The sequence below is a fragment of the Chlorocebus sabaeus genome, chromosome 18 (assembly GCF_047675955.1).
Source record: "Chlorocebus sabaeus isolate Y175 chromosome 18, mChlSab1.0.hap1, whole genome shotgun sequence".
NCBI classification, from domain to species: Eukaryota; Metazoa; Chordata; class Mammalia; order Primates; family Cercopithecidae; genus Chlorocebus; species Chlorocebus sabaeus.
In genome coordinates, this window is record NC_132921.1 from 40,852,657 (window position 1) to 41,141,014 (window position 288,358).

Consider the following 288,358-nt stretch of genomic DNA (forward strand, 5'->3'; position numbering starts at 1 on the left):
CCCCAACTGACTGACATTTAATAGCAGAAACAATAGCCAACACCATAGACTCCTCAATTGATGCTGCTTATACCATTGTAATTGAAAAATTAAAGGTGAGAAATCTTCCAGTCAATGAGTGCCAAAATCATTGCACCCAGATCAGCTGCAGACAACAGCAGAACTTTCTACGGAAATTTTAAATAATTGGGATCAAGATCTTAAAGCATTTCTTTGAAGAGTTATAACAGAAGATGAAACATGTCATTACCAATACAATCCTGAAGACAAAGGACAATCAAAGCAATGGCTGCTAAAAGATAGAAGAGGTCTAGTCAAAATAAAAGTGGATTGATCAAGGGCAAAGATCATAGCAACAATTTTTTTTTTTTGAATATTCAAGGCATTTTGCTTGTTGACTTTCTGGAGAGCCAAACAATAACATCCACTTATTATGAGAGTGTTTTGAAAAAGTTAGCCACAACTTTAATAGAAAAAAACCCAGGAAAGATTTCCCAGAGAGTCCTTCTCCACCAGGACAATGCTCCTGCTCATTCTTCTCATCAAACAAGGGCAATTTGAGGAGAGTTTTGATGGGAAATTGTTAGGTATCCACCTTACTGTCCTGATTTGGCTCCTTCTGACTTCTGTTTGTTTCCTAACTTAAAAAAATCTATAGTAGGCACCCATTTATCTTCAGTTAATAATGTGAAAAAGACTGCATTGGCCTGGTTAAATTCCTAGGACTCTCAGTTCTTTAGGGATGAACTAAATGACTAGTATTATTGCTTACAAACGCATCTTGACCTTGATGGAACTTATTTTGAGAAATAAAGTTTATCTTTTAATTTCATTTTTCCACAAACTATTTCAAGTTCCCACATGTTTATTTTTATTTTTCTGAGATCTAGCAGAACACACATAGGTTTATTACATGTAGTAGAGAACATTTCTGATAGGAAGATTCACCAGTTCTCTTTTGAATACCTTAGAGTAGAAAACTTACTTCTATTTGTGACAATCTTGTAGTAATTCATTCTATGGTTATCAGTTCTAGTTTCAGAAAGTTCTTTCTTAAATTAATACTACACAAAAGGTATTGCATCATCTCTCCATGTAACTGAATCTCCTCATTTCTGTGCAGTTTCATAAAACTTATATTCTGTATTTTTCCTTTAAAATCTATGTACTTCCCGGTTTTATCACTTAACTAAATTTTGAAAAAATTTCATGTGTCAGATCCTGTTCAAGAGGCCAAGAATACAGCAATGAATAACACCCAGTTCCTGCACAACAGAAGCTTAGAGATCAGTGTGCATGTATTATAGGATGCTACATGCACTGTCTTTTATATTATCCTGTAATATACCCATAATTACCCATAATACTGCCTTTTATTTCTCTTGTGTTAACATTTATTAGGTGCATCTGCTAGCCTTATATTGATTGATCCACAGAAGAACTCTGTGAAATAAACTTTATTATTTAGAAATGAGATTTTAGAGTTTTAGAGATAAGAAAACTGAGGTTTGTGCACTGCTTTCTCACACCAGCCCTCTGACCCATCTCCAGAGCCTAGCATTGGACTGGGTACACTCAAATAAAGGAGTCAATCAATAAACTACATCTGAGCTAAGGAGGGTCTGGAATAGCTCTGGTCAACACTTTCGCAATGCTGAGCCGCCAGTTCAGGAAAAAGACAAAGTAGCCTGAAATATGATTTTACAATACTTAGCATGGACACAAGTGCTTAAAAAGTGAAGAAATCAGCAATTATCCACATGCTTACTCCAAAATATTCAAACCCAAGTTGGTCCTTTTGCATCTATTTGACTGTTTTATGCTATGAGTAGTATAACTCTGGATGAACAAAGCCTATAGCAGAAGTTAGAAGACCTGGCACATGATTGATCAGAAAGATCATTGAATCTATGAGTTCAAGCTTTTGTACCTCCCTATTTAGCTAAGTAGCCCTCATTGGATCTATAAAATCCTTATCAACAATGTCAGGGACATAATGGGAACTCAAGAATAGCTTTCATATAAATTAATAAAACAGGATGCTTAAGAGAGAGTACAAATATAAAATCATATTGTCATTTATATTATACTCCATCAACATGGAATTACAGTAAAATTACACTTTTCCATGACTAAGGCAAAGTATTTGATTATGACTTGGAATCTCCTTTTGAAGCCTAAATTTACCCCATTTCCAAAGCAACCACTTATTCTGTCTGAAGATTCTTCTTGGTGCAATTTATGTACTGCCATGAGCTAGGAATTATGTTGCAAAAAAAGAAATCAAAGTTACCTAATAAGTAATAGAAAACCTTGACTAAGTCACCCTGAAAATGAGAAAAGGACTGCCCTTGACCCCTTAACAATACCTGGCCACTTCTGAATGAATGAATGTTTGGCACCTGTACTTTTAGAAACATTTTGCAAGTGCAATTGATATTAGAGGTCCAAGCTCCCCAAAAAACAATTTAGGATGTTCCCTGGGCTAACGTGCACACTCAAAAACTCAAATTCTTGGAAACTAGAAATATGACCACTGAGCTTTCTTCCAGCCTGTCCCATGTTGATCAAACCTAAGAAACCCTCATTGTTTCCACATGACTCGACATAGTCGGGATCAACAGTCTAGGATTTTCCTCAATAAGCTTGCTAGGTAAGTCATCAACTGAATTCACCTTTTAATGAAACTGCACATAAAAAGTGTGCAAACAACAAAAAAGGTGAGCACTAAATCCTGAATCCCTAAAGTTTAAATCAGAAAAATAATAAGACCTGGAATAGTTAGCTTCGATGGGATATAGCACTAGAGGGCACTGCTAAGATGAGGAAGTTTTCAAAGACATATCTTCATAACTGGGAAGGCAGGACACCAGAGACAGACCTTTTGAAATTCACTCTTCCATCTATGGAAAGCCACAAGTACAGACAATCCTGGGGACTCTTCAGTGTTCTTTCTCCACAGCCTTCTTTCAGAAATATCAACTGGAAAGACACTGCACTGATAAATCCAGCACCTTAGATTTCAGCGATTCTTTTACTTACTAGCTGTGTGAGCCCGATTCACGCTTTTCATCCCCGTGATCCTCAGCAGCTGTATCTGTAAAATAAAGAGGGTGGTTCTGATGGTCTCTCAGGACCTTTTGAGCTCTAAGGTCCTTTGAATCAATAATTCTCCTCCCCCGGGATGTCCAAGAGTTTAATGATTCACCAAACTTGGTGACAACTTCTTAGAAACTGCTAGGTGGAGGGAAGAATGAAGGCAGCAGGGGACTTGGTTCAGAAATACTCTCTCAATGTTTTAGAGCTTGGTAGGGGGCTGTGATTGTTAATATTAGAGTGTATGAATAGGGTTTGGTGACATACACATACCTCTAGGGTGAAGATTGTGCCTGTCCATCTGGCACTCAGTTAAAGGTAAAGAAGACAATCTACCATCAATCAGTGAGAAACTGGAAAGAAGAAAGGATTGGAGGGGGTAAAAGATTGAAAGAAGTCATGAAGATGTAGAGTATTCAAAAAAACAAATAATTCATCTTTTATTATATATTTATTTAGCCCCTTTATGTACAAATAATTAAAAGTGCTGAAAAAATCTTTCTATTAGAATTGTGCTTTATCATTTTAAAGGCAGTTTTATTTTATAGTTTCAGTTAATTGTTTTAACAATTGTTTTAACAATTGTTAAATTGTTTTTAATTTAACAATTAAATTTTTTCATTTAATTGTTTTGATGGGGCACACATGGCACAGTAGCATTTTTCCTGCTTAAAGGAAGAGGAGAGCAAAGCTCAGAGAGGTTAAGTGAGGTTAATAAATATTGAAGAACTAATTAACAAGTCAGGATTAACCTTCAGGTTTTCTTATTCCTATTTCTTGTGTTCCTCCTATTAAATCACAAATATGACCATCTGCTCCCACTACAAGTTCCTGTATTTGTCCTAACAAGCTGGGGGTCTTGGGCCCCACCTTATTGAGGCACCCTTTCCTTCATTTGGCTACTTGAGAATGAAGACTGAAGATAAAAGTCATACAGGAGTTTAGGCTTTGCCCAATAGGAGATGGAAACGTGCACTTTTCTCCCCAAGCGTTAATGCACCTTTGAATTCATCACAGAAGGACCATAGATGAAGAGGCTGAAGCTGGGCTCCTGGATTTGACACTAGCTTTATATCAGTTTCTTCAGGCCTAATACCTGTCAAATACGTGATGACACTTGCCCAATCCAATGTAGAGCTTTTTTTCTAGTATCAAATCAGGGGGAGTATGTAGAAGCCCCTTGAAAACAAGGTGTGAACCCATAAATGTGTGGTGTGTTTATTATGGTTGTTCAATGTGTGGCTGAAAGAATAGATGGTAGCCAGTACTGGCTTGACTTCAGGCTCGGGGATCAAGCAAGTCCAGAGGAGAGGGATTTGGATCCATTTCCTAAACAAAGAAGCAAAGTCCAGAAGCAGCTCAATGCTTAGAAAATAAGGAACAGTTGGTCTCACAGCTTGGCCAGGCAGGAGGGTTGGCACGGATCCTCAGATCATCGTGCTCTGCCTAGTGAATTGAGTGGGCCTCACCAGGGGCTGGATGTTAGCCTCCTTCTGGCTCGAGAGAAGCAGTGGGGGGTTGTGACCACCTGTTCTCTCAGAATGTCATTGTACCTCTTGCACATTTTCCTACACAGGCAGACAAAGTCCAAGCCAGGCCCTTGGAAAAATCACAAAATAAAAAAACTTCTGCCTTCATTCTTCCTCATTTTTTCTTCAATATTCCCATTTCCTCAACTCATAGTGACTTTCCAGAGATGCCCAGTGGCCCCGATGGGCCACAAGCCTGACTCTAGTGACCTCCCAGACTAGCCTGTGGAGCTATCACCATGTGCCGCAGGCATCTCTGTTCCTCACCCACAAATTCACTGACTTGGTACTACCCCCTTTTCATCCTCCTCTCAGCAAGTTGCCAGCTGGAAGTCTGAGCTGATAAGTAGCTTGCACTGAAGAGTTTATAAAAGACAATCAAACTGAAAAGTAACTCCTCTCACGAATTCTAGTACATTAACAATAGGCTTTTAAATAACTTTACCAAAAGAAAAAAAAGAATGAATGAATGCCAAATGGATCACCTCCAAAACAATCAATAGGATCATAGGGTTGCTATTTTGAGGTTAAGTCTTAAGTAGAATTAAGAAGAATTCTCCACTAAAAGCCTCTCATTTCTTGATCCTGATAGTTTCCTTTAAAAATTAGAATCTTTAAACAGCAATCAAAAAATACAACTTATGTATGTATATACATATATATTATATATATTTCTTTATCATATAATATATATTTATTTTTAAGATTATATACAGTAGCTTTTATCAATTCCAAATAGTGAGAAGGCTATATTTTTTAATTAAAACATAAGTAAAATGTCCTGTGAAAACATCAAAAGGACAGCACAATATTAATAAAACAAGTGGCTCTATGGCTGATAGGCTGTAGAGAGCTCAGAGTGACACAGGTAGTAACTCTGGCCGTGAAACTAGATTAATTCTGCTTCATAAACTCTTCAACAAACCAAGACCTGATGTCTTGTCTTGACCCTTAGTGGCCTCACAGACTCTTCAGTGTGTCAGTCATCTCCAAGAAATCATCTGAAGGCTTGAAACCTGACTAGTTGCTCGATACCTTGGTACTTGCTCTGTATCCTCTCTACAGAATGATCCATACTGGACAGAGACTCAAAGATGCAGCCTATAGTGAACACGTATTTTCTTTTAAACACCTAACATCCCTTCCTTAGATAAACTGTCTCATCCCCATGCCATATGGTTTTAGTCAGCATCAGCTCAGGTCCCCTATGAAGCAAACATCAAGCCAACAATGGAAAACAAAGTATTTATTGGAGAAAATACCTCTGAAGGTTAAGAGAGAGAGCAGGAATAAGGTAGGGAGAACCTTCATTCAGACTACAACATGAGTTTGACATCTATAAAAGCAGAAAGGGGAGGAGGGATTGGATAGGAAGGACCTTAGACTACAGTGAAGTTATGAGAGTGTCTCAGCTAGGCCAGTGGGAAAGTCCTTGGACTTATGAGAATTTGCTAAGGAATCCCACATCGGGCTGGAATGACTGGGTTTGAGTATCCCCACCGTGCTTAGTCATTGGCTGGGAGCAGCCCAATGAAAACATGGCCTGGTGTGAAAGACACAGTGGGTCCCTAGTGTGGCAGCTAAAGGCTGTCAATCAGCTATGCTTCCTGCAGCAGGTTCTCTGAAAGAGAGATCTGAATGGTACACTTCCACCACTGCTGTATAATGGGACTGTCAATCATACAACCCAATTCACAAACAGAGGGAACTATCCAAGCAAGGCCAATCAAAGCATTTCTCTAGAGTTGATATGCAGACATTAGCAGGAACCAGCTCCTTTTTCCACTGGGGAATCTGAAGGAGGTGAATCCAGGGCTGCCAACTTTCCTTAGCACATGCAGAATCCAAACTTCATCAAGGAGAAAATATGATCAAACCACAGAAGAAAACAAAGTTCAAACCGGGGAGAAAAGGGAGTCCTGAAGTTAGAAGCTGCTAAATATCATTTTTTCCCCCTTATACTAGTTTGCATTGTATTTCTGCCACAACTAAAAAGTTCTCTGCCTAATACCTAATAGTGCTTTCACTGTAATTATCGTCGTATATTAGAGCTTGAAAGGCCTTTAGAAGTCATCTAGCCCTTACTGCACATTGCAATAACTTGAGCAACTTGGTTTTGATACCAAATGCTGGACCCCATTCTAATCTAATTAAATCAGAATATCTCTAAGTGGAACACATGAATCAGTTTATTCCTTTAAATTACATAGGTGATTCTGATGTTTATTCAGGGTTCAGAACCAATGGTCTTGTCAATCGTTCATTTTGCAGATATGAAAGCTGAGGTTTAAACATAGAAAGTGATGGGTCCCAAATCCACAGGAGATAGAGCCAGGAGTTAAACTCAAATCCCCTTACTTCTAATCTGATGCCCTTTATTAAAATTACCATGTGACATTTCAGTTGAGAAATAAACATTTCTTTCATCTCTGAGTAAAAATCCTTTGTTCTTTTTTAAAAAAATGTTTAATTCTTGTGAAAAACTCTCTGTTCTTTAAGAAGCCTAAGTTACTGTCTCTCCTGATACTTAGAGTTATTTATATATTTATCAAAACAGGAAGAAGTTACCAGTCCCAGAAACAAGAACCAAATACAAAGCAGAGATTGCATTCCCCCACCAGCACAAGTAACTATAGCACCTTGCTATCTGATGGGAATCCATTCTGCCCCCTTACAGCTGTCAGCTGCTTATCCCTGAGAGGAAGTGGAGAGGGATTCCAGACTGAACCAAGCCATCATGTTGAGCAGCAACAATTAGGAAAAGACGACTGTTGGCTTTCTCTGTAAGTTACTCTGACATATAACAGCCATTGGTTCTCAACACTGATATGAACAACCATCTCCTTTGCTCTTGCGCAAAAAAAAAAAAAAAAATAGTGATTCCTACAACTCAATTTCTTTTATCAAATTGGTGTTCTGAAAAGCCACGCTATTTTTGAGTCTTCTTTCCACAGGCATTTCATTGTCATTAAACACACCATCATTCAAAATACTCGTAGAAAAAAGCGGAATGCAAAATGATCAGTGTGGTACAATCATAACTGAGTAAAATGAATAGAAAAAATGATGAGTTAACGATGAGCATGTCTAGGTTGTGGAGTTAGAAGTTTAGGACTACATGACGGGGGCAAGATGAAGGATACTATGAACAGAATGATGACAAATGGTCTGAGGACAGATACCAAGTTCTGAGCCAGTTATTCCAAGGTAAAGGAGAACAGCAATGGTGAGTAGACCCAGGGGGATCTGGAAATGATCAAATCAAGGAAAAATTGTTTAAGTCAATAATGCAATGACAGTTATACCAGTAATTTTTTGAAGGGTGGAGAAGATAGCATTTTAAAATGACCCAGGACCAAGAATCCCTGATTCGATTATTAACCCAAATTATAACTTTAGAAAAGACATTTTACCTGGCTCTGTTCTATGTTTTAATGCTGTTGTTGAATGGATTTCATGAGTAACTAAAGGCTTATGATGATTATTGGTTTGAAGAGAAAAATTCTAGGGGATACTCTCTAGGGCTTTTTGCAGTCTTTTAATTCAATGATTCCATCACTCTAAAATTCCTCTCATCTCTCAAGATTTTCCAAGCAAGTGGTCCTCTACTTAATCTTTGTTTGAAGTTGGGCCTTTTGTCATCATGTGGATGGTGAAAGTGACCTTCCAGATCCAGAAAATATTCACGTATAGGGTAATTTTGATCACAGCACACATTACTTCTATTGCATCCTGTCTACTGACTTCCATTAGTTACCACATGTTGAATAGCTTTGAAATGCTCTTGCTTTTTTATTTCAAATTTTCTGCCTTTTTCCTTGTTGTTAGTGAAAGTCTACTTTTCCCTAATAATTCAACTTCCCAAAACAAACTACTGCCCGTGACAGAAGGTACACTCAAGCACAATGTATTGATTATGTATTTCCAGGAGAATGCTTCTCACCCCTTACCATTTTGCCCCTGGTAGAGCTTGGTTTTTACCTGAGAATACAGTGTTTGTACCAAAAGTACTCTTCCTGCAAAGAAAAGTAACTTTTGACATAGCAGTGTGCACAGGAATAAAAAATAATTGCACTTTGTGATAGAGAAGTAATGCTTTTCTGCTTTTATGGAGAACAAATTGGGCCAGATGTTCTTTCATTTCTGTATTTGGTTGGTTACTTATTAGTTCCCTAGGAGAAGAATGGAATTTCTAAAAGGTGAAGAGAATAAAAGAAATTTTTCCAATGTGTATTATCAAGAATGTGATAACTCACGTCCAAGAGGCCATAAAACTCTCCTATATTAGATAGTGTGGTTGATAAAAATACCAATTATGAAACCAGAGTCGGAAATAAAAATTTGAGTCCAGTTTTTCTCTTATTTACAGTTCAATGCAAATAATGACTGAAGACGTGCACTCTCTATTGAAGAACTTACAAAACATGCAACATGAATTAATGAAAGGTGATAAGTAGAGCAAGGTGTTTTGTAGGAATTACATGACAAGCATAAAATCTCTAGTACCCAGGAACTTAACAAATGCCAGCTCTTTCTTTTCATACACATCAAACACCTGTCCCTGCCAACTGACAGAGAAGCTGCAGATCAGCATAGGCTTGGGGAGGTAGGAAACACAATACTGAAGGCTTGAGGTGATCTCACACAGGTAGGTAGGATTTCTAAAGTCCATTACCAGGGAACTCTGGCAATTGTCTCACTACGTAAACAGTAAAAAAGTAGTAATAATAATATTGTTTAAGTCAAAAATAATGGTTTGAATCTCACTTTCCCTTTCCCTTCTTTTAAACTTTGATTGTGACTAGCTCTATTTTTTATAAATCTCAATCCCTGTATGCATTGAAAAAAGGTTAATATTACCTGCCCAATTTTTTTTTTTTTTTTTTTTTTTTTTTGAGACAGAATCTTGCTCTGTCACCCAGGCTGGAGTGCAGTGGCGCAATCTCAGCTCATTGTAACCTTCGCCTCCCAGGTTCAAGCAATTCTCCTGCCTCAGCTTCCCAAGTAGCTGGGATTACAGGCACTCGCCACAACACCCGGCTAATTTTTTTTTCCTAGATGGAGTCTTGCTCTGTCGCCTAGGCTGGAGTGCGGTGGCAGGATCTCCATTTACTGCAACCTCCACCTCCGAGGTTCAAGCAATTCTCCTGCCTCAGTCTCCCGAGTAGCTGGGATTACAGGCGCCTGCCACCATACTCGGTTAATTTTTGTATTTTTAGCAGAGATGAGGTTTCACCATGTTGGCCAGGCTGCTCTCAAACTCCTGACCTCAGGTGATCTACCCTCCTTGGCCTCTCAAAGTGCTAGGATTATAGGTGTGAGTCACCGCGCCCGGCCTACCTGCCATACTTTTATAATGGTCTTGTTTTATCAAAAGGGATACTTGACATAAATGAATTTTATAAAATTTAGAGGGCCCTAGAAATAAAAATTAATAACATTTATCACACAAGCATACATTGAGAGACTGGGCTTGGATCGTGGGGCACAATTTTGAATAGCCTGGCCGTTTCCCTCCAACTGCTTGCAATGAAGCAAAATGGGAGAAGAGAGGTAAGTGAGGTTTCACAAAAGAGGTGTCGTAAAAGCAGGTTCTTGAAAGATAAAAAGTAGCTCACCAGTCACAGAATACAGCAGGACTGGGAGAGGAATGGCTGGAAGAGAGACTTAAGAAGATTCCAAAGGGAGAAATAGCATGAACTATAATAAGTTCAGTTCAATCAAATATATATGCCCAGAACTGAGTAACCAAGATGAATATGATACAGGTTCTGTCCCTGTAGGTAAACAAGGTCAATGTAATGTGGTATATCCCATGAGAGAAGTGTGCCCAGGGTGTTGCTGGTGAGTCAGTCAATATGCAAAATGTTAGTCAGGTGACATGAAGATGTAGATCACATCTCAGACCAAAGCACCAGCTTGTATGAGGACACGTAATCTGCAGGGAGGAAAAGTGGCCAGTTTAGGGGAGTGCAAAGAGCCAGTCAATATGTTTTATTGGTGGTAGTGAAAAATACAGATGACTTGTGCATTGCTTTCAACAGAAACTAACGAGTTTATTCTTTATCCTGTGGGTGATAGGATATAGAATGAAATACTCTAAGCAGATAAATGGTAGTGTTCAGAAGAATACTTTCAGAAGCAGTAAGTTGGCTGTACCAAGATAGAGAAGACTTCAGCTGTGAAAATAAACCAGGATGAAAATGATGACGACCCAGACTAAAATAGGCAGGAGAAATGGGGTGAACAGACATGTTTTTCTCATCTGTCAGATGGAGGTGAAGTTCTTTCATAGTATCAATTGAATGTATTAACTAATATAAACATTTCATCTTTTATGTTGAAACTCCCTTGTCTTTTAATAATATAAAATCAAAATAGTAAAAATATGGATTAAAAGGATGGATATATATTAATTATGAGAGCACCAACTGTTGAAACATCTGTTGACATATCAGTGGTTGAACCCAATAAAAGCTTGTTTCTTGTTTTTGTGAAGCCCCATGATGGTGGTGGTAGGGCAGATGATGAGATCCTTGGCTACAGGCAGTTACTCACAAACAAGGGTCCACAGAGGCTTTGACATCTTGAATACATGCTATTTCCAAGACTGCCTTGGGTGTTGAAGTCCAGATCACGAAGGAAGAAAAGAGCTTGCATCTGCATCACTGCTCACATTATAGCCATTGACAAGAACCAGCCACGTGGTCACACTTAGATACAAGGGAGTCTGGGAAAAGAATATGGTACAATGTGTGGGGGACACCAGCCATCTCTGCAACAGCAGGCATTATTACCTAGGGTGGCCACAATCTCAGTGTGCCCAGAATTTTCTAGTTTGGGCACTGAAAGTCCCTTGTCTTGGGAAATCCCCTCACTCCCAGGCAAACTGGAACAGTTGTTATACTGTTAGTTGAAAATAAATTAAAATTTAAAATAATCATTTAGAAAGTAGGCAAAATTGCCTTTACGTGCATCCAAGAGTTTTATAGATGGTACAAAAACCTGAGTAGGTGATTGGAAACATTCATTTTGTTTTTATAACTTCAACTTTTAGATACAGGGGGTACATGTGCAGGTTTGTTACCTTGGTATATTGCATGTAACTGAGGTCTGGGGTATGAAGGATCCCATTACTCAGGTACCAAGCATCATTTTTCAACCCTTACCATTCTTCCTTCCTGATCTAATGGTCCTCAGTGTCTATTGTTATCATCTTTACATAGAAGAGTACACAATGTTTAGCTCCCATTTATAAACGAGACCATGAAGTAATTGGTTTTCTGTTCCTGCATTAATTTGCTTAGGATAATGGTCTCCAGCTGCATCCATGCTGTTGTAAAGGAAATGACTTTGTTCTTTTTATAAAAGCATAGTATTTCATGTTGTATATGTACCACATTTTCTTTATCCAATCTACTGTTGATGAGCACATAGGTTGATTCCATGTCTTTGCTACTATGAAGAGTCCTGTGACAAACATATGAGTGCATGTGTCTTTTTGGTATAACAATGTACTTTCTTTTGGATGTATTCCCAGTAATGGGATTGTTGGGTTGAATGGTAGTTCTTTTAAGTTCCTTGAGAAATCTCCAAACTGCTTTCCACAGTAACAGAAATAATTTACATTCCCACCAACAGTGTATAAGCATTCCGTTTTCTCCACAGCCTCTCCAGCATCTGTTGTGTGTAGCCATTCTAATTTGTATGAGGTGATATTTCGTTTTAATTTCGATTTGCATTAATTCAATGATTAGTGATGTTGGAAATTTTTTCATATGTTTGTTAGACATTTGTATGGCTTCTTTTGAGAAGTATCTGTTCATATCTTTGCCCATTTTTAATGCTTTTGCTTGCTTGATGGTTTAAGTGACTCATAGATCTGGAAATTAAATATTTGTTGGACGCATAGTTTGTGAATATTTTCTCCCATTCTGTAGGTGGTCTGTTTACTCTACTGATAGTTTCTTTTGAGGTGCAGAAGTTCTTTAGTTTAATTATGTCGTACTTATCAATGTTTGTTTTTGTTGTAACTGCCTCTGGGGATGTAGTCATAAATTCTTTCCCTAGGCTGATGTCCAGAATGTTTTTTTTCCTAGTGTTTTTTCAAGGATTCTTATAGTTCTAGGCATTAAATTTAAATCTTTAATCCACCTTGAGTTAATTTTTGTATATGGCGAAATGCAGGGGTTCAGTTTCATTCTACTGCATAGAGCCAACTAATTATCCAATCACCATTCGTCGAATAGGGAGTCCTTTTGCTTATTTTTGTTGACTTTGTCAAAGATCAGATGGCTGTAGGTGTGCAGCTTTATTTCTGTGTTCTCTATCTGTTCCTTTGGTCTATGTGTCTGTTTCGTACCAGTACTGTGCTATTTTAGTTACTCTAGTTTTATGCTATAGCTTGAAGGCAGTGGTTTTGTTCTTTTTGCTTAGAATTGCTATGACCATTCAGACTCTTTTTGGTTCCATATGAATTTTAGTTTTTTCTAATTCTATGAAAAATGACACTGGTAGTTTAATAGGAATAGTGTTGAATGTGTTGACTGTTTTGGGCAGATGGTAATTTTAACAATACTGATTCTTCTGATCCATGATCATGGAATATTTTTCCATTTGTCTGTGTCATCTATGATTTCTTCCAGCAGGGTTTTGTAGTTCTCCTTGTGGAGATCTTTCACTTCCTTAGACGTATTCCTAGATATTTTATATTTTGTGGGTATTGGAAATAAAATTGCAGTCTTGATTTGGCTCTCAGCTTGAGCATTATTGCTGTATAGAAATGTTACTGATTTTTGTACATTGATTTTGCATTTTGAAACTTCACTGAAGGCATATATCATTTCCAGGAGGCTTTTGCAGGAGTCTTTAGGGTTTTCTAGATATAGAAACATATCATCAGTGAAGAGAGATTGTTTGACTTCTTTTTTTATTTGGATCCTTTCATTTCTTTCTCTAGTCTGCCTCCTTCTGGTCAGTCATAGTACTTCCTGTAGTATGTTGAGTAAGAGTGGTGAGAATGGGCATCCCTGTGTTGTTCCAGTTCTCAAAGAGAATGCTTTCAGTTTTTGCCCATTCAGTATGATATTGGCTGTGGGTTTGTCATAAATGGCTCTTATCATTTTAAGGGATGTTCCTCCAATGCCTAGTTTCTTGAGGTTTTTATCATGAAGGGATGTTGGATTTAATCAAAAGCTTTTTCTGTGTTAATTGAGATGATCATAGGATGATATAATTTGAATTTTTGTTCCTGCCCAAATCTCACGTTGAATTGTAATCCTCAATGTTGAAGGTGGGGTCTGGTGGGAGGTGATTAGATCATGAGGGCAGATTTCTTATTTAGTGCTGTTCTCATGATAGAGTTCTCATGAGATCTGGTTGTTTAAGTGTACAGCACTTCCCCCCACCCCCTCCGTCTCTCTTTCTCCTCTTCCAGTCATGTAATATGTGGCTACTTCCCCTTCACCTTCCACCATAATTGAAAGTTTCCTGAGGCCTTGCCAGCCATGCTTGCTGTACACCCTATGAAACCATAAAACCATGAACAAATTAAACCTCTTTTCCTCATAAACTACCCAGTCTCAACTAGTTCTTTTTTTTTTTTTTTTTTTTTTTTTTTGACAGATTACCCTGGCTGGGGTACAGTGGTGCAATCTTGACTCACTTCAACCTCTGCCTCCCGAGTTGCAGCGATTCTCCTGCCTCAGCCTCTTGAGTAGCTGGGATTACAGGCATGCACCACCACTCCTGGCTAATTTTTGCATTTTTAGTAAACACGGGGTTTCACCATGTTGGCCAGGCTGGTCTCTAACTCCTAACCTCAGGTGATTCACCCACGTCAGCCTCCCAGAGTGTTAGGATTACAGGCATGAGAGAGTGCACCTGGCCTCAGGTAGCTCTTTACAGCAGTGCAAGAACAAACTAATACATATTGTTTATGTTTTTAATTTAGTTTATGTGATGAATCACATTTGTTGATTTGCATATGTTGAACCAATCTTACATCTCAATAATTAAGCCTACTTAATCATGGTGAATCAACTTTTTGATGTGCTGCTGGATTCACTTTGCTAGTATTTTGTTGAGGATTTTTGCATTTATGTTTATCAAGTCTGTTGACCTGTAGGTTTCTTTTCTGTTTTCATGTGTCTTTGCCAGATTTTGGTATCAGGGTGATGCTGACTTCATAGAATGAAGTAGAGTAGAGTCTTTTGTCCTCAATTTTTTGGAATAGTTTCATTAGAATCGGTACCAGCTCTTCTTTGTATGTCTGGCAGAATTCAGCTGTGAATTCATCTGGTTCAGGGCTTTTGTTTGTTTGTTTGTTTATTTTGGTAGGTTTCTTATTACAGATTCAATTTTGCAACTCAATATTGGTCCATTCAGGGTTTCAATTTCTTCCTGATTTAATCTTCAGAGATTATTTATGTATTTCCAGGAATTTATTCATTTCCTATAGATTTTCTAGTTTGTGTGCACAAAAGTGTTCATCGTAGTCTCTGGAGAATTATTTGCACTTTTGTGGGATTGGTTGTAATGTCATCTTTGTCATTTCTGACTGTGCTTATTTAGATCTTCTCTCTCTCTGTCTTTTTTTTTTTTTTCCTGTTAATCTAGTTGGTGGTCTACTGATCTTGTTTATCCTTTCAACAAACCAACTTTTGGTTTTGTTGATTATTTGTATGGATTTTGGGTTCTCAGTTTCATTCAGTTTTGCTCTAATTTATTTATTTATTTTCTTCTGTGTGTTTTGGGGTTAGTTTGGTCTTGTTTTTTCTAGTTCCTCTAGGTGTTAAGTTAGATTGCTAATTTGAGATCTTTCTAACTATTTGAGGTAGGCATTTATTGCTATAAACTTTCCTTTTAAGACTGTTTTTTGCTGCATCCCAGAGGTTTTGGTATGTTGTGTCTCTGTTTTTATTTATTTCAAATAATTTTTTGTTTTCTTTCTTAATTTCATTGTTTATCCAAAAGTCATTCAAGAGCAAGTACTTTAATTTTTACGTAATTCTGTTGTTTTGAGAGATCTTCTTGGTTTTGATTTCTGTAAGTCTAGAATTTGTAAGTTTTCTGCTTCAATGATCTGTCTAATGCTACCAGTGGGGTATAGAAGTCCCTCACAATTATTAATAATATACACGTCTAAGTCTTTTCACAAGTTTAGAAGTACTTGTTTTATGAATCTGGATGCTCCAGTGTTGGGTGTATATATATTCAGGATAGTTTAGTCTTCTTGTCTAATTGAAACCTTTATCATTATGTAACACCCTTCTTTGTCTTTCTTCACTATTACAGGTTTAATGTCTGTTTTATCTAATGTAAGTATAGTGACCTCTGTTCTTTTCTATTTTCCATTTGTGTGACAGATTTTTCTCCAACCATTTACTTTGAGCCTATGGTTGTTACGTGTAGATGGATCTCTTGGAAATAGTAGATGGATGGGTTTTGTTTTTAATCTAACTTGCCACTCTGTTCCTTTTAAGTGGGGCATTTAGACCATTTACATTCATGGTTAATATTGATATATTAGGTTTTGATCCTATTGTGAAGTTGTTAGCTGGTTGCTTTTTATTTTCTATAGTGTGGTTGCTTTATAAGGTCTGTGGGCTATGCATTTAAGGGTGTTTTTGTGGTAGCAGGTATCATTCTTTCATTTCTATTTTTAGAACTCCCTAAAGAATCTCATGTAAGGTTGTTCTAGTGGTAATTAATTCCATTAGCACTTGCTTGTCTGTATGAACTTTTATTTCTCCTTTGCTTATGAATCCTAGTTTGGCAGGCTATGAAATTCTTATTTGGAGTTCAAGAATTCTGAAAATGGGCCCCAATCTCTCCTGCCTTCTAAGGTTTCTTTTGAGAAATCCACTGTTAGCCTGATGAGGTTCCCTTTGTATGTGGTCTGACCTTTTTCTCTAGCTGTCTTTAAGATTTTTTTCTTTAATGTTAGCCTTGGACAGTCTGACAACTATATGCCTCAACAATGTTCATTTTGTATGCTATTTCACATATTTACTCTGGATTTCTCATATCTGGATATCTACCTCTGAATTATTCCTTCAAATATGTTCTTCAGGTTGTTTCCCTTTTCTCCATTTCTCTCAGGAATGTCAATAATTTGTAGGTTTGGTCACTTTACATGATCCTATATTTCTCAAAGACTTTATTTTTTTAAATTATTTTTCCTTTATTTTTGTCTGTCTGGGTTAGTGCAAAAGACTGGTCTTCAAGTTCTCAAATTCTTTCTTCTTCTTTGTCCAGTCTATTAATAAAGCTTTCAATTCTATTTTAAAATTCCTTGAGTTTTTCAGTTCCAGAAGCTCTGATTAAGTTTTTTGAAGATATTTATCTCTTCATTTCCTGGATTGCTTTAGAAGTTTCTTTGTGCTGATTTTCAACCTTGTTGTTGATCTCATTAAGCTTCCTTGCAACCCATGCTTTGCATTCTTTATCTGTTATGTCCGAGTTTCTGCTTTGGTTATGGATTATTGCTAGAGAACTAGTGTGATCCTTCGGTGATGTCACTACATTAAAATTTTTCATAGTTCCAGAATTTTTGTGCTAGTTCCTTCTCATCTGGGGATGCTGGTATTTCTAATTTTTGCAATTATTTTTGTGCAGGTAGGATTTTTTTCTTTTTCTTTCTTTCCCTATAATATTATTTTTTTTCTTATTTCCTTTTCCCATTCCCCCCTCCCTACAGAGGATATGACTTTAGAGCAAGGATCCCCAACCCCTGTCCCAAATACTGGTCCCGGCCCATGATCTGTTAGGAACCAGGCGGAAGAGTAGGAAGTGAGCTGCTAGGGCGCAGGCATTACTGCCTGAGCTCCACCACCTGCAGATCAGCAGTGTCATTAGATTCTCATAGGAGCACAAACCCTATTGTGAACTGTGCATGCGAGGGGTTTAGGTTGTGCTCTCCTCATGAGAATCTAACTAATGCCAGATGATCTGAGGTAGAGCAGTTTCACCCCAAAACCATCTCCCCTCCCTTGCCACCATCCTTGGAAAAATTTTCTTCCACCAGTCCCTGGTGCCAAAAAGGTTGGGGACTGCTGCATTAGAGAATGCTGGGTGGGTCTTTTGGCTTTGCTTCCATAGCCCTATCAATGTCTTTCAGCAGTTTTATATTGGGCTGTGCAGTTGGACCTACAAGCCAGAAGATAGAGCTTGTGGGTAAGAGTCAAATGTTGCCATAGCAGCTGGGTATCTACTTAATCCTTGTTTACTGGCAGAAGCTCTCTGTTATCTCAGGGAATGGGCTGATTCATGAGATGCACTGTGGTCAGAGCTCCCTCTTCAGCCCTAGTAGGGCACAAGATGGTCAGGGCTGGACCAGACAGGTCTGTCTTCCAGTCCACCAATGGCAGGCACAAGCACCAGCACCAAGGGAGAGTCCAGCAGGTAGCCGCCAAGTGCCCAGAGGTGTGCTTAGATGTGAAGCTGGGAGGCCTCCTTTGCCCCAAGTTCTCTGCACAGGAACGGGGGTCAGCCTAAACCCCTGATCTAGGAATCTGCTGTGCATGGAGTGTAGAGGGCTCCCTCCCCCAACCCTGTACCAGCATCACTGCAAAGAAAATGTGGGGCTGCTCAGGCTGCTGTTTCAGGCGACCAGTGCTCCAAATGCCTGGAGATCTGCCTGGGCATGGAGTGGAAAGGGCCCCCCTGCTGCAAGATCTCTGAACAGTATGGGTGGGGTGATTTAGGCTGCTGAACCAGGCAAGCAGATGGTCTGAATGCCTGGGGATCTCCCTGGGTATAAAGCAGAGAGGGTCCTCTTGCACCAGAATCTCTGCAAAGGAAGGGTGGGGCAGTTTAGGCTATTGATCCAGGTGAGTGCGTGCTCCAAATGCCTAGATATCTGCCACAGCATGAAGTGGAGACAGACTCACTGTACCATGATCTATGCACAGGACGAGTGGGGAAGCACATGCTGCTGATCTGGGTGAGGGGGTAACCCGGATACCTGGAGATATGCCTAGTTGTGGAGCAGAGAGGAGACCACTGCACCACGTTAGGGTAGCAGGCTGGGGCACCCAGCAATGGCACACACAGACCAGTTCCATGATGCTAAGCTGGTCCTGGCTGCAAGTCCCATCATCCAGGAGAAAATGCAGCTGTAGCAGCTCTCCTCCCACCCCAGGCCTGCAACAGGGGAGGGCACAATTCCACTGCCTACTGTGAGATACTTTCCACAGTTCTGACTGTGGAGGTGCCTAACCAGCTACAGAGAAGGTGCCCCAATCTCTGACCTAAGTCTAAAATTCATGCAATGACCATGCTGCCAGGTCACCAAAGAATGGCTGACTTTGTATGTGCCCAGATTTAAAACATTGTCCTGCTCTTGTTTCCAGACCTGGGAACATGCCTGCAATTTTTCCCAGTGTCTTTCTCCTACAAATTTTCCAAGGCTGTTTCCAAGTTAGTTTCAGGGCTTGGCAGAAACATAATGGTATCCCTTGACCTAAGTTGCTTAGATCCCCAGTGGAAAGCTGAATCATAAAAGAGGCTCTCTAACTCTCACATACTGAGATTTTGCTCACTTTTCTCAGCCAGATAGTATCAATGGGGCTGTTTGCCTGCATTCTCCTCCCCAGGATCTGGGGTGTCCTTCAGAATTCCAGTGGATTCCCATTTTCCTTCTTTAATCAAATCTCGCAAAGTTTATCTTTGCACACTGTCTTGCTATTTCCAAGTGGCTGGGGCATATTAAAAGTCTCTAATTCATCATTTTTGGAGAAAAACTTATTTCATATAGAAATTCTGTTATTAAGCAATTTTCTACTGTTTATGCTTCAGCATACATGGAAAAGATAATCATTACAGTGATTAAGCGTGGAAGGTTGACCATTAAGCCTAGCCCTGAATTGTACCAATGAGAAGACTGAAGCCCAGAGAAGACAGACACCTATCCTACATCATGCAGTATTAGCTGTTCTTATGGTTTGAAATGGACGTGTCCTTCCAAAGACTCATATGATAGAAACTTAATCTCCAAGTCAATAATATTAAGAGGTAGGGCCTTTAGAAGGTGATTAAGTCATGAGGCCTCTATCGTTATGAATGGATTAGTGCCTTTATAAAATGGTTCAAGGGAACTAGCTAGCTCCTTTTAGCCTTTTGCCTTTCTGCCTTCTGCCATGTGAGGATACAACAACAAGGCGCCATATTGGAAGCAAAGAGCAGCCCTCACCGTATACTGAATCCACTGGCAACATGATCTTTGACTTTTTAGTCTCCATAACTGCGAGGAATACATTTCTGTTATTTATAAATTTCCCAGTCTCAGATATTTTGTTACAGCAACACAAAGTGGGGAGGACAGTGGTAGATAAAGGAAAATAGCCCCATTCTTGTGACTCTAATACTCCTCTTGTGACTCCAGAATTATACTCTAGAAACTATCAGTAATCCTCAAAAGAGACCAGGATACACAGCAAGGATCTGCACCTGACAGAAGTGACAGAAGCTCTCAGTTTACGGCTCTTCTACTCTCTCATAGGGAGAAGTACAAATCCTTCATCCATCAGGCACACATTCCGTGACAAATTTTCACTGAACCCTGCTCAGATCAAACATTCACTGACAAATTTTCACTGAACCCTGCCATAAAAGAGCCCCAGTGCTAGATGCTGGGAATACAGAACAAATAAATCCCAGGGCTGTGATAGGTCTACAATGAGTCCTTGTCAAGGTAAGCAACACTTTGCTAAAGTGAACAGCAAATCCGCAAGCATGGACCCACTGGCTAGAGGAATCTGGAATTCCCCTTGCTGTTAAGTCTGAAATGCTATCCATGGCATTGTCCCATCTCATGTGCTTCTTGGGGTCAAAACATTGATTTGAAATTCAGTCTCCCTTGGAGAAGGTCTTTTAAACCCCACCTTGTAAGTTGTCTCTAGGAATTTGACCTTTCCCACAAATCTATAGCTACTGACTAGGGCCCTGCTCAAAACCAGACCGACAACCTGACATGGGGTTGACTTCCAGCATCCCTACTGGTCAAAGACACTCACTGCTATATTTTACCCCATCAGAATATCTTGGATTCTGCTCGAATTAAATCTCAATTTGCCACATATTTGTATCCAAGCATTTGCGCTATAGGCCACGTATTTAGGGACTAACTTGGTCAATTCTCCCAGTCCTAATACTGCCTGATCCAAAGCATTCTCTTTCACATGCTCTACGCTGCAGTCTCAGAAATGCCTTAGAGCAAGATCACCTCAGACAGAACAAAAACAACAGGTAAAATGAGATAAGGATTCCCTGGATACTGGTTGCAAAGTACAAGGAAGTAGAACAGGATGGGCAGATACTACACAAAGTGGAGCCCCTGAGAAAAGCAGAACCCAGATATATGGTTGTTTAGATACTGCTTCATTTTATTCAAAGCTTATTCAATCTGGATTCTGCTGTTCCAATTAAATTGTTTGGGTCATTTATATGCAAGTGTGGACCTGTTGTGAGTATTCTCCACCTACAGCCACCAGGTTTATTTGTGTTCCAACCTATCACTATGGTTTTCATAACAGGAAGAAAAGTAAAACAGAAATAAACTACCCAGAACCATCAAGGTGGAGCTCCTCCTTCCTCTAATGAGCCACTGGCAGCCAAACAAATGATGCTTTGTGATAATGCACACATATTGCTGTAGCCATGGAAACACACTTAGCAACAAAGAAACCTTGACCTTTCCCCATCTGTTCAGAATCTTCACAATGACACATTAATTTCAGCATATGAAAACAAAAAAGAAGGGCATAAATGTTATATTTTATAGATATAATTCTCAAGCAGCACCAAGCTCAGTGTGGATAAAACTCATAGATGAGGATGGAATGATGCAGTAAGCTTTAGTTCAATACTGCAGCATGGAACCTGGATGCTATTTTACTAGCATGAGCTATCTGATTCAGATATGTTCTTCTGCTTACCAAGAGATTCCTGGGAAGTCTCCAAAACTGGGCAGAGATGGACTGTGATAAGAACAAACACTAGCCTGTATAAATACTCCCAAGAGATGATAAGAAAGATCTAGAATAACTAAAATTCTGTGAGAACAAAAGCTTTCTTTCCATGCAGTTATTGTTAGCAGCCTAAGGCTGAAGACACTGGAGACAGATTCAGTACAATTCTATTCAATCCAATACACTTTTAAGGAGCCTGTCCCTGTTTCCATGGATAGCTAAGAATGAAGTATAGAGGAAATACACAACATAGGTTCTGTCTCTAAAATAGTACACTGTTTGTAAATATAGAGATAGTAACTCACTTAAATCAACTGCACAAACCTCATGAAAAGCGAGATAAACGTTGCAGAAGTAATACGTGAAGCCCCCTGAATGAGGTGTCACTTGAGCTAAACTTGAATATATCAGGACTTAAAAAAAATTAACTGTCATGTAAGTAGACAGATGAGTCAAAGATGTACTTAGTCCTTTAATGAAGGAATCAGCATTATGACAAAGCTGATGTGATGAAGGATGTGAGAAAATGATATATGTTAGTGGGGAAAAAATAAGATTGCAAACATAGATTGAAAACTGGCAATGTCTTCTCAGGCAATAAAACCACAGTATTTGGAGGTATCTTTTTTACCCAATAAAAATTATTTGCAACATATCAATCTTCTATAATCCAGCATCAAACTTTGCAGAACGTGAGCCCTAATCAAATAAATAATAAGCCAAACAAAGTTACCTTCCTCAAGAGATTTGTTGGGTGGATTTGTTGTAAAACCCTCTAGGATGACATTGAAAGGGCATACAGAATGATTCTCCCTTTTTTTAAACTTTGGATAATTTTCCTGGACAATGGTAGAACATAGGCAGAGAACAAACATGAAAACAAAAATCAATAAAACAAAAGAAAGAGTTAGAATGGAAAGGTCATTATTCAGTCCTTCACTTAGGTACGTTATTAGGAGAAAAACAACACTCTCAGCTGTAGACTGAATGGAGAAAATAGGATTCAGTTTCAATCTGAGAAATACAGTATTGGGTATATAATCTTTTACACAATCAGAAATATGTTGAGAATCATTTATTTTCATTACTAAAAATTATTGTGGGTATGTACTAGCAGACTAACAATGTGGTAGAAAATCACTTTTGAGATTTACTGAACCCATTGAAAAAAATTAAGTAAGAGCTACATATGAAAAGAAATTTGATTTATTTGGTGCTATTTACCTGAGAAAAATCTAAAATGGACAGCACTTGCTATTTTTAATTAAGAACTAATGTATTCAATACAACCAATATATACTGAAAATATATATTACTCTTATATTCATGCTTATGCCAACTGGAATGAAAGAAGGAGGAAATGTCGGAAAAGGCAAAGAAATGAAAGACAGGAAAGAAAACTATGAGTAGATTATCAGACAGGAATCAAAGGAACAAAAATGAAGAGTAGGAGAAACCAGGAAAAGGAGCAGCTGAGACAGGAGGAAGCGAATGAGACAGAAAACATCACAAACTATCAAGAAAGAGGGACAAGGAAGAAACAACATATAGAGATTTTAAAAGAGATGAGCCAACAATGAGATACCACTACAGAGCTGTTAGAATAGCCAAAATCCAGAATACTGACACCACCAAATGCTGGGGAGAATGTGGGGCAACAGGAACTCTTACTCACTGTTGGTAGAAATGCAAAATGGTACAGTCACTTTGGAGGACACTTTGTGGCAGTTTCTTATGAAATGAACCTTACCATACGTTTTAAGCAGTTTTGGGCTGCTGTAACAGAATACCACAGACTGGTGGCTTGGACAACAAACATTCGTTTCTCAAAGTTCTGGAGGCTGGAATTACATGATCAGGGTGCCTGCACAGTGAGGTTCCTGGTGGGAGCCCTCCTCCTCATTCGTAGACCTTTACTTTTTTAAAGTATTCTCACATGGCAGAGAGAGAGAGAGAGAGATCATTTCTGATGTATGTCATCTGCATGAGGATGCTCCCTCATGATCTAATTACCTCCTCAAAACCCCACCTTCAAAAACCATCACACAAATTAGTGCTTCAACGCATGAATTGAATTTTTTGTTCTGTGGACAAACTTTCCGTCTATAGTACCATATGATCCTGCAATTGTGCTCCTTCATATTTACCCAAAGGAGTTGAAAACATATGTCTACCAAAAAAACCTGCACAGGAATATTTATAGCAGCCTTATTCAAAACTGCCAAAACTTGGAAGTGACAAAGACGTCCTTTCTGTAGGGGACTGAATAAACTGTGGTACATCCAGACAGTAGAATATTATTTAGCACTAAAAAGAAATGAGCTAACTTCATACTTAATAGGCAAAAGCTGGAAGCATTCCCTTTGAAAACTGGCACAACACAAGTCTGCCCTTTCTCACCACTCTTATTCTACATAGTATTGGAAGTCCTGAACAGAAAGAAATAAAGTGCATCCAAATAGGAAGAGAGAAAGTCAAACTGTCCCTGTTTGCTGATGACATGATTATTTATCTAAAAAACCCCACAGTCTCAGCCCAAAGCTCCTTCAGCTGATAAACAACTTTAGCGAAGTTCTCACTTTTAAGTAGCTACTAAATGATGAGAACACACGGACACAAAGAAGGAACAACACACACTGGTGCCTACTTGAAGGTAGAGGATGGGAAGAGGAAGAGAATCACAAAAAAAGTAACTAGTACCTGGGTGAGAAAAATAATTTTACAACAAACTTCCATAACACAAGTTTACCTATATAACAAACCTGCACATGTACCCTTGAAACTAAAGTACAAGTTAAATAAAATAAAAAGAAATGGGCTATCAAGCTGTGGAAAGACATGGAAGAAAGTTAAATGCATATTACTAAGTAAAAGAAGCAATCTAAAAAGGCTACTTACCATATGATTCCAACTATATGACATTCTGGAAAAAAAAAAATGAAACTATAGAGAGAATAAAAAGATCAGTGATTGCCAGAGTTTGGGGGTAGCAGAGATGAACAGGTGGACCACAGAGGATTTTCAGAGTATTGAAACTATTTTGTGTAATACTATAGTGGTGGATATGGAGTCATCATGTATTTGTCTTGAACGGTGGCAGAATATATCGTCTTAAAATATGCCACTTTGGCATAAGAGTTATTTTAAACTAAAGACACCTGAATAACAGTAGACACAGAAAGTTCACTCTGCCCTCCCTGTATCAAGAGGAAAAAACATACTTATCACTAGAGATAGGAGCAAATTCTTATGTGAAGGATGCCCTTCTTGTAGCAAAAAAATAATAATAATAATAAAAAGAAGCAGCAGCATGCTTGTCTCCAGAGACGGGAAGTCAAGACTGAAAGAAATAATCTGTACAAATAGACTTTGTTAAAATAACTCTTTTCTTCCTTTGGCCTCCCCATATATTTCAGTCACTGTTCCACAGTCGCCACCGTGTCCAAACTACTATGTAAGCATTGCAGTTTTGCCACGTCTTTAGGGCTTCATTTTTCTTTGGGGGTTCCCATGTATGTGTACACATTTGTATGGTTTTCTCCTATTAATATATCATGTCTATTTCATTTTCATACCCAGCCAGAGACCGTAAGAAGGTGGAGGTAAACTATTGCCTCTCTACACTTCAGAGCGATAGAATGTACTACACCAGGAGTGAACCCTCATGTAAACAATGGACTTTAGAGATAATGATATGTCAGCGTAGGTTCGTCAACCGTAACAAACGTACCACTCTGGTGAAGGATGTTGATGTGCAGTTGTGGGAGTAAGGGCAGATAGAAAGTCTGCATACCTGCCGCTCAATTTTGTTGTGAACCTGAAACTTCTCTAAAAGTTAAAGTTTATTGAGTGGAGGGGAGAGAGAGAGTGAAGGAGAGAAAGATGAGGTTAAAAGAGTGGGTACTAGGAAGGATTAGGCAAAGATAGAATAATTGGGTAGAACTGAAAGTTAAGGCAAGTTGAAATTTCCATTCCTTTATTGTTCACTTGTTCTGGATTTCTTTGTCACAGTTAGAAGTAATGATCAGGTGACTGGCCTGTATTCAAAGTTGTTCGATTACTTTATTCCTTCAACCTGGAGGGGAGAAACAGTAATCTGGTCCAGCAGAGAATATCACACTGCCTGAACAAACTCAAGCTCAAGTTTGAGACCGATTCCCTGAGGTCACAGTTTTCTGCTCCCCGTGAAACACAGCAGCTGGGATCAGCGTGGCCCATATTTCAGGCTAGCCCAGCTTTCACCTGACGGGAACCTAAGGAAGTGTCATGGCTCCAGCTGCCTTCTCATGTGGTGGTTAGTAATGTGCCTCATAAATCTCAAGGATGTAATAAAGCATATGTTTACCTGTGTAACAAACCTGCACATCCAGCACATGTACTTCAGAACTTAAAAAATAATACTAATAATGAAAAAATAATAAAGTTCAAGTAAGATAACAGATGAAAACCTGTTGCCAGGAGTTTGGCAACCTCCCATTCTCAGGCATAGCAGCTGTTGTCAGATTGAACTGGTTAGGGGTGCGCCCTTGTGAATGCAGGACACAGGATGATTCCAAAACCAGTCAGCCTCTTCTACTCTTCTTCTTCACTGATAGAACCTTCTCCCTGGGCCTACCTTTTATCCTCAGCTCCAAACACAATTGACTCTGCCTTTAATACAAGTGACAGAGAAGGTACTGGGAAGTTTTCTGCTTTTAATTTCTGCTTAATGACTTATTGGCCAGGGCACTATCACATCGTCTTACTTAACAGTTTTTCCTGCACAATAAACCGTGCTTGGAGCCCATCTCGGCCCACAGACCCTACGATTAAGCGATCGTTTGTCCTCAGGAGCTTGACAGAAACAGGAATCTGAGGCGGGCTGGGAGGAGCCCAGATTTATTAAAGTAATAAATAACCTGAAAGCCCCCACCAAGCTGCCTCCTCCCCCTTCTTGTTTACTTCCTTTCTGTGGCTTCTGAGATGGGGGACTTAATTGCTTGGAAAGAGAGTTGCCTAAGAACTCCACAGCACTTGCATCCCAGAAACAATAAAATAAAACTGGGAGGCTCCAGGGCTACAGCTTAATAACAGCTCTGCTGCTCGCTGGGCTGGGTTTCTCCGCAAGCGCTTACTCAGACCATGTTTCTAGAAGAGCAGCACTCACTCTTGTGCACATAAATGCACTCCGTGAGGTGGAGACGCATCAGGCTGGCCAAAGGGAGGCCCTCTAAGATGAGGTTCTTACTCCCTTTGTCATTTGTTTATCTCTTTTTAATTTTTCTAATTATAGTTTTTTTAAGGAAATTATTTGGCAAACATAACTTTAGAGGTAGAAATTCTTGAACATTGCCTTGTACTTCCTATTTTTAAATATCTGTCTTCTCTGTATTCTCATTTGATCACAAATGTTTAGATTATTATCACAAAACATATGTGTGTGGCTCAGGAACAATTTATCTAGCCAGAACTCATCTCTCTAGAATGTTCTCATATCCAAAACATTATATTATCTAAAAAGCATTACATAAGAAAGGCAATTTTCTAGAAAGTCAAAATAGACATTTCATTTATATACATGCCATTGCTCACTTTTTCTCTTTCACACACAATTCTTACAAATGTATTTTTTTTTGTTTTCCCAGCCAGCCTAGAAAGTAGTAATACTTCTTGGCCCGGCACAGCAGCTCACGCCTGTAATCCCAGCACTTTGGGAGGCCGAGGCAGGCAGATCACGAGGTCAAGAGATCAAGACCATTTGGCCAACATGGTGAAACCCTGTCTCTACTAAAAAATACAAAAAATGGCTGGGCACAGTGGCTCACGCCTGTAATCCCAGCACTTTGGGAGGCCCAGGCGGGCAGATCATGAGGTCAGGAGATCGAGACCATCCTGGCTAACACGGTGAAACCCGGTCTCTACTAAAAAATACAAATAATTAGCCAGGCGCGGTGGCAGGCTCCTGTAATCAATCCCAGCTACTCGGGAGGCTGAGGCAGGAGAATCGCTTGAACCCGGGAGGCGGAGCTTGCACTGAGCTCAGATCGAGCCACTGTACTCCAGCCTGGGCGACAGAGCGAGACTCCGTCTCAAAAAAAAAAAATAAAAGTACAAAAATTAGCTGGGCATGGAGGGACGCGCCTGTAGTCCCAGCTACTCGGGAGGCTGAGGCAGGAGAATCGCTTGAACCTGGGAGGCGGAGGTTGCAGTGAGCCGAGATCACGCCACTGTGCTCCAGCCTGGCTACCGAGCGAGACTCCGTCTCACACACACAAAAAAGAAAGTAGTGATACTTCTTATAGGCTCATTATTACAGCCAGTCCAGTAACTCCTCTTTCTACTTCATTTGTTTGAGTTAAGCTTGTGAATTTATATAGTATAAACCATTTTAAAGTGAATAATTCAGTAGAACTTAGTACATTCACAATGTTCTGTAACCACCACTATCTAGTTCCAGGACGTTTTCATCACCCTAAAACTCCATAGGCATTAAGTAGTCATACCCCATTCCCCCCTTTCCCCATCTCTGGCAGCCACCCAATTTGCTTTCTGCTCCTATCAATTTATGTAGTCTGTATATTTCACATAAATAGAATCATACCACATGTAACCTTTTGTGTCTGGTTTCTTTTACTTAACCGTTTTCAAGGTTCATTCACTTTGTAGCAGGTCAGTGTTTCATTCTCTTTTATAGTTAAATAATATTCCATTATATGGATATACCACATGTTATTTATCTGTTTGTTTATTGATGAACATGGGTTGTATTGTGAGTAGTGCAGACATAAATATTTCTGTATAATATTTATTAGAATATCTGCTTGCAATTCTTTTCAATATACCCATGGGTGAAATTCCTGAATCACCTGGTGTTTTTATGCTTTACTTTTTCAGAAACTGCCAAACTGTTTTTCACAGTGGCTGAACCATTTTGCTTTCCCACCAGTAATGTACAAGGGTTTGAATTTCTTCAATTTCTGCAATTTTATTTCACTTACAATTCCTACAAATATACTTATCTACTTTCCCTGTCCCTAGTCTAGAAAGTAGTTGTACTTTTTGCAGGCTCCGTATTAGGTGCCTGTCACTTTTTTTTTTTAACTTCCCTTATACAAGTCAAGCTTGTTCCCAGAAATGCATGTGCCTACTTACAGCAGTTCACAGAATTGCCCAAAAGCTGAAAATTACCATTCAAACTTAGGCAAAGTTGTTGTGAAGAAACCTTAATTTTTCAAGTGCCAAGTTCTAAAAAGGTATTTTCAGGTATGAAAGCTCCCCCCAATTTTTGTTTTGTTTTGTTTTTTGTTTTTGTTTGAGATGGAGTCTTGCTACGTTGCGCAGGCTGGAGTGCAGTGGCACGATCTTGGCTCACTGCAAGCTCAGCTTCCCAGATTCACGCCATTCTCCTGCCTCAGCCTCCTGAGTAACTGGGACTACAGGCGCCTGCCACCTCGCCTGGCTAATTTTTTGTATTTTTAGCACAGTCGGTTTTTCACCATGTTAGCCAGGATGGTCTCGATCTCCTGACCTCGTGATCCACCCGCCTCAGCCTCCCAAAGTGCTGGGATTACAGGCATGAGCCACTGCACTCGGCCCCAAAATTTTTATATACCTATTCCAACCTGGACTGCAGAGACAGGCTTATTGAGGGCTATTATTGTCAGGTCTTCTGCTGTGGTGTGTGTGTGTGTGTGTGTGTGTGTGTGTGTGTGTGTATATATATATATTTTTTTTTTTTAACAAGAAAGATGTGTTCCACCAAAATAAAAAATTAAACCAAGTAAGAAGAAAGCATGAAATGTGAGAAATAGGGAATCCAAACTTGCTAAACATCAAAGAAGTTTCCAAAATGATAGCAGAAAGTCTCAGGATGACGGCTGGAAATAATTTCCTAGAAAACAACAGGCCAAAATAAAAGGAAAATGGAAGTTTCCAGGTGGGATGACTGCAGAAAAAAAAAATTGTTAGATTACCTTCTATAGTTAACTTAATGAAAAGTTGTACTGAAGACTATTGAAATGAGAGAGAAAAAAAAAATTAATACAAAGAAAACTAACCAGATTAAAAATCAAGGAAGTTACTAATTAATCACTTAAGGTATACAAGAATATGAAAAGGAACAACCAAAGTGCACTATAGACATAAGGATGCAAATGCAATGATTAACAAAAATGTATAATATAATACTATATCAGAAGTATAGGGAGAGGAAGCAAAAGTTCCTCTCCCTATAAAAGTATAAGAGAGTTTTATGATCAAGTACTATTAAAAAATACATAATAGAGTACATCTAAAATTAATGAAATAGAAGATTGCCATGTACATGAATGTATTCAGTTATTTATTAATATAAAAATTACTCCAAAATTCAGCAGTTTAGTACAATAGTCATCATTTTATTATTATCTCACCTGTATGGAAGTGGTTCTGCCAATTGGCCAGGACCTCAACTGGGATGGTTGGCTGAAGCACCTACAAGTGACTTCTCTACACTGCATGAATTACTGTATAGCATAGCAGCTTCAGACCTCTTACATGGTAGCTCAGGACTCTGAAGGCAATTGCCCCAGGAGGCTCATGTGGAAGCTGAACCATTTTTTATGGTTCCTAGTTACTGAAGTCACCAAGTGTCACTTCACCATAATCACAGGCCCACCTTGATTCAGGGAGAAAAAACACAGACACTACACCTCAGTGGGAGGAGCATCAATGTTACATTGCAAAAGAGCACAGGAAATGGAGATCTTATTGAAAAAATATAGTTTTCCACACTTATTATTTGGAAAGAAAATATTAAAGCACGAAAAGAGAGTCTAAGAGTCATGTTTGCTTCTGGTGAGAGAAATTGGGGGCAGATTTTGAAACTATTTTACTTCTTAAAATAGTTGCATATATTACTATGGTGAAATAAATAAATATATTTTTTAAAAAAGAAATAAGCTAGTATTCCTCTCTTAACGGGTACATAAACCTCAGGCACTCCAAGGACGTATTGCTGGTTTATGTCAGAGTTGTCAGAGCAAACATATGTCAGACTGGTGAAAGCTCTGCGTCTCACTTTGCACTCTGCATAGGCATCACAGCTCAAATACCACCAACCTAAAAAGATGACATCAGTTGTTTGGAACAGTCTTCTTACGTGACAGTAAGAACCCTTTATCGCATGACATTTGTATCAACCACAAAATGGCCCAAACTCCTAGTATGTGAATAACACGGAATCAGGCGTACAGGGAGTCAATGATTAAATCTCCTGGCCAATATAAGTCTAGTCGTAAGAACTCTAAGAAGCTATCTCAACAATTTAGTTTTTTGATAATATCTCAAATAACTTAATTAATTAATTAATTAATATTGAACCTATGAATCCATGAACCAATGGAATTGACACTTAGAGATCGTTTCATTATTCAAAAATTATCTTTGCTGTTTTCTGGGTTTCTTGTTGTTGTTGTTTTTGTTTTTTTCCAAACCATTTGCTCTAATGGGATTACCTGAACAGTGTAAAATGTTAAATGAAGTGGCTGCAGTGGGATTTAGGAGAGTTCTGAGGTCCCTGCTCAAACATCAGGGATCTGGAATCAAAGTCAGTTTAATTAGTAGTTTCTATCACATTCTGCTAGTGTTTTTTTTTTTTTTAAATCTATTAAACAGAGACACCTACTTATAAACTGCAATTTTCCCTTCTTTTGGAATGTTTTGCTTTCATTTATGCCCCCCTCCAACACAGTTGATATAAATCTGTAATGCATTTTGATATCTGCCAAGACTATAGATATTGGACATGAGAGTGAAGCCTTAAGTGCCTATAATTGTGCCAAAAAGTCTAGAAAAGCCCCACTCTCCCACTGTTTATGAAGAACTCCCCAGTGCAACTACCCCGAGTTAAGTTCACATAATATAGCACACTGAGTGGCTGAAACTGGAAGGGAATTTTGAAACGTTGCACTGGGAGAAGGGGTTTTCCTCTTTCTTATATTAACCTTGTTCATAATTTCTGTTTCAGAGCTAGGATGGAGATGCCCACACTCTGGCTTCTATATCATAATATTATGACATTAACTTTTCTCAGAATCCTCTGAATCAGAGAGTTTTTTGACTTTCTATAAATTTTTCCAGGGCTACTGCAAAGGCAGTTCTAGCTCTAGGACCAGAAAATAGGAGCTCGTTTTTTGAGAAAGGACTAGATGTATGCAAATCCACAGGCACACATTTTACAACCAAATGACCCCAGCTCTATTTCTTCATGTAAAATAGAGTAAATTATTTGATGTCTGCAAGTCTGATGTCTACAGCCTGTATCCAGATCTACGACACATGAAAAACAGTATCTTCTCTGGTGATTTCATTGTATTGTATCTAACACGAAGGCCTACATGGATCAATTCTCTCCACGCCTCAGTTTCCTGTTTCCATATGTAAAATGAGAGATTTCTGATCTTTAAAAATCCTTTCAATTATAACATTGTCTAGGTCTGTGAAAGTAAAATTAATCATTCTGAGATTTGGCTGAATGGAACTTTGTATGAAGGTGGAAGGAAGTTTAGCTTCAGAAAGAATCCAGAAGGAATTGACTTTGTCCTCGAACAAAGGTAAGATATGGTGGAAATTAGTGAAAAGAGTTAGTTTCTTTCCATTGTCCCATGAAGAAAGCTAAAAACAGACCTTGTACAGTTGTCTTAGCTGCATATTTTAGGGCCCTCTCACTATTGGCATTAAATAATAATTTTGGGGTGAAGCCAAGTATGGAAGAAAAATACAGTGTGGTTGTTTTGTGGTATTTTGTAGATTATCATGAACTTCTCCAACTTCACCTGAACATAGGCTTTTCTCATTTCCTCACACCTCTACCCAAAGTTGAATTTTCTTATTCTTTTTTTCCCCCTTTTAAGAATATCCATGGGATTTCTGCTCTGGCCAAGATGGAGTAACAGGAACCAGATTTATTCTCCCCATGGAACAATTTTTAGAAGGGCAATAAATATGAAATATATAAAATAGCAGTTTTCAAGAGTTTGGGCATCCAACACCAAAGGAGAGTGGTATCTGACAGTTTAAAAACGGGACTGTCTCAGCTTGCTACATGAGACTGTTCAGGTAGCAGCACAGGGAAGTGGAGCCTGGGTGGAACCCGGTGGACTCCTTGCATTGAAGAGATGAAGCTGAGGATCTGGGAAAAACCAAGGCAGCTAGAGTCCACAAGACAGAGTAACAAAGAAGACAGAGCTGCACAGAAAGAAAATTATGAATACCTGTAGAGAGATTCCTTTGAGTATTCATCATGTGAGAATGAATGTGAGGAAATTAGCTGAGGCTAGAGAAAGAGCAATCTGAGATTAGAGGAAACAATGCCCAGGAGTCTTATGGGGCTGGGAATAGTACCTGTTCTCATCTGCCAGACTGGAAAACCTTATAATTCATAAGATGATGTGGAGACTACTCATAAGAGTCTTCTCCATTCATGGGGAATAGTTAGCTCTGTACAAGAAGCAGTTCTGACCCTATCTAACAAATCTTAAAAACTTTTATCAAAGGGATCAGTTTCCAGGTAACTTCTAACTAAAACAGAGTTCAAAAATAGGTATAAGGATACAAAAATCCTGATTCTAGATCTTTCAGTCAAATGGCATTTCTGGTTCTAGATCTTTGAGGAATTGCCACACCATCTTCCACAGTGGTTGCCCTAATGTACATTCCCACCAACAGTGTAAAAGCATTCCTATTTCTCTGCAACTTTGCCAGCATTTGTTGTTTCTTGAGTTTTTAATAATGGTCATTCTGACTGGCGTAAGATGGTATCTCATTGTGGTTTTGATTTGCATTTCTCTAATGATCAGTGATGCTGAGATTTTTCTCATATGTTTGTTGGCTGCATGAATGTCTTCTTTTGAGAAGTGTTTGTTAATGTCCTTTGCCCACTTTTTAATGGGTTTGTTTGCTTTTTTCTTGTAAATTTGAGTTCCTTGTAGATTCTGGATATTAGACCTTTGTCGGATGGATAAATTGCAAAATTTTTCTCCCACTCTGTAGGTTGCCTGTTCACTCTGATAATAGTTTCTTTTGCTGTGCAGAAGCTCTTTAGTTCAATTAAGTCTTATTTGTTAATTTTTGCTTTTGTTGCAATTGATTTTGGCAATTTCATCATGAAAATTTGCCTGTGCCTGTGTCCTGAATGGTATTGCCTAGATTTTCTTCTTTTTTATAGTTTGGGATTTTACATTTAAGTGTTATCCATCTTGAGTTAATTTTTGTATAAGGCGTGAGGAAAGGGTCCAGTTTCAATTTTCTGCAAATGGATAGCCAGTTATCCCAGCACCATTTATTAAATAGGGAATCTTTCTCCGTTGCTTGTTTTGTCAGGTTCATCAATGATCAGATGGTTGTAGATGTGTCATCTTATTTTTGAGTTCTCTATTCTGTTCCATTGGTCTATGTGTTTTTGTACCAGTGCCATGCTGTTTGGGTTACTGTTGCCTTATAGTATAGTTTGAAGTTGAGTAGTGTGATGCCACCAGCTTTGTTCTTTTTGCTTAGGATTGTCTTGGCTATATGGGCTCTTTTTTGGTTCCATATGAATTTTAAAATAGTTTTTTCTAATTCTGTGAAGAATGTAAATGGTAGTTTAATGGGAAAAGCATTGAATCTATAAATTGCTTTGTGCAGTATGGCCATTTTCATGATAATTAATTCTTCCCATCCATGAGCATGGAATATTTTTCCATTTGTTTGTGTCCCCTCTGGTTTCCTCGAGCAGTCGTTTGTAGTACTCCTTGAAGAGGTCGTTCACTTCCCTTGTTAGCTGTATTCCTAGGTAATTTATTCTCGTAGTAGTAGTTATGAGTGGGAGTTCATTCATGATTTGGCTCTCTCCTTGTCTGTTGTTGGTGTATAGGAATGCTTGTGACTTCTGCACATTGATTTTGTATCCCAAAACTTTTTCAAAGTTGCTTATCAGTTTAAGAAGCTTTTGGTCTGAGATGATGGGGTTTTATAGATATAGGATCATGTCGTCTGCAAACAAAGACCATTTTACTTTTCCCCTTCCTATTTGGAGACCCTTTATTTCTTTCTCTTACCTGATTTCCCTGGCCAGAACTTCCAATACTATGTTGAATAGGAGTGGTGAGAGAGGGCATCCTTGTCTTGTTACAGTTTTCAAAGGGAATGCTTCCAGCTTTTGCCCATTCAGTATGATATCAGCTGTGGGTGTGATCTGTCAGAAATATCTTTTATTATTTTGAAGTATGTTCCTTCAACACCTAGTTTATTGAGAGTTTTAACATAAAAAGATGTTGAATTTTATCAAAGGCCTTTTCTGCATCTATTGAGATAATCATGTGGTTTTATCTTTAGATCTTTTTATGTGATGAATTACTAGAATGAAGAAAACGATTCGACCCAGCAATCCCATTACTGGGTATATACCCAAAAGAATAAAATTCATTCTATTGCAAAATACATGCACACATATGTTTATTGCAGCACTATTCACAACAGCAGAGACATGGCGTCAACCCAAATGCCCATCAATGTTAGACTGGATAAAGAAAATGTGGTACATATACACCAGGGAATATTATGCAGCCATTAAAGGAATGATATCAAGTCCTTTGCAGGGACAGGGATGAAGCTGGAAGACATTATCCTCAGCAAACTAATACAGGAATAGAAAACCAAACACCATGTAGGAGCTGAACAATGAGAACACATGGACACAGGGAGGGGAAGAACACACACTGGGGCCTGTTGGGGGGTGGAGTAGGGGGAGGGAGAGCATTAGGAAAAATAGCTAATGCATGCTGGGCTTAATACTTAGGTGATGGGATGATCTGTGCAGCAAACTACCATGGCACACATTTATCTACATAACAAACCTAAACATCCTGCACACGTACCCAAGAAGTAAAAATAATAACTTTTTAAAAGGTAGTTATTGTCTTTCTAAAAAGAAAAAAAAGAATACAAAAATCCTCAGCACTCAAAAAATAAAATCCACAATGTCTGGCATCCAATCATAGAATCCAGAAAATACAACCCCTAATGAGGAGGAAAAAAAACAATTGAAAATAACTCATCAACACAGTTAATACACTTAGTAAACAAAAACATTAGTATAGTCATTACAGCAAATAGAAAACCCTGACACGGTACAAAAAGCAATGATATGAAGATTCTGAAAGGTGGAAAGGATATAGGAAATTGAGAAAGAACATGGTAGTGAGTTCCCTGGATTTTCTTTTTTGTCATCCATACAGTTCAGAGAGGGTGCTAGAGAAGCCTAGAAAAAAGTTAGCCTAAGAAAACAGAAAAAACGTTTTTATAATACTCACCCTACTTCAGTCAAACACCAGTGGAAAAAACACTCTGATTTCCTCCCCACTGTGGCTTCAGTAGGGTCTACCTAGCAGGTAGTTGATCATCCAACTCCTACCCAGTAGAACAATGTGGTGCCACTGCAGTTCTCCCACCAGGGTAGTGTTGGCATGGTTGAGTAGGGAACTGGGCTTATATTTTCATGAAGCAGTAACAAGGAGGTACAAGTTGTTAATTTGCCTTCTCTAGGGAGTTATCAGTAGGGCCTAACGAGAAACTTAACTTACTTTCAATGAGGCAAGCGAGTAAGCATTTCCCTTTTGCTAGAGTAATGTCAGCATGGCCTAGGAAGGAACTAAACATTCTCTTCCCAACCGAACCTATGTACTATATCTAAATAGGGAGACTTCCTGACAAAAAAGAAAAAAAAAAGGGTAAAGAAATCCAGAGTCTCATAACAATATACTAAAAATACCCAGGACAGAATTGAAAGTCATTCATGCCAAGAACTAGGACTATCAAATTTCTATAGAAAAGACAGTCAATATATGCCAATACTGAGATGACTCAGATATTGGAATTATCTGACAAGGGTTTAAAGCATCCATCACAAAAATTCTTCAATTATTAAAAGCAATTATGAACACTCTTGATACAAATGGAAAGTAAAATTCTTAACAAAGAAAGAGCAGATATTTTAAGAACCAAATAAAAAATATAGAAATGAAAAACATAATAACCAAAATTTAAAACTCACTGGACAGGCTAAAAAGTAGATTGGAGGCAATAAAGGAAAAAATCAGTGAACTCAAAGGCAGAATCAATAAAAATTATCCAACATAAACAACAGAGAGAAAAGAGACTGAAAAACAAAACAAAACAGAAAATGAAGGCAGCCTGAGAGGCCAGTAGGAAAATAACAAAAGATCTAACATAACATTTGAGTTACAAAAGAAGAGGAAACATATAGAGCTGAAAAAATATTCAAAGAAATAATGGCTGAAAAACTCCCCAAATATGGTGAAAGGATAAACCTCATTTCAGAAGATGAGAGAACCCCAACCAGAATAATGCTAAAGAAATATACAACAAGACATTCTTCCGAAAACTAAAGACTTTTTTTTTTTTTTTAAAGAAGTTAGTCTAACCTACAGAGGACAGAAAACTATTTGAATGACAGCAGATTTCTCATCTTGAAACCATGGAATCCAGAAGGAAGTGGCACAAAAAAGTGCCACAACATTTTTTAAGTGCTGAAAGAAAAGAACTGTGAACACTGAGCTATAGTTACTGAAAATAGCCCTCAGCAATGAAGGAGGAAATAAAGTCATATCCAGAAGAGAAAAAAAAAAAAAAACTAACAGAATTTTTTGCATACAAACTACCTATAAATGGTTATTAAAGAATGGTCTTTAGACAGATAGAAAATCGTAATAGAGTCTCAAACTTAAGGATAAAAGAACAATGGAATGGTAAAAATATGGGTAAAGAGACTATCCTTTTCCTACTGAGGTTTTTTAGATTACATTTGATGAATGAAGCAAAAATTATAACATCATCTAATGTTGCGCTCAATGTGCATACAAAAGATAATAAAAACATTTATGTTTTAAAATAAAGGTTTTTACATATAACTCAACGTAGTAAAATGCACACAGGATACAGGTAGACTGAAATATGTTTCATATGTATATTTTAATACCTAGAGCAACCACTAAAAAAAAATCCTACAAATAATATATTTAAAAAAACAGTGTGGGCACAGTGGCTCATGCCTATAATCCCAGCAGTTTGAGAAGCCAAGGCAGGAGGATCGCTTGAGACCAAGAGTTAGAGACCACCAGCCTGGGCAACATAATGAGGCCCTGTCTCTACAAAAAAAAAAAAAAAAAAAAGAGTTAAAAGACTAGCCAGGCATGGTGATGTGTGCCTGTACTCCCACCTACTCAGGAGACTGAGGCAGGAGGATTGCTTGAGCCCAAGAGTTCTAGGTTGCAGTGAGCTATGATCATGCAACTGTACTCTGGTCTGGTTAACAGAGCAAGAACTTGTCTCTAAAAAAATTAATAAATATAATAATATATGTAAAATATTAGATATAAATGAAAATAGAATTCTAAAATGAAGTTCAAGTAACTCAAAGGAAATCATGAAAAAGATACTGTGAGGAACAAAAAACAGAATGAACAAATAGAAAACAAGTAATAAAATAGAAGACTTAAGCACTAACATTAAATAGAAACCCATATTCCAGATATCCATGAAAACTTAGTTACACATAGGGATGATATGAATAAAAGACCCCCAAAACTTCTAAAGTTGAAAATTACAATGTCTGAGAAGAAAAAATACATAGAATGTATCTAGTGGCAGAATAGACAGAGCAGTTGAAAAGATTAGTGAACTTGAAGACATACAGATAGAAACTATCCGAAAGGAAAAACAGATTTAAAAAATGTTTAAATGATAATAAGAGCATCAGTAACCTCTAGAACAATTCCAAGGGACCTAATGCATCTATTACTGGAGCCTTTGGGGAGAGGGGCACAAAAAGAGTTGAAGGAATAACGACTGCAACTTTTCCAAACTTGATGAAAAACTATACACTCACAGATCCAAGAAGCTCAACAAATCCAAAGCACAAGAACATGAGGCAAATTAACCCAAGGCACATAACAATCACATTTCTCAAAAACCAGTAACAAAAATAAAAATATTTGCCCTAACTGTAATGGAAATAAATTAGAAACGAATAAGAGAAAGATGTCCAGAACCCTCCCCGCAAATATTTTCAAACTAAGTAAAACACTTCTTAATAACCCATGGATTAAAGGAGAAGTCAAGGGAAATTAGAAAGTATTTTGAATTAAATAAAAATGAGAAAGCAATATATCAAATGCTGTGGGATGTAACTAGAATAGTACTTAGAAAAAAATTTATAGCACCAAAAAGCTCTCAAATTAATGATTATAACTTCCATTTTAAGACACTAGAATAAGAACATAAAGGAACCACAATGTAAGCAGAAGAAGAGAAATAATAAAGATTGATGCCAAAATCAGTAAAAAACATAAATTCTGATATTTAAGCACAATGAATCTGAAGACAGACAAATAAAAATGAATCCATCATAGCTATTTCCCAGTGAAGCTTCAGAATGTAATAGAAAAGGGAGAAATTCCAACTGCTACCAGAAAGAAATTTCCTAAAGAAATGATAATTAGATCAACGATATATATTTTTACAAGCAATAATATATGTCAGAAGACAAAGGACTAACACATTCAAAGTAGCATGGAAATAACTATTGGAAGAGATTTCAACAGGCAACTAATTTCAAACCGAATTCAAAACCAAAGTGCAAAATAAAAACGTTTTTAGAAATATAAAAACTGGAAATGTTAACAACTTACAAATCCTTAATGAAATAACTGTATAAGAGATATGCTTCCACAAGAAGGAAATTAAGCCCAAGAGGAAGATTGCAGGAAGCAATAAGCAAAGATAGTAAATACATTGAGAAGTGTAAATATGTACTGAGGATTTAGAATAAAAAGATGATGATAAATAAATTTCGGAGGGTGTTTCAGAGGAGAAAGACATTAATAAATTTTAACCTTTCTTAGACTAAGTATACATATTTAAAATGTAACAGCAACCACCAGAAGAATGAAAATCATGTGGATCACTTTCAAACCAGTAGAAGTAAAAAGGGAATTGTAGAGTCTCAGTCACTCTAACAGAAGTCGGAAAAGGAGACGGGGTGGGATGGTGGGAGCAAAAATGGGTAACAGAGTCTACATTAGTTTTCAGAGTCAGAGAAAGCTTCATTGAAGGAACAGATTTTGGTTGAGGAGTTTTGTTTTTTGTTTTTTTCAGACATAGTTTTGCTCTTGTCACCCAGGCTGGAATGCAATGGTGTGATTTTGGCTCACTGCAACCTCTGCCTCCTGGGTTCAAGTGATTCTCCTGCCTCAGCCTCCTGAGTAGCTGGGATTACAACAACGTGCTCCCACACCCAGTTTTTTGTATTTTTAGTAGAGACAGGGTTTCACCTTGTTAGCCAGGCTGGTTTCAAACCCCTGACTTCAGGTGATTCACCCATCTCAGCCTCCCAAAGTGCTGGGATTACAGGCATGGGACACCATGCCCAGTCGGTTGAGATTTTAATGACAAAAAATTGCCAGGCCTGAGGAACTTTGTAGGCAGAGTTCTATAAGTCTGTAAGAGCTACTGAAAAAGCCCTAAGAAAAGGGTAAGCTTGATTGTGGACAAGAGCCTCGTACAGGGAGGAATGCATGGGAAAAGATTTCAAAGAAACAGGCAAGGACAGACAAAATAGATTAGGATCTCAGGGAAATAATAACTATTTTTACAGAGATGGTATTAGGAAGGTTTGGTGGAGGAGATGGCACTGGGATCAGGTGATGATACAGGATTGGGGATGGGATACTTTCAGGCAAAGGGAAAAATGGGAAGTAAACTCCAAAGTCAAGCTAACTCTAAACCCTAGAGGATACACAAAGCCAACTAAAATTAAGAAAGAGCACTTTGAGGCTGGGCATGGTGGCTCATGCCTGTAATCCCAGCACTTTGGGAGGCCGAGGTGGGCGAATCACGAGGTCAGGAGTTTGAGATCAGCCTGGCCAATATGGTGAAACCCCGTCTCTACTAAAAATACAAAAAACTAGCTGGGTGTGGTGGCAGGCACCTGTAATCCCAGCTCCTCGGGAGGCTGGGACAGGAGAATCTCTTGAAGTTCTCAATCGCAGGAGGCAGAGGTTGCAGTGAGCCAAGATCATGCACTCCAGCCCAGATGACAGTGCGAGACGTCTCAAAAATAATAATAATAATAATAATAATAATAATAATACTCTGAATACACTGATGGATCGTTCTTCTCTCCATGACTTAGTCTCTCATTTTCAGATTTCCAAGTGCGAAGTCTCTGTTTATTCCATGTGTACTTGTGTTAGCCTAACCCCAAATATCTTGATGTGAAGGGCAGAAAAAATGCCTCATTTTTTTTCCTTCCAAAACTAAATGTTAAGTATCATCTTCAAGGCTGACTTCCACCACACTTCCTAGAACAGACTTCTTGAATACTCCAGAGTTTCTAATTGCCCTTAACTCTGCTTTCTCCAGCCTTACCAAGTCAGGTTCTATTTCATTGTTGGTGTGTCTGTAAATTTTGCTTTGTAGGACAGCAATAAGTCCTTTACACAAAATTATAAACATTTTAACATAGGATTAAATAGCATCCAGTCCAAGGAAGAATGAAATCTCCATTTCTGACATCAATATATGTGGAGAATTAGAAAGATCCCCAATAATAACGTTCTTGTAGAGAATATCAGCTGTAAAAAAATCCTTGTCTGCTCATAATCTGTAGTCATCAAATAGAATCATACAATATTCAAGCTACAGGCAATCTTAGAAATAACCCAACTCAAGTTATTTTATTTATATATAAGAAAATTGATGCTGAGAAAGGAAACTGTCTTCCTTTATCTTGAAGCAGAGCCTGACTTGAAATCCAGAGGTTTCTTACAAATGAAGAGGTCATAGGAAAAGCTAAATGTTCCTATTAGCTTTAAAATAGGTCTTAAGAAACAAGTCCTTTAAAGATAATTATAACACAAGACATAGAGTGGGAGAAAATATTTGCAAAGATGTGTCTATTAAAAGACATGTACCCCAAATATACAAAGAACTCTTAAAACTCAACAATAAGAAAACAAATAAGTTTAAAAATGGGCAGGGCCAGGTGCAGTGGCTCAAACCTGTAATCCCAGCGCTTTGGGAGGCCAAGGTGGGTAGATCACGAGGTCAGGATATCGAGATCATCCTGGCTAACAGGGTGAAACCCCGTCTCTACTAAAAATACAAAAAAATGAGCCGGGCATGGTGGCAGGTGCCTGTAGTCCCAGCTACTTAGGAGGCTGACGCAGGAGAATGGTATGAACCTGGGAGGCGGAGCTTGCAGTGAGCCGAGATCAGGCCACTGCACTCCAACCTGGGATACAGAGCTAGACTCCGTTTCAGAAAAAAAACGCAGAAGATCTGTACAGACACCTCACCAAAGAAGACATGCAGATAGCAAATGAACATTTGCAAAGATAGTCAACATCTTATGTCATTAGGGAATTACAAATTAAAACTATGAGATACCTCTACGTACCTATTAGAATGACTAAAATCCAGAACACTCTCAATACCAAATGCTAGTAAGGATATGGAACAACAGGAACTCTCATTCATTGCTGTTAGGAATGCAAAAATCGTAGTCACTTTGACAGTTTGGCAGTTTCTTATAAAACTAAACATTCTCTTACCATACTATCCAGCAATCATGCTCCTAAATATTTATCAAAGTGAGTTGAAAACTTATGTCCATATAATTGTTATAGCAGCTTTCTTCATAGGTGCCAAAAATTAGAAGCAACCTTTATAGCAATTCACTAAATGAATTGATAAACTATGGTACATTCATGCAATGGAGTATTTTTCAGCAATTTTTAAATAAGAGCTAGCCGACACGAAAAGACATGAAAGAATCTTACACATATTCTGAATGAAAGAAACCAGTCTGACACATGCACACGTATGTTTATTGCGGCACTATTCACAATAGCAAAGACTTGGAATCAACCTAAATATCCATCAGTGACACATTGGATTAAGAAAATGTGGCACACATACACCATGGAATACATGAGTTCATGTCCTTTGTAGGGACATGGATGCAGCTGGAAACCATCATTCTCAGCAAACTATCGCAAGAACAGAAAACCAAATACCGCATGTTCTCACTCATAGGTGGGAATTGAACAATGAGATCACTTGGACACAGGAAGGGGAGCATCACACACTGGGTCCTATTGTGGGGAGGGGGGAGGGGGGAGGGATAGCATTAGGAGATATACCTAATGTAAATGACGAGTTAATGGGTGCAGCACACCAACATGGCACATGTATACATATGTAACAAACCTGCACGTTGTGCACATGTACCCTGGAACTTAAAGTATAATTTAAAAAAAAAAAGAAAAAAGAAAGAAACCAGTCTGAAAAGGATAACTACTCTGTGATCACAATTATACAACATTCAGGAAAAGGTAAAACTATAGCACGAGTGAAAAGGTCAGTGATTTCCAAGGGCTGGGGGCTGTGAGAAAGTGGAATGTGTTCTATTGATAGAGCACCGGGAACCTCTAGGACAGTGAAACTATTCTGTATGATGCTATAATGGTGGATATATGACACTATACATTTTCAAAAATATAGAACTGTATAACACAAAGAGTAAACCCTAATTAAACTAAACTTTAGCTAACAACAATGTGCATCAATATGGCTTCATCAGTTTTAACAAATATTGATATGGTTTGGCTGTGTCCCCACCCAAATCTCATCTTGAATTGTAGCTCCCATAATCCCCACATGTTGTGGGAGGGAACCAGTGGGATGTAACTGAATCCTGGGGGCAGTTTTTTCTGTGCTGTTCTTGTGATAGTGAGTAAGTCTCACAAGACCTGATGGTTTTATAAAGGCCAGTTCCCCCACACACATTCTCTTGCTGCCGCCATGTAAGATGTGTCTTTGCTTCTCTTTTGCCTTCTGCGATGATTATGAGGTCTCCCCAGTCATGTGGAACTGTGAGTCCATTAAACCCCTTTTTCTTTATAAATTACCCAGTCTAGGGTATGTCTTTATTAGCAACATGAGAACTGACTAATAAAAATATACAACACAGATGTGAGATGGTAACAATGAAGAAACTTGGGGGAAAAGGATAAAAAGCTCTCTGTGTAATTTTTTTTTTTTTGTAAACCTAAAGCTACTCTAAAAAATAAGTCTATTAAATAGAAAACACAAGGTTATTTTGAAAAGCAAGTCTCAACAGTACCAGGACAGAAATACTTATTATGTATACTGTCAACAAAGAGGTAGCAGGAAAGTAACACATATGAAACCCAGCACATGGCTGATATTTTTTATATGATGAACTTAACAGGGTTGCTGTTAAAGAATATTTAGAATAGAATAAGCATATTAACTGAACACAGAGAAACTAGAATTTTACATATTATTACATTGTTCCTTGTACAACTGCAAATCAGGGGAATGAAGTTTCAAGACAATATTTTTCCTTGGAATTTATTCTGAGTGATTCTTGTTATCTAGACTGTATCCAAATGGTATGATTTTCTTTCAACAGTATTATTTTAAGTTCTTATCTTTGTTTCTGTAAGTCCGTATTTTGTATGAGACGTAGGATTTCTTTTCTTGATGCCCATATCCATTTTAATCATGTAAATTAAAGTATAAAATACAATCCAATCTTCAGAAATTTACTTTATAAATACTGACTCCAAAACACCATCGTCTATAAAAAGAGCAGCTTATTCCAGAAACACCCTGTTCAGATATGCACTATGATACTAACCACATTAAATTATAGCGGAATGGAGGGAAGTTATGGAAAATCTTAGAACATATAATGTAGCTTTCTTCTTTTAGTTATTTAAGGGGGGAAAAAAAATAAAAAACGTTTCAGGCTTCTGTGCTGAGAATCAAGCCCTAGATAGTTGGCCGGACCACTCAAGCCTCTAGCTTAGTGAGCACCGCCATCTAGTGGAAGGACTTTGTTCCTAGTTTCAGTTTTACCGACAATTAGCTGAATGGCTTCTGGGAAGTCACTTAAACTGCCATCAGCGGCCTTGTGCATAAAATTGGAGGTAATAGTGCCTATTCTGTCTACTTTATTAGCTACAGGGGTGAAAAATATGAAGTACTGAAAACCCTCAGGGTCTTTATTATTAGTTCATAGCTGCACTTGAAAGATGAAAGCTAATTTTTACTCTAACAAAGCAGAATTCTCTAGGCCCTGAGAATTTAGATAAGTTTGGCTGAAAGTTATTGGTTTTCTCTCCTTCTAGGATTGTGGCACATATAAACCTAATTAGTACATCTGAAAGTTTATGAAGTGACTGGGTAGAGTCCAATAACCGTTATTGCACGTGGCCCACACAAGCCAATTATAAAGGAAAATTACGGGCCCCGTTCTGTGCAATCATGGGTAAATCACACAAGAGGCCACAAACAGAACTTCATTTCTCAGTGAGAAAACACAGATAACCAGACTTGGACTTCTAGGCTTGGCAGCAAGGTCAGGTCTGGGATTCTATGGCTATTGATGTGCCCTGTCTGCGGCTTTCTTTAGCCTCTGGGGCTCCTTTGTCTCCTCCTCCTTCATTCATATTCAAGGCCACGATTGGAAGCCTTGAACAGATATGCAAAGTGTTTCTTAAATGTAGACAATTGAAATACCAATGTTCCTCCTATGCACTATTAATTATTTTACAGCTTTCCCCAAGCACACTCTGTATGTACAGCAGCTTAAATGGTGACTGTAAAAACGTAAAGAGAATTTTTTTTCTCAGTTTTTCTGTTCCTGCTTCTCACTTCCCCATTCCACTTGTACTCATTCCTTCCCTCTCCAAGTATTTCAAGAAGGCAAATATATTTCAAGAAGGCAAAATTGCTCAAAGAAACACTTTGTTTTTTTGTTTTGTTTTTTTTTTGGAGTTGAGACTGAAAACAGTCTACACCCAGGTAACCCTGGTTAAGCTGCCTTAACACTTGAGCAGAATTTTCTTTATCTGTAAAACAGAGATAGGCAGGCACTAAGTCATGAAAAGCTTCAACTGTGCCTAGCACATAGTAAGTGCTCAATGGCAAATATTTTTAAAAGTTGGGGAGGGAGAAACTTTAAAAACATTAAGTCTGGCAAGTTTCCCAGGAAAAGAAAGTGAGCTCAATCTAGAAAAGTTAATCGGTATTCTCAAAGGAGAGAAATTCTGGAGGATATTACCAAATAACTTTTGATTCTAGGCAATTGATGTGGTTTGGCTGTGCCTCCACCTAAATCTCATCTTGAACTGTAGCTCCCATAACCCCACATGTCGTCGGAGGAAGCTGGTGGGAGGTAACTGAATCATGGGGGTGGGTTGCTCCCATGCTGTTCTCGTGATAGTGAATAAGTCTCCTGAAACCCGATGGTTTTATAAAGGGCAGCTCCCCTGCACACGTGCTCTTGCCTGCCACTATATAAGACATGCCTTTGCTTCTCCTTGGTCTTCTGCCATGATTGTGAGGCCTCCCCAGCCATGTGGAACTGTGAGCCCATTAAATACCTTTTTCTTTATAAATTGCCCAGTCTCGGGTATTTCTTCATGGCAATACGACAATGGACTAATACAGCAATGTATTGACTTTTGTCACTGAGCCGTTGTAAAACGAACAGCGCTTAATATACAGTAGGCTTTTAGTGGATATTATTTCATCAGCAAAGAATGTGTATGACATTTGCAGTGAGACAATTCTCTATGGGTTTTTCTTGCTTCTGCATATCTTAGAAATAGAGGCCCAGCTCCCTTTGTTCTTGACTATCTTCCTAAATATGTTTGTATAGTCAACAGCATTAGAAGATCACTCCCTCCAGAGCCAAAGGCAGGTTTGTTTGTAGTTTGGTAAAATAAAGATAATGATTCTCCCTGCAAAAAGGAAGAGCAAGTTTGCTTGCAGTCTATTAATAAACGATTGGGGTTTCCTAAATTCAAGGTTTCTCATCTGTGACACTCACTATGTGTGCAGAATCTACCTAGGCTATTCCATGTTACCTCTGAACTTGAGGGCCAAAAGAAACTGACATGACATGAAGCTCATGCTGCTAGCTTTGCTGTGAGCAATAAAATCCTTTGTCTCTGACTCAGGAGACTCATGTGTTCTGCCAGTGCCCATGAAACTGTGGTAGAACAATTTGCCACCTTGCAATTAGGGTAAAACTCTGATGAGACCTTTCACACTTCTTGACATCACACTTCTTGCTTCGTTTGTTTTCTAGTCCCTCGGATGAACCTTCCAGATGAGTGTATTAAACACTTAGGTGTGAGAACTCAATGAAATGAGACTTTATCTTCATATAAACCCCTGTTTGAAAAACCCAAATTTGACTGAATCAATAAGCTGCCAACAGAAAAATTATTGCTTATCAGAATTATACCAGTTTTGTTTTTTTAACCCCAAGCCAAACTGTGTGTAAACACTTGTATGTATAGCCTGAATTATCTTCTTATTTGAGCTTCCCTTGTCCCCAAAATGGAGAGCGCAAGTGTGAGGTGTTAATAATCAGAATTACCATGTCTTGGTTATCCACCATAAACCAAGAAAATTATATGCACATCTCAATTTGTCACAATTCTTCAAAATTTTTCCATTTTATAGAAGGTGAAACTAGGAATCAGAGGCATTAAGTAACTTGCAAAGATCACACAACTAGTAAGTTGCAGAGCTGGATTAAGAACCAAATTCTGTCTGACTCCAAGTAGGGTCTAGTCTACCATGTTCATCTTTAAGACAGGTAGCGCAAAAGCCCATTCTCAAGACTATGGCTAAACTTTTCTAGCCAAAAGTCTCACTTCCTTTTCCATTGTATTGCCTGACACTCCATCATAGTAGAAGATAGACACTGCAATATCACAGGGGGAGAAAGCACTTCGAGGGAGTTAAAATAAACCTTCATATGTTAGAACTGGAGCTCACGGTGGCTTTAAATAATTTCTCTGAATATCAGTTTTATGATCTTTAAAATATGCACAATAAAATCTACCCTTCCTGTTGAATGGGACTTCTGTAATTTAGAAAGAAAAATCAGAATGAGATAATTTATGCAAAAGCACTTTGTTAGGGTACTGAGAAGGGGGAACAGAACACTCATACACTGTTGGAAGAAGTGTAAATTAGTACAGCCACCGTAAAACAGTATGGAGTTTCCTCAAAAAACTAAACATAGAACTACCATATGATCCAGAAATTCCGGTGCCGGGTATATATTCAAAAGAAAGAAAATCCACATATCAAAGAAATATCTGCACGCCCATGTTTATTGCAGCACTATTCATGATAGCGAAGATATGGAGTCAACCTAAGTTTTCATACACTTAAGTATATAGAAAATGTGGAATATATGCACAATGGAATACTATTCAGCCATAAAAAGAATGAAATTCTGTCATTTACAGCAACATAGATGAAACTAGAGGTCACTATGTTAAGTGAAGTAAGTGAAGCACAAAAAGACCAAAACTGCATGGTTTCACTCATATGTGGGAGCTAAGAAAGTGGAACTCCTGGAAGTAGAGAGCTGATTCATGGTTACCAATGGCTAGGAAGGATGAGGGGGATAAAGAGAGGTTGGTTAATCTGCACAAAATGACAGTCAGGGCTGAGCACGGTGGCTCATGCCTGTAATCCCAGCACTTTGGGAGGCCGAGGCAGGAGGATCACAAGATCAGGAGTTTGAGACAAACGAGACCAACATAGTGAAACCTCATCTCTACTGAAAATACAAAAAATTATCTGGGCATGGTGGGAGGTGCCTGTAATTCCAGCTACTCAGGAGGCTGAGGGAGGAGAATGACTTGAACCCAGGAGGTGGAGGTTGTAGTGAGCCAAGATCATGCCACTGCAATCCAGCCTGGGTGACAGAGTGAGACTCTGTTTCAAAAAAAAAAAAAAAAAAGTAAATTCAGATAGTTTTCAATAGTATAGTAGAGTGACTATAATGAATAATAATGCAAAGTACAGCTCAAAAGACCTAGAAGAGAAAAAATGGAATGTTCTCAACATAAAAAAAAGATATGTGTTTGAAATGATAGCCATCCCAATTACCCTGATCTGATCATTAAGCATGGTGTGCATGTATCAAAATATCACATATATCCCCAAAATATGTAGAATTAATATGTATCAATTTTTGAAAAGCACTTTGTCAACCAGTTTTGCTTTTTTTTGTGGAAATTCTTAAAGACACTACTCTTCTTAATTTTGTATACTTTAGGTCTTCAGGAATGTCTGTTTAAAACACAAGAGAAGGAAGGTTTCATCTTAAATGATGATTGGCAGCCAGTAGAGACCAGAACAAACCTTTGAGGATTTGGATACAGGATAAGCCTGAAGGTGGGTGGTACAAAAGAGAAAAAGAATGGAGAAGGCCCCTATTTCACTAATTTGACTATATCCAGCATTAACCCCACAAGGTCACATATGCCAGTGCAAGAGGACCCCTGGCACTGGCAGTGAGTCAAATTCCCTGAGCTTTTCATGTTCATTTTCCATATTAATTTATCTTCCAAATAGAAGCTGGAATACTAAATCAACTAAGAGCATCCATCTGATAAAAGATATGCAAATATCTTTATAAATACACAGCATCATCTATAATGTTGACAGGTTAGATAAAGGGACCAACTTTCCCTTAAAACTCTAAATTCCAAATAGAGGATGTAAACACAGAGTCTCTCTTTCTCCCCGACATACTCACTCTCTCTCTCTCTCTCTCTCTCACACACACACACACACAGAGAGAGACATGCACATACAATCTATTTTATTTTCAGTTTCACAGATAGTTATAAATTGCATATATTATTCACAGACTCCCCAACCCCAACCCACCTTCGCATACAAACCAGACTCAAATATTGTAGGAACCTCTAATGCCAAGGCTTGAATGTAAAAAACTAATAGATTCTCAGAATTGTCAAAGGTGCTAGGAAATGCAATTAGGAAACATATCATCTTTGGATGTGTGAAATAACAACAGTCAAAAGCATCCAAACAAAATAAAAACAGCAGCAAGACAAACCTGGTCTAACATTTGCTAAGCAGGGGCCCACCCCTGCAGCAGCCCATGGTTACTTCCTGCTGTCCAGCCACGGCCTTTATCAACAATTCTTTTCTGTCTCCTTAATAAATAATTGGGGAGTGAAGGCCCCAAAGGCAGTGGAATGTCCCACCTGGGGAAGGCAGGATGAATGCACAGAGGCAGCCCTAGGAGGGACTGATGAGTGACTGGCTAGGCAGCTCTCACTTGGTACAAGCCAGCCTAGAGCTGGAGTCCCTGAGAGATGACAGATGGTTCAGCATCGACTTTTCAAAGGGAAGAAGGGAAGGTGGCTGTGGAGAGAGATCCCAATTTGCAGTCCTTTTGTTCTTGTGTATGTGTGAGCTCTGACCTCCTACTCCCTCCTTCTTGTTCCCTTCCTTTCCCCTTCCCCAGATCTCCTTTTCCACATCATTCTGTAACGCCAAGAGAAAACCAGAATAAAAAGAAAGAATAATCAGGGTCAAAAAGTCAAAGGGCCCATCTCTGATCTGTCCTGTGTGGCTGATGAGGCCTCAGGCTTCAGGGTATCTGACAAGACATCAATGGAATCAATGTGGCTAAATTAAAGCGTGCAGAACATACCATGTTTTACACGTAGCTCTTGGGAGAGAGGAGACACGGCCAGCAGGATCTGAGAGAGCATGACAGGCTAAGCTGGTGAGCAGGCCTCCTGGAGCTGGCAGACAGGGAGGCCAGCAGGAGCGCATAAGAACCCAGGCACACAAACATGTAGAAGGAAAAACCAACGCAGGTGAACGCTGATTACAGTGCTCACTCGTCCAAGTTCCAGGGGACTTATTTTCTGATTGTAAACAATGTACTAATTTTATAAAATTTGGAGAACAAAGGACTCCTAAAACACGGTGGGACTTTTGTGGAATGGGCGAATGCAGTCAGGGAGGTGAATGTTCTATATCCAATGCATGCTTACTGAGCACTCACTACCAGGCACTACCTGTGTTGGGTATGCATACTCTGCGCCTTTTGTTAGCCTAAGAACACAGAACACAATAGCAACTCAATGCCTAAAATGAACAAGAACCCAATTGCCGACAGAGGTATCGACTGCTCCTGCGCTAATGATTTGGTATCTTACTTCCTATTGAGCTTCAGTGTCCCTTTGAAATATCAGCTAAATCATTTAGACACTGTCTGAAATATAAATAGGGATTTTTAAAGTTTATCTAGTTTACTGAGTAAAGAATTAATTGCTGCATTTACTTAATGAGGTAGTATGTCCCACCAATTGTTTTTTTTTCCTTTCAGCCAAATGCATAATTTTAATATTTCACTGTCAGTCTGCTCAACATTTCTTTTTCATGAAGCATAGCTCAAAGAAATTTCAATAATACTGTTTTAAATTAGCTACTTCCTGTCCAGTTAATAAACCTCAAATACTTAAGTTCCCCACTTACAGTCCCAAGTCACCTGTTCAAGGCTAATTCTCTTTGCTTCTCCCATCTCCACGGCCACCTCTCTGCCTAAAGTCCATACAACTATAAGGATGAACTAGAGGGTTCATCTGCATGGCACTGCAATTATGATAATAGCTGATACTTACATGACAGTTACTGTGTGCCAAGATCTGTTGTAAGTGCTTTACTCACATTAACTCATTTAACCTTCACACAACCTTATAAGGTAGGAACTATTATTATCCTCTTTTTACATGTCTAGAAGGTCTCCAGAGTGGCCTCCTTAGGGAACTATATAAGGAAAAGAGGAAGAGAAGAGACAGTTAGTTCAAAGATATTTTCTCAAGAGTGAAAGGAAGAAGAGATTCTGACCCCAGCTTCTGCTTCTCATTTAGCTTCTCTTATGGTCCAGCTTCTTCTAGGTCCAACCCTGTAACCAAGTGTTAAAAAGAAGCTTTATCGTCTTGCATACTTTAAGTACACACAGTAAAATTTATTTTTTTTAAAAGAGAAGAGCCCACAAGTAAAAAACTCTATGCATTAAGGAGAGTGCTTGAGGAGAGACTCAAATCCAGGAAACCCAGAGAACAAAAGAGAATGCTGGTGTGTGGCTTTGGAGAGACAGTGAAGAAGAATCACTGCTCTGTTAGAGCAGAGAATACATACAAGTTTCTAATGTAGGGCCAGATGCAGGCCACATGGGAGAGAGCTGTCCTGGGGCCATGTTAAATCCCATGCAAGAAAACTGCCAGAAAGAGAGGGCCTGTGAAGTAAATTGCCAAGAAGCAGGCCTAAGGGCAAGGCAGCAAATTAGAGGAGGTCATTGATAGGGCAGTCCCTCATGGAAGCCTCTGAAAGACCACTGAGGCATGGACAAGAGAAAGAGACCATCTTAAATGCCTACTGGACCCCCAAATCGCAAAGTGATCTCAGAACAGTACCATTTAGGTAATGAATTTCCAGATCCCATTTCTCTCCTCTACCTTCTTACCTTTGAAGGGTCAAAAACCTACCTTAGCAAGATGGGATAGGAGAGGTGGGGAGAGAAGATGGATAATGACCTCTCCTCCCATCCCCTTCCCTGGCTATAAGGTTGTTGCCTGCATGAGACCCCACCGAAGGAAGGGAAACAGCTGTAACTCTGAGTAAAGTTGGAAGCTTTGGCTGTTACCTGGGACTAAGTATTAAACTGCAATCATGTTCTGTGATTTAAAGGGATTGTAGGAAATTTTATTACCTAAACATGAAAGCCCAAAGGATCTGTTAAATTTTCATCAAGGACAGCAGAGGAGTTTCCCAACAGAGCAAGTGTAAAGGGATTGAGGGAGGAAAATAAAGTTGCTTTTACGATTTCACCCCATGCGTACAGCTTGTTCAATGCCTGTCACTTAGACAATGAGCTGACAGGCTCCTAATTACACAGCAAAGAAGCAGAATTAAGACTAAAACTCTTCTCTAGTTCCATGTTTTTCATTTTTGTGGTTTAGAGCAAGCAAAGCAGGGGACCAGACAGCTAACCACCTGGAGGTGCCTATGAAATATTCAGACCAACTTCATGCACTGAACTAAAGAAAGCACGAGAAATGGATTCCATTTTTCTGCAAAAAACTAGATGAAGAGAAGTTTATAGAATATAATCATCGCTTAGAGAAGGAATTAAATCAACTCAGCATTTACTGAAAGCTGTAATTCCTAGAATTCATGCTAATACTATTTCATATGTATATCTTAACTGGTAATATGTGTTTATCCTCTATTTTTAGAGTTGAATTTCTAATTTTCTGCAGTAGCACGGCAAGGTAATTGAATGCAAGAGAAGGCACAACAATACAGACAAACAAGCAAAACTGACGGACACACATGTATGTACCGAACTGACAAGTGCTGTGAGACAAGACAAAGGAGAGCTGAGGTCTAGGATAATAAAGAAGACCTATTATTACAGGTTTGCCAGAAGAGGTGTCTCTGAGGGGGTGACATTGAACCAGATACATGAAAGATGAGAATACAGCTATGCAAAAAGCCAGGGAAGGGCATTCCAGAAGGGCATTCTGGAAGGGCATTCCAGAAGATACAGTATGTAGAAATGACACTGAGGCCAGGTGTGCGGCTCTTGCCTGTATTCCAGCTACTTAGGAGTCTGAGGTGGGCGGATTGCTTCAGCCCAGAGTTTGAGCCCAGCCTGGGCAACAGAGTGAGACCCTGTCTCTAAAGAAAGACAAGAAAAGAAACAGCACTGAGACGGATCAAGACCCATAGAACAAACGGCCTGACAAGAAGCACTGTGCTGTGTGTGTGTGTGTGAGAGCAGGAAGTGCTTCCAAGCACAGTGATCGATCTGATGTACATCTTTTAAAACCACTAAAAGTGTTCTCTGGAGAATGAACTGGAGGAAGACAAGAAGTAAAGAAGGCAGATGAGTTAGAAGGCAACTGTAATTGTTCTGACAAGAAGGGAGAAAGTTTTGCTAGAGTGGCAGGAACAATTGTGTGGAGAGAGCAGGCGGATGTGAAAAATGGGACTGTGGCTTGGTTTAGATGTAACGAGTGAAGGAAAAGGAGAAATCAAGTCTAGAATGATGATTTCTGACACGAAAAATGGTGGGTGGTGGTGCCATTGGCCATGATGGGAAAGACAATGCAGGAGTAGGTTTGGTGGTGGGAGACAGACAGTGTGTTATACTTGGAAGGTTTTAACTCTGAGATTCCTGGGAGTGGTGATAAGGAACATAAGCAGTTGGTTATGCATTTGAAGTTCAAAGGGAAGTTCTGAGCTGGAGATGCAATTGGGAAAGTCACCAGCAAAGAATGGTATTCAACAGCAGCAGAAGAGATGAAGTTATGCAAAGATGGAATGTACAGAAGGAAGTAAAGGCTAAGTGGAGGAGGAGGATCTGAGAAGCTGTTAGAGATGTAAGAGGAAAATTAGGCAGGAGCAACGCCAAGGAAATCAAAATAGGAGACTGGGTGGGAAAAAAAGACATCAGCCAACAGTCTTGAATGCTGCTGTGAAGCTCACTAAGGTGAGGACAAAAGAAGCCACACTCCATACCAGGGAAATTCTGCCCTCAGAAATAAATGTCCCATGGGGGCTGTTAGTGCGATGCATACTGTGAGGTCAACCTTATGTGAGCCTGTCTAGGCTCTAGTCCCCAGTTATTCCATCAAATACTCTCTAGGCATTGCCAAGAAGGCATTTTGTAGGTGTGATTAATGTTCATAATAAGTTTACTTTAAGTAAAGGAGTTTATCCTAGATAATCAGACAGTCCAAATTCATCTAGTTGAAAAGATTTAAGAGCAGAACTGAGATTTCCAGAAGAAATTCTGCCTATAAACTACAGAATCAACCCATGTCCAAGAGTTCCAGTCCGCCTTTCTTTTTTTATTTTCTTTCTTTTTTTTTTTTTTTTGAGATGGAGTCTTGCTCTGTTGCCCAGGCTGGAGTCCAATGGCATGATCTTGGCTCAGTGCAACCTCTGCTTCCCGGGTACAAGTGATTCTCCTGCCTCAGCCTCCTGAGTAACTGGGATTATAGGCACCCACCACCATGCCCAGATAATTTTTTGTATTTTTAGTAGAGACAGGGTTTCACTATGTTGATCTGGCTGGTCTCGAATTCCTGACCTTGTGATCCTCCCACCTCGGCCTCCCAAAGTGCTGGGATTACAGGTGTAAACCACTGTGCCTGGCTTCCAGTCTGCCCTTCTTGATGGCCTCTCTTACAGATTTTGTTCTTGCCTCGCCAGATTCCACAATGGTATAAGCCAACTTCCTGCAATAAATTGAATATATTTCCTACCTGTTCTGTTTTTCTGGTTATATCTTTTTTACTAACACAAGAACAACTTCACTTTTTCTGGTATTAAAACAAGTGCTGAACCTTTATTCATTTAAGAAAATGAAAAGTTGGGAGAGTCTGTTTTTGTTGATTCAATGACGTTTAGAACAAGACGGACAACTGTACACCATTCATACTACTCCCTCATTTCAAAGATGAAGAAACTTAAGCCCCAAAAAGAAGGGCCCTTAGGTAAATACAATGAGGTGGCAGAGTCACTCCAGAGGCCACTCGTGGTGGTCTTCTAGGCTGATTCTGAGTCACCTTCCTTTCCCTAGCAGGATGATGTCCAACTGTGCTTAGGAAACTGGAAACATGTCACCAACCATGGATTACTCAGAAAACTCTCACAGGATCTTATTTACTGCATGTGATGTGAATGCCATCCACCTTTTTAAGCACCGTGACAATGCACACTTGAGCAAGAGCTTTCTTGCCAGAAACATGGAGGTCTTTGGCATACGATGGAATAAAATTCAAAAGCCAGAGTCCCTGGGAAGACAATCGAGAGTTTTACCTCCTGGACTGTTTCGAATGGGGCTGGACTACAGGCATTTTTTGATGAAAACAACTGAAGAGGGCACATGAATTGGGTGTACACTGGCTCCCAACCATGTACACAAGTGCAAGGGCCTGAACTTATTACTACGTCACAGAAAATGAGGGGCTGGAGCAGCAGCTGAAGGAAGGGAGGTCTGGGGTCTGTCCCATCAGAGTTATGTAGACCCCAGCTCTATTCATTCACTAACTTATCAAGGCTTCATCCTGACTATATTGTACTGCTAACAAACATTACAATATTTTTCCAACTAGTATTATGATATCATAGACTCTTACCTTAAACATTTTTTTTGAGACAGAGTCTTGCTCTGTTGCCTAGGCTGGAGTGCAGTGGCACGATCTCAGCTCACTGCAACCTCTTCCTCCTGGGTTCAAGTGATTCACCTGCCTCAGCCTCCCAAATAGCTGGGATTACAGGTGCCCGCCACCATGCCCAGCTAACTTCTGTATTTTTAGTAGAGAGGGGGTTTCACCATGTTGGCCAGGCAGGTCTCGAATTCCTGACCTTGTGATCTGCCTGCCTCAGCCTCCCAAAGTGCTGGGATAACAGGTATCTGCCACTGCACCCGGCCTTCACATTCTGTTTTCCCTACAACTAAGCTCTCCTTGGTCTTCCTAACACATGATCAGCAACCCAAAAGTAAACTTTTTATGAGACTTTGCCATGGATTGATAATTATGGATTTTTACAAGGTTTACATACTTACCAGTTCCAAAAGACATTAATTGAAAGGCAGATCCAACATATTTAAGCTTTTAGTTTGCATTTTTAAAAAATGTTTCATAGAAAACTTTATTGCTAGGACTTCAATTTTTCTGATGAGTTGCCTTGTTTGGATTCAGTCCACAGAAAGTTGTCACTACTCATTTGTCTTTTTTCTGTATTTGAACCTTCTAAGAAGCAAGCTTAAAACATTTATCTAGATTTTTTTTCTATTCAGCAACATTAAGCAGCTTATTTAGATTCACAAACCTCTGCTAACTCTTGCTTTTTGATCCTTTTCATCAGTCATATTCAAAAAGAAACGCTCCCTCACCAGCAGTTCAACTAATTTTTCAAGTACCTGGAGACGTGGCAATTGGTATCTGTTGTCCTAATGAGTCCTTGGCAATTCCTCCTCCCCTTTCAATGTTGCTTCTGTTTTTCACACTCTCTCATTCTAGATGATTTGTTTCAGACTGTCAGTGTGTTTTGTATTTTTCTCAAAGTCAAGAACAAGATGACAAAGTCAGTGGTCTCCACCCAAGAGATAACATCCATCTCAGCTTATGACCTTTTCCTGTGGACTAGACAGAGTCATTCTATCTTTCCCCACCACAGCATGCTAACCCCTCATCAACATATTCAAAGTCCAAGTCCAAGGAGTCTACGTGAGCAAGTGAAGACATAGTGAATGACACTATCTATGAGCTGGAGAATGCGCCCTCACCAGACACTGAATCTGCTAGTGCCTTCATCTTGGATTCCCAGTCACCAGAAGTGCTAGAAATAAATTTCTGTTGTTTATAAGTCACTCCAGTCTATATGGTATTTTGCTGTAGAAGCCAGAATGGATTAAGATAGGGTACATTGCACATGTAAAGTGCTCAGTAAATGAATGAATAAATGAAAATAACTCAGGATCATGTCTAATAATTGGGGGAATATTACCTACTATCCTTGGGATTGATTTTGAGGCCTTTTATTTTGAAAACTGCTTTCAATTTCCCTGTTGAGTAAAAGGTAATTGCGTTAGTCAAGAGTCTTGCAGTTAAAGGTGATAGAAAACCAATTCAAATTAGCTTAAGCAGAAAAGGAGTAATTTATTGCCTCACATAATTGGAAGTCCAGGAAGACACTTCAGACATAGATAAATCAAGAATCTGGTGATTCTCTGTCTTTCTCTTTCTCATTTTCCTGTCTTCTCAGCCCCACACCACCCACCCACTGTACCTCCTCCTCTGCTCATTTTCCTCCTTGTTGAGGAGGTTAGAGGCTGCAGTGCAGGCATGGAGGGATGAGACTACAGATAGTTCCAGGCTTATGTCATCCCAGCTAGTAACCTCAAAGAAAAGAATTTTTAAGTTTCTCTCCCAGTAGTCACTGTCAGATGGGAATTTTGCACACAAAATTCCATATGTATATAACGTGCCTGGGTACCATGATTAGGGCAAGTGTGAGTTATATAGTTGCTGTATATATACATATACTGTTGCTGAGGATGCTATGGACCAGAACTGCAAGGACCCCTAGAACTGTACGGAATGATACAAAAGTGCAGGGAATTTTTGTATTGTTATTTTGAAGAAAAGAAAGATGACTACAATTTGAGATCCTGATGAGTATCTGCATTTAGCACATTCTTTTCCAGCAACGTGCATTTCTTTTTGTCCAAATTCAGAGACTACAATGATTTTGTTTTCTAGCCAGGCAGAACCTTAGACTTATAATTCAATCATTTTATTTGATAGATGAGAAAGTGGAATCACAACCAACTTCAGTGAACCAACTAGCATAATAAGGAAGGTCTTGTTGTTTCCTCGTCACGAGGAGGCATTGTAGGAGCTGAGAAGTCAGCAAACGGTCTCAGCCCCACAAAAATCCCGTGACACAGAGCATTCATGCGACCTTTCTGGGTTTCAGTTTCTTCCATAAAATAAAGCGTTTAGAGTCCATAATTTCTAATCATTTCATGATTTCAAGTATTGCAATTATGGATCATAAAGATTTGTTTGTTCAAACCACTGTCCTTTTATAAAATCTTATGAAAAGAAAATAGCATCTTTAAAATATTTTCCCTAACAACAGACATGCCACCTGCATTCCATGGAAAATGATAGGAACTTCATTTTGAAACATTATTTTCAAGATCCCAGCTGTTCGTGATTTTAAAAATATTTTAAATCCTACTGATGAAGTGAAAATAAGTTATATGTAATTTGTAAAAAACACTTTAGTAACATGATACATTTCAATGGCAACACTCATTTTTAATCATGAGTATTTTCAACTAAGCAGAAATATGTAGTAGTGTGAAATCAGTGATGTTAACTTTAGGAAAATAATAAGAGAAAGAGGAGGGTGTAGACGGTTGTCCTTTCCATCATAAAAGCTCTCATAAAGCATAATATGAACATATCTTTTCGAAGTACAAAGGAAAATAGATATATAGGAACAAGAATAAAGTGTGTGTGAACCCATTTACAACTTCTTTCCTCCTTACCAGAATGGGCACGAGTAGGGTTGCAAAATGAGGTCATTAGAGAAGTGGAATGAAGAACATGTCATTTCATTGCTGAGCTCAATTACATATGGGCCAAGAAACTGGATTGGCTGGGACCTTGAGCAGAGCTGCTATCTGATTGGCTGAAATACTAAAGAGGGCCAGCCGCTCTGGTTGAACATTTGAACCTGGGAGGTCTGAAGTAAGATTTAAAACTGTTGCCAAAAAAAAGGAAAGAAAATTCTTTTTATCATTAAAGGGAGCTATCAGACGGTCCTGCATACTAAGCTGAAAAAACCTGTATCTCCTTTTTCTAAGCCACTTGTACATCCCAGGAGGAGAGTTTGGAATCTTGTTCCATGCCCCTCCTATTACAATGGAAGATACACTCTCTTCCTATCTAAAGTACATTTCTCCACTAGTCTCTGGGATGACATGCCTTTTCACTTTCTTGGGGATTTCACTTCTTTACGTACAGCCCCCTTTGCATTTATTGAATCATCATCATCATCTATGGTTCTAGTATCTTCTATGTTTAAAAAAGCTGCTCCCTTTATCCAGTGTCCTCTAGTAGCTATCCCATCACTTAACTGCTTCTTCAACAGGCAGAAAACTGTGGTCCACAATTATTATTGTCTCCAGTTCTTCAGGATGATTGATGAGTGCCCCCCACCCACTCTGCTCTGTCTCTGCTCTATTCCACATAAATTAATGCTCTTATCAACCTGCCTTCAAGGAACTTACAGTTTAATATATTGGAGATAAAGATAATGCTACATCACCAAATCTAATGGTTTGTCTGTTACCTTTTTAAACTTTCTCTCTAGAGGACCTTACAAATTTTTATAACAATTTTATTGAAATATTATTTACATATAATACAAAGTTGTGAAACCATTACTACTACTTACACTACTACTTAATTCTAAAATATTTTCATCACCCTCCCCCAAAAATCTCATACACATTAGCACCCATTCCCCATTCCCTATTGCCCCATCCCTTATCTATTCTCTTTATCTATAGATTTGGTTATCTCGGACATCTCATATAAATGGTATCATAGAACATATGGCCTTTTGTGGGTAGCTTCTTTCACTTAGCATGTTTTCAAGGTTCCCATTTCTAGCATGTATTAAAACTTCATTCCCTTTTATTAACAAATAATTTTCATTGTATTATATATGACAATTCTTTACCCATTCATCAGCTGGTAAACATTTGGGTTGTTTCTACTTTTTGGTTATCATGAATAATGCTGCTACAAATATTTGGGTTCACATGTTTGTGTGGACATGTTTTCATTTCTCTTGGATATATCTAAGAGTGGAATTGCTAGACCATATGATAACTCTAGGTTTAACATTTTGAGAAACTGTTAACCCATCTTCCAAAGAAGCAGAACCATTTTTCAACCCCAGAAGCAGTGTATAAGTCCAAAGCGTTCTTATTTTTCTACATCCTCACCAACATGCTGTTTTTTTGATGGCCGCTATCCTAATGTGTATGAAGTGGTATCACATAGTAGCCTTAATTTGCATCTTTTTAATGATTAATGACGTTGAGCAACCTTTTATGTGCTTATTGGGTATTTGTATATCCTCTTAGATAAATGTCTATTTAGATTTTCTACCCATTTTTTCAATTGGATTTTTTAAATCGTTGAGTGGTAAGTTTTGTATTATGTATTCTAGGAACAAGTCCATCACCAACATCAAATGTATTACTTGCAAATATTTTCTCCTATTCTGTGGGTTGTATGTCACCTCCTTGATGGTGTCTTTTCAAGCATAAATGTTTTTAACTTTGACAGAGTTGAACTTGTGTATTTTTGTTGTTGCTGCTGCTGCTTGCACATTTGTTGTTATATATAAAAAACGTACCTAAAAATCCAAGGTCACAAAGATTTTGCCTATATTTTTCTCCAAATGTTTTAAGTAGGTTTACACCTCACAATAATTTCTATGATGCATTTTGCATCAATTTTTAAACCCATTTTAATTTTTTCTTGAAGTACAATTCCAACTTCATTGGTTTACATGTGACTATCCAGTTGTTCCAGTACCATTTGTTGAAAAGACTATTGTTTCCTTCCTTGAATTGTTTTAGTACCCTTGTCAAAAGTGTCAAAAGTCAATTGACCATAAGCTAATGGTTTATTTGTAGATTCTCAAATTTATTCTATTAATCTGTGTGTCTATCCTTAAGCCAGTGCCACACTGTCTTGTATACTGTAGCTTTGTAGGAAGTTTATCAGGGAGTTTGAATTCTCTAATTTTTTCTTTCAATATTCTTTTGGGTATTCTTCATCACTTGCATCTGTCAATTTTTGTGTTCTGAATACCACCTACTAACAGATAACTCTCAAAATTATACCTCTCAAATTTCTTTTCTGAAGTTGTGACTCTTATTGAAGCTATGTTTTTAATTGGAAGCCCAGGCTAAATATCTCAGAGCTATCTCAAATTGTATAAGCTAACTGAAAATTTATCTCTCTATCTCCCCCTATAATATTCCATCTTTCCTCTATCTTCTTAATCACTGCAAGTGCCCCCACAATTCACTCTATTGCTCACGCCGGGACCCTGGGAGTCAATCTTCATTCCTCCCTTTTCTTCACTCCCACAGTCAATCCATCAGTAAGTCTTATCCATTTTTTCTCCAAATCATGCTTCAAATTCATTTTCTTTCTCCCTATATCTACTTTTACCACCCTAATCCAAACCACCAGAATTTTCTCCTAGACTACTAATTAGTCTTCCTGATATTTCCCTAAAGGTCCATTTTCTATAAAATAAACAAAGTGATAATTTAATAAGTTAAAGCTAATCATTTGGTTCACTGATTTCCTTTGCACTTAAAATAAAATGCCAACTTTTCCCATGGTTTATAAGCCCATGCACGATTTGATTCCACCTACTTCTTGACACTCCTTTTCTAATCTTTCACCTTGATTACCAGGTTCCAGACATATTAGCTTTCTTTCAGGTTGTTGCACAAAGCAAGCTTTTTCATGGCTTAAGGCCTTTGTACATGCTGCTCCCTCTAATTAAAATGCCCCTCCTGCTGCCTTTACCCCTCAGCCTTTCATGCATGGTTCCTCTCATCATCTGTTCTTGGCTTTAAGTATTATCCCTCAGATTACTTTTTTTGGTGATTATATCTAAGCTAGATTTTCCTCTTGTAACTTCTTTAACCACACAGTTTTGCTTCTTCCAAAGCACCTACTACATTTTATAACTGTTACTTAAATTGCTTGTATGATCGCTTCCTGTCTGTCTCTCCAACTGTTGCCATACTAGGTTGTAAAATCCATGCAGGTGGGAACCATGTCTGTTCCTTTCACTACCGTACCCCCAACACTAAGCATACAATGAAGATTCAATGAATTATTACTTGAATAAATAACTCTTTTTTACCCATCTTCAAAAAATTAATAATGCCGGGGGGCGCACCCAAGATGGCCGAATAGGAACAGCTTCAGCCTCCAGATCCCAGCGTGAGCAACACAGAAGACTGGTGACTTCTGCATTTTCAACTGAGGTACTGGGTTCATCTCACTGGTGCATGTCGGACAGTTGGCGCTGGTCCATGGGTGCAGCCTGACCAGCGAGAGCTGAAGCAGGGCGAGGCATCGCCTCAGCTGGGAAGCGCAAACGGGAAGGAAATTCCTTTTCCTAGCCAAAGGAAATTGAGACACACAACACCTGGAAAATTGGGTCACTCCCACCCTAATACTGCGCTTTATCATGGCCCTAGCAAACGGCACACCAGGAGATTATATCCCACACTTGGCCCAGAGGGTCCCATGCCCATGGAGCCTCCCTCATTGCTAGCACAGCAGTCTGAGATCTAACTGTAAGGTGGCAGCGAGGCTGGGGGAGGGGCGCCTGCCATTGCTGAGGCTTAAGTAGGTAAACAAAGCCGCCAGGAAGCTCGAATTGGGTGGAGCCCACCACAGCTCAAGGAGGCCAGCCTGCCTCTGTAGACTCCTCCTCTGGGGACAGGGCATAGCTAAACAAAAAGCAGCAGAAACCTCAGCAGAGGTAAATGACCCTGTCTGACAGCTTTGAAGAGAGCACTGGATCTCCCAGCACGGAGGCTGAGATCTGAGAACGGACAGACTGCCTGCTCAAGTGGGTCCCTAATCCCTAAGTAGCCTAACTGGGAGACATCCCCTACTAGGGGCAGACTGACACCTCACACCTCACATGGCAGGGTACACCCCTGAGACGAAGCTTCCAGAGCAAGAATAAGCAACACTTGCTGTGCAGCAATAGTCTATCTTCTGCAGCCTCCACTGCTGATACCCAGGCAAACAGGGTCTGGAGTGGACCTCAAGCAAACTCCAACAGACTTACAACTGAGGGTCCTTACTGTTAGAAGGAAAACTAACAAACAGAAAGGACACCTACATCAAAACCCCATCAGTACGTCACCATCATCAAAGACCAGGGGCAGATAAAACCACAAAGATGGGGAAAAAGCAGGGCAGAAAAGCTGGAAATTCGAAAAATCAGAGTGCATCTCCCCCTCCAAAGGAATGCAGCTCATCGCCAGCAATGCAACAAAGCTGGACGGAGAAAGACTTTGACGAGTCGAGAGAAGAAGGCTTCAGTCAATCAAACTTCTCACAGCTAAAGGAGGAACTACATAACCAGCACAAAGAAACTAAAAACCCTGAAAAAAGATTTGATGAATGGCTAACTAGAATAACCAATGTAGAGAAGTCCTTAAAAGAACTGATAGAGATGAAAACCATAACACGAGAACTACGTGACAAATGCACAAGCTTCAGCAACCGACTTGATCAACTGGAAGAAAGAGTATCAGTGATTGAAGATCAAATGAACGAAATGAAGCGAGAAGAGAAGTCTAGAGAAAAAAGAGGAAAAAGAAATGAACAAAGCTTCCAAGAAATATGGGATTATGTGAAAAGACCAAATCTACATCTGATTGGTGTGCCTGAAAGTGATGGGGAAAATGGAACTGAGCTGGAAAACACTCTGCAGGATATCATCCAGGAGAACTTCCCCAACCTAGTAAGGCAGGCCAACATTCAAATCCAGGAAATACAGAGAACGCCACAAAGATACTCCTCGAGAAGAGCAACTCCAAGACACATAATTGTCAGATTCACCAAAGTTGAAATGAAGGAAAAAATGTTAAGGGCAGCCAGAGAGAAAGGTGGGTTACACACAAAGGGAAGCCCATCAGACTAACAGCAGATCTCTTGGCAGAAACTCTCCAAGCCAGAAGAGAGTGGGGGCCAATATTCAACATTCTTAAAGAAAAGAATTTTCAACCCAGAATTTCATATCCAGCCAAACTAAGTTTCATTAGTGAAGGATAAATAAAATCCTTTACAGACAAGCAAATGCAGAGAGATTCTGTCACCACCAGGCCTGCCCTACAAGAGATCCTGAAGGAAGCACTAAACATGGAAAGGAACAACCGGTACCAGCCATTGCAAAAACATGCCAAAATGTAAAGTTCATCGATGCCAAGAAGAAACTGCATCAACTAGCAAGCAAAATTACCAGCTAATGTCATAATATCATAATGGCAATGATGAAGTTCACGCATAACAATATTAACTTTAAATGCAAATGGACTAAATGGTCCAATTAAAACACACAGATGGTTAAATTGGATTAAGAGTTAAGACCCATCAGTTTGCTGTATTCAGGAGACCCAGCTCACATGCAGAGACACACATAGGCTCAAAATAAAGGGATGGAGGAAGATCTACCAAGCAAATGGATAACAAAAAAAAAGCAGGGGTTGCAATCCTAGTCTCTGATAAAACAGACTTTAAACCATCAAAGATCAAAAGAGGCCATTACATAATGGTAAAGGGATCAATTCATCAAGAAGAGCTAACTATACTAAATATATATGCACCCAATACAGGAGCACCCAGATTCATAAAGCAAGTCCTTAGAGACTTACAAAGAGACTTAGACTCCCATACAATAATAACAGGAGACTTTAACACCCCACTGTCAACATTAGACAGATCAACGAGACAGAAAGTTAACAAGGATATCCAGGAATTGAACTCAACTCTGCACTAAGTGGACCTAATAGACATCTACAGAACTCTCCACCCCAAATCAACAGAATATACATTCTTCTCAGCACCACATCACACTTATTCCAAAACTGACCACATAGTTGGAAGTAAAGCACTCCTCAGCAAATGTAAAAGAACAGAAATTATAACAAACTGTCTCTCAGACCTCAGTGCAATCAAACTAGAACTCAGGATTAAGAAACTCAATCAAAACCGCTCAACTACATGGAAACTGAACAACCTGCTCCTGAATGACTACTGGGTACATAACGAAATGAAGGCAGAAATAAAGATGTTCTTTGAAACCAATGAGAACAAAGATACAACATACTAGAATCTCTGGGACACATTTAAAGCAGTGTGTAAAAGGAAATTTATAGCACGAAATGCCCACAAGATAAAGCAGGAAAGATCTAAAATTGACACTCTAACATCACAATTAAAAGAACTAGAGAAGCAAGAGCAAACACATTCAAAAGCTAGCAGAAGGCAAGAAATAACTAAGATCAGAGCAGAACTGAAGGAGATAGAGACACAAAAAATCCTCCAAAAAATCAATGAATCCAGGAGTTGGTTTTTTGAAAAGAATAACAAAATTGATAGAACACTAGCAAGACTAATGAAGAAGAAAAGAGAGAAGAATCAAATAGACGCAATAAAAAATGATAAAGGGGATATCACCACCAACCCCTCAGAAATACAAACTACCATCAGAGAATACTATAAACACCTCTACGCAAATAAACTAGAAAACCTAGAAGAAATGGATAATTTCCTGGACACTTACACTCTCCCAAGACTAAACCAAGAAGTTGAATCCCTGAATAGACCAATAGCAGGCTCTGAAATTGAGGTAATAATTAATAGCAATAATTAATAATCAAAAAAAAGTCCAGGACCAGACGGATTCACAGACGAATGCTATCAGAGATACAAGGAGGATATTCCTTCTGAAACTATTCCAATCAATAGAAAAAGAGGGAATCCTCCCTAACTCATTTTATGATGCCAACATCATCCTGATACCAAAGCCTGGCAGAGATACAACAAAAAAAGAGAATTTTAGACCAATATCCCTGATGAACATCGATGCAAAAATCCTGAACAAAATACTGGCAAACCGAAATCAGCAGCACATCAAAAAGCTTATCCACCATGATCAAGTGGGCTTCATGCCTGGGATGCAAGGCTGGTTCAACATACGCAAATCAATAAACATAATCCAGCATATAAACAGAACCAAAGACAAAAATCACGTGATTATCTCAATAGATGCAGAAAAGGCCTTTGACAAAATTCAACAGCCCTTCATGCTAAAAACTCAATAAATTTGGTGTTGATGGAACGTATCTCAAAATAATAAGAGCTATTTATGACAAACCCACAGCCAAAATCGTACTGAATGGGCAAAAACTGGAAGCATTCCCTTTGAAAACTGGCACAAGACAGGGATGCGCTCTCTCACCACTCCTATTCAACATAGTGTTGGAAGTTCTGCCTAGGGCAATCAGGCAAGAAAAAGAAATCAAGGGTATTCAGTTAGGAAAAGAAGAAGTCAAATTGTCCCTGTTTGCAGATGACATGATTGTATATTTAGAAAACCCCATCGTCTCAGCCCAAAATCTCCTTAAGTTGATAAGCAACTTCAACGAAGTCTCAGGATACAAAATCAACATGCAAAAATCACAAGCATTCTTATACACCAGTAACAGACAAACAGAGAGCCAAATCATGAATGAACTCCCATTCACAATAGCTTCAAAGAGAATAAAATACCTAGGAACCCAACTTGCAAGGGATGTAAAGGACCTCTTCAAGGAGAACTACAAACCACTGCTCAGTGAAATAAAAGAGGACATAAAAAAATGGAAGAACATACCATGCTCATGGATAGGAAGAATCAATATTGTGAAAATGGCCATACTGCCCAAGGTAATTTACAGATTCAATGCCATCCCCATTAAGCTACCAATGACTTTCTTCACAGAATTGGAAAAAACTGCTTTAAAGTTTATATGGAACCAAAAAAGAGCCCGCATTGCCAAGACAATTCTAAGCCAAAAGAACAAAACTGGAGGCATCACGCTACCTGACTTCAAACTATACTACAAGGCTACAGTAACCAAAACAGCATGGTACTGGTACCAAAACAGAGATATAGACCAATGGAACAGAACAGAGCCCTCAGAAATAATGCCACACATCTACAGTCATCTGATCTTTGACAAACCTGACAAAAATGAGAAATGGGGAAAGGATTCCCTATTTAATAAATGGTTCTCGGAAAATTGGCTAGCCATAAGTAGAAAGCTGAAACTGGATCCTTTCCTTACTCTTTATACAAAAATTAATTCAAGATGGATTAGAGACTTAAATGTTAGACCTAAAACCATAAAAACCCTTGAAGAAAACCTAGGTAATACCATTCAGGACATAGACATGGTCAAGGACTTCATGTCTAAAACACCAAAAGCAACAGCAACAAAAGCCAAAATTGACAAATGGGATCTAATTAAACTAAAAAGCTTCTGCACAGCAAAAGAAACTACCATCAGAGTGAACAGGCAACCTACAGAATAGGAGAAAATTTTTGCAATCTACTCATCTGACAAAGGGCTAATATCCAGAACCTATAAAGAACTCAATCAAATTTACAAGAAAAAAAACAAACAACCCCATCAAAAAGTGGGCAAAGGGTATGAACAGACACTTCTCAAAAGAAGACATTCATACAGCCAACAGATACATGAAAAAATGCTCATCATCACTTGCCATCAGAGAAATGCAAATCAAAACCACAATGAGATACCATCTCACACCAGTCAGAATGGCAGTCATTAAAACATCAGGAAACAACAGGTGCTGGAGAGGATGTGGAGAAATAGGAACACTTTTACACTGTTGGTGGGACTGTAAACTAGTTCAACCATTGCAGAAAACAGTGTGGTGATTCCTCAAGGATCTAGAACTAGAAGTACCATTTGACCCAGCCATCCCATTACTGGGGATATACCCAAAGGAGTATAAGTCATGCTGCTATAAAGACACAGGAACATGTATGTTTATTGCAGCACTATTCACAATAGCAAAGACTTGGAATCAACCTAAATATCCATCAGTGACAGACTGGATTGTGGCACATATACACCATGGAATACTATGCAGCCACAAAAAGGATGAGTTTGTGTCCTTTGTAGGGACATGGATGCAGCTGGAAACCATCATTCTCAGCAAACTATCGCAAGAACAGAAAACCAAATACTGCATGTTCTCACTCATAGGTGGGAATTGAACAATGAGATCACTTGGACACAGGAAGGGGAACATCACACACCAGGTCCTATGGTACGGAGGGAGTAAGGGGGAGGGATAACATTAGGTGATATACCTAATGCAAATGACGAGTTAATGGGTGCAGCACACCAACATGGCACATGTATACATATGTAACAAACCTGCATGTTGTGCACATGTACCCTAGAACTTAAAAGTATTAAAAAAATTAAAAATGCAGAACAATTACATAATACTGTGTAGGCCAGACACTGTTACAGGCCCTGTAAACTGAGTTATTTATTTAAAAGATACAACAACTTCATAAGGTCAATTCTATTATTATATGCTTTTTTGTGTATGAAGAAATTGAGGTACGGGGAAGATAAGCAACTTCCTCAGTGTTACCCAGGTAAGATATGAGAAAACATAGGTTTAGAACTGAGGTGCTCTGGGTTTGATGCCTATGTGCATGACCACTAGGCTACACTGATATATACCAGAAAGTCATGATTCCCACAGAAAAGGAGGGTGGGGACTTCTGATCTGACTTAGGGAAGCTGGTATTGTCTTCTAGGCCCTGTCTCTGCTTGCAGATCTTGGGAGGGAGGATGGAGCAAGCTGCATGAGGATACCAGAGAACTGTTTGTTTTTTTATAAAGCCATTTATTGCAACTCTTTCTAAGATTCAGAGATAAAGGAGTCTTATGGTATAGCAGTAGGTGCCTCTCTCAAAAGCCCAGTGATGTGGAAGACATCAAGGATCCCCAAATAAAATATTGTTGAGTGAATCAGAAGTCTAGGCTGGTAATCTAGGGTCAATATCAGGTAGGTAGTTGAAGTTGTCACCTCTTTCAGGTGTAGGTGCTGGTCTTAGGAGAAAATGACTAAGCCCAGGGGTATGTGAAATTAAAAGTGTGGCCAGATGGTAGCCTCATCGTGGCCACTGCTATGCACTGGATGGACCTTAACCTTCATACTATTACCTCTGCCCCCACAGCTCACACATAAGCACACTGAGCTCAGGGTGTGGGTAGGATTTCTTGGCTTTTTGTGTTCTATGTCCAAACAAGTTCTTGTTCAAATGGAAAATGTGGCCTCTTGAGAACATCAGCATCCCCACTTATTCCACTGTAGATGTAAATGGTACCTTTTTCTCTCTTTGAGTCTCACTGAACCACATGTATTGTAGGCCCACCAGAATTCTGTGTTCATGAGGCAAATGGATTGTCAAAGAGTGGTGGTAGACACATACATGGCGGCATATCCTCTGCTGGGCACGTGCTCCATTTCCCATCAGTCTTCACTTACACAATATAGATTCAAAGATCAAATGAATTATTAAAACTTTTAAGATAGCAATATCATTGCATTAAACTAAACACAGGGTCCTTCAGAATGTGAGGTCTTGTGCAACTTCACAGGTAGCATGCCCATGAAGCTACTCCTGGTCATTAATGTGTGAATGGCATCTAATGCCACAGGATTGGATGAGATCACTGTGAGAGTACAGATAGAGAAAACAAAGAGTCCCAGCAACAAGAACTCTGGTGGTCTAAAACTTAGAGGCTGAACAGTAGAAAGAGTTCAAAAAGGAGACTGAGAAAGAGCAGCCATGGAGGTAAGAAGGCATGAAGAAATTCAAGTTGAATATCCCTTATCTGAAATGGTTGGGACCAGAAATGTTTTAGAGTTCTGATTTTTTCTTTTCTTCTTTGGATTTTGAAATATTTGCATTATAATTACTGGTTGAAAATCCCAAATCCCAAAATCCGAAGTGCAAAATACTCCAGTAAGTTTTTCCTGTGAACATCATGTCGGCACTCAAAACATTTCAAATTCTGAGCATTTCAGATTTTGGATTTTCAGATTTAGGATGTTCAATGGGCATCTGGCCATGATGTTATTAACTGCATTTTCTGGGGCTCTCATTTTGTGGCAGACTACGTAGGATGGCACTGGTTCGTCGAAGAGGCTCACTATTGAAATAGATTCTGGGATAACTGCCAGGACTATGGGTAGGTATGATAGAGGTAGGTCATTTAGTTGTAGTGGAATAGAATATTCATGCTCTCATAGGAAAGCATGACAACAGTTAAAAACAAGTTCTGGGCTGATTTTCGATTCAGAGGGATGTTCATGGGAGCTGAGATTTGAGTTGTATATCTGTACACATGCCAACCAGATGTTTGAGAGCTGGGAAATGATGCTGGTTCTGTGGTAGCACACGTATGTGATTTTTTTCCTAAGGAAAGATAAGCAAAAACCTCCACCTGCCTGCTGATGGTAGCTGCTACAACAGTTCTATGAAATGGACTAGAACCCCTGCACATTCCTAGAGTATATTTTAAGATAATAGACTGATTCCTCATATAGAACCAAGAAATAGAGTTACAGTATCTCAGAATACCAATTTGGATTTTTCCCCTCATAATTTAAGAAGCAAAAAGTTATCAGAACTGGCACGATTACTACCCGCACCTAGCGTATGAAAGCACTGAAAGAGAGAGGGTCACCTTTTTGAGGAGAGTGCAAGGTTCACAGAGAGGACCTTCTTTCCCTCCTCATGGTGAACAAGGTGGAACTTTCTCAAGCCAAGAGAGAAAGGCCCCAGGAGAACTACTTAAAACTTTGGAGGTGTCTGCTTATATATTCAGTATGATGACAGGAAAATAAAAGAGCATTTGGGAATGATGACCTGGAAGGATGAGCAGAGGAAAAAGGAATCATCTACTGGAGGTATCTTACACATACATCCTTTGCTTCAAGATGAGGTTGCATTTAGGGTTGAGAAAAGACTTTAAGTTAAACAGGAGATCAATAAAACAAACAAACAGACAAAAAAGCTAGTTTTGGTCTTTAAAGCCAAAATCAGACTAGAAAGTTCCAAAAAGTTAGGAAATGAAACTGTCTGCTACCCAGTGAGAATGGAATATTTCCACACAGTTGAAGCACCTATTTGGAAAACAGACATGTTACATTTTAATGATGGCGGCTCTCACCTAATACATTTGGCTTTCTATTATGTTGTCATGTGCTTATTGCACAGTTCTCAGGATTTTTTTCTGGATAAGGTACTTGGAGTATTGATAAATGAAAAATACGAGGGGCATGAATATGTGGGCTAACATATTGTATCCTTGAAGTTTATTTTAAAGTATACTATTTAGGCCCTTTTCAGAGTCCATGGGTTAAAATAGAGAACATAAATAAGTATTTAAGGGCAAACACATTTCTGTTCTCTTCCATTGCCAGAAAGCTGGTACCTCTTTCCATGGCCTTCCTAGTTTCCAACCCTAGGTAGAAGTTGCAACTCTGTTCAGTCAGTTTATTTGGTAGAATCACTTGCATTAAAGAGTCCTACACTGTATGAAGGGAGAATGGCGCTCCCCGCCCACACTAACCAACAATATGTCCACATCCTTGTCCCCTGAACTTGCTAGGTTACAGGCCAAGAGGGAGTTAAGGTTGCTAATCAGCTAATCTTAAATAGATTACCTGTATTATCCAGGTAGTCACAATGTAAACACAAGGGTCCTTCAAGGGGAAAGAGAGAGGCAGAAGAATCAGGACATGACTAGCCATTGCTGGCTTTGAAGATGGAAGTAGTATCTGCAGCCTCTAAAAGCTGAAAAAAAAAGCAAAAAAACCAGATTTTTCCCTACAGCCTCAAATCTTATACTTCACCACTATACAATTTATCCACGTAACGAAAAAACACTTGTGCCCCAAGAGCTATTGGAAAAAAAAAAGAAAAAGAAGCTTGGTCTCCACAAACACTTAACTGAGACACTCCTTTCTATCGATTCCAGGTCTTAAGATAATAACTCTTTCAACTGATTTCCAATCAGAAACTCTTTGAGTCCACCTATGGTCTGGAAGCATCTCGCCTTCGAGTTGTCCCACCTTTCTGGACTAAACCAATACATACCTAACATTTTTGATTAATGTCTGCCTGTAACTTCTGTCCCCCTAAAATGTATATCAAACTGTAACCTAACCACTTTGAGAACATGTTCTCAGGGCCTCTTGTGACTGTACCTCAGGCCTTGATCACTCATAGTTGGCTCCGAATAAACCTCTTTAAATATTTTACAAAAAAAGAAAAGAAAGGAAAGGAATGCAGCCTTGTTGACCTCTTGATTTTAGTCTAGTGAGATCCATTTTGCACTTCTGACCTCCAAACTGTAAGATAAGTTGGTGGTAAATTTACCACTAAATTGGGGGTAAATTTTTACAGCAGTCATTGGAACCTAATGTACAGACAACACTCTTTCCCACTCCATCATCTCCAAGGATGAAATGGGTGGACAAACTAATCAAGGGCTGATACAGATTCTACCTTTGTGTTTCTTTCCCCACCCACTCCAAGCAAACTCCCTTCCGGTTCTTTCCTCCATATATCTAGCAAGAGGGGCAAGATACAGTAGTTTACAACTAAGAGGAACATGCTTTTAGTCCTCAAACCAGTGTTTTCAATTTAGCTTTTTCACCCTTTTTAAAACAGAGCTAAACATTGGCATATAGGGCACTATTGATATTTTCATTTCCATTATGCTAATGTTCCCTTCGTATATTGTTCCTGAAAACAATGTAGGATTCAAATATTATTGGATCTCAGGCCTTTATGCAAACTTCTCTATCCATTCTGAATTCAATCATATAGTTTTCTGGCTTTAATATAATAGTTCCCCACCCTCATTCATAACAAAATTGGTTACTAATAAATTACTCATTTATTATTGACACATTACTAATTCATCTTTGAATTGTCTCTTTATGAAAACAATAATCATCTCTAATATTGTCCTAGCAGCAACTTCCTGTCAGAAAGTATAGTCTCTAAATGATGATAAAGAGACAGACTATGTTAACTTTCTCTTATTTCATATTAATTCCTTTCTGAAGTCAACAAACACATTTTCTCTTATTAGTATGTTCAGCTGTTTATTCACTTTGTGTGTTCTTACCACTTTATTTTTTGATCATATCCCTCTTATTTGGGTTTCCAAAAGAAAGCAAAATGTTATATTTACTCAAGCAAAATGTTTGTGGAACAGCAGTGTAAAAAAAAAAAAACTCTCAAATTTTAATTATACATGCTATTAAAAAATCCCTAGTTTGCCAAGCTAAAAGTTCTCTATTTAACTACTATAATGTATCTTCTCTCACAGAAATATTTCTTCTGTTCCTTTTTTATTTTTGATACTTCCAAGTAACAAAAGAACGTGAACAAAGCTTGCTGAATAGTACTTCTGAACATTTCAATGAAATATAACATGGGCTCTGCCCCAAAGAAAATGTGCTTATTCATCTTAAATACCATTATGCAAACATTTAAGAACATTATATTAATACTATAATGGTAAATACCTCACTATGACAGTTTAATTATAGATTACTGTCATTAAGAAAACCATAATAAAGCAGTAATTAACATTGTCACTATAATAGAAATTCTTAAATGTGGACTAGTAATTGATTTAAAACATTTAAAAAGCAAACTACCTTATAGTTTAATAAGTCACTGCATTGCTTCAGCAGAATAAAGAAAATACCTCTAGCTCTAGCAGAATAAACTTTCAACTGAGCCAAAACAAAATATATATGTAAATATATATCTGCTAATAGTTCAAATAATGTTTGGAGTTGCAGTTCGAGAAGTACTTGTCAAAAGGAGTTCACACAAAGTAAATATGTCAGAACAAATTAATCTGCTTTATGGAATTTACTTCATTCTCCACATCTTGCAGAAACTGATACTAATACAAGCTAAGGATAATTAATTAATACTTCAAAACTTCCTTGGCATATTCTCTAAAACTGTCTCCACCAAGAAAATTATGTACAGTAAGACTATAAATGCTGTTGGCCTTAAGTTGTTATAATAACCAAGGTTACACATTATAGCTTACAGTTCACACAATTCTAGTCAGATATTCTTCATATTTTTAGTAATTTTTGCAAATGTATCCTCCTCATCCTCATCAAGCGTCCTGTCATATTTATTATCAGGATCCTCTTCAGAAACATGAGAAACACTTCCTGTAAGGTAAGATACTGATTTGGCGATTTCATCATCATGTATAATCTGATTTATTTTAAAGTCCTAAGCAAGCATAACTGCTTCTTTTTCATCCAGGTATTCTTGTTCAGGAACTATAGGAAGACTAAAAAAGAATGAATCACTGAAACTACTTAAGTAACTTTGTTTTTTCCCATTCACACTGCTTTTCTTCTTCTAAATGGTTTTATTTATTTATTTTTTATTTTTTTGAGATGGAGTCTTGTTCTGTCACCCAGGCTGGAGTGCAGTGGCGCGATCTCTGCTCACTGCAAGCTCCGCCTCCCAGGTTCACGTCATTCTCCTGCCTCAGCCTCCTGAGCTGGGACTAAAGAAACCTGCCACCATGTCCGGCTAACTTTTTTGTATTTTTAGTAGAGATGCGGTTTCACAGTATTAGTCAGGATGGTCTTGATCTCCTGACCTCATGATCTGCCCGCCTCAGCCACCCCAAGTGCTGGGATTACAGGTGTCAGCCACCACGCCCAGCCATCTGAATGGTTTTCATGGTGATAGATTTTTTCTTCCAATCTACTTGACATCTTATGCAGCTTTGAATTTCAACTCCCTCACAAAGGTAAGGATTTGATATAAATTCTGGTCAAGACTTTGTATGTCTTTGTTAGCGCTTTGTTTTTAAAATACTCACCAGGCTCAAAGTGAAAATCAAATGTGTAACTTTTAGGGGCTTGCCAGGAACTGAGTTTTAGTTCAACATCTTTCAAATTTTTTACAACAAATTCATTAATGCTTCTTAATCACAGAATCAAAACAATATTCTTTAAAACAGTGAACTAAAATCCAGAAATTTTCTTTAGCCTCATCAGAAATTCCTTTAAACTCTTTTTCTTCAGCTTTGCCCCAGTTATTTCTTTGGAATCTTCCTTTACTCCAGCCTTTTTCTTCTTTAAGCTTTGCTTGTTTGATGTTTGCCTCATGCTTTATTTGAAAATTGAAACAATACCACAAAGAGTTAAAGAGACCAATGACTAACAGAAATTTTCGAGTTTGTAGAATGCCAGATAGAAAGAGAAACCACTTGCTGAAACACAGACACCTCCTTGCTTAGGTGATGAAAAAACTGGTTGCAATCAGCTGGAACCAGGATGGCCAACTAAAGTTTGTACAGAACAAGCATGCTAATGTCACAGCCTAAATTTCCACTACACGGTTTATACTAACTCTTCCCAAATTTGCACATGGGACCCATGAGGAGACATGAAGACATAACTGCATATGCCCCGGAACTTTGCAGGCCTCCTCTTTCCTACCACCAATCACCTGCTAATGCCAGTATTCATCTTCTAAACCTTTTGTAATACAATTACTACCTTAAAGCCAGCACAGGGAGACAGATTTGAGCTTGATTCCTGTCTCCTTGGGTGCTGACTTTCAAATAAAGCTTTCCTTTTCACAAAAACCTGATGTCACAGTATAGGCTTTTAATGCATCAGGCAGCAAGTCCCCTTTGCTCGATAAGACTATCACAACAGTTTCCTGAATTGGTCATTTTCATCTCAAATCATTGCAGAGGCTTAAATAAGGCACCCTAGTTTCTTTCAAGATCACGAGTCTTTTTAGCAAACTTGATTTGTTCTGGTGCAGTCAGGCCAACTGTTGATGAACTCAGTGTCTATGGGTGTCTGTAGCCCAGCAAGCACTCGGGGCCTCAGGCTAGTCCACAGCTTCTTGGGCTACTTGTGTTCCCAGGCAGCAGCCTGGGCTCTACTGCTCCTTATGGTCATCATGGGCCACGCCTTAAAGCCTGGAGGTATGCATGGTGTCAGTGCAGAGATGTGAGGAAAACTGACTCTGGTAAGCAGTGCCAAAGGGGAAAGCGAATGTCCAGGCTTGGAGGTTGCCACAGGGCTGGTGACCGCAGCATGGGTGAGGGTGGACGAGGGGGATCTGAGGTGAAGACCAAGAGGAGGTGAGGAGGAAGCTGCAGCCAGGTGGAAGCCACCACAGAACCAGCTGTTCCAGTTGCAGTGGGAGGAGGGAGGAGGTAGAGTTCCCTTTTTATGCTGTACAGTATCCCATTGTGTGACTATATCACATCATTTTTAGCCATTCACCAATTGATGGACACATGAGTTTTTTGGGTTTTTTTTGGCTATTATGAATCACGCTTAGAACATTTGTGTGCAAGTCTTCATGTGGACATATTTTCATTTCTCTTGGCAGATAACCTGGAGTGAAATTGCAGTATTGTATGCTACGTTTATATTAACCTTTTTAAAAAATATCAAACTCAGATTTTTAAAATTAGATTTAAAAGGGAACGTTTGATCAAGAATCGAGCTTATTGAAATTAAACCATTCATTTACTCATCTAAGAAACATTTATTGAATTAGACATTCTACCAACCATTTACTATTACAAACAGTTAACTAAACATCACTGGTTTTGTTTGATAAATGGTAATCTTGCAAAGGCTCATTTATGGACACATCATTATTCTGTGCTGTGTAAAAGTGATACAGGAGTTAAGAAGAAATCACTTAAGCAGATAGTAAGGGTATGGGAGTCCTCGGTAAGGCTTTTCTTTAACGAAAACGCAGCTCCAAATCATTTTCTAACAAAGAGCAGTCTGTAAAGCTGAGATGCAGACATAGACAAATAAGCTGGGAGCTTGCATGGGTGAATGCCAGCAGAAACTAAGGACTAGACATTTTCAAGATGGTGGCTTCATCTTCCCTTCTCTGCCAGCCACGTGTTAGACAAGATGGGCCCAATCAACTGGAAAGCCTATTTGCACAAGATCAGAGAGGGGCGACCAGCCTTCCACATGCACTATCCAAATGTCATACCTGATTGAACCAATCAGAAACCGCCTTCTCAAACCGGACTAGAAAATTTGGCGCATTCACCACCAACCGGTCTTTTCCACTTGGAGACCATCGGTTTTTTCCACTCGGAGACACATTATGGGCCATGCCTTAAAGCCTGGAGGTATGCACGGTGTGAGTGCAGACATCTATAGAGGAAGCTGTTTCTTTTTCCCTTCTCTTCTACCTATTAAACCTCCACTTCCTAAACTCCTCGTGTGTCTGTCCTAAATTCTCCTGTGACAATGAACTCCAGGGTATGTACCCCAGACAATGTAGCCACTTCAAAAGGGCAGAAAGTTCTCTTAAAAATAGAGAAGGCGGGGGGGAGTGTACTTAGCACTTAGTTTTGCCCCACAGAAGGAAACTGGCACTCACAGATCCTGCTTAAGTTACTGGAAAGGGGTCCCAATTAAGACTCCAAGAGAGGGTTCTTGGATCCCCTGCAGAAGAATCCGGGGGAGTCCATAAAGTGAAAGAAGGTTTATGAAGAAAGAATGGCTACTCCATAGGCAGAGCAGCAGCATGAGCTGCTGGTTGGCTATTTTTATAGTTAATTCTTGATCATACACTAACCAAGGGGTGGATTATTCATGAGTTTTCGAGGAAAAGGGTGGTTCTCAGAACTGAGGGTTCCTCCCCTTTTCAGACCATATAGGATAACTTCCTGATGTTGCCATGGCATTTGTAAACTGTCATGGTGCTGGTGGGAGTGTCTGTTAGCATGCCAATGCATTATAACTAGCGTATAATGAGCAGTGAGGACGACCAGAGGTACTTTCATTCCCAGCTTGGTTTTGGTGGGTTTTGGTTGGCTTCTTTACCACATGCTGTTTTACCAGCAAGGTCTTTGTGACCTTACCTTGAGCCAATCTCCTATCTCATCCTGTGACTAAGAATGCCTAACTTCCTGGGAACGCAGCCCAGTGGCTCTCAGCTTCATTATACCCAGCCCCTATTCAAGATGGAGTTGTTCTGGTTCAAATGTCTCTGACAATGATGGCCCAAGGAGTTCTGAGGTTTGGGGAGATGCAGTTTTACTGAGCCATATGTGGGTAAGACCAGGGCATAAGGTATGATTAGGGAGGTCTGGGATTCTTGTGGTGATGGACATAAATTGAGGTAAAGGACATAAGATAAACAATGTAAAGATTAGTCCTGACAGTCACAAGGCAGATAGTGCTGGTGACGATCTAATGCAAACATTGAAGATATAAATTCTAGTGAAATTCTTTTTTTTTGAGATACAGTTGTCTCGCTCTATTACCCAGGCTGGGGTGCAATGGTGCGATCTCAGCTCACTGCAACCTCTGCCTCCCAGGTAGCTGTGATTACAGGTGTGCACCACCACGCTTAGGTAATTTTTGTGCACACACACACATACACACACACACAAATATATGTATTTTTGAAGAGATGGGGTTTCACCATGTTGTCCAGGCTGGTCTTGAACTCCCGGGCTCAAGTGATTTGGCTGCCTTGGCCTCCCAAAATGCTGGGATTACAGGCATGAGCTGGCCAAATTCTAGTTAAATGCTATGGTTCATGAAGAAACGGGTTACTCTACCGAGTTTGAGCTTATTTCTATTTCTCCCATTTACATGCCAGAGTTTTAGAATGGCAATACTGGGACGCTACGTTAACTTCTATTTTAGATAAATCAGACTCCTTATTTAGGGGGTTATTTGGTAAAATCAGACCAACAGAAAATTGACTGTGACTTAAATATTCTTTTAAATTCATCCCAAAGTTACACTATGCAGTGGGTCCACTAGATTCATTTTCTTATGTTCTATTTTGACATTCTTAGTGTTTTATACGCAATTAGCATGTGATATCAGTATTAGCTTTTTCTGTATGAAATACTAGTCTCAAAATTAAGTGGCTTAAAATAACCATTGACTTAGCTCATGATTTCGTGGCAATTTTTCCTAAAAAAAAAAACAGTTTTTTTCTAGACTATTCATATTAAAGTTGTTCATATTCCATATAAAGTATATGAAGTTTTAGAAACTACATATTTCTTAAAATGTTACTAACAGTAAATGAAAATGATACTGCATTTTGGAATATGGGTTATCTACCCTCAGGGTAGATAAAAGTAAAAAGCTAGTGTTGAAATGCAACGCACCAGCCCATAGCACTGAACAAAATGAACTTTCACTTGCCAGTATTTACGTAGTACCCATTCTTAAAATAAACTACTCATTATACAGAAAAGTGCTTTTTGTTAGGGTTTTTGGCTACATAAAATTTATTTTTTGCCACTATAGACAATAAAGAGAAAATGAGGTTAGCATATAACAAGAGATATCTGGTTGGGTTGGATGACCAGCGTAACAGAGCCTCAAATGCGTCTTCTGTTCTAATGCCTTCCCAGCCCTGACTCCTGTTCCCTGACACTGGCCTATGGAATCTCTGGACTACAGGAAAACTTAACATCTAGCAGGCATCGGAATCCCCTGGGAAAACTCACAAGGCCCACCTGCAGATTGATTTAGCTGCTCAGGAGTGGGGATTGGGAATGTGCACATTTAATAGAGGTCCCAGGAGGTTCTGACATGTCCAGTCCCACCCTAGTTCTTATAGTGGAATGTGGTTCCTGTGGTCTAGTGCAACCTCTTATCAGATGCAGGGGTCCCACCTCAGCTTCTGTAAGTGGTCACCCAAGTGGGATGCTCACTATCTTCTAAGGCTTATTCTGCTTTTCCTTTTTTTGGGGTTTGTTTTTAGCTACTCTATACTATATTCAGATTTCTTTCATTTTTACCTAATGTTCTTTTTCTGTTCCTTGCTCCCATGCTGGATCAGGTGGTATGCATCCTTATAAGTGAAATATTAATATATCAAAATTATTCATTTGGTAAATCAGTATATTTTCTGTATATAATTAAAGAAAGTCCACACTGTTCTTCAAATTTACTTGTAAAAAATTATTTTCCATTTGGCACTAAGGTTTATTCTCAATCGGTTCAATCTCTATCAGTTTTTATTTGAAGTTGTGTGATCTATCTAAAATAAAGCAAACATTAGTAATTACTTACAACATGCTCCTAAGAATCTCAATTTGGTTTATCGTTTTAAATGGCAATGTTATATTTATGTGCAAGGATATACTTAAGGTATATTAGGATTGTAGGTTAACAATTGCATTGGCAAGATTTATTTTACCTGTATGTTTTTACTGAATGATATACTTTCCAACCCAAGGCAGGTATGAATATGTGGCATGATGACACAACACCTTTCTTAGAAATGTGTTTACTGACTACTGAGTGTGCCTTTGGTAATCCTGTTAAAAGCAATGGAAAAATAAAACATGACCAAAACTAAGAAAAGGAATAAGTCTTGTCTTCTGGGGATTAAAGCTGAACGGACCACACACCCACAAATGCACACCTTAGAGGTCAGTACTATCATTACTATTATCTCAGTGAAAAATGAAGGCTGGAAGAATTTAACAGTCAAGACTGTGATCACTGGGGCCTAACTCGACTTAAATCCCAACTGTGCTCTCACCAGCAGCTTATTCTTGGGCAGATGATTCAATTGCTTTAAACTTCAGTTACTTCAACTGAAAAATAAGGAGACAATTCTATCTCATAGAATAATGAGATAAGGCATATGAAGCAATTAATATAGTCCTGACATGTAATACCGAGCCCCTACATCATGTTGACTGCTATTATAACAATACATACCCAGCTGAAAACTCAATAATACAAATGAACTGGGGAACATCTAAAACTAGCATATGGAGAATGATTTTTGCTAACCCCAGCAAAAAGCAAGGCTGTATCACCCTTTATTTGGGAATGTTAACCATACTTTTCTTCTTTTTTTCCTATAGCCCCACTCTCAATAACTGCCATCTACATTCTCTCTCCCCCACTCAGAAATCTCACTCGGAATAACTTATGACCATAGTATTCACACTTTTTAATTAAAGTGATGTGTCCTCACAAACACATTTCTCAAACTCAAAACAAACATCATGCTTGAAATATTACTGAACTTGTCACCAAAGAAGTCACATGGCAATGACAATAAAGAAACATGCAGACTACACTCAGGATAGAGCTCTAAAGAGTAAAAACAATGGAATTTGGAAAAATTAGGAGTGAAGAATTGCTTTGAGCAATAAAAACTGAGATTGATAAGTCACTTTTCTTTTTGATATAGGCTTGTCACTCACAGCCAAAATTTCTCAGCAAATCCACAGCTACTGTTCACCCTCCTGAGCGATGCTCCTTCCTCACCCAGCACGCGTCACCCTTCCTAGAAAGGTTTATCCTCTTTACAATTTTTGATAAGGTGGCACTGAATACAAAGTTACTCATGATCAACCTTCCTGACTAGTTGTCAGTGTCTGTCCTTAGAGAATTTCATGTCTGTGTCAGAATTATTTATTGAGTTCCTTATAAACATCCTCCTATCTATGCAGAGTGCTGTGGAGTTTATGGATGAGTAAGATGATACACTTTTGCCTTCCAGTTAGCAGAGTTAAGTTGATGCTATTGAGACCATATGCCCCACAAAGCTGAAGATACTTACTTTTTTAGCCCATTAAAGAAAAAGTATGCCAAACCCTGAAACAGGAGATGCCAGTGTAGGAGTTCACAAGGAAGAAAGGTCATTTTCAACATAGGTAATTCAGAGAAAAATTTTGGAGGAAGTGCCAATAGAAACAGAACTACAAGAATGAGCATGCAGAGGGCTAAAAATATCTGAACAACAGCAAAAAAGACATAAACATGCAAAGAAAAGAAAAAGAAAGGTAGAGGATGAAGCCTGCCCATTTAGTTTAGATATACGCTCTCTTAAGATGATGTATAAAGGTATTTTCATTCTTACCATTTTTCTAATCAGCAGGTATGTTTTATACAAATCACATTCCATATGCCTCTAGAGTGTCAATTACATGCTTCCCCTCTCGCTGGTAACACCACTCTAAAGAGGCAAGCTCAGGGCTAAGAATTTGAGATAAATACACATTATCATTAATGGCATTCTCTGAAACTGTGCCACAATTTTACCTTCATTTTCTCTGTCTCTTGATTTTTAATATTTATTCAGCACCAAAACAATTCTTTGTCTTCCAAGACCAAGTCATATGACTATGTAACATATTAAGTTGCAAAAGATTAGTACTATATTGTTCATATCATTTGTATATTTGTATTTGTTCTTTTTCCCCAAAGTTCCAGCAAAAAAGCTAGAGGGATTAGATCTACTCTTAAAAAACAAAAACTTATTTTGCTTAACTCAGAAAGAATATATTACATTAACAGGTCTAGGTGAGCTATTTCAAAAAGCCTTTTGTTCCTCAATTCCTTTATACCATCAAAAAGTTTCTGAAATCTAAATTTGCATCAAAAAATTTTATTGTAGAAAGACAATTTACATTGCCTTACATGAATCTATAAAAATATCTTATGCTCAATACTAAAATTGGTGGTCAGACGACCTTTTGGCTAGTTATCTAAATAGCCACATTTTCATATTCTACTATACATACTTAAAAGCTAAAAGAACTATGAACGGTAGTTTACAAAAAATCAATTATGTATAAGAGAAAATGAATATCTTTTAAAAATATAAGCAATTCTTGAACTGCAAAAGAATGAGCCATAACATGTAAAACTTGAAGAAAACGTTTAAGTAGAACTTTAAACATGTAAATTAGGAAAAAACAACAAACAAAAGTGAGTGGGAGAAGAGAGGAAGGAAGGAACAAACAAAAAACTTAAACTGTGACAATCTAAATTCAGGTTACTGCTGCCCTGATATGAATATATAAGAGGAAAACATAATATTTAAACTCAAAAACTAAACTGTTTTGCTATTTCAACATATTACTTCCTCCAGAACTCTCATAACATGTAAATAAATAAGAATATTTCTCATTTCTTAATTTATTAACAATGTATACATTTGAAAAAATATATACAATATTTCACAACAAACCCTTCAGGACTATCTAAGCAATGACATCCAAGGAAGTAGAATTCAGGTACCATGTAATATCTGGAAAATATGATAACTTGACGATTAAGTTTTCTCTTCCTTGCTGGTTACTCTGAAGTCTCCAATATACATAGATTGCTCCTAACGTGGTTTTCTTATTGAGCCAAGCATCTTGATGCGTCAATCCCAGTTTCATTTTCTCCAGTACTACAAAAATTAAAAAGAAATAAACAGAAAATAATTTACTTAAATATTCACAAAGGTAAACAATAGTCTAGTTTTAAAAAAGACTACTAATAAAATAAAAAGTGTGTAAATTAGTCTGTTAAATGCTACCAAGAGGACTGCAATTTACTATACCGTATAGGACCTGAGGCTTCACTTAAAAATCAGTTTATATGAGAAAATAATTCAGGTAGAGGGTGTTTGCTGACTGTAAGCTCAAGATGAATGCAATTAACATGAGACAAGCAAAAGTCATCTCACCCAGCACTAGGAAGGCAAAAATTCCACTGAATTCTAAAGTGATTTAGATGAGTAATATTGTGAATGGTGTGCTTGGTTCTTGGTGCCACATTTTGAGAGAGGCTGTGAAAACCTGTAGCTTATTCCACAGAGTGCAACTACTTCATTCCAGAAATGGTCTGGAAATCAAATCAAAGGAAGTAGTCCTGAAAGAAGAAGAGAGGCCTAGTGAAGAGCTGTTTTGAGGCCAACACTATTAATGGTGTTCAATACTGAGATATGTCCAGTAGGAATAAAATCAATGACGATTTCTTTGTTTGGCTGAATATACACTGAGTCATCCATAACTCTTGCCCTTTTTGTTTGACACAAATATACTGGCATTCTCTTGGAGGAATTATGAATGCTGTTTACATGTAATAAAATTCTGTTTCTAAGACCTTCACTTCATTATTACTCAGAGAAAAAGTGAAGGCAAACAACCTTGCTGATAAGTGTGTCTGTGTGTGTCTGCACATGCATGTATACATGTACAAATGTGAAAAATGCTGAGATGCTGATGGTTTTTAATCTGATACATTTTAAAGTGGCACTCTAGAAAAAATACGGTAAGATTTATTTTCGTGTGAATAAAAACAATGTAATTTAGAATTTAAGAAGCAATTTAAATATTTTTACTAAAGGCAATTATCAGAGAAAATCAACTTCCTAAAGAAATGGTACTTGGCACTCATATAAAACCACGTTTATTTGGTGCCTACTATGTGCCAGGAAGTGTCTCAGATACTGTGGGAGATCTCAAATTAAGACAAAACGCCCGAGGACCAAATTAATATAGACAGAATCATACATACACACACACACACACACACACACACACACACACACTTACACACACTCAAAAGTTGGGCAAATAGGAGGGAACTCATTCCAAGCAAAGAGAAGAGGTGTATTGCCTGGAGGTAGCGGGGGTGAATCATCAGAGCTACAAAGAAGGTTATTTTCGAAGGTTTTTGAAGAAGAAAAGGTTTGAAAGTGCAGGTAAAAGCCAAACTGCAAAGGGTCTACACTGACATACGAGGGAGTCTAAATAACTTGGAAGTAATTTGGAAGCAATGAAAAACCGCATATGTACACATGCATGCGTCTATGTATGACAAAAACGTTGCTATAGAACCAAAGGTTTCTAATATACCAGCATACTTTGTTTTATTGTGCTTAGCTTTACCGCACTTCACAGATCCTTTTTTTTAAACAAATTGAAAGCCTGTGGCAACTCTGCTTGGACAAGTCTATCACAGCCATTTTTTTCCAACAGCTTGTGTTCACTTTGTGTCTCTATGTCATAGTTTGGTAATTCTCATAATATTTCAAAATTTTTTGTTCCTATTCCACCTGCTATGGTGCTCTGTGATCAGCAATCTTCATTATCACTCTTGTAAATGTTTTGGAGCACCACGAACAGTGTCTGCATAAGACGGCGAACTTCATTGATAAATATTACATGTGTTCTGACTACTCCACCAACTGGCCATTCCCCCATCTCTCTTCTTCTCTTTAACCTCCCTAATCCCTAAGACACAACAGTATGGAAATTATACCAGTTAAGAACCCTATCATGGCCTCTAGGTGATCAAGTGAAAGGGAAGAGTTGCATATCTCTGGCTTTATATTAAAAGCTAGAAATGAGTAAGCCTAGTGAAAAATGATTATCAAAAGCTCGGATAGGCCAAAAGTTAAGACTCTTGCATCAAAAAGCCAAGTTTTAAATGCAAAGTAATGTTCTTAAAGGAAATTAAAATGCTACTCCAGTGAATATACGAATAAGAGAGCAAAACAGCTTTATTACTGATATAGAGAAAGATTTTGTGGTCTAGATAGAAGCCCAGACCAGCTACAACATCCCCATAAGCCAAAGTCTAATGCAGAGCAAGGCCTTAACTGTCTTCAATTCTATAAAGGCTGAGAAAGATGAGGAGCCTGCAGAAGAGAAGTCTGAAGCTAGCAGAGGTTGGTTGATGAGGTTTAAAGAAAGAAGCTATCTCCGTAACATAGAAGTGCAAGGTAAAGCAGCCAGTGCTGATAAAGAAACTGCACACAAGTTATCTACCATTTAGCTAAGATCACTGATGAAGGTGACTAACAGGCTTTCAATGCAGATGAAACAGCCTTCTAATGAATAAGATGCCACATAGGACTTTCACGCTAAAGGAAGTCAGTGTCTGGCTTCAAAGCTTCAAAGGACAGGTTGACTTTCTTGGTATGGGCTAATGCAGCTGGTGACTTAGTTGATGTCAATGTTCATTTACCACTCTGAAAATCCTAGGGCCCCTAAGAATTATGCTAAATCTACTCTGCCTGTGATCTACAAATAAAACAGAAGCTTGGATGACATCATATTTGTTCATAATACGGTTTGCTGAAAATTTTAAGCCCACTGTTGAAGCCTACTGCTCAGAAAAAAAAGATTCCTTTCAAAATATTGTTCATTGACAATGTACCCAGTCATCCAAGAGCTCTGATGGAATATATAAAAAGATTAATGTTGCTTTAATGCCTGCTAATTCAACATCCATTCTACAGTCCATGGATCACGGAGTCACTCTACTTGCAAGTCCTATTATTTAAGAAATACGTTTTGTAAGGCTATAGTTGCCAGAGATAGTAATTCCTCTGGTAGATCTCAGCAAAACAAATTGAAAACCTACTGGAAAGGATTCACCATTCTAGATGCCATTGACAACATTTGAGATTCATAGGAGCAGGTGAAAATATCAACATCAATAGGAGTTTGAAACAAGTTGATTCCAGTCTTCATGGATGACTTTGAAGGGTTCAAGAGTTCAGTACAGGAAGTAATTGCAGATGTGGTGGAAACTACAAGATAACAAGAATTAGAAGTGGAGCCTGAATATGTGACTGAATTGCTGCAGTCTCATGATAAAACTTGAGCAGATGAGGAGTTGCTCCTTCTGGATAAGCAAAGTAGTTTCTTGAGATGGAAACAGTTCGTGGTGACGAGGCTTTGAACATTGTTGAAATGACAGCAAAGGATTTAGAATATTCCATAAATTAGTTGATAAAGCAACAGCAAGTTTTAAAAGGGTTGACTCCAATTCCGAAAAAAGTTCTACTCCGGGCAAAATGCTTTCAAACAGCATCACATGCTACAGAGAGATCTTTTGTGAAAGGAAGAATCAACTGATGTGGCAAACTTCACCGATTTACAACTACTCAACCTTTAGCAACCACCACCCTGATCAGTCAACAGCTAGCAACATCAAGGCAAGATCCTCCACCAGCAAAAAGATTACAACTCACTGAAAGCTCAGATGACTGTTAATCATTTTTTAGCAATATTTTTAAGATAGGCACATAGTTTTTACAGACATAATGCTACTGCATAGTATCATGTAAATATAACTTTTATATGCACTGGGAAAACAAAGAAGTCATTCATTGCAGTGGTCTGGACTTGAGCTCAAAAAATCTTTAAGGTATGCCTTTTTTCCCAAATACTTTGAAATGTTTGTGTCTTTAGGGAAAAATAAAAAATAAAAAACATAGAGCAGAGACAGTCCCAAAATATTCAACTACTGTACATTTGAAGAATTTTTATAAAAGGGTTTGACAGAACACAGAGGGAAAGAAAACAACAGTATAAAACTAACCTTACTAAAAGCAGTTAATGAAGCAAACATCAAGGTGAATCAAGGATTCACCCTATCAAGGATGACATTCAAGTGTTTAAAAATCTTCTTTGGAGAAGATAAGAAAATTAAATTTGTATGAACGAGAAATAAACTGAAGGCATTTGGGCTGAAAATTTATGGGGCATTCTGCTGACTCCGGCTATTACAATAATTAATCTTACAACTTGCAAACGTTTGTCATATAGCAAGTGCCTGTATTCTTTGTTTTTTAAATATCATCGGTTTTAATGGGTAGTTATGCAGCAATGCTGACTGCAGTGGAACAAGAGAGCACAGGTGGGTCAATGAAATTCAAGACTAGTTTTGGCCAATGTGCAAAATAAATGTTATCCCACAGTTATCCTATTTATCTTGGATTAACAGCTCCTGGCGACTCCTTTATATACCACACTTACTTGTCTGTTTGCACAGCTGACTTTTTCTTTCTTTGACGGGTAGGTGAAAGATTAAGAAAAGTTAAAAGATTAAAAATTTAAAAACTCACTACTCATAACAAAGGCTATTCATGTCTATAAATTAAGGCTTTGAGATATGTGTGTGTGTGTGTGTGTGTGTGTGTATGCAAGATAAAGCAGCCAGTGCTGATGGAGAAACTGCACATAGGTTATCTACAATCTAGCTAAGATCACTGATGAAGGTGACTACACTAGAGAACAGATTTTCAATGCAGATGAAACAGACTTCTGATGGAATAAGATGCCACAGAGGACAGAGAAGTCAAAGTCTGGCTTCAAAGGACAGGCTGACTTTCTTGGTAAGGGCTAATGCAGCTGGTGACTGGAAATAGACACTAGTTACTAAATATTTTATATATAAACATTTATATGAAAATACATATATATACAAATGCATGTTATGTATTTATATATAATTACTTATAAATATAGGACTAGATCTGGGACTCAAAATATTTTATTTTGAGTTTGAATCTGGGTTTTGTCATCTATTAACCTTAGTTTTCTCATCTGTAAAACACACCTTGTGGTGCACTTACTTCACAAGTGTGAGAATTAAGAGTTGATGCAGAGAAAGAACTTTACATAATTCCTGGCACATTTAAATGTTCTATACTTTGCTATTAATGATTTTTTTTCCTGTTGTTATTTCTGCCAAGAAAAATTCAAATAAATTAGATCCGGGACACAAAATAAAAAGAAACTGTGTGTGATATATTGGTGTTACATTATTTATTTAAGCCACTGGTAAGGGAATCATCTCATTCTGTAGAAAATTAATTACTAAATTAAAAATAATCTGTTTTAGATTAAAGCAATTTCTATTTGAGGCCAAAATCAATACTTTTTGTTTTGTTCACTGAAATATATAACACTGCTATTCTTCATTCCTAATTATAAAATGAGGTCCCTATAAATGGAAACTCAGAAATGATGATTTTTCTTTTCTTTTTAGGTCATAATTTTGCATCTATAAACTAGGATAAAACCTGGTGTTTCAAACAAATTTTAGTTATTATAAAATGAGTCACACTTGTTTAAAGCGGTAAAAGAAGAACTAAATATAAAGGGAGACTATATGAATAACATATACTGCGTGACATGAACTTTTTACCTTTGCACATGGTTATTTGAGTACTCAAGGCTACATGGCTTTCGCCCTCATGGGAAGTATGGGTAGGTACTTAAGTAAAACACAGTTTAAAACTAGAGAGCATTCATGTTCTCTAATCTGGCACGTAAGAGGGAACATGAAAGGGGAAAGAGCTTCAATTTGCAAAAAGGAATTCAGTGTTAGTGGCCAATTTGCATAAAAAGGGAAGTTCAAAAAGTACAAAGAGAGAATATGAGGCAAAAGTGAGTCACCAAAAGAAAAAAAAATGGAAAGTTAGTATGAATAAAGTAATGCTATAAAAACAAAACACACATATAAAAAGATCTGTACTTATATTTATAACATACGAGTGCTAGTAATGCTTTAAATCTGCAATAGTTTAGTCCTATTTTGTATCTACATACTTATGTATCGATGTCACAGCTAAATATTAAATGCCACTTAACATTTACAGCCGGAATAAATTCATGAATTAGGGTTTTATCAATATTTTTATTATTAAAGGCAACTATGTGTTTGTTAAAGGGCACTATATTCTCATTAAAGAATTAAGGTATAGTTTATTTTCTACTTATCTGTTCACCTGAAATCAAGACCCAAAATTATACTACAAGTCTGGGAGTCAGGACTTTAAATAAATTAAAGAAAAAAACATAAACAAAAATTCCTGTGTGTGATAGTTCTCCTTTTCCAAAAAGAGTATTAGCTATGTATGGTCCTAAAACAGAACTAGCTTTGCTAATGTATCATGTAAGATCAAATTTCAAACAAAGTTCATCAAATGAAAATACATTATGGTATATTTAAGACTAACAGGCTAGGGTTGTAAGTATATCTAAACATTTACTATTGTTCCATTTACTATTCAAAGGCTTAAAAATGAAAACAAAAACAAAATTCCACTGACCTACGAAACAGCGACCTTCAAGTACCTAAAAAATGGAAGTGTTAACACCAGTTTCTTAACTGTCACAGGTGCTGTGATTATACACATAAACCTAAGGTAAATGTTTTTATACATACTCTGAACACAGAAAATGCCTGTACTTTACCTAGAGAAATAAAAGGAGAAATGATCTTGAATGGTCTTAGTTCCCAATTCTGAAAACCAAGAGAGTCACTCACTGACCTAGAAAGTTGCTTTATTAAAGATGAAAGAGGACAGCAGATAAAGTGAAATCACTCTACACTGAGTTTAGGTGCTAAAGTCAACACAGAAAGGAAAAATAGGAATACAAATTAAAAAAAAAAAAAATTACTCAAGAAAAGCCCTCCAGGAGGCAGCATATTAGAGACCTGTATCTCTTAAAAGTCCAAAATCGGAAGCTTTTCCCTCATCAATGACACAAGAAAACCCTATTTCGTTGGTTAAGCAAATGGTTTGCACTTAGAAACTATGATACAGATACCAAGCACTCAGAATTGTCAATTTTGGGATCACATTCATCATAGTAAGATGCCATGTTACGCATGAGAGGCACTTGATATCTGAAACACTTTTGAGAGAGCCACTGTCACATTCCTTAGAGGACATGTATTCTTCAGGGGAAATTCAAGCAGAATAACCAAACCATATTCCTCCTTCCATTTTCTGTTTTGTTTTGTTTTGTTTTGAAATAGCCCCTAATATATATAGTTGAATTCCCTTGAACTAAAGGCAACTGGTGTCTAACTTAAGAATAAGTGACTATAGAATCAGGTGTCTCTCTGCCTAGATCTGTGCTTTTCCTTCTTGAACATCACAGGTGCTAAGTAAGGATTCCCTTTAAATGGACAGCAGTGCTATGTTCCTAGTATCTTGAGCAGGAACTTTTGAACCTTCTGAACCCAATCTATTCGTTATTATTATTATTTTTTTCCATCATCATGAAAAACAAAAACAAAAACCTCTGTCTCTAGTTAATCTGCCAAGATCTAATTAATTAGATATAGTATGCATTAACATTACTGGAAACCACACCCCTTCCTCAAGATTTTTACTATCAATAAATGAAAAGGAAGGATGACAGGGAAAAGCAGAAATAGGAAATGGACTGCAGTGTGAGAGATAACCATTGAAAGGCCTACTTGTGCAACTGTACATGACCCAAACTATATGACCTCTGTCTTTCCCATGTTTAACAAGACTCGAAAGCACAGTAAAGATCAAGGCCAGACATGGTGGCTCGCATGTGTAATCCCAGCACTCAAAAGGCCAAGACAGGAGGATTGGATTGCTTGAGGCCAGGAGTTTGAGACCAGCTTGGGCAACATAGTGGAACCTCATCTCCACAAAAAATACATTAAAAATTAGCTGGGTATGGTGAAGCATGCCTGTACTCCTACCTACTGGGGAGGCCGACGCAGGAGCATCACTCAAGTCCAGGAGGTCAAGGCTGCAGTGAACCATGACTGCACCACAGCACTCCAACGGGGGGGAGGGCAACAGAGCAAGATGCCAAAAAAGATCATTTTGGCATAAAGATGGGTTACAATGACGCAATTTCAAAGACAATGACCAAAATAAAAGTGATTTCCGGTGGAAAAATTTTATCACTAATGTGTGGGTGTTGCTAGGCAACAAATATTGCAGTGTTTAATCTCCACCCTTCCTAAGGAATTGCATGATGAAAGAAAACAAGCTTTTGTAGCGTTTAGATATAACAGTTGTGTCTAGTAATTCTTAGTCTTCTTTTTGAATGCTGTTTCTTTTATGTTGAAATACCTGCAATTCTTGTAAGCACGTATCAATCTACCCCCATTTTTTAAAAAGTTGGTTCTACTACCCATAATGATTAATGGGAATGTACTAAAATTACCATAAATCGATTAACAATATTGCATCACTATAATAGATGGCTACAAGTGACAAAAAAATAGATGCTAGTCATCTGAATTTGAATGCCTATATGATTTATTAGTATCAATACTTAGACAATATATGTAGACATGTGTTTCAAAGAGAAAATAAACTCCAGAGATTAAGAAACAACTATGCTTTTATAATTGTTATTTGAAAAGATTTGTATGAAGCTAAGACCTTATTTAGTATCCCATGTATGCTTCAGTGCCTAAATAAGTTCCAGTAAAATTAAACATCCATAGGTAACTCTTATTTTGGAGCACACATTATATATTTAAGGAAATCTAAGAAATATCACGAACATTTTCAAGTTCTGGTAAAAAAGAACTGAATCTGATAAGTTAGAACAACTAACAACTTTTTTTAAAAATTTTATTTATTTATGTATTTATTTTTTTGAGACAGAATCTCACTCTGTTGCCCAGGCTGGAGGGCAGTGGAGTGATCTTGGCTCACTGTAACCTCTGCCTCCCGGGTTCAAGTGATTCTCCTGCCTCAGCCTTCTGAGTAGCTGGGATTACAGGTGCCCACCACCACGTCTGGCTAATTTTTGTATTTTTAGTAGATACAGGGTTTCACCATGTTGGTCAGGCTGCTGCCAAACTCCTGATCTCATGTGATTCGCCTGCCTCGGCCTTGCAAAGTGCTGGGATTACAGGCATGAGCCACTGAGCCCGGCTGAAAACAACTTTTTATGTGGTTCAGTTTTCTCATCTATAAAATAGGGATAACACTAAAACATACTTGTATTATCACAGTAATGGTTATTTAATTAAAAATGGGGAAGCATTGGATGAAATACATTCCAATAAACGGTGAAGCTGTTATTGTCCCAAACACTATGTCAATTATTATGAAGTGGAGAGCTAAGAAATGATCTTTAAAAAGTTCATCTACATAGATATTCATGCTGCAATAAACCTCCACTTTTACAAATCTAAGAAGATGGTAATCCTTAGACTGTTAGAATAATTCGAATATTTGTTCTTAACTCTTATTTTCATGTGGTAATAACCTTGATTAACAAGGTTATCGACAATCTATCCTAGTCCAAAAGAGCCTGTAACAACCAAGGCTAAAGTAACGTTAATTACAGGATTTCTATATCGTATCTATTATTTCAATGAAGAACTAGAAAACAGGAACCTAGGAAACAGACTTAATATTTCTTCTCAAGAATTATAATAATCTGTTAAAGTGTATAAAATGATCCCTCCAATGTCTAATTTAAGAGCATGCCCAGTGCAATTTTACCAATTCGTTTTGCCATTCATATTATATTTTCTCTACAAATAGAAGAATAGGTACATACCAATAACTCAGAGTTCTCAGCAACTTTCACAATGTAACCATCCTTAAGATGGGGAGAGGGGAGAGGCAGATTTCATCTACTAAACCTTGCAGTAGTCAACATTAGCTTTGTAAAGCAATTAACCTTTGACATTACATTAAATTTATATCAAAAATGGATGTTTTAACCTCAATGTCAATCATTTTATAGGTGTGAAAACTGAGGCCCAGAGCCTTTGGTAAACCAAAGTCCTTCTATTAGCAGCTCCCCTAAATAATACCATGGTCCCCTAAAAACTACTACTTTATTATCAACCTCTTTTTCTCCTCCATCTTTCATAAAGATAATTAAGAAAAATAGTCCTTCTATTTTTGGATCCAGCTAGCAAAATGGGCATCTTATGCAAATTAACATTAGAATTTCAAAACTAGACCACTAAAATAAAGCATGCCACTAATTCATTTTACAGAACTTGAAGGCTCAACTTTAAGCTGGAGCACATTAGCAGAGTGGCAGTTAAATCTTCAAAGATGCTACACTTAATTCCTCTCTTTTCTGCATATGCAACCCTTTGTTCCCGTTAAGAGGCAGACTGTATCTTTTCTCTGTGTGAATCTGGGCTGCCCTTGGGACTTATTTTAAGAGGCCTGCCACTTCTGCCTTCATATCCTCTTGGGGAAATCAGTCACGCTGTAGAGCAGCAGTTTGGGCTGGAGTCTGAAATGATGAGAGAGGAAGTGGAGACAGATAGTCCATGTAGAGAACACCTAATGGCCAGACTTGTTGAGTGAAGCGAGTGGACCTCCAAGACAAACCCAACTACCAGTCGAATACAACTGAAGGAGTGAAGCCAGTTAACGTTACAGGAAGCAAAAAAACCTCATAGCTGGGCTCTAGCTAAGTTCCCGACTGAAGCATCCTAAGTAAGAAATAACAAACCATTATTGCTTTTTCAGCTGCTAAGTCTGGAGTTGCTTGTGTAGCTATAGATTGCTGAAATGAGTGTTAGCCAGCAGCACTAATTTAAAGTTTGGAGTTTTAGCTCCATTATATATTTTCCCAGGAAAATAAAGGAGAAAAACCAGAATCTGTAAGTATGGAATAAGGAAAACCCATGAAGGAGAGATATTTCTACACTTGTAGATAGAGACAGAGTTAAGATAAAATATAAATGACCAACTATGATGGGTAAATCCCCTGCTATAGAAATGCAAAGACACAGAAGTTAAGAGTTTCTGCAAGCATGTTGTAACCAGTTGAGCTTAAAAAAAGAAAAAAAATAAGGTGTACACACAGAGAGATGGGCCGTGGCCAGGAAAAGTTGCATTGACACTAACGTAGTATAGTGATGAGCAAGACATTGAAAAGATCTGGTTTAAAAAATACTAAACATGGGAGTCAAAAGATTTAGGTTTAAGTCTTGGTTTTCTCCCTTGTCAAGTAGTCATGATATCTCTCTGGCATTTTTTTCCCCTATAGCTCTAAAATATTCTGCTCTGCTATATGTAGAGTAAGATCCACCGTTAGCTAAGCTGGTTGACTTTGACAAGTCACATACTATTTGAATCACAATTTATCATCAACAAATGATTGGTTACAATTAATGACCCATGAAGCAGACCCTGAGGTGGCCCTTGTAATAAAAATATGATCAAGACTGGTATTCAGAGAAAAACACCTTTTTATTGAGCCAGAAAAAGAGTACAAGCTAACATCTAGAGGCAAGAATTCCTTTATGATCATTAAATATTTTTTAAGTATATAAGGCATTGTACTACAAGGTGAGTGACAGACAAAGCCCAGCCTTTAGGAAGTCTGTATCTGAGGAGTTATAAGGGAATCTAAATATCTATTTCCTTTTTTTTTTTTTTGAGACGAAGTCTCGTTCTGTTGCCCAGGCTGGAGTGCAGTGGCACAATCTCGGCTCACTGCAACCTCCGCCTCCTGGGTTCACGCCATTCTCCTGCCTCAGCCTCCCAGGCAGCTTGGACTACAGGCGCCCGCCACCACACCTGGCTAATTTTTTGTTTTTAGTAGAGACGGGGTTTCACCGTGTTAGCCAGGATGGTCTCGATCTCCTGATCTCATGAACCGCCCTCCTCAGCCTCCCAAAGTGCTGGGATTACAGGCGTGAGCCACCGTGCCCAGCCCTAGGAATCTAAATATCTATAATAACAAGCAAAACATCAGCCAACTTGGGAAAAGCGAGGGGTGGCAGGAAGGAAAAAAAGAAAGCAAAACATAAGTGCAAGTCATAATAAAGGTAGAAAATATATGGAAATTTAGAGAGAGATGAATCAAACAGCATTAAGAGCTCTTGGAGGACAGATTGGATTTTGGCATGTAGAAGTTTACAGAAGATACATTATTAAGAAGGGTGATTTCTGGGCTGAAGAAATGACAGCAGCAAAGTTGTCACTATGATGAAACAGAAAAAAATATTTAGAGAAAAAGAGTATTAGACAACAGCTTGGAAAGCAGAACAGAACACAATATTCTGGAAAGCCTCAAGTTGCCAGATATTGGACTTTGTTGTTAGACAGTGAGGAAACTGCAAATACCTAGGTATGACAAAGTTTTAAAAAAAATGGGTTAAAAAGGTTAAAGAAACAAACACGGCTTGGTGAGATACTGGTCAATGGCTGAGGAAAACTTCAAAGCAGATAAGCTCTGAGCTTGGAAGATTAGGCAAATCATTAAGTGAATGTGTAACACCAGGAAGGAGTTCACAGGAGAGAAGGTGAGGGCACAGAAGAAAAAAGCAGCCTCATTTTTCCATTTGCTAACCATTTTCATAGTCATTCTTATTATGTAATTCATAATTAAAATGAGTTTTAAATCTGAAGTTTACCATGAAGGGGTAATCCCTCATTTATCTGTGGATACTGCTAATAGTAAGTCTATGGATACACCTTTCTGGTGTGTGATGTGGATTGCTTTTCTTAGCTTCTAAACTTTCCCAGCACTTCATCATTCACCAAAACCCAACAAGTGTCCAAGTTTCAATTGCCAAGGCCTCTGCTGGATCCAAAATCATTCTCAAGAGGACGTATAATCACCACTGACTACAAAGAAAAAAATACCTAAGCTGGTGCTCCAAAAGTTAGTCATTACTAAGAAAAGCAGACGTTTTAGAATTAGTAACATGTGAAACACGATTCACTTCAGCTGGCTGGTGAAATGTCAAAAAGGCTTGACAGAAAAACAGAAAAGATGTCAACTGGCAGGAGAAATGTATGGCTCTCCAAGGACTCTGGGGCAGTACACAGAAGGCGAGAAAAATGCACTGCACTCAGAGAACTTACCTGGGCAAACTTGTGAATCTGTTCCACCACTGCAGCAAAAAGAGCATGGACACTCTCATCGATCAGACTCTGCATGTAATGCACAGCCTCTTCATCCGACAGGTCTAAACGGAATTTATCCTGAACCTATAAGATAACACTCTTAGTCTTTACAATGAAGAAAAATAGGGCACATTTTGAACAGACAGAATCAAACTGATACAGACATTATAAAGTAACATGAGCTATTCCTATGGCAAATAAATGACCTATAACTTATCAGAATGCTGAATGCAATTCTCTGGAGTGTACAAGTTTGCTGTTTTTGTTATATGCTCTGCATATCACCTCGTTCTTGTTGGCTATAAACAGTTTTTAAGAAAAGAAAAAAGAAAAGAAGAAATTTTTCTTAGGGTCCTACATTTTAAAAACAGATAAACTGCTCTTATAATTAAAGGTGTGCCTTATTTTTTTTTTTTAATCTAAAATCTAGAGTGACTATATATGATTTAACATGTGGCATATTTATTAATAATCCACTTTATCCCTGTTATTCCTTGTGAAATGGATGAAGCAAGGTGAGATTATATTAATATTCTCCCATACCTTCAGTGGCTACATAAGAACAGGAACAATGTCAATCACTGACAAAATAAACTAAATGTGATTTTCTAAGGTTTCCTTTCCTTTTGAATGTCCCTATATCCCAGCACAAAACTGTGTCAATAGGTCTATAATTTCCAAAGATAAAAGAAATTTTTTACTCCTATTTAAAGCTACAGTTGATTTTCAGTAGCATTAAGTATTAGAAAAATTAGTATCTATATTTACGTGTGTATATTTTATATATACATAAAAGTCAATGTTACTGAAGAACTACTTTGTGCAAAACGCCATGCCAAGTATCATACATGCAACATTTTATCTGACTGATGACAAACATACAGTAGATAGTATCTCATCAATAAGATGCAGAAATTGAGGCACAGAGAATTCATGAAGCCAGCTCAGGGACCCTTAACTGGTACATGCTTCCAGACAATCCCACGCCACCACACAACCATTACACACTACTCCTTTCTCTTGTAAATAACCCACATATACTTCTCAAAGACAGGCTAGGATAAAGTGGGGTTTCCAAGTGGACAAAGTGTGGCCCACAATTTAGGGTTTCAAGTATAAGGTTTCACTACTAGAAAGCTACAAAGAAGAAAGGACAGTGTAACAACCCATAGCCCCAGCTCAGTGCCCTTGTCTCTTCATGGTACTGGAGGTATACCAGGTGATCTGAGAGTGCTTGAGCCTCAAGACAGGGGGAGGTAAAAGAGAGGTAAATGTAAAAAGTGAAGACAAGAACAATTTGGTAGAGGAACATCTAAGGCTGTATCTTCAATGAACTAGCTCTCTCATTTCCTGGATCCCAGATAATAACAAACATAGTCCTTGAGTTTGATCTTTTGATTTCCTTCACTTCTACTTACAGAGAGAATATCTGACAATTTTGGAACTATTTTTAAGGACATAAAAAATCTACAGAGTAGGAGAATCAAAATAAATTTTAGCCAAATTTATCAAAGCTTACATACTTACCTAAGTGCCTGCATTACAAAGAGAAGGTATGCACTTGGCATAAAAATATAATGTTATTTACCAAATATGAAAATATTCGCTTTTATACCAAAAGGTTAACTGTATATAAATAGTTATTTGGTATCAGATTTACTGACTTATGTTAAGCTGTCCTCTAGGTTCTTAAGATTCTTAACACATACACTAATTAATTGTAATACTTAAGGCTATTGTAAATCAACCACAACTTTATAAACTAAAAAAAACCATTCCCCATCTTTGGAAACTACAGACCTATTCAGGTAGCCCTTTGCAAGGATATAGGGAAATTCTATAGGAATGGAGATATATGAGAAGATCTAGTTTAGTTTATTTTGCCAGTGATTGACATCACTCCTGTTCTTCCACATTCCTGTTCCACACATCATTACTTTAAAGGTGTGGAAGTAAATTAAATAATTTCCATTGATTTATCTTTAAGTTCACTGACTTCTAATGCCATAAAATCCAATTTGCTGTTAAGCCTACACAATTAATATTTCATTTTAGCTAGTGTACTTTCAGTTCCATAATTTTCATTTTGTTCTTTCTTGCTAGTTTTAATGTCTCTATTGATAGTCCTATCTGTTCGTAATTATGCATTTATTTTCCCTTAGGTGTATGGATATTTATAACAGCTGCTTTAAAGTCCTCTTCTGTGGTCATGGGTCATCTGAGGGTGTTTCTACAGATTGTTTTATTTTTTCATTGGCTTAGTGTCACATTTTCTGTTAATTCACACATCTAGTTATATATATATATAAAAAGAGATAATAGACATTCCAAATGATATATTAGAGAGACTATGAATTCCGTTGTGTTCTTGTGAAGATTCATTGTGGCTGGGAATTAACTTGGCTAAATTCAGTTTTAAAATAAATCCTCCCTATGATGGACAATAGCTGAAAACTCTGCTCAGTTCTTTAAGCTTTGGGCTGCTGCTTCCTCCTCCCTGTGACTGCAGAGCTGGAGTAGCAAGCTGTCTCTCCAGATATGGGAACCTATTCATGTAACTGGGGGCATGAACAAATAAGGGGATAAAACTGGCTGCAGAGACTTGGAATTTGTTGTATTCTGGAATATGGAAAAATTATACAGAAGAGCTCTTCATTTATGTTACTTAAAAATTACCTTTTTCACAGTTTTATCTGGTTCAAGTGCAATATCTGGAATGTTTGCATCAACCATCAAGGAAAACAAGTTCAAAATCAGATTAGAATACCTAAAGAAGAGCAGAAAAGGAAAAAAAAAAAAAAAAAAAAAAAAAAAAGCAACAATTAAGAATTCTGCATTTCTTTCTCATATTAAGAAATTTCTAGAAGTAGTGGTACTTGGATTTTTACAGTGATTACTATTATTCTAGCAGGAAATTCATCAGTTGGTATCAATGAAATGCAAGCCTTGACAAATATTTTATTTTGGGGTCTTTATATAACACCATTTCTAAATCCTATACCATGGGGCAGACCTTTGGAGTAATCATCCAGTAATGACATTCTTTTCATTTTTTAGTAAGAATATATATTTTTAGAAGGGATCTGAGGAAGATCTACTTTATGTCTAATTCACATTTTGTAACAATTAAGATCTATCTGCTTTTGCTAGATGAAGGTAACAATCTGCTACTTTAAGATGACCTCAGTGTGTCATGGCTAAATGAATGAAAAGGAAATAATATCATCCCATGCATCACTTGTATCTTCCAGATATACCAATCATCATTTCAGGAACTACAGTGACTGACCTGGATAAAAATAATTCTAGAAGAAAAAATTGCTAGTACTCTGCTGCACTAAAAATGGGCAAGATCCCTAAATAAATATCATCAGAGCATGCTGGCCTCCAACAGCAACTAACAGTTTCTCTTCACCAATCCTCAAACTCTTCCTCTTCCTCCAAAGAAAACAATGTTACTCTTCTGAATGGTCATTTCCAGAGGCGGGGCCTTGTGGGGGAAGGTTTAAATAAATCTCCACTGGGACCTCTCCACTTTGGCTCTTGGTGGCCCCTCCTTAGCACTGACAAAAAGAGATTCAGGTTTGATCTTCAGGATGGATGTAAGGAAAGCGTTGGTTTTCAGCAATGAAGGTTTTAGCTGTTTCAGTAAAAACGTCAACCAAGTGCCTTGCATTGTCTTCTCTAGGGGATGGGGGCAGAATTTGGATGATGTAGGATCTTTATCCCAGCTACGTACCTATCTATAATGATAATAATAATAAAATACAAACTGTTAAAAACTGTTTAATACTTATTCTGTAATGATAATGGAACTTGTATAGAAAAATGACTATCCATATGAGTTTCAAGTTATCTATTTTATCTTCATTTCTGAATTTTATATTCCTCATAAAAATCAAGAGGAACTATAATGAAAAACTTCTACCTTGATGTAGTCTAATCAAATCACACCCTAACCCAAACTCTTAGGAAAAAAAAGTTATAATAGCTAAACAGCTTTAACCTAGCTTTAAGTTATTAATTTATTTGTGGGAATTGATAAATGCATACCACAGATGTTATTCCATTCCTACTCATATAATCATTTTATTCATTCAGTCAACAAATATTTACTTAGTACTCACTATATCCACTGTTGTGGGCACTAGGGATACAGACAGTGGTGAACTGAACAAACAAGGTCCCCACACTCATGAAGTTTACATTCTGGAGGAAGGTGGAAACTAATATAATAAACTGATAAACATGATAATGTTATGTCTGCCTGATTAAAAGATTTAAAAGAGAAAAAACAACAACAGGAAAATGGGTCAGAGAGAAAGAGGCATCTTAAGGCGGTATGGTTTTATTTGAAATGCACTGAGAAGCAACTGAGTTTAAGGAGAGGAGTGACACATATTGATATGCATTTTTAACAGTTCACACTGGCCATCTTGAAGGGAATAATAATTGAAGTAGAGAAACTATATCACAGACTTCCAGGTGGACAAGAAACTACATGGGGGCTATCAGGCTATATTTTGGAGATGAAATAGATGATCCTTGCTGATGGTTTCAATGGAGGTCAGGGTGAGAGGAAAGAGAAACTGAAAGACACAAAGGATTTAGCCTAATGGGACACCAGTGTTATTCACCAAGACAGGAAAGGCTAAATGGAAGAGGAACAGGATTTTAGACAGGGACTCAAGAATTTCATTTTAGACATGTAGAGTTTGAGGTGCCTAACTAGATTTTTAGTAGAGATGTCAGATATATATCAGAGGAGATATGAAGGCTAGTGATATTAAAGTCATCAGTAATGGGATCATATGTAAAGTCACAGGATTGGATGAAAATGGTGGGGGGGGGGCAAAAATAAACGTCCAGAATGAAACCCTTTATAATGATAATGAAGCTTCTACATAAGAGGTGCCCCATCTTTTGGTTTCCCTGGGCCACAATGGGAGAAGAATTGTCTTGGGCTATAGATGAAATACACTAACACTAATGATAGCTGATGAGCTTAAAAAAAAATCTCATAATGTTTTAAGAAAGTTTATGAATTTGTGTTGGGCTGTATTCGAAGCTTTCCTGGGCTGCATGTGGCCTGGGGGCCACGGGTTAGATAAGCCCTTCTCTATGGAAATACAGATGATCCACTTGAGAGGGCTGCAAGGAATGCGATGCCAGCAGCATGCAATCAGCTGTTACACATTATTTAAAAAAAAAAAAAAAAAAAGATGCTCTTTCAACTAACTCTCCATCATTCGTACTCCGCTTTGTTGATTATATAGGTACATAATTTTTTCCCATCTTGGCATGGGGAAATCTACCAGAAGGTAACATAAGGAGAAGAATACAAAGTCAATTTTGAAAGAGATATATTAGAAGTTCTCCAACTTGGCTGCCCATTAGATTCAGTTGGGTAGCTTTTCAAATGTATCAATGCCTGAGCCCAATCTCAGACTAATTAAATATGAGGAAGCCCAAACCTTTCCCCTTGCCACCTCATCGACAAGCTCCCCAGGTGATTCCAATGGGCAGCCAGGATCAATGTTAAAAATCTGCTTTTATGGAGGCCGAATGTGATATTCCTTTTAAAAAAGGTAAATACTAATGCTTTCTGGATTATCTCCTGATTTAAATTTAACTATCCATGCTTCTATTGTTATAGCAAAGGGAAACAGAAATAAACAGAAAGGTTAGACATCCACATACTTCGTGAATAATTTATCACTACCTTTGATATTAATCTTTTACATCTGTTGTCATTAACCTGCATTTTCCATTTAAGACATAAGTAAACCAAAATAGCAAGTGTTTACTGAACAGGGCAGTCATTTAATGTCCTATCCAGAAACACAAATTTAAACGCCACTTGACTTTTTTTTTTTTGAGATGGAGTCTTGTTCTGTCACCCAGACTAGAGTACGGTGGCACGATCTCAGGTCACTGCAACCTCCGCCTCCCAGGTTCAAGCGAGTCTCTTGCCTTAGCCTCCCAAGTAACTGGGACTACAGGCACATTCCACTATGCCAGGCTAAGTTTTGTATTTTTAGTAGAGACAGGGTTTCACCATGTTGGCCAGGCTGGTCTCGAACTCCTGACCTCAAGTGATCTGCCTGCCTCGGCCTCACAAAGTGCTGGGATTACAGGCATGAGCCACCCCACCTGGCCAACAAACCAGTATTAGACAACCTAAGATTAAAAAATAATAATAGGGCGGGAAAGTGTGCAAAATCTATTCTAGCAGAGATTGCAAGATGGAATGTGATATAGTTAGGGTTTTTAGAAACAAGCAAGTTGCACGTAACATTCAAGGAAACTGAACTCTTTCTCTTACCCACGTTCACGTCAACTATCATGCTACACTCTAGTCATACAAAGATAATTTAAATTTTTCAGGAAAAACCTTCATTACTGAAAACAGAAATCCATTGACTACACTGAGGTTCTTATAGTATTTCAAAGGTCAATTTCCTCTACATTCTATTTTCCATGACACAAAAATCAGAGTTCCTGTGAAAATGTTATTTAATAAGTGTACTACTTCAAAGAGGGGAAGCAATGTCGTTAATGATGTATGTGACCAATAAAATTACTGATGTTTCGTGACTAGGCAAACATCTCTGAGACAATATGAGAAACTTACTTGATACAGTTAAATGCATTTCTTTTTTTTTTCTTTTTTCCCCCCGAGACAGAGTCTTGTTCTATTGTCCAGGCTGGAGTTCAGTGGTGTGATTTTGGCTCACTGCAACCTCTGTCTCTCGAGTTTAAGCGACTCTCATACCTCAGCCTCCCTACTAGCTGGGATTATAGGCGTGCACCACTACGCCCAGTGATTTTCTGTATTTTCTTTTTTAGTAGAGACAGGGTTTCACCATGTTGGTCAGGCTGGTCTCGAACTCCTGGCCTCAAGTGATCCACCCACCTCAGCCTCCCTAAGTGCTTGGATTATAGGAGTGAGTCACCATGCCCAGTGGGTTAAATGCATTCCTTATTTCATTATTGAAAATCTTTACCAAAAAATGTAGAAAGAACATCTTTGTAACATCAGTGTCTAAAAATGGTGTTTGGCATAAGTGTGGGTTGGGAGAAAGACAATATGTACTGATTAATAAGAGATGATAATGTATTTTGTAACCATTTATAACTAAGTTCAAAATGGCCTATTCTGCTTATGTGGTACGATGTTATTCAGTGGTTTCTTTCTGAAGAAACTGATCCATTATCAAGAAAAACTATAAAATAACGGGGCTGGTCATACCTATAAAGCCTAATAAAAGTACCGATAACCTTAGCTCCAAACAACTATCAGGTTAATTCTTACATCCTTGAAGGCATTTTTTAAAACCAACTAAAACATACTCTAAAATACAACATTAAAAAATAAATGTTGGCCGGGTGCAGTGGGTTTATTCCTACAATCCCAGCACTTTGAGAGGCCAAGGTGGGCAGATAGCTTGAATCCAGGAGTTCAAGACCAGCCTGGGCAACATAGCAAGACCCCACCCCATCTCTACAAAAAAACACAAAAAATTAGCTGCGCATGGTGGCATACACCTGCAGTTCCAGCTACCTGCAAGGCTGAGGTGGAAGGATCATCTGAGCCCAGGAAGTCAAGACTGCAGTGAACCATGGTTATGCCACTGCACTCCAACCTCGCTGAGAGAGTGACAACCTGTCTCAAAAAAACAAACAAAAAGTTGATCAAACAATTTGGGTCCAGATAATATAAAGTGAAGTATAGGGAAATTTTTAAAAGTTAAACAGTTTTCATTAAAACTTTGCATAAAATTATTTAATCTCTCTGTGGCTTTTCTTTGTAGCGAGGAAGTCAACCTTGGCTCTCCATTAATAACCTGCCTGTTTTCTCATTCTATTGAATTGCTACTAATCCTCTACCAATGACAGTTTATAAAGCACATTGTTTTCCTTCTGCTTTCAATAAGATAGAGCACCTTTGACACTTCTCTAGTTATCATTCCTTACCATCTTGTCTGCCACCTCCCTGAGATATCCATGGTTCGACTTAGTTTTCTATGGGCTTTGACTATTTTAAATTAAAAATCCCAGATATTAAATGGCACTCTCATCTCTCTGAAAGTGCTTCTGCATCACCAAACAAATCTAAAGAGCACTGATTTTCTCATTATTCTTCTAGCATCTCTGGAGGGTAAAACTAAGCCATTCTGCCACCCAAAGGATAAATAACACGGCCATTTGTAAAAAGGCCTGTTACAGGATTTGTGATACGTGGAGAAGACTGAGTTCACAATGAAGACCTAGTCATTGCATAAATGAAACTCGATTACTATAAGAAAACCAGTCTTTTAGGACCAGCACATCAACATCAAACGGGAACAAGGCCTCACACTAGACCAGAAGCAGGAATTCTGAGGGTTCTCATACAAATACGAAGAAGTTCTCAGTGAATAAACATACAATGAGTGCCTACGTACTAAACACTGTATGAGTAATCGAGGTTACAAAGGTTATGAAGACAAAGGAGACAGAACCCACATGCACTGGCAACTTGCTATCTATTGGTTATATTTTCACCTGGAAGAGCATGTATATATGCTTCCTGGACTGGGATTTTCTGCTGGACTAAGAAAAAGTCATTTTGCATAGTTGGGCTGAAAACAACAGTAGAGTCAAATGATCCTGTCATTTTTGACTAATAATCATCAGAGCCATATCCTGAATTTATCAAACATGACTTTTATTTTCCTTCCTGATGACATATGATAGTCAGTCCTAAGTAAATTAGGAAGAAGGAAGCACAGATATAGTGGCGTTGAAGAAAAAAGGATGGAGAAAAAACATTTTTTTTGTAGCAGAATGACTGATGATGTGTTAAAAAGAGATAAAAATCGTATTTAACATTTACTTCAATCATTGAGCAAACTTTTCAATATTCCTGAAAAGTACCCAAAACTAAGGAAGCTAAAGAATAAAAATGATTGAACTAATATCACTCTAAAGAAGTTATATCCTACATTCTTTGATAAAGAAATAGGAAGTCAGCTAGGGAGAAGGAAGAGAACCCAGTAGGTGACTGTACTACTGCGGGACTGTCTTCAGGCAGATCTGAATGGTATGAAGTTTCTTAACCTTTTCTCTATCTCAGTACTATCAAAGTACACTTTATTAAATAAAGTGACATCAACCCACTGAGTTGGAAGCCTCCATGTTTGCTTCATCTTATGTGACGCCAGCTTCCTGCCTGGTGGGATACAGTAATGAGATAGTGGGAAAGCGAGAAAGTTTGTCTTTTTCCTTTGATATTTGACAGTCTGTCAAAATTGGTATTAAATATAAGACAGGAAATACTGTTGCCTTTGTCATTTTGATAAAGTGATCAATGCTAAAGAATGCATACATTTAAACAACTCCTTCTCTTGTTCTATAAAATAAAATAAATTTACCCAAATTCTCTGTGCCAAGCAAATCAACTTACCTTCGCAGGTGGAGGAAAGCCGTGTAACACTGTTTACGGAACTCTTGGTACTGCTCACTCTGTGTGCCCCCCATTCCTTCTACCATTTCTTTATTCAGCTTCATTGGTGGAGGAAGAGGCTTCGGATCCCGACCCAAAATATATCCAAAGTCTATGTGGAAGAGTTTGCCTGGATGTTGACAAGAAACTCATTTGTTACCAGAATTATCTTAAAGAAATTGGTAGGGGATATGTCACACAATTGTCTCTTCATAAAGAATATTAGTTCAAGATGAAGCCTATTAAATTCTTCGATATTTCTAACTGCAAGTTTGAGAGTGGCCTTGGAAACATAATTAACTCATTTTAACTCATTCATTCAGACAAAATGATGCCTAAAATCGTGTCAAAGTAATGGTAACCTATGTTAAATCCTATTTATAAGTCTTCAGAATCAAAGACGGTTAGAGCCTGGATAACATTTTAAGGTATCAGCAGAAATTGGAATCTTGTAGCAAATTTTTTGTGCTAAAGTTTAAGCACAGTGTCCTTCATATAATGGAAAATCATTTCTTTATTCCTGAGATGAATCCTTCGGCTAATTTATCATTACTCAAAAAAAAATTTTAGAAAGGAAAAATTTTAAAAACCATATTCTTAGCATAAATAGCAATTCAGTTGTAATAATATATCACCTATCATTTTAATGTTGTTAAATTTTACTAATCTGTAACATAGATTTATAAATCTGTTTTCATTGTACAGTATATAAGAGTAAGCACAATTATGAGGTTTCATGTTGTACATATTTAAGATCATAAAATGTCAACACGGGGGGTTTCATTTCCATTAAAAGAAATCACTGAATGATTTATGACTGAAAAACCACTCTTTCGGAATCCCAAAATGGGCTTCGATGGTCTCTAAGTACAATGAAACTGATTTTGCGGGGAGATCAATACACTTCACCAGATTCCCAAGTAAAGTCCATAATTCAACAAATATGAGGAACCAGTTTCACAAAAGTGAATTTGATAACTTCAGTACCCACTGGAAAAGCAACATCCCTATAGTCTCTTAAGGTTCAAGGGGAGTATCTTATGATTTCAGTTTTCCACATCTGATGAAAAGTTCAGGATCAATTTCTGTTAACCATTTTACCACCTTCAACTAAGTATGTGTCCTCTGCTCAACTAAGCTAAGCAATTCTTTTGGTACTTTATTATCATTTTGAAATTTTCATTTATCTTTTACCTTGTTGGATACACACTATTCTGCCCCATAAGAGGTAAAGAAATAAGAAGCTCACAATATTACAGATGTAGATAAATTTTCCTTAGTTTTATTTAATTATTTAAATAATACTTTGTTACCAGTACACTTGAACAGATGACCAATCTGGTCAATGTTTGATACAAAACTGCCATCACACATGGTTTATTTAAAGGGCTCCATGCTTTTAATAGGAAACCTATCCCAGTTTTCTTCATTTCATTACAGGAAGTACTGGAATTCCAATATTGGCTATGTACCACTGTTTACAAATGAAAAGTGTATTTCTATCCTTCTTGTCAGAACACTCTCAAAGAATACGATTACTACTTAATTAAAAGGCGTAGAAGATTCAGTATCTAACAATGAAACCATTATTATGCTTTGCAAGTTAAATAGCCATGTATTTTCAAAAAAAGCCTATTAATGTAATGTTTTAAGAAAACTCATCTTCATAAATACTGAAGGGAATGGTTTTTTTTTTTAAGTTAATATCTGAAAACGAAATTTGTAAAGGTTCAAAAAACACACATAATGAAATTTAAAAGAATGTTTAAGAAGTTCAAAGAGTATGATCTTATTCAAATCTACCACTTTAAACAGTCAAGGAATAAAGTATACATAAAATAAACTGGTTAACCTCCTTTTGTCTCCAACTTGCAAAACACAGGGAGTAAGAGGTGCTAATTAAATTTTCCTGTTATTTGCATAAATAACATGAACTTATTTCTAAAATCGTAGTTCAAGGCATTTGTAATTCTTGGATTAAAGAGAATATAAACTATTCTCTTTGACAGTATTTAATGGTAAAGTTTATTTTAAATTTCTATTTTGTTTAATAATTAAACGTGTCCAATGTCAAAACTCTATTCATTCTGTTTTTCATACCTCTTCTTACTCTTCCCCCTTATACTTGACTTTCTTCTGCTGTTCCTTATAATCCAAACTCTATTTTTTAAAGATTCCACATAATTCCCAACTTCAAAAAATCTTCCCTGACACGCTACTCCAGTGAATTTCCTACTCTTCAATTTTTTATATATAACCTGACATTTATTTACCATTTTTTTCATAAAATGCCTTCTGTCTTATGTGAATGTTGTATCTTTCCTACTGCCCTACTGCTACACCTAGAAATAAAGAAGGTAACAAACAGCAATTTATTCTTATAGCAAAACCTGTATTTTCAGAATTAAAAAGGTTCCCGATATCTATACTCCCACTCACTGTTCCCAATACTTATTACTTAAACCCTTACAATATACTAGCAGTTTTCACTCAGTTAAAAGCACAATGATGCAATATTTTTCAATAATAGTTTTCAGTATCAAAGATCAATAATCTATAAAGGCAAAGAGGAGCTGGCATGTGCTGAGATCACATAGTAGCATGAGAGGGGAGGTGCCAAGCTCTTTTTTAACAACCAGCTCTCAATGGAACTAACAGAAGAGCTCACTCATTACCTCCAGCACAGTACCAGGCCATTCATGAAGGATCCACCCCCATGATCCAAACACTTCCCATTTGATCCCATCTCCAATACTGGGGATGAAGTTTGAACATGAGATTTGGAGGAGTCAAATACCCAAATTACAGAAAGTGGGAAAAAGAAATTTTTGAAATATATTAACTATTTTCTTCTCTCTAATAGCAGGAGTCCAAATAACAACCACATAAGTTTAAAAAAAAAAAAAAAAAGGCATTATTCATCTCACGGTGGTAAAAGAAACAAGCAAACAAAACCTAATAGCCCTTAAGGAATGTGTAGTATGTGCTCAATACCAAGCAAAAGTCTACTTATCTCTTTCAAAACTCACAGCACCACTAGGAGAATGGTTCTGTTATTATTTACAGATTCAGAAGAAGAGACTGAGTTACTAGTATATTATGTAACTTACCCAAAATCACCCAATGTGTGAGGGGCAAAATAAATGCAAAATTTGCCTTTAGAGCCGAACAAATTACCCACTATGAAAGACTGTTTCTTGGTCTAAAAAATAATCAATTTCACATAAAATTAAAGAATAATACAGAAAATCAGGATAGAAGTTGTGATGTTAATACTGACTGTCAACTTGACTGGATTGAAGGATACAAAGTATTGATCCTGGGTGTGCCTGTGAGGGTGTTGCCAAAGGAGATTAATATTTGAGTCAGTGGGCTGGGGAAAGTAGACCTTTACTCTAGACCGGCACAAACTAATCAGCTGCCAGCACAGCTAGGATATAAGCAGACAGAAAAATGTGAAAAGAGAGACTGGCCTAGCCTCCCAGCCTACATCTTTCTCAAACGCTGGATGCTTCCTGCCCTCGAACATCAGGCTCCAAGTTCTTCAGTTTTGGGACTCAGACTGGCTCTCCTTGCTCCTCAGCCTGCAGATGGCCTATAGTGGGACCTTGTGAATGTGTGAGTTAATACTTAAGAAATTCCCCTTTATATATACACACACACACACACACACACACATATTCCATTAGTTCTGTCCCTCTAGAGAACGCTTTATTACAGGAGCTATACTGAAAGAAAATGTCCAATTAAGATAACAATAAAAATAACCATTTTTCTTTACTTTGAGCTCTCTGACAAAAGGTTCAAAGCGTATTACTTTAAAGTGGCAAGGCAGACAAAAAAGCTACTACCTCTCTCACAAATGGCAACTCAAGATCAGGAGAGCCATCCTTAGGACTCACAATGATCTTTCCATTTGGTACAGATAGCAGTTCCCTGTTTACGTTTGTGAAGGTTTTTCAGTCATTTACAAATGAATTTCAAATACTGATTGTATTAAAAAGTATACCATAAGCAATGAACATATTTTTCAGTTATACTGCCTCTCCCTCTTTCCTCAAACTCTCAAAAACAAAAACAAAACAATTAACCTTTCTCCAAAGAGCTGGGATAAACTCAAACTACGTTTCATTTGAATCCTGCCACAACTGATTGCCCTAAGTATGGTTTTTAAAGCTTCTCCTAAGGACAATAACTCTGGGGTGGGTGGGGGGAAATCTATTATTTTTCAACCCCACATCACAGTCTAGCTTTGTAATTTCTTGTCCAAAGAATTCTATAGTAATAAGAATTCGATAGTAATGCACTAATAAAATATCACTCAACCCATATTTGTTTCAAGAAAACAGCATCATTATTAATCACATGACAATACACTGACTCTACACTTTTACATTTAAGGTGGATACACAGCGCCCTCTGCTGCACAAGCTGAGTAAACATCAACCAAGTTCAAAGTATTCAAAAACAAAGCATGGGCTAAAAAAAAAAAAAGTCTGGGAAATCCATAATTGCGATGAATATTTTGCATTTTGGAACATTACTCTTGTATAGATTTTGACATTCTCTATATGCAGTGAATCATTTTCTTTCACACGCCCAGAGTTCTTAGCTGGATCATTTTCTATTTAACCTATATTTACAGGGTGGAATAGTTTGTCTGGGGTAAGTCCCCCAAAAATATCAGTGAAATGAAATCTGCATGTCTCCTTCTTCTGCTCCATCCCCCATATCAAAAAACTAGACACAGATGATACAGTGGAAGTCTGATTACAATTCAAAACCACTTTAATCTAAAGCAGAATCTTAGACTCTAAACCTGCTTGTGCTGGCAAATGAGAACAGAAAACAAAGGTATTATGTTTTGCAGAAAAAGAGAAATGTGACTTGATTATCAAAAAATGCTCCATCAGCCATTGAAAAATTGGCTAGTTACATAAGAGAACCCAAAGTTTTCAATTTGAAGGCATAATAAACTCAAAATATACAATGGACAAATCTTCATGATAGTTGAGGCATTTTTAAACTAACAACATTGGAATATATTTCCTGACATGAGGCACATTCAAAATTAACTTTGAACTATACAAAGTCTATTTATAACATATATGAAATGTAACTTAAAACCGCTTTGAAATACAGACTCTCAGTAAAAATGACTAGAGACACAAAATTTTTTAAAAAATATTTTAAATTGTGAGAAGTTGAGGAATGCATTATACTTCTATTTGTCTTGACATAGTCAGTCTCTCCTTATAGAATCTAATTTCATCCAAACCAAAACTAAAAATTGGAAAACATGTATCTTAGTAAGAAAGATTTAAAATGCTAACTGCATAACGTAACTGGATGAAAGAATTACAGAGCAGTTAAGAAAAAATGAACTGCTGTTTTAACAGGAAAAAAAAGGTGCATCTTATTTATGCACATTTTAGGCTAAAGTTTTGATTTCTAAAAAGCAAATTTGGAGCACCCTCTAGTGGAAAACTGTTAACAAAAGCTTAAAGCTTCTGTTTCTAAGATTTAATTCAATTTCCATTAAACAAGTAACTGAGACCTGGGCCAAAAAAGTACATTACGTAGACTCTTCCTTCTGGTTTTACTCTTAAATACTCCCATTAAAACACGCACACGCACACACACAAATACACATACATGAGGGCACTTTTCAAAGTCCAAGAGAAAAAGTTTTACACTGTTTATCAATTTCCAAAAAAAAAAACAAGTAGAATTTTTGAATATAATATTACAGATGTAATATTACTTTTTATATTCAAGAATTTCATTGTAGTTGTAAATGATTACAATCTAGAAACAAATGGAATCATTTTTGTTGCTTAATTCTTGTGGTTAAAAGATTCCACCAATAAAAAGAGCTAGTGAAAATAACACATGAAACTTTCAAATTACAGCTTTCTCCAAACACACCTTAATGTTTATTTATAAATATCCTCTGCTAAATTAGCAAATCAGCCAAGAATCTCCATGAAAATCCGATTATATTCTTTTGGTCTTGGTTATTAAGGAGACTGACTGGCTTTGACACAGACACGACATCACACATGCAAGTTCTATCAGATGATTCTCCATATGTAATAATTAAAAACTGAATATATGACATTCCAAATTACATAAATTAATAGGGTCATTATATTAATACTTAGACTATTCTTGATGTATTATGTTAAATTATTATCACAATTTGGAGAAATACAAACAAAACAGAAAATGTTTTGAGAGACCAATTTAAAGAGTAACGTAAACATCTGTTTTCTGCAGAAGGCTGAAGAAACTTGAATTATTTAGGCCAGAAAAGAAAAAGGATCATGGAAGAACACAAGTACTTATTCATCATTAATTCAACACTGAATTACTGAACACCTTAGCTAGGTGTTGTTCAAGGTCCGGAGGCATGGGGTAACCCCAACAGACAAAGGTTCCTGCTCTCATGGAACTTGCATCCTGAATGGGAGAAGACAATGATAAGAACTCAACAAGCTCTAGGAGAGCAAGGATTTCTGTCTGTTCTGTTAACTTTGGTATTCCCAGCATCTACTAGGTGTTCAATAAATAGTTGTTGAATTAAACAAAGAAGGTAACTTCAGCTAGTGATAAGTGCTATAAACAAAACAGTAATAAGTAGAGAGCATTGGAGGAAGAGGCAGATATGTTATTACAGATCAAAGAGTTAGAAAGGGTTTCTCTAAAGTTATGCCATTAGAATTTCAACTTAAGTCAGCCCTGCAAAGATCTGAATAAAGAACTTTCCAAAGGCTCTTGTCTGAGGCAGGAGTGGTTTGACACTCAGACAAAAGCCTGCCTGGACAAGCCACAAGGCCCCAGTAAAGAGTTCAGATTTCATTCAAATTGTTTAGGCAACATGTATTGGTTGCTTCAAGTGGGGTGAAAGTAGTAAAAATGAAGAGACAGTAGGTAACTTCATGATCTATTTTGGAGTTGAGGAGTAGACAAGATTTGTTAATAGGTTCAGTATATGAGATGAGGCCAAAAGACATATTAAGAATGACTTTAAGGTCTAGAGCTTGAACAACTGTGTAGGTGATGTTGCTATCTATTGAAACGGGAAAATGAGGTGAGAAGCAGGTTTTAGGTAGGTAGTAGAGGAAAGGATAAACTTTTACAACTGGCCATATATAATGACAATTTCAAGTAAGCAGTTCGATACTTCAATTTGAAGTTAATGAAATGAACTGAGGTAAAAAGCTGTAAGTTTGGAAGCTGTCTGCATAAAGATAAATACATAGGGCCAAAGAATTATCAGGACAAAGGGCGCTGAGAATGATTATCCCACAGAACCCCAAGGGGAAAAGCAAATAATTAAAGGTAGATATTAAAGTGAATTAAGCACACTTTGTAAGAGAAAGGACATTTTAACAATCTAACTAGAGCTATACAGTAAGAGACTAAGCTGCTTGTATCCATTATGGGCTTTCCATAAAAAGAGGCATTTCCAGTATAGCAGCATGTGCAAAACGACCATCTGTAGGATTACTACTAAAGCAATTCTTACAAGGGAACGGACTATCCCTAAACGTTCTTCCAAGGTAACATTTAAAGGAATTTTTAAGACTCTCTGATTTATCTTCACTTAGGTAACTCATCTTTTTTTTTTTTTTTTTCTAGATGGAGTTTTGCTCTTGTTGCCCAGGCTGGAGTGCAATGGTACGACCTCAACTCACTGCAACCTCCGCCTTCCAGGTTCAAGCAATTCTCCTGTCTTAGCCTCCAGAGTAGCTGGGATTACAGGCATGTGCAGCACACCCGGATAACTTTATATGTTTAGTAGAGACGGGGTTTCTCAGTGTTGGTCAGGCTGGTCTCGAACTCCCAACCTCAGGTGATCTGCCCACCTTGACCTCCCAAAGTGCTGGGATTACAGGCGTGAGCCACTGCGCCCGGCCACAATTTATCTTGTTAGTAAATAGATTCAGGGGTAAAAACCATGGGCAAATACAATGTATGTCTACTGGTAGCCATTAATTGTTACCTGTTTTCGTTAGCAAAAGGTTATCCAGGTGCCTGTCTCCAACTCCAAGTATATACGTGATCACGCAATATCCAGCTGCAATAACAGTTAAAAAAATGTGAAAACAAATGCAAACCAGGTTATACATTCTACTGAATATAAAAGCAGTTTGTGCAACTTTATTATCAATTGTTTTCTAACGTCTCTGGTTTCTCATCTAAATTCTCAAATATGCAATCTTTAACTCTGTCACTTGAAACTCAAAGTACTATTTAAAACAGAAAATCTTGCAGAATTCTGTGAAATTACAAAAGTCACTTGCATCAAAACTTAAGTTAGGTTAAGGAGACCATAATTATAACATGGGCCTAGCAATTCTAATATCAAATTGGACACAGTTAAAGATGACATCAAAAAAGAAGTATCTACAGAAATACACATAATAAAGTCAACTGTCAATTATCTCATAACTCATAACCATGTTATCTATAAGATAACAAGTAAATGCAGGGTTAAATTTTTTTTAAGCCTGTGGAAAAATAATCTTGACATGGAAGTAGATGGAAAACCAAATGCATTCATTTGAGTGGTAAAGACATTTATGAAGTTCACGCAATAATCTTCTAAAGCATTAAGAAAAATTATATGATCAAGACTAAAGGCAGAGGCATTGGCTCTAGCTGTATTCTGTTTTCTTTTTCTTCTAAAAAAAAAGTCTGAAAATTTAGCATTTATTGAAACTACTTACACAGAATTTAGCAAATAGCACCTTTTTGGAGGTTTCTTTTTTTTTTTACTATGTTTATTTCTACCATTAATAACCTAACAATAAATACACCTTGTACACATATAAAACTATAGCAATATTTACCAAAACCTGTTTATTTCAGCCCACGTGTAAAAACAAGACGGGACAACCTGTTAATGAACTTATAACCTTGCTCAAATTCAATAAATAATACGGTTCATTTGACTCAGGTTCTGAAGGCCATTCCAGAAGTCCAAAAGCAACTTAAGCAATGTATCATTATTGGAAAAATAGTATTAATAATAATCACAGTTACAATGTACTGAAGACTAGGCTCTTAGCTAGGCATATCATATTCATCATTTCTAACCCTTTTAATGATGCCAGTTAAGTATGATAACCATCCTTCAAATGAAAAACTTCAGGCTCCAAGAATTAATGGTATTGTCCAAAGTCACTGGGCTGGAATTCATGTCCAATGAAATGTAAGCAAATGCAGATGCATGGAGAGCAGTTTTAAGCAAAGGGCTGACTCAGCTAGGAGGTTAGCCCTTCAGGCCTTTTCTCCTTCCTGTCTAGATTGCAACACGATGACTGTAGTTGCAGCAGTTATTTGAGACCGTTAAGGAAAAGGGCAAGAGAATCACAGAGCCTTCACCTGGCCCTAACCACCTTAAATAGTTGGAACAACAGCAATCTCTTACAACTAGTTTTGTCACAAAAGAGAAAATAAACTCTTATGATTAAGTCACTATAGGTACATTATGTTAACTGCAGCGGAATGCAATGATAACATTTAGTGGTCCACTGAGGAGGACTTAAAGGGTATCTAGATGAAGGGAGAAAAAACTACAGCTTGATGGCCAAATCTGGCTCCTTTCAGTTTTTGTAAAGTTTATTTGAACACAGTCATACTCATTAATTTACATACTGGCTTGAGCATTACAATGGCAGGGTTGAACGGTCACACAGATCATCTGACTTGAAAAGCCTAAAATACTACCTGCAAAGCTTTAGGGAAAAGTCTTACTGACCCTTGATCTAGAGCATTGCTACACAAAATGTGATCCCACAGACTGGCAGTATCACTATCACCTGAAAGCTTGTTAAATATGTAAACTCTTCAACCTTACCTCAGTCCTACTGAATCAGAATTTCTAGTGGCAGCAGCCACAATTCCATTGTAACAAGCTTTCAAAAATTACTATGCACACCAAAGGTTGAGAAGTCTTCTCTAAACTCTAGTGTATTAATGAACATAAGAATCACCTGAAAATCCTGTTAGAATGCAGATTCTGATCACAGAATCAGGGCAAGGCCCAAGATTCTGTAATACAAACAAGATCCCAGGTAAACCCAATACTGTGGGTCCACATATCACACTTTAAGTAGCACTGCTCTAAAACTGCCACAATACATGCAACTTCAAAACTGACTAAAGACTCCCCATTGAAAAATAACTAAGTGACTTACTGAGGGACATGAAATTTGATATCTCTAAAGAGAAACTCAGTAGAGCACCCTGAGAACACATGAGAACTTAGTATACTTAGGTTCTCTAATATGTGATTCTAATATGTGATTCTTAGAAATGTAGCTGCTACTCAGGGGTACTAAACTACTGATAACGTGCATATGAAGACAAGAGAAACTCCTGCAATTTTCAAAAATAACATCACTGTACATCAGTGCAGCTGAGTTGTTCAATCCAGACCTACTCACTATTCTCATTTTTTTTTAAATTATAAAGTACAATTGGTTTTTGTCACTATTTAAGTTGCTTAGCTATCTCTACAGAATACTGATTCACCCGTGTTGCAACAGTTAATTCTGACCTAATATTTTCATGTAACTAGATATACATGAATTATGCTTAATCCTAATTATAAAGCAAAATATTTATATAAACGACTCATCATCAAATTTGTTTGAGAGTGATACTTCATTGTTACATGGAAATGGAAAATGAATAAGGGTCTTTTGCCCTGCCTCATTGGGTTATGGTCATAAATATGTTGGATGGCCATTCTGATAAATATGTTTAGTCAAGTGAAATATATGTATCGACATACGGTCATATTTAATAGTAAAGATGAAAATTTAGAGTGCTTCAATAGTTTAAAGTGTCAATACTCAGCAGGGCACTTCAAACAAGGCTACATCCTGAAAAACAACAACAAAACATTTGAGGTAAGAATAGGATAATCCTCAGAAACGTTGAGGAGATAATTAATACTCAGAATGATTTGGGCTGGGCGCGGTGGCTCACGCCTGTAATCCCAGCACTTTGGGAGGCCGAGGCGGGCGGATCACGAAGTCAGATCGAGACCATCCTGGCTAACAGGGTGAAACCCCGTCTCTACTAAAAAAAAAAAAATACAAAAAATTAGCCAGGCATGGTGGTGGGCGCCTGTAGTCCCAGCTACTCGGGAGGCTGAGGCAGGAGAATGGCGTGAACCCGGAAGGTGGAGTGAGCCGAGATCACGTCACTACACTCCAGCCTGGGCGACAGAGCGAGACTCCATCTCAAAAAAAAAGAAAATACACAGAATGATTTAAGATGACCTGAAATACATTTGCTAGAAAATGTTTAGGGAAAATTATTATTTATACAATAAGGAAACACTGTTTCCGTCCAAGAAAATCTTGTTAAAACAATGTTGTTAGGTTTTTTACTCCATGTGAGATGCAAAACATCTTGCAATTGTTTTTATAAAAAAAACTTTGACTTAAAGAAAATTATAAAGACAAATAAACCACGGATCCTATTTCCCTTTCCTTAGTGAAGATGCATGTGTATGTGAGAATAAACAGTATTCCCACATTTAGCTGCGTGATACAGACTTGAGACTTTAATCTGGAAAAGATGTCACCCAAACTATTATCAATTGTTTCTTCTTACACCTTGCAAAAACCTTAAAACATTATTTTCTAAAATGGAAGTTACACACAGATTATTGTGTCATACAGGAAGCCATATAGGAAACAGAAGGCTATTCTAGATGAAGAGAAGAGCTGCCATCAAATCAGTTATTGAGGGATGAACACAGGTGAAATGTTGGGAAAAAAGGGAGAAATAAGATGTAATGTGAATTTAACTGTCCTATACGTAAGATAATTTAAATTGCTATTCTTTCCCCATGAAAAAGTCAGCCATACTTTCATTAGCTCTTGGGGAAAAAATGGACCATTATACAAAAGACACAACGGTATGACAATAAGCACGTCCTACCTGTATCCCATTCTGATAATTTTACTAAATGAGCAGAATTTTCAAATTTTAGTCAATATTGACAGGGCAAGTATATGTGCATGTACTTTGTGTAGAAAAAGTATTTCTTTATTAAACAGATTTATGACTTTAAAAGGTTTACAATAACTATGCTACAAGTAAAAACGTAAAAGATAATTATTTGGGGGTATGTAAAACACCTCATGTAATAAGGTACTAAGGGAAATGGCCACAAATTCTGTGACATCCTTTTCATCCAGGGCTTGGATCTATATATATTCTGTCCCCTCACATCCAGGAAGGCTCTAGGACTGCTCTGAACAACAGAATATAACACAAGTGATATAGTACCAACTTCCCAGCCCCAGCCTTCAGAAACCAGTATTTTCCATTTCCTGTCTGTCTGAATATTTGCTCTTAGAACCCAGCTCTGAGAGGCCCAAGCCAGGGACAGGTCATGTGTAGGTGATTCACTATAAGCCTAGCTAAGACAGTATAATCTGTCAATCGTATGAGTGATCCATCTTGGATGTTCAGCCTAGTTGAGCCTTGAGATGATATGTAATTTTTTAGATCACAGAAAAACATAGACTTGAAGGTCTGAGAAAAACAGAACAGAAAAGGGGCATTCAAAAGAAAGAAGGAAAACAAGAAAGGAGGGAGGGAAGAGAGAGAGAAATACAGAGTAAGAGGACAAGGGGAAACATTTTCTCTCAAAACCTTCTGTGATTTTAAGTCTTTAAATACTGCATGTAATCATGTTTATGAGCAAATTCAGTTACATGTAATATACATTTATATTCCTACAGTAAATACAAGAATTAAAACTATAAAAGATTGTAATATATACAAACACAATTTTATTTCCATATTCTCAAACTTCATTTTCTTTCTATTTTTCTCATGCCTGCAATCTCTGCACTTTAGGAGGCCAAAACAGGTGATTGTTCGAGCCCAGGAGTTTGAGACCAGTCTGGGCAACATGCCAAAACCGCGCCTCTACAAAAATGCAAAAAAAATCAGCCAGCTGTGGTGGTGCACACCTCCTACAGTCCCAGGTACTCAGCAGGCTGAGGTGGAAGAATCACCTGAGCCTGGGAGGTCCAGGCTGCTGTGAGCTGTGATTGCGCCACTGCACTTTAGCCAGCCTGGGTGACAGAGTGTGACCCTGTATCCAGGGGGGAAAAAAAAAAGAAAGAAAGAAAAAGAAAAGAAAAGAAAAGAAAAAACAAAAGAAAATGAAAAAAAAAAAAACTCCTCTAGAATATAAGCTTCATGAAGTTAAGCATAAACGCCTGAAGAATAAAAATTAATCCCTATGTCACTTACTATATATATCTAGGAAATACTACTACTGCTTACTTATTTCTAGGAATGGACCATAAGAACTGACTCTAAAATACCATGAGGGCACCCTCTTAATGAAGCACCATTATCTTAGCTTTTAAACTTTATCTAAAGCACAATTATTTCTGATTGAGACTTTTCCCATGGTCTACTTAGTTTCTGTTAGTCAAAAATGGAGAAAATCTAATGGAAAATTAACAGCTTCCAGGAAGAGATAAATTGCAATTATAAAATAGTTCAGTGATTGCAAAGATATATCCCTGAAGACTAAATACAATTTACATCTTGTTACTACTATTATGTCAAAGCATTAATGACTACTTTAATCAACATTTATCTTTTACTCTTCCTACAGAGCATTTAAATATTAACATGTTCTAAATGTTTATGATTATGGCAGTATCAGGATGGCCTGCTCTTCTTTATTTGATCAATGGAAAGTAACAGCCTGAAACACTTACCACAGCTTTTAACGTAGGTGTCCATGACCTCAGCACTAATCCCATTTGGCCCATTCTCACTTGGTGCATATTTTCTAAAAAAGTTCTGAAAAGACAAACAAACAAATTAGGTGTTTTGAAGCTATAAATAATGACCAACAAGTGTCTAGTATAAAGCTTAATCAAAATACAGTATGAGAAACGCTGACTGAACAAAAGAATTGTAAGAGTACAATAAATACACTAGAGTTTCCACTAGGGGAAACTGTGTATAATGCACCCCTCCCGTGCTCAACCCCAGATTACCAATTGCACCTATTCTTTTACATTTAGAGGCAAAAAACAAACAAAAAAAAACACCACAGAGCATATTATCTGAAAATACAATTAACGTACTATTAGAAAATGAGTTTATCCTGGCCAGAGGTGGTGGCTCACGCCTGTAATCCCAGCACTTTGGGAGGCCAAGGCAGGCAGATCACAAGGTCGAGAGATTGAGACCATCCTGGCCAACATGGTGAAACCCAGTCTCTACTAAAAATAAAAAAAATCAGCGTGGTGGCGGGCACCTGTAGTCCCAGCTACTCGAGAGGCTGAGGCAGGAAAACTGTTTGAACCTGGGAGGTACAGGTTGCAGTGAGCCGAGATCACGCCACTGCACTCCAGCAAGGAAACAGAGCGAGACTCAAAAAAAAAAAAAAGTTTATCCTATGTTTTCACCTATTTTGAATACCCTGTATTCTGACACAGGATTTGCATCTGGAATATATTTTAAAAATTCCTATAAATCTATACAAAAAATATAAACAACACAACAGGAACATAGGCCATAGGAAGATGCGAACATGCACTTCACGGAAGAAACAAATGGCCTATACATAAATTTTCATATGTTCAACCTTACACATAATCAGGAAAATGCAAACAAACCAAAATGAGATACGAAGAATTTGAAATTTGGCAACACTACGATTTTGGCGAAGATGTGCAGCAAGGAGAAACACAAGAAGTGTTACAGTTTCAGAAAACAACTTTTAATTACTGAAAAACAACTTCTAATTATCAAGTAAAGCCGAATGTGATCTATGATCCAGGTAAATGACTTACACAGATCAGATGTGCAGCCAAGAGTCAGCATACAAACTGTCACCATTTTCATTTTATAAAATCATAATTACACAAAACAACATAAGTAATCAAAAACTTTATGAAACAACGTTGGCAATTAGGACCCATGCTAAAAACTTTAAGTACACTTCATGTCCTCTTCAGAAGAATCCTAAGAGTAATATGGGTTATTACGGAAATTTTACAGATGCAAAAACTGTGTCTTGAAGGGTATGTTAAAGGGGTCCCCAGGACCACTGACAGGTTTGACTTGTTAGAAGGTCTTACAGACTAAACATGTAGTTGTATCATGACCAAGATTTGTTACAGAGAAAGGCTACACAGTAGAATCAACATGGAAAACACACACAGAAAAAATCTGGAGAAATTCATACACAGGCATCCTAGCCCTCTCTGTCCTGTGAAGAGACACAGTGAGCTTCTTTTCCAATAGCCAAAAATAAAAATTAAAAAGCAGTAACATTAGTGCAATGTTTCTGATAAGGGAAGCCCATTAGACTTAGAACCCAAGGTTTTAACGGGAACTGGTCACCCAGGCAACCTCTGTCAAGCAACTAAAAAGTTCCAGACTCCCAGAAGGAAAGCAGGTTGTTTAGTATAAAGCATATTATTTGAACAATCTAGGCACAGTGAACCACCCTTATCGATTAGGAAGCAAAGGGAACATGCTGAAAGCCAGTGACCAATCTCCTGGCAAGCAGGCCTTTCCAAAGGTAGCCACCTTAGGACTACTATGTTAACTCTTCTCTGCAGAAAGAGTTAACCAGTTCACTCAAGGTTACAGAGCTGGAAAGTAACATGGGTGGAATTCAATCCCAGGCAGTTTGATGTCATAAGCCTGAGCTTTTAACCACTGCACATGACTGTACCCCAAATCAAAGAACAGAATAAGCACTTGCTTTGCAAAAGAATCAGAGTAATACTTTTCTACAAATCTGACTCCCATACTGAATAAATGGAACAATTAAATAGGGACAGGCAAAAACACGCTGTATCAAATATCTTCTAGCAAGCCCTTCTATGTTGTTTCTTTCATCTCGGGTGTATCAATTTTTGTTTTAATTACACACCTTTTTTTTATATAGGGAAGCAGGAAAATTATATTTAAAAAAAAACAAAAATAAACCATTAAGATGTTACAAGAACTAATCCATGTATTTAAAGGGTAAAAAAAAAAAAAAAAAAAAAAAATCCAAACATATTCATTACTTTGTCACAGGAACCACTGACCTTTTCTCATATTTAAAGGGGAGCAACAGGTTGCAGGGAGAGGACAGGGGTCTTAGATAATTGTACAAAAGACAGATAAGCAACAATATCATTGTGGTAGTGTTCTGAGTAACAAAAACTGGAAATAAAGTATCATTAATTAATATCAAATAAATTACAATGTTTCCATTCTTTGGAATATAATGCAAGTACAAACATTAACAAATTTTAATTTGTTCACCAATTAACTCTGGTGTTTTTTTTTTTTTTTGACACAGAGTCTCACTCTATCACCCAAGCTGGAGTGCAATGATGTGATCTCAGCTCACTGCAGCCTCCACCTCCCAGGTTCAAGCAATTTTCCTGGCTCAACCTCCCAAGTAGCAGGGACTACAGGTGTGTGCCACTGTGCCCAGCTGATTTTTGTGAGTTTAGTAGAGACAGGGTTTCACCATGTTGGCCAGGCTGTGTTCACCAATTAATGCCTGATCCCTTGACACACAATGCATTGTTCAAGGAACTGAGTATCTGTAGGTAACAAATGGAAGAATCTTCAACTGCAAACATGCTTACTTCTGAATAAAGGAACAAAAAAACTTGAAGAAAGAAAAATGATAAAAGGAGACTTTCATTTTTAACTCTATGTTATAAAGACTGAATTTTTCATGACAAGAATATATTCATGAATTGCATAATCTTTATTGATACCATACCTGAATGCTTCCCTCTGTATCAAGAACTTCAGCCACAGGAACTGACTGGATAAACTGCATGAAGCCTACACAGAAATGTATGCACTGCATTAAGCATAGCTACTGGTTAAGAAAGAAAAATAAAGGTTCTGCTAAGAATAATCTTCATCTATGAATAAATGCATTCCATATCTGAACAACTTAAAAAGATCTATGTACACTATATTAAGTTTGTACTGGCATTTATGTCATACGACCTATAAGAAAACATTAAAAAAAAAATTAAGCTGATTTAAGTCTATATGTTTCTCTAGGCTGATTTCTATTATAAAACATGAGGAACGAAAACTAATAGTAAGCTTCTTAAATCTAGCATCAAAAATTTCTTCTTTCTATAGATTTACAACATATACCAATTAAAATATTCCAAATTTAAAATCACCATAAGAAATCTAGAATTGTGGATTACAATCACTTAACCCTAAAAGCTGCATGTAAAACCGTATGTAATGGCTCCTTTTGTCTAATATTCCATCTTCTGTCATTTCTTGGTAATGACAGATGTGTAAATCCCTTAAACTACCAAAAAAAACCAAAAGGGAAAGGGGACAGACAGTATGTGGGAGAAGAAGAAAAAGTCAGTCTGATAAATCTGAAGACAAAAGAAACATAAAACAATGGATATATTTAAAAAATAAAAGTTGGATAAAGAAAACAATATTTCAGGATCATAAACTATCATGATCTGGTTCTGGTAAGCCTACAGGACAATAATTTGCATGCAAATTAGGAGATTATATACCCCTGTAGAGTAAGAAATATCTCATTTATTCTTGCATCATAAATACAGAATAGTTGGCACTAATTCACTTAACAGGTATTTATTGTTTCTTGACCATGTCGGAAGAAATTTGCCAAGTAAGTAAAAATAGATGCTTGACGCTGCCTACATGGATCTTAAAGCTTACAAGCTTCACTGGGGTAAATACTATGAATAAAGGGTACTATGAAAGGAAGTAGTGTAAGGACACCTAACTTACAGTAGGGATCGAAGGACATCTGACATTTGAGTCATGTTTTCAAGGATAATAAAGTTAGTAGGCCATGGAGACAAGAATGTCTGAGACAATGATCACAGTGTATGTGAAGGCCTTAGAGCACAATGCATTAGATAAAACAGAAGGTAGCCAGTATGGCTAAAGCCCAGGATGCAGGGGAAGAGTGGTAAAAAGAAGAGGCTTGAAAGATAGATATAGGGTGTGTCACACTATGCAAGCACTTAGAAGCTAGGTAAAGGTTTTTGGGGTCTTTGTCCCAAGAGAAAATGAAAGCTAATAAATGATTTTTTGCAGGATCGTAAAGATGCACTTTTTGCACTTTTATAAATCATTCTGAGAAAAAACTGAGAAGACTAATTAAGGCATCAAAAAGATTTGGGAGTGGCCAGCGGAAGGATAGGAAACCTAAAGCATATATTTTGTTTCTCAGTAACTACTAGTATAAAGTAGGAAGGATAGCAAGACTATGGAATTTACAGTAAGCATTAGGCAAGCATTCCTAGGGAATCTTCTACCAAACTTCCCGAGATTATTCATCTCAAAAAGACTCAGATGGTTTGTGCATGTGGGGTGTGTGTGTGTGTGTGTGTGTGTGTCTACAGGATTGTCAAGAATGTTTGAAATTTCCTGTTTCTCAGTAACTACATTAACCAGTAGTTAAATTAACCAGTAGTTACTGAGAAACAGGAAAGAAGGAAAGACAGAAAGGAGGCAGGCAGGAAGGTCCAACTTGTCTTCAGTACTACAAGTGTAAATTATTTGTATCTCTAACATACTTAAAAATTTTCAATTTGAAAAAGTACACACAATGTACACTAAAGTAAAATAATGATGTAAAATACACTTACCATGTTTTGTACTGGTGGCTAACACCTTATAAGGTGTCAATTTCAAGTCCAGATTTTCTTTCCGTAACAGCTTTTAATCAAAAGATAAAATATATTAACCAAATGTACAGACTGTTAAAAGACACTTTTGTGGGCAAATAGTATAGCAGTTTTATATAATACAGATTTAGGAAATTAACCTAAATTAAGTTTAAATTAGTTAATTTAGGCCTGGCACAGTAGCTCACGTCTGTAATCCCAGCACTTTGGGAGGCCAAGGCAGGTGGATCACCTGAGGTCAGGAGTTCAAGACCAGCCTGGTCAACATGGTGAAACTCCGTCTCTACTAAAAAATACAAAAAAAATATTTTTTAGTGGTATTTACTGGGTGTGGTAGCGTATGCCTGTAGTCCTAGCTACTGAGGAGGCTGAGGCAGGAGAATTGCTTGAACCCAGGGGGCGGAGGTTGCAGTGAGCCAAGATCACATCACTTCATTCTAGCCTGGGCAAAAACCAAAACTCCATTTCAAAAAAAAAAAAAAAAAAAAAATTAGTTAATTTAACTTTGATCATCAAAATTAAATTTATTAAGGACTCAGATGATGGTATGCCAAATTTTTCATCTACTCTAAATCTCTGTTAGCAGTTTTCAATGAACAATAGGGTTGTTCCTATCACTTCCTGCAGTCCTTTCTGGCCACAGAGTACTTCAGACCTCAGTAAAAGGGAAATAGGGCAAACATGTACTTTTTAATGCCAGGGATTAAAAAGATGAAAAAAAAAAAAAAGATTTAATAGACTAAGAGGAAGAAAACTACTAAATCCTATCTTTAGAGAACTTAATTTGGAAAAAAAAATTAATGGAACATATGCAGTTCCACTTTACACTCAACACAAAAGCCATTCTGAAGTGTATAAAAGCAACTAAACTTTTTCAAGGTAAGGAGAGACTGTTGAGCTTTCTAGGATCGTACCTGAACGTTACAAATACTTGTTTCATAAACAGCAAATGTACTAAGCCACAGTCTTCCAAAATGAAAAAAATGTTCCCCACCAACATAAGGTCATGTTCACCTTGTCCATGAGTGAAATGATTTGAAGAATAAGTTGATCTTGACGTAAATCATCTCCATGCTTAAATATAACTGGATATTTGCCTCCATCTTCTGTCTTAAAAAACAACTGTGCAGGCATAAGGGCACTCTGGAAAATAAAAATATTGATTTCAAATTTGGCCATGAATTAATGCATATAGGTGTATTATACATACAAGAAAATGTTGATATATAAGATAAATACACAGGTAAACAGGACCTAAAAAACAAGTTGGGTTTTCAGTGAGATACATTAGGGTATCTTGGAAAGAACAGTGAACCAGCTAATTGTCAGAAGACTACATGATAGAAGGCGCACAATCTCTGCAATCAGTCACGTGGTTAGAACACTGCAAGCTCTGCCACGTACTTGCTGAACAGTCCTGTGCATATTCTTTGTCTCCTCATTTGTAAAACAAAGATAGCATCTCGGCTGCAGAGTTGCTAAGGCAATCAGAAACTGTAAAGGTCTGGCATCATGCCTAATACAGAGATGACATTCTATATATACCTATCATCATTTTCTATTTTTAGAGGTATACTGAAATAAATAAGGTGAAACCGTATAGCATAACAACGTACCAGATGTAAAGTCAAGAGCCCTGGTTTTTAATGGCAAGTACACCACAGCTTGAGTATTCCATAACAGAAATGCTTGCAAAAGTTTGGGATTTTGGACGTCCCTGGATTTTGGAATATTTGCATATACATAAATAAAATATTTGACGGATGTGACCCAAGTTTAAACTTGAAATTCAATTACGTTTCACATATACCCTATACACATAGACTGAAAGTAATTTTACACAATATTTTTAGTAATTTTGTGCTTGAAACAAAGTTCTGACCATGTTTTGACTGTAATGCATGACATAAAGTCAGCTGGAGGATTCTCCACTTGTGGCATCATGTCAGCACTCAAAAAGTTTCAGATTTTGGAGAATTTTAGATTTTGGATTTTTGGATTAGAGATGCTCAATCTGTACTAGTTGTGCAGCTTTAAGACTCAAATTCCTCATTTATAAAATGAGAAGAGGTCTCAAATACCTGTATCTTTTATTCTGGAATAATTTTATGTTTTCCCCAGAGTCCTTCCCTTAATTATATGTAGGTCTAAATTAGTTTAGATATATGTTTAAGTCAACAACAACAAAAAAAAAAATAAAGAAATTAAATTCTCTTTAGAAAGGGAGACCCATACAAAACCTCACATAAAGTGGCATGCTAAGATGGATAGTCTGGACATAAATGGTTAGAAAATTGTTCTGAGAGAGAGAGACCCTATTGAGTTTGGTCATCGAGAAGAAATTATATAAGACAAAAATTTGGAGAAACATTAATCCAGAGAAAAAAAAATGAGTCAAACAAATTTAAAAACAACAACAACAACAAAAAAATGGTAATAACCAAGAGAAATAATGGCGCAAAAAACATCATGCAGAAGGATGAACAGATGTGACAAAACAAATGGCAAAATGTTAACGACAGAATTAAAGTGGTAGATACACAGTTGTCTACTGTAAAATTCCTTCAACTTTGCTGTATGCTTGAAAACTTTCCTATAAAATGCTGGGGAAAAAAAAACATGGAAAATGGTTCAGAGAATGTATGTTTAAAACTTACAAACTCTAGATGGAATTCTGAACTTTAAATTACTTTAAATTTGGAATATCCTTTTATCACTCCCGGTGAAAATGTTATTTTATAAATTACCTTGAGCCCTAGTAATTGGAAATCTTCCTAAAGATAAATGACAGGTAGGAGAATCTTTGTTGTGATTTCTTTTTCCAGATTCAATTAGATTTCATTTAATTTAGATTTCGTCTGAAAGTTAAAGCAAGAAGACAACCACAGGATAACTAGCACTTATCCCACTGCCGTAAGGGGTCCACTCCTCATGAATATTCAGCTTTGGCTGTTACATTAAAGTGTACAAAATTACTTTTAAAACTACTAGAAATAAGGGTCCTTAGTCTTTTCAGCTCTAAGGAGCTCACACAAGGACAACAGGAGTCCACAGATCCTCTGCAAGTGTATGCAGAAATTTCAGTGTATTTGTAAGCATATCGGCAATTTTCTAAAGTGCATAATCCACCACTTTCATTAGATTCTCAAAGGCATCCATGAGCCAAAGTAGCAACTCTCTCTACATAACTAATATTATATAGCAACTGCCTCAGAACCATTATTCCTGAACTCCAACTCAAAATTTTTAAGAATGCCCATATACTTAAGAGTTGAAAGAAAAATAATCAAGAATGAATATTCAGGTCAAAAAGATATCCCATATTTTATGTCATAAGACATAATTATAATATGTTATAATTAAAAAGAGTATGAGTCTAGAATCCACCTACCAATAGAGGGAGATACATCTTCTTATACTCCACTCTTAAAATCCCTGCTATATGTCTTAGATACTCTTATCTACCATGGTTGGAAAAAAATGGTAAAATTACTTTTTTGATTCACTGCTCTTGATGAGTCCTTAGTGTTCAAGAATATTAGAAGCTGGTCTTCTTTGGGAGTTCTAGCTCAAAGGAATGCCAGTTGTTATATGTATATTACCTTGTGTATAGCTTTTTACATTTCAGTCTCCAGTAGATTGCAAGCACAGACTAAAAAAATTTGCACGGTATCTCCTATACCAGTATTTTCAAATTGCATATAGTAATACCAGTATTTTTAACTTGCAGGTTGTAATCTGTTAGAGAGTTTTAAAACCAATAGGTTATAAGCAACATTTAAAATTAAAGCAACAGAATGACATTTAAAATAATAGAAACTATCCGTCCATAACACCCAGTTAAGGTTAGGCATTGCTTTATGAAACTTATGTTTTGGTTGTTATGAGCTGGGCTGCAACCCATGACCAAATACGAGGCTGCCTTGAAACATACCTTTTTAAAAAATATGAACTATTTCCTACTATAATTACACCCCTGTGTATATACATTAGTTGTCGTTCTATGAGCCCTTTCTTAACTCATGTGAAGTTAATATTCAATGCAACTACGCCTTTCTACCACTAGAACCACAAAACATAAAACACCATGTCTCACAAAGATCTTTCAGTATGATGTTGACAGATAATGATGCTCTGGCCTTTGGCCCTTTGAGCCTGATTAAAGAAGGCAGCTGCATCAGCTGTTTCTACCTGAACTGGTGGCCAGTCAATAGAAAAAACACCAAGCCTGGTATGCTATTAAGGACTAAAGAGAATTGCCACGTGAAAATACAAGAAAAAACTTAAGGTTCCATAAGAGGAACAGATGTCAGACTGAGAAATGTTAAAAAGGTCAACTGGGACTCGTATCTAACCATCTGAACTCATGAACTGAATGAATGCATGATATGTCTACAATTTGCCCTGTAAAAAAAAAAAAAAAAATGTTTACATAAAGAAAAGTAGTTATGGATCTGATTAACAATTAGCTCAAAAAATTAAATATTATGTTGGGTATAGTGGCGCATGCCTGTAATCCCAACACTTTGGGAGGCTGAGGTAGGAAGACTGCTTGAAGTCAGGAGTATGAGACCAGTCTGGATAACAAAGTGACGACTCATCTCTACAAAAATAAAACAATAAAAAAATTAAATATTAAAAAACAACCCAGAGATATAAAAGTCTTTCACATATCATATAAAAATGCCCATGTACTATAACAAAAGAAGATCTTAAATCAAACCACACTGATAAATAAAAGGTAACCTTTGATCTAGCATTTACTAAATCAACTAGAATTATAGAGGTGATCTCTGCAATGTAGTAATTTTCCAAGGTAGTATCTCTGATCTAGTTTAAGATTTAGGTTCCAATCATACACATTAAATATCCATCACAATTACTTTAAACAGTGTAGCTGTTTCCGGAATTATTCCTCTAATTTTCACTTGGGGTTCTAAAGGCAACGGGATAAGTTCCACATCTGACAAATTCATCTTTTCATTATCTCCAAGCAACGCCTGTAGTCTCTCATTCTAGAACAAATCAGAAAGGATTAATTAGGTTAAAATAGAAGAGTAGTTCATAAAACATACAGTAAAGACATAAAAATTGATTCTATTAACTTAAAAATATTTGCAGAGCACCAAAGTAATATAAAGGACATAGTGTTGTATGTGAGAGAAAAGCACGTATAAATAATCCCTAACAACAGCAGTAGCATGCTTTAAACCAAACAATCCCTAACTGTGAAAGGCTGGACTTTCACAAGAAGGACAGAGAATACATTTCACTTGCTAAAGCTGACAAAGAATCAGGAATTTATTCAAGTTGGACCTAAAGATTCAACTTCTGTTTCCAAGGACTTGTGAAGCCACAGAGAGAAACTGAAATTTCATTCGAAGTTTAATCTTGCATGACCAAATATTAAGCAAAAATTTCATTAGGCTGCCCCAGTGCATTTTTTGAGATTAAAAAGGAAACTTAATTCACTTGGAGGAACTATAACCCTACTTTCTAACTTTCACTGAGTCTGTATGGTCAAACTTTTCCTAGGATATCACCATTCATTTTCTTCAGCTCATATACATAATGCATTAAGCTAATATTTCAGAAACTAAGAAATCCAAGTCATGATGAAACAGCTTCATCATTAAGCAACATCTATACTATTTCGAAGAACCCCTTCTATTCAATTTCAAAAGAACAATCAATTTCCTTTAAAAGCTGGGAAAGTCTTGCAATCTTGAGGAGCAGGGCTTGCTCACCTAAATAGGTGAGTTTGTTCTTCAAGAGGGAAAACTCGACATGACGATCCCAGCAGCATAAAACACTTCAACTATGATGCTACTGGGAAGCTGAAGTGCTTTGTGCTGCTGGGTATGCCTCAAAGGAGAGAACTCTGGAATCAGTGAAAGAAGTTCAGAAAAAATAATATGTTTCAAGGACAAAGAAGATGTAAAATTAAATTATTTCCCTTCAGTAATAATCCCATCTCCTCCTGAATGATGAAAAGTTCAAGTTAAAATCAACTGAAAATCAACTGGTATGAATTTCTACATAAGCGTTACAAAAATCACTAAATCTACTCCTTAACTAAATGGACGGTCAGATCTACTAATGTAAAGTAATATCAACTAATTTGAGAGTAAAGTTATCCTAGCTTAACAAATTTCTGGTTGATGTGCTGATTAAAATAAATAAATAATCAGAAAGTAAAATAAGAACAGGGTGAGAAATCTAGCCACTTCTTACCACCTCTACCACTATAAGCCCTAAGAACCCAGCCACCATGATTTCTCATCTTGATTACTGCAATAGCCTCCTTTCTGATTGCTCCTCTTCTTCAAACTTTTCACTCTCCTAGTTTATCAAAAGTAACCAGAGTGCAGCTGCTAAAATGAAAGCCAGTTCACATTACCCATCTATTCAAAATCTCCAACAGCTTCTACTCTTACTCAGTGTTCCAGTCAAAATAATATTGACTATAATGATTTACAAGGATAAATTTCATCCATTTCCCAATTATCTCTAACCTCATCACCTATTACTGTACCCATTCCCTCTGCTCCAAATACACTGGGTTTCTTCCTACTTCTCACAACTGCCACACATGCTCCCACCTCTGGGGCTGTGCACTGCTATTCCCCTGGCTGGAACAATCTTCTCCAGAAGACCAGCTTGCTTTCTTACATGCTTCAGGTCTTTGTTCAAATGTCAATTTCTCAGGGAGGCCTTAACCTGGCCACTCTCTTAAGAAGTGATACACTGCCTTACTACTGGACACAAGTACTGCCTATTCCCCCTTTCTGTTTTACTTTTCTAGATAACACATAACACGATCTAGTACACTACACACATTTTACTTATTTATTGCATTTACTCTCTTTAGTGAGAATATGATCCCCATAGGCGAAGAGATGTTTATACTCACTGCTGTATCCCAAGAACCTAGAAAAGTGCTCTGCTCAGAGTAGGCATGCAATACATATTTCATATTGGTAGAACACATAAATGTGTAATATCCCCTAAAAAAATCATAAAGTGAAGAGAGACTACTTATAATATTAACAGTGAAAGTGTTAATATATTTTAAACGTAGATGGAAAAGATGGCCAGGCGCAGTGGCTCATGCCTGTAATCTCAGCACTTTGGAAGGCCGAGGCTGGCAGATCACTTGAGGTCAGTTCGAGATCAGCCTGGCCAACATGGTGAAACCCCATCTTTACTAAAACTTAGCCAGGCGTGGTGGTGCACACCGGTAGTCCCAGCTACCTGGGAGGCTGAGGCAGGTTAATTGCTTGAAAATGGGAGGCAGAGGCTGCAGTGAGCCGAGATCATGCCACGGTACCACGGTACTGCAGTCTGGGAGACAGAGCAAGACTCCGTCTCAAAAAAAAAAGTAGATGAAAAAGGCATTTTATTAGAAATCAAATATGTAGACTCAGACCTCTTCTAACATAATTTTTCCTAAACTAGAGATCAACAAAGGAAAGAAGACAACAACAATATTATCATTTTCTTCACTCATCTGACTTAGGTATTACTCTGCCACAGATCTAACACTGCTATACCCACTGTGATATAGCTCTCGCAAATAAATTATGAGGGATGAAAAAGTGCTACATATGATTTTATATGATTAGTGGCTATTTCAATATTACTAGTATTAATGCCAATAATGGTAGTAGAGAGCTCTCTCTGCATTTCTTCATGGTGCCAGGGCTTGTTTCTAGTAAATATATGTAAATAAAATTAAGCTTTTTACCATATCATGATAAAATGCCTATAAAGATTTTCAGCCAATATGGAAACTGTATTTGGGATGGTCTGGCTTAAAATATATGCTATGTGAGAAACACAAAATTTATTTGGGGAGACTCTGGGTGATGTCTCAAATAGGTGGTCAGCCTCCAGAAGAGCTAAAACTGAGGTGTTGCCAAGGTTCCTGTGTCTGCTAAATTGAAGAGCTCCTGGCACTAAAACAAACTGGTTTCAAATATAAGCCCCAAACTGCAGGTCAGAGCAGCAGACACTCCCTCTGCTGGTGGGCATTTGAGAATCACACTGTTTCCCACACAGGCACCTCTGGGGAGAGGCGCTACAGGGGGAACAGCAGTAGAAATGTATTTATTTGACCAAGGTTTGTGATTCTTCTCAACAACAAAGAAAATGTCAACTCAACAGAACTGTGTTTCCTCTCAGCCTGTTTTCCCCTCTCTAACCTGCTAAGCATTACTCATTACTTCTTCTACACGGCTCTGCTAGCATTTCTCTTTAGACCTGATTCTTTGCCTTTGAACCACTGACTCAAATCTTCATCTTTTCCTCCCCTCTCTGCTTTCCTTTAAAAGTTTAAAGAACAGTAAAATGTGTTGTTTCACAAAGGTCACCAAGAAAGGCCTGCCAATTATCTAATGGAATTAGGAAAACATACCAAGTGAATCCTTCAGATCATTTAGGCTACTGATCAGAAAAAATGACAGGTGAAGAACTCATCTACTTCTACCCATCAAGTGGAAACCTCATAGTTGAGAGAAAGCCTGATGTACTAGCCAGGAGAGAAGAGATACAAAGCTAGTGTTACTAACAACCAGTTCTGAACTCCTGGGCAAGTTACTCTGGACTTTTGTTTTCTCAGAAGAGTTCTAGTCTAAATGATCTCTACAGATTCTTTCCATATCAAATATATTGTATATTCTAATTTGCTAAAATGAGAGGTGGTAAAGCACTGTGGATAACAATATGGACTAAGAATGTCTGAGTACAAATCCCCACTCCAATATTTACTAGCTGTATGACATTAAACAAATTAATTGACCTCTCTTTACTTTCTTCTCCTCACAATTGGGATAATAATAGGTCCTAACTCATAGGGTTGTTACGAAGACTAAATATCATATCAATATATATAAACTCATATACCATTTCTATTACTATAATTTCATGATAAGAAGTTCACATAATATGCCGGGCGCAGCGGCTCACGCCTGCAATCCCAGCACTTTGGGAGGCTGAGGCGGGTGGATCACCTGAGGTCAGGAGTTCGAGACCAGCCTGACCAACATGGTGAAACCTCATCTCCACTAAAAATAGAAAAAGTAGCTGGGCATGGTGGCGGGTGCCTGCAATCCTGGCTACTCAGGAGGCTAGGGCACGAGAATTGCTTGAACCCAGGAGGCAGGGGTTGCAGTGAGCCAAGATCGTGCCACTGCAGTCCAGCCTGGGCAACAGAGTGAGACATTGTCTTAAAAATAATAATAATAATAATAATAATTCACATAATATATCAACCTAAAAAGACAACAGTGAAAATTCAGTATTTTCTGATGCTAAGACGCTATTAAATTATGAACAAAAGCATACCCCATAGGCATACCTTTTTCTTACGATTTCCACTTTCACGTTGTACTGCCTTCATTAGATGCACCAACCGATCTACAAATGTCTGTTGTGCGGCCAGCAAAGAACGCATAACTCTGACAGACTTATCACCCTGAAGGGTTCAAAGTGAGAAAAAATTAGTTCTATGTAGAGTAATGATCAGGGTTTCTTTAACAGCATGGATAATCCTTATTTATATTTCTCATAGCTGTAAACTTAAATAGAAAGCAAAATTGAAAAACATTATCTTGATTCAAAAACAACGAGAAACCTGTATCTTAGTTACTGACAACACTAATCCATCCACAACTGAAAATTATCTGAGTCTTCAGCAAATACTGGTCTATCTACAACAGCATTTTTTTTTTCCCACATAAACCATGTGACAAGATGGAATTCATTCATCCTAAAATACATTCACTCATTATTTGATTCAATAAATATCCAATGGCTTTTGATGCAGAAATGTGCTGGACATATATACATAAATATGGCAGAAACAAAGATATAGGTCTTCAAGGAACTAAAAATCAACTTTAAAGAAAAGAAAATTTCAAATAGTACCACAATATGTGCTTAAAATATAAGTCATAAAAACTAAATGCTATACGGTCTTATGTAGTGATTCCTAGTTCATAAAATATTATAAAATACATTTCTAATTTAATCTTCCCAATTACCCTGGTAAGGGAAGCTGGGTAAATGTTATCATCCTCACTTCGAAGATGAGGAAATTTAAACTTGAAGAAACTGAAGTGTCTTCACAGGGTGACAAAGGCTGTAACAGAAACGAGATTAAAAGAGAGGACCAAGGGCTTATTTGCCAATCAGTTTGATGTTGAGAAGCTCTGGGAATGAATACAAAAGCTTAGTCTCAAAGTGTTTAATAAGATGTGATTTAAATTTTTAAAAGCACAAAACATGCAACAGATGAAAGATGCCATGAAATAGACTATTTCTGCGGCAAGTCCCAGATTAATGTGTGGCAGCTTTCTTTTCACTGCCCTTGCACCCTCTGCTGGCCGAACTGTGACACTGCTTTAAGAATCAAAAGAACACAGGAAAAATAAATCTCTTTTAAAAGCTGTTGAAAAGGCAAAAATACGTTATATAAAAAGTATCTGCAATATGACCATTGCCAGATTTCTGGAAATATACACAGCTTTGATAAGAAAGATACACAACAGAAAGGAAAATAAAAAAGCAAAGCTCTTTCTTTTTTAACTCCATGTACAGGTTTATTTCATTAAATTAGGGATCAAGAAAACTTCTGTAAAGGGTCAAAGATAACATATTTTAGGCCTTCTTGGCCACGCAGTTTTCATTCCAACTATTAAACTCCTATTGAGTATAAAAGTAGCCACAGACAATATAAAATCAAATGAGTTCATGATTCTATTCCAATAATTTATTTATGAACACTAAAACTTGAATTCACATAATTTTCATGCATCATAAATTATTTTTCTTCTTTTGATTGGTTTTCAATCATTTAAAAATATAAAAACCAGGTCGGGTGCAGTGGCTCACATCTGTAATGCTGGTACTTTGGGAGGCCGAGGCAAGTGGATCACCTGAGGTCAGGAGTTCCAGAATAGCCTGGCCCAACATGGCGAAACCCTGTCTCTACTAAAAATACAAAAATTAGCTGGACATGGTAGTGGGCGCCTTTAATCCCAGCTACTCAGGAGGTTGAGGCAGGAGAATCTCTTGAACCCAGGAGGTGGCGGCTGCAGTGAGCCGAGATGGCATCACTGTACTCCAGCCTGGGTAAGAGAGCAAGATTCCGTCTCAAAAAAATAAAAATTAAAAAAAATATATAAAACCACTTTTAGCTCATGGGATATTCCAAAACAGGCAACAGGCTGAATTTGGCCCATGCACTGCAGTTTGCCAACCCCCACATTTAATGGTTACCTTCAACAACGCTTGGCTAAATCTTCTCATTACATTCAAGTACATCTCATGGGTCTTTGGATCCCTCTGCTGGGTATCTTGATCTTCACATTCCACGATCACATACCTTAAAAATATGTTTGAGCCATTCGTGTGATGTGAAACAAAATTTAGATTCAGTTTGCAAATACTCATTATCATTTCACTAAAACAGGTTAATTTACACATGCAAAAATAATCAAATTGGAGTAATAAAACACATTTTATCATCTCTTTTAAAAGTGAAAAGTTACAGAGGAACACATACAACCATCAATAAAAGGTAAATTAAGAGTGATAATGCCTTAATTTGTGTAATATCCCAAATTTTCTAAACTTTTGCCACCAAAACAAGTATTTTCTCCTATTTATGAGGTAGAGTATTAACATCCTCAGAAATCATCTAAGCTCACATATTTACTGAGTAACTCGAGAACAAAAACTATTATTTTCATAATCTGCATAATACTTTGGTATTACATAAGGCTCTCTGATTCTGAAAACCTCTCGAAAGCTACTCCTGTCACATTTTTGAAAGATGAATAAAATTTTAAGTAATTTTTTCTTTCCCATCCAGTTTCCCGTTTTTCAAAGATTCATACATAATCTTTAACTTCCCAATTAAAAAACTATAGTTTTAGAGAGTAAAAGACATTTTAAATGTTTTCTTAAACCTAATCTGCTTATACAATTATAAAAATCATATAAGCAATGATCTGAGTAAGATTTTATAGGTCTTCTAATCCAGTGTTTCTAAATGTTCCACTGGGAACAAACCAAAGCAAATAACAGGTTGGGAATGGTGGCTCACGCCTATAATCCCAGCGTTTTGGGGAGGCCTAGGAAGGAGGATCACTTGAGGTCAGGAGTTTGAGACCAGCCTCTACGTTTAAAAAAAAAAAATTAAATATAAGCCAGGTGTGGTGACACCGCCTACAGTTCCAGCTACTAAGGAGGCTGAGGTGAGAAGACAGCTTGAGCCCATGTGAAGCTGCAGTAAGCTATGATTGTACCATTACACTCTAGCTTGGGCAACAAACGGAGATGGTACCTCTTAAAAAGAAAAAAAAAGGTATCACAGCTTGATACACACAGCCACATACGCACATAGATGCATAAAACTGAAAAGTTTCACAAAGCAACATCCTGTGAACAATATGTTAATATTTGCTATTCTGTTTATTTTTCTTTAAATAACAAATGCTAGACTGAAACTTTAAATTGCTTTCAGTGGATCATGATGATGTGTAGTTTGAAAACCATCAATCTCAATCAACTTGCTTGCCTTATCAACAGTGAAACTTAGAGGGGCTGTGTCTTGTCTATGGTGGTATGATTGATTATAAAACTGAGATAGAAACCCAGGACTTTGGGCTCCCAGGTCAGACTTTTTTGATTTTACTAAGTTGACTTTCACACTGTTTTATCCTTAAAACACATACGAAACTTTTCTATCTTCTTAACTGTCAATGTTGCCCAAATCTCAAGTCACGGATGCTTATTATGATCGTTTCTACGATTTCTGGGAGAGTATACTCTGTATTCGGCCATTCAGATGGTCGACTTCATGAGAGCAGAGGGCTTACCTGTCTTGTTCTCCACTATACCTTCAGCATGTCTGGCTCGTAACAGATGCTCAACATATTATTAACATATTACTGTTGAATTAATAATTCCACTATTGTGGATTTAGGCTACTATCTCATTATTGATAATTTTCAAATATAAATACATATTCCTTTTTTACATCTAAGGTCTAATTTTGAATTCCACTGCATGACCTGCTTCCACATTCATGCACCCTAGTTTTCAAGGACCAGATCCCCTTTTCAAGACACTGTGTGTCATTTCTAACTGAACACGTGTAAAACCAAACTTATCACATTAAATGCATCTTTTTCTACCTCTACTGAAGGTACTAACAATATCCCAGGTATTTGGGCTAGGAATTCTCATGTAGGAGGGTTCACAAACTCAGATTTTCTCAAAAGGCAGGCAGGAAACAAATGTTTGACTCGCTTAAATAGAAGGAAAGAGAGAGAGGTAGGGCTGCAGCCAAACCAGAGAACACAGCACTACCTAAAACTTTCCTTGGCCCTCTGTTCAATTTGTGGTCCATGAATCTAACGCTGTACTTTAAAACAAAAAACAGCAGTTCTAAATGGTGAAACTGTCAATATGGTATTATTCAACTCCAATCCATCCCCTTCTACCCTTTATAGTTAAAGTCCTTGATTGTCTCCGTCACCTTAGGGTATTCAGAATCTTTTCCTGTGTTTATGCAGTAAACTTATTTCCAAATGAACATATAGCTGACCACACTGGAGGGGCCCACTGCTGTGTCCTGCTCTTTCTGATCACCAAGTAAACACTATGGCTGCAGCTATTTTCTGTTACTGAAAATATATGTTGATGCTCATAATAAGCATCCAGTATCAAACACCTCTCAAAAATCATTCAAGCCGGCCAGGTGCGGGGGTTCATGCCTGTAATCCCAACACTTTGGGAGGCCGAGGCAGGGGAACTGATTCAACCTGGGAGGCAGGGGTTGCAGTGAGCCAAGATCGCACCCTTGCACTCCAGCCTGGGCAACAAGAACGAAACTTTATCTCAAAAAAAAAAAAAGACACTGTCATCGCCAAATATGAGAGATAAGGTTAGCTATCAAGACTAGAAGACCTAGATTTGAATCATTTCTGAGATTTCTGTTCACATCAATAAACTAGATTCTATAAAACACTCTAAGGTATTTCTTTGAAAGCTGTCATCTTAAAGTAGGAATGCAAACAAAATTGTCCAGGTACCCATTGTAAGATGACATCAGTGGGCTACCTGTTTCCTGGCAATTTTATTTTGTGGAGTAAATAACCTTTATTACCTTGAAAGGTCTTAAAAGTTATAGAAAACATGTCAAAGCATCCAAAGTTTACTTTCAACTTCAACATCCTAGAATGGCTATAAAAATAAAAAACTGCAACGATTTATAGATTCTGATGCCCAACATTTTACAGACTGGAGACTGTAACTCCCTTCTGTGGCTTAAAAGGTTGACACTATTCATTTTAAAAGGATTGTCTGCACACCTATAGGCCCCTAAGGATTTAGCTACAGCAAGAATCCTGTTTAAATCACCAGAAAGGGAACAAATGAAAAAAGGAAATTCAAATGTTCAAAGGAAACAGCACAATCAATTAAAATTTCTATTTTAATACATTTGTTATAATAGAGTAGGCTTACAGAAGCATTTATATTCTCACATTTTGTTATTTTTATATGTTCAAAGGAAGAGAAGAATGATCATTTTAAACCAACTACTTGAAATTATTTCCCTTATTGTTACCTTACATTCACAAAAGCAGTGTCTATTAAAGGCAAGAGTCCACACATCAATAGCTTTTCTCCCCATGAGTATTTCTGAATATGTAATAGGCAGACTATAAATATGGGAAAAACAATTACTCCTTAGGGAATGAAGAGACACAGCATATGCTATTGATTCAATGAATCAGAGATATAGTGGGAAAACACAAATCAAATCTAAGTTTGACTGAATGTTTATAAGACTGGGAACTAGGGCTGTACTTTGTTTATAGGAAAAAAAAAGTGTGCTCCTTATGAACAGAAACAGCTGCTATGTTGAAAACTTCATCTAATAGACTTCCTACTGTTTGGCTGCTTTCAGAAAATTCTTCCTACTTGAAATAAGAGATCAAAGATTCTATCGAAACTCATTTCAAATTTAATAATGAAATCTGGTCTACAATCAAACATAAAGAACATGTAACTTGAAAGTACCACATAATCAGTATATATACATATAGCTCTTACTATAGTGAATACTCTAGACTATAATTTCTGAGCCAGAGAAAAGTTTCTGTGAATATTGCAAAGAAACAAAAATACCTGTAAATGAATTCTTAGCAAAGGATTTTAAAAATATATAAAATTTTAATTTAAAAATACCTAAGAAGCTTCGAAATATTTACTCAAAAACTCAAGAAACATACCCCACAAATATTTTTTTCTCTTTACTTCCTTTTAAATATTTAGAGTTTCATGAGGAAATATTTTTCCATAAGACCAGTGAATAGACATACCCTTAAGTATTCAGATTGGAACACAGAGAACATTAGAGGTAAAAGGTGACATTTAAAGGAAATAGTAGCAATTTGGCAATATGAGAATTTCTAAGTAAACCTTTCAAAGAAAAAATAGTGATTAACACTTAGTCAAAACCTCCTATATTTTCAAGGACATAATGAAATTTAAAGTGAAGAAAATGTTGTTTTATGAATATTATATTAAACTGCTAAAGTAAAAGTAGGAAACTATTTTTCTTCCCACTACAGAGGCCAACAGAAAAAAAAACAAACAACCACCAAAAAAATTAAACACAGGTTCCAAAGGGGGAAAAATCACTGATTTACTTAAGATTGTTGACAGTGGTTTTTTTTTTGTTGTAAAGAAAACCATAAAGGCTTAAACTAAACAAATATTTATTGTTTATATAAATCGAAAACTGTGTATGTTAAAAGAGTGCTCCATAAAAAACGATGAGTTCATGTCCTTTGTAGGGACATGGATGAAGCTGGAAATCATCACTCTGAGCAAACTGTTGCAAGGACAGAAAACCAAACACCGCATGTTCTCACTCATAGGTGGGAATTGAACAGTGAGAACTTGGACTCACGGCAGGGAACATCACACACTGATGTGACGGAGTGGGGGGAAGGAGGGAGGGATAGCATTGGGAGAAATACCTAATGTTAATGACAAGTTGATGGGTGCAGCACACCAACATGGCACATGTATACGTATGTAACAAATCTGCACGTTGTGCACATGTACCCTAGAACTTAAAGCATAATAAAAAAGAAAAAAAGAAAAAGAGTGCTCCAATTTAGTTACCTACTTCTTAGGTACAGGGGCAGTATCTGGCAGTGTTACCTCTGGAGAGTGGGAGAATGAAGTTAAGGCTGGACTTGACCCACAAGGACAGCTTCCCAAATCCAGTCTTAAAACAAAATAGTATTTTGTATAATTTTCTCACTAAAAGCAAAATACTTCATCATTATTCAAAAGTACCGGTTCAGCATCTCTTAGTCAAAATGCTTGGAATCAGAAATGTTTTGGATTTCTAGTTTTTTTTGGATTTTTGAATATTTGCATTATACTTAGCACCTTAAATCCAAAAATTCAAAATCTGAGATGCTCCGAAGAGCATCTCTTTTGCACTTCATGTCAATGCTCATAGAGTGCTGGATTTTGGAGCATTTCAGATTTCAGATTTTTGGATTTGGTATGCTCAACCTCTAGTGAGCTTTTACGATGGACCTCTACTAATTTGTAATTTGTTTAAGGCTATAAATTGAGCAGTAAGATTAGATTAGAAATCATTTATACAATAAAAAGTCTCATGCCAAGAAGTTTAAAACGTGATGTAAGTAGTTTTAAGGATTCTCCCAAAGGTAAAGGCGGCTTTAGGCAGGTCTTACCCCCCTGGCTCTGCCCTTTGTTAGCTCTGTAAAGCTAGATGAAGCCCTCTTATCTAGTGTTTAATCTCAGTACTTTTTTTTTTTTATTGAAGAAAAATATTTCTGATTGTGGCTTAAGCTACTTGGTTTTTCTCTTCAGGATTCTGTGGAAAATAAAGGAAACCATGCTTCATATTAACTGTGCCTCAAGAAGTCAGTCAGTCACTCTGTGCCTTAGTTTCTCTCCTTCCTTCAAGTGACTCAGGACATCGTTTTAATGTGAAATAGAGACATTTACACATGCCCATTTAACTTCATAGAAACAAATGAGAAAAGGTCACTGAAAGTACCCTGAAAATGACAAAGCAGTAGATAAATGATTTAATCCTAGATCAAGGTCTACCAAGTTCAGCTACAGCAAGCCTCTGCCTTGGTTTTCTCATGTTTAAAATGCCGTAACTTTTAATTGCAACTTTCTCTTTTTAAATGATCCCAATGTTTTAGTAAATAATGTGAAAATACATACTCCTGAAGAACTGTGAAATATCATACTCAACTACTTTACATGCCAAACAGATATCAAACTGAAAGCACCCATTACCCTCCCCAGGTATATCCCAGCTCTTGGAAAGTTATATTCTTAGTGAAAGGGAGAGAAACGGCGGTGCCAAGAAGCGTTTCCACAAACCCAACTGTCATGGAATACAGCTAGATACAAAAACACTGTATCTAGACATTTGATGATTGCTCATATCTTATTTTAAATTGTCTTTGTGTTTACAGCATGAGAAAAATAATTCTTAAGGGTAATAAGAACATAAACAGAAAATTATTTTCACATACCAGTATAAATAATTAGCCAGTGTTGAGTTTTTGCAGGCTCTCGATATCAAGAAGGTACAGAGATCTTGCTGAAAGAATTAAAATAAATGTATTATATATCACCATCTACTATTAATGAGGGAAAATAAGTAAGTCTACATTTGCCTATCAGTTTTCATCTGTATATCTTATGTAACAGATCATATTTTCTGCCATTTACCTACCCTTACATACACACATACAAAAATACTTTAAACCAGACAATATGCAAGTGGTTAGAACACTGCAGTTCAGAGAACTCCTTGTCCTCCTGGAGCTTCATATTGGTAGAGGAGAGAGACATTAAAAGAAATGGTCATAGAAATAATTTAGGTTGGGAGGTTAGAAAAGGCAGCAATGAAGATATGACATTCAGGCAAGACCAAAATGACACTGGAAGACTCTAAGTTTGGCTTGTTCAAGGAATTTTAAGTAATGTAAATAAAATACAGTGAACACTGAATAGACTGAAAAGATACGCAAAGGTCAAAGTATGTGAGACCTCTAAGGTCACGTTATTATTGAGTATGAATTTTATTTTAAAAGCAATGGATACCCAACAAAGGATCTTAAAAGGAGAGTGAGATGATGTGATTTACATTTTAGGAAAATGACTGGTTGTCCTGTGAAGTACAGACCTGAGATCAGTTAAGATGCTATTACAGTAGACTAGGAGAGTAAATAATGAGAGTGCAGATGGTGAAAAGCAGACAAATAAAAGAAGTATCTTGGAAGTATAATTAACAGGACCTGCTGGTGAAGAGGAATTAGGAAGGAAAGAAAGGAATTAATAGTAACTCCCAAATTTCTGGATTGATTTGTTATGGCACAAATGGAAATTTCAGACAAAAAGCTACCTACCTACAGAGTGAGAGGAAAGAGTTGTATTTTGAAATATTAAGTTCAAAATGCCTGTCAGATACACAATGGAGATCAAATACATGTTTGAATACATGAATCTGAAACTCAGGTGAAAGATCTGAGCTAGAAATATAAATTTGAGTTTATTAATACAACCTAGGGCAAGAGTATTGAGTGAGACTAGAAGAGGAGCCTGAGGAACATTAAGATGTCAGGCAGAGAGGAAAGTGCTGACAAAAGACACTAAGAAGAAATGGCAAGAAAGATGAAGAGAAAAACAAGAGATACACAGTATCACCTAAACCATGAGAAGAGTTAGTTTTTCAAGAAGAAAATTATTTACTTTGTTGAATACTCTGAAGAAGCTGAAAAGAATGTACAACCAAAAACATTAGGGTTATTTTGTAACTTAGCAAATTAAGTTTTAAGCAAGAGCCAGAATGATATGGAGTAAAGACTGGAAAGAAGGAAGAAAAGAGTATGTATAAAAAACTCCTTTGAGAAAAGTAAGAAAACAAGGTGCTGTTTCAAGAGATGTGGTTTCAAGGGAGAGTTTTGTTTTTCTGAACTTTTAACATGGAAAATTCTAACACATACTTGAGTATTTCTATCAGGAAAAGAAAACACATCTTTGAAGAGAGTTATGTTTCTTCTGTGTAAGAAAACAGAAGGAAAGTATGGGGGAGAAATTCATGTCTATAAAACCACTGATGGGAAAGAGACCATTCCTACCTAGAGGTTTCTATTGTTTCCATTAAGTATAAGGCAGAATTGTCATCTGGAGATTGGGAGGCGGGGCATGAGAACAGAGTGGAAATGGTATGAAAAATCATTGCAGGGCAGGAAGATCAACACGTCTAGGGACATGGAAGATGGCAGAGAGCGGTGAGTGCTCATGTGAGGTTTGTGATGGTGAATTTATAGTGACACCAACATGCTATGCTATGTGTTTTTCTTCAGCAATATTCAGGCATGGCGAAAGTAGGTAATTAATGAGGTTTATCAAGAGCTGAGATGTTTGCCAGGGGAACTGCAGGTACTATTAAAAGAATAACTAAAATGACAGCCATGGGATAAAAGCTATGTTCAGAGAAAAGCAAACATTGAAGGGAGGTGATGAATAATGAAAAGGGTAGGGATCAACAGATTAGAACTTTTAATGCAGTAGGGGTCCTTTTGTAATTCCGAGTAATAAGAGGTTGTTATTACAAAATAGATGTGCCAATGCTTTCAGTAAGAATTTTATCTCGTTTTAAAGCTTAGGTATACATTTTAAATATGCACCAAAAATCCAATTTAAAAAACTCCTTAATCTGGAAGCCATTATATAAAGCTGAGTCCATGAGTTTAATAGGCAGACTATAGACCTAAAGTTCTCTTTTGACTATCTGGCAAGAACATTATACTTTTGTACAGTGATATATATATTTTAATAGCAAACACATTTCATTTCATACTATGCCCTTTTGATAAAAAAATTACTTACAGAACATAAAGAGAAGTTGAATTTTAAAAACTGTGAAGCAGGAAGTATGTATTGTAAATGTTAAAACTCAATTTGAGTAAGCAAGACTTTACGATTTTAAAACAGTTTAAAGAAAAAAGTGCTTTATAAAAAAAGATCACATGTTGTAGGTCACAGACATAAGAAGAAATGGTGAGGAAGGTGCAGGTATCCTTTAAGAAAAGTATCTCTAAGTATTTACTGAGTGTATACAATAATAACAATAATATTATCAAATCTGAAGGAAGTTAAATAACAAGACGGGGTGGGGTGGAGGGAGAAGGATGTAGCCAATGACAAGCAAGAATATATAATTTATATATACATAAGAAAGTATAGAAAGTACTACATAAGATAGTGAAATCAGTCAAAATACAGCTACGACCACAATACAAATAAATGGGGCAAAAGTTCCAGTTACAAAACAGAGTGTTAAACTAGATTAAAAAACAAAATTCAGCTACGTGACATTTACAAAGGACCTAAATATAATAAACCTAAAACATAAGGTTACAAAAAATTCAAAGGAAAAGATAAACAAAGACAACAAAAATATTGAGAAGAAAAGATCAACATGAACACTAATCAAGACAAAGCTCTATTAACATCAGACAAAACAGGCTTTAAGATGAAAAGCTTTATTAGGTATCAAGAGGGTTACCGAACAGCGATAAAAGATGCAATTTATGTATTTAATTGGAGAGCTTCAAAATATTTAAAGCAAACACTAACAGAAATACAAGAAGAAATTAATAATTCTACCATCATACAGGGGAATTTTGCCCTAATTCTTTCACAGATAAAGCAGAAAGCAATGTTAGGACAGAGTACAGATTTCAATAACACAATTCATAAGCTTGCTCTAGTAACTTATGTACAATGCTATACCCAACAGCTGGGAAATACACCTTCTTTTCAAGAACCCACGGAATTCATAAAATATGAGCAGATTTGGGGAATAATTGAGTTTCTGTCTCCTTTCAAACATGTGGCCAGACACGTATAATGTTCTCCTGAAACTCCAAGAATAAAACGAGGAAGGACATAAGACACTGCTCAGGTATCAAAAAGGAGACAGGAATGTTGGTATCTCAAGTTGTGATAAGAGAGGTAATTCGGCTTGGTTGTGTATTAACCTAAAGGTGACCATGGCTTGTACAATACCCTCTATGGGAATAGGGGAAGTGATAAGGGAAGACAGAAATATCACTCAAAATGATTGTCACTCTTTTTTGGATACCTGAATCCTTTAAAAAACAATTCAGCTGACAAAAAGTTAAATGGCTTAATCATTGAATAACAACAGATAGGTTCATCAGTCACAAGAGAAAAATCAGAAATATATAAAAACTATCATTATTTTTAGCCTAAAATTTTTGAGCGATGGGTGAATATAAATCAATATTCTGAATATAGTTTTCAGAATCTAATCGTTTCACTGCATCTAGAATGTAAATTATCCTTTGTTCAAGCTACCAACATGGAAAACTCATTCAGACTAATGGCCTACAACCCCTACACAACTGATGGCCAGTTATCTCTTGGATCCAATCTTCTGCCAAGTTCTCTTTTGCTCACTCCCCGATAAACCAGGCACACTAGTTTCTGGTGTTCCTCAAACATACACACTTAAACTCTGGTCTTAGGACCTCCATACTTGCTACTCCCTCTATGTGAAATGCTCTTCCCCAGATAGCCATATGGTTGTTCCCTCACCTGCTTCACTTTTGGTGGGATGTTACCTTTTTAGTAACAAGTAACTTATAAGAGCTTTCTAGAACATAAGCTCTACGAAAGCAAACATTTAACTGTCTTGTTTTCTGCTGCATCAACCCCAGCATGCAGAACAGTTCCCTATATGTTAAGAGCTCAAAAAACATATGTGAATGAATGAATGAATGAATGAATGAATGAATCAATGAATCAATATTTTAGCTTTGAAAGGGAAAACTTAACTGTAGCAGACTGGCTTCTTAAAGGGCTTCTCTAAGGATTCTATGATTCTGTGATTTAAAAATTCTTTCTTTCAGTTGAATATTTTGTTATACCGAGAGATATGTAAACATACAAACTTTAATCAATAGCTAATAGTTAAAATATTCATTCAGTCATTAACATTACCTCCTAAAATCTAACTAAAAGCAATATATATACATACACTGAAAAATCACATGAACTTTTCTAATAATAAAACATGTGTTACTTGTTTTCAACATGAGATATTGATGATTTCTTTTAAATTAGAAGTCTTACAGACAAATTCAAAAATATGTACTACATCAGCTTCTACAATGCACTTTCCAAAGTGCATTGCAGATTAGCACTTTTCAGATTAGCACTAGTCTAACAGGCCTGTTTTATCTCAAAAATGTGTCTACTTATATGTATAGTTAAAAAGTTGCTTAGTGTATTATCTCTAATATCAAAGTCATACATTTCTACAATGTAATCACAAGCACTGACAACAATTACAGTGAGGTTCATAAATACATTGACAGTAAATATTCTGAGTTTCCCTAATAAAATATTTAAGCCTAGTTTATTTTCATATTGCATATGAATCCATTTATATGCCCAAAGCACCAATAAAATGACTTGAATTGAGGACTATCTGGCACTTTATGCTGAGGGGAAAAGTCATAAACATGCATCATAAAGTAAGTTATTTAATAAAGTTGTAATATTTAGTTATTTAACCAAAACTGAGATTTAAAGACAAGCATAAAATGTTTATGCGGTAGGATCTCTCCTATAGGAAGCTGGAAAAGCTTTGTACTCACTTCCAGATTTTCGCCATCTGGAACTTCTTTTGTTTTTGATGCAGGAGGTGGTGAGGAGACTGGAGGAAGGGGGCTGGTTATAATTTGGGAGCTGAAAAATAAAAGAGATCACCGAGATGTAAAATACTCTGTCCATAAGAGAAGACACACTTTTTTTTTTTTTTTTTTTTTTTTTTTAAGCACAGTTCCCTTCAATTGTGTCTGGTTAATGCAACAATTCCTCAAGTGTGTTCTGTGCAACACTAGAGTCACACTGTACTCTGGAAAAAGTGCATGGTCAAAGATGATGGCTAATGCCTCTTGGGAGACTTATGTGCAAATCTGCATGTTAAAGGTTTGGGTAAGTGCTGTTTGTTTGTTTAAGCTGATTTGGCTTTAAACCAGCATTTCCCAAACATATCTGGCCAAGATCTCCTCTTTTTTTATCTTTTTTAAAACAAAATAAAGCTTAAAAAAAATTAAAACATACACACACACACACACACACAAAATTAGTGACTAGTACACCATAAGTTGGAAAAGACTAGGTTACAGTTTTCACCCCATCATAAAACTCTGAATAGATTTTTACTTATAAAACATTCTACAGGGCATAAGGAAGAAAGTAAATGAGCATGACTTAAGACTGAAGACCTCCAATATAGAGAGATAATATAAAGAACATCTTTATATTAACAAAAAAATACAAAGTAGTCAGGGAAAGAAAAATTATTTGTCGTCTTTTTTGGTTCTTCTCCAAATAAAACACACAACATAAAGCATAGCATAACCATAATCATAAAGAAAAATTCAAAAATCCAATCTTGAGCTCATATAATAATTGAAATGACTGGACTTACTCAGGAAGTCTAAAATCTAGACCTGGTTTTGTCAATAACAAACCTCATGATCTTCACAAAACCATTTTCCATCACTAAGCCTAAGATTTTTCACCCAACAGTTACTACTTTTTTCAAATTTTAAGATTTTCTGAAAAGTAAAAAGTAGAAAAAAATGTAGGATTTGGAGTCAACTCTACCATTTGCAAGATATATAAGACTTTGGGCAATTTACTTCAAGTCCTTCATCTCTAAATTAGGGACATGAATACGTACCTGAGAAGACAGTTGTAACAAGAAAATGTGTGTGGACCACCTGGTACAGACTGGGAACTCCTCATTTTTATATTGTCAATAGCTAACTTTTAAGTCAAATAATATGCTATTATTTTCAGTATAACTACTAAAGAGGTGTAAACAGCTAATAAAAAATACAACTTTTTATTAAACTACTTGAGTTCACTCCTCAAATAGTGCTCCGTCCTGCCATTTCATCCATTTTTTTGTTTGTTTGTTTGAGACGGAGTCTTGCTCTGTTGCCCAGGCTGCAGTGCAATGGCGCAATCTCGGCTTGCTGCACCCTCCACCTCCCAGGTTTCACCACGTTGGCCAGGCTGTTTTTGAACTTCTAACCTCAAGTGATCCGCCCACCTCAGCCTCCCAAAGTGCTAGGATTACTGGCATAAGCCACCGCACCTGCCCCTGTCATTTCATTTTAACATAAATAAGTAATAGTAGCTAACACTGAGCACTATGTATTAGACAGTTTCCTCTGAGTGTTAATTCACTTAATGATTAAACAACCCTTAAAGATGAGTTACTATTGCTACCACCACTCTTAAGAAACTGGAGACACATAGAGAATATGTAATTTATACAAGTTTACACAGCTAGGAAGTGGCAGAGTCAAGATTTTAAGTCAGGTATTCAGACTTGATAGCCTGCAAAACACTGTTTCCTAATACAGTAACTTGTGTGCTGTGAGTACACACGCAATATTCACTAGTAAAACTTCAAAATTAGTAATACTAGGGTGTGGTACATCTAAGGAAAGGAAAACAGAAAACAATTTGAAATGGAAAAAATTAACAAATTGGAAAATATGTTCTCCCTGGATAGCCATACCTATCTATTTCTGCAGAATTTATTCCAGAATTTGACAGATTTTCTGACACTGAACTCTGACTATCCTTCTTGGTAGGTTCCAATCCATTCTTTATATCATCAAAATTTTCATATTTGAGAGCCTGGACCAATTGTAATAGGTACATCAACAAATCCTGGAAAACAAACAAAAAGTAAAGTAATATTAGGAAAAGAATGCAAAATGATTATAGACATTATTTATTCCTAAATATCAACTAAACATTTCACTTTTATCTATTACTTTTCAGCTGTATTACTTTTGACACGTCACCAAGTTACTTAACTTCCCTGGACCCCACAGCCCCTTCATCTTTAAAATTGACATCATAATATAAATTGTAGAGAAGAGAATGAGGGTTAAATTAGTTAATAAAAGAAAGTCACAGAATAGTGTCCAGCACAGGCTAAGTGGCCAATAAATGATGTGTTTCAGGTAGTAGCTTAAAAAAAAAAAAAAAAAAAAAGTGGGAAGGATTCAAGATGCTTTGCGTAAAACTAAGAAATTATAGCCGGTCGCAGGGGCTCACGCCTGTAATCCCAGCACTTTGGGAGGCTGAAGCAGGTGGATCACGAAGTCAGGAGATCGAGACCATCCTGGCTAACACAGTGAAACCCCGTCTCTACTAAAAATACAAAAAATTTGCCGGGCGTGGTGGCGGGCGCCTGTAGTCCCAGCTACTAGGGAGGCTGAGGCAGGAGAATGGCGTGAACCCAGTAGGCGGAGCTGGCAGTGAGCCAAGATTGCGCCACTGCACTCCATCCTGGGTGACAGAGCAAGACTCTGTCTCAAAAAAAAGAAAAAAGAAAAAAGAAAAAAGAAATTATAGAAGGATCCTTTTTTCAGTAATAGATCAGAAGAGTGCATTCTATGTTTAATATTACACAAGAAATTCCAAATTTTCAAGTTTTCAAAGAACTTCTGTTTAATGTCTTTTTCTGGTTAAAATCTTTAAAACTCATGTGTTTTCTTTTTTCCTGAAACATCAGGTTTTAGAGAATCTGGATTGCTTCTTAAATGAAAGATGCTATAAAACAGACATTTGATTAAGAGACATGCTTTCTATTCCTGCCAACTCCCAAGAGATTTGAACAAAACAAATTGCTAAGCCTAAATTCTCCATAAGTGACAACCAACGAGATAACCTGGACTAAAAAGGTGTTAGTCAACAAAGTAGCTTTTACTTTACTGAGTTTTCCCTTAATAATAATGGTAATAATAACAATAATAATAAAACTCTTTAATGTTTAGGATGGAAATGCTTCCAGTATTTCTCTATAAAGGTTGTCCTCTTCACATACTTGTCCTCTTCACAAGTATGTACTTTTTAAAATTTTACTTTTAAAAATAACTAAAAAGTGAAGAAAACCGCAAAACTCAAAAAATTTTTAAATGGATCTATTTTAATCTTCCAATTCCAATTGTCATTCATCCTGTTAGACACTTGAAACTCATAATTAGAAAATTTTGACTTTGGGACTACCAACTCAACTTCAGTCTCCTCTTTAAGCTCACAAAACAGGTTAAGTCTCCTGCAAATATTTCATGGTCCACTTTTTCCTATTTGTAACACCTATAGCACTTGTAATAACTTACTCTTGGTTTTCCACTGTTTTATAAACCAGGAGGACAGAGACCGCCTGCCAGCAACCCGTATTTCCTTATTTAAGGAATAACTCATTTTATTGTACCTTGCACATATTGCATTTTTTTTTTTTTTTTTACAGAATGAGTTTTGTGGCAACCCTGCACCCAAGCAAGTCTATTGGCATCATTTTTCCAACAGCATACTTTCACTCCCTGTCTTTGTGTCACATTCTAGTTATTCACATAATATTTCAAACTTTTTCATCATTATTTTATCCGTTACGGTGACCTGTGATCAGTGATCTTTGATGTTACCATTGTAATCAGGGGTGCCACACACCATACCCAAATAAGATGGCACAGTTAATTAATCTTGAATGTGTTCTGTCTAATCCACCAACCAGCTGTTTCCCTGTCTCTCTCCCTCTCCTAGGGCTTGCCTGTTCCGAGACACAGTAATACTGCAAGGAGGTCAATTAATAAACCTACAACGCACTCTTTAAGTGTTCAAGTAAAAGGAAAAGATGCATGTCTCTTACTTTAAATCAAAAGCTAGAAATGATTAAGCTTAGTGAAGAAGGCACAAGAAAAGCCAAGATAGGTGGCAAGCTAAGTCTCTTGTACCGAACAGCCAAGGTATGAATGCAAAGTAAAAGTTCTTGAAGTATACTGAAAATGCTATTCCAGGGAACCACAAATGAAAAGAAAGCAAAATGGCCTTATTGCTGATAGAGAAGTTTTAGTGGCCTGGGTAGATGAGACTAGCCATGACATTCCCATGAACGAAAGCCCAATCCACAGCAAGGCCCTAACTCTCTCCATTTCTACAAAAGCTGAGAAAGGAGAGGAAGCTGCAAAAGAAAAATCTGAAGTTAGAAGAGGTTTGTTCATGAGATGTAAGGACAGAAGAGTCATTTCCATAACATGAAAGTACAAAGCGAAGCAGCAAGTACTGATGGAGAAACTGCAACAAGTCATTGATGCAGGTGACTATACTAAACAACAAAGTTTCAGTGCAGATCAAACAGCCTTGTTTTAGAATAAGATGCCATCTAAGATTCTCACAGCCACAGGCTGAGTTTCTTGGTAAGGGTCTAATGTAAGTTGTGACTTTAAGCTGAAGCTACTGCTCATTCACCATTTCAGAAGTCCTAGGGCCCTTAAGAATTACGCTACATCTCCATTGCCTGTGCTCTATAAACGGAAGAACAGAGCCTGGATGACATCACATCTGTTTAGAGCATGGCTTATGAATATTTAAGCCCACTGTTAAGACTCATTGTTCAGAAAAGAAGATTCCTTTCAAAATATTACTGCTCATAGACAATGTACCTGGTCACCTAAGAGCTCCGATGAAGATGCAGAAGAAGTTGAAAGTTGTTTACAATCCTGCTATCACAACATCCATTCTACTGCCCATAAAATCAAGGAGTCACTTCGACTTTCAAGTCATATTACTTAAGAAACACATTTTGTAAGGTCATATCTTCCATAGACAGTGATTCCTCTCATGGATCTGGGCAAAATAAACTGAAAATCTTCTGGAAAGGATTCGTCATTCTAGATGTCATTAAGAACATTTGAGCTTTATGGGGAAGGTCAAAATAGCAACATTAACAGGAGTTTGGAAGACGTTGATTCTAACTTTCATGGATAACTTTGAGGGGCTGAAGACTTCAGTGCCTGTAATCCCAGCACTTTGGAAGGCCTAGGTGGGTGGATCACCTGAAGTCAGGAGTTCAAAGCCAGCCTGGCTAACATGGCGAAACCCTGTCTCTTACTAAGAATTAGGCGGGTGCAGTGGCACACACCTGTAATCTCAGCTACTCGGGAGGCTGAGGCAGGAGAATCGCTTGAACCCTGGAGGCAGAGGTTGCAGTAAGCCAAGATCATGCCACTGCACTCCAGGCTGGGTGACAGAGGGAAGACTCCTTCTCAACAACAACAAAAAAGACTTCAGTGGAGGAAGTAAATGCAGAAGTAACAGAAACAGCAAAAAAAAAAAAAAAAAAAAAAAAAAACTAGAATTAGAGGTGCAGCCTGAACATGTGACTGAATTGCTGCAATCTCATGCTAAAACTTGAACAGATGAAGAGTTGCTTCTTATGGATGAGCAGCAAAGAGTAGTTTCTTGAGATGCGATCTATGCTTGGTGAAGATGCTGTGAACATTGTTGAAATGACAACAAAAGATTCAAAATACTCCATAAACGTAGTTGTTAAAGCAGTGGCAGTATTTGAGAGGACTGACTTCAATTTTGAAAGAAGTTCTACTGTGGATAAAATAATAGCAAGCAGCACTGCACGCTATAGACAAATCTTTTGTGGAAAAAAAAAGAGTCAATGGGTGTGGCAAAGTTTACGTTTGTTTTATTTTAGGAAACTGCCACAGCTACCCCAACCTTTTGCAACCATCACCCTGATCATTCAGTGGTCATAAACATCAAGGCAAAACCCTTGACTACCAAAAAGACTACAACTTGCTAAAGGCTCAGATGATTGTTAAAATTTTTTAGCAACATTTTAAAATAAGATATGTACATTGTTTTTCTAGACATAATGCTATTACATACTTAGACTATAGTATAATTTACTATATAAACATACAGCAAAGTTATATGTCTAAATTTTACATGTACTAGGAAACCAAAAAATTCATTAGACTCAATTTATTGTGATATTTGCTTTACTGCAGAGGTCTGGACCAAACCTGCAATATCTCTGAGGTATGACTGTATATTTCTCTTTTGTTCAGAATTTGTATCTCACACCAAATAATTTTTAAAAAGGTCATTAGGCAAACACTAACAAAGATTAATACATATGACTTCATCATCAATATAAATTAAATGAAAGATTATGTGGCTTATTAATTCTTATTCAAATATGTTAATGTCAGGAGTCAGGGAAATCAAGTCTCTCTACAGTGTTGTTTCTAAAACCCACTTTTTAATTGGAGCAATAAACATCTGATTTTCTATTATCATAGTTGAGATTCATGGCATCTAATAACTATACATAGAATTACATGTTGTTTCCTAAGGAAAAAAGCATTATGTAACAAAATTAAACAATATATTTAATGACAGGTATCCTTCTTTGGAGGTACCAGTAATTCAGTTTCACTGCCAGCCTTCATTCCGAATGCTGCTGGATCCATTGCCTGTGTGCCTTCCTAATTACAGAAAGGAGTTAACCATATAAAATAAAAAAGGCTGCAGTATTAAATTCCCCAGGAAGGGGAAATTCAGTAGAAAACTTTTCTAAGTCACTTATCATCATCTGATTTCTTGGTCATTTCATATTCTATATTCAAACTATACTTTCCTTCATTTGTATGAAAATGAATTAACTTCAATAGTAAGTAGAGTCTGTTTTCTCATTATATAGTCACATCTTGAAAAATATAAAAGTCCTCCAAGCATGAAGGACAAAAGCATTGGAGTAAAACAAGGCAAAAAAAAAAAAAAAAAAAAAAAAAAAAAAAAATCAGGCTTCCATCTCAGGCAATTCTGTAAATATTTCCCAAGAGCTATGAAATTTTTCTAGATAGTGATCACCATTTTTCTCCAGAGTAAGTTAATTCTAATGTTTCAAAGTGCAAATGTGAAGTCCCATATCAAAATCACTCAGTGACTTCCCATTTCTTACTGAATTAAGAATAACTCTCCATAGAGGCATTTTCAGTTAGAGACATGGGTTCTGATTTTGCCTCTCAATTGCTACATATATCCTACACTCCTGTGGAAGTGACATACTTTACATTCTTCCTGTACTTTCAATTCCCTTGCTCTTGCTCGCATTGCTTTCTCTACCTGGAATATAAACTCCAAACGTAAAAATTCTACATTTCCTTCAGCTCAAATGCCACTTCTTCATTACATTCTAATATGGAATCTCTCTCCTTTTGAACTACACAGCAGTAAGAAACATGATTTAAAAATTTCAAAATAATGCAAGATAAAGAATAGTCATTTAAAAAATCCTAAATAATATATTAACAAATCAAATTCAGACAGGTATTGAGATTTATTTTACAAGTGTATGGCTGATATAACATTAAGAAATGTATCAGCATACTTTCAGTAGATTGATAAAAATGAAAGACTATATGATATGAACAAGCGTCAAGAGTGTTTGATAATATATAGAAGCCATTCTTGATTTAAACACACAGAAAAAGAAAAGAACAAACAGAGACAGGGAGAAACTTTAAACATAAATGAGAGCATTTGACTGAAACCAGTAAGTAACACACATTAGAGTGAAATACTAAAAGCATGCCCATAATGAGTAACAAGACAAAGATGAATATTGAACTACTTTTATTCACCATTATTACTTGCAGCTTTCAGCTAATGCAATGAAAAAATACACTGCTTTTCAGCTAGCATAATGCTATGCCTAGAAAATATAAGAAGCAACCGAACATCTACATCTATTAGAATAAGAAAAATCAATAAAGTGACGAGATAAAACAAATATTGTAACAGAAACAGTTTCTTTTTAACTAAGAAATGTAAATAAAAGATAAATGGGGTGGGGTAGTTTATAATAGTAATAATAATATAATTGCCAGGGAATAAATCAAAATTATAAGAATGTATATGATTGTAATAAAACTGACGTGCGTGAATAAAAAATCATATGCCACTGTGATGGAAGATATAATGTCATAAAGGTATCAATTTTTTATAAGATGCAAGCATAATGTAGTTCTACTTAAGATTCTGGTGCAGTTTTAAGAAAATGATAAAATTATTCTAAAATTCATGGAAAGAACAAATGTAAAAAAATTATAAATAAAATTGTTTAAAAAGGAAGGAGGAAAAGATTTGTCTAGTCATATATTTAAAGTATTATAAAGGAACTCATTTTTTAAAAGCATAACACAAGGGCAAAAAGAGAAGACTTACGGGGATTGTCTGCAAAATGTAAAAAGCAGGTATCTTTTGGCTCAATAATTCTAATGTAAGCAATTTATTCAAGAATATGATTTTTAAGGCCGGGCGCGGTGGCTCATGCCTGTAATCCCAGCACTTTGGGAGGCCGAGGGGGCTGGATCACGAGGTCAGGAGATTGACACAATCCTGGCTAACACAGTGAAAACCCGTCTCTACTAAAAAGAAAATACAAAAACGTAGCCGGGCATCGCAGCGCGCGCCTGTAGTCCCAGCTACTTGGAAGGCTGAGGCTGTAGAATGGCGTGAACCTGGGAGGCGGAGCTTTCAGTGAGCCGAGATCACGCCACTGCACTCCAGCCTGGGAGACACAGTGAAGACTCTGTCTCAAACAAACAAACAAACAAACAAACAAAACCAAAAGAATATGACTTTTAAAACATACCCACCTACCCTCCCTCACACACCTGTTCACTAAACTATAGTGACAGGAAAAGAATGGGAACAACAGACTATAAAAGAGGCCTAATGGTTAAGTAAATTAACACAAAAATTCATGGTAAAATATCATGCTGTTATTTAGAAAGAATAAGGCAGATCTACAGTGACAGAGTTCAGAACATGCTAAAATAAAAAGGACAAAATATAGCACGCTGGCATTTATATTTTGTTATTCCTAACAAGCCCCTTTCAACCACACCTGCGTTTATGTTAATGAGGTAACTTCTGGAAATCCCCTAAAGATGGGGGCTGGCTGAGAGAAAAGCCAGCCATATGATTAGAGGGTGGGACTTTAAGCTCCACCCCCTCAACCTCTGGGGAACAGAGAACTGAAGACTGACTTAATCACCAACAGCCAATGATTTAATCAATCGTGCCAATGTAATGAAGCTTTCACAAAAACTCAAAAGCACAGCATTCTGAGAGCTTTTGGGTTGGTGAAGAAGAATGCACCCACGTGCAAGGAGGGTGCTATACTGCAAACTCCATGGGGACAGAAGCTCCTGTACTCAGGACCTCATCCTATGTGTCATTTCAACTAGCTGCTCATCTGTATCCTTTAGGATACCCTTCATAATAAATCAATACTAGTAAGTAATATTTCCCTGACTTTTGTGAGTCATTCTGGCCAATTATCACACCCAAGGAGAGGGTTGTGGGAGCCCCCTCATTTGCTAAAGCCAGTAGGCCAGAAGTCAGAAGGATGTAATCTAGTAGAGGTTAGGGGTTGGGGTGGAGAGAGTAAGCAGTGTTACAGATGAAACAAGATTGGTTATAAGTTGGCAGCTGCTGAAGATAGATGAATTATATGTCAGGGTTCATTATACTATTTACTTTAGTGTTTAAATTTCACCATAATTAAATACATGCATACAATTATCAACTTTAGTATTTCATTTGCTTCTTGAAATTCAGATGCCACTAATTCAAAATGATCTCACTGTCCCCTCCCTCTTAAAAAGGTATTTGATAATAGTTGTTCTATGCAATCAACATTGCTCTATATATATATATATATATAGAGAGAGAGAGAGAGAGAGAGAGAGATAGAGAGAGAGAGAGAGAGAAGTTTGATAAGTTACTCCACATCCCATAAAGTACTGCTGGCTAGCATAAACGTTAGGTTACGTTTAAGAACATATTCACCCTATAAAAATTAAGAAAAAAAATGCTGGATTAGTCCATCTCATAAAGAATTATTAAAGCCCAAAATCCAGCAATGCTTTTGTCAAAAAAAAGTGTTCCTCCTTCCCTGATGGCCTTACAAGTACAGCCATGTGCCACATCACAATGCTTCAGCCAAGAGAGGACCACATATATGATAGTAATCCCATAAGATTATAATACTGTGTTTTTACTGTACCTTTTCTATGTTTAGATACACAAATACTTAGCATTGCGTTACAACTGCCTAAGCTACTTAGTATGACAACATGCTGTACAGGTTTGTAACCTAGGAGTACATAGCCTCAGTGTGTAGTAGGCTTTACCATCTAGGTTTGGGTAAGTATACTCTATGATGTCTGCACAAAGATGAAATCCCCTAAGGACACATTTCTCAGAACACTTCCCTGGCATTAACTGATGTATAACTGTATATATAAATAGCCAGCATATAGTTGGCAATCTTTGCTTTCCAAGGATCCAAAACTACCTTCAGAAAATCTACATATACATACCATTGTCATCAGCTGAAAATTTAAAAGGCGAGTTTGAAGGAGAGGAAGATGACCATGCATCTCTATGCTTTCAAGGCCCCAAGGGCTTTTCAAGGCTACAATTAAATGTGGCTTGTTGTATACTGACTGATAGAGGAGATCTGAATTATTCCCTAGCTGGTGCTGCATTAAACCATTTTTCACTAGAATTCCTTCTTCCAGACAGAGCAATACAAGCTCTGCTGCCAGGTAAATGTCCTGGGAGAAACTGTTCTATCACGTAACAGATCAGGAAGTAAATTTTCATTTCACAGAGGAGTCCTTTGAGGCATATTTTAATTTTCCTTCTGAAAACACACCCAGTATATCCTCTTCCCTTCTAAAAATCTCTCTTGCGAGTGCGCACTCTCTCTCTCACTCACACACACATAGTCTATAATTAGGCTCTAGTTTAAAATGACCCATTGAAGTGGAATAATAAATAATGCACCTCATCATCGGCCTGTCGCAACCGGGCAACAGCATAACGCCTCACTGTTGGGTTGGTGTAATGAGAGGATAACAGCTCCAAGGAGTCCTCTACGTCCATCGGCTTCCATTTTCCCAGAAGTTCCAAGGCCTGTTTGGCCTCTTGAGGTAGATCCCAATTAACACATTTCAAGAATTTTGTCAAGGCCTAAAATCAGAAAATATTTAAAAATTAGAAATAGCCTATTTCCTGGGATAGAGAAGGTGATTAGGCAGAGTTCCACTTGGTCCTAATGACAGAGCCACGGAGTCAGTGATAGACTCCTTGTGTAAACACTAAATGAAGTTATACATACGATCTTACAGAAGCACTGCAGGACACAAAAAAAGCATGCTCCCTGTATCTTTATATTTTCCAGGGCAAATCATTTGCGAGCACTATGAATTTTTAAATTTGTTTTGGTTTTTCTTCATTTTGCTATTGTTATTTTAAAATACTGCAGGTCTCAAGACATAGAAATAGCTGAGGCATTTCTCACAAACTCTAAGATGTCTTAGAGAAAACCTACATTTTACAACAGAAAATACTGCAACCACTGAATGAAAGGGCCAGAAACCATTCCAGGGCAAAAATTCCCACCACTAGCTTCACTCTCAACCACCTCCCTAGAGTATGACCACTGGCTTTCACAGATACTTAAACATGAAGACTCAAACAATGTGGAGTATGTAGGTATCTCTGTGAAGTAACTACTTTAACAGATAGGCAATCCAACAAAACCTCAAAGCACAAGCATAAAAATGGGTAAGTACAGAAACAGCAGCAAACAGTCTATGATTCGTCTGGTTGTACATCTTTCTGGAACCTCACTTCTTTGAATAGGCAGCACATGGAAGTTTTCACAAGACTGTCAGTTAAGCCAATAGTCTTGGAGTATATCACTCATTGCACAGTAAGTGCTCTTTTAAGAAAGGTACGTACTTCTTGGCCAGGTGTGGTGGCTCATGCCTGTAATCCCAGCACTTTGAGATACCTAGGCTGGAGAACTGCTTGAGGCCAGGAATTCAAGACCAGCCTGGGCAACATAGCAAGACCCCATCTCTACAAAAATAAAAGAAAATAAAGAAAAGCATATACTTGCTTTCCATAAAAAGCAATGCTTATTGCTGGGTCTCAAAGGCAACACTTTCCTGGCTGAACCCAAGATGTTTTCTTCTTCTTTGTCTTCCTCTGTTGCTATTTGTTGAAAAATAGGTAACTTGAAAATGTAAGACTCCTGCTCTGCCCAACCAAAATCTTTTTATTAGTAAACTAATCAATTTCTCAAGAAAATGTCTACTTGGACAACAAAACACAATGTCTGTTAGTATGACACTAAATGAACCTTCATAGCCATCCCCTAAATTATTCTTGATTTTACTAAATTAAGAAAAAAGGCCTATAGAGATTGTCTAGTTCAATGCTTAAATCGTATATAACCTCAGCAAAGATAAATGGCTTGCCCATCACCTCACAATGGTGCATGAGCTAGACGTAGAACCCAGGTTCACCAATTCTCAGCCCCACACTTCTTCCACCAGATGGTGCTTTGTTACCATTAAGGCGCTCCATCCCCTAGTTAGCCCCATTCCCCCTGGAGCCATTACTCTGCCAACACTAATCTCCTGAATCTATTCCAGTCTGTTTCAATTATTTCCTAGCAGTATCTCCTGTATCTGTCCTCAGCCTGATTTCTCATTATATCACACATCTGGAGTTGGACAGAACCTTCTAGCTAAGAACCTAAATACCGGTTTCTCTTCTAATCATTTCATACATACTCTTAGAGAAGCTCAAGTTGGAAGTGATCTTAGCACAAATTTCCTATTGTTAGCAGAAATACCCCACAACACGAATGCCAAAAAGAGACCCAGTATTTACTTAAGCGACTCGAGGAACTAATTTCCAAAACAGCCATTACATTCATAGAAAGCTAAGCCAGTTTTGTTTTGTTTGGATTTTAACTATAATGAACGAAAAGACAAAAATGTCTTCATATTGCTTTTTCCAATTGGTTAGTTTCATTCTTTAGAGAGAATGAGAGTAAATTTAGCTCCATATGATGTGGACAACCTTTCCAATATTTGAAAAGTTAACAATATTGTTACAAAGTGGTTTTGACTAGATGATAGGACACTCTAGTTTGTAAATAAACAAATAAATAACCTTGGCTTCTTTCTCAAAACATTTCACTGCTACCACTTACCACAATGCAAACCTGTTTCATTAAACTCTCATTGCCCTTCCATGCTTCAGCCCAGTTAACTTATATGAACAATGTCTCTAACCCCTGTAACTCTTCATCAAAATAGGGTATCATCTACTCTACAGCCGTCTTGTCGAAAACTCAAGTTTTACAGGAAGTTTTCAGCAACTTTCAGCTATTCCTTTAGAAGCTGGCTCAATTTTACTACTGTCATTTAAATGATGTTCTTCTAACTGCCAAAGTTTTTGTGGGCATTTTTATCTCTATAGCTGGAGTCTGTATTCCCCCAAGGACAGCTGTCCATTTCCTCTACACCTCCTGCACACCATTTAGTATAATGCTCCCTTTCCGTATAGAACACAGATTGCCCTACTAACTTATTCCATGAATTTATTTTCCACTTCTAAAATGTATTTCTAGGTTGAATGTGGAAACAAAGCAATACTTCTTAAATAATGACAGTGAAAGCTTTTCCATTTCACAGTACATCAGCAGTCTTAATAGAAATGTGCGGCTATGTACTTATTATAAGCAAATCTTGTAGCATGCCGATGTACTCAATTCAATAACTGAAACAATCTAAAACCTAGATTCTCCGATTTATAGACTTATTAGCAAGATTTATGGAGTATGCTGCTGCCAAAGAACATAAGGCACTGTACAAAGAATTTCACAACTTTTTAATGTTACAAATGTAAACAAGGAGCCAACAGAATGAAGAAGAAAACAAGGGGTCAAAGAATAAGAAAGACAAAAACTAAGAATTTGAAGACAGCAATAATAATGGCCTTTTTAAATAACCCTAGGTCTTTTAAAGATGCTTTACTGATCCATGTAGGATTAAAGAGCAATTCTCTCTCTCTCTGGAACTTCCATAGATTACTGGAGAGCACAGACTGTAGAGCCAGGGTGTTTGGGTTCCAATGATAATTCCTGGCTCCATCAATTATTACCTGATTAAACTGAAGCACACTATTTAACTTTCAAGAGACCTTTCTCATAGGCTTGCTGTGAAGATTAAGTTAATGAATATAAAATGTTTGTGACAGTATCCTATATATAGAGTAAATAATTAGTTTATTATCAGTCATTATTTTTATTCTATTTCTGATGTTGACATCAAATTTTAGCTTTACTATACGTATTACTATGTTTTATTCCCTTTGATCTGAAAATCACCTGTTATCGCCTATTCTTAGAATCATAATCACCTCAGAACTGAAAAATACTATATCTCGTATATATATTTCTAATTTAAACTTCTACCAATTAAATTCTTAGAAATTTCTATTTTGCTGCTTTTCCAATGCTTTTGATTCCAAATACTCAAACATGAAAACACCTCATTCGTTTCTTCCCACCTGCCATATATCCTTACTGATATGATGTGGCTGTGTCCCCACCCAAATCTCATCTTCAGTTCCCACGTGTTGTGAGAGAGACCTGAAGGGAGGTAACTGAATCATTGGGGCAGGTCTTTCTCACGCTGTTCTCATGATAGTGAATAAGTCTCATGAGATCTGATGACTACATAAGGGGGAGTTTCCTTCCACAAGCTCTCTTTGCTTGCTGCAATCCACATAAGACATGACTTGCTCCTCTTTGCCTTCCATCACAATTGTGAGGCCTCCCCAGCCACATGAAATTGTAAGTCCATTAAAACTCTTTTTCTTCCCAGGCTCAGGTATCTCTTTATCAGCAGTGTGAAAACGGACTAATACAGTAAATTGGTACCAGAAGTGGGGTATGAACACACAACGATACAAATCCATCAGGTTCAGGCCTACCCCCTGGTCATTTTCTACGAGTCAACTTACTTGTATAGCTCCTTCTCCACCCCTTGCCCTCCAAAACTGTTCTCTCAGTCAGTATATGAGCCTCCTAATTATGTCACTTTTTTCATTTTCTGCTCTGCTCCTATCTACCCTAGTTTTTACTCCTTAAAATATCACTTGTTAGGCTAGTGTGCTGACTCACATCTGTAATCCCAGCACTTTGGGAGGCCGAGGCAGGTTGATCACCTGAGGTCAAGACCAGGCTGACCAACATGGTGAAACCCCATCTCTACTGAAAAGACAAAATTAGCCGGTGTGGCGGTACATGCCTGTAATCCCAGCTACTTGGGAGGCTGAGGCAAGAGAATCACCTGAACCTGGGAGCGGGAGGTTGCAGTGCGCCGAGATCGCATCATTGCACTCCAGCCTGGGCAACAAGAGTGAAACTCTGTCTCCAAAGAAAAAAAAAAAAGAGAGAAATAAACTATCACTTGTTAATACATATTTTCCTGCTTTAGTAGCTTCCTGTTGCCAGTAAAATTGAATTCCTAAGGGTATAATTTGAGGCTTATCACAATCTGATGCCATCTTTTCTATATCATAACCATTCATGCAAAACTCTGTCTCCTGAACCTAACAGCCTACCTTACTCATGTTTTCCTTCCCCATAAAAAAATGATCACCAAGTAAAAAATGCTATCAAAGTCTGCTCACACTTTAAGGGCAATCTTTGTACTGTGAAACTTTCCTCATATCATAGCACACTGATCTTGTCATCCTCCACATTTCTATTATACTAATAACCTACATGTTTATTAAGACAGTGACCCTTAATCAATTACTATGTTATACTTCCTAATTTTAATTATGTGTAAATATTCTGACCCCGAAACAGTTTTAATTTATTTGAATACAAGGACATGATACCTGAAACCTCATAGTCTTATATAATGCTAGGCCAAGAGGTGATTTAATAAATACTTGCTGAACTGAATTCATTTATCCCATGGGTCACCATCAACTTCTTGTCAGGAGACACAAATATGATGACTGTCCTCATGTCACTGTCTCAGAAACAGCCTTATAAGAATACTCAGTGCATCACTATTACCTTCACTATATGTGATTCTTTCAACTGCTTTTTTTCCCCCAAGCATAATCAAAAGGCATGGAATTAATTTAAATTAGTATTTTTATAAGAAGAAAGTCCATTGTAAAAGCTATTAGGTTGGTGCAAAAGTAACTGCAGTTTTTGTCAAATAGTTTTGAAAAATTACAATATTCACATTTCAGGTTCCACAGAAATGAGTCACTTCCTATATGCTATAAACTACGAATTGGAAAATATTTCATAAATTTAAATGGTAACAAATTTAATTGAACAAAGTTATTACTATGAACTTTCTGGGTACAACATCAAGTCCTGACTAGAAGGTTTTCATCTGAAACACTTAAGACAGGTCATTAAGAAAAAAAAAAAAAAAGGGCAGAAAGACAAAATTTAATTAAAAAATAAAAAGTATAACTTTGTAAGAACCAATTTCCACCAATGTGTTTTCTGAGCACTGCCTTCTCTCTAGGAAAGCTTTTCAGCCCCAGGGCCCAAATATCAAGTAACCGAAATCACAATTTCTGAGACTCTGATGCTAAAAGAATTTCTTTCTGTAAATAAATTAATGGATGCAGTATGAGAGTATCCGTTTTTCACAAAATCCATTTGAAATTATTACAAGGTTACAAATGTGGCTGTGTAAATAATTCCTTTGGTCACTTCAAGGCCTATATATATTTGGTTTACTCCAAAGTGACTTCTGAAAACTAAAACATATTGTTCACTCTACCCTAGTGGTCATAAGAATTCTATAATATGTCCTGAGAATTGAAGTTTCATCACTCACCTTTTGAAAACTTGAAATCAACTAGTTAGATGAAACTTGTCACACACTTTATATCACTTGAACATTTTATTTCTTTTGCACATATATAGAAGTAATTGAATTTCGGTGGGAAGTGACTACTTGTTTAAACAAATAATTTTTCTTGCAAACCTTTCTATCTAAAAAAGTTCTGCTCTGCAAATCTACTCCTATATGCTTCTTAAACCTATACATTCTAACAGGTTCAATTCAATATCTAGCTGTGTATTTTAAACGACACTGAGCTGCATTCAAGATGCAATTTCTGTGACCAAGGTTATTCTTCATTTAACACAGTATCATGACAATAACTCAATCTTTTAATAAAACACAAATCACAAACCTGTGTTTCTGTTGGTATTTCCTTTTGTTCAGCGATTAAGAGAATCATACTCAAAGCTACAGTAAATTAAAAATTATTCTCTCATTCTTATTATGGATATAAAGAAGAACAAATATGATTCATTTACAAAGAACTTCTGAAGGCATCAATAAATGACAAAGCAGAAAAGCTGAAGAGTTGAGATGAGCTGCAACTGCATGTTTATCTTTACTTTAGAAACTAAAGAAAGGACATTTGGTTCCGAAAAACAACTTAAAATAGTAGTTAAAGACCACATCACAAGATTATAAAACATACCAATTCATTCATTCTCATAAAAATACGTAACAGCTTCCTGAACAGATATTAATTTCCCTAACGCTTCTCTGCTGTTCCCCTAATGCATTTCAGGGTTCCTGCTAAGGCATGTGCATGATGTTGAAAATGTTTTCTCTATAATTCTCTTTTCTATGTCTTCACTGACTTTCTTTTCTTCTAATTCGTTGATGCAAGCATATTAAGAGGCTGCATGTATAAGCTTTGTGAGTCTGCATAGGCCCCCTAATCTTTCTCAGGCTCAAGTTTCCTCATCTGTAGAACAGTTACAGTAATACATACATTGTGGGGTTGTTATGGGATTTAAAGAATTCCTGGTACATAGTATCTGCTTAAAAAATGCTGGCTATTATTATGATACCTTAAGAGGTACCCCTTGGCTCTCTGTTTTAAGATTTTACAGACTATTCTAAAAACTAGGAGACAAAGTTCACAATCACATGATCGTCTTACATTAAATATGAGGAAACTAAAGCTTATACAGGCAAAGTAATTTGCCTGTAGTCAAAAAGCTTCTTAGGGGCAATAGTAAAACTCAAAACTAAGTGTCCAAAGACTTCAGGTTAGTGATGACTACTTCACCACAATTCTCTCTCCAGAAACCTTATCCACTCCATGGTTTTATTACAGGAAGCAAATGTCTAGCTTTGACCTACCCGTTATCCCGTATGCCTACCTCTATGCTACTCCACCAACTGAATTCCCACAACTCAAATTATATTTCTCATACTCTCTCTCTAGCCACATCTCATCTAGAATTCTGTAGTTTCATTATTATAATAGCATACATATTTTCCGAGTCACCCAGGTTCAAAGAGGTAAGAAGAAGAGAACCAGCATTTACTCTGCACCTACTATGCATCAGATACTCTACCAGGTTACTTACCTGTATTATCTTACTTGTGAGAAAGAACTGTCTCCACTAGAATAATAAGGACACTAAGCTGCCAAAGTAAGTTGCCTCATCCTACCAAACAAGCGTTAAGATGTACTTCTGGAAAATGAACCCAAGTCTCTCTGACTTCAAAACCCATTCAGACATTGCCTATGAGTCAACAAACAGGTACATATGTCTTTGTATGCAGACTTTTATAATTTTTTTAAAAAATGGAGTATCATATACAGTGCTCTGTAACTTTAAAGTGACAATAATGATTTCCATGGCATTCTCCTCATCTTGATCATTAATAACAAAGTTGGTAGATAAATTTGATACATGAAAGTATTTAAGACACTCACTTTTTCTTGATTTGTAAGATAATATCTAAACTTCCAAACAAGATCTTGTTCTTCATATGTAAGTTGTTTGGTTGGTGGATAACTCACAATAATCTAAAACAGAAAAAGAAAAAGAACTAATTTTGTCAACCATACATGTCCTATATATTTCCATTTCACTTAATATTTTTCATTTATTTAAATAATTCTATACTACAATTATTATACAAACAAGGAAAATGTAAACACAGTCAAGTAGGCCTTAAATTTGCTATAATTATGTGTCCAAAATGCAGTTTAAAGGAGAAGAACAGAAGGTCATATTCCATAGGTAAATATTTAACTGGAGAGTTCATTTAATTCAACCAGAAACAAAACGTGGCAAAATAACAATGTCCCCTACCAGAAAAAGGAAAAATGTGCACACAATAAATTCTTTTAAAGTCAATGCATACAACAAGGCATGTGTACACACTAAGTCCTCTCTCAGGCAATGTCTTAGGGCCAGCTTCTAAGAATACTATCGATTGACATGAAAGAATATAGTATTTGCAGTTCTGTCTCCAGAGATAATAAATTTATGGAAAGCCCCAAATGATAACAGAACTGCTGATCTGTGAAATTATGAACATGATGCAGGATTCATCAACCTGGAGAAAATGTGCATCTAAATAATTTTTAAGTGAGGTGATAGCTATCAGCTTCAACTAAAACATCCATTTAACTATTTTTAAATTAACATTGCATAATTCTCTTACATTTAACTGATCTCTTGTGGCAGCATTGGGTTTGAGATCATGGTCAGAAGGTCCACTTCTTAAACTCCGGGCAAGCTTGTGGTGTTTGCTCTCCACTAAATTCTCCTATAAATTATTTTAAAATATTGACAACGTAAACTTCACCAAAAGGAAATTTCAACAGCTATTCATAAATAGAAAAGGTACTTAGAAGCATTTAATAATATTTAACATTTTATTCTGATCCAACTTTAGCAGTCTTCTACATATCTTAAAAATATGTATCCTTCTCAAGACTGGGAAACTAAGTATGCTTTAAACTCCACTAATCCCATAATATACACATGTCATTGAAGCTTCTTAAAACATCTTCCCTTCACTCTCCACATATTCAAGGTTTCCATATCCTCTAACCAGTCAAATATCACCATCACTGTAAAATCTTCCCTGACAACACAGACTAAAGCATTTCTTCCTCCTATCAGCTACTAATGACCCTGTGATGTCACTGTATTATCACCGTAGCAGTTATTTAAGCTATCAGTCACTGAGGGCAAGGACAATAATCACAACCCTTGAATATACACATCTGGTGCTATTTTACCCATGGACAAAATTATTAGTTTTAACCACACTGTCATTGCCTAAAACAAGATATAAATTTATATTATTTATTTCTTATTGGATGTGTGAATTGTCTGTTTACGTCATGTTCCTAATTTTTTTATTGGCTTTATGGTCCTTTGTCCTTCATTTTTAAGAGTTCTTTATATACCAGCCTTAATATATCTGTAATGTATGTAGTTAAGTATTTTCTCCCAGTTTGTTAACTGTCCTCTGGCTTTGTTGGTCTCTTCAGCCATGTAATTTTAAAAATTTAGTTACATTTATCAATCATTTATTTTATTGTCTCTGGATTCTGAGTCACAGTAAAAATGTCTTTCCCTACCCTGACAGTAAAATACTAGTATGGTTTCTTTTTTTGAGACAGGATCTTGCTCTGTTGACCAAACTGGAGTACACTGGCATGATTACAGCTCACTGCAGCCTTGACCTCCTGAGTTCATGCAATCCTCCTATCTCAACCTCCCAAGTAGCTAGGACTAGAGGTACATGCCACTACCTGGCTATTTTATTTTTTGTAGAGATGGGGTCTCCTTAAGTTGCCCCAACTAGTCTAGAATTCATGGGCTCAAGCGATCCTCCTGCCTCGGTCTCTCAAAAGTGTTAAGATTACAAGCATGAGCCACCATGCTTGGCCTAGTTTCATTTCCTAACATTTACATTACAGATCCATTTGGAGTTTATTCCTATGTATGGTATGAGGTATGGATATAATTTTAGGGTTTTTTTCCAAATTAATTCCATTCCTCAGCCTTAAGACTTAGAGAAGAAATGCCACCTTTATCATATACTAGATTTCCATACATACTTGGATGTATTTCTGGGCTTTTAATTCTGTTCAACCAGTATATTGGTGTACATATATGTGTCAGTACCACATTATTGTAATTATAGTCTGTTTTATTGTCAGATACAGCTGTATATCATCTCAGTCCCACCCAAAGTTTACATTTAAAATGTGTTTCTCTGTTTAACAAATAACTACGACTACAGGCTGAACTGAATTTCTTCATACTTAGTGTGTGCTCTGAATATCAAAAATGTAAAATATAATGTGATTTTATACTGAAAATTCAGTGCCAATTTGAGATATATTAACTGGATTCTACTATACTATGTATAGGAACTGTCAAGGTCTTTAGAATGTTCCTACTAGATCCTCAAATGGCCTTTTCTTTTTAACTTTTTATACTCTACTTTCCCCACTGCCCATCTCTTCCTTTGATATTAGGCCATCAGCCAGCCATTCCTGCTTTCATGACCTGTACTTATCTCAATCATCATGTTTTCATCATCCAATGCCCCAATTTTAATCCACTTTGGTCTGATGAGGAAGGTAACAAATCTAATTAGAAATGAATAAAATTAGAACAAAAAGAGTTGGAATGATGTAAATGAACTGTAACTGTGAAAATCATGGTATCTACTGTGCTGCTAAAAGGAGTTTGTGCCTACACGTTTGTAATTCTAAAGTCATCTAATTAAACCTCTTTTGCACTGTAGGAATTCTTATCCTCATAGCCCTGAGAGAAAGCTATCATCTCAAAAATTCGTTAATAAGAAGTTATCCCACCATCATCCAAGTTACCATGTTCCAAATTGAATAGTTCTAGGGATACAGCAATCTTCCCTACTTTCCAACAAATGGGTCTCCCTAAAATTTTGATGCATTCATTCTAGTTATAGAATCCTCCTGTAATATGCAAATTCTCCTTCCGTATGATGACAATCTTTCAAATACCAGTTCTGTTAAGTCTTCACTTCAAGATTACATCCCCCCAACCTGAAGAAAGAAAAAAAAAGGACTATACTGCCTAGCTCTTTCAGCAAATCAAATAAAATGGATGCCCAACCCTACTCTACCCTTACCTTAGTTTTAGGATGTCGATATTCCTCATAAAATTCCATCAGAAACAGAGTCTAGATGCTAAAGTGAATTTATGAATCACTTTTATGTAACAGAGGCAGTTACATATTACTTTATTTAAAGAAAGTACATGATGTGGCTAACTCACAATTACTCTGAAGAAAAGCACTTTCATAAAAAAATTTGCACAATAACTTACCATAGACATCTGGGGGTCAGGAACTTTCACTAATTCAAAACTTGTTAAAATTGGAGATGATTCATCACCGTCCTAGATTACAGAGCAATAATTTTTTTAATAAAGAAATTTAATCCAATAGGAAACAGTATATGATGTACACGCCAATGTATTTTAATTCTATTTGATGAGCATCATTCTTACCTCTAAAGAAATCCTTATCTTCTTCTAACAATATTATAAAATGCATATCCACTTTGTACCTCTCTTTGGTTGATTATGAAATTATTTTGAGAAAAACTCTAACAAAACTGTTACTAAAGTTTTAGACATACGAGGTCTGGAAATTAGATGGTTTTGAGTTGTTCCTTTTCTTTTAAACTTTGTTCATATAATAACAGTGGATTTTTAAAAACGTGCTAATTTTCAAACTCAGAACAAGAAAGCACAGACTATATGTAAAATATGGCACAATGGATGTGTTGCACCACTTGCAAAAACTAAGTGATAATTTTTCAAGGTATCACAACTGAGATCCATTCAAAGGAGCAGAATTTTAAGTGTAGGGTTAATATTACTCAAATTTATACACAGCCAGAGAATTAACAACATTGTTTCTCAAAGGTACATCTGCTCAACATAATCTAAACTTGAATAATAAAATCAATCAATCAGTTTTTCAGAAATAAAGCCATCCTATTTTGCTGGTATTATCACCTTTGAAGAATGTTGGCTTTTATTTTTATCCAATGCGAGAAAGGTAATTCAACATAAAAATGTCACTGCCAAATATACTGGAAAAAGGCTAAACTAATTAAGGTCAAAATTCACTTTCTCATGATTATATACCTAGCATCAAGCTTTTCTGTCAATTTCCAAATGCTAACATGTTTTCAGTTTTAAACATGGGCAACAAACTCAGGAGAGACTGAAAGCAGGGAAGCACTGTGACTTTACTTCAGTTCAGTAATTGAGTCTTACAGAAAACCACAAATTCCCACAGCCGTTGTTTAACAGGCTTGTTCTCAGTCACAACACCAGAAAACACATTTATCAGCCCAACTGTGACAAGTAATCTTCACTAAGGCTATCTGTCACAAAAGACAGGTGACAAGAAAGTCTATTTCCATTAGATTCAATACCCTGGCCCAGCAATCTTTACACTAAGTGGAAATATGACAGGGTGAGTAGACGGGCATTAATTTATGAGCAATTTTCAGGAAGTGGTAGAAAGGGGTCAAGAACCTTTTCAAAAATACTTGAAATTCTTCTAATTTCTATTCTGTTATTATTTCATCTGCTATCAAAGCTGTCTTTCAAAGGATCCTTCACATCTACAATGTTTCAAAGTATCTTCTCCATTAGCATGTTTTTGCAATACAAATTCTATGTGGGCAGAAAATACTGCTTTTAATGAAATGATACATAGTATAAAATATAAAATACGATTTTATTAAAATGCACTGGTGACAGAACAGTTTCACTCACATTTCCCTTTTTTGATCTATTTTTTCTAATAAATTAATAAACAGTATTAAATAATCTATCCGAGGAGTACCATTTATAAAATAAAAGGCAGAAACAAGTTAACACTTCCTAGTCTTTTACTAACATGGAAGGGATATAAGTTAAAGACAAAAATATGAACAGTAACTTGAAAAAAGATCATAAATAAATGGTAAAAACTCAAAACTTCATTATGAAAACCTTTCCAACAGTAATTTATAAAAGTATATATATTTTAAAAATCACTTGTGACAGCTTTAATAAACAATAAAATGTAAATTTAATTTAAAAGGACTGCTTCTAATGAACAAATACACTGCATATCAGCTTGGTCATACGCTAGAAGAAATATTAATCTATTAATCTACTACTATGCCATGTATCAAAAGTCTGTCATCATTTACGCTGAGTTAACATTTGTCGACTATTAACACAATAACAGAAGACATTTTATGTGGTTTCAAACTATGCATACTTTTTAAAATTTTTTTATATTTATTTTAAATAAAGATGAAGTCTCGCCATGTTGCCCAGGCGGGTCTCAAACTCCTGGGCTCTAGTAATCTTCCTGCACAGTCAACCACAGTGCTGGGATTACAGGCATGAGCCACCATACCTGGCCTGCATACAATCATTTTCTGTAGTACTTAAATATATAATTATTTCTGTAGTACTCAAAAGAAGCACCTTCTACAAAAATATAAGGAAGATACTTTCAAGTAGGTACCTACTAAACACAGAACTACTTTCTGTAGCATAATGGGCAGAACAAAGCAAATCTATAACTGCATATTTGTTATCACCCAGCCTGATGGTAAAATTGTTGCCTGAATTTTGCATCTGCTGTACAAATAAATGAACATTTCTGAAGTATTTCATAAGCATACGTTAGTGAGGGCCACATACAGACAATACACATACACTCAAATAACAAACAGACTCTTAACTTTCAATAAATAGCCTACCACTTAGAAATATAATTTCCCCCTTTCATTTTTTCAATAAATACTATTAGTAAATAAAGTCATTACTTAGTGTCCTACTTGCCAATTTGCAGAACAATTAATCACAAAGTTTTTAATCACTTGCATACTTATTGAATTCTGTAACCCAGAACTGCATTACATGAGTGATCGGCTTTTGTAATCTTGTTGTAGTTATACGATTTAATTTGTGTATACATAAACAGCTGCTGCTGACAGCTGTCTGATGCTACCCTGCAACCAAATAATTCATCCCAGCAGGAACAACAGTAATACTTTTTAACGTTTCCTCTCCCCTCTAGAGATCAAAAACAGTTCCAAGGCAAATACCTTTTCATAATAAACAATACCATATTCCTTATCATCACACTTGACACATCGAAACTCAACCATCAGGTACATGAAATTAGAACTTCGTTTTTCACTCTGAAAAAGAAAAAAATGATTTTCATGAAAAATGATTATTTTCAACATTCTCTTAAAGGATCAGTGTGCATCATTTTTCCCAATTCAGTAACACACGTATCTATCAAATACAAGTCAAAACATAACACATTTTTATTTTATTATATACATGTAGTGTGTTTTACACAGCACTATTATTTTATTACAGACAGCACTACTGTTTATTCAGTGGTGTCTACCATGCACTTATAACTGCTTTCTCAAATTGAACATTTTTGGTGTATTCTTTGGGTTTATAATCTTGAAGGTATTTTGCACACATGTTCATGACAACTATTTTATTTCAAAAAAAAAAAAAGAATGGTTTGTCCAACAACTGTAAGCTAAGTTCACCCTTAACCTATATGACTAAACTATAGAAATCAATATATGTAACAAAAATCAAAAATAAAAAAAGTGTGCAACCTAAGAAAAGAGACCATTTGAGTTTACCAAGTATAGCCTTTACAAGTTTCTCACAATTTATAAATGGTCTTAAAATGATTTGTCACTTATAAATTTTTATCCACACTTTAAATATACTGTGGAATAATTACTTCTTGTTCCAACATAAAAAACATTTATATAATTGTGTCCCCTTTAAAATAAAAAAGCAAACATGATCACATGTCACTTAACAACAGGTACACATTCTGAGAAATGCATCATTAGGCAGTTTAGTCGTGTGAACACCATGAAGTATAAACACACAAATCTAGATGGTATAGCCTACCACACACCTAGGTTATATGGTATAGCCTATTACCCCTAGGCTACAAACTTGTTACTTCAGGTTAATTCAGGTTACTGTACTGAATACTGTGGGCACCTGTAACACAACAGTTAAGCACCTGTATATCTAAACATACCTAAAAGAGAAAAGGTACAGTAAAAATAAAGTACTATAATCTTATGGAAGCACCACTGTACATGTGATCTGTGGCTGAACGAAATGATGTGATGAGGCACATGACTGTATTAGGGTGATGATGAAGTGAAAATACAATGAAGTCTAAAGGGGTAATTAGCCTTGACCCAAAACACCTGTAAAAATGGTTTGAGCTCTAATATGTAAAATCACCAGGCATGGTGGCTCACATCTGTAATCCTAGCACTTTGGGAGGCAGAGGTGGGAGGACTGCTTGAAGCCAGGAGTTTGAGACTATCCTGGGCAACAGAGCCAGACTCTACAAAAAACTCTGAGACTATCCTGGGCAATACAGGCAGTTTGAGACTATCCTGGGCAACAGAGCCAGACTCTACAAAAAACTCTGAGACTATCCTGGGCAATACAGGCAGTTTGAGACTATCCTGGGCAATAGAACTAAACTCTACAAAAAACTTTAAAAATATTAGCCAGGCCTGTAGTCCTAACAAGCTGGGAAGCTGAGGCAGGAGGACTGCCTGAATCCAGAAGTTTGAGGCTGCACTGGGCATACCAGGGTAATCCAGTCTGGGTGACAGAGCAAAACCTTGTCTCAAAAGAGAAAAAAAAGAAATGATAATAAATAATAAAGGTCTGAAGAGGTTACTTACATTATTCAGCTTTACAAAACATATTATAGTCTATTTTGGTAATGGTAATAGGGTGGTAATGGTAATTTCTTTTAAAGAAATTAAAATGTGAAAATATGAAAAAGGCTGGGCAAAGCAAACTCTAACATTACATTTTCCATACCCAGTGATATCTAAGTTTAAGAAGAGAAAAACGTAAGTTAGTATTATGAGTAAACTTTTTGAAATGTGACTTATAAAAATAAAAAAGTAAGCCTTTCTTCCAGTTTAAGTATATAAGAATGTATTATGAATAAATTTAGAAAAGGGACCAAATACGAGAATTGAATGTAAATGTTGTTCAACATCACTACCTTTATTTTAAAATAAAAGAATCCTAAAATCTAACTTTTGCAATGGTTCACTGTAAAATTAAAAACTTCTTTCTACCTGCTGAAAATTATTTGGAGAATATAAATTAAGTTGTGGCTTATGGTCATTATAAATTAGACAAATCACAAATTGATGTCCTTGTCTCCTAATCTGATTAAAAATATAATTATTATTTCTGTTCTCTAGGTGTGGAATGTTAGGCCTAACATCTGGTATTTTAGAGCAAATATACAAAAAAGGAAACTATTTTTGTTACAACTTCTGGCAGCCTCTCATTGAAGCCATCTTTATTTAAACATACAAACTGGCTCATATACAAGGTCAAGAAAAAAAAATAACTTAAATCACATAACCTTATAGAGGGTGCAGAGTCCTATATGCACCCTCTATAGACAAGCGATAAATTAATTGAAGAGAGAACTTGCTGAAATGATTTATGGTAACTGAAGTGAAAAGCTGGCACTGTGCTGATGGAAGATTTATCCAACACTGACTTAAACATGAGCTGATATGACAGAGAACCCACCACTGAGGCATTAAGGCTGCACAGGTTTCACTCATATGATATTTAGAACATCTTACAATATCCACTACCTACTTGATGGTTTCACATTAGGTTAAAATATCGGGAAGGCTGATACCTCAAATTTTCCAGTTATTAGTATAGAATTCCCAGCTACAGGGGTTAACCCTAATAATCCTACATTTGTAAGATACCTAATAATAAACAATTCTTATCAAAAAATTGTTAATTTAAAAATTTACAGAAAATATTTTAAAATAAAAGAGGGATATAACCCACCTCATTTATCATTTCTATTTCTCTAAATGTCAATCTATCCAGCCAATCTACTTTCACCATGTGTCCTTGTCGATGAGCTTTGGTGAGCTGCAGAATAAATACAATGATGAGAATTTTAATATAGATCTAGTAGAAAGAAGGACCAAGAATGTCAGAATGGCAATGTCCGCTTCACATATGATATTTACCTATACACAAGAGAAACCATACGCAACTAGCAGGATAAGAAAGTTGGCAAGAGACAAATCATTATTTTTTTAAAGAAAAACAATTACATTTTTTTAAAAAGGTCCACAATTTGCCATATTTTGACATGATAAAGAATAATGAAGTTGTTCCTGAAATTATCTCCATGTTCTATATTTCTCATATTTTGACTATTACAAAAAGATGGAATTATAATAATAGTTTCATGAATGGGAAATAAACCAGTTTTTTCTTTCCAGCTTTCAATGTATCTAACCAACATGAATAAATGACAGTTACAGGTAATAAGACATTTTTCTGGGTTTATACATTAATATTCTAAGGTTTAAGCTTACACATACGCATGTATGCTTTAATTTTAGGGAATGGTGATAAAAGACTTCAGTTTTCTAGAATAGCAGTTGGTAGAGTCCTGTGAGGTCTTATGTACCAATCTAACTTTAGTTTTATAAATTAAATAATAATTCTTCAACTCTTTCAAATCCATAGAGAATTCCAGGTAAGTTCTAAGGTCCTTAAATTAGAACCAGGTTTTGAATTAGAATGTGCAATACTAAAAATCAACACCCCTCTCATTCCTTCTAAACAAATTGACAGTATAAAGCAAAACTGGACATGAAAGCTTCCACTTCATTGTCCATATCATGACAGCATTCCTATAAGAACAGCAAACACTGCCATCAATTTTCTCTCTCTTGCAGACCTAAAAATCTTCACTATCAATCTTTTTTCTCTTCCTCAACTCATCACAACTATGTGGTCACACTATTTCAGAAATAAAAATACTAACGTCACACAAAAAGTCTGAAGTTCATTTTAATAAAAAAAAAAGTAATATCAATTTAGCTTTCTTCCAATAATTCCCTCTCACGTGAGGTAATTTCTATATGAAATTGTATGAAAAGTTATTAATAAGCTTAGCATGATTACAAAAAGCAGCCACTAAATATTGTGTTGGCTCCAGTGGAATAATACACAAATATGCTAGCAACATGGAAAGAGATCTAGAAATAGTCACAAGGAAACCAAAAGAAGACCAGGCAATGTGACCTACAGAAAAGAGTGATAGAGTAGAAGCTGGAAGACCAGAGTTCCAACCTTAATACTCCATTTTCAAACTATGTCCTTTCTGAACCCACATAAATAAAATCAAAGTATTAACGTCTATTCTTACTCTCAAAACTCAAATAAAATAACAGATGCAAAATACAACAGGTGGTATTATTTCATGCAGTCATTGGAAGCTTCTATTCTCACTCACTTCGCAATATGCTGCAAATTGGTTTTCCAAATAAATGAAAATATAAAAGGTCATTTTACACCCTTTGCTTGTACGAACGAAGTAACAATTAGTAATAAGAGTTTGTATACTTCCTAGAGGAATGGAGAAAAAAATAACATTTACTTACATGCCAAATTGTAGGCACTTTTTATAACCACACTATTTCATAGACAATTTTGACCCCTGTTTGCAGATGACTATCAACTACTACTATGAAGCGGCCAAGCTAGGGTTTAAATCCCGGTCTATATGATTCTAAAGCCTATACTCCTACCACCAGTCTCTGCTGTCCTCTCTACTGATGTACGATGACTTTTAAGTGAAACTCATTTCTGTCATTTCTTTAATATTAGTTTTGTATTCATGATGCAACAGATGATCCACTACTAATTTCCTATGAGCAAAGAATTGGCAATGGTAAATTAAGTTTAGATGAGGGAGAATGTGGTGGGAACTTTTTCCTCCTTTACTAAAACTATTCAGACAAATTAGAAATGTTCTAAAGCCATTTTCACTAGCTCGCAAATTTATGTTTGCTGCTAATACATATTATCTCCCATATAGCATATGATTAGCTTTCTAATTTGAATACCAAACATGACCGATTGCATAAGAGCCACTAAAGAATGTATGGACAGCATGCCAGTACTAAAATTGGTACAGTCACTATGAAAATAAGTTTAAATTATACTAGAGAAATTCACATTTGTGCACCATTATTTGCAGTACGGAAAAATTAGACACAAAAGAATGAAAATGTCCATCAACAGTAGGAACTGTTAAGTAAACTACACACACACTATGAAATACTATAATCGGAAAGAATGAGAAAAATCTGTATGCCTTCATAGGAAAGATATTGTTGACTGCAAAACTGATTGTGAAATTAAAGGTACCATTTATGCTATGGAAGTTGTTTGCATGTCTATCTCCTGTACCTGACTTTGAGATTGACAGCAAAAACTCTGTGTATCTGAGTTAATTTGATGATTTTCACAGATTTGAACAGTTACCACTCAAAATGTCTCCTAGCTGCCTGTCCTATTTACCTATTACTTCATAACAAACCACCCTAAAACTTAGTGGCTTAAAACAACATTCATTTTATTGTTTCTCTTTACTTTTTTGGCAAAATCATCTTCTTGAGAGACATTTATTCATTTTTTCTTGTAGTCTCACTCATTGGTAGTCATAATATTGTATTCATTGGGTGGTTGGAGCTGGAACATCCAAGCTGGCTTGACTCACATTTCTAACACCTTGGTGATAAAGGGTGGGCTTAGCTGGGATACCAGGGTGGTAGGGCCTCTCGTTCTCCACGTATTCTCAGTGCTGCTCCCTCTTCAAATGGTTTTTCAACTTGGTCACTCCAACAGAATAGCTGGACTTCTCACATGATGGCTTAATGTTCCCAACATGTGAAGAAACCAAAGCTGTCACACTGTCTTGCCTAGAACAGATGCAGCGTCACTTCTGCTGCATTTCATCAGTTAAAATGAGCCACAGGGTAATATAGATATAATGTGGAAGAGTGTTACTATCAGAAAGCATATTTCATTAACTATCAGAAAGCACATTCATTTCATATTTCATTTCATTGAGTTAGTCTCCTAAGAGACTAGCTACCACAGTGCTTACTTATCAGAGAGTCCAAGCACATAGTACAATTAATTGTTCCATTGCAATGGAGCAGGTGTGTACAGTTTAGAGATGGCAAAGTCAGCTCTTGGCTGGACTTTAGGCAGCAGAAAAAGTCTAGAACTAGCTATCACAATTGCTAAATGATCCATCCTTGCCTTCCTCTTCAGAATAATCTCCTTCAACTCTCCAATAAATTCACCAAACTCCAGCTAACACAGTCTCTTCTGTTTCTTCAAACCATAAAGCCGTTTACCTTTACTGCTTAATGCTGGTGAAATAGTTATTAATAATTACATTAATTTTTATTAATTTTATAAAACTATAAAGCACTATGTAAGCTGTAACAGCTATTCCAATTACTCCATAACCTATGTCACTTCATCTCTTATGGGTGCTGATAACAATGTAGATATACTTGAGAGGTTTTCATCAGTCCAAAGCAACTTCTAGTTATCCCCAATCCAGGAACTTCTATAGATACAAAAGACCAAAAATGAACAAAAACACAGGTGGCATAACAATTTATATTTCATTTTGGGTCTGAAATGTCAGTGATTTAGATCTTTCCAAAGAGAAAACATGCATTCTGTTACGCGGCAGGGTAAAAGTAGGGCAATCTGTTTCAATTACCCGTGAAGAAATAATCCTCACTAGGATGCCCATTCTAGGATGGGGACAAATCAAGAAATAGGAAAAAAAAAAAAAAAAAAAAATTCATTCTCTCTTTTTAAAGGAACACAGGTTTCTTACAGAATTCACAGGAAGTCACAAAGATTTTGAAGAAAAGTCCACTGTCTCTCACACACACACACACACACACACACACACACAAATGGCATAATTTAGCCCAACTTCTCCAAGAATTAAAGAGCAAGGAGTTTTAAAAGGTATTTAAATAAAAGAATCCACGAGATCCAAATAACAACATGCCTGGGAAACTTCTTGGAGTACTAATTCTGTATTGTCAGATTTAATAGAAGAACAAAAAGATGTGCTTGAGGAAGATGTCTCAGATTAGTAGGTGTCTAATAAAAGTATAAAGGACAGAGCCAAAAGTAGGCCAACTTGCTGCGCATTGTGTAAGAATAGGACCAGCAGGGAAACAAATTTCGGAGCAGATAGTGATCCTTGGTAATAGACAGACTTCCATGATCATTAGAACTCACAGTTCATTGCTCCATATTCTTCTCTGCTTTATTAGACAAAAAAGGTTCCTGAGTGCAAGAGCTATGAATGGTCACTAGAAGCTAGCATTTATTCATTCAATGCCAATTTATACTTATTGAAAGGCTTTCTATGTGAAAGGATGACAGACATAATGAAAAACAAATGTAAGTATACTCTGATATTCTACCCAAAGAGCTTTGGGGCTTCAGGGGAAGAGGTGGCAGCTGGAGAGAGAGAGAAAAAAGAAAGATTCCTGCCCTTGGTCACTCTTCCCTAATCCTTATACACTCTCAATACAAATATATGTAACTTTCTGGCTATTAAGTAACAAACTTCCATCATGTCCTCTGTCCTTGAGATGAGTATAGAATGTTGAACAAAAGAAGCAAGTTCTCTGCCCTAACAGAACATCAAGGTGGAAATAAGTGAGTCATTCAATATAGTAAGTACTTAAAAGTGTAACTATAAATTGGAACAGTGATATGAAAGTAGTACCTTATGACTGATAACTTGGAAATACAGGATATGAGCAAATCAAGTAAGTTGTCTGAAAAGAACTTAAAAATATAATCCTCACCTTCCTTTTCAAATCAACAGAAAATGAACCAAGAATTTCAAACATTTTTAATATCCAACCATAGAAGACTGCTGAAATCAATTATGACTTATCCACACTATGCAAAACCCTCCAGCCTTTACAAATTATGTGGCAGAAGTATCTTAAATAGCCTGGAACAATTTTGAGACACCATTAAATGTAAAAGCAAGGTTCAGTTAAACACACAGATATGGTATGATTCTAATTTTAAAATAAATGTACACATATTCATCTATAACACACATACATTTATTAATTTACTGAAAGCATATAAACTAAAGTGCCAGTGATTATCTTTGAGTGGTAGGTAGATTGGGGTGACTTTCATAGTCTTCCTTGTGCTGTAACAATATTCTACCACTGTAGAAGACGTATATTATCTTTGTAGTAAGAAAAAATCAGTCATTCAAAAGCTAAAGTAATTTAAGAAACAATTAATTGTGGAGAAAGCGCTGTTGGGAAAACCACTAAAGATTAGCCTTTATAAAGATAATGCTAAATAAAGCAATTTTATTTCATAATAAAAGCTCAAAAAATAAAGCCCTATCTCATTAATTTAACTTAACTACCTGAAATAAAATAAATATGATTGCTCTCTCACTTTCTTCCAAGGGTCTTTCACCTAGATACAACTACAAAACCATACAAATTAGAAGATGTTACTATTTTTCAATAGGTGTTTAATAATGTCTGGTACTACTATATACAAGAGACTGTTTTTCCAGTAACCCTTTATATGATTACACAGGGTTGCATTTTGTCAATTACCTCCCATCTCGTTCCTCTAAACTCCCTCAAGTTAAAGGTCATAGCTTAACTCATTTGACTCTAATGCCTCTCTTGAGTCTAAAATAGAACTGAGCTAAATTAATGAATACTTGAACAGAGTACCATTATTTGTCTGCTAATATAGTCGCATGGTGCACTAGAATTCTATTACTAAAAAAGTGTAATTCTTTAAAAAAAACAAGACAATAAGCATCTCAAATCAAATATAAACTATGCAGTACCTTTTTTTTTTTTTTTTAGACAGGGTCTCACTCTGTTGCCCAGACTGGAGTACAGTGGCGTGATCTCGGCTCACCGCAACCTCCGCCTCCCAGGCTCAAGAGATTTTCCTATTTTCCTACCTCAGCCTCCTGAGTAGCTGGGATTACAAGCATGCACCACCATGCCTGGCTAAGTTTTTTTTGTATGTCTAGTAGAGAAGGGGTTTCAACATGTTGGGCAGGCTGGTCTCAAACTCCTGACCTCAAATGATCCACCTTTCTTGGCCTCCAAAAGTGCTGGGATTACAGGTATGAGCCACCAGGCCTGGCCAAGCTATGCAGTAATTTATAACTTCAGACCAAATGCAGTTGTATAACATAATTTATTTGAACAACTGAGATTAGAAAAAGAATCGTGTACGTGTGCGTGTTAGAGAGTTTGCATATGTTTATGTATTTAATTCTTGGCAAGCAAAGAAGTTTCTTCTAGTTTCTTCTATCTTCCTGATTAACAAAGTCTTGGTCACAAATCTTCAATTTTACTTTCAAACTGTACATGTAAATCTTATTATTCAGGAAGAGTAGTATTTGCTTCATAAAAGTTTCATTTAGTTAAACTTCTTGAAGATAAATCTAGCCTTAAAAGTGTCTTACTATTTTTCTGGCAGAAACTATAACTGTAAAGACAGAAAACAGATTTACAGAACATAAATCAATACTGTTTTAGGGCTCAATTTTACACTGGCAAAAACTAATTTAGTCTACTTGCTATCATTGGTTTCCAGACAAATCCAAAAGTTTTGACAGTCTTAGCAGTAAGCAAACCAAAGTGATTAATAAAAAAGATGCTACCCATGTAGCATTAAAAATAAATTTACGAGATATTCCCAAAACCTTGTTATAACACAATTCAATGGCGACACAGAATCAAAGCAATAAGCTATGTTTATAAAAGCTTTACCAGATATTTATACAAAAACCTGTATCTAAGAGGTATACTTGGTGATATCAATGACATCACTGAATAAATTTGATAGCCTTGAATAATTTCAGCATTTATCATAATTCTGTTGTTTATTCTTGTCATTTATAAAACATTTGAGGAAGAAAAAAATGTAAGACAGTTCTTCCCAACCCAAATGTTATATCTAGGATCCTATATTTTCATTTGTAAAGTAACAAATGTATTCTCCAACTCTTTAGGACACCATTTTTCTTCCTCTAAAACACATACATTTAAAAGACGGAAGTTTTACTTGTTCCTAGTGATAAAAGTACATTATTTCAGATATAATAAATAAATAAGGGTGTTCTTACTGTTTTTGAGAAAATGAAATTATTTTTACTATAGTCATTATTGCAAATGGTCAGGTCTCAATTGTTTTTTGTTTGTTTTTTTATTTATAGAGACAAGGTTTCATCATGTTGCCCAGGCTGGCTTCAAACTCCTGAGCACAAGTTATCCTCCCCATCAGCCTCCCAAAGTGAATTGTTTATATTGTGGACAAAAAGTAAATATAATATACATACATATTAACAGAACACTGTATATATTTTGTATATTCATTTACCTACATGGGGTAATGGTTACATCATTAGGGATGATAGATTCACCCTCCTATATTACTATACCTAGTCTAATATTGCACTGCATGTACTGTTGACATCATAACTAAGGGCAGTTGATTAGAAAACAGAAAACTGAAGATTATCAAGCTACTTTAGCTATAACCTAAATCATTAAGTGATTCAGCTATGGAGAAAGGACACTTTCTTTATGTGATATACCTAACCAAGTGAAGACTTAACCAAGTGAATACTTAACCAAGTATAGATATTTCTTACAAAGAATATCAACTTCCCAAGAAAAGTGCTAACATATACAATCAATGGAAAGCAATTTTAGGAACTTAAGTGTTAAATTCTGAAAACAATAAATTATGTAACAATAATGAGGGGAAAAGATCACTAATAGGTCCTTCTAAATAATTTATTCTGTTAAATTAATTTGATCCAGAATGTCAGTTTATTCATGAAGATTACTTCACATAATTTATTCAAGGTGGAAGTGTATTCAGAATCCAGGAGAAGTACAGGTAATCAACTTGCTATAATTTATAAACAAAATAGTCTCTGAGGTTAATTTTCCTTTTCAGAATAGCTAAAAAGAATAATAATAATAATGGCATGATTCCTATAATCAGCAGAGATAATGGAGATCTGACCATATTTTAACAATGAAAAATACCCAGAAATACAGAAATAGCTAGTTATTCAATAAGCTGTAACTTACAGTGAGAGCTGTAACTCAGGAATCTTGACGCCAGTCTTCATCCCCAGTTATAATGTATCCCATTATTATTTAAATCTTTCATCAGTTTTGATAGTTCTACTAATCTTAAAAGTGTAAACTAAAACATAATGCCTTCATTTTTCAAAACACCTCCTCCCTGGATAGTTTCATGTTTCTCATTTCTCCAAAATCTAACTACAAAATATCATTACATGGGTACAGGTTTAGAAATCATCAAGTTGCTAACCCATTATAGAATTTGTAACAAGAACTGACGTCCAGTATATAATAAAAATCACTTTTTAAATCATATCTCTAAACCCAAAACCTTTACTGATCTTCGTCTTTCAGAAGTAACATGCAAGTATATTCACATCTCTGGCAGGAAACATGCAGCTCTAAAAAGCCCATTTCAGAATGAGAGTTTAGGGATTTTATTGGGAGTTGGTCACAACGGCAATCTCTGCCTTACAACTACCAAAGTTTTAGACTTCCAGAAAGAAAGCAAGTGCTCATCATAAATCACATGTGGAAATAGTCTAGACATAGTGAAACATCTGTATCAGTTAGGCGCTGTTTCAGAAAATCAGTTCTCAGACATCAGCCGAGGGCCAACCTTGCAAGGAGGCCCTTCTAAGGACAGCAGCCTTAGGCCTGCCATGTGAATTTTTTTTTTTTTTTTTTAAGAGACGGGGTCTCTTATACAAGTTACTCAGCCTGGTCTCAAACTCCTGGACTCGAGCAATCTTCCTACCTCAGCCTTCCATGTAGCTGAGTGGCTGAAACTATAGGTGCACACCAACATGCCTAGCTATTAACTCTTCCACATGTCAAATTAAAAGGGAAAAAAGGTAAGATCAAAAGAATCCCAATTTTTTCCTTTTTGGGGGGTAAGTTTCAATATCCATTCATCATGTAAACTTTTAAAAAATAACAGAAAACTTTTTTTTTTTTTTAATATGCGGTCTCACTCCCTGGCCCAGAATCACTGCAGTTTCATACTCCTGGGTTCAAGCGATCCTCCCACCTCAGCCTCCAGAGTACGGAGGACTATGGGCATGTGCTACCTTTCCCAGCTTATTTTTTTTATTGTTATTTTTTGTAGAGATGGGGTCGTGCCATGTTGCACAAGTTGGTCTCAAACCCCGGGCTCAAGCGATCCTCCAGCCTCAGCCTCTCAAAGCGCTGGGATTACAGGCAAGAGCCTCTGCACCTGGCCACAGAAAACTTTTTTTTAACCTGAAAGAAGAAATTTACCAAGAATAGCCAACATCTTACCAAAGAATTAAATGTAAGAAGCACTCTCATTAAACTCAGGAACAAAACAAGGATGACTCTACTACTGTTTCTATTAAACACTGTTCCAGAATCAACAGTTTCTATTAAACATTGTACCCACTAAAAACAGCAAAAAGTTGAAGTTGAGAGAATAAACAAACTGACTTACTCATACATTGGAAAAATATATAGTAGTTTAAATGGAAGCACATGAGTCATACAGATTAACAAGGATAAATATAAAAAAATTAACTTTTTTCTTAAAAAAGTAAATTACAAACTAAAAAGGGAACTTCTTATGTGATTCTTAAATTTTTTTTTTTTAATGTGAAACAAGGCAAAATGTTAACATATATTCAGTCTTGATAGTGAATACATGGACATCTATTACATGCTTCTGTGTATTTTTCTATTTGAATTGTTCTATGATAAAAATATAAATTTTAAATACATAATGTTAAAACCCCAACAGTTAACTTCCCAGAACTAGGAAAACTGAATAAATCAATGAGTGCCTTTATGTTACCCCTTCTCAACAATCTTGTTTTTCAATTACTACTTAGCTAAATTATTTGGTTAACTCTTCTAGGCTGAAGGGCACTTTGATGAAGATTATGATTCAACTAAATAAACTAAACCAATTCGGTGTCTAACATAGACCTACTTCTTCAATGTGCTTTTAATACATTCAAAAGAAAGAAAAAATATTAAAAAATACTGTTATCTTTAGGGATTTTTCCTTTAGAATTTCAATCCAAGACCTTCTTAAGTCCACGCCAAACTGTCCCCTTGAGAATGGGACCAAGGGAACCAAGGAACCCCTTGGTCCTTTTGGGTTATCTTCCTTTTTAGGTTCTCAAATCAATGGAACATCTTGCCGTTCTCAAACTTTCTGAGAACTGACATATCCCTAACTTGGTCCATTATTGCACTCCTTGATTATAACTGCAATTCCAAAGTATAATGTAACATCTTTAGTTCTTTCCAAAATTCCTGTTACTCCCTTTTCATTAATCACTTCTTTTATAGTGGTGTAAATTAGCCTAGAGGTCCAGCATGGTGGCTTATGCCTATAATCCCAGCAGTTTGGGAGGCTGAGGCAGGAGGACTGCTTAAGCCTAGGAGTTTGAGACCAGCCTAGGCAACCTAGTGAGACACCATCTCTATGTAAAAGAAACTATTCGAACATGGTGGTGCACACCTGTAGTCCCAGATCCTCCGGAGGATGTGGGAGGATCACTTGAGTCCAGGAGACTGAGGCTACAGTGAGCTGTGAATGCACCACTGCACTCCAGCCTGGGCAAAAGGGCGAGACCCTGTCTCCAAACAAACAAACAAAAACAAAAACAAAAAATTGGCCTAGAGAAGCAGTGTCCTTTTTTTCTCAAACTTCTGAAAAATAATCCTGTGATCAAGTCAATAATCTGACAAAAGCCTGAGCTGAATGAATGAGACTTCATTACCATTATTACTAACTTTCTAGCTGCATCATTTTTTGTGATCACACAAAGAAAATAGCCATTTCCAGCCCAGGCATGGGAGCTCACACCTGTAATTCCAATGCTTTGGGAGGCCAAGGCGGGTGGATCACTTGAGGTCAGGAGTTCGAGACCTGCCTGGCCAACATGGTGAAACCCTGCCTCTCTTAAAATTACAAAAATTAGCCAGGCGTGGCGGCATGCACTGTAATCCCAGCTACTCAGGAGGCTGAGGCAGATCTACTGTTTTTTTTCATTGCTTTTAAAGTATGTATTGGTAACAACTAGAGCCATATATCATTCATAACTCCAATTCTTTTATAGCACAAATATGTAATGGGTGCTTACCATAGGCAGGTCACTGTTTACTGACTTAATGGGCATCATCTTTTATGCCATACTTGAGGACCTGCACTGTAGACATTGCTTCATATTCTAGTTACCTTTTCTCCTGTTTTCAATTTTAATCTTCTAAATAAGAACAATATACTCTTCATGCAAACACATTCTTCTCAATCCTTAAATCTTAAGCATATGTCACTGATACTTATTTTGGAAAGAGATTTCCATAAAGAATTTAAAGACGTGGTTTTAGGTGCTGGTTCTGCAAGTTACCAAATATGTAACCACAAATAAACAGCTTAACTTCTCTATGCTTTCATCTTTTCATGAATTTAAAAACAATGTAGTGTATAAGTCCTAATCCTACACTTCTCAGAATCAAATAAAAGCAAGTAAAAAAGTAATAACAACAGCTAACATTTATTAGTGCTCGGTATTTGCTGAGCAGTATGCTAAATCCTTTAAATATTTTATCATTTACACTTAGTCTTCACAATAATCTCCAAAAACAGATATAACTACTATTCCTACTTTACAGAAGAGGATTTCATGACTTGGTAAAGGTTAAATAGCTAGTTCAAGATCACAGCTGGGATTTGAATAAAAAATGGTCTCTAAAGCCACGATCTTAATCCCTTCCCTATTTTAGTTTGCAATCTATGCTAACAGGTTTTGTTGATATTAAAGCACTTTACATATGCAAAGTGATTATAAATGTAGTTACTATTATTAGTCACAATAACACTAACAACAATGACATCGGGAACTTAGTAACAGTTTTTTTTTTTTTTTTGGTCTTCAACATTTAGAAGTGTGCCTTTGACAATGGTGAAGATAAAAGACTTGTACGTGTACAAAACACTAAAATCTCAGGGCTCCTCTAACCAGTGCTTTAGGACAAGTACCCATCTGATGCAATGGATTAATGCAAAATACTTTCTTTCAAGGGTAAATATTATAGTGGGTCAAACTACTTTAATCCCACTTTAGAAAACTAATTACATGACCAGAAAATTCCTTGCTATCTTAATCCTGATTTTCATGGATTATTTTGTGATTGTGATAATTTGTCAATGTTTATTCAAAAGATGCAGTACAACCAGCATATTCAAGTAAATTTAAATTAAAAGGATACTATAAAGAAAGTCCTGTAATCCCAGCACTTTGGGAGGCCGAGGCAGGCAGATCACGAGGTCAGGAGATAGAGACCATCCTGGCTAACACGGTGAAGCGCCATCTCTACTAAAAATACAAAAAAAATCTAGATCCTTGAGGAATCACCACACTGTCTTCCACAATGGTTGAACTAGTTTACAGTCCCACCAACAGTGCAAAAGTGTTCCTATTTCTCCACATCTTCTCCAGCACCTGTTGTTTCCTGACTTTTTAATGATCATCATTCTAACTGGTGTAAGATGGTATCTGATTGTGGTTTTGATTTGCATTTCTCTGATGGCCAGTGATGATGAGCATTTTTTCATGTGTCTGTTGGCTGCATAAATGTCTTCTTTTGAGAACTGTCTGTTCATATCCTTCGCCCACTTTTTGATGGGGTTGTTTGAGTTTTACTTGTAAACTTGTTTAAGTTCTTTGGAGATTCTGGATATTAGCCCTTTGTCAGATGGGTAGATTGTAAAAATTTTCTCCTATTTTGTAGGTTGCCTGTTCACTCTGACGGTAGTTTCTTTTGATATGCAGAAGCTCTTTAGTTTAATTAGATCCCATATGTCAATTTTGGCTTTTGTTGCCATTGCTTCTGGTGTTTTAGACATGAAGTCCTTGCCCATGCCTATGTCCTGAATGGTACTGCCTAGGTTTTCTTCTAGAGTTTTTATGGTTTTAGGTCTAACATTTAAGTCTTTAAGCCATCTTGAATTAATTTTTGTATAAAGTGTAAGGAAGGGATCCAGTTTCAGCTTTCTATATATGGCTAGCCAGTTTTCCCGGCACCATTTATTAAATAGGGAATCCTTTCCCCATTTCTTGTTTTTGTCAGGTTTGTCAAAGATCAGAGGGTGGGAGATGTGTGCCATCCCATTACTGGGTATATACCCAAAGGATTATAAATCATGCTGCAATAAAGACACATGCACACGTATGTTTATTGTGGCACTATTCACAATAGCAAAGACTTGGAACCAACCCAAATGCCCGTCAATGATAGACTGGATTAAGAAAATGTGGCACATATACACCATGGAATACTATGCAGCCATAAAAAAGGATGAGTTCATGTCCTTTGTAGGGACATGGATGAAGCTGAAAACCATCATTTTCAGCAAACTATTGCAAGGACAGAAAACCAAACACCACATGTTCTCACTCATAGGTGGGAATTGAACAATGAGAACACTTGGACACCGGAAGGGGAACATCACACACCAGGGCCTGTTGTGGGGTGGGAGGATGGAGGAGGGATAGCATTAGGAGATATACCTAATGTAAATGATGAGTTAATGGGTGCAGCATACCAACATGGCACATGTATATATATGCAACAAACCTGCACGTTGCGCACATGTACCCTAGAACTTAAAGTATAATAATAAAAATAAATACACAAATAAAATAAAATACAAAAAAATTAGCCGGGCATGGTGGTGGACGCCTGTAGTTCCAGCTACTTGGGAGGCTGAGGCAGGAGAATGGAGTCAACTTGGGAGGCGGAGGTTCCAGTGAGCCAAGATCGCGCCACTGCACTCCAGCCTGGGTGACAGAGCGAGACTCCGTCTCAAAAAAAAAAAAAAAAAAAAGTCTTTTTTATATTTCCCAAAACTGAGAAAAATATCTCAGAAACCTTTCCAGCTCCTTCACGGTTAACTAAGAAATCAACAATATCATGAAGACTACTTAAATGTCCAAAGTACCTTGCAATGTGGTGTCCTAGATAGCAGGCACAAGTAATATGGTTACCAGAAAGACATACTCACCCACTACAAATTTGTAAATTGGCACTCTAGATCAGTGCTGTCAGTAGAACTTTTGTCAATGATGGAAACGTTCTACATGTGCACTGTCCCACAGATGTCTTCTAGCCACAAGGGGCATCTGAGCATTTGAAATGTGGTTAAAGTACAGAACAACTGAATTTTTAATGTTATTTAATTTTAATTAACCCAAATCTAAATTGCTACATGTGACTTGTGGCTGTCATATTAGACACTGCAACTTCAGATTATAAATGACTCTTAGAAGTGGTTGGCATGAAGTTATTCTCAAGCAACAATTTCTAAATGAACTTAAAAAATCCAGCTCCTATTTAAACCTGAGGTTTGGACCCTGGACCCACAGTGACTCCACACAGACACTCTGTGGTTCAGCCTGAAACACCACCACATCTTACCACATCTTCCCTGCAACAGTGTTCACCTCTATATTCTACTCAACAACATTCCCATACCTATCTGTGTCACACAGACCCAAAGCATTTTTCATCTAATCGTTCCTTTCTCTTTGCCTCCTCTTAATCAAAATGACAGAAACTGAAGCACATTCCAAAGGCATCAAGCAGAGCTGCTAAAATGAATAGCACACAGTGGAGAAGCATGTTTTTGCACTAACCTTTCATGTCTAAAGACATGGATTCAAATATAAATCAAACACTAAAGCTTGGTAGTCACATCCAAAATCCCAGGTGGATATGCACTCTAGTCATAAAACTCTGACAATATGACAGGCTGAAAAACAGAGCAGATGGGAACAATGGGTAAATTTGTTCAAGTAAGGCCCACAACCACTAAAAGCCTGGGTCATGGACAATGAAAGTTTAATAAATGCTCCAGAAGTCTGGTCTTTTATTATTTTCACAAATGAATTCAAATGGAAAGACACCGTATTACTAAAAAGTAATTAGGGAAACTCAGAAATGGGAAAAAGAAGAAAATGGGGCAGGGGGTGGGGGGATGATAGTTTATTTAAATATATTCATTTCTTTCTGTTCCCTACTAGAAGTCTAAGAAATTCAAGTTACAAAAAATAAGAATTAAATTAAGGAAAGTGGTTTTACTTCCTTTTTTCATACTCATTTTTCCTTAAAGCAAAATTAGGCATGTTCACAAAATCATGTAAAATCATGAGAAAGGTTATTCCACTAAACTCATTCTGAAAGGACTGGACTTTTAAAAATTGTCAAACTTGAAAAGCAGGTTTTTAAACTTCAGCTATTCATATTGTAGTCGGAATTCAACTGTAATAGGTGAGCAATAAATCAGAAGTGGGTTAAGTCTGGCTTGTAGTGGAAGTTCTTTGCTCAATAATTATCTAACACTGTCTTTTCACAGGCCATTAAATAGTTAATCTTCATTTCACAGTCCTGTTGTCCATTATCCCTAGATAACCAAGACTGAAGTAGTTCTATAAGTGACTAAACTTTCTTATACTGCAGTTTGAAGACTGTTACTATGCTACTTATTTAGGCTCATGGATACCATGCATTGTAAAAATGTTTTGCTATTATTAAGATTTATGTATATCTTTTTAGTCTTAAGTAAACTGTCTTCTCAAAAATTAGAAACGATCATGGTAAATTCACTGGATGGAAAATAAAAGTGCAACAAGAAATAAACCATTATTTAACCCTCATATATTTGAATATTAATTTCTTTTCTTAAAATGGTAGCGTGAGAAATACAGACATCACATCTACCATCTCTGTTCCTTCTGTATGAAAATGGAAACAGGGAGCATACAAATACTTTCCCATGTTTAAAAGTTTATTATACCTAACACAATTTCAAAATGTTTTGAGAAAGAGAGTGACAATCTAACCGAACAATTTTTTAAAATGTGTAATCAGAAAAAGAGAGAGTGAAAGACAGCAGGCACTATTGTGGCACAACTCTAAGAACAAATTAAGTATCTAAGCATAATTTTAAGAATGTTAAGTATAATAACAATAAATTTAGTCAAAATAATTTTAAGTTAAGGATATAATTTTAAGAATGTTAAGTACCAAAGTATACTCCCTCTGGTAAGTTAGTAAATAAACTAAATTAATTTACTTTACTTACTCTCTTACTCCCTAGTAAGAGAGTAAATTAAGATCATAGAAGTATCAAAATATATTTTCTCAAGTATAAGGCAAGACCATGTTTTAGGTGAGGAAGAGTTGTTTTTCAGGAAGTCTGTCTAAAAATTTAAGAAGCAAGCACTAACCAAACAACAAAATTAAGAGCAAAGCCCCATTATTCACATTAGGCAAGCCCTATGTAACACTTTACCCTAGGCATACATATTGCAGAAAAAAAGGAATGACCTGAAAATAATACATTCAAAGTTGCAAATTAATAACCACGATTTTATTCTCTACTAACATAATTACTATGAAACCCAGGTAGATAATCTCATTATTTCCTATATCAGTACTTTTAGAATCAATTAAATATAAAGAGCTACATGAGACCATAAAAGTCATTCGTCCATTCTAAATATCTGATTTTGCAAACTTAAAAATTATTTTCCCCAAGTTAGTAGAATGGCCAAAACGCTGACTCACAGTACACTGCTCTTCCCACTATAATGTGTTTCCAAGTGCCCAACCTTCCAATTTTGTCAAATCTTAAGACATCATTTTTAAAACATATTTCTCTTCAAAAGCAGCTGGGGTAGATAACAGTTCTGAAACCTCAAAAACCACAAGCAACTGCTATATCAAGAAGTAGGGACTATCGAGTTAGCCCAATACGTCAAGAAATAAAAAGAGCTTCCTTCAAAGAGCAAGCAATTCTTTAACAATGCTACAAACAGGACGCCTTTTTCCCCTTTAAAAAAGTAATTACTCATTTTGATGGTTTCTGTTTAGTCTTTGGGGAACACAAGTTAATACTAATGCAAGCTGTCACAGCACAGCAAGCTCAGATGTCTCCACTCCATTCAGAAGTTAAAAGTACAGTTCTATTAGGGATGAAAGGATGTGGAAAGAGCTAGGCTCCAATTATTATCAGGAGGACTGTAAGCTGCTCACTCTCATTAACTTTTATTCCCATTTTACAAACCAATAAAAACTTACCTGAAAACTGCTAACCATTCTGAACAACACAAACAGCACATAAATTTTAATAACTACCTCTTGAAAAAGCAGAATCCACTTGGAATACTCTAATATAAAGAATTTAGACTGGTGATGATTGTTACTAATTAACAAAAACATTAAGAAGACTTCCTTCCTACACCTCACTGAGCTCTGCACATGCTTAGTCATCATTTTTAGAGTTGCTAATGTGCACAAATAACTAAAGAAAAATATGAACAAGTATTAAGGGTTACTGTTTCAATCATTAAAAAGGTGATCATTATTAAGTCACATCTTTTTTCTATAAAATTCAAAAGATTAAAATGAGAAATCTATACTATTAATGTTGTGCTACATTAAAAAACCAGAAGTCCAACTGGGACTAATTCCAATGATTATACTCCATACATGGAAGCCTGAAAAATGTCAGTTGCTACAAAAATTATTTTTTAAACCTTCCATCAAAAATAATTAGAGAAAAAAATTAGAAACCTGTGAACAGAAGCCTAAATAATGTGTTTAACAGAGAAACAATGTAGTTACATTGTGCAACTATAAAGCTATATATTTCTTGACTCTGGCCATTCCCCCTCAGACTTAGAATTTCACCTACAATATGAATCATAATGGCTACTCTTAAAAGACAATTTGAGAGCTTTTTTAAAATATTTTTTTATTCTTTTTTAATTCAACCTTTTTCATATTATAGTGATCCATAGGCTATAAATGAATTGATTCTAATAACATTTATATTAACTATTCAAGGTTTGTAAAAGGGACAGAGAGTAGCTCAAATGAAAGATCATCACTAAGATAAAGTCTTAAAGGCAGACATACGAAAAGCTTGAGACCTTTCCTACATCCCATGTTAGAATGCATACAAAATCTCAGAATGAGTGGAAGAAACGAATATTAAATTTTAGTTAATTATGGATGGGAGAAGTAGACAATAGTATATTGGTCAATACAGTTATCAGGTTGCTACGACATCATTCTTCCTTAAAAGAGCAATACAAAAAGACAAATTGAACTTGACAAAAATTCTATGTTGAAGCACAAAGCCTAGCCAACTCAAGTACTTATTCTTGAAGATTTTTTCTATACGTGAGTAAAGGCAACAAGCTGTTAAAAGCTTAGCATCGAAACTTCCTCCAGACATTAAAGAAGCACTCTTACTAATAAGACTGCAAAAGAAAAGTACATGTTATAATTACAAGAAAATGTCCTAACCAGATAACTGCAAAAGGATCCTTAAACAGTATCTAACACACTGCTTTGTGAAAGGAGGTTCACAAAATAAATGACAGTGTTGCAATTTATGCACAGAATAGAGTTTAGTTTTTATATTTCTGAGTGAAAACACTTGATTAAAACAACTTTGAAAGAAAAAGGTAATAACTTCATCCGCGTACAAAGAAACTTTATACCAGTTAATTGTATAAGTCATCTTCACTTCCAGATGGCATAAGCTTCTCTAGCATGTTACACTTACAACTTTAAGGCTATGTCACCAGAAAAAGTGGGTGGTCATCTTGAAAATGTCACCAACACTCCACATTTTCAAACCTGACAGATTTCTGGACACAAGATCACGTATTGTATGATTCCATTTATATGAAATTTTCAGAACAGGCAAACCCATAGAGATAGTAAGTAGATTAGTAGTTGCCTGGAACTAACTGCAGCGAGGAGGAAATGGGAGTGACTGTTAATGGTGCACGGTTTCTTTCAGGGGTGATGAAAATATACTAAAATTATATAGTGGTGATGATTACACAAGTCTGTAAATTTACTAAACCATCAGACTGTATGCTTTCCAAGGGTGAATTTTATGGTAAGTGAATTATATTTCAGTAAAACAATTATTTAAACGTTAGATTTAGATTTTTAAAAAATCTGACAGAATTCATAATGTCAAGGTATATATACTACAATAGACATCAGTCAGAGCTTTGCACCTGTTCCAAATGACTTTTTTTACCTTGGCAAGGCGGCTCATCTGATCTTCTGAGAGAGTGCTACTTGTTCTGCCAGGAGTTTTTGTGGGTTCTGATCCATCGGCTTCTACATTAGGCCAGACTTTCAAGTCATGCATCCCTTGGCGAAACATGCTAGGGAAAAAGACGATGTTCAGGGTAGAAGCAAATTAATACAGTTCATTACAGGAAATTACAGATTCCTAAAAATAAACAGAATTCTACACATGGAAATGTATATCTCCACTGCCAAGCTTTAAGCCCCCAGTGGAATGTAAAGCAATTAACCAAGCAACTAAAATCCATGTCACACTGCTTTGTACATGCCATTCTCTACTCCTCCAAGCAGTCAGAACTATGACAGAGAATTCTACACATAGAGTGGAAGAAGAGAAGGATGAGAAATGAGCACACACATTTCATCACTTTGGTGAAGATCTAAGGAATAACAGAGATCAAACTTCTAACCAATTGAAGAATGTCACATTTACAACGAGTAAAATCAAAATTTAAATAATTACATAACTGTTTTCTTTAAATGATATTACAGTAGACTATATAGTCAAACTGCCTGTACTTGAATCACAGCTGTGCTATTACCCACATAACCCTAGGGTAAACTACTGAAACCTCCCTGTACCTCAGTTTCCTCTTTTATAAAATAGGATAAAAGGACTTGTATCCCACAAGGTTACTGGAAAAATTAAATAAATCAGTACAAGTAAAAAGTCATTAGAACAGTGACTGGCCTACGGTAAGTATTCAATAAATGTTAGCTATTACTAGTCTTTTTGCTGTACAAATTGATTTTTCTCCTTTCTTTTCCATAAAAGGCATGTTCTAAAAGTGAATACAATAGTAGACTCACACAAAAACATTTCCCATGTCTATAAATCAAAATTTAGCATATGGCCAGAATTCAGCCTAAGTGTGGTTATCCCGCTTCAAAGTGAAAGAATATATAACCTTTGTCCTGTTTTTGTCAAAAAGCTACCAAGAAGATATAAAGATGAAACAAACTCGTAAGAGCTTTAGACAACTATGCGTTTTAATTATGCTGCTGTCAAGTTTCCATGTTTCCTTCTGATGGGGAGGTTAAAGATGTTCTTCTGTTAATGTGTTTTCTTTTTTAAAAAAATTTTTGAACAAGAATTTTCAAACATAAAGTCTACTCAAACAGCATCTACTCAAAGCTCAATAAGTTATTTCTTACTCTTAGAAATAAAAAGACTATAGAAATTGCAACAGAAAGAAAAAAACTCTAAGTGTGTGTAGATGAACAGGCACATCTAAAGCATTTCATACACTTTCACATTTAATACTTTTTTAAAAAAACAAGGTACAGGCTGGGCACGGCGGCTCACACCTGTAATTTCAGCACTTTAAGAGGCTGAGGCAGGCAGACCACTTGAGCTCAGGAGTTTGAGACCAGCCTGGGCAACATGGCGAAACCCCGTCTCTCTAAAAAAAAAACTAAAAAAAAAAAAAAAAAAAAAAAACTAAAATTAGCTGGGTGCAGTGGTACATGCCTGTAGTAGTTTTTAGGGGGCTGAGGCAGGAGAATTGCTTGGGCCTGGGAGGACGAGGCTATAGTGAACCATGTTTGCACCACTGTACTCCTGACTGGGTGAGAAAGTGACACCCTGTATCAAAATTTAAAAAAAATAAAATAAATTGTCTCCTTAACTGCTAATGATTTACATAAATTTTTTCAAATCATTATTATAATGTTCTGGCTAATAAAAAATTTCTTCATAGATTTTCCTAAGGTAATAAAGATTTTCACTAAACATTATATAATGTGTATAAGTAATGATGCCATAAACATTTAGATTGGGAACTATAAAAGATAGTTACAAACTCATGAGCACAATAAGATCAAAGACCGTATCTGTTAAAAGGTCTCTAAAGTTGGCAATAAACCAGGTAATTCTAGTAACTGTATTTGCAAAAGCTTACCTTATGGGCCCATACAAAATGCATCAACTGGCTGTGATGAATCAAAATTCTCAATATTTATTTATCATGTTAAACATCAAAAGAAAGTTACAGTACAAAAAACACACATATACATGCATCTTATAAAGTTAATTTTCCTTCTCTTTCAACTGAGATACAGATTCAACGTTAAGCAGTCCTGCTTAGAGCAGTCTCTAAGGAACTATGTACAGTGAGATAATATCACTTTAAATAAATATCCTTAAATGTACCTTCAGAAATAGCAGAAGGCTTCCCTTCCTTCCCTCTACCTTCCCAATCCCCAGTGAATAGTTTGGCTGGCTGAACTTAACTAAATCAAAAATAAGCACATTTGGCAAGAAGTCAGTTTACTAAATGATTTAGGTGCCTTGGGATGGAGCTAGAGAAGAGATTTAAGGATAGGGGACGTGGAGGGTATGGGTGATGCCAAGTGACTCAAATGAGCAAGTGAACATATTACTTTCTTTTGACACTAATGGAACTTTGCAGAGAGTTACACAGCCTCCAGGTGGCAAGGCAGAAGATGCTCAGAGCATCGTGTCCACTTGGGAAATTAAGCCAAACAGGCAAGACAGAAGAAACAGCACAGCAGGATCTCCTTCTGACTCCAGCAGAGGCCCCAGCAACAGCTGCTGTTGATATTCCAGCTTGCAGTGCCAAGCCACTACAGCACCAACTGCCTTGACTTCCAGGATTCACATTTAGAAAAAACAACTGCAAGAGAAATCCGCAGCTTGCATGTGGTTCTTTGCCAGTTCAACCTAACAATCAATCCATTCTTAAGCTACTCTGAAATTTCACAAGCTAGGCTTTCAAATTAAGGATGATACATTATTCTAGCCTTATCCCTAACAAATCAGTCTTTCAATTATTTATTAGACTATTCTCCAAGAAGTTCTGCCTCACACTGACTCACGTAAACAAAACAGATATTAGCAAACAGCAAGAGCTGATAGTCACAAGATTACCAATACTACAATACTAGATGTCTTGAGGATCAATTTAACAGTATTAAGTACACATGAGAACCCTTTAGGGGAAAAGGCGAGGGACAGCTGGCGTTATTTCACTGCATAAGAAACATCTAAGGAAACTATGGTTTAAGGCAGTATTTCCCTAAGTTACGAGAATGGTAGTGGCACATGGCATGGTTTTTGAGGACAGGTGGAAGAAAATCTGCACGTGCTTCCTGCTGAGACCACCCAGAATATTCATATTGCCCTGTCTCCCTGGATGGCAGCACCATGCAGGGAAGTAGCTGTGAGCCAGCAGCACAAGGAGATGTCTGCACTCTGCTGTAGCACCAGGAACATCCTGAACATCATCTTTCACAAATCAAAGCTGCACAAGAAGACCTGTAGCTGCTGAGGACTAGGGAATGCCTGGCTTTTCTTCAATGCAAGGCAGCTCACCCGCAGGGCAAGGCTGCAGGACAGAGAGGAAAAAAAACAAAAAGTTGTTTTAATTTCATAGAGTTTCTTAGAATTCCTTCTTCTGAGGTGAAGGTCAGTACAAGCGCCAGCACAGGGGGAATACAAGTTGGTGATTTAGTCTTTTTTCACTCCACCCCCTCAAAATATCTTAGACCTGTATTAAAATCTTACATTATGTTAGTTATGTTTGGATAACTGCCTACAACTATATAGGAGTTGAACTGATTAAAAATGAAAATGACGTAAAGCCTGATCTTCACCTTAAGCTGAGAGTGAGCTGAATATCCCGTGTATATCTGACTATGGAAAACAGAACCATTCTAATTAAAGGACTTTTTCTGCAGATATTGTATGCATATTTTGCAAATCAAATGAATTTCACATCATGTGTATTCACTAGAGATTCTTTTGCTTCAATTTCTAAAATTTAATAGCATAGTTATTGTCATTATATTTAGTCTTACTATTACCCACTAATGTTAAATAATACCTGTTTTCCATGCACAACAGGGATATCATGTTTTTCTTTTAAAAATAAGTGGAAGTTTAAAAAAAGTAAGTTGGGTTAAATAAAAATATCAAGTCAAGAACAACAGGCCAGGTGCGGTGGCTCACGCTTGTAATTCCAGCACTTTGGGAGGGCGAGGCAGGCGGATCACCTGAGGTCAGGAGTTTAAGACCAGCCTGGCCAACATGGTGAAACCCTACCTCTACCAAAAATACAAAAATGACCTGGGCGTGGTGGCAGGTGCCTGTAATCCCAGCTGCTCAGGAGGCTGAAGAAGGAGAATCGCTTGAACCCAGGAGGCGGAGATTGCAGTGAGCTGAGATTGTACCACAGCAGGGCAACAGAGTGAGAATCCATCTCAAAAAAAAAAAAAAAAAAGGATAATATACTTAGTAAAGAGATATGAATGGAATTCTAAAAGTGATAAGTAAATGACTCAAGTTGGAGAAATCAAGCTCTAAGTGAGATAATTTCACGCAATCAGTGCTTCTCTCTAACAGGTTTCATTCATATCGGGCATCTGATGTGTTCGCGACATGGAGGAGGATGACCTATTTTCCAGTTAGAGTTAAGAGAAAACAGATGACTTTCCAAGATTCAAAGTCTTATTTTAGTTAATGGCAGAAAACAAATTTAAGTAACCACTCACTTATTGCTACTGCTCCCTTTATAGAAATCCTTGGGGTTTAATGACTTTTTTAAAGTAGAACAAGTGCTACTGATTTATCTTTTAAGCACGCTGGCAGCTTGGTTTGGATGGGAGGTAAAGGAATTTTCCTTTCACTGGGATATACACAGAATTACAAATAAAGTGGGCTCCAAGGGAAGGAGTAAAGAAGAGGAACACATGAATGTATGTATAAGTTATATTAATAAACTACTATCACAAAGGTCAGTTCAGTGCTTCTCAAAATGTGGTCCATAGGCTCCCTTTCACAGAATCACTCAGGAAGATTGTTTAAAACGCTGATTCTTGGGCCCTACCACAGACACACTGAGTTAGTGAGAACCCAAGAAGATGCTTTTCTCATAGGCTTCCTGGATGATTCTTAAACACAGGTTGATTACTACTGATTTAATGTAGTACCTTAAAAAAAAGTGCCAGAAGCCAAACAAAACAGTACCAAAAATCAATCTGAGAGTTTGTTTAGATGTAGGCAGTCATTTCACTGCATCTGTGGACATTTCAATTGTCCCACAACTACATCCTACTCAGAAAATCCCCTGAAACTAGATCCTAAAGTCCTCTAAAATGCACGAGTACTAACAGAGGTGTTTTTATGAGAGAACTTCCTATTGATATTCCAGAAGGTAAACCACTTGTGATGAATCTGGGAGGAAAAACTAAGAGGAACATCTGGTTATTTCTCAAAAACATTTAACCACTAAAAAGAGCTGTACATTTTTCTTTTTCTTCTCTGTTGCAAACAAGTCCCTCCCTAGTAACAAAAAATAAGGGGTAAATACTCTGTAAAAGAAACAATACTGATTTAGTAATATGTCCATTCTGCTGTAACATGTATTTTATCAAGAAGTACATTTTAAAAACTGAAAGTTACAATGTTTCAGACTATATCAAAATTATTTTTCCTGTACGGATTTTAATAACAAATATCTCTTTAATAGCCACATTAAACTAAAATACCTAGGTATTAGTAAGCAACCAAGCTATTCCAAATGGGATTACATCTAGATTTCACTGATGAGCTCAGAAGCCTTTCCAACACACTCTATTCCTGGATAGAAAAGTTTAATATTATAAAGGCATCAATTCTCTCTTTAATTAACATATATAATTCAATAAGATTTTCTAACAAAATAACAGTGAATTTAATTGAGAAAAAAATATTAAAATTTACCTGCCAAAACAAACCTGGAAATATTTTAAAAGAAAGACTAATAAGAATTATCCCTATCTAATATTTAAACATTTTATAATACTATCCTAACTGACAGAATAGCCCAGGAATGATACCTAATATTTATTGAGGTCATTATAATATTTATTCAATACATAAATATATGATATAATATTTATCAGGACCATTAAATGTATTTAGTAATGTAACAATCATAAACTACTCAATGAGGGAGATACTATTGTTCTTTCATTTAACATACTAAGACATTGAGGCATAAGATTAAGTAATTTGCCCAAGGATACACAGATACTAAGCAAAGAAGCCAAGATTTGAAGCCAGATAATCTTCAACGTGCTTTCCTAACCACTATAGCACTATACACTAAAATGCCTCTCTTAGACTTCAACACAAGATGAAATGAGTATATTAGGATGCTATTTTAAAATAGCTGGATAAGATGGCTTATTTAATAAGCAGTGTAGGGACAAATATTCAAACCATGTGTTTTGGTTTTCTCTAAAAGGCTATTCTCACTGTAACACTCCTTTCACAATAGTAATTTTAGATAAATCAAAGATTTTAATGTAAAGGAATAAAAGCATAACAGGAGAAAGTATTTTAAAGAATCTTAAATGGGAACTTTCTAAAACATTAAATTCACAACCCACAAACTAAAAACTGATAGCTTCAAGATAACAATTTAAAATCCATGAAGAGCAAACAAATACATACTAAGTCAAAAGAACAAGCCAAACCAGAAAAGCAGTATTTGTAACATAACCCACAACAGGCTAATTTCATTCATCTACAAAGACTCCTTATATATCAATAAGAAAACGACAACTAAAAAAAAAAAAAAAAAAAAAAGCAAAGATTTTTATGGTATGTGAATTATATCTCAATTTCTAAAAAGGACAAAGTACATTGAAAAGCAATTTATGGAAACATAAACACAAATAGTCAATAAACACTCCAAAACACGATCCTCCTCATCCTTAATGATGTAAAAATTAAATAACATTTTTTAACTTTAAAGTAGACAAAAATTAAGACATTTGTAATATCCAGACAGATTAAGATCTATACCATTTCACACTGAAAGGAACCAGAACTTCTTTCAGAGATTCCAGGTCTGGAGCAGAAAATTACCAAATGATCCTGGAAAAACTTGTCTACCACAAAGCAAAGAAGCTACCAATCACTACTAATGTACTGTCCAAAGGACATGGGGTCTACTTGAAGGAGCTCCTACTGACCAAAAATGGGATTTTTTGAGCATTATAAAGACAGCAATGGACCGAAACATATAAAAAACAGAATGCACAAAAGCCATCAATCACCACCTTTACAAGTTACTAGGGCACAAACTCATTAGTCTTGAAATTGATAAAGGGAAAGAAAATTAAACATTTATCTGTCTTTCCTATATGAACTAACTAAATACTTGATGAAGGACCAAGTTCTTTAGTGAAGAATTCCAATTAGTAAATGCAGAATAATAATAGAATGTCACAAATTCTCTAAAGATAGACTGAGTTCTCTGTCCCTGGAGAAAAAGGATATAGCGAAAATATCCTTTGGAACTGTGGGATTTTTTTTTTTTCTTCACAATAAACATTTAGTATTTGTACATGTTTCAAAAACTGAATTATCTTTTCTATCACAATCATTACCATCATTAGCAAATGAATGCTTTTTAAACCTGTTTTTCATTTTTTCTATCAATATTATAAAAAAGCAGATGAACCCTATAACAAAGCAGTTATAGTATACGTCAAAGTCACTTTTCCCTAAAAGCAAGGTTCTATTTCCCAATGACTTCTATTTTCTAGCAGAAATCACACTACCAATCACCAACAGTAGAGCAATATAAATTGATTTCTTTATCTATCTGTATATCCTATAGGAAATACATGCTAAATTCAGTGTAAGGAATGTTCAAATCATATGTACCTAACTGGTTTACACTGGAGCCTGGGCATAAACTATTAAAGCCTTCCCTCATTCTGAAAAAGAAAAGGGTCAGAAAGCAGCTACACTCCTACAGATGAGACCAACAGAATGCTTACCCGTATTTTCCAAAGAGCGAAACTGTTGTTCCTCCTACAGGCACTGCTTTTCCAGGTCCATACACATCCCATATGGTGAGTGCCACTTGGGCATTCCTGGGCAGGTCAGGGTATTTTACTGGTAGTTTCAGCCATTCGTTCCAGCTATGGAAATAAAGTTAACATAAATCAGAAATATATAGATGCGTGTGTGTGTCTATATATGTGTGTATATATGTACACAGATGAATAAGCGTGTGTGTGTATATATGTAGATATATAAACCCTCTATATATTTATGTAAATTTTCTTATACATTTAAACTTCACACTGTATTTGATAATTTCAACCCTCTTCAAGAGAAGCTGGCTTTTAAATTCCAAAAGAATACTGTGCCAACATTATACAAACTATTCCCCAGCAGACACATAGAATTCTATTTCTGTTTACTCAAAATTATTCTATTCATTCAAAGTTATTATCTAAGGGACATATCCTAGTCTATGTTAAATACATCTGTACTGATAAAACATTTAACAAAATTTCCAAAAACTTAAACAACAAATCATTTATATACGCCATATAAATTAGGGATGGCTATCAATTTCAAGAAAAAGAGTTATTAAATCCTTTTCTTCTACGAAATACTTTTTTAAAAAAATCGCATGCTTAAGAAAGCCAGTATCTACTACAGATAGGCTCAAACAACTAAATGAAATTATTTAATTACTAGCCACACGGTAGGGCAGGCTAAAAAGAAAAACACTAAGCAGTGCCATCTTTTGCCAATGAATAAACCACACACCAGCTAAAGTTAAAGACGACAATAAGCAATTTCTGTTTGGAAAATATTGTGAAATTTCTTATTCTGTATTCTGTCCTTTAATGATAATGAGACAATACAAATGACCAACTAATCATTTGTCTCAAACCTTTTGCTATCCAACACCAGGCAACAACACCTTTCAATCAAAGCAACTGCACTTAATCTGTTTTATATACTAGGCTTCCGCAGAAGAGTTCTTTTGAAAAAAAAATGATGCTATTTTGGAAGGCCGAGGCGGGCAGATCACTTGAAGTCAGGAGTTCGAGACCAGCTTGGCCAACATGGTGAAACCCCGTCTCTACTAGAAATACAAAAAAAAATTAGCCAGGCGTGTTGGCGCGCCTGTAGTCCCAGCTACTTGGGAGGCTGAGGCAGGAGAATCGCTTGAATCCAGGGGGCAGAGATTGCTGTGAGCCAAGATCATGCCACTGCACTCCCACCTGGCGACAGAGTGAGACTCCATGTCAAAAAAAAAAAAAAAAAATCCTTCAGCTAAAAACTTTGAAAACTGCTCCAGAAATTCTAGAAGTTATAGAAAAATCTAGTCATGACACCAAAAAGGTATATATTTTGGACACCACTTTGTTTTCTTCCTCTTCATGCATCATCCCTATCCCATCTTCTAACCCTCATTAACCTTAAGATTACATTCACCTGGCAACAATCAAAACATCACAAGATGGCAAAACCTAAATCTGGATGGTCCAATCCCCACCAAGTACTCCCATCACCGCATACCACTGTGCTAGCACTCGAATCTGATTAAAATACTTCTGTATCCTAACTTTGTAATTTTTGAATTAGATTGTATTAATATGTCTCTCTAAAGCCATTTTCAAAACCTTTATGAGACAATGTGAAATATAACTGTTCTTAAAAATGTAAACTACTTCCCTGAAGAATAATATTCACATAAGAAAAAACTTACAAATTTTTAGTACATACACCTAAAGATGAGAATTTACCTTAAGTGTAATTAAAGAAAGTACAAGTGTCCCCCATGGGATCTCTTAGTGTAGGACAAAACAGGACATGATATGATAGACTTGAATAAATTTTGAATGAGTTCCTCATTATTAGAACTCTCACAACTCACTATCAGAAAGTCAGAAATCAAACAGATTTAAATAATTTGGAATCTCATACCGGCCCTAAAACACAATCTGAACTAAGGAATGCAAAAATTTGGACAGCAAGAGATCCTTTTATGATCTAATTTATTCTTTCCAAGGTTTATACAGTATCTCTTTTAAGCAAATACTTACAAAGAATAAGGACTATTCAAAGTTTTTACCTCCATTCATTTTAGGATGGCAATTTTTGTTCTGATGAACTACCAATAAATTCAACTTTTGAACACTAAAGAGCAGGATGTATAAAATGTGCAAATGTTTTCTCTTAGTCTCCTAAAGACTATTTTTTTTTTTTTTTTTACTTTATTTTATTTTAATTTTTGAGACAGAGCCTCGCTCCATTGCCCAGGCTGGAGTGCAGTTGCTCAATCTCGGCTCACTGCAACCTCTGCCTCCTGGGTTGCAGCGAGCCTCCTGCCTCAGCCTCCCAAGTAGCTGGGATTACAGGTGCCTACCACCATGCCCAGCTAATTTTTGTATTTTTAGTAGAGAGGGGGTTTTACCATGTTGGCCAGGCTGGTCTTCAACACCTGACCTCAGGTGATCCACCCAGACAGGATTTTTTTAAAAAGTCTATTCTCATGGTATTTTACCCAAAATAAGGTGTTTTTCTAAATCTATTGTCTACATAGCTTAGACATTTTAATTTCAAAGTAGTTTCAAATAATTTTAGAGCACTTTCCTTATTAAGTACTTTCACAATTTAAAAATTACAAATTTTTAAAATTCAAACTTTTAGAGATCAAACATGGGAGTTTTCACATTCTTGCAAATATATAATATAAAAACTAATGCAGAGAAGAGTTGGCAAATGGGAGGAGGAGGAGAAAACGTTTAATATTTTAATTGAGAATTTACTTTTGCTGTTATATCCTTTTTTGTCAAGTCATGCAACAAAACCCACCATACATTTTTCCTCACCAAAATGTTTTTGGCTTTCTAGACCTAAATTAGTTTTAACTCTTTTGTGAGTAATAGGTGACCTCAAAAATCTAATTAAAGCTTTGAGCTCTGTCCTTGAAAAAATATAGAAGACACAAAATTCTACATACACCTTCAAGGGTTTGAACACTTCCTGATTCCAGTTTAAGAATCTCTGATACAATTAAGGAATTCTGCTCCATTGTTTTAGATGTGATGATGATGGTACTATAGTTATGCTTTAAAAACAGATATACAGAAATACTTACAGTTAAGTTGTTATAACGTTTGAGATTTGTTTCAAAATGGTGAGAATACAAGATTGGCCAAGAGTTAACAGTTGGTATATAACAGAAACGTAGGCGTTCACTGTATTATTCTATGTTCATAGGTTTAAAATTTTCCAGAATAAGAAGTATTAAGTATATAGAGACATATTTTTTACGTGTGTGTGTATATCTACATACACACATATCTCTCTCTATATGTATACATATACACACAGATACATCAGATATATATAGAAATACAGATAGACTAGATAGACAGACAGACAGATCTCTCTCCACAAAAGACTACTTAAGAAATTATACCATTAAAATATCTGGTTTTGACATAGCCAGATCACCAGAGTTCAGGCTTCTGCTCTCTGAAAACCCTTTCCAGTCACACTTAGTGACACCTGGGACACACAGGGTTGAACCCTCTATGGCACAGTCTGGCTGTCCATGTGGTCACATCCTGTCTCCCAAGGAATACGCTTTCCTTAAAAGGATACAGCCTGTGTATCCCGCACTGAGCCTACCAGAGTGCTGAATAACTCGCTCATCAAACATCAGAACTGCACTATACAGTCTATCAAATAAGAAGTGTCAAGAAATCATATTAAAGATCCACAATACTCTTCTGAAAAAACTGGAACTTCATGTTCATCATATTTACCCTGCATCTTGACAATGTTTTGCTAATGTACCATGCTGAATAAACCATGAATCTAAATAAATTAGTTTCATATGTAAAATAATAATAAAAATTTTAACTGAACAGATGGCAACAGAGCTATCTCTAAAGATCTGAGCTCCAAACATCAGGTTGGACAATATTTCAGACTATCCAGAAGTATTTATGCGTTCAAGAGCACAAGATGGTAAAATGCCACAGATGTGTTTGGTCATGTAAATCAATCAAGTGCTTATCAAAATGTCAATATGCTAAATACAAACATAAATCCATTTCCATTTCAATTGCAGTTATAATACTGTTATGCATAGTACTTTATCTGAGTATGTTTCCACTTCAAATGATTTGATCAATGCCTATAGGTATTAAGAAATTCTCCTATAATTCTACTAAATTATACTGGCAGCATCCATAAAGAAAGGTAAGAACAGTCTGGAACATACCATAAGCCAGAAAAAAACTTACTTCCATCTTGTACTAAATGCTTTGTAGGATGTTCTCACTGGCAAGGCCAAAGGCTTCCCTTCTGCAAAAACCTGACAAGTAACATAAAGATCCGAGCATGTCTCTTGGTATAGTCCTGAAAACTTCAACATTGGGTCTTCTAGGACAGCTTTATAACTCTTTTGTTCTCTCTTCCCTTCTAAGCTTCCTCTGAAAGCACAAGAGCAACAATGTTTTAGACCTGAATTTTTAAGCATGTACATATATGCATAAGAACTAAGCATGTATACATATGCATAAGTATAAAAAGAGTTTACCTTTGTGTTAAGGTATGCTACTTAAACAACATTTTCCTGTATATGCAATTAATGTCATTTTTATATATGGTAAGGGTTTCTTAAAATCCTAATATACCTAATATCAGTCCTATCTTCATCAACACATTTCTCTATTTTATATTTCTGAATTTTAAATCCTGCCACCAACCCTTGATCTACCCTCCAGAAGTCACCAGCTTTCTAGACCTTGGTTTCATTTTCTTCATTTCAAGTTGACCACATATTCATCTGTTCTTTCAGGAAACATTTACTATCGTGGGCATAGAAGTCCAGAAGAAAGAAAAGATAAACAATACAGTATTACAATAAAATATTAAGTCATTGCTTCTGGGGAGAAAAATTTACTTTTAACTGCATGTTTTTATTCTACTCTTTCCATTTTTTTTTTTTTTTTTTTTTTTTTTTTACTATGCATATGCACTGTCTGATCATTTCTTTAAAAAACAGTGGTGTAAGTCATAAAAGATACGCACAGGATACTATCAGGGGGAGGAACATTTTTTAGACATCAAGATTACATCAGATACTGTGCCAGAATTTTATATTTTCTTTCTTACATAATTTTCACCATATTCTCATTTTATAAATGAGGAAACAGAGACTTATAAACTAAACTCATTATCCAAAGTCACAAAGTAACAGAGCTGAGAATAAACACTAGGGCAGGGAGGCCAAAGCCAATATTCTTCCCATTACAGCAAGATAAATCAGAGTCTCAAGAGTACTTAAGCTGGCGTGGGGAAGGGACTTAGTACCCCAGATAGATGTCTGAAATGATCCTGAACAATGCATGAGAGTTGGAGCAAAAGATGCAGAACGTCATCTCAAAGGGAAAGGCAACAGAGCGAGACCCTGTCTCAAAAAAACAAACAAACAAAAAAAAGGACCCGCTTTTTGGTTTCTCTTTATTTTTAATGTTCAAACATTTCAAAAAAATGCATTCGTATATTCAAGAAATACTGAACATCAAGCTGAAGGAAATCCCTTTATCAATACTGATCCTGTATAAACTACTAGTGGTGTATGCTATGGAAAATACCTTAAATGGCTGTATAAAGTATCATACAAAGGTACAACGTGGTTGTTGACATATTACTTTTACCACCATCACCACAAACTAAAAAGTAAAGGATTTGTCAGCGAATAAGGGACTTCTGAAAATAAAATGAAACGATCATTCAAAGGTACATCTGACAACTGAGAAAATTTATTTATCACTTACTGCAGGCCTTTGACCAACACATATTTGTTGAATATTAACTGAACATACACAAGAAATGTTTATTAATTATGGATGACGCTGTGGTCAATAATTTGTGATAGCTTTGACAACACTTCTATATGACCACCTTAAAAGAGATATAATTTCCAACGGTGTTTTGTCCGTCCCTCGTCATTATACCAGTTCCATTATCCTCATCTCAAGATATCACGCTCCTGACCTTTACTTCAGCCGTGGTGCCCCAAAGTTTTCCTGCAACGACTCTTTCCTCCCATCTTCTTGGTACCCTTGCAACTGGCACCCTCATCTTTGACTTATTCCCAACTTCCCTGACTAAACACTGCCATACTACCCAAAGATTCACCCTAGGCCTCTATCACCTCCCGTGCTGCTAATATACCATGTGCTCATCTTATTCTCGACTATCGCATCTGATTGTGCCTACCTCTCCATAATTTCTGAAGCCTTCATTCCACCCTACAAGCCCCGTTCCAAAATAAAGATCGTCCTCTTACTTACGAAGAGGCTCGATTTCTTAATTTACAATAAAACAGTAATAAACTCTCAAAAGGCTGAACAGCAAAAAGTTTAAAGACTGTAAAATACAGTGGAACTTAAGGGCTATTCCTACTGCTGTGCTTCTCACAGAGACCACGTATTAAATCCTTTTCCAACAGAGCCCCTCTCCACGATCCACTCTCTGGCGCCTCCCTGGCTACAGCCCTCCCAGACTCCCCCAGTCTGGGCCATGAGACGAGTCACATACTTTCTCCCCTCACTCTCAACAAGCCCCTACCCCCACGCCCCTACGCCCCAGCAATCCCACTCCCTGTCCCGAGGATTCTCTTACATCTTAAGCTGGACGTTGATATCCAGGTCACAACTGTAGATGTAGTGAAACTTCTCTGCTTCCCCCATCGCAACGTCGGCGAGGGTACGACCTATAGCGGAAAAAGTACAGGAAAGACAACAGAAAAGAACCAGCTGAGTCCCACAACAGAGGAACTTCCGGTTCCCGCCCTCGCCAGCACGCCTCCAATCCCAGCCTGGAGCGAGTTCCGACGCGGCGGAACTCCCGGCCGAAACAGCTCTTCTGCGCATGTGCACAAGGCGCCCACCATCTTGCTTAAGGGTAAATGTATACGGGGAACGGCTTATCCGATTACATTCCAGTTTTCCTGTCTTGACAGCACTTTTTTTTTTTTAAAGAAAAAGAGACGCTATCATTTGAGCTTGAGCTGTACCTAAAACAATACAAAAGAAAATTCAATTCAAAAAGAATTACAACAGCTTTCACTGGCTGCCGTCTAAACAGGTTACAAGCACAAAAATTGGAATTTTGCCAAGTTTAAATTCCAGTGGCCTTCCCCAAAATTGTAGCACTAATTTGCTATCGCAAGCAAGGATTTTCTCTTTCTGCTCTAAACAATAGGGAAAGGACTAAATAGAGAACAAATAAATCTGAGTTTCATGTTTGGTGTTGTCAATATTGATGCTACTTTGGACGTAATACTTGCGTGCATATTTAAACTGGGAATATTCAAATTCAATGCAGTTTCAAGCCCTAACCCAAGTCAGAACCTAGAGGCTTCCTGTAATAACTCTAGAACACAGATCTCTAAACCCTGTGAGCTCCTATAATGTTTATTTTTATAATTATTATAATCTAAAATTGTAATATTCACTTCCAATTAGATTGAAAACTCTTGGAAGGTAAGACTAGTGTGCCATTTACTTCTGTGTCTTGCCCCCCTCACTGTCTAATACATTGCTGAGTTTAATACTTCCTACTTACTGGTTATTACTGATGATATTGAATGAGAGTCTCCATTTTGTATGCCTTTATTTCTTTTTTCTTTCTTTTTTTTTTTTTCTTTTTGAGATGGAGTTTTGCTATTGTCGCCCAGGCTGGCTCGATTTCGGCAAACTGCAACCTCCACCTCCTGGGTTCAAGTGATTCTCCTGCATCAGCCTTCCGAGTAGCTGGATTACAGGCACCCGCCAGCCAGTCCGGCTAATTTTTGTATTTTTAGTAGAAACAAGTTTTCACCTTGTTGGCCAGTCTAGTCTCGAACTCCTGATCTCCGATGATCTGCCTGCCTTGACCTCCCAAATTGCTGTCTATGTCTTTATTTCTAAGTGCTGCATTTTAAGACGGACATCACTAGAGTATGTGAAAATTAGCGTAATTAGAATGTTGAAGGATTAGAAAAAAAAATATTTCAAAGAAAGGGTGAAAGGTGTGGAGCTGTTTAACCTGTAAAGGGGAAAAAAATACCTAATGCACAATGTTTTACACAAAATAAGTTCTCAAAAATATTTATGGAAGCAAGAAAAGGATTTGAGTAGAATAAAGAAAAACATGATAGTCATCCTCCTGTAACTTAAAGTTTAAACAAAAAGAGAGCACCTTTGATTTGTTCCTAAGAATAACTGCCACCAATGGTTGGAACTTACAGGAAACGTAATTTCAACAAACAATACAAATTGAACTTTCTAATTATCAGAGCCATTCAACAGTAACACTGTTGTCACAAGTGCTCTGTTTAGGGCATAACTCCAGCAATGAGTGTGAGATTTGATGTGAAACCTCAATCTTGAATAAAATATTGACTATGTGTAAAGGACTAAATTATCTGATCCCAGTGGTTAATAAATTACTTTCACTATATAATGGTATTTAATGTATAAACCTAAGATAATATTATATACATATGCAACCAAACAAGTTTACAAATATAAAAACTGCAAATTAGCAATCTTAACATAATAGGTAGTGGGCTTTTTACAGAAACTTTATTGCTTGTAAAATGATTATGGAATATAGTGTTGACTACTCTTACAGGACTGATTCTTTGAAATTCAGCACATCTATACTGCTGTATTCCACATGATAATTCATTTTTCTAGCCCCTTTTTTCTATTCAAATAACTATGAACTCTTCTTTTGCATAACCACCATGATGTATTCTGGCTTTATCTGGGCTACAACACATCTTTTTAAGCCTGACTTTATCCTTTTCTCATTGTCTCATAACAAAGTAATACTGATTGTTTCCAAAACGGCTGCAAACACAACACAGATAAAAGCATGAAAATCAAATGTCAGTACTTATTTACAAGATACTCATTCACAGAACCCAAGACAGATTTAACTTTTAAAGATTATCAAGAGAAAAAAATAACATTAAAAATGTATTATGGAGGGATCTCAGAAAACTTGACTGTAATTGTATTAAATATGTTAATACATCAGGGAAAAGTAATGTGCCAATAAGGAACAAGATTTTGTTAAGTCATGGAAGCATGGAAAGAGTTATTACAGAAACCAAAACTGTCAATGCCTTTTGTACCATAAGTCAGAGAAGTGTTGGTTGGTAGATGTGAGTACCAGAATTCAATTAACAAGGCCATCCGTATAAGAGAAAAGGAAGCCTTAGGCAGCTTATTTTGAAAGGAGAGGAATGATTTTTTTCCTTCCCATGTGATTTTCACAAATCGTAAATATAACATACACTTATAATTATGGGATACAATTTGCATTGCAAGAGTCCACAGAGGCCTATCTGCAGAAAAATAACTTATAGAAATAGGTGTTTTCCTGGTGTGGTAGGCTATTCCAATGATTATTATGTGATCCCATATTTAATTTTCCTTTGGAGTTGCAGTTTTGGCTTTGTGCTTCTTTTGCCATCTTGTTTCCATTTCTATTTTAATTATTTTAGTAACCAGTTTTAATGATGGCTTAGAAATGTGTTGATTGTGCTCCATTTGTTAAATTTTGTCCTTCTTTCTCTCTTTTTCTTTCTCTTTCTTTTCTTTTCTTTTCTTTTCTTTTCTTTTCTTTCTCTTGAATCAAAGTTTTGCTCTGTAGCTCAGGCTGGAGTGCAGTGGTGCAATCACAGCTTACTGCAACCTCAACCTCCTGGGCTCAAGCAATCCTCCCACCTTAGCCTCCTGAACAGCTGGGATTACAGGTATGCACCACCGTGCCTGGCTACTTTTTTAATTTTTTTGTAGAGATAGGGTCTAACTATGTTGCCCAGGCTGATCTTGAATTCCTGGGCCCAAGCATTCCTCCCTCCTCAACCTCCCAAAGTTTTAGTATTACAGACGTGAGCCACCACGCCCAACTTCCATTTCTTCAGTTGCCCAGGACTGACATAATGATAATCAGGTTTATTTTTGCCAGTTTCTATGACCCAATTTATTCTCTTTGCTTCAAATTTTTTTTAATGCACTTACAGCTTTACAAAGCAATCGTCTATTACTGAGCTCCCATCAAGAATAAATTAGTATGATACTGTGAGATTAAATATATCTCATAATTCCTTTTTTTCTAATTAAAAAACGCCTTTGTAAGTTTTCTAATAACTGTGTTTTAGAACTCAATCACGTGATAGAACAGACAAGAGTGCTAAGGCACTTGAAAAATCCTAACTCATAATTCAAAAGTCTTGGCTATGTCTCAGCTGACAATGTGAAAAAAGACAGGCTTAATGAATATCCACGAATGATCCTAATGCAGGAACCCCCAAGTCCTAGGCGGGGGGTCCATTCAAAAAGGTAATTCATATAGCTGCAAAAGGGAAAGAATAACAGCATAAGTTATTCTGAAAAATAATAAAATTGTATTTGCATATGTGTTCCTTTGTAATACCTCTGTTATATAACAACAAAGCTCCCCAGTCTTGGGCATTTCTTTATAGTAGTGTGGAAATGGACTAATAATCTGAGTTTCTTATTGTGTAAGCAATAATTATGTTTACAAATTAAGCCACTTTCATTTTTAAAAAATCTTTCTGTTACATACAGCTGAAAGCATATAATTCCTAATATGATGTTAAAAGGCTTTTCATGTTCTGGGTCATGTGGCATTGTTCAAGCTCTCTAGACTTAGTTTAATCTGAATAATGTCCTCTCTCTTATACTATATTCAGATTATGTCTCTATATTCACCTATGGTGGTATAGTTGATTCTTATTCCTTGTGGTAGGTATATTCTGTAAAGTCACAGTAAACACTAAATTAGCAAATACTGAACTGCCGCTAGGGGGATATAGGATTATGTTCCTACCAGTCTCTGCTAATAACATTTTCATTAAATAATAAATACATAAACTTGTTTCCTTTGTCTTCATCTAAAGGCATTTTATTTAATATATATTGGTGATTTATTAACATTGAACTCATGCCCAACAGCACCATAACTCATGCGTGAATGAAGCCTGTATAACACAGTTTTTCTCCATAAGGCACATCACAGCTTCCTTGCACTTAGGAACACCAGAGAGCACTTCTATCACTGCATTTAGAGGATGTTTTAAATGAAATCACCCACGAAAAGCATAGAAATGCAATATATATGGCTGGGCACAGTGGCTCACACCTGTAATCACAACACTTTGGGAGGCCAAGGCGGGCGGATCATGAGGTCAGGAGACCGAGACGATCCTGGCTAACAACATGAAACCCCGTCTCTACTAAAAATACAAAAAATTAGCTGGACGTGGTGGAGGGCGCCTGTAGTCCCAGCTACTCGGGAGGTTAAGGCAGGAGAATGGCGTGAACCCTGGAGGCAGAGCTTGCAGTGAGCTGAGATTACACAACTGCACTCCAGCCTGGGTGGCAGAGTAAGACTCCGTCTCAGAAAAATAAAAAAAAAAAAAGAAAAAAGAAATGCAAATATATAGCATTGAATAAACCTCCCGAAATATACTTATTTATAGTATGAGAGCTGAAACAAGAAGGCAGAATCTCACCTTGTTTGACCTCAGCCGGGAACATGCACATCAGACTTAAATTTTTCGCTCTGCCTCTGTGCACATGTCCACAAATGGCCGCAAGTATTGATTTTGGGGTCACAAATAGATTTTAGTGAACAGTTGAATTCACAAATATGGAATCTGTGAATACTGAGAATCGACTATATTTATTCTTAGAGAGAAACGAAGAGCTCTCTAGACCAGTGTGCTTATGATTCACTAGGGAATCTGACTGAAATGAAGATTCTGATTCAGTAGGTGTGGGCTTATTCAGGAGACCTGAGAGTTTGTTTCTAATGAGTGAGACGAAAACTGCCTTGAGTAGTGCTAATCTCTATTTCCCATTCCTTTTCATTTAGAGACACAGAAATTGAATCCTGTAGGGATTAAAGTAAATTGTCGGGGGTCATGCTGATAACAATAGAGTTGAAACTTGACTACAGTTTTCCAGAAGACTTCATAGAGGAGATGGACCTCTGTGATGCTAACAGGCACCAAGTTAAATTAATGGTTAGGGCATCTTAGGAAGCTGTGACCTGCTTTGGCTGTTCTCTGCTTTTTCTTTCTCCATTCCTTTTCCAAATCTCTTTGAGTTTCTTGAAGGCTACCTCTAAGATATGGCAGGTCTTAAGACTTCTTTAAAAGAAACAGAGTTCTTTTCAACAACTCGATGTGGCAAAGAAAAAATCATAAAAGCAGCAGTTTTCTGATAGGATTTCTAATAATCTCAGATAAGAGTTCATTCCATTATTTCCATAATGCCTACATTCTACTACATAGACCAATGAGTTTGACCGCTCCCCTGTTCAAAGCCCTTCAGTGGCTAATCACACGTGATGGAATAGAAATTAAGTCTTCTTGCTGGGACCTCTTCATCTTCCACATTCTTTCTTTAGCCCCCTTTTGGGGTATTGTTTTCTGCAGCTTCTCAGCCTGGGCTCTCTGCTTGTGTTCTAACCCACTGCAGTTAGCTGTGCAACTCATATTTCACCACATATCTGTTGCTTATGTTCTATAATCTCCCTAAAATAAAAAATCTTATTTTCCTCTTAGTGCCACTTACGTCAAGAATCAGTCTCATTCCATTCAGCTCTCCTGGATCTTCAGTCGCAAATTTTCAAAACTACTAGATATCTTTAAAAATCCTACATTTATTGGCATGGATATGTATGTACATTTGTTGTCTTGTATAAGTAGCCTGGAGACAAAATTAATTTGTCTTTGTGTTTTCCACAGCATAGTAACATGCACATGTATTATTGTACCTGCATTCATTAACTCTTTCAACAAACATTTATTTATTCAAATCTGCCAAGGGCCAGGCATAGAACTGGAAAGAAAATATTTAATAGACACATGTAAAAATAGCCTCTGCTATGAATTACAGCTTCATAGGGAAGACAGAAAGCTAAATAAGTATAGTCTATCCTCATTATTCATGGTTTCTGTATTTGTGAATTTGCCTGCTCGCTAAAGTTTATCTGTAATCCCAAAACTAATACTCACAGTGCTTTCAGGGTCGTTCACAAATATGTGCAGAGCAGCAAAAAGTTTGATGCATGCATATTCTTAGCTGAGGTCAAACAGGGCGATGCTCTACCTTCTTGTTTCAGCCCTCATACTCTAAGCGTCCTTTCACTTTAGGTGTACTTTCAGCAGTCAATTTAGTGCCACTTTTTTTCTTTGCATTTTTGTACTTTGTGTTGGTGATTTCACTGTTTAAAATAACCTTCAAATGTACTACTTAAATGCTGTCTGGTGTACCTAAGGGTAAGAAGGCTGTGATATGCCTTACAAAGTAAATACTTGTGTTTGATAACCTTCATTCAGGCATGAGTTATATTACTGTTGGCCATGAGCTTGATGTTAATAAATCCAAAATATATATTAAGTAAGGTGCATGTAAACAGAAACACACATGAAATGAGGTCACATATTCATTGTTTAATGAAAATGTTGTGACCAGAGTCTTGCAGGAATTTGATTGTGTATTTCTCCTCGAAGCAATGGTTCAGTATTCACTAATTCAGTATTCACAACTACTTTTCAGAACATAACTACCACAAATAACCAGAACCATCTATAATTAGTTATGATAAGTGTGGAAGGTGATACAATATTCCATGGGAGCACATCAGAGTGGTACTTTACTTTTGTTGGGGGCAGGTGCAACAAGGAAGGTTTTACAAATAAAGAAAGGATGAAGCAGTGATCTTAAGATTAGTAGAAGTTAACTGGATGACTGGGGAGAAACATAAATGGGGAGGAAGAAAGAAAAGCATTCGAGGCAGAATAAATAGCCTGGATACACCAACAGAGGATGACTCAAAAGAAATACAACACAGTGGAAAGAGAATGTATTAGTTAGCTAGGACTGCCACAACAAAGTACCATAAACTGAGTGCCATAAGCAACAGACATGTATTGCCACATTGCTCTGGAGGCTAGAAGTCTAAGATCAAGGTATTATCATGGTCAATTCCTTCTGGAGACTATGAAGAGGAGTCTGTTTCATGTCCCTCCCTTAGCTTCTGGTGGTTTGCTGGCAATCTTATGTGTTCCCAGGTTTATAAATGCATCATCCCGATCTCTGCCTTCATCTGCTCATGGTGTTCTCTCTGTGTGTCCTTGGGTCCAAATTTTCCCTCTTTATAAGGAAACCAGCCATATTGGATTAGGCATCCACCCAACTTCAGTATGACCTTATCCTAACTAATTACATCTGCAGTGATCCTATTTCTAAATAAGGTCACATTATGAGGTAACTGTGATTAGGACTTCACTATAAAAAATTCGAAAGGGGACATAATTCAAAGAGGGAGGAAACCACAAAAGAGGGTGGAAAGTTAAGAGGAGTGAGGGGTTAGGAAATAACTCTAAAAATTTTGGATTTCACCCTGTAACTGAGTAACCCATTTTAAAAGGGAAAAAAAATTATTTATTTATTTATTTATTTATTTATTTATTTATTTTTCTTTGGCTTTTTCAGAATTATTATTTTTTTACTGTATTCCTTTTTTCCCACCTCCTACTTAGCTCTTTAGGAATGCAATTATAACCTTTACATTCTCTCCACCTGGCACTCCCTCCATGTCAAGTTTGTGTACGTGTTTACTTAGGAGTTCCAAAGACCAAGTCTTGAGACAAACCAGGTGCCCCTGGAACTCTCTCTCACCAGGAGATTGTCTCAGTTTATAACCTAGCTCTGCCTATGATAGGGCAAGACAGATCACTCCATAGATAAGGCATCCTAAGCAAGTCACATAGACCCTGCACCTCCTCACCCTTCCCCTGCATGCCATTCACACCAAGCCCCCCTTTAAAAGCCCCTGCTTTCTGCCCCAGAAGTTGAAGTGGTACCCTCAAAGCAGGAGCCTATACTACTTCTCGTTGGCTAGCTCTGGAATTAAAGTCACCTTCTTTCTACCAGACCTCGCACTTGTTAATTGGACTCTGCAAGCAGCCAGTAACCAGACCTGTGTTAGGTTATAGCCCTAAAGGTAACGTAAATAAAAAAGTGCTTCGGCAGGGAACTATACATTGCCTAGTGACTCTTAGCTTGTATGATTCTAGTCGTTCATAGTCTTTGAGCTATTTTGTCACTTTGTAAAATTGTAGACAACTAATAACAACACAAAATAATTCCTATAGATAATTCCAATTGATGTTTCCATTACCTTTGGAAAAACCAGTTTTGCCTTAATTTGTATGTCATTTTAATATTCCTGATCTAAAAATATCAAGAATAGTCTTTGAATTTTCTTTTGGACTTTTATGACATCTGCCTGGTTCCAGTTCCCTTATTGATTAATGAGTAGAATAAAATTGTTAATACATATGCATGTTTATATATGTATGAAAGTAGTGGGCCGGGCGCGGTGGCTCAAGCCTGTAATCCCAGCACTTTGGGAGGCCGAGACGGGTGGATCACGAGGTCAGGAGATCGAGACCTTCCTGGCCGACACGGTGAAACCCCGTCTCTACTAAAAAATACAAAAAACTAGCCGGGCGAGGTGGCAGGCGCCTGTAGTCCCAGCTACTCGGGAGGCTGAGGCAGGAGAATGGCGTGAACCCGGTTGGCGGAGCTTGCAGTGAGCTGAGATCTGGCCACTGCACTCCAGCCTGGGCCTCAGAGCGAGACTCCGTCTCAAAAAAAAAAAAAAAAAAAAAAAAAAAGAAAGTAGTCATTTTATCTTTTTGTGAGAATTATCTTTTGTAGCAACATGAAGTCTTCAATGGGTGATGTATCAATATAATGAACAACTGCATAAATAAGTCAGGTTGCATAGTAGTGTAGGAACCTAGTGTTTAGATTCCTTCCTGGGCTGGGGTCACCGCGAGAGACCACTCGACACGGAAATCACAGCGGAGAGATTTATTGCTAGCGCGCTAGGGTCCTATGTCCGAAGCTGGCCACAGGACCCCGAATGCTTGTTACAGACAGTTTATAAAGGCAAAAACTACAAAAATTCACAAAGCTTGAGGCGCAAGATGATTGGAGCAGGTTATGGCCTGAGCAAGATGTCTTACTCTAATTGGTTGGTTTGAACCTGGTTTGAACCCGCCCGGGGTATTTCCCGGACTTGTTCTTCTGTTTGAGTTCCAGGAATATGGGTGGGTGTTTTAGATAGCCACACGGACATCGGGCGGGTGCTTTAGATGGCCACCTGGTCGTTGGGTGGGTGCTTTTAGATAGCCACCTGGTGTGGCTTTTCTAAGCTCCTAAGTTTCTAAGTCTTTAAGTCTCTGAGCTTCTAAGTCTATAAGTTTCTAAGCTTCTAAGTTTCTAAGTTTCTAAGTTCCTAGGTCTCTAAGTTTCTAAATCTATTTTCAGTAGGTGAACTCTCAAGAGGCAAGACAGTTTAGTTATAGTTAACAACCAAACTAAGAATGACGATTCTGAACTGTATCTGAGCCATGTGTTCCTGGAAAACAGGGATAGTTAAGAAGACTTCCACTCTTTGTGATCTGGGAAAATGGCCGCCATTAACAACCCTTCCCCCATGGCTTACATAAAACTTGCTAATGAACCTCTTTTTAACTGTCACAAGACCAGACACAGACCCTTCACATTCCCATTGTTTGTCTCATAAATGATTAAACTGTTTGTCTTCCCCAAATTAGCGAGACACTGAGATAAATATTTTCTCTCTATGCTGACTGAGACTCTTCCTGATAAAATAATTACAACTGTAAAATCGCCCCATCTATAACCTGTTTAATCCTCCCTATGTGAGTCCAAGGTGAAACCATCCTACCAAGAAACTCTGGTCTTCAGACTCTGGGTGTTCTCCCTATTGCAGTAGCCTAAATAAAATCAGTTTTCTGCCCCTGCAAAGTGGTGTGTGCGTGTAATCTCAGTTACAGGGCAAGGGAATCCTTGGAGAACAGTTGTTCAAGAGCAGTCTGGGCAATATAGTGAGACCCCATCTCAAGAATGAATGAATGAATAAATAAACAAATAAGTAACAGTTCCAGGTGCACTTAAAAAAAATCCAGTTGACAACAAAATGTAGCTAAAAAATAAATAAATAAAGTTTTTGGAAAAGATCAATTTTCTTAGTTGTTTGGGTCCCATATTCCAAGTTTCTTCAAACAGATCTGAAGAGAAGTCTAGGATGCAGTTGACAATTTGTGGATACAGTGAAATTATTTCCTTTTCAACCTTTGTTTCAGTTTCAACGTAGTCTATTTGCTTTCCCTTTTCCTTTTGGCTGTTGTAGTTTCATTCTGGAGTTTTTACATCTATTGATTAAACATATTATCATTTGGGCCCTCTGCAAAGGGATTGACTTCTGTCTGCACTATAACCCTCTGATAAAAATAAAAAATTGTCTTAGTGGATTTAACTATTTATAAGTTAAACTAAAATAATTTAAAACTATATGAAGAAAGAGAAATATTTTGAAGGTAAAATTATACAGCATGCTATTTTTGTCTTTAATGGTTCTTGATGCATAGTTATTTAGTGTGGTATGAATACATGTTGATTGCACTTTAGTATTTACAACCCCAGCCAACTTTAGTATCACTGTATTGGAAGTATTTTTCAGTGCAATGCACAGAAGCTGTGGATACCCCCTTTTCTTTCTTTCTCTCTCTTTTTCTTTCTCTTTCTTTCTCTCTCTTTTTCTTTCTTTCTCTCTTTCTTTCTTTCTTTCTTTCTTTCTTTCTTTCTTTCTTTCTTTCTTTCTTTCTTTCTTTCTTTCTTTCTTTCATCTTTCCTTTTTTCTTTCTGTCCTTCTTCCTTCCTTTCCTTTCGTTTTTTTGAGATAGGGTCTCCCTCTGTCACCTAGGCTGGAGTGCAGTGAGTGGCACAGTCATGGCTCATTTAGTCTCGACCTCCCAGACTCAAGCGATCCTCCCACCTCAGGCTCACAAGTAGCTAGGAACACAGGCTACAGGAAAGTGCCACTATGCCCAGCTAACCCTTTAATTTTCTTGTAGAGACAGTGGTCTGCATATGTTGCTCAGGCTGGTCTCAAACTCCTTTGCTCAAGCGATCCTCCTACCTTGGCCTCCCAAAGAACTGGGGTTGCAGGTGCGGGTCATTGCACCTGGACAGATTTCCCTTTTCTATAGAAGATGCCATTCTAAAATGCTGGGTTTTGTAATACTGATTTGAATAATCCTGTCTTTGATTTGTTGATTATTTTTTTCAGCCTCACAAATGATCTTAGATCAAAAGGAAAAGGCCTTCACCGTGTTTTGTATCATTTGAACCTGGGACTTGCATGTTATATGGGAGAGATGGAGATGACCAGAGCTACAAAACCATTGGTACTTTTTTATTTAGTATGCTGCCTTTTTTTTTCCTTTCACACATGTATTTGCTTTTTCAGCCCACATTGATCAGCATGGAATATGATTTATGTTTTTATATATTTACTGAAGTTTCCAGAACAGTGCCTGACAGATATTGATACTAAAAGCAAATGTATTGATGCCAAATTGTTTATCTTTTGATTAATTGCTTCAGGTGGGTGATAACGTTTGCAAATTTCTGTTTTATTAATATGCTAACCTTTTAAATACCAAGACAAATAGTTAAATAAATGACCTTGGGTCATCCCATAGAAGCAACTTGGATAAAAATTTCTTCAAGTGTCAGCCAATAAGTTATATTTTTCTAGTGTCCCAGGAGAGTGATGATTTAGGGGGAAAAAAAAAAAAGCAAGAATCTCCATTTCTGTTTTACCTTATGTAAGAAGGTTGGGCATGGACAGGTGGTGATGAAGCTTGATTTTGTAAGTCCAGTAGGTTGTTAGGATATTAGACAGAGATTCAAAGTAAATGTGGAAAAAGAGAAATATCAACACATGTAATGTTGATCTCTGTGATGCCCAATTTTATGCTTAAGAAGGCTGGCAGGGTCATTGATGTGATTTGAATCTCAGAGTGAATTCGTAAACTTTTTTTGTCTTTCTCCTTCCTCCCCCATACCCCATCAATCAGAGATTATATCTGCACAGAGGCAGTTTACATCATTATGAAGCTGGGCTGCTTCCTGATGTAAATCGTTATTTTCACAGAGAGAGAGAAAGAGAGAGAGGACTGGAAGGGGAGATAGATGCCTGGGGCAGGGTCATTCTCTGATCCCAGGCAATCATCCTTCACTGAGAGCAGTCCCAGGACCAAGCGCCAGCTAAACAAACATGTCTGCCCCATCAGCTGCTAACTTGTCTCCTGCCTTATGAAGAAAAGGCTTTCTCCTATGCCTGTCTAATGAGTGCTGCCTGCCACTCTCTCGAGCTGGCTTTTACAGCATCAAGAACCCTCTGCACACACATTGAGCTCTTCTCTCTACTTTGCACTTCAAGAATGTAGGAAGCTTCAGGGGAAATAAGGATTCAGGATTTTTTTCTACATCCATTTTGATGAGCATTTGCTTTCCCTACAGGATGTGCTGAAATACTTTGAAAACTTGCAAGCTTCTTTCAGGGAATGGCACACTCAGGCAGAAGTCATGTGGTCTGCTAGGCCAAAGGTGGAATGCAAGGAGATTCTTAGCAATATTGAGCCACAGCACACTGATCTGCATCCTGTCCTCTTCCTTCATCCAGCCCTGCTAGGTAAATGAGATTGACCAAGGCTACAGAGAGGGAGAGAATAAATGCTGAAAAACTCAAATGATTGTGTTGTCCTAGCCTCAGTTGCTATGCCTCTCTCTGCTTTCCCTAACCCTTTCCTCAGGCCTGCCAAGGCATTCTGCTCAGAGATTCAATTTCTCCCCAATATCTGAGTTAATCCAGAATGAACAGGAAATTCAATGTTGCAGCCCTAGCAACGACCCTTTTCATACTCCTCACTCCTGCACCCACCCAAACCCACATACATATACCTTCTCCAATCCAGTGGAGAAACTACACTGATCTAGTGGTCTCTTGCATTCATGCTTCAGTATACAATTTGGCTGACTCCAGATATCATATCTGGATGGAGAGAAAAACAGTGGCCTGGAGTCCATTCCTTAATAAATAAGGGCAAATCCTGGTTCTTAGGTGGGTGAGTAGGGAAGTAGAGGTATTGGACTCCGATGTCAGGAGCTTGGAAAGAGCTAGTTTGTTTGTTTCTTTCTTTCTTTTCTTTTCTTTTCTTTTCTTTTCTTTTCTTTTCTTTTCTTTTCTTTTCTTTTCTTTTCTTTTCTTTTCTTTCTTTCTTTCTTTCTTTCTTTCTTTCTTTCTTTCTTTCTTTCTTTCTTTTTTTTCTGGTTTACTTCTACAAGAAAGAAAGAGCTAAGGGTTTGAAGCAGGGACACATTATGACTCCTGGGTCCTAATCATATTAACCCCTTCCTTTATAGAAAAAGTACTAAAAAGTGTGTTTTATAACCACATTATAAACATAATATAATTCAGGTTAGATCATACATTTTCTTTCTTCTGATTTTAAAAGAAAAAAAAGTACTTTGCTGCTCTCCTGAAAGTATCATGGGCTCTGTGTCTTCCATGCCCAGTGGATAAATTGACCCTCATTTGAAGGGGGATGAAGGAGAAATGGTTAGAAACAGGAGTGGGAGTCACATGTATGTCTAATCTAGTGCATGGTCCTGAAGTAGGTAGTATATAAGAGGAAAAAAGAAATAGCTTCCATTTGGAAGAGAGAATGTGATCATCAAGGCATGGATATTTATAAGGCACACACAGGTAAGGAATTATTCAGAAATGAGGCTGAGATCACCATGCTGATCTCGGAATGCAGAAGGCTCAGTGAAAGGAATGGGAGTGAGTCAGGGAGGAAATTGAATCAGATTAGGGGCTGTATGGACAAATGGGAATGACAATTTAGGTAATGATGGATGACCTGGATTTCTGTTGGTAAAAGGTGTAGGGGAGGAAAAATATCTTTTTCTCTATCCATCTTAGCTTTGTATCTGAGGTGTCTATAACAAGACATATTAACAAGAGACAAGCATACAACTTTATTTAATGTAAGTTCTATATGAAATGGGAACCTTCATAAAGAAAGAAAGACCCAAATAAATGGTTCAGATTCTTTTCTGTGACCTTTTGTCTTCAGAGATAAGGATGCTCCTTTCTTATACGCGTAAGGAGGGTACCTTTCATGTGAGGGTCTTATGACCTTCAGTGGGAAGCCAGAAGATCCTTTCTTTCTATATATATATATATATATATATATATATATATATATATACACACACATATTTTTTTTTTTTTTTTTTTTTTTTTTTTTTTTTCTGAGACAAGGCCTTGCTCTGTCACCACCCAGGCTAGAGTGCAGTGATGTACTCATGGCTCACTGCAATCTCTGCCTCTCAGGCTCAGGTGATCCTCTTACCTCAGCCTCCTGAGTAGTTGCAACTATAGGCATGCACCACCATGCCCAGCTAATTAAGAAAACAGAAAACAAATCTGTAGAGACAGAGTTTTGCCATGTTGCCTAGGTTGGTCTCAAACTCCTGGGCTCAAGCAATCTGCCTGCCTTGACCTCCCAAAGTGCTGGGGTTACAGGCGTGAGCTACCAGACCCAGCCACTTCCTAGATTTTTATGACCTGCTTTAAGGGAGAAAAGATGAGAAAAGATGAGGGAGAACTTCCTGCTCCTGCTGTTTTCTCAAATGTCAAGGTGCCGTATTTTGGCATAATGTGTCCTGAATCCCATCGGGGCAAACATGAATGTGAGGTTTGGTGTGCTTGGCTTAGTCATGAGCATGATTTAGAAGTAGGCGGACAGTACCTGAAAGCTCTACTCTGAGAATTCAGCTTCCTGAAATGCTAAATTTAGCCTCAGAGGAATTGTTACCTCCTGCCGTGATGATCCATGTAATGACTAACAGGGTACAGAATGTATTCAAAACAATTTTATTCTTTATCTTATTTAATTCTCACAACAACCTGCATTACAGATTTAAAACCAGAGAAATAAAGAGGTGGATTCCTCCCTAAGGACACTCATCAACAATGCCCCTCTTTCTCTCTCACTGTGTATACACACACATATACATTTACATACATGTATATATATGTATGCCTATATGTATATGGGTGTATTAGTTTTCAGTGCAACTTGAAAAGTAAGACTCTCTGAATATTAGTCTATGGTTCATTAATATATTAGAGTAATGCTTCCATTCTTCAGGCAGCGTGTCCTTTATGTATTTGTGCCTCCTGTAATGTAAGTGCCCTGGATTTTAGCTTCCTTAGAGGGCAGGAACAAGATCTAAGGCAACTTTTCAGAATCTAAGTCCAAACTTGTTCTGATAATAGTAAAAGGAAAGATTATTTTAGCCTCCTCTATTAAAAATATCAGTTATCTGTAGTCACAACTTGTTATCACAATGGGGAAAGAATCAAGAGACTTTCCCATATTTAGTCAACAAATATGGGAGACATTATTGATATCAGGAGCCTGGCTCCTGGGGCTAGACGTGCCCCAAATAGCTAGTGATCCTGGGCAAGTTACTTAGTTTTTTTAAATTCTGTTTATTATCCATGTAAAATTATTTAACATAAATTTTGAGAGTCAGTTGCTCGATAAGTATAGCAATTATAATTATTGTTGAATACTTGTCACATGCCAGGTACTCTGCAAGGTCTTAGGGTTTGGAGGAAACTCTCGAGGAGCTCATAACCAAGTGGTGAGACAGTGAAACAAAGAATTACCACCACCACCAGCCCCTCCAAAAACAGTTGTACACACTGGGATACAGATATGCACAGTGGCCTTTTTAAACTACAGTTTAAATAGCAAAAGGAGCCTACCTCTTGATTACATGGTGGCATTTCATTTACCTTTGTGTATGTGTGTGGGGACAGCCATAATTGTTCTAAGGACATCTGCTTTTTTAACTTCAGCTGTGATTCCCTGCCCAGTCCCACACTGACTGGGAAGGCAAGTGGAATAAAACTGGTGCCTGGGGCCGGGCGCAGAGGCTCACGCCTGTCATCCCAGTCCTTTGGGAGGCCACGGCGGGCAGATCACAAGGTCAGGAATTTGAGACCAGCCTGGCCAAGATGGTGAAACCCTGTCTCTACTAAAATACAAAAAATTAGCTGGGCGTGATGGCAGACACCTATAATCCTAGCTACTTGGGAGGCTGAGGCAGGAGAATCGCTTGAACCTGGGAGCAGAAATTGCAGTGAGCTGAGATCGCGCCACTGTATTACAGTCCGGGCGACAGTGCAAGACTCCATCTCAAAAAAAAAAAAAAAAAAAAAAAAAAAAAAAAAAAAAAAAAAAAAAAAACCCAAAAAACAAAACTGGTGTATGCCTTCTGTAGTCCACTCTAGATGAACAAAGCTGCACAGAGGAGGAGGTGACACCTCAGAAACTGCAAGTTCGTACTCTGTTTCTCGTGGTATCCACCCTCCCCTGTCCATTCCTCCCAATGGGAACTCTCCTCCTGTGAGAGTGTGACAGATTACTTGATCGTGACATATTGAGGTGAACAGTAACACAAGGAATTGTTTCCTATGTGGGTTTTCTATGTATGTCTTCATTCCTTCCTTCCATTCCCCCCTCCCTCCCTCCCTCCCTCCCTCCCTCCTTCCTTCCTTCCTTCCTTCCTTCCTTCCTTCCTTCCTTCCTTCCTTCCTTCCTTCCTTCCTTCCCTCCTTTCCTTCCTGTTTTTTGTAAGTTTATTTTTGTTAAATTAGCAACAAGAACCCCAAACTTACTATTTTCTCAGTAAAAGAGCCCTGTGCTGCTCATAATGTTTGGAGTTTTTCTCTCGCTGGGATTATAGGCCTTTTCACAACGCTGATGCACCATTTTTAGCTGTGTTAGTTCTGCAATGTTAGTTCTATATGTTTTCATAATATTCCCCTGATAGTTAGAAGCAGGGAAAGATTAATTTTAAAGAAGAAAAAAAGAGATTATTATTTCAGCCCCAGAGTCACAAGTTAAGAAAGGAAACTTGGAAAGTGTAAATGCAATACTCACAGCTCAAACTCCAAACCACCTCCGGTTTTGCCCAGCTCTATTTATTTATCATTTCAATTACTGAAGAGATCTGTTGCTACAAAGGGCCATATTATGTCTATTTTCTAAAGGTAGAAAAGGCAATTTAAGGCAATTTAATCTTTAAATTCTTTTATACGAATAATTTTTCTACTATTGAACATTTTAGGAACTAGAAAACTTTACCTACAATCAGTTTCTTTTTATCTTCAAATCATCTGAATTCAAACAATTTGTTTTTCATCTTTTGTGATATTTCGTGTACCACTTTCTACTGAAGCTTAATTATTATTCTTTACAATGATAAACAGGTTCACCTATTTTTTAAGCTCTATGGTTCTTATAAGTCAAGGATGTTTAAAGATTCCACTGATTTACGTGCTACCTATGGCTGTTCTCAAACAAATTTTGTAATTGACAATGTTTTTCCTATAGACTATTAAAGAATTCACATGGCATATATTTTCTCATAATACTATAAAGATTTTAAACTGCAAAAACAATAAAAAAACCCAGCAATCATGTGTTTAGGTATATTTTAAATATGTTGTTGGTTATTTCAGAGTAAAATGCAATCTTCATATTACAGTGGGAAAATTAGATATGTCAGGTAAGAATCATTTATCACTAATTCAGAGTAATTATTGAGCCTAGTGAAAAAAATCACAAGCTCAATTAGAACATCTAATAATAAAGATATAAATATGCTCTGGAAACACAGAGCTCTTTCAATATAACTGAGTACATATTCATATATTTTTGTAGTGTATTGCAAAGTTTAAAACTAGAAAGTTGGCTGTTTCTCCAAGTTTACTGAACAGACCAAAGTACTGGCATTAACTTTATGAGATAGGTTTACCTTAGAAATAAAGTTGGAAGGCAAGAAAACTATTCTAAGAAAATAATCACAATTATATAAACATTTGTTCAAAAAACTCTACTTTTTGCAGCACTATTTATAGTAGTAAAAAATATGTTTAATAACAAGAGATTGTCCAAATGAATTAAGATTTGTCTTTAATCTGCCGCCAATAAAATTAATTTTCCTAATAAGTTTAATCTCAATAAGAAAATGGTCAGGACAGTGTTAGATGACAAAAGTAAGATTTAAAATGGTACACATTATATGATTAACGCATCTAGGTAGACCAAAAAAAAAAAAAAAAAAAAGAAAATACTGAAAGGGAATATTCCAAAATATTGACAGTAATAAGATCAAAGATATTTTTATTTTCTTCTTTAAAATTTCCTACATTTTAAAGTTGTCCTTGATAAGCATGTATCACTTCTCTAATAAAAATTAAAATTGGCTCTTTAAAAGTTAAGGAAAAAAGATTTTAAAGTCAGATTTGAGGACAAGCCTAGCACTATATTAATAAACAAGTATTTATTCTTTAAAATTTTGAAATCCACATATCATAATTAAATACAGAATGTTTTATGTTGATCTGTCTAGTTGTTTTAATAAAATGTCTTTTTTATGTTCAAATGAAAATAAAGTGTGGTTATATTTAAATCAAATGGAAATGGATGACAGTGAGAGGAAAATTCTCTTTAAATCAAGTGGCAATGACCACTGTTTTTTTTTTAACTCATTCATTTTTCCAAAGCATTTTTGCCTAGGAAGATTACTGGTTGGGCTGGCTCCTACCTGTGAATCTGGGGAGTGTCTCACTTGTCTGAATGAAAGAAACACATCCTAAACTTCTGGGCCAAATAGAGGTCGATTTTTAAAAAGCCCATACATAACAGAATAAGCAAATATATGAATACTCTGAATGGTGGAAAGAAGGAGATGGATTGTGTAAGGACCTCAAGACTTAGATTTCCTTATTGCCTCTCATATATCCTGGATGGGGCTTTGCAGAAGCCCTCAATCTGGAATCACCAACAGGTACAAATAAAAAAGGTTCCAAGAAAAGCCCGTTTACACTAGCCAAAGCACTGAGAAAGGGTGGCTTAACAGAACAGAAAAACCAGTTATTGAGTAAACTGTTGACATTTTACTCTGAAATAGCCAACAACATCTTTAAAATATACCTAAACACATGATTGTTGCTTTTTTATTGTTTTAGGTCTTTATGGTATCATGAGAAAATATATACCGTGTGAATTCTTTAATAGTTTATAGGAAAAACATTGTCAAATACAAAATTTGTTTGAGAACAGCCATAGGTCGCATGTAAATCATGGTTTCGGTGGGGCTTAGCAGGGAGCTGAACTTTTACCCCAGCCCCATCTCCCTCCTGTAGCTCACCTTATGGAAACAAGTAGTAGTGCTCTCATTCTTCTACAGGACTGAGTGGGAAACTGATGTCCCATCCCCAACCCCAACCCTCCAGCAAAGCAGTCAGTGCTCCTGTTACTGCAGCAGGGTCCCATAAGAGGCTGAGCCTCCACCTCCACTGGGCAGCAACAACTCTCAGGGTATATACAAGATAGCAGGGGAGGGGATACAGTCACCACCATGCTTGGCTCCTCCCTAGCCCAATAGTTGTCACTGGGGCCAAATGAGCCTGAATGAGGCAGTGCAAAGCAGGGTGAGTCTGCACTTGTCGCCCCCTGCATCCCCAAATCTTGCATCTATCAAGGCTGAATGAGTTAATAGGAAGCAGGAGTAGTTGACGCTTCACCCCCTGTCCTCCCATCTCCTGGTGTCAGAAGGAGGCCCAGTGTGGGGCCAGGTTTACACTTTCACTGGAGGCAATGCTGTGGTGCCAGTGTTGTCCCACTTTTGCAGGAAGATGTCAGCCTGACCAAGGTAGGAGATGAACTTCACTCTGCCAACCTGCAGAGGCAGCTGGAGTTAGCACTCCACTTTTGCAGTAGTGGTATTGGGGATGAGGAGATGAGAGGTGGGACCCAGCAAAGCAGAATATGCACACCCACCTGGCACTGTCATTAGACTTCAACAGTTGGACTGCTTGTAAAAAGGAAGATCAAGTAAAATCAAGACTCACAATATAATACCTCAAGTATCCAGGATGCATTCAGACATCACTTGTCCTACCAAGAACTAGGAAAATCACAACCCAAATGAGAAATGACAATCTCCAGATGCCAGCTAAGATGAATGCTATGTTGGAATTATCTGACAAAGATTTTAAAGCAGCCATCATCAAATGTTTCAACAAATAATTGTGAATTCTCTTGAAGCAAGTGAAACAATAGAAAATCTCGGCAAATAAATAAAATTATTTTTTAAAAAACTGAATGAAGATTAATAGAACTGAAAAATGTAGTAACTGAAATGAAAAGCTTGCTGGATGCACTTAGAAGTAGAGTAGAGATGACAGAGAAGAGAATCAGTGAACCTGAGGACAGATCAATAAAGCTTATCCGTCCCAAACAACAGAGAGAAAATAGGCTGAAAAAAGTAAAGTGTCAGGGATGTGAGCTAACATTTGTGTCATTAGTCTCTAAAAGAGAGGAGAGAATGGGACTGAAAAATTTTCAAAGAAATGACTGAAATGTTCCTGAATTTTCTGAAAGACATAAATGTTTTTGTGAAAGATTAGAGTTGAGTGAACCCTAAATAAGTTCACACACCCACTCTGATTACAGGTACTAGCTAAAAAGGGTAAAAGCATCTGGGCTAGAGAGAAAGGGTACATTGTATTGCTATTGTTCTTTTCATTAAAAAACACACCCTTGGCCAGGTGGAAAGCCATTTCCGAGCTACCTATTTGCATGCTTATTTTTCAAATATTTGCTTCCCTTCTTCCCTTTTTTTCTTTCGTTTGGATTTACAAGAAAGCATTTTGTGTTTTCTTCACCAATAAACATTGACTGAACGTCTACTATATTGTGTTTTAGGCACCACAGGAGGTTCAGGTGACACAGAAGGGAAAATGATAAAGTACCTTCACTCTAGGATTTCAGAGTTCAGTGGGGAGACTAGCATTGATATGACCATGTGGTAAGAGATGTCAGTAGACATTGTGCCAAATGGAGTCATCATTTGGTTTGGTTCTTATGGGAGAACATATATTTATTTGAAAATGATGATGCTAAACCTATTATTAGGTGATAGTAGCAAAGCAAAATAGTTCATGTGTGGAAACGTTTCTATTTGCTGATGGGTAGTGACAGACATTACTCCGGAATAGAAAGATTATTCAGATTGGTAAATAATTAAGGATTGGCTTCATGAACAGACCAGCTTCCTTTAAGGTGGCTTTCTGCAGGGCTGATGGCATTCAGCAACCTCAGAATGACTGTACCCAAGTTCATACTCGTTGGTGTCCACATTTAGCTTATGTGACATCCTCAATGTGGAGGGCCACAGTGGGAGCTCCAAAGGGAACATCACCACAGAAGCCAGGATCCTTCTCTTGGAACCCAGCTTCATGGTGGAACCAGTGCTACTCAACTAAGTACATTGTTCCACAGAGTGGCATAAGAGCTGGGGAGACACACTTCTGCCAACCTTCTGCCTCAGGGCTCCGGCGTGAACCAAGTGATGCCTTTTGGTGTTGCCTGAAAGCCTGTTTGTTAAATATTTTTAAAATCAATATCTGTATGAGGAAACAAAGGTTCAGACAGGCTAAGTCCTTTGCTCAAGGACTCAAAACCAAGAGAGGTAGAATTACTATTTCACAGCAGTCTTCTTACCATCAGGCTGGGGGCCTTTCTGCCTCATCAAACTATCATTCCTTGAAGGATTGAATTCAAAGTGGATATAAATTCTGAATGAAAAAAATATGAGAAAATGTATTATTCATAGCTTGAAAAGTTAAACAGCAAACTCTTGTAGCTTAAATGTTTAAAGATAGGGGAAATTCCCATTATTGACCATATAGAAGGCATCAATGTTTCATTTACTAATATTATGAGGTCTATGTGTATTTATTTTTAAAATTTGAGGAACTGACTTGATCAGCTCCATTACAAAATATTCTTTCTTCATGTGCCATATGCCTTAACCTGAATAAGAAATAGATACACCAAACAATTTTCAGGTCCTGTAATACCAAACAAGAAACAATCCTTAGTGTAGATACGATTTAACTGAATTTATCTTTTCTTTCTTTCCTTTTTTTTTTTTTTTTTTGAGACAGAGTCTCACTCTGTTTCCAGGCTGGAGTGCAGTGGCGCGATCTCGGCTCATTGTAGCCTCTGCCTCCTGGGTTCAAGTGATTCTCCTGCCTCAGCCTTCTGAGTAGCTGAGACTACAGGTGCATGCCACCTTGACCAGCTGATTTTTGTATTTTTAGTACAGATGAGGTTTCACTATGTTGACCAGGTTGGTCTCGATCTTCTGACCTCGTGATCCACCTGCCTCGGCCTCCCAAAGTGCTGGGATTATAGGCATGGGCCACCACGCCTGGCCCTGAATTTTTCTTCATATTTACCTTTGCTTATAAATTGTAATTAATTTTACTAGGACACATGTTCACTTGTGTCTGTCTGTTGATCTATCTGTCCCTGATCTATTTTGGTGTTGACCAGTTCTGCACAATACTATCAGGGTAATTTTCCTAAAATATCTTTTATCATATGATTTACCTTCTCCTTATTTGATTACATAAGGTATCACATTTTAACTCACCCACTATCTGTAGTGGATAACTACTGGTGAGCAGTTCAGCCCACAAGGATGACCCTTCTTTCGGGAGACCCTTGATTCATAGGGTGACCTTCCAGCAGCCCTATGTGTACCATGTCATCCAGTCTCCTGGCCTGTAGTTGGTTGAGTTGGTGGGGGACATCTGACCTGAGCAGAACCCAGTTATTATCTCTCTGGGGATTTGATATTGGAACTAGAAATGACCATTCTGTGCCTGGAACCACATGTAAACAAAAGCTGTGAAAACCAGTCTGCAAAATGAGAGAGCAAGCGAGAATGAAAAAGACAAGTCAAAGAAGTAAACGTATTGCTCAGAGAAATTGCTTCTACCAGCCTTCCCAGATCTGATTCTCAACATTTTCTGAGTCTTGAAAGTGTGTCTGCATTTTGATTCCTTTAAGTACTCCCATATCATTTAAATAATTTCTCCTCTTTGGCTGATGTTTACTCACTTGGTTTCTGTTACTTGCAATTAAGGTGTCTTATGCAATGTATTGGATTTCAAAGACTCTGTAAGATCTGGGTCTATACTACATGACAAGCCTTTGTCTCCAATATTTTTGAATGTATTCTTTACATTTGTTATTCTCTTCTTTTGCTCACATAAACCCACATCTCTCATTTTACTCAAGTTGCATATCCCAGTCCAGAATGTTTTTCTTTTTTTCCCAAATAATAGTCATTCTTGACATAGCTCAAACTGAACAACCTTTGAGACAGATTTGCTCCATCTTTAGGCTCATAGCTTATATTAGTCAGGATTGGTAAGGTGTGTTAACAAATTACTTTGAAATATGAGTCATCAAACAAATCCTTATTTCTTGCTCATGCTACAATTCTGATAGGGTCATCTGGAGTCTTTTACAGTCATTCAGGGACCAATTCATGAATTCCAACTGGAAAAAAAAAATCCATTCTTTGTGGAACACACAGTAACCTCAATTACTGAGATTAGATTGTTTCTTTCTAAATAATTTGTGGAATATACTATCCCAGTTATTTAGAAAAAAGACTTTAGGTATACCGAACATATGGCCTATCTGTGAACCCAGAAATAAGTGAATAGAAACAAGGGGATTCCAAAACGTCTGTTATGACATTCTAGCACTTAACAAACAAATTATTTCCTGCCCAAGTAGATATAAAGGCTATTACATTTTGTTTGTAATGTTCTAACACCAAAATGTTGGGAAGACAAAACAAGGACAAGTGGCAGACAATTTTGGTGAAAAGTTTCCTGCAGGTATGTTTTTCCTTCCTTTAGAAAAAATAGAAGCCAACACTGTCAATATTCAGTATTCAAAGATGAAAACTGCTACGTGAATTAAAAATATTCCTATTTGGTCAACACGATGTAGTCAGAGATACGCTAATTTATTTAAGTTGTATCCTTAAGCAAGATTAAGAAGCTAATACTGTGATAATTTATCCCCTAGACATCTGCTTATGTTTTAGAAGGAAGTAAGTAAAGGAGAGAACCCTGCTTCTGTTTTCTTTTGCCGCTATACCACCTAAAATTTTCCTCCCTCCCACCTCACTGTCCTTAGTGAAATGACATTAGCGAGAAAGGAAATGAGATGGGCGAAGGGGTTCTTATTACAGAATAGGGTTTCCGGGAGTGGCATTTTATGAAGATAAAGTCCTGATACCCATCCTAACTCCTCTGGCTCTTCCTGGGACTGCAGTCAAGATGAGGACTCTTTTCTTTCTTTAACCCTGAGTCCATCATAAGCCATCTATCCAAAGAGGAAGAATGATTCTATGCAAGAACTCAAGAGCCTTCCACCTCTCAGTCAAGCTGAGATGAAGAGTTATGGGATCCTAGAGTAACTGACTTTTATTTTCATTTTCTCTCTATGGAAGATCCCTTTATTCTTCCTTAAAAGCAATTGATGTTAAAGTATTTGTTTGGGGCCGGGCGCGGTGGCTCAAGCCTATAATCCCAGCACTTTGCGAGGCCGAGACGGGTGGATCACGAGGTCGGGAGATCGAGACCATCTTGGCTAACCCAGTGAAACCCCGTCTCTACTAAAAAATACAAAAAACTAGCCGGGCCAGGTGGCGGGCGTCTGTAGTCCCAGCTACTCGGGAGGCTGAGGCAGGAGAATGGCGTAAACCTGGGAGGTGGAGCTTACAGTGAGCTAAGATCCAGCCACTGCACTACAGCCTGGGCGACAGAGCGAGACTCCGTCTAAAAAAAAAAAAAAAAAAAAAAGAATTTGTTTGGTTAAAACACAAGGGAGGGTTAGTGAGAAGTGAAACAATCTTTCTGTAAATCTATGAAAAGCCTTCACAGATGTTATTTTGTAATAATAGCAGAAGTAACTGTTGACAGACCAGGAAGAGATGACACCCCAAACCAATGCAGAGCATAGTTGTGTGTTACAAGAAATGGTTTGTTATAATGCTGACCTGTTTCATGAAGAAAAGGTGAATATTTTCACTGTTCTCCGCCTCAGAAGTCAGGGAAACACAGCTTTTTTTTTTTTTTTTAGACGGAACTTCGCTCTTGTCTCCCAGGCTAGAGTGCAATGGTGAGATCTCAGCTCACTGCAACTTCCGCCTCCCAGGTTCAAGCAATTATCCTGCCTCAGCCTCCTGAGTAGCTGGGATTACAGGCACCTGCTACCATGCCTGGCTAATTTTTGTATTTTTAGTAGACCATGGGGGTTTCCCCATGTTGGTCAGGCTGGTCTCGAACTCCTGACCTCAGGTGATCCACCCACCTCAGCCTCCCAAAGTGCTGGGATAACAGGTGTGAATCATGGCACCCTCCGGAAATACAGCATTTTTTTAGGCATTTCTCATCAAGTAAGGTTAAGAAGACTACAATGTGGGGCTTGGCTGCAGGTAAATTTCAGTTATTTTGTAATGTCTACCTATGTGCAGCAACTCCTTCCTTAATAAGAACAGGTGAACATAACAACACTGAGTTTTAATTACTACAAAGGGGTTTCCACAAATCTGATGAGAGGCAGAATATACTTTGTATTTAGAAATAAAGTCTAAGAGGGAAACAGAAGAAAAATCAATATCTGGTAACAAAAGTCTTAGATTCACTGTTGAACAAACTAGGAAAAATCTCAGAAAATTGTGTAAACCAACCGCATGACTTCAGATTTTAAAAAAAGTCTAAAGACATTATGACAGGTTTTAACACACTTTCTTCTGGAACCCTCCTATAATAATGATCTCACGTATCTTCTTGGAGCTTTCCAAGGAAATTCTAATAATTGTAATAATCAAATTATTCTTTAAAAAACCTAGCTCCAGACTTTCCCCATTAAATTTTTAAATAACAGCTCATTGAGATATAAATCACATAGCATAACATTTACTCTTTTTAAAGCATATAATTCAGTGCATTTTAATATTCAGAGTTGTGCAACCATCACCACTATTTAATTTTAGTACATTTCTATTAGCTGAAAAAGAAACCCCATCCCCATCAGCAGTCACTTTCTATTCTCTCCTTCCCCTATTCCCCAAAAATCACTACTTTCTTTTTTCAATGGTTTTGCCTATTCTGAACATTTCATATAAATGGAATCGTACAATATGTGACTGTCTTAAGCCATTTGGGCTGCTATAATAAAATACCATAACCTGGGTGGCTTATAAACAACAGAAATTTATTTCTAACAGTTGTGATGCTGGAAAGTCCAAGATCCAGGCAATAGTAGATAAGGTGTCTGGTGAGGGCCTGATTTCTGGTTAATAAATGGCAACTTCTAGCTGTGTTCTTGTATGGTGGATGAGGAAAGGGGACTCTTTTGGGCCTCTTCTATAAGGACACTAATTCCGTTTATTAGGGCTGTGTACTCTTGACCTAATCACCTCACAGAGGTTCCCACCTTCTAATACCATCACCTTGGTAGTTTTGGGGAACATAAACATTCAGACCATAGTGGTTGCCTTTTGTGTTTGGCTCCCCTCCCCTCCCCTCCCCTCCCCTCCCCTTCCCTCCCGTCCCCTCTCCTCTCCTCTCCTCTCTTTTTTTGACAAAGTCTTGCTCTGTTGCCCAGGCTGGAATGCAATGGCACAATCTCAGCTCACTGTAACCTCCAACTCCTGGGTTCAAGTGATTCTCCCACATCAGCCTCCCAAGTAGCTGGGGCTACAGGTGTGCACCACCATGCCTGGCTAATTTTTGTATTTTTAATGGAGGCAGGGTTTCACCATGTTGGTGAGGCTGGTCTTGAACTCCTGACCTCAAATGATCCCCCCACCTTGACCTCACAAAGTGCTGGGATTGCAGGCTTGAGCCACCGTGCCCAACCAGCCTTCTTTCATTCAACATAATGTTTCCAAGTTTTATTCATTTTTATTCATGTATCAGTACTTTATTTCTCTTTGTGACTGGATAATACTGCACTATATGGATGAAATGCATTTACACATCCATTCAAAAGTTGATTGACATATGGGTTGTTCCTGCTATCTGGCTATTATGAATAATACTGCTATGAACATTTGTGTACAAGTGTTTTTATGGAGACATGTTTTCAATTCTTTTAAGTATACACCTGGAAGTGAAATTGCTGGGTCAAATGGTAATGCTATGTTTAACTTTTTGAGGAGCTGCCAAACTGTGTTTTATAGTGGGTGTACCAATTTACAATACGATTAGCAATGTGCGAGGTTTTAAATTTCTCCACATCCTTGACAATGCTTGTTATTGTCTTTTTTTTTTTAAATTATAGACATGCTAATGGTATCTCATTGTAGTTTTAATTTGAATTTCCCTAATGACTAATGATGTTGAGCATTTTTTAATGCTCATTTGTGTATTTGCATATGAAGGCATGTCCACTCAAATTCTTTCTCCATTTTTAAAATTGAGTATTTGTCTTTTTATTATTGAATTGTAAAAATTATTTATGTATTTTTGATCCAAGTCATTAGATATTTGATTTGCAAATATTTTCTCCCATTCCAGAGATTATATTTTCACTTTCTTGATGCTGTGCATAAAATTCAAAGTTTTAATTTTAATGATCCATTTTTATCTCTTTTGCTTTTTTATTTTGTCTCATATCTAAGAAAACATTGCCTTATCAAGATCACAAATATTTACTTCTATTTTTTTTTTTTCTGAGCATTTTATAGTTTTAGCACTGACATTTAGTCTTATGATCTACTTTGAGTTGATTTTTGGGTGTAACTGAGGTATCAGTCCAACTTCATCCTTTTGCATATGGATATCCAGTTATCCCAGTATCATTTGTTGAAAATGATTCTTTCCCCACTGAACGGTCTTGGCAACCTTGTTGAAAATCAATTGACCATGAATGTAAGGATTTATTTCTGAACTCTCAATTCTACTACATTGATCTATATGTGTAGCCTTATGCCAGTACCACACTGTCTTGATTGTGGGAGCTTTGTAGTATTGCTACTTAAATTTAAGTTGATTTCTTCTTTCTATGACGGAGAGAACAACTTTACTAGCCTGCCTCATCATTATAAGTCCTTCTTATCACAGAATTATGGAATCTCTCAGCTGGAAGGGAGCTTGCTGATTAGCTGGTCCAGTCACTTCATTTTACAGATGGTGACTCTAAGCCCCAGAGATTTGTCTACATGATGTGATTATATGGGCCTTTCTGCATACATAGTACCAAGTTTAAGAAATCTTATCTGTTTGTCCTAATTGCTTCAAATATTTTGAAAGACATCAAATATTATAGACTGTGTACTGCTGCCTGATTCTCTTCTTCTCATTCCAATCCCAGGAAAAACTACCAGTCTGAATCTAATATGTATAATTTCATGTTTTTATACTTTTCTAGAGCCAACACAAAATAGCATAATTTTTAAAAATCACTCAGCAACATGTTTTCTCATTTCAACATTGTTTTAAAGATTTATGTTGATACCTATAGTTTTGATTCTTTTATTTTAAATGTTCTATCATATGTCGTTTAATGAATGTATAACTTTTATATATCCATTCTCTTGTTGAGAGACATTTAGGTTTTTTCATTTTTTTTCCATTGTAAGCAATGCTTGTACGTGTGTCCTTGTGTTCAGATGTGACCGCATCTCCAGTGGAGAAATGCCACTGTAGAGCAGCAGAGGACTTGCTTTTTTTCTTTTTTACTAGATGTTACAAATTGCTCTCCAAAGTGGTTATCATAGCTCCTGCTTTTCACATCCTCATTTGTAGTTGATATTGTCACACTAAATTTTTTGCCAATCTGATAAGTGTGTAATGGCATCTTATTTAATTCGCATTCCCCTGATCACTAGCAAAATTGAATTGTTTTTCTGTATGTTTATTGAGTATTTTCCCCCTTCCGTTACATACTTAAAAATGTATTTTGGAATAGTATGGATTTCTTTTTTTTCTACAGCATGAAATTATTGCTTTTTATTTAGCCTGTAGTTAAATATGATTTCCCAAAGACTAGTCTATTCCTACTGCCACTGTTGTTCTCCTGCTGCCGCCACTGATTGCTCCTTTACTGCTTATTTTCTGAATGGTTCTTCTGTGAGGGAAATACTTATTACTCTAATTCTCATAAGAGACATGCAGAGATCTATTATAATTTCCATTTTAAAGATAAGAAAACTGAGTTTGAGAGGGACTAAGTGATTTATGTAAAGTTATACAACTAGAAAGAAGAGTTTTATTCAAGTTTAAATTCATTTTTCTAAAAGCACTTTTTCTCCCTGTCTCCCTATTTTTCTTCTATCCAGTTTTTCTCCTTAGTTATTGTCTCTAAATATATTGCATTGTTTCCATTGATTTTGTACTTTTTAAAGCTACTTTTCTAAAATAATAATTACTTTGTGATATATTGACATTTCTTAATTGCAGTATTGAGTTTTTTTAATTGGTCATTGTTTTTATACAAATAGATTGATTAAATGGATAGCAACGATGAGCCATTTGAGCCACCATTTAAAATTGTCAAGTGAGGAGTGAGTCATTTTTAAATAACTCTAATTCAGATCATTCTAAGTAGCAGTGATGGAGACAATGGCTTGTTTTCTTGAGTGTTAACATTTGTGATAACTTCTAACACTTTATTAAAAGCATGTAATATTTCTCCTTTGCGTAATCTATGCTTTAGCATAGGAGGAAGCTAAACCAGTATAAAATGCGATGTTATTCTGTAAACCATATTGATGCTTGCACAATATTTTATGCACAAAATAATTGCTACTTGATTAGTGACTTCTTCTGTTATTTCAGGTACTGATGGCAATCTGGCCTAACCTGTCTGTAAATTAATCCTATTCAGCAAGCATAGATTTAGTCCCAATTGTGTAACATGTACCGTGCTTGGCTCTGGGAATAATAATCCAATATCTCACACTAATTGAGTATCTACTATGTGCTAAGCACTGGGATAGGAACTTCACATGCATCTTCTCCAGACCCTTTATAGGGTTATCAGCTCATTTCTACAAATGAGGAAGCTGAAGTTTATGAAACTGGGCAATAATGCCAAGGTTACAGAACTTAGAAGCACTGGACACTTCATCAGTCACACACATTACTTAGTTGATTTTTATAGCAAGCAGTTGTTAGGCAAAATTATTGTGTTTGATTACCTATGTTAGAGTCTTGAAAGAAAGGAAGAGGATAAAATAAGTACCAATGGGGAAGAAGAAGGAAAATGTTTAGGTCTAACTTGAGGCATCTGAGTGTGGGCTCCTGGGAAAATAGTTATCCCAGCATCCTGAGGATGCTGGAGCTTGGAAGCTGGGGATGAGAAAGGTAAGTTTACTTAAAATTTTACATGTGACAAGGCTGCTCTTATCTTTTGATGCTGTAGGTAGGTAAAGTAGAGAATAAAGCCCTGGCTCGTGAAATGAAAATGAATGACTTCATTTATTTATTAATTTATACTATTAATTCACAAGTGATTTTGTTTATAATAACTGATCTTCACAAAGAACTGTGTAGTGGTCCATAAACAATTACTTTCAGGCTTACTTGTTTAGAAGCTGACCTACATTGCTTTGCAATGGATTCTGAATATAGTACAAATGGATTTTATCATTACCAGCATCAGTATTTTTATTTAATGTGAAATATGACAAAGAGGATTAATGCTTGTCAACAAGCCTACTTAGCACTTCATAGTTTTCCTTTTCAAATGTGCTTTTGCAAATATTAACCAGACAAATGATTCTACTGTGATGTGAATAGAAGCCACACAGCTGTAACTCTATACTCTCTGAATATGTTTCCTGCAATGTCAATTAATTTTGCTTCCTGAAGCATATTCTTTCATGTATAGTTTCATCCATGCTGTGTGTTCTGCCTGGAATGATTAGAGGCCTGCAAAAGTGGATAAAAATAACAAGTTAAAACAGAAAAAAAACCCAACAAAACATAATAGCTTTTTCAAGAGTTAGGCCTAAACTCAGAATCTGTTTTCTTTCCATTTTCTATGTTTTAATTTATAGTGTAAATTAATCGCCTTTCTCCCACCCCTTGATAAGAATGGTCTTTTGCACTCTATTAACCCCAGGTTCTAGAAAAAGGCAATTTCCTAACAGGTGAATTAACACTAGATAACATTACCTCAAATGCCAAGTCATTTAATGTGTAATTGAAAAAAAAAAAAAATTTGGAGGGAGTATTGCAATGTCTTAATTTTTTTAACATTATAAAGTGTCTTTACAAACTAGCTGTAGGCTCCCAACCTCCCGAGAGTGATTTGCCTATTAACAAAGCTTAAGAACAACTCCCACTACTAGCACATGAAGAAATAGCCCCCAATTTCCAATTACTTTTGCCGCTGACAGTTCACTGGACTGTTAAGATGCATTCTTCACCATTGTGTGGATGTGGTGAAGCCAGGCGGCCGTGTGTGCTTCTCTTTTTGATTATGCAGTAATTAGACTGTTCCACTAATGGAAAAAGGGAAAAAAGTTTCTAAAGAAAATGACATCTGGTGGAGCTAGCTTTGAAAAACTCACTGGCACAAAAGAAGAAAGAGTAACCTCTTTGTCATGAACACTGTGAAAGGTTTTATGTATTAACTAAGCAGCATTAAAAATGAAAAGTTGGAATCTCAAATTAGCTCAGGCATAATTGTGTGTTTGCTTGCAAATAATAAAGCAAATAGGTGTTTTAGACAAGCTCATTAGTCAATAATAAGGCTTTTCAGAGATGTACACAAGAGACTTTCTGGATGTGGACGAGCATCTCTAAGAATTCTGGATTCTGTCTCTCAGCTCCGTGAATTCATTAAAGATCCCTTGACAGTGTTCGGAGAGTGGGAGTTTGCCCTTTTGTCCTTGAACCGGCTTCACCTGAGAGCTCAGCTCTTTCTGTAGGTTATTAATGTATTAGTCACCCTATAAAAGTTCCCTTGATTTATTTTTCTGGTGGAGAATTTAATTCCTACGCCTCTTAAAATTAAAAACTCAGTTCAGTCTCACCGCTCTATCAGTCCTGCCCAAACCCCCACACTCTTCTTTTCCCTTTTCTTCTTTTCTTCCTAATCACTTTTCTTTTTCCTCACTCAACTTTGTATTTTTAGTATTTTGTGTGAATGTGACATTTTCCTTTTTACCTATAGAATGTTCCCATTCTCTTTCCCCAGTGTGAATTGAAAATGACAATTCTTTATTCAGTGCACTGCAAATGACTGGCAATCTATTGCAGGTACGAATATAACCAAATGTCTCCCTTTTTGGTCTTATAAATTCTTAGAAGCTTGGATGCCCTTTGCAGTTTCTCCTTGTTGTTTTTTTTTTTCTTTTTCCTTTTGTTAATAGACACAGTGAAAAAGAGTTTGGAGAGGAAAAGTGTTAAAATCATCAGTTAAATGAATTGCTGTGATGAAACATAATTTTTATTTATCTGCGTTTTCATATTACTGGTTTGTAGCTGAGTTATACCTAAGTAAATATCTGGATGATGTTTCTCTGGTTCTGTTTCTCTTTTATTTGACAATTAAAAAACACTTTTTTAGCAGATTTCTATGATGACTATATTTTTCGAACAAAAATTCAGGATCCAGAATTCGACAAAAGATTTTTGTGCCAATTCTGCCGTTAAGAAGCATATTGTTAGATTTAGATTCGATTTAGAATAGATCCCAGACTTGAATGTTGGGGTCTTTCCTTGTTTATGAGAAGAGAGAACACTGGAAGTAAGGATACATGAAGGTTTTCACCATGGGACTGTGGCATGAGCAAAATAGAAGGGTTTTATGTGCAATTTTTAACATACTAGCCATATCTTGATTTTTCCCCTTGTGAAAGAGCATAATTCGAAAGCAAATGGGTGAAAATGATATAATTCATGGTAGAACTTCAAATAATACTGGTTTATTAAAAAATCACATTTTAAAGTACTTTCTCTATTAATATCTAATTGCATCCCACACTAAGACTGATCTTAAAGTACCTCACAGCTGTTATGAACAAATGAGTATGTCATGACACCTTGGTTCAGGACTGGTGATTTAGGATATAGTCTCCTGTGTCAAGGAACATAATGTAGTTTGAAATTATTTGTGATTCTCTACCTATTATTGCCAATGGAGAGAGGGGGAAAAAGGATGAAATGACAGTTTAAAAGGGCTCATTTCAAAAGTAAGATTTTTCATTTTGCCAGTCTTGAATACCTCTGCTATCAACATTATGACTGTCATTAACATCATTAGCTTGATCACTGCCATCATCAGACCCTGAAAATCCGGAAATTACAAAAAAGGTCACTATGAATTTTGGCTCCTGAGGTCCTTACATTGCTGTTGTCAGTATTAAAACAAAGCACAAAAAGACCTTTTCAACAAATACTTGGAAAATATACTTTTAAATTGATTAATTTACTCTTAAATAAATGCTCTCAGACTTCTATTATGTATTTTATACTGCATATTCCATTCATTATTAAGACATGTAACAAGCAAATCAAGGTTGGAAAAAGCAGACATTCAATGACATATACAAAAATGGAGCTGCTCCTCTTTATGCAATATTGGTGTGAGTTAAATTTTTGTAAATAAAAGAAAGTTTTAATTGAAACATGCTTTTACATGAACCTTGACTGCTCAATTTTAAATTAACCTTGCAGCAAGTTATCTGTTAAATAGAATACATTTTTTTAAACAATGGAAATAATTGCTTTCCAACCTTTTAAAAATATGTTTTAGAATTTTTTTATTCATATTTTCTTATATTGGATTTTCTTAAAGTTTGATACCCATTCAATGTGTAATCCTTTTGCCTCATCATACAAACAGCTTATATGTAACAAAACCTGTGCTTTAGCACAGTTCTGATTTCAATTCTCAAAACTGTTGAGGAATCTTGTAACATTTGTGACCCAGTATACGAACGTATATTTACATATTTATTTAGAAACTCAGATGCAGCACTGACTTTTGCAAAATTGTCCTGTTTATAGAATATTGGCATCAATACTTCAAGCAAGACCCCTTTTATCTCTGTACCCCACTCCTATAATCCTGTATTTCTTCCACAGCCACTTTATTCTATCTAAGATATACCTTTTTGTTTGCATATGTTTTTATTAGATGTGTTTATCTGTATTTTTAATGTCTATAAATGGTGTGAACATAACATTTTGGTTTACTATTATTATTATTACTTTTGTACTTAGCATTCTCTTTTAAAGATCCGTTCACGTTGCACTGAAAATTCACTGGATATTTAGAAGCTAGGAAGCAGCTGGCAAGCAAACAGCCTTGATTCCAATATAGAGTAAGAGAAGTCTTATTTACTGTTGGAATACAGAAGAAGGTATGGTTCCGAAATCCAGACTGATATTGAAACACCCCGAAGTATCATTATAGCATACCATTAAGTACTAAAATATGAGATACATGGTAATATTTGGTAACATTTCAAATGAGAAGGAAATCAGTAAGGGATGGGGAGGTAAAAGAAAGCTGGAAATTAAAGGACCCAAGATTTGAAAATGAAGCAGGAAAAGAGATTTAGGAGTTGAAATTGGTGGGCAGAGGAGTGGCAATGTAGCAATACAAGTAAGGGCGTGAACTTGGAGGCTCCGTGATACAAGACAGCAAGAAATAATTTAAATAATGTTTGCAGACGTATAACAAGGTTGGAAAAGTGGTTTTACTATGTTGTGTTTGCTATAGGCTTCCTCTGTCGTCTTCTTTTTCTTCATATTTACTTCTTTCTACCTCAAATTTTATCCACTTCTCTGCTGTCATAGACAGCTTCTGTTACATGGTTGGAGAAGATAGTAGCAAAAGCTCCAGCCCATATTTTCCATACAAATAGTGATCCAAGAAGAGGAGGCTCTTTCTCACCCAGATTCTGTTCATATGTATATTCACGGATATATTACTCCTGATTCTTCTTGGATGCCTGTCATTGGACCAATCATTGAGAACATGGGAATGGAACACCACAATTAGTCAGGCCTCTTCCAATATCCCAGCGACCAACAAATCCACTGGAGACATGCAGCTGGAGAAAGAGGGCAGTTCCTCCAAGGAAGGCAGGAGTTAGGCAGATAGGAGCAATAGATGTCCATTAGTTTCCCATGTGACCAGCACAACAATTTGAAGAGGCAGGTAGCACAGGAATTCCCATTCTCATTAATAGATGAGGACAGAGTGCGTGAACCAAAGTCAAATAATTTGTAAGTAATTGAACACTAACTTGGTCAAAATCTACTGAAGGTTTTAGAGTAGTGAAACCTAACAGTTATGTTTTATCTTTGGACAAAATTTCCATTAGTTCTTTTGGTTTGTTTTTTCTCCTTGTATTCTTATAAACTGTGAATCATATGACAACTCTTTAAGAATAAAATTCAGAAAATCAGTGCCAAATGCTTTAAGCACACATGAATATACTCACACACTCTCATTTGCACTCATACAGTTTTGTTATGTTTATTGAGAGCTTATTGTGTTCAAGTCACCTTCTACATGCCTTACCTACATCACCTCATTTAACCCTAATACAATAACTTTATGGTCTAGGCTGTATTTTTATTTAGTTTGCAATATCACAGACAATAAATAATTTTTCAAGTCCATATGGATAGTAGGTGGTGCAGCCAAAATCCATATACAACCCAATAGCCCAAACAGATTTTCTTACCCACCAAGCCACATAGCTGAATAATGCATGCACATATAGGAAAAATAAGTACACATACCTTTTATATGGGCATATTTTAAATAATTCATTTGTGATTGCTAATAACAAGACAATCTGTAAACAAATTAAACCACATGTTTATTCTATTGGAACTTCTAAAGCTCCTTAATTTGATATTCTACTGTTCATTAGAATAAATGGGCACCCATAGGTCTGAACCAAGGTAAATTTAACTGCCAATAGATAATCAGCTTCATTCTTTCTGGGTACATAAAGCCTAAATTAGTCATGAGGGATAATTTCAAATGTTAAATACAGTCTGATAATTCAGAAGCACATTGTCCTGTGTACCATTCTGTACTTTTATCATAATCTAAACACCTCTGCCAGAACTGAAATCTTACTAAATGTATTTTTTATGTTGCATTCTGAATATAATTGATCTTGAGTTATGATATAAAAGACCAGCACTCAGCAGCTGGAAAATAACATTTTGATAGTAGCCCAGACTTGGGAAAAAACCCCCACCACAGAGCCTGTCAATGTTCAGCTGACAAAGACTACTCATGCTTGTTTCAGGAGAAGATTTTCAATCTGTCTGCATCTAGCTGCCAAAACTTTTAGATGAATAGGGAAGAATGCAGTCAATCACCCAGATGTTCCTCCTGCAGGAGGCCACACACCCAGCTATTTGGAAACAACCAGGTGCCTGGAACATGAAGATGGCACATCTGGAATGAATTGCATACGTGTGTGCATGTGTGTGTATGCGTGTGTGTATGAACTTTTAAAGGAGACATTTTAATGTCACGTTGAAACAATTATTACCCCTCTTGAAGTACCCAACTCTGAGATAAAGTATGCTTGATTGTAGTTTAGAGGAACATTTAAGTGTAGTTCACATTATGTGTTGATCCTGTGACAAAGTGTTAATAATTCTATCTCAGGACATCCATGAATGCTGATTATCTAAAGCCCAACCCTATTTGGATATTGAATATTGAACACTTCATCTCTGTTATGGTTAATTTAACTCTATACGTACCTTGGTTTGTCTTAACTCCCGCTGTCTCCATCCCAACTTCTAAAACTTTATCAAGGTTATCTAGTTCTGAGTGAATTCAAATGACTGATAAAGATAAGAAAACACTTAGTTTCTCTCTAGTAACAGTAAATGTGAATTAAAATAACAAGATACATTGTAGAGATTTTAAACAGAAGGCAGATATGGTCAAGATGCTTTTTAAAGGCTTAGCTCAAGATGTAAAACAGATCTGAGATTTTTAAAAACATGAACAAAATATGGTAATTTAGTGCAAGGAATTATTATAAAAATACTGTTCTAGTAAAATACTGAAAGCTGGTATTGCAGTCCTAATCTTAGATGCTTTGGGGTATCAGAGTCCCAGTCTTGGATGCACAGAGGTAATGGCAGATTGTGAAGACAGAAAACAGGACCAGGGAATAAGAAAGGTGAACTGTTACCAAACTGTGGAATAAAGGGAGGTTGGTAGAGGGTGTTTATTCGGTGTGGGGAATAGGATGAAATGTGCTCACTCCATACTATAGAGGCTGGTAATATGGCTGTGGTGAAGAGGACACTTGACTAGGAGTCAGGGTCACTGGGAATCAGCTAATGTACTGTAGACCCTTGGAACATTTTCTATACAAAATGACTGAGATCTGTTAATAGGTATCAGCCATCTTTCTCCCCTATCCCACACCTCTGACCTGTGTTTGTATTGGGGCTTAAAGTGTTTTGTCTTACAGCTGGCACTAGAATTCCACTTAAAAATGATGGGATTATTTAGGTACCTCAGTAAGATTCAAAGAGAAAGGTGAGATCTTACTGAATCTATAGAAACATCAGTCACAAGTGAGATAGTTGTATTACTTTGAGTCAGAAAGAAACAGAAATTAGGACAGGAGAGGAGAGATAGGAGAAGAAAGGAGACGGGAGGCTGTAAGAAGATGCAGGAGGCTGTAAGTATCACAGGTGAAGTGGGCAGTGGAAAAGAGTCCCTGTGGAGTGAGGTAAAACAGATTTAAGAGAAAGGCTACTTGAAAGGCTACCATTCATTTTGAACTTGTTTGCAATTTTGTAATGTAAGATTCCCTTCTTTTTCCCCTCAAATATCAAGAATATCTGACAGGTGTTTAGAGGGAACTGTGAAAGGGGCTTAGTTTTATACTTGAGTTGATGTGGTATAGAATGCAGAGTGTGTTTACCTGAGAAGGTGAGAAATAAGACCTCTAAGCAAGAGGTCATCAGGATTATATATCCCACTCACTGTCATATTCCCTAGAATTTGGAGAAAATCTGGTGAAGTGGATTTCCAAAGGACATAGAATAGAATGTGGGTTATTTAGATAAGTTCTACATAAAGATTTTTAAGATCAGGGAGCCATGAGCTGACATCTAGGCTATCCCAGAGGTCTGGACCCCTACTCTCTTCCTGTTATAATAAAAATGTTTTTTCTCCTTTGAGGAATAGATTTAATGCAACAGCTGAGCACTATGATAAATCGTCTGAAACTAGAGTGGGCCATCTGGCTGTCATGAATAGTCTTAAATAAATGGAACCCAAAGTAAGAAATATAAAGAGACAGTAGGTTCCATCTTAGTTGAGCTTAAAAAAATGAGCAAGGTTTAAAAATCATACTCTGGTTTTCAGAGGCTTCTATATTGCCATGTGGAACATGGACTAGTTGCCGATGATTATGACATCATGACTAGTTCTGGACAATGAAGGCAAAAATAGGATTATAAAAGAACTCACCAAATTCAGAATGCCAGAGAGATCCTGCAGATAATCAATTTCTCTGTTCCTATCCATTTGTAGTTAGAGACTCAGCCTTTATTTATCACTAATAGAAGTTTAGTGATGTTGCAACACTATCTCTTGATTTCTTTTTCTTATAGGGTCTGAATCTAAAGGTATCTGTGTATTTATTCATTCCTTCTCAAGCATTTGTTGAGTATTCACTACATGTCAGACACTGATACATCACTGAGAATGCATGGATAAATAAGATCTGGTCCCTATCCTTAAGAGCACATATTCTGATGAAAAGATAGCAGGCAAACATTGCTAATGGAATTACAAGTCATGACACTTGGCCATGGTTTTAGTGTGAGCATAGTTAAGAGAGGTTACCTTTAGCTTTGCCTGGGGAAGAGGGAGAGGACTTCAAAGAAGGAGTTACTTGTGAAAAAAAGTGTAATATGACCAGAACCAGAAACTTGGGGTACCTTCTAGGAAATAAAATAGGTTTATTGAGCTGAAATCAATCATAGAAATATGAAAGGCCTAATTTTATCGGTAGATATTATATTTCTCATCACTATTCTAACCACAGAACAAAAATAATCAATGTGGATGAAGACACATCCACCTATAGATGAAGACATATATCTACATATTTATATCTACCATAAATATGTGACATATTACATAAGTTAATGTAAGCTAAGCTGTTGTAAAAAATAGACCCCAAATTTACTGGCTTAAGGAACAGTTTATTTCTTGCTTATGTGATTCTAGAGTAGGTTTTCCAGGGCAGAAGGTAACTCTTCTCTGCACAGAGATTCTGGATTCACAGGGAACCTGGCTACTTCTGTCTATGACTCTGATATATCCAAGGGTTTCTTGTCAACAAAATAGTTAAGACTGAGTCATCATATCCAGGTTTGGGATCAGGAGGAGAGGCAGAGGGTGAAGTAGACATGCTTCTGCCTTACAGCTTCCTGCTTTGGTTTGAATGTGTCCCCCCTAAATTCAAATGCTAAAACTTAGTTGTCAATGTGATGGTATAAAGGAGTGGGGCCTTTGAAAAGTGGTTAAGTTATGGGGGTGGAGCGCTCATAAATGGGATTAGAATCCTTATGAAAGGGCTTGAGGGAGTGGGCTTGTTCCATTCTATCTTTTCTGCCATGTGAGGACACAGTGTTTGTCCCCTCTGGAGGATGCAGCAACAAGGTGCCATCTTGGGAGCAGACAGCAGCCCTCGCCAGACACTAACCCTACAAGCATCTTGGTGTTAGACTCCCCAGCCTCCAGAATTGTGAGAAATAGATTCTGTTGTTTATGAATTGCCCAGTTTTCAGTATTTTGTTACAGCAGCACAAATGGACTAAGACTCCCCACTCAAGTAGTATACATCCTGTTTACTTATGTTATATTCAATTGGCCAAAATCAGCCTCATAGTTGCATTTAACTACAAAGGAGGTGGGAAAGATAATCTGGTCATGTGCCCAGGAAGGAAATAGTAGATTTTGATCTCCAGCATGCATTCTTTGTTACAGAAATAAAGTTAAAATTGATGAAAATTAAACAGTCTAGATCATTCTAAATGGATCTAAACTAACATAAAATTTATCAGGATGATATATAAATTTTTTCATTTAGGCTAAAAAATTACTTGCAGATACAGAGAACAGTAAAGGCAGATTAACAATGTTCATGTGGGAAGAAGATGTGGAAGTTTTGCTTGAAGACTAATTCAACATGTGCCCACAGTTTAATGTGGTTCCAGAAAAACAAACCAACACACAAACAAAAAGTGAATATAATTATAGGCTGCATCAATACCAGTGTACAGGAAGAAAATGAATTCTGTTCTAGAAAGACTTAATTCGAGATCTTTTAATAGTGTTCTGGTTCTATTTTTAAGAGGCACACGAGTAAGCAGAAAGGGTTTAGGATGACAGGGTAACAGAGATATAGAAACTATGTCATGTGAGGACAAGTAGCGTAGAAACCATGTTCCGTCCTAGAGACGAGGTATCATGATGATGGAAGGGTATGTGTGTGTGTGTGTGTGCGTGTGTGCATGTGTGCGTGTGTGTGAATTGAAGTAGGAAAAGGTATGGATTAAAGTGGTCTTTAAAATTCAAAGAAATTTAAAGTTAAAATGCTTGAAGGTTAGCCGTATGGAAGAGAGAGTAGATTCATTCTCTTCTGCATCACAGAACCAAGGAAGGAATATTTTGGCTTAATATGATGAAGATCTGCATAATTGAAGCTATCCAAGAATGGTGGAATGGGCTGCTTAGAGAATTATTGAGATTCACATCACTGGAAGGGCTTGATCAGAAGCTGAATGACCTCATGTCCAGACTGCTGTAGAGAAAATTTCCTCTTAGAGTGGACTAGATGATGTCTAAAATGTTTTCTAATTCTAGGGGAACTGTTTTTACTCCCAACATTTCTGACACCAAATATGTGCTTTATTCTTCGCACCAACAATCAGTTTCCCAACTCTCTGGACACCAACTGGATGTCCAATGACTAAATTCAATTATGACATTAGTGGAGTTAGTGTCAGACCCCACAGGTTAAGGGCTCTGTCTCGCAAAACTGCCTCCACTTCAGAAGCCAATTGCAAGACCTGGACCTCCTGTACTTCTGACTAGTTGGCTATAACAGGAGCTCCCATGACTCCAACCTTGGGTTTGACAATTTCCTTGTCAGCTAAAATGGCTCGCAAAACTTAGTCAAACAGTTTTCTTCCTCTTACTGGTTTATTATAAAGGCTCCAAGTCAGGAGCAGCCAAATGGAGGAGATACATAGAGCAAGGTAGGTGGGAAGGGGCATGCCACACCCGCCCCCCGCCCACCCCCAGCAACCTGGAAGCTCTCAGGTAACCTAATACTCCCCATAGGTTAGGAGTATTAATAAAGGTTTTATTACATGGGCATGATTGACTAAATTATTGGCTATTTGTAATTAACTCAATCTCCAGTCTCTCTCCCTTCCATTGATGTTGTTGGGGTAGAACTGAAAGTTCCAACCCTCTAGTCATGCATTGGTCTTTTTGGCAATCAGGCCCATCCTGGAGCTATCTAGAGGTCCCCAGCTACAGTCATCTCATTAGTATACACAAAGATGCTGGTGACTCCAGACATTCCAAGGGTGTTAGACTCTATTGGCTCAGGAACTAGGAACTAGCGCCAGATATTAAAACAAAAGATGTTCCTGTCACCCCTATCATTCAGGAAAATAAAAAAGATTTTCAGAGCTCTGTGCCAGGAACCCAAGATGAAGACCAAATAACATATATTTTAGTATATAACATTGTCACACTAAGTTTCACTAAATTTGACATTATTTCTATGGCTCTTCTGGATGATTCAGGCCAAAATAAAATTCCTGTTGAAGTATATGAATAAAAGCTACCACTCTCAACTTAGCCAAGAGACATAGACAGTGTGGCCAACATCATGGACACTCTCTTCCCCACTGGAAAAGCACTTTTATAGTTGTTTAACTAGCAATTATTTTCATGAACACCATTTTGCTTGAACTCAAATACTGAAAGACAAACTATGATTATTCAGACTTGAGTATTTGGCAGACATTTTGAAAATTAACAGTGTAAGTCTGTCACTTCAAGGGGACAATGAACAGTATTTATTGTTCATGAGAACATTTGCACTTTTAAACAAAAATTAGCAGTGTGGACCACTTGTACTTGCCACATAACCATGACAGCTTCCCAGTACTTAAAAGAATTTTCTGATGAGGCCAGTAGTGATATTAACAAATGTGATTTTTTTTGGGGGGGTATTATATAATGAAATGTGTCAACATTTGAATGATCTGTATAACATAGTGAGCCATTATTTCCCAAATGAGCAATTTCAAATGAGCATTGATATTATAAAAATTATGAATGAATAAGAGATCCAGTCAAAGTACACAATAAATCAGTAGATTTTTTACATAACGAAGTTCAAAAGTTATTGATACGGTTTCAGATTTCACCCCTCAAATGACTTTAAAGAAATTTATACTTGCTGAGTTTTGGTGTAGCATCAAAGAAGACTATCCACAATTATCTGAAATTACTACTAAAATTTAAGTCCCTTTTGACAACCTATCTTTGAGGTCAGAGTTTCTTCATGTTCTGTACTCAAACCACACGTTACAATAGATTGAATGCAGAAATAGATTTAAGAATCTAGTCATTTTCTTTCTTTTTTTTAGTTGAATGAAAATTAGAAGTTTATAGAAAATGAGAAAAAAATTATTACAAGCAAGCAGATAAAAAAATCAAAACAGGAATTAGACATGGGTCTTGGTTTAATATCTTGGGTATTAAATGAAAACTGTCTGAAGTCATTAGTGAATCTTGCTGTTTTCTAATCAGGCAGATATTTTTTAAAAATTGTGAAAGAAAACCCCAAACAATGCCATTCATTTCCCTAAATTATTTTGTTTTGAAAAATAAAGTTACTTTTAAAATTAATAAATATTTTAAACTTTCATTTTATTTTGTAATATAGTAGTTTTAAAAAATCCTTTTGATTTATACTATGCAATTTAATATTTCAATAACTATAGATGTAAGCAATATCACATTTTATTTTTCATAAAAGAAAAAAACAGAAAAGTTAGGGGACACACTTGAGATCATATAGTGAACTGTAAAATTATAACTCCAATTTAGATTCTTTAGCTCTAGATTAACCTCATGCTTTCTTATAAGCAAAGGCCAAATCAATCCAGACAGAATAGTGGCTGGAGAGGCACCTGCGGCAGCTGCACTAAGGAGGAACTTAAGGAAATTATTGTCCTGAACTTGCAAAACTCACATGGTGTCATTAGAAAACAACATGATTTATTTTGTCACTGCCTATTCAAACATATGCTGCAGGACTAATATCTGCCTTCACCTTTAAGTTAAAACTGAGGCATGGTTCCAGCTCAGTAATGAGTATGTCTAGAATAACACTAAAAACGTAAAACTTCTCTTGAAATTACAGCATTCTCACCTCTCTACCTCAAGATTAAGCCTTGCAAATTGCAAGAGAGCTGTGTGTCTTTCCCCTCCCCACCACCTAGTGAGTGCCATTGCTTTTTGATCACCTTCCTTAATGTGAGTTATAACAGTGGAGCTGGAAATTGGGGAGGGGATAAAGGAGAGTCAGTGGCAGCAAGAAAGTTCTTACTTGACTGATGGTATCACTGTGATCTGAGTTTCCTGTACCAAAGGCTGATTCTTTCTCTCCTGGAGGTGCTTCTGTGGTTCTATAGAACTCCACCAGCTTCCCTTCCCCCAGTCTAAGTATTTCTGAACATTAGGCCTCTCAAAATGGGTAACTGTACTTCTTTTTCAGCTGGTCACTTGACTTCCAGGTATCCCATGGTACACGTTTTGCTTTCTTTTGGTTGAGTCCTTCTCTTGCTCAGGTTTTCCTTGCCCTCTTGATAAGGATCCAAGACAAACCCACACTCTCTCTCTAAAGCTCTTGGTTCTCATCCACTCCACAGGCAGCCTTGAATTTGTGACCTGTCATTGGCGGGAGTACAGTGACTTCACAAACCGTAGTGCTTTATCCACCTGTTTTAATCCACGGTGAGTCAGACAACAGTTCATGGCATCCTTCAGATTTTAGGAAACACATATGCAGCTTGTTTTTTTTTATTATTATTTATTATTTATTTTTTATTTTTTTTATTTTGAGATGGAATCTGGCTCCGTCACCTGGGCTGGAGTGCAGTGGTGCAGTCTCAGTTCACTGCAACCTCTGCCTCACAGGTTCAAGCAATTCTCCTGCCTTAGCCTCCTGAGTAGCTGGGATTACAGGCACCCACCACCATGCCCGGCTAATTTCTTGTATTTTTAGTAGAGACGGGGTTTCACCATGTTAGCAAGGATGGTCTCAATCTCCTGACTTCGTGATCCGCCCGCCTCAGCCTCACAAAGTGCTGGGATTACAGGCATGAGTCACCGTGCCCGGCCTACATATGAAGCTCTTTAAGAGGTTTCACTGCATTACCTATTTCTAGACTTCAGTTTAAGGCATGCCTTTCTCTTTTTGGTGTATTTATTGGTGGGGGAGTGTTAGTTATATTCAAAGCACGGCACCTCACCTAATCTCCAGCTCCTGATGAAAGTGATGGTTTAATAACTACAAATCCAGCTTCAGTCAGCTCCTTTACAGTTCTGTGGAGGAACTCTCACCTCACCATGAAATGTAGCATTTATTCAGGCTTGAGGTAGATTGCAAAAATGGCCTTCCCCACTTTCTTTTAAAGCTTATCCTTTTATCCAAATGCTGTGCAACGAGACTTTTACTTCATTCTATCAGAAGGTGGATGGTTTGTTTTTAATTTTATTTATTTACTTGTTTATTTATTGAGACAGAGTTTTCCTGTCACCCAGGCTGGAGTGCAGTGGTGTAATTTCAGCTCACTGCAACCTCCACCTCCCAGGCTCAAGCAATCCTCTAGCCTCAGCCTCCCGAGTAGCTGGGACCACGGGGAAACATCACCATGCCTGGTTAATTTTTTGTATTTTTGGTAGAGACGGGGTTTCACCAAGTTGCCCAGGCTGGTCTCAAACTCCTAAGCTCAAGCGATTCACCCGCCTTGGCCTCCCAAAATGCTGGAATTACAGGCATGAACCACCGCGGCCAACCCTGAAGGTGGAGTTTATTTCATCATAATCTGAACTGATCTTGTGATTTGCTTTGGTCATCTGATTGCAGTGGAGTGCTAGTTCCAAGCTTAGTCCTCAAGAAGTCTTGTATGGTTTTGCTTTCTCTGGATAACCTTGCACCACTAATGTGAACAATCCCAGTTTAGTACACTGGAGGCCAAGAGACTATAAGAAGAGCGCAGTTGTCCCAGCTGTGGCTATCTTAGACCAGTTCTACAACCAGCTAAACCAACATACATATGGGAGAGCTGGACCTAGAATAGCAGAGCTACCCGTCTGATCCACAGGTAAGGCGTGAGTAAGCCTAGATAAGACTGTAGACTGAAACTACCCAGCTTGTACAGGCTTGTGAGTTATAATAAAAGTGTGGAGTTTAAAGCTACTATGTTTTGGGGTGATTTATTATGCAGCAAAAACTAATTAATACAAGTCTCAATGAAAACCAAGAATAAAATATTTCCATTTTGGCGTCCTGTTATAGTAATATAGAATTTGAAGGGTGAATAAGGTTGAATGTGTGAGGAGGGGAAGGAAGAATATCAGAGGAAGGAAGAAGAGGCAATGATAAGAAAATGAAGAGAGGCTGATATTCAGGAGTCAGTGAATAGGTGAATGTGTAGATAATACTTTTTGAGATGGAGTCTCGCTCTGTAGCCCAGGCTGGAATACAGTCGCGCGATCTCGGCTCACTGCAAGCTCCGCCTCCCAGGTTCAGGCCATTCTCCTGCCTCAGCCTCCCAAGTAACTGGGACTACAGGTGCCCGCCACCACACCTGGCTAATTTTTTTTGTATTTTTAGTAGAGACAGAGTTTCACCATGTTAGCCAGGATGGTCTCGATCTCCTGACCTCGTGATCCGCCTGCCTCGGCCTCCCAATGTGCTGGGATTACAGGCATGAGCCACCGCGCCTGGCCAATAATACTTTATACTAGGGCACAGAAGAAGAAGGTGATGTTGGGTTCGGCTGGAGAGACTTTGATTTTGGGATGGGAGATTCTGTTATCATTCTGAGTAACTGAGAACCACTAGAAGTGATGACTGTGGTTTGCTGCATCCCCAATGTTCACATTTCTCTTTTATTTCAGCCATCGTGCAACCCTAGAATGTTTGCTAAAATAGAATATAGAAGCAAGAGAACCAACTCAACTTTATTTCACAGAGTAGTGACTATCCATAAAGAAGGCTTTCTTTCTCAATGTGTTTCCTTGTGCATAAACCCCAGCCTACCTTTTATGGTTTGAAGCACACTGACAGAAGATGAGCCAAGATACTTCTATCTTGACCAAAGAGAAACAGATGGAAGAAATAATTTCCTCAGAAAGATGCGAATACACAGAAATCATCCTGTTTTAATAAAAAAGATAAAAACATGTTTGGTTATTTATGAAAAAGGCTTTAAAGTCTTTTCTTCTTCTTCCTTAAAGTGACATGTTAATTTATTGCTCACCACTAGATGGCACTTGTGTACAGTATTTGAAATTGATTGCGGCGAAAACAAGAGTACCTGTGGTGTGGTCAGAATAGAATCTGAGGTTTTGCTGTTATGCAGCCCACTTCCTCCCCCACGCGAAGTCAGGAGGGGTGTAGGAGAGAAGGCCTAAATCTCTTCTGCGCCTTTTTGACTTATAAAGAAAAACGAAGATGGCAGAAGTGTTTCTGATTAGATCGAGAAAAAGGATGATGCATTCTTGCCGGATGAATCAGGAGAGATGATGTTCTGTCGTTCTTTAGATATAGACCTGAAATACTAACTTTAAATTTATGGTTGCTAGTATGAGCCGTGGTTCTCTATTTACCCAGTTCGTGCATTTGGGGGAAGCATGAATTGTGTCTTCCAATTGGTTACTTTATCACACTGACAATTTTGGAAGATAGAATAACTCTTACCCTTTTGGGTGAAAAAATGGATCTCACAAGTCTGCTTATCAGATCACCATAGTTTGATTCATCTTTATGAGAGTTGGTTGCCTGGTTGTTCATTGCTGCCTCCAAGTCATCTGGACATTTTCAGATGATGCAAAGGTTGATAGCAACTGTGAACATCATCCACAACTGTACTGTTGAGAATAATGTAGGAAAAATCTTAAGAAAAAAGAACAGCAAACAATCAGGCAAGCAGGCAAACAAACACAAATTCCATAATTCAATACATTCCAGTGCAAGTCTAGAGGAACTGCAATCTTGCCTAATTGTGCCCCTCATTTCTCTGATCCTGGGACTATTATCAATATATAGAACTAACCAGCAAATGGTAACTCTTTTTCTGGGAGGTAAGATGCTGGCAATCTGCCAGGTCCAGCTTTATCAACCCCGTTAGCTTGTCACCACTGTGCTGATCCTGATCTCTTTCAGGGCTCATCTAATCTGGCCTTTCAGTAGCCTCAGCTTTCTCCTGTTTAGCCTAAGCTGCTGTAAGCACACGTTTTGAAGTAACACTAGATCTGATATAAAAGGGACATCTGTCCTAAAGAAGATTAGGGTGGGGTCAGAAAATCTCAATAGGGCAACAAGAAAACAGCAGATTGGGTCATACGAGTAAAGAAAAATCAGAAACAGAAAGGCAAGTGCTGGGGAGGTACAAGACCAGACATAGGAGCCCTCTTTGATGCCTCTGGCCTTCAGGATGGCATCTCTTGGTCTTCTCCTTGGTCACTTGGAGCCTGTATGCTCCCTTCCATATCTTTTTATGAAATCCTACCTCAGGAAGAGGATTGATAAATTAATTCCAACTGAAGATTGTCATTTCATAGGAAACAAAGCATGAGTTTGATAAAGCAATGGAATCAAATTCTGATGGTAAGAATGCAAGTTTTGACAAGCAGTGTCTGCGATACCTCCCTCTCATTTGTGAAGCTACCGTTTAGCCTATGTTTGTGTTTTTTAAAAAAATTAGTCTTTACCACATAAATTAATGTATGACCAGAAACCTAGTTAGCTTCCTGCATTCAACAGCACCAACTATGTTAAAGTTGTAGAGGAAATAAATGGTGGCAAATTATTGGTAAGTGCTGGAGTTAGAATTTGGGGAGGGCCACGCATAAGAACAGAAAAAAGTAAACATGTCAGTAAGTGTGCATAAGAAGCTAGAGGATCATTTGGAGGTAGGAGCAGCAAAGTGGCTTAGACTCTGGCTGAATTGAAGGAGCATGAAAGGTTCCTAAACACTATGAAAGAAAGAGGTAACCCTTCATGGAAGGGTAAGGCAACGAGTCACAAGTCCAAAAGGCAATCTGCTTCCAGAGCTGGCAAGATCAGAGTGAGACAGAGCTCCATTGATGGCAGGCACTGTCTGAGACGGCAGACACCATGTACTGACCTAAGAGTAAGGGTTCAATTGCTCTCTGCTGTTAGTAGTCCTCCCTCATACAGTGGCCCTGAACTTGGAGGCATTAACCAATGCCAGAAAGAAATCTGAAGATTTGGATATTTTACGGTGTTTGTGCTGCTATAACAGAATACCACAGACTATGTAGCTTATAAACAACAGCAATTTATTTCTTGTAGTTCCGAAGGCTAGGAAGTCTAAGATCAATGTGCTGGTGGATTTGATGTCTAGGGAGGGCCTGCCTCCTGTTTCACAGATGGCCTCTTCTCATCATATCTTCACATGGTAGAAGGAGCAAAGGATTTCTCTGGGGCTTCTTTTATAAGGGCGTTAATCTTATTTATGAGAGCTCAGTCTTGATGACCTAATCACCTCCCAAAGGCCCCCCCTTCAAAAACCCTCATATTGGGGATTAGATTTTAACATAAGAATTTTGAGGGACATGAATATTTGGATCATAGCATTCCAACTTTGACCCTCCCAAATTCATGTCCTTCCTGCATATAAAATACATTATTTTCATCCAAAGAGCTGAAAAAGTCTTAAATTGTTCCAGCATCAACTCACATCCGAAGTCCAAAGTTTCATATAAATATCATCTAAATCAGATATGTGTGAGACTCAAGGTATGATTCATCCTGAGACAAATTGCTTTTTAGCTGTGAACCTGTGAAATCAGACATGTATGCACTTCCAAAATATAGGGATGGGACAAACATAGATTAGACATTGCCATTTCCAAGGGAAGAAATAGGAAAGAAAAAAGAGTAACAGATCCTGAGCAAATCTGAAACCGAATGGAGCAAACAACCTTGACCCTTAAGGTTTGAGAATAATCCTCGGGCTTGATGGTCTTCCCTCTAGGTATACTGGGGTAGGGGATCCGGCCTTCTGACCCACTGGGGTGGGGGTTCCACCCAGGTGTCCCACCCCTATGGTGGCTCTGTACCTGGGCTCTACCCTTGTGGTGGCTCTCTTCAGTGGTCTCACCTCCATGGTTACTCCGTGCCTATGTCGCATGCCCATAGCTGGCCTAGTCTGGAATCAAGTGTAGGTTGCTCTATGATTTCTCTGCATGTTTCCCCAAGACGGGATTTCTGTGGTGGTCTTGTGCTTGCTGGGGCTTTTGCGTTCTGGGTCTGTGATGGGAGGGACAGTGCTGATTATTTCTTAGTTGCCTTTAGGATCATTTTTTCTGTTGTCTTTGACAAGAGCTGCTGACTTCTGTTTAGGTGGCTGGCTCACCCTATCAGACGATCTTTGGCTACACTCTTCATGTTTTCTCTGGAACAGCCTTTCTCATTCATTTCAATATGGATAAGCTGAAAATTTTCCATATCTTTAATTCCTGTTTCCTTTCCTTCAACAATTCCATCTTTAAATCATTTCTGCCTTCTCTCATTTTACTATAAATAGTGGTGAGGAACCAGACAACTCCTTCAACACTTTGCTTAGATATTTTCTAAGCCAAAGATCCAGTTTCATCCCTTGTAAGTTTTACCTCTCACAAAACACTAGGACACAAACACAATTCACAAAGATGAACTTTCCCCTATTGTCTAAAAACATGCTACTTATTTTTATCTGAGACTTCATCAGAACGGCCTTTATATTTCTACCAACAGTCTGTTTAGGATCTCTAAACACTCTGTTTAGAGAATTCTTAGGTATTCTCTAAAAAGATTGAAGCTTCTCTACATCTCTCCTCTTTTTGTGTGTGTGTGTTAGCTCAGAATTGCTCTTAGCAGTTGCTTCAAGTCAATATTGACTTTTTCTAGCATGCACCTCAAAACTCTCCAGCCTCTACTCAGTTCCAAAGCTGCTTCTACATTTTTAAGTATTTGTTATAGCAGTACCCTTACTTATTGGTTCCAATTGTCTGTCTTAGTTCACTGGGGCTGCTATAACAGAATGCCATAGACTGGGTAGAACAAAAATTTACTTTTTAGCATACTGGAGGGTGGAAAGTCCAAGAGCAAGGTGCTGGAAGATTTGATGTGTGGTAAGAGTTCACCTCCTGTTTATAGTCAGCCTCTTTGCATTGTGTTTTCCATATGGCAGAAGGGATGAGAGCTCTCTCTTGGACCTCCTTTATAATGGTACTAATCCCGCCCATGAGGGTTTTGTCTTTATGTCCTAATCATGTCTCAGGACTTACTTCTGACTACCCTCACATTGGGGATGAGGTTTAACATATGCATTTTTAGGGACACAAATATTCAGATCCATGCTACTATTGATCCATGCTACTATTAGCATTGTATTAGTAGTATTAGTAGTATTAGGATATTAGTATCCATGCTACTATTGCTGGAAGCAAACCAAAAATGACCAGAACATTCCTAAGTATATTTAAGTGGATTTTGATCATTGATGAGAAATGGTCATCTTCAGGTCCAGTGGCTTCCTATATTGGGCTTTTTTTCCCTGCCCAGCTATTACTCTTTTTCCTTCTGCTATGAATATGTTCCTTCCTTAAAGGAATTGACCTTTTTCTACTCCACGTGGTTCTTTTGGGTCTGCCAAAGATAGCCTCTCGGTCTTCGAGTTATAGATTAAGCATGTTATCAGGTCTCATCAAACATAGTATCTGGCATGTAATTCATTTATGATCTAAAACCAGCCAGAGTCTTCCCTGGGTTTTATGTATGGAAAAATGCTGTCTTTTTGTCTGGAATAGCAAAACTGGGGTGACTCAAGCCTGGAACTTTTGGTAGCCTTGCTCCTTCCTCTCCTTACTACATGGAGAAAGACTATCTGAAGTCATAGAAAATGAGGCCAACATGCAGAAAGAGGCAAATTTGTGAGCTGAGCAGAGAAAGAAATAATAAAACAACTCATCTGTTTTGAGCTGGGTCTCTGTTGCTGGCAACCATGAGAATTTTGACTAGTATATTCCCCAAACAGTCCAACTGAGTTTCCTAATTTGGCACATGTGTTGCTTCTATGAATTAACTAAATCATTTCCATCTCTGGTTTAGTTTGCCATCTGATTCTTATAGGGATAGTAGTATTTTTGGAAGAAAACATAACTATAGTTCAAATTTTGATTATCCTAACTCATGATCTTTTTATGACCTGAAGCACAAGTATTAGCTATCCCTGAAAGAGGTATTATTTAGGACAGAATCAGATAATATTTACAACAATTTACCACATTTTTTAATAGGGGAAATTATAGTGAATGGAATTTTTACCAGTTCATGACTTTTTTCTTAAATACTGCAATGACTGGTAGGGTACTGCTCTGGTCAGAATTCTTCTCTTATATATTCTATTAACAGGGACAGAAAGTGAAATGGAAGAAAGATTTCTTGGAGTTCTAAGCTAGCTTAGACCTGACAGCAATGAGATCAGGGGAAGGAAAAATAAACATCAGCATAAACTAGAGTGTAACTTATTGCTTTTATGTCCCATAGACTATTCCTCTTGCCCTCCACACTCTCCTGCCAAAGAAGAAATGTCAGGAACCTTAGTCCAACTCCCTTATTTTCTAGATGAGGAGCCCCAAGAGGTTAATTAAATGACCTAACCAATGTCACAAAGCAAGTTCCTGAGAAACCCAGATTCCTAGTCCTCTTTTGATATGTTAAATTACATTACATGTAAATACTTGTTCTAAGAGAAATTACTTTACGCTATCACTTAAAATCGTTAGTTTCTTCCATTAATGAGTCCCAGATAGCAGATGAAGAAAGGGGCTAGGCAACCTTTATAAAAACATAAAAGCAAATACATGTATATTTGTAGTTTGTCTTTTTTTCTAAGCACCATCATACCATATCTTGATTTTTTCTGTCCCATGGGCCTGCCTTAGTTTGTCAACTCTGTGTGGCTACTATTGTTGTTTGCATTTGTTGGAATAGCCTCCTTACTCCTCAGTCTGGTTCAAAACACATCCCTTGCTGGAAGGAACACAATTAGTAAATGATAAGCTCAGGTTACAAAGTAGGTCTGTCTAAGCTCTAATGAAATATTATTTCTCTCTCTTGTTACTTCCTGCGTGGCCTCAGGTAATAATGCAACTGCAAGATAAATGACCATTAATCTGGAGAAAAGTCTCTTGAAGCAAGTCTCAGGGCTCTGTAAAGGACCTTGTCCAACTACTTATTGAAGACTTGTGTGAGGACAGTGAAAGAATGCTGATCAAATTGTAAGTGGCACAAAGCTAGGCTGCATATCTAATATGTCAGAGGTCAGAATCAAGGCACAAAAAGGTCTTTAGATGCTGGAGTAATGGCCCAAATCCAATAAAAACAAAATTTACAGGGAATAATGTGAGGTCTTGAACTTCAGACTGAAAACTCAATTTGGGGAGATGTAGCTTAATAGTAGATCTGTGAAGAAAAATCTCAGGCGGTGGAGGCGGGGGGGTGGTTCTTAACTGAGTATAAACTTGATATGAATCCATAATAATAGGATTGTTCAAAAAGAGACATCAGTTTTGGGTTACATTCATGGATGTTTTGCATCCAGGATGAGAGCAGTGATCAGTCTGGTTCTTTGTGCTTCTTAGACAATACCTGAAGTTTTAGATTCTGTTTTGGGGGCTACACTTAAAGACGGACAGAAATGCATGAGGACATGCTCATCATGGGACAAAAACATTGGGAATCATTCATTCACTTATTCACTCACTCATTCAGTAGATCTATACTGGGTGCCCACCATGCTCCAGGTACTTCCCTTGCCACCTAAGACACAATTAGTGAAAAAGGCAGACAAATAAGGGGACTCAGGGAATTTAGCCTGCAGAAGATAAAACTTGGTAAATATGTGCTTTCTATTTTCCAATATTTGAAGGGCATATCATCCTTCTGGGTGATCATAGAGCTAGTGCTAATGGATGTACGTTAACATAGTGTAGTGTCTGAGCCATGACTCTCCACCAATTAAAAGTATCCAAGGATGGAATGGGCTTTTGCAACTAGGGTGCACAGCATCAGTGGACTGACTTCTTACAGCCCGTTGGAGGGAGTCAAATATAGTAAAATCCTGTGATAATGAGCCCCTTGATAATAGGGATTCTCATATAACATACTTGATAACTGGCTCCTTTATCCATTCCCTTCTTCAAAAGGAGCTGGCTAAATTTATTATACTCTCAGGAGTGACGGGAATGGAGGAGCTCACTGGAATATGAACAGGGGAGTGAGGTTAAGTAGAGAAATAGTAGGCAGCCCCGTCTGGGGAAGCAGGTCTGTATTCTCCTGGACCAATCTCTCCTGACCAGGCCTATGAAGCAGGTGCTGCCTAATTAAACAATTCTTGGAATTGCTACAGCAATCTTAGAAGTCCCAGCCAGCCCTGAAGCCCTGATAGGCTCCATCAATATTAATCTGAAACAGATAACCACCATCAGGTGGCACTAAACCATAACTGGGATCTGGATAGATCCAGATTGAACCAGTAAATGAAATGCCACACTTGTCATTTCATCAATTTTACAATGATGCACCTAGGCATTTTATGTGATTGAAATTTTTGAAGGCACTTTTCAAATTACAGAAGGATTTTACTGTACCAAAAGAATTGCTGGACTACTTTACCACTGAGTTTCCAACCAGCTCTCTGCTTATCTAACTGTAACTATCCTAATTCTGTCCTGATGCACTCATCCATCATGGCCCTACTACAAATGTTATGTTGTCTAGTCTGACTTCTCTAGTCAGAAATAACTTTTCCTTTTGTGTATTTCTATGGATTTTTTTCATATTTATCCTCAAACAGTTATTAAATTGCATTATAATTCCCTAGCCCAAATACATTCATCAGCAAATATTTAGCAAGTACCTGCTCTCGGGTAAGCACAAGAAGAAGTAATTGCACCTGATCTTAAGGGATTTTTAGGAAAATTGGGCAGATCACTTCAGACCAGCACAGGTCCTCTCACCCAGCACTGATTGGGGGGATTCTGTTGAGTGCTGAATGGTGCAGCACTGAGAGGTGCATAGCTTAGAGATGGGAGAGGTTTTTGGGAACTAAGAAGAAAGGAAGGCTCGCAGGGAAGCCAGGACGCCTTGCTCTTCAAGTTACTCTACTGAGGGCCTTCTGGGTTTTTCACAGCTTTCTTTTATTACTTGATCTAATTTCTATCAGGTTAATGCTGTGCTGAACTGGTATTAGATGAGAATGTATGTATATATGTTTATATATATGTATATAATTTAAAAAATTTCAGGTTATGGGCTCATTTCTTTTTAGGGCTTATGTCATAAAATCATCAGGTGTTACATCTTAGCAACAATAGCGCCATTAAAAATCAAAACTCACCTACAGTCTAAAAGTATTATTATCTTGATAGCTAGAGAAAAGTGCCAGAAAATAATTGTCGATATAATTGCCTTTAAACAAAGAAATTTAAAACAGGATCATTTCCCCAAACGCTGTTTACTCTTTCTTTCTTTCTCTTTTAAATTCAGGGTGTTGGCTTTACCTTTGTGTGTTAACTCGTTAACTGTGTGCTTTCAAGTCAGCCATTTTATCTATCTGAATCTGAGTTATCATAAATTAAAATACCTCCCTAAATTTCAGAGGTGTCAAGAGGATCATCTGTAACGCTTAATATAAAATTAATGCTTAATGTAAAATTACAGAATAAATGTCTGGATATTTTCTATGCCAGGCATATGCTGCCTCAGTTTCCCATATTCTCCGTGCTTATTTCCTTGGTTCCTGCCTGCCATTGACTTTGCTTGATGAAGTTTAATTGCTGTTTTCCAAGATCAATTGCTGTTGGCAAATCTCTCCAAATACCTCATGTTTTTTCCATCAATAAATAAGGGATTAAAATTATTTTATTGAGTGCAGAGCAGTCTATTGGTCTTTAGGAAGGTTTTAGATGATCTAAAGACTCAGTCCTTGCCCTCTGAAAGTCAATAGTCTTAAGGATGTATTAACCAAGACACAAATTCTCTATAAATACATATGTGTTCCATCCACATAGAATTTATTCTAGCAAGGCACAAAAGGAGAGGTTGTGGGAGCCTCTGGCTCTTCTTCTTGGAGTCAAGGAGTTAAGAGGATTCCCTAAATACCCTAACTCTTCTCAAGAACAGCTTTAGATTTGCTATCTATGCATTCATATCAATCACTTTAGAGCTACTTTAAAATTTCTAGCTGGTATTCCAACTTGAAATTCAAGTATTTATTATATTTTACTATACTACATGCTTCACATGTGTTATTTCATTTTATCCCTGGAACAACCTTGAAAGGAATGATACTCTGATAACCTCCATTTTACAGATGATCACACTGAGGCTTTTTGAAAGGTTTATTGCCTTAGAGCTGAGATTTTAATTCAGGTATTCTGATTGCAGAATTTGTCTGTATGACAACTATGCTAAACTGCCTTAATAACAACTTCATTCATTTTAAAATTGCTTCTTCCAATTTTTAAATGTCTTTCCACTCCCTCTCCCAATTCTGACATACTTCAGTGTCATACATCCTTCCCCTCACACCATTGCAAACCTTTTGTGAAAAAAATTTGAGGTGCGATGGAAACACATTGTTTTAAGAATAAGAAGGCCCTCTAATTTTGGCTCCACCAACATATGTCTGGATAAACATGGGAATCTCACTTCTCTGATTCTGTTTTCACCTCTGAAAAATAGTGATAAATTATGTCTTCTATGTGGGTTGAGAAAGTAATGACATACATGAAACTATACGGTAAACTGTAATGAGTAAAACTAATGTTAGATATAATGAAAATATTATTGATTTCAATCATATCTTGTTAGTCTTTGCACTTTCTTTGGCTCTTTGTAGATAGAGAGGAACTACCATTTTCTTAAAAATCTTAATAATGTTTTCTGGATCTTTCCAAACAACATGAAGACTTTTGGAAGTAGGTATTCTAAGAGAATGGTATGCTCTACTTAGTTTTTCATTTCCTATCTTAGAAATGCTCTCTTTTTCACTTCTCCAGAAGATTCGGAGAAGGGAGAATAAGTTCCTAGATACTGCACAGTCATATTTGTATAGCAAGGAAAGATGAGGTCATTTGGGTTGCCTTATAACTGGTAATTGAGTGCTGCACAAGCAGTGCTGGAAGCCAGCATTAATTGCCTCTTAAGAGATACAGTTCAGTTTTCATCCAAAAAAACCATTTCTCCTTTCTGAACATATGTTATGGCGCTAAGCAGCAATGAGAGTACGAATCTAGGGAGAGTTCTAAAGAGTGTTCTGCTTGAACAATGTAGACTCCTGTCACCATCCAGACCTTCAGGAGTACTTTGGTGTGGGGAATAACTGGATCTACCAGAAAAGGTAGAACTCACAGCTTAGCTCTCAGGCTGAAATTCTCAAGCAATCAATGGGTAAAATGGACATTCCTATAATGGGGAGTTGGGGATTCACCAACATTCACCTCAGAGATGATGCTGACTTTGCCTTGAGGTGTGCTGTGCTGACTTTGCCTGGGCCAGAATGATGATTCGGTTTGGTGCCCAAGGATGATTTTTAACATTGCACAAGTTGACACTTGCGTATCTTGCTCTCTTCAAGAATCTTGGTCCTGCAGCATGCTCTACTCACTGTGCGTAGCACCTGTGAGATAATCAGTGAAGAGTGAGGGAAGGATATGAAAATGGTAGAGGTAGGTATGGTTTTTCAATCTTTTACTTGACAGGGGTTCTAAATTAGACATTTTATGGATACATTTTCCTCAGGTTTATGAGGTCTAGAAAACTCGGGCTTAACATAGTTGACTTCTCTGTTTTACAGGAAAGGCAGACCTAGATCATATGATGGTGTCAACCTAAATGGAAGAAGCTGAGGCAAAATTAGTGTACTCACGGCAATTTGAATCCATGCTCCCTCAGTCAGTTCTTAAGCTTGGCCCAGATAAATTCTCTGCTTACATTAATTTTGCCTCAGTTTCTCCTTTTTAGGTCAACTATGCATATAACAGTGTTTTTATAGTCCTTACTTGATACACCTCACCATCATGCATATATATTTTTACTGTAATCTCCCAATGGGTTCTTCTTGCCCCCTGCATAGAGAGGGCCAATTCACTGAGACCACGATATTGTTGTGAAGAAAGAGTTTAACTAACGAGAAGCTGACCGTGTGGAAGAAAAGGAGTTTATTACTCAAATTAGCTTTCCTGAAAATTTGAAGGCTGGGATTTCTAAGGATAATTTGGTGGACAAAGGGCTAGGGAATGGGTGCTGCTGATTGGATGAGGATGAAATCACAGGAGTATGAAAAGCTGTCCTTATGCACTGAATCAGCCTCTAGGTAGGGGCCACAGGACTGGTTGAGTCATGGATCCTGGGTCCAGGTGGAGTCAGTTGGTCACCAGAAATGCAAAAGTCTGAAAAAGATTTCAAAAGACCAATCTTAGGCTCTACAATATTGATGTTATTGTAGAACTTGAGGAATAATTGAGGAAGTTACAAATTTTGTGACCTCTGGAGCAATGCCTGGTTATTGTTTAATTACACCTACATCTTAGCAGAATTCTGGCCCCTTTCATACTCCTAATCTCGTGGCCTCTCATTAGTTTACAAGTGTGGTTTCAGTCTCCGAACAAGGAGGAGGTACATTTGAGAAGAGCTATCATCCTTGCTTTAAGGTTTAAACTACAAACTATATTCCTCCCAAAGTAAGGTTGGTCTATGCCCTGGAATTAACAAGGATAGTTTAGAGATTAGAAGCAAGATGGAGATAGCTATGACAGATTTCTCCCACTGTCATAATTTTGCAATGGTGGTTTCATTACTACCAATAGAATAGTCTTGGGAAAGTATTAGAAGCATTGTTTATGAGAATGAATCACTGTGAGTGAAAATTATGAAGTGGAAAGTTATTTAGATTACTCAGACTATAATATCAATGTATCATAAAGTATAAATTTCCCTGTAAACTGATGAATATGATGACAGCAGAGGACATCACCAAAAACGTTGAGTAAATTAAGGGCTGAGGTAGTGCCCAGAGATAACTCAACTATATTGCTACTTAAGAATTATCAATCAAGGCAGAGGGTCACCTTATTAATATGACTAGAGAAGTCTCCCACAGACTGATAGGGAGAAAAAGCCCCCACTCTCCATCACATTCAGATAGGTGATACAACTTGACTCAATATTCCATTTTTCTACTAATTACTTCTTATAATACACCCAATTGAAAGGAGGGGCATTTAGAAGAAACCTCTTGAAGATGGAGCAGTTCCACCTCAGCTTTTGAGAGGAGCACTTCTACTGTTTGATTAAATGCTCAAGAGCCCAGTGACCTTTCCTGTTACCCAGAGCAAGAAGAGAATGCCTTTCTTCATAAACAGAAGGGAGACAAGAGTTGGTGAAAGGGCCTTACACAACTATACTACCCTTCTCCTTGAAGTCTTACTCTATTTTTCTTTTCTTTTTAACATTTAACTTCTTTTGGAGGGTGGGATGGAGAACAAACCTTTATTATGTTTATAAAGCAAGACCTTATTTTGAGCTTTGAAATTCAAACCTAAGTTAAGGGCCATACTCTAAGTCCTGTGCTGTAGAAACACTGAAGTAGGCTGGGCACAGTGGCCCATGCCTGTAATTCCAGCATTTTGGGAGGCTGAGGTGGGCGATCACTTGAGGTCAGGAGTTGGAGACCAGCCTGAACAACATGGTGAAAACTGTCTCTATTAAAAATACAAAAATTAGCCAGGTGTCATGGCAGGCACCTATAATCCCAGCTGCTCGGGAGGGTGAGGCATGAGGCATGAGAATCACTTGAACCCAGGAGGCAGAGGTTGCAGGAAAAAAAAAAAAAAAAAAAGAAACATAGAGGTAGCTTGGAAAGTTGAGATGCGCATAAAGCATCAGAAAAGCCTTTTTAGAGTAGATGATACTAGAGTAGAATCCAGAAGGATGAGCTCCATGTGTACTAATATCACATTAGTGGTTTAAAATGAGCTATCATGGGTGTATTTACACCACGAAAATAAATGAACACTACAAACCAGGCCTTGATTTATTATTTTGTTGATTGTTGAGACTCCAAAATTGATAGAAAAATGCTAATAATGCAGAATAACCCAAAAATGTGTTTTCTCTGCAGCCATTACATTATGAAAATAACAAAATTTGAGGAAATAGTCTTCAAATATTAAAATCTATTATCTAATTGAGCAAAGAAGTCCCTCATGTTATTGACCAATGAGCAAAGGCCAACATTTCCATTGTTTCACTTTCACCTTACTGATTAATATTTAATTAATTTTTTTCCCCTAGAGAAACAGTTGTTAAACATTTACCAGCACATCACTGCTCTAAGATTATCATTCACCAAGAAAGACACTATGGAGAACACAAAGATTGGGGACAGGGTGGGGAATGTTGATGAGTTGGTTATGTACATATGTTAGTAGGCAGTAACAAATGTGACTCTTGAAAAGGTGTGAGAAAAAGTTTAGTAAGGAAGGTAGAAAGAGCTAAGAAGGTCAGTGTATAAAACAATCATAGTTAACTGACATAAGTGGGGCAAAGTTGATGGATTAGGGAATATTTTCCTTGAGCTATACAGAAAAAAGGTAGCTTCTTTTCTCTTTCATCTGTTTTTTGTGTGTTTTTCAGTGTTTTTATTTTTTATTTATTTTTATGTCATTAGTTTTGGGGAAACAAGTGGTGTTTGGTAGCATAGAAAATTTTTAGTGGTAATTTCTGAGGTTTTGGTGCACTCATCACCTGAGTAGTGTACACTGTACTCAGTGTAGTCTTTTATCCCTCACCCTCTTTCTATCCTTCCTTGGTGAGTCCCCAGAGTCCCTTATATCATTCTTATGCTGTTGCATCCTCATAGCTTAGCTCCCACTTGTAAGTGAGAACATATGGTATTTAGTTTTCCATTCCTGAGTTACTTCACTTGGAATAATGGTTTCCAACTCCATCCAGGTTGCAGTGATTGCCATTATTTTTTTCCTTTTTATGGCTGAGAGAAAGGTAGCCTTTTGATAAGCAGAGATTGTAGGCACAGACACTTCAGGGCAAGAGAACAATGATACAAAGACATTTGGGTGGAAGAGTGTGGGTGATTTTAGGACATAGTTAGGAATCAAATTTGCCTAGGAATTAGGTTGTATATTTTAAGAAGTAAGTCATAGGAGATTTTATTAGAAAGACAGAATAGAATTACATTGGAGAGGACATTGGTAGCCAAAATGAGAAGCCTTTTGAAGAAATATGAGATGAGATAAATTCTAAGTAAAGGTTTTTTTTTTTTTTTTTTTTTTTAATATAATGTTGATGGAACACGCCCAGTTTCAAAGAATCTTCAATAGATTTCTAAATTTATAATTTAAGGGCTGGAAAGAACATTACTCCTTCAACCCTGTTCTCTAATTTTTCCATGAAAAAATAAAAATATAGACAGATCTTTAAAGGCACATCCAAATTTAGAAACACAGTCCCCTGGACGAGAATACCAGGCTGCTCCTCCAACTGAAGTTTCTCAACTCAGTATTTTCTGGCCTTTATGTTGACTGTTTGTTTACATGGGATGCTGGCACTCTTATTGGAATCCAGCACAGTGGCTGGAACATAGCAGAAGCTCAATAAATATATAAGCTGAAAAGATGCATGAATATTCTGGAAAAGAGTGATGACTCATTTCATATACATCAGAGGGGCAGGGAACATAAGAAACCAAACTCTTAGAGAAGTGACAAAAGTAAGTCAAAAGCTCATTCTTCTAGCTTGATAACTGATTAAAAGTGAAATAAGCACAAGAAAAAAACCCACAGAGGTATATAGACACACACATACACACACACACACACACACATATATATACATACATACCTGGCCTGGTACAAACTTAATGTTGGTTGAACAAGATTGCTATATTGGACAGGTCTATGAGGTGGCAAGAATGTTCAAATAAGCCTTGAGTTCTGTCACGTGGCAGGTCCTGACTCCTCACAGTAAGAGAGAGACTATTAAATAAGCCCAGTGCACACAAGACTCAGAAGTTGGCTCAAGTAGCCACTAGAGGCCTCTTTGTGAATTTAGTTCAGAGTGAGCATAGAAATGGTGATTACTGAAATGCCCTGTAAAGGGTTTCCCAAATTGAGATTTGAATTTGCCCATAGATTACTAGGAAAGATTACTTGGCTTGGAATTAGAAAGTAATAGGACTAGAAATAGGGATCCCACAGAGGTGATATTCTTTGTTATCAATGGGAGTTTTCCAGGTTGCTAGGACAAGCATACAAATAGAAGATGTATTAGGCCATTCTTGCATTGCTATAAAAAAATACCCAAGACTGGGTAATTTACAGAGAAAAGAGGTTTGATTGGCTCATGGTTCTGTGGGCTGTACAGGAACCATGGCACCGGCATCTGCTCAGCTTCTGGGGAGGTCTCAGGAAGCTTCCAATAATGGCAGATGGCAAAAGGGGAGCAGACGTCTCACATGGCAAAAGCAAGAGAGTGTTGGAGGGTGCTACACATTTAAAAAACCAGATTTTGCAAGAAAACACTCACTACTGCAATGACAGCACCAAGCCATGAAGGATCTGCTTCCCATGATGCAAACACCTCCTACCAGTCCCCACCTCCGACACTGGGGACTATAATTCAACATGAAGTTTGGGCAGGGACAAGTATTCAAACTACCTCAGCAGGACAGAGCTCTGTTTGAGGGATTTTTCCAGCAGTCATGCCCCATCTTCATGTCTTTGTTCCCACTGTATTCCTCTCCTTACCACTTACCTCCACATATACAAATAATCTTTGTCCTGAAACGCAGCCCCATTGCTACTTATTATCATGAGCTCTCCATAGGCAGTGATTTTTTTTCTTTTCCCTGAATTTCCACAACACAATACTTAACTCTCGTATAGTATTTAAATAGCACTTACATTTTATTTAAATATATTTTGATATTTTCTTGTTGGTATTTAAATAAAAAATTTCAGATTTACAAAGAATTGAAAATATAGTACAAATTATTCTCATATAACATTCACACAGCTTTCCCAAATGTTAAATCTTGCATAGCCATAGTACAATTAGCAAAACTAAAAAGTTAACATCCTATTAGCTTTTAATGCCTATTGTTTTTAGTTTAGGCTTTCCCCAGGGTGGTTGGGTTTTCAAGTCTTTCAATACTTTCTGTCCAGGAACTGAAGATAGTTCCCTAGTTTCTTCTCTGCCCCTCTCTCCCCCTGCCCACTCACCCAAGGCCTCTTCCAGTGTTGCGTCCTTTTGTGCTCCTCCACATCCGCTGTGGTTACATGTGCCAGAGCAGAGACCAGACACTGTAACACAGACTGTGATACTTTGACTGGGAGACCCATAGTATAGGTGCTCTAATCTTGGTGTCCTGTCTTGAAGTCCAGTGTTTTGTTTACCGCACACTCAATTTTTTCTTTTTTTTTTTTTTTGAGTCAAGGTTTCACTCTGTTTCCCAGGCTGAAGTGTAGCAGCATGATCTCAGCTCACTGCAACCTCGGACTCTAGGGCTCAAAAGATCATCCCACCTAAGCCTTCACAGTAGCTGGGTCTACAGGCATGCACCACCACATCCAGATAATTTTTTGCATTTTTTATTAGAGATGGATTTTTGCCATGTTGCCCAGGCTGGTCCAGAACCCCTGGCCTCAAGTTATCAGCTCGCCTCGGTCTCCCAAGGTGCTGGGATTATAGGCACGAGCCACTGCACTCGGCCCTTACTCAATTTTGATAAAATATTACATATAGAAGAAAATAACTGAGGATAAAAAAATGAATCTTAGTAGTTACTCTTGTACCATTTTATCCACTGCGGAAATGGACTGGAGTGGATAACATGAGGAAAAGTAAGCTAAAAAATAGGTCGGGTACTCTTCCTTCCCATCTCCTAGAATGCTATTATTTTACATCAGGTGCATCATAGGTAGATATTGTGAGGTCAAGGGAGTCAGAAGCCAAGACCAAAAGTTAAGATTATGTTTCTTTTCTGTTTTCATAAATATTTATTGCATGTCTCCTGTGTCGGATACTGTGTGATATTAGTGATACAATGGTTGGTAAAAAGTGAAGTGGTTTCTGTTTTCATGGAGCTTATCATCCACTAGAAAAGGTGTGGGGAAAAGCCTTTAAAATATATACTATTCTAAATACTGTATATATATGTTAACTCATTTAATCTCATATATATATGTTAACTCATTTAACAGCCCTGTGAAGTAGTAACCCCAATACTGTATACATATGTTAACTCATTTAATCTCATATATATATGTTAACTCATTTAACAGCCCTGTGAAGTAGTAATCCCATTTTAGGAAAGAGGTACAGAGTGGTTAAGTAACTGGGCCAGCAGCAGAATTGGGATTTGACCTTGGCAGTTTGGCTCCAGGGTTTGTGCTATTAACCATTTTTCTATACTGCCTCTTGTGCAAATTTGACTTGAAGGAAAGGGTATAGCATGAAAGAAGAACATACAATAAACTTGCTTTCCACGGGAAAATAGGTTTCAGACCAAATGATCTTAGGGCTGAGATGGTGTTAAGTAGGGAAGTGGGTGTTTGTGAGTGGGGCATGGGGGAACAGGACCGGAAGAGAAGATTTTTGTGAACAAAGAGAACCATGTGTGAAGGCCTTGAGTAAAGAATAAATGAGGTAAGTTAGGGTACATAAAAGAGGTCCTAGGAGTGCTGGAGATCACATTATGAGGAGAATAAGATGAAGCTGGAGATGGCTACCATACAGGGATTTTTGAGTCATGATCAAGATTTTTTTATTTTATCCTGTGAACAATTAGAAACTATTCAAGGCAAACATTCCTAAACTTTCTTGGTTCATAGCACCCCTAGGCCAACAGAAATACTAAAAGTTCCATTAATTAAAAAGTTAGCTAAATATTTATGATCTAACAATTTAAAAGTTCTTTGAAAAAATATTATACGTAAATTGATAGAAAACAGTATTTTTTATTTCATTCTTAAATAACTACAATTGCTTACTAATTATACATGTCTGCCTGTTAGGCACTGCACAGTTTCTCAAACCTTGGAATCAGATTGGATACCTCTACCTTTATTTTTTGTTCCACAGTGATTATTATGTGGAATTGCCCGTCTTATCACAGCAGTCACTGAAAGCCGAAGCTTCACACAAAAAAATGATATTGAAAGAAATGTAGTGCAATCTAATGTAGAAACTGTGCAGTGTCTGACTGATGTGGAGTATTATTGTTTTCCTCAAAAATTAAAAATATTCCAGAGAACTCCTATGAGTCTAAATGGAGACTTGAGACACCTTGATGTCCATTTTGAGAACTGTTATTGAAGTTGAAGTAGGAGATTCATATGAACACACTGTGTTTTGTTTTCTGGTTTTTTTTTTTTTTTTTTTTGGTTTTGTTATCTATTTATTAATTTATTTATTTAGAGATGGAGTCTCCCTCTGTCTCCCAGGCTGGAGTGCAGTGGCACAATCTCGGCTCACTGCAACCTCTGCCTCCTGGGTTCAAGCGATTCTCCTGCCTCAGCCTCCCGAGTAGCTGGGATTACAGGCATGTGCCATGATGCCCAGTCAATTTTTGTATTTTTCAGTAGAGACAGGGTTTCACCACTTGGCTAGGCTGGTCTCGAACTCCTGACCCCAAGTGATCCACACGTCTCAGCCTCCCAAAGTGCTAGGATTATAGGTGTGAGCCACCATGCCCAGCCACACACTGGCTGTACTGTTTTCCAGAGGCTATACTGGCCTATGGATTGGACAGAAGCAAAAATGGAATTGGGGGAGACAAATCCAGAAGCTGCTGCAGTAGAGGAGGTAAAATGATTGTGGCTTATAGTGACTAGAAACGAAAACAGATGGGTGAAATTGAGTAATATTATGTAAGAGAAAAGCCATAAAAACACAAGGTTTGGAGCCAGAGTAAGGGCAGGGAAAATTAAAAAAAAAAAAATAGGGGCCTAAAAATATTTGTTTAGGATATACTACTTCTGAAGTATAGTATTACGTTGGTAACGATCTTTTCTTGGTTCAGGTGCAGGGATTCATTCCTCAGCACTCTGACGTTTCACACAAATAATTTGCTAATCCTTTGTGTTTAAAATTGTCTGTAATTCTTGGTTTCCCCAGTCCCCTGCTATGGGGTAAATCAGGATTCATGTGATATACAGAGAGGACTCTGGGTCTTGTCCAATCCCATGGTGGTTGCATGTGTGATGCTCTGTGCTAGAGGAATGAGACACATTTTCTTCTTGTCTTTCTTTTTTTTTTTTTTTGTCTCCAGACTCATAAGCAACTCAGTTAAGGTTGTAGACAAGGCCAGAGAGTCTGAAGGTGGCAGAGCTCGTACTCCTGACTGGCCCCCTGTAGTTGAACCTCAGTCTGAGTTGGTGCTGTCTTCCTGCTTCCTGGCTGAGCTGTTGCCAAAATATCTCAGCCTCAGTTCACAGGGGCCGCAGATGGCTATCTGGTCCACTGACAGTTGCCACTTTGTCTTTGAGTGCGGCAGTTTTTCAGCCAGCAGTGCTCAATTTGTACTCTAATTCCAGCCCTTTTGATGCTTAAAAGTTGATTTGGGTCTTAAGGGTAACTGCGCCTTCTATCAAGTCTCCTCAGAAGGAAGGGAATCTCTTTTGTGTCCTCGGGTAATGCAGAGGTGTCCTTTCAACGATTCTGACCGACCTAGGCCACAGGCAGGACCATGCTCTGTGAGGGCTAGGGCTAGGTGACAGCCTTTCTGGGCATCCATGCCTGTGGTTAACAGCATTCTCTTCTCTTTTGTGAAAATCCCTTCTCTTTCGTGAAAACGCCATAGTCCTGAGGTCCAGTGACCTAATTATGAGCCCCCAATTCCCTCATGCCTGTTAGGGCCTGCTGCAGTGTCTCATGAGTCCCAGTGGGTTGATGGTGATTATGCTGTTCCATCCTGAAAGTTTAAGGAAAAGTACAAGTTCATTTTGCCTCTCCTAGAAGACAGATTTCCCAAGCCTTGTGCCAAATACACTCCCCAGTGTACCTATTTCTCTGTTTATTCATGCTTAGGGACTTATTTTCTTTGGGGATTTGAGGCTAGAAGTTGGAACATCACAAGCATAACTATCTTCTGGATAAACTGAATGAAACATTTAGAGATTGATAGTGCTTATCCCCAAATGCCAAATCACCCTGAATGAGATAGGCTTCTAAATTTATCTTAAATCCACAGTGCTAACATTAACTGGATCTATACCCTAATTTATGGGAGGATGTTAGCGTGAGGAAGTCTCACAACAGACACACACATACATATGACAATTTTCCTGTAAATGTACAGCTGTGTGTGTATGATGTCTTTTCTTTTCAACATCAGTGTAGGGACAGCAATCTGATTGTGTGGTGTGGCTTTGCAGAAGTCCACTTGTGGTCAAACATTGCCTCTTTGAGAGAACATTGGCTCTGAAGCGTAAGAAATTTGAAATGGTATTTGCAGGATGAAAGCAACCAACAGATCAGCATTTGTGAGGTGCAGGCAAGATAACTTCAAGCTGCAAAGCTGGGCCTTGACAGACGGATTTAGCACCATTAGCAGTGGCTTGTTGAAAAACAAAAATGACTTCAAAACTCTTTCCTCTGAACCAGAATGTTACATTCATCCCTTCGTTAAAACATCCGTTATTTGCTGACTTGTTTTCTGCCGCCCCCCACCCCCCAGCCTCTCACTCTTTTGTGTCGGAGCTAATGTTCCCAGCGTCTACACTGCGTAGGCCCTGATTATTTGTGAGACAGAGTGAGTTAATGCAGATTTGCAAGCTGTTCCCATTTGTTAAATGTCAGAAAAACACATGCAAGTCACTGGCTTTAGCACTTAGCTGCCAGCTGGCTCTACTGGAGGCAGGGGACAAATGACAGTCTATCACACAGCATGCTTTCAAAGAAAGAGGGGACCTACTCCAGAACCACAGCATCAGAGCGGCTTTTAACAACATAAGCAAAATAAGAAGCCAACATCAGTTTTTTTCTTCCCTTATTTCTCCCCCTGTTGTTGAATGAATGGCAGCACAACATTTGGGAGCTTTTTAAAGCCTTGGGAATATCGATTCCACTGCCCACCATCTGAGAGAATGATGGGATAATGGGAACTTGCCAGAATTGCTGCACACTCTCTGGTGAGTGACGACAGAGATACCCTACAAGCCTTGGAGGAGAGGGTGCACCGCTCCCCACCTCTGTCCTTCAGGTAGTTTTAACACCTTCCCACTGCCAACCTCTCTGCAGGTGTCTGGATTAAGGTGGAATTTCTGCCACCCCTCTGTATTGGAATAATGATGCAGTCATTGTCTGGGGTCTAGAATCTCCCATTAGAATTTCCCATTCAAAGCCCTTCAGCACACCTCCTTAAGAAGGTAAAAACACATAGGAAGAAAACAATACATGAACTTCCTTTTGATTCATTCATGCATTCATCCATCAGTTACTTACTAAGTATCTAGTGTATGTCAGGTACTGTGGGGGCTGAAAAGAAGTAGGAGGTATAAATTGTTCTTGCATGTAAGGCTCTAACAAAGTGGGTGATAGAAAAATAATCACAACTGAAAGTACAAATGGTGACAGAGGAGAATAAAAAAAAGTTGTAATTCTCCCATGTCAGAGGAAGACTTCATGAAATGAGTGGATAATGGGCTGAGCTTGGAAGGACATGAAAGATTTCAATAGCCAGAAAGGAACAAAGAGGGCATCTGACTTCGGAATGATGCAGAAAGAGGGGCGCGAGGCTGAAAAGATGGGAACAGGTGTTGGCGGTGACCATACCAGCCTGATTAGGACAGAAAATTAGATAGGGGAGTTGTGGAGAAAACAAGAAACTTGGTTGAAGCTAAGTTAAGGAATATAGCCTTTCAATGGAAGTTTGGAATCAGAGAGTGCCATTTTCTGAATGGGGTCACAGATTATTTTTATCTACTTACTTGTGTAAGGTCCCATTCAATGCTCAGATATACTGATATGATTTTGATATTTGTCCCCACCAAATCTCATGTTGAAATGTAGTCTCCAATGTTGGAGGTGGAGCCTGGTAGGATTATGGGAGAGGAACTCTCATGAATGGCTTAGCACCTTCCCTTTAGTGCTGTCCTTGAGAAAGTGAGTGAGTTCTCATGAGATCTGGTTGTTTAAAAGTGTGTGGCATCCTCCATTCCTCTCTCTTGCTCCCACCCTTACCATGTGATGTACCTGCTCCCACTTCACCTTCTGCCATGAGTAAAAGCTACTTGAGGCCTCCCCAGAACCTGAGCAGATGCTGGTGCCATGCTTCCTATAAAGCCTACAGAACTGTGAGCCAATTAAATGTCTTTTATTTATCTATAACCCAGTCTCAAGTATGCCTTCATAACAATGCAAGAATGACCTAAGATACATACCTAAGTGATGTATGCACCCAACTAAACCAGATTTTCACCATGGTAAGCCCAAAGAGGGTATATTATAGAGAACAACTGCATGATTAAACTGGGACTCTGTTTCTTTGGATATCAAACAAAGTTCTTAATGGAAACCTGGCTTCCTTCTAAAGTTGCCCTTGTGTTAACAGAGAGGTTTGTCTTCTGATATTTTGTTATCATTTTTTAAATTCCCCATTGCCACTTCCAGATCTTACTCTGCCATTATCATAAAAAAAAAAATCCCTCTTATTTTAGGTTCATGCAACTGGTGGCTACCCCTCACTGCCCTTTTTTATTTAGGATTATGGTTACTGCCTTCCCATATGAATCTCTCTAAGGTCCTAGGTGACCTCAGTATTCACATAGACAGCCTAAGTAAGAAGTGGCAAAAACACACCATATGTTTCTACTCTTACTACCTCAGTGCAGATATCACTCATTGACTATTGCACTCTTTTCCATTAAACCTAGATGGATTCTTAGAATCCTTGTCAACACAGCACTTCGTGAGACAAAATATAGTTGACCTTCCTGTACCAGCCTTAAAACCTAAAGCAATATTTGTTCTTCTAATTTGAGCTCATAATTTCAAGATCACACTCTGTTTTTTTTTTGTGTGTGTTTCTTTTAATCAGCTAACATCTTAAACTGGCTCTGTGGCCTTTGACCTTTATTCTATCTTCCTAGCATAGTGGACTTCCAGATTCCCTCATTTTATTCCAGGCTGCTGTTTAGCATCATTTTACCTTATTTGTTAGCCTACTTATCTCCATGGTTCTCATCGATCTCAGGTAAGGCCTAGTCTCTGCCTCCACAACTCTCTGCTCTCCTGTGAAGGACCACTTTCATGTCCACAAAACCCCAGCTCCCAATCTACCCCTCTTATAGCAGATGACCTAAAGTTCTACTTTCTGAGAAATTTATGCCTTTATCCAGTCTATTGTCCTCTCCTGGGTAACAGATGAAGAATCTCTCCAGAGCCTCTTACGGTCCATCCCCCCGACCTCTCCCCTATGACTTTGTCATTTTCAGCCTTTCCCCTCATTTTTGACTTCTTCCTCTTTAATGGTTGTTTTTCTTTATTCTCTCGATATGTTTAAGCCCCTTCTATCTTATAAAACAAAAAGATCCTCAAAACTACCTCTCTATACTCCACACCTCTCTGTAGAAATGATCTTTTCTTTCTCTCTCTGGATAAGAGCCAGACTTCTTGAGCTTACACACTCAGGCTCCAATTCACTGCCTTCTGCTTTCCATTCCCGCTCTACACTTCCACACTCCTGGCAGAGAGTATGAAGGGCATCTGAAACTCAATCTAGCATACTTTTTAGACCTCATCTTACATGATCTCTGAGAAGTGTTTAACCTTATTGAATATGCCTGAGGAAAACTGGCCAGATTTTATCAATGTCCTTATAAAGCTTCACTGATGTTAATGAAGTTGGGCATTTATAGACACGAGTGACTTGCAAAATATATTTCCATGTGAAGGTAAGCTTAGTTCATTATAACTTTTTAAAAAGCCTACTTTTTGAGCTGGCTTTGAGATGTGATATCAGTTACTCCCTACATGCTGGTGTTCGTCACATAGTAGGTGCTCGATATATACTGGCTGACTAAATAAATGAAGTCAGCAGAGAATCTAAGTAATGCTCAACTCATTGGACTCCTGCTTCATCATCTCAACTCTGGTGGTTTCCAGAGACTATGAATATTAAGTGTGGGGTGGTGAGTATGGAACCTGGAACCACTAAAAAGAAAGAACATGTAATCCAGGCTGATGGTTTCTGGAACTGCAGCTGACAACTAGAAATCAATCAGTCAAAAGGGGTTATGAGGGCATTCATAAGAGGAAAAATATTATGGGCAGAAGGTATGGCTCTGCCTTCATGTGGTACCACTGGACTTATTGCAAATATCAGATTCCATTCTTAACTTTTTCTTCCTTCTCAGTCTTTGCAGTTTCTTCTTCATCTACATGCTTTTTAAACATCATGGTAATAAACACAGTAACATTGATGGAATACTTATTCTATGACTTGCATGCATTATTCAATTTAACCATCATAACATTAATCTGTTGAACAAATGCTAAGCATCTACCACATATCTGCCATTGGTTTTGATTCTATGATACAGAAAAGGAAAGCTGCAGTCCCTGTTCAGCAAGCTCAGAATCTAGAACTCAGGCACACAAAGACATGTGTCATTATGATTCAGATAATTTGATGCCTAGAACATAGTAGGTACCCAATGTTTATCAATTAAATAATTAGCGTTCAACTATTTAGAAGTTATAAGACTGGTTTCCTTTCCTCATCTTAATCTCTACCCTCACTGAACACTCATTTCTCTCTGGCTATGATATATTTGTGTATAAACTCCAAATAAATAGATGCAAATGACATAGAAAGAGGTTTTACTTAACCTCTTTCTCTTAGACAGTCATAGTCGAATTTTTGCCCTTCCCTAACTAGCATTTAGAAGGTAGCTCAAATGATCGATTTTTGTGATATTTTCACCAATTGTTGCTAACATACAGAAAATGCTCTGCTTCCATGAGGTGTCTCACTCAATAAAAGCTACAGGTTATTTAGTAGTTCTTATAGAACTAAAAGGAGCACGGTTTGACCAGGAGTCACCGGAAAGGGAGACATCAGAAAAAAACTGTATAAATGGCCTTGGTGATCTCAGATGATTGGCATTCTCTCTCTCTACCTATAACTAGATATTTACACATCTAAATTCATACCCCTATCCAAATCCACATTTAAATATATCTAAATATATTCATGATAATATTGCTTACAAAATTTGTCTTCATAAATTACTGAAAACTCCTTACCACTACTCCCCAAAAATCAGGGTTTTTAGATAATTCCCTTGACATTTGATATATGTTTTCCATCCTGTACATGAGTACAAAATAACTTTTCAGATACAGCTCAAGAAAGCATTGTGAGAGTTTCTCTTCTGTATCATGTATGCAAAAGCACATTTAGCCAAGACAAAGTTAGGGTATGGGATGTAAGAAGTAGACAAACAAAAGCTCAGGACGGTGTGAGGGAGAAAAAAGAGTATGTAATTCAATAATTTCCCATTGATAAGAGACCAGGAGAGGAGAAAAATGCAATCTATATATAGAGTCAATTCTGTTGGTCTTCCTAACAGGATTATGTCATCATGAAAAATGCTGGGTGGATGGCCCTGGATGCTGAGGTCTGTAGATGAGTCAGGGTGTGTGTGCAATGCTGGTACCCCAGTGCCCTCTGACTCCTCTGCATAACAGGATTATGTCCTGTGCTGTGTCCAGTCCGGGATCCTCTCTAGGTGAACAGAGAGTCCATAATGAAGCTTTTGTGAGTGAAACTGATTTGTGAGTGTGTGTAATGATGATGAGAATGATGTGTGTTCAGAGCTTTGTTCTTATTAACATTGTGTCTCTTTTAGATTATCAATTACATTCTACATTTATTAAGACTATTCTTATTATTCTGCCTAACTGCCTACTTCTTATCCTATATGTAGCCACCACTTCACCCAAAATTGATCGTCTCTGACCCTTGAAACTGGCTTGCACTTTTATATATCATCTTACCTGGAATACCCTCATTTTCCTTTTTCTCTTCTTAAATTCTTAAAAGTATAGATCAAATTTCCATCTTTTCTGGAAAGTCTTCCCTTGAACTCCTATCCCGAATTCTCCTTTCATTATCTGTATATCTCACTTGGCAGGTGTCTCTATGTATTAATTCGTTCTCTTTTAGTTATAAGTGATAGAAACCCACCACAAACTATACATTTTGGGAGGGAAGTCCTAGACCAGAGAAATTTAAAATGTGGAGGTAGCCTCAGGGTCAGCTGAACTTAGTTGTTCAGTGACATTGTCGGGGTTTGTCATTTCTCTACTTCTCTCACCCTGGTTTCTTTCTGAGACAGGCTCTTTCTGTGTGTTGGGCAAGTTGCCACTGGCAACCTCTGGCCCTCATTCTCCTAGCTTAGCACTTCGTGATGAGAATGAGGAATCTTCTGAGAGACCTCTAGCATAAAAGTCCTGGGGAGAACCCTAATTTGCCAAACTTAGTTCATTGATCATTTTTGCACCAATTATTGTGGCCAGGAATATGAGCTATTGGGGAGTCAGTGCCATTTGAATCACAGAGACTGTTCCCTGCAGGAACAAAAGAATGAGAAAGGTAGGCAAAAACAAATAACATTCATAATACCTAGTAGTATAAAGTTCTGATGTATTGAATGGTTTTCCCTCTAGTCAAGAATGCAGACCTTTAAGGTTTGGGACTCAAATTCCTTTGTTGCTTTGACTATCCCTTACACATGTTGGTGTTCAAAAATACACTGAAATGATTTCAGAGTAATCATGTATTGTATCTGCATGCGGTTATTTTGGTTGGTTAGGATATGAATTTTTTTTTTTTTTTTTTTTTTTTTTAAAGACAGAGTCTTGCTCTGTTTTCCAGGCTGGAGCGCAGTGGTGCAATAATAGCTCACTGCAACCTTGAACTCCTGGGTTGAAATGATCCTTCTGCCTCAGTCTCTAGAGTAGCTAGGATTGCATGTTTACACCACCACACTGGGCAACTGAAAAAAAATATGTATAAAGACAGGATCTCATTATGTTGCCCAGGCTACTCTCAATCTCCCGACCTCAAGCAATCCTCCCTCCTTGAATTCTCAGAGTGTTGGGATTGCATATGTGAGCCACTGCACCTAGTCAGGATATGGTTTAAAGAGACCAATCTGTTGAATGTTACCCTCACAAGGGCCACCTACTCGCACATTCTTTCAGGGCCATGGGTTACTCCTCAGACCTCAGACAACTGTCTTACAAATACAGCCATTGGTCTGGGGGTAGAGGTCAGGGTGCTAATGAGAGCCTGGAAATGGATCACTACAAACTTAATCCTTTTGTTAGAAAAGAAATCCTGCGTGCACATTCTGATGGTGTATTATCTTCACCAAGAGAAAAACATGATTAATAGCAGAACATAATATATGACTCTAGGATGGTTGGGGAATAAAAGCCAATTTTCTCTTCAACATTTGGACCCCCTTGGAAGTGAGTTGTATTGTAAATTCAAGAGTCTTGTATAAATCTGGTAAAATTTCTGTTGGAATAGATGACCTATTTAGTCTATTACATCTCTAGTTTCTACAATTCTGAGATTCCTTGGGGCGTGTGCAGAATGGAGCAATCGAAGAACAGCAAATTTCACAGTATGGTCCACCATCTGTATAGGAACAGCAAGAAAACTGATGGGATTTCTCTCCCTGGCAGATATTTATTTCTCAAGTGCCTTTAAAACAGGAAGTCTGCAAAATTCTTCACAAGTGGTTAAAACATGAAGATTGATTTACAAATGTATATTTACGAGGAAGAACTATTTTACAATGTGTCTAAAATTTCCATTAAAAACCTAACCAAATATTTCTAGCTTCCCCCCAGACTCCTTTGCTCTACAATTTTAATAAATCAAGGAACATTTGTAAGTGCTAAATGTTAAACAGTTATTCACAGTTAATTTTTAATCAACTAACAACAGTTATGTGTTAATTGAATGCCATTAACAAACCATAACTTGATGCATTAGCTCTTTTGTTATGCAAAGAAACTTTTCCCTGAAGCTTTTATATATTGTCTGACTTCCTTCTAAATAGAACATCAATATCTATAGACTATGAATTTAACAAATGTGTTTCTTGACATTTAGGTGTGTGTATGTGTATGTGTGTCCCTGCACCCGTGTAAAACAAATCAGACTGTACTAAAGTACTGAAAATGAAAGAGAAATCCAAATACAGTCCTGATGCAGAGTCAGAAATGCAAAAGCCAAAACAGAAGCCAATTCGACATTTTGGAATTTTAATCTTAACTCTTATTATTTTTACTTTGAATTTCTGAACAAGTTACTATTTCTTTGGCTTTTATTTTCAAGAAAACAGGGCTGGATTGATTTTGGTAGGGGATATTTCTTCATCCTAAACTGAAATAGAAAATTAACACCATTCCTACAACTCAAAAGACTAATAAAAATTAACATAATCAGCATTCTAATATATTATTTATTTATTTATTTGTGAGATAGGATCTTGCTGTGTTGCCCAGGGTGGAGTGCAGTGGCATGATCTTGGCTCACTGTAGCCTCGACCTCCCAGACTCAAGCAATCCTTCCACCTAAGCCTCCCAAGCAGGTGGGACTATAGGCACATGCCACCATGCCCAGCTAATTTTTGTATTTTTTTCTGGAGACAGGGTTTCGCCATTTGCTAAGGCTGGTCTCCAATTCCTGACCTCAAACGATATGCCCACCTCAGTCTCCCAAAGTGCTAGGATTACAGGTGTGAGCCACTGTGCCTAGTTCTAATATATTTTTAAAATTGTAGCATAACTTTGTGGTTAAAAGAAGATGAAAGTTGAGTCACAGTGTGACAAGTTATCATTGCTTCAATAGAATAGGCTGGAGGCACACTAGAGCCTTAAGAACAAGATCCAATGGGAGTTGAAAAAAACGGCACCTGCAGTATCAGCCATATTGTCCATGTATTCTTTTAAGGGGGTTCTGCAAATACAGTCATTGGCAGGTGCAGGCCCAAATGTACTGCTGACAGGTACTAAACTATAAAGCCTTTTTTCTTTCTTTATTTAAAATTTGTTTGCTCACACACATATTCCGTTATCCCATCAGACTTACTTATAAAACACAAGTTCAAAGATAACATTATAAGAAGAAGAACGTTAAACTAAGTATAGGGTCTTTCTTAGAGGAGGATCCTGTGCAGTTGCCTAGAAAAACTGTCTTGACTGTGGTGTTGGTTTCTCCTTGGTTCTGAAGATGTATGGGAAGCAGACAGCTAATAGTATTCACTAGGAAGGATTGAGATGGGGCTAATTAAGGCAACAGGAGAAATTTACATCAAAACTAAATACATTGTTAGCTTGATCCTATGGGATATCCTTATGATAAGCTTGAAATTGCCTCAGTTATTACCGATCTTTTTTTTTTTTTTGCTTACCCAGAGTGGTCATTCACTAGCCGTAAGGTCTTCTAAGACATTTCAGAGCCACAAGTAATGTCCTTGAGGCATGCGCAAAGGAAAATATGATGCATTGTACATTGTATCTATGCTGTAATTAGAATATATGTTGGTTCTATCAAAAAACATGCAATCTTATTAGTATTATGACATATGAGGGGATTCTAACCAATCAGATGTACAGAAAAACATTCCATAGTTGTGTTTTCTGAAAGCAGTCACAGCATTTTGTGTATCTAAACATTATTGAATTCTGATTTCTAGAAGGGTCAAGGTGAGCTCCCAACCTATGCACTAACTTATCCACTACTTACGATGTAATATGCCAGGCGCAGTGGCTCACGCCTGTAATCCCAGCACTTTGGGAAGCCGGGACAGGTGGATCACCTGAGGTCAGGAGTTCGAGACCAGCCTGGCCAATGTGGTGAAACCCCATCTCTACTAAAAATACAAAAACAATTAGCCTGGTGTGGTGACACATGCCTATAATCTCAGCTACTCGGGAGGCTGAGGCAGGAGAGTCGCTTGAACCTGGGAGGTGGAGGCTGCAGTGAGCCGAGACCAGGCTATTGTACTCCAGTGGGGGCAACCGTCTCAAAAAAACAACCAACCAACCAACAAACAAAAAGAGGTAATAAATACACAGTGAGAGTTTCTAAGCCAGGAGCCAGATGTGTGTCACATATATACTAGGCCTTAATTTTCAATTTTAGGTAATATCTTTACTTTCCCAGAATATAAGGTCTTTTCAGGACAGACAAATTTAATTCTATGTCATGCACTGACATTGGATGGCTTCCACCGGGCATGCTGGCCACATTTACATAATAATGATGATAATTAGTGTTTGTGAAACTTTGTGTAGGATTTTTTTTTTTTTTTTTAGCTTTATCTTAGTTGGCTCTCATAACCTTAATAAGTCAGTAGTAAAAATTCTCCCAGTTTTTGGGTGAGAAAACAAGCTAAGGGAAGTTACATGATTTTTCCAAGTTACTCTCATGTTAAATGATGAAGCCAGACCTTGAATTTGTATCTAATTCACTCTGCCCCTTTAGAGAAATAGGCCAAGGGTTTAAGAGCACTTCAAGATTTTCCGAAATTTCTTGATGCCTAAAAGTAGAAAAAGGTCAAGATTGCCAAGACCTTTGGGCAGACCTTCTACAAGAACTACCTCCTGAGTTTTCGTTTTCTTTACTCCAGTCTGTAGGACTGCTTATAGTCCCAGAAACATATATTATATATCTTCTCTGCATCCTTCTGTAATGCACCATCCCTGATCTTCAACTATTGAGGTCTACTTCAGGTTCAGGTTTAGAGACACATTCACAATGAAGACTTTCTACAATAGAAGTGATAACCTACTCTCTCCTCATCCCAAGCGCATATCCTTATGGCTTACGGTTTGCTTATACTTCTAGGATGGACCTTATTTTCTATCTAGTAGGGTTATTTCTGTACATAGGCCATTTTCCCTTTCAGGCTGTGAGGGCATCACGACTTCCTTCACACCTAATGCACACCCTTGATCATATTAGGGTTTAGTGAATGTTGATTGGCCATACTTCTAAACCATAGCCATTGTATTTCTTCTATTGCTAGGTTTCTGTTAATTTTATCTCTTTACTCCTTTGCCATCTTCTTAAGAAAAGAAACACATCAAATTATCTTCTGTATCCCTTACAGAATGTAACAGAGTAGGTGTGTGTATTAGTCTGTTTTCATGCTGCTGATAAAGACATACCCAAGACATGGCAGAAGGCAAGGAGGAGCAAGTCACATCTTGTGTGGATGGCAGCAGGCAAAGGGAGAGCTTGTGCAGAGAAACTACCGTTTTTAAAACCATCAGATCTCATGAGACCCATTCACTATGAAGAGAACAGCACAGGAAAGACCCACGTGCATGATTCAGTCATCTCCCACCTGGTCCCTCTCACGGTATGTGGGAATTATGGGAGCTACAGGATGAGATTTGGGTGAAGACACAGAGCCAAACCACATCAGTGTGCAATACATTCTTGCTGGATGAGTCATTAGGCTTACGTTAGCCTGTGCTTTTCTTAGGAATCATTCAAAGTTAATCATAGCTCAAATTGTGAAATAGGTCATTCTTTCTTTCTTTCACATATCTATTTATTTTTCTCAGAAATTCAGCTACTTGCTCTCCTCAAATTGTAATCTGACTCCATTAGAATCCACCTTTAAACAATCTTTATGCTCTCTCTCCCTGGTCAGCACCCATGGCTTCAGACTCTGCTTTTCCGTTCATGGGCTCTATGTCGCATTCAATCCCTCAGTGTCTTGCTATGTGAATGTATTAATGACTGCTGTTTGGTTCATGTGTTAACCTTCCTAGAGGTAGCCATTGTACTGGGATTTTCTGAAGATACAATGCTTTAAATTTTAGTGCTTTGGGAATAATTTTCTAATGCTGAGAACTTAAGGCATCATGATGGGCAAATGACAGGGAGAGTTCAAGGCACACGGGTGCTTTTTTAGTTCTTATAAATTGTACATCACAGGCATCTGCCAAAGTACAAATGTGGCACCGCACCCATTTCAGCCTTTTAAGGAAAAAAAGGAAGGAGTGTAGAAGGAGAGACTCCTTGTAGCTATATTTCTCATGGAAAATGGGGTTTCTATATCCAATCTAAGTCCTTTGTGTACATAGACTGCTTTTTTCCTAAGTTGTTTGACACTTGTGGAACGTCTCTTCTGGGAGGCAATAAGAGGGCGTAGGAAAAGACAGGGCTACAAGAGAAGGGATCTGGCTGTGTGATCGGGACTATTGGATGCTCCAGTTGTCTCACCTGTAAACTATATAATCTGGCTAAGGTTTCTAAGAGTCCCTGGCATTGAAATTTTAGCTAATTGGAGAAACACATAAAGTGGTAGTCAGGGAGGTTCCTGAGTTTTGGTAAATCTTGCCTCTTGGAACCTCAGCTTCATCACAAGGTGGAGTGGTGGGAGTGGGGGTTGCAGGGAGTGGGGATTGCTTGATCTCTAAGGACTCTTCCAGCAATAAACATGCTTATTTGAAGGCAGTTTTAAATTGCACATTAACTTTCCTTGGCTTTATAATTTGGGGAATAATTTTACAGAAATCCTAGCACTTTGGGAGACCGAGGAGGGCGGATTGCCTGAGCTCAGGAGTTTGAGACCAGCCTGGGCAACATGGTGAAACCCCGTCTCTACTAAAATACAAAAAATTAGCCAGGCGTGGTGGCGGGCACCTATAGTCCAAGCTACTTGGGAGGCTGAGGTAGGAGAATCGCTTGAACCCAGGAGGCGGAGATTGCAGTGAGCCGAGGTCGCACCACTGCGCTCCAGCCTGGGTGACAGAGCGAGACTCTGTCTCAAAAAAAAAAAAAAAAAAAAAAAAAAAATTCTTGAACTATTTGCTTAAGTTGTTTATGAAAATATTTCT

General features: G+C 37.3%; 1 protein-coding gene across 2 annotated transcripts; it reads right to left on the reverse strand.

The window, feature by feature from the left end:
* Positions 1–82,778: 82,778 nt before the first annotated feature.
* On the reverse strand, positions 82,779–208,931 carry PIK3C3 (phosphatidylinositol 3-kinase catalytic subunit type 3). 2 transcript variants are annotated; one of them, XM_007974178.3, is made up of 25 exons: positions 208,770–208,931; positions 206,381–206,569; positions 202,097–202,240; positions 194,250–194,379; positions 174,984–175,070; positions 172,181–172,276; positions 169,383–169,454; positions 166,714–166,818; positions 165,977–166,069; positions 158,165–158,350; positions 149,010–149,164; positions 147,067–147,157; positions 141,904–141,971; positions 135,569–135,674; positions 133,647–133,763; positions 129,172–129,303; positions 125,303–125,431; positions 124,250–124,319; positions 122,365–122,429; positions 119,336–119,420; positions 113,569–113,643; positions 105,522–105,690; positions 98,750–98,840; positions 96,032–96,157; positions 82,779–83,053 (listed from the first exon to the last, which is right to left on the reverse strand). In XM_007974178.3, exons 1-25 carry the CDS (start codon positions 208,835–208,837, stop codon positions 83,039–83,041), a joined length of 2,664 nt encoding a protein of 887 aa, XP_007972369.2. In that variant the 5' UTR covers positions 208,838–208,931; the 3' UTR covers positions 82,779–83,038. The 2 variants fall into 2 exon arrangements, with proteins under 2 accessions (XP_007972369.2, XP_007972370.2); XM_007974179.3 differs by lacking the exon at positions 206,381–206,569.
* Between the last annotated feature and the right edge of the window lie 79,427 nt (positions 208,932–288,358).

Bases quoted from the DNA above. Each gene is read 5' to 3' on its own strand.
- PIK3C3 (XM_007974178.3), bottom strand. From the start codon at position 208,837: ATGGGGGAAGCAGAGAAGTTTCACTACATCTACAGTTGTGACCTGGAT. The intron at 202,241-206,380 runs GTAAGTTTTTTT...TTATTTCCATAG, and splicing joins GCATTTAGTACAAGATGGAA to CTGGAACGAATGGCTGAAAC. The intron at 96,158-98,749 runs GTAATTTTTAAG...GTTATCTTATAG, and splicing joins CAGATAAAACTGTGAAAAAG to GTTCAGGATAAATTCCGTTT.